At 42.0% G+C, this 288,358-nt stretch overlaps 6 protein-coding genes and 1 non-coding gene across 14 annotated transcripts in view; 5 read left to right on the top strand and 2 right to left on the bottom strand.

Annotated features, from left to right (window-relative positions):
• The window catches only part of myom3 (myomesin 3), a 208,396-nt gene extending 183,601 nt beyond the window's left edge, over positions 1–24,795 (top strand). Inside the window, exons 31-37 of the mRNA XM_060900318.1 lie at positions 550–588; positions 711–816; positions 7,642–7,805; positions 11,021–11,057; positions 11,234–11,256; positions 20,135–20,190; positions 21,536–24,795. Coding sequence (XP_060756301.1) covers positions 550–588; positions 711–816; positions 7,642–7,805; positions 11,021–11,057; positions 11,234–11,256; positions 20,135–20,190; positions 21,536–21,802 — 692 coding nt within the window. The 3' untranslated portion in view covers positions 21,803–24,795. The remainder of the gene's footprint in view (positions 1–549; positions 589–710; positions 817–7,641; positions 7,806–11,020; positions 11,058–11,233; positions 11,257–20,134; positions 20,191–21,535) is intronic.
• A 16,274-nt stretch (positions 24,796–41,069) lies between these two features.
• On the top strand, positions 41,070–41,141 carry trnaa-cgc (transfer RNA alanine (anticodon CGC)). Its single transcript has one exon. It is a non-coding gene; the product is annotated as a tRNA-Ala (tRNA).
• Positions 41,142–59,552: 18,411 nt separating this feature from the next.
• fabp10a (fatty acid binding protein 10a, liver basic) lies at positions 59,553–63,312 on the top strand. Its single transcript, XM_060900948.1, has 4 exons — positions 59,553–60,042; positions 60,216–60,388; positions 62,538–62,627; positions 63,190–63,312. Exons 1-4 carry the CDS (start codon positions 59,976–59,978, stop codon positions 63,238–63,240), a joined length of 381 nt encoding a protein of 126 aa, XP_060756931.1. The 5' UTR covers positions 59,553–59,975; the 3' UTR covers positions 63,241–63,312.
• A 10,884-nt stretch (positions 63,313–74,196) lies between these two features.
• srsf10a (serine and arginine rich splicing factor 10a) lies at positions 74,197–86,481 on the top strand. Of its 4 annotated transcripts, none has more exons than XM_060900315.1 (6): positions 74,197–74,330; positions 77,052–77,156; positions 78,049–78,152; positions 79,923–80,094; positions 80,397–80,432; positions 85,468–86,481. In XM_060900315.1, the coding sequence occupies exons 1-6, from the start codon at positions 74,266–74,268 to the stop codon at positions 85,745–85,747; spliced, it is 762 nt and encodes a 253-aa protein (XP_060756298.1). In that variant the 5' UTR covers positions 74,197–74,265; the 3' UTR covers positions 85,748–86,481. The 4 variants fall into 4 exon arrangements, with proteins under 4 accessions (XP_060756298.1, XP_060756297.1, XP_060756300.1 ...); XM_060900314.1 differs by having other exon boundaries at positions 80,382–80,432; XM_060900317.1 differs by lacking the exon at positions 77,052–77,156 and having other exon boundaries at positions 78,031–78,152; positions 80,382–80,432.
• A 1,623-nt stretch (positions 86,482–88,104) lies between these two features.
• On the bottom strand, positions 88,105–199,169 carry ubr5 (ubiquitin protein ligase E3 component n-recognin 5). Of its 3 annotated transcripts, none has more exons than XM_060900311.1 (58): positions 198,908–199,169; positions 179,881–179,925; positions 179,632–179,713; positions 179,463–179,539; positions 178,242–178,361; positions 177,400–177,676; positions 177,073–177,232; positions 176,292–176,441; positions 170,150–170,361; positions 169,351–169,467; positions 168,501–168,611; positions 168,245–168,399; positions 167,505–167,622; positions 166,049–166,233; positions 165,727–165,836; positions 162,953–163,065; positions 159,944–160,087; positions 159,741–159,852; positions 159,422–159,576; positions 157,461–157,658; positions 156,784–156,994; positions 156,565–156,691; positions 156,034–156,185; positions 155,863–155,958; positions 143,116–143,239; positions 142,745–142,842; positions 142,399–142,553; positions 142,082–142,173; positions 141,444–141,590; positions 138,138–138,256; positions 136,403–136,529; positions 135,989–136,118; positions 135,672–135,832; positions 135,102–135,341; positions 133,329–133,452; positions 133,132–133,243; positions 132,904–133,035; positions 128,441–128,698; positions 125,709–125,977; positions 125,311–125,522; positions 118,267–118,500; positions 118,076–118,149; positions 113,903–114,075; positions 113,657–113,770; positions 113,259–113,476; positions 110,610–110,730; positions 110,155–110,500; positions 107,392–107,479; positions 104,373–104,517; positions 101,552–101,682; positions 101,407–101,467; positions 101,100–101,278; positions 100,920–101,004; positions 100,601–100,756; positions 100,154–100,267; positions 91,696–91,840; positions 91,203–91,288; positions 88,105–88,809 (listed from the first exon to the last, which is right to left on the bottom strand). In XM_060900311.1, the coding sequence occupies exons 1-58, from the start codon at positions 198,967–198,969 to the stop codon at positions 88,597–88,599; spliced, it is 8,472 nt and encodes a 2,823-aa protein (XP_060756294.1). In that variant the 5' UTR covers positions 198,970–199,169; the 3' UTR covers positions 88,105–88,596. The 3 variants fall into 3 exon arrangements, with proteins under 3 accessions (XP_060756294.1, XP_060756295.1, XP_060756296.1); XM_060900312.1 differs by having other exon boundaries at positions 156,565–156,688; XM_060900313.1 differs by having other exon boundaries at positions 170,150–170,343.
• Positions 199,170–221,179: 22,010 nt separating this feature from the next.
• On the top strand, positions 221,180–263,875 carry klf10 (Kruppel like factor 10). Of its 2 annotated transcripts, XM_060900310.1 has the most exons (4): positions 221,180–221,351; positions 226,052–226,634; positions 228,194–228,514; positions 263,528–263,875. In XM_060900310.1, exons 1-3 carry the CDS (start codon positions 221,310–221,312, stop codon positions 228,469–228,471), a joined length of 903 nt encoding a protein of 300 aa, XP_060756293.1. In that variant the 5' UTR covers positions 221,180–221,309; the 3' UTR covers positions 228,472–228,514; positions 263,528–263,875. The 2 variants fall into 2 exon arrangements, with proteins under 2 accessions (XP_060756293.1, XP_060756292.1); XM_060900309.1 differs by lacking the exon at positions 263,528–263,875 and having other exon boundaries at positions 228,194–233,349.
• azin1a (antizyme inhibitor 1a) lies at positions 231,675–264,784 on the bottom strand. 2 transcript variants are annotated; one of them, XM_060900307.1, is made up of 12 exons: positions 264,596–264,784; positions 257,006–257,128; positions 250,669–250,856; positions 250,158–250,331; positions 247,628–247,800; positions 245,977–246,111; positions 243,850–243,931; positions 243,638–243,712; positions 239,833–239,998; positions 239,042–239,157; positions 234,319–234,521; positions 231,675–234,202 (listed from the first exon to the last, which is right to left on the bottom strand). In XM_060900307.1, the coding sequence occupies exons 3-12, from the start codon at positions 250,798–250,800 to the stop codon at positions 234,088–234,090; spliced, it is 1,371 nt and encodes a 456-aa protein (XP_060756290.1). In that variant the 5' UTR covers positions 250,801–250,856; positions 257,006–257,128; positions 264,596–264,784; the 3' UTR covers positions 231,675–234,087. The 2 variants fall into 2 exon arrangements, with proteins under 2 accessions (XP_060756290.1, XP_060756291.1); XM_060900308.1 differs by lacking the exon at positions 264,596–264,784 and adding an exon at positions 264,470–264,574.
• Positions 264,785–288,358: the final 23,574 nt, after the last annotated feature.

Below are 288,358 nucleotides of genomic sequence, written 5' to 3'. Positions count from 1 at the left end.
GAGCATTTTTAAACTTGTTCTTTATCCTTAAAGTGCAACATTATCGGGAAGCCCATCCCAGTTCCTTTAAATAAAAAGTGAAATAAATTGTACCCCTGTATGAGTTGATTCAAGATCTCATCATCTCTAGCCGCTTTATCCTTCTACAGGGTCGCAGGCAAGCTGGAGCCTATCCCAGCTGACTACGGGCGAAAGGCGGGGTACACCCTGGACAAGTCGCCAGGTCATCACAGGGCTGACACATAGACACAGACAATCATTCACACTCACGGTCAATTTAGAGTCACCAATTAACCTAACCTTCATGTCTTTGGACTGTGGGGGAAACCGGAGCACCCAGAGGAAACCCACGCGGACAACATGCAAACTCCGCACAGAAAGGCCCTCGCCGGCCCCGGGGCTCGAACCCAGGACCTTCTTGCTGTGAGGCAACAGCGCTAACCACTACACCACCGTGCCACCCTGATTCAAGATCTAAACTGTTTATACTGTGCATTATATGAAGTGATGATAGTTATTTCAGTCATTACTTTTCTCCCCTGTTTTCAGAGTTCGAGCGATTGATGCAGTGCCTGAGTAGAAATGGTGGTAAGTCCACAGGGATCTCTGCAGAGTCACACACACTGACTGTAACAGAATGTGTGTGTGCACGCACATATAAAGCTCAGCATCACTTGACCCATATCCCTGTTCCTCTGTCTGATCTACAGCTCTCTCTGCTGGTCCCATGAGGATCGAGTCCACAGCGGCTGGTTTTAAGCTCTACTGCTCTCTGAAGTACTATCTGAGCTACATGAAAACCAGCTGGCACTTCAAGTGAGTCTCTGGGTTGTGTGCTTTCATAAAGCTTTTGCTTTGATTTTGAGCCCCAGTACACAAAGCAACTTCTTGTAGACACAAGCTGAGTGTGAAAGCTTGACATACAGTACTGTGCAAAAGGCTTAGGCACCCTTTTTTTCATACAAGTTTTGTTACTGTTAGGTTTTTTTTCACCTCTGGCCCTCACCATCTCGAGATCAGTCCCCTCATGTCACCCAGACGTCTGGGGGTGAGTCGCGAAAGAAAGACAGGAACCCCACAAAGTAGTTCGCAATCTTTATTCACAAGTCCCCCCTGAGACGAGAGTATACAAGGGGTTTTATATGTGTGTGTGTGAGTGAAACCTTGGATCAATCATAAGCAATATATTTCATATCAACGGATGTTTTTTTACAACTCAGCAACTCAGCATTTACGCACGTCAAAGCGCGAGATGTTTTTTACGACAATTTTAAACAAAGATGTTTATGTCTAGTCTAGCAAAGAAGTGTGTGTCTTCTCCACTGGAGGAAGGTCACACAGTAACTTGGTACACAGTTACACAGGAAACAGAAGGTCACAGAAGAATTCAATGCCTTCTAGCTGAAATAGTAAAATAGAACAGAACAATATTAAGAATAAATCCTTACAATTTTGTCACAAAATAAATTACTGCCTTCTTGGTCAAGAATAAATACTTACAATTATTTATCCTTACAAAGGAATAAAACCTTACAGTTACCGATTTCTATTTTATGACGTCTACTTTATCGAGTCAGTACAAAAACATTTCAGAGTTCCAAACGTTCGTTTTCCAGCACAAAATAAAATGTTATCGAGAAAAAAATGATTGTATCCGAGCAGCATATTACATAAGAGAGCACTTATCAGATTAAAAAAGAAAACATAATGAAGGCTGCTGGGTTTTGGTGCAAAATGAAGAAGGAAGTGTGACAGTCAAAGTGTCCAGAAGAACTGTGGCTGGTCCTGTAAGATGCTCAGTAAAACCTACAGCTCATTTCCGCATAAAACTGCACTCATTGTACCTGAGACTACTTTTTTTTTTTTTAAAGCAAAGGGTCGTCTCACACCAAATATTGACTCTGTTTCATTTATTATGGCGTACTGCTTACTGTTTATAGTTTTGTTTTATTGTTGAAACATTTCATTTCATTATTTTTTAAGCCATTTTTTGTCTCCAGTATTTCTTTACATGTGCCGAAGACTTTTACACAGTACTGTAGATCAGCACTGATTTTGCAGAGCAAGAGTTATCTCTGGGTCAATAAGTGTGGAGTTTAAGTTACAATTAATCACCACTAGCTTTTTTTTTTTTTTTTTTACTTTTCTGGTACTGCATTGGAAAAATAGCTGATTTAATACACAATAACATCACTTGATTAATGTTGATTACCTTTTTTTTAACAAATCTGGGTACTTGTATTAATTACACAATATAATAGTTAACGTAATATTAATATAGCGTTAATATAATATTCCTTAACTTTGCCACTGCCAATTTTGCAAATTGGCAAAAAAGCAAATTTGGAATGTAATGGCTAGGAGTATTATAACTAACCTAATATTACACTACATTGCTAGTTAGCTGCAATCTAGTTAAATTACAAAATACAACAGTTAGCTAGCTTGCTAGAAAACACGCTAGCTTAGCTAACTCAATAGTTAACCTAATGCTAGCTCACTTGCTAGGAACCTGCTGGTTGTAATCCTACAAATATCATCATCATTGGTTGAGTGAACTCGGATGAACTTGACCCATCCAACGCCATCCATCACGATCCATCATCATTGCTGGGAGATTGGTTGGTTGGCACCCAGTGTCTGAACAGAGTTGATCAATATATGTTGTTGCAGGACGACCCACATGAAGATGGCCATGTCGAGGGGTCCAAAGAAGCAATTCACTAACAAGTTCTTGTTTAGCTCTGAAGCAATGCCCAGCGAATCGCAATTTGCGCTCTCTGAGTCTCTGATATAGGGGGTGAATCTCCATATAGCTGCACACACAAATATAACAATAGCCTAATGTTCACATGCTTATGATAAAACTAGTTTTAGTAACACAAACTAGCTTGAAAGCAAACTTATCTAGCTAGAATGATGTCAGATTCTGGTAAGACAAGTCATATTAATACAACCCCGATTCCAAAAAAGTTGGGACAAAGTATAAATTGTAAATAAAAACGGAATGCAATGATGTGGAAGTTTCAAAATTCCATATTTTATTCAGAATAGAACATAGATGACATATCAAATGTTTAAACTGAGAAAATATATCATTTAAAGAGAAAAATTGGGTGATTTTAAATTCCATGACAACAACACATCTCAAAAAGTTGGGACAAGGCCATGTTTACCACTGTGAGACATCCCCTTTTCTCTTTACAACAGTCTGTAAACGTCTGGGGACTGAGGAGACAAGTTGCTCAAGTTTAGGGATAGGAATGTTAACCCATTCTTGTCTAATGTAGGATTCTAGTTGCTCAACTGTCTTAGGTCTTTTTTGTCGTATCTTCCGTTTTATTATGCGCCAAATGTTTTCTATGGGTGAAAGATCTGGACTGCAGGCTGGCCAGTTCAGTACCCGGACCCTTCTTCTACGCAGCCATGATGCTGTAATTGATGCAGTATGTGGTTTGGCATTGTCATGTTGGAAAATGCAAGGTCTTCCCTGAAAGAGACGTCGTCTGGATGGGAGCATATGTTGCTCTAGAACCTGGATATACCTTTCAGCATTGATGGTGTCTTTCCAGATGTGTAAGCTGCCCATGCCACACGCACTAATGCAACCCCATACCATCAGAGATGCAGGCTTCTGAACTGAGCGCCGATAACAACTTGGGTCGTCCTTCTCCTCTTTAGTCCGAATGACACGGCGTCCCTGATTTCCATAAAGAACTTCAAATTTTGATTCGTCTGACCACAGAACAGTTTTCCACTTTGCCACAGTCCATTTTAAATGAGCCTTGGCCCAGAGAAGACGTCTGCGCTTCTGGATCATGTTTAGATACGGCTTCTTCTTTGAACTATAGAGTTTTAGCTGGCAACGGCGGATGGCACGGTGAATTGTGTTCACAGATAATGTTCTCTGGAAATATTCCTGAGCCCATTTTGTGATTTCCAATACAGAAGCATGCCTGTATGTGATGCAGTGCCGTCAAAGGGACCGAAGATCACGGGCACCCAGTATGGTTTTCCGGCCTTGACCCTTATGCACAGAGATTCTGCCAGATTCTCTCAATCTTTTGATGATATTATGCACTGTAGATGATGATATGTTCAAACTCTTTGCAATTTTACACTGTCGAACTCCTTTCTGATATTGCTCCACTATTTGTCGGCGCAGAATTAGGGGGATTGGTGATCCTCTTCCCATCTTTACTTCTGAGAGCCGCTGCCACTCCAAGATGCTCTTTTTATACCCAGTCATGTTAATGACCTATTGCCAATTGACCTAATGAGTTGCAATTTGGTCCTCCAGCTGTTCCTTTTTTGTACCTTTAACTTTTCCAGCCTCTTATTGCCCCGTCCCAACTTTTTTGAGATGTGTTGCTGTCATGAAATTTCAAATGAGCCAATATTTGGCATGAAATTTCAAAATGTCTCACTTTCGACATTTGATATGTTATCTATGTTCTATTGTGAATACAATATCAGTTTTTGAGATTTGTAAATTATTGCATTCCATTTTTATTTACAATTTGTACTTTGTCCCAACTTTTTTGGAATCGGGGTTGTATTAGCTCAGTTCAGTGCATTGCTGTCTGAGTGTGCCTAGTCCTGGCTAGTTAAGTAATAGTGTTAATTATCATGTGTTTAAATGGTGGCATGTTGGTGCAGTGATTAGCACTGACAGCAAGAAGGTTCTGGGTTTAAGCCCAGTGGCCGACGGGGGCCTTTCTATGTGGAATTTGCCCATTCTCCTCGTGTCTGTATGGGTTTCCCCCACAGTTCAAAGACATGCAGATTAGGGAAAATACCCAGCCTCTGGGGTTGTACAAGACAGTGCATACTTGGTGCCAGTTCCAAGCCCAGCTAGACTGGGGAGGGTTGTGTCAGGAAGGGTGTCCAGTGTAAAACCCAGGGGCGCCACTAGAAATCTTGGGCCCTATGAAAGATTACAGTTTAGGCCCCCCCGGTAAACTTTTCAAGCTCAAGCAACTGAATTTGAAGTCTGTTTTTGGCTGGCACTTCTACTTTACTATGCATGTGATCAGCTACCTAGCAAGTTTAGGTGATACAATTATTTGGTATATGAACATTTTAAATGCAGAACTGTCAGAATTAGACTGAATAGACTGTTGCCTTAAAATGAAAATTCCATGATATATACAGTATGGAAGATATAGCAACTATTATTAGGCCACTCAGTAACCTATGGAGTTCATTCAATCCAAATGTTTGTGTTGAGAGAAATTACATGCATCACCGTATCAGTATGGATTTATAACATTCTGTATGCACATTATGGATACTCCAGAGCCCTCCAGCAAACATCATCAATAATCAGGATTATAAAATGTATTCGTTTGTTTCCTCCATTTATTGACTTATTGTATGTGATCAAATGTATGCCTTGATGAATAACTACACTAGTTTTTTGATACAGTTACATAGTGCACTGCAAGAAATCCACAAAGTGTTTTTGGTTTCTTTTAGGCATCACACATTTATTAGAAAACACAGCAAATGTTCAAATATTCAAGTTAAATACTTAGCAACAGTATCAATAAATCCACACATGAACAATAGCAATGATATCTATGACCACAGCTAATGTGCAAAATATTAAAGTTAAATACTTAACAATATCAACAAATCCACACATGAACAATGGCAAAACATCTAGACTTAATTATACAATAAAGATACCTATGAAAAAAGGTGATTTTTTTTTTCACACACAGTGTGATATCCGGACTTCATAATTCATCACACCTGCTCCTGCTTAGCAACTTCTAGAATGTACACCTCTGTTGCGCACATAGAAAAACTGACAGCTGATCTACACGGAGCTACACATTTCACGTGTCCCGCTCCCAGAATCAGACTGTACCATTAGTAAAAAGGGTGGAGGGGTGAAATGACAATATCATAAATAATTCAAGGAAAATGTTATAGCAAATCATAACCATGTATAATTTGCATATTTTAACAGATGAAATGAAATATTTTATTTCAAAAACTTACACAAGGCAATACTATTAAAATAATATTAATATCCCTCACAGGCCCCCCTGTCAGTGCCAGGCCCTTAGAATCGTCCTAACTTCCCCCCCAGCGGCGCCCCTGGTAAAACCTATGCCAAATCAAATATGCAGAACAGATCTGCTGTGGTGGTGGCACAGTGGTGTAGTGGTTAGCGCTGTTGCCTCACAGCAAGAAGGTCCAGGTTTGAGCCCTGTGGCTGGTGAGGCCCTTTCTGTGCGGAGTTTGCATGTTGTCCGTGTGGGTTTCCTCCAGGTGTTCTAGTTCCCCCCACAGTCCAAAGACATGTAGGTTAGGTTGACTGGTGACTGACTCTAAATTGACCGTGAATGGTTGTCTATGTGTGAGCCCTGTGATGACCTGGCGACTTGTCCAGGGTGTACCCTGCCTTTCGCCTGTAGTCAGCTGGAATAGGCTCCAGCTTGCCTGCGACCCTGTAGAACAGGATAAAGCGGCTAGAGATAATGAGATGAGATCCACTGTGGCGACCCTGAACATACAGGAGCAGCCAAAAGAAGAAGATTATTGTGTGTTTAAATAATGCTCTAAGCTGAGGCAAAAAAAAAAAAAGATTACTGACTATATCATATTGTCAAACTTTTGAACTTAAGCACCTCCATGTCTGAGCCATGGGTACCTGTTACTTGGCAAGTAGGACACTCAGTTCAAGTCTGAAAAGGACACATTAGGCCCTTTTCCACTACCCTTTTTCAGCTCACTTCAGCTCGCTTCAGCTCACTTCAGCCCGACACGGCTCGCGTTTCGACTATCCAAAAACAGCATGACTCAGCTCACTTCAGCCCTGCTTAGCCCCCAAAACTCGCATGGTTTTGGAGTGGGGCTGAAGCGAGCCAAACCGAGCTGAGTGAGGCTAGGGGCGTGAGCAGACACTCCCCTGCGCGCTGATTGGTGAGGAGGAGTGTCCTCACATGCCCACACACGCCCCGCGAGCACGCTGGGATCTGTAAACACCGTAAACCCAGAAGAAGAAGAATTACGAATTACGAGAATTATGAAGCCTTATGCGCCTCGCCTCATCTATACGCTCTTGCCAGTATCTGTTGGTGTTGTCGGTGACAACAAGCCACAGCACCAAGACCAGCAACACTAACGACTCCATGTCCTCCATGTTTATTGTTTACTCTCCGGGTTGTGAGACTACCGCTTAAAAGCTCACTGATGTCACTGTTTGCGCCGCCAAACGACATCACCTGACGTCCACCCACTTTCGTTAACTCCACCCAATGTGTCCACCCACTTCCAGCCAGCACGGTTCAGCGCGGTTGTAGTCGAAATGCAACTCCAACAGCCCCACTCGGCTCGACTCAGCCCGACTCAGCACGGCACGGCTCAGACGCGTTGGTAGTGGAAAAGCGGCAATAGATGCTAAACACGTACATCTCTACGTCCTGAAGTCTTTTGTGTGGTGGAAAACATAAAGACATAAAACAGGACACACACACATTAATATTAACCTGTGATTTGCCTTGCCAGATATGCTCTTATGGAAAATCCTCATGAATTAGTTTCAAGAATTCAGCTCTGCTGTGATATAACAATGTATACGTAAACACATGAAAATGTAAAGTCTTGTTTTTCTTCGGTGTGTAACAGAGAGAGGAGGATCGATCAAGACGAGAAGACCAAGCCTGGCAGCAGCATGCAGAAGATTTGGATCGAGATCTTAAACCCTACTGAAAACAACAAAGGGAAATACACTCTGGAGATGTTCGATGGGCAGGAAACACACAAACGCTTTTTGGATTTGTCTGGACAAGGTACAGTCGTTTATGCTTATACATCCAATCTGACACAGACGAGTCATCCTGGTGGAGATTATGCTTTTAGAAAAGGAAAAAAGAGTTTTCACTGTCAATACCTTTCAAACATATTAAAATAATTTAAGCATCATAGACTCATTGTGACCAGAGTATACAAGATATACAATATCTAGATTCTGTGTGCCATTTCATCTAAATCTACTGTAGATAGCGCCTTCTAATACATTTTCAAGTGTTTATACAGCGTTATATCACAGCATAGCTAAATTCTTGAAACTGATTGGTCAGAACAACATCTCTGGCAAGGCAAATCACAGGTTTATATTAATGGGCGTGTCCTTTTTTATGTTTTCCACCACAGAAAATTTCATAACATCTCTAGAAAATCCTATATACACCATAGCACACACCGAAATCCCATATTCAGTTTCAATTCGGTTCAGTTTTATTCGTATGATGCTTTTAACCGAAGGACTTTGTCACAAGCAGCTTTATAGAAATATGTAAATTCCAGACATAAAACTTAATTACACAGTACTGTGCAAAAGTCTTAGGCATCATATTTTTTTCATACAAACTTTGTTATAGATTTCTATTTTCTGACTTCTACCTTATCGAGTCAGTACAAAAACATTTTAGAGTTACAAACATTCGTTTTCCAGCACAAAATTAAATCACACACACACACACACATATCACATTATCTCTAGCCGCTTTATCCTTCTACAGGGTCGCAGGCAAGCTGGAGCCTATCCCAGCTGACTACGGGCGAAAGGCGGGGTACACCCTGGACAAGTCGCCAGGTCATCACAGGGCTGACACATAGACACAGACAACCATTCACACTCACATTCACACCTACGGTCAATTTAGAGTCACCAGTTAACCTAACCTGCATGTCTTTGGACTGTGGGGGAAACCGGAGCACCCGGAGGAAACCCACGCGGACACGGGGAGAACATGCAAACTCCGCACAGAAAGGCCCTCGCCGGCCCCGGGGCTCGAACCCAGGACCTTCTTGCTGTGAGGCGACAGCGCTAACCACTACACCACCGTGCCGCCCACAAAATTAAATGTTACTGAAAAAAGTTTGTATCTGAGCAGCATATTACATAAGAGACCATTTTTCAGATGAAAAAAAAAAGAAAACATAATGAAGGCTACTGGTTTTTTGTGCAAAATGAAGAAGCGAGTGTGACAGTCAAAGTGTCCAGAAGAACCGTGGCTGGTTCTGCAAGATGCTCAGTAAAACCTACAGCTCATTTCCACATAAAACTGCACTCACTGTACCCGAGACCATTTTTTTTTAAAGCAAAGTGTCGTCTCACACCAAATATTGACTGTTTCATTTATTATGGCTTACTGCTGTTTATAGTATTTTTTTAATGTTGAAACATTTCATTTCATTATTTTTAAGCCATTTTTGGTCTACAGCATTTCTTTACATGTTCTGAAGACTTTTGCACAGTACTGTATATTTATCCAAATGAGGAAGCCAGAAGTGATGGTAGTGAGGAAAAATCCCCTGAGATGACATGAGGAAGAAACCTTGAGAAGAACCAGACTCAAAAAAGAACCCATCCTCTTCTGGGTGACACCAGATAGTGTAGTTATAAAATTTCTCTTATCGTCATAAAGTTTAAAATGTGTTCATAGGAACTTAGGATCTTATGAGCAACTTATGAAAATGAGCATCGGCGTCATTTCTGAATTGATTATAGTTGAACTTGAAGTCTATTGTATCGAACTGAAGTTAGTAATTGTTCAGTGATGGAGACTACAGTGCAATCTGGTCTTAGCAATTGCAAGTCTTTGGACTCTTAGCAAGTCCAATGAAAAACATCCAAATCCATCCTTATGGTTTCAATGTGGTACCATCTCATGGTGATGTTTAGGCTGTCCATGTGGAGCCATCCTTAACATGTAGATGTCCAATCGTTGCTATGAAACAAAGGTATAGAAATGCTATATTACTAAACTCATCAAATGCATTAAAAAGCAAGAAAAGACAAACGCACAGAATACTATGTGTATATTACGGGTCAGAACTGTAGGTCAGGTGGAAGTTTTCAACCTAGGTTAGAAGAATTTTTAACCCAGTTCATAATTTCCTACTTGTATTAGGGAGACTTATTATTATCTAGGGTTAGGATTTGGGAAGACTTTGTATTTTGAACTGCTTGATGACGTAATAAGACTGGACTCATTAGTAAATTCAAAACATATAGTACTCCTTTTGTTGGTCTTGGGGTTAAGCCTCAGAAGGTTTTGAGTTCAAATCCCAGTTGAGTATGAAAATAGGTGTTTTTTAAAAATGTTAATTAGGTAGATAGGAATAGGTAGACAGACAGACAAGAGAAAATACTAGGTAGGTGTAGACAGAGAGGAAGTGGATGGAAGAAAGAGATAAAAGGAGTGATGGAAATTTCCCTTTTAAGTATCATAGATAATCCAAAAATTTACTTTGGTTGGAAATTATGAAGTAGGTTGAAAATTTTAACCCAGGTTTTTAAAAAAAATCACTTAGGTTTTTTTTTTGTTTGTTTTTTTAACCTTAAAACTGCACACTGAATTTCTAATATACACGATAGGACAAGTGCAGGGCGGCACGGTGGTGTAGTGGTTAACGCTGTCGCCTCACAGCAAGAAGATCCGGGTTCGAGCCCCGTGGCCGGTGAGGGCCTTTCTGTGTGGAGTTTACATGTTCTCCCCGTGTCCACGTGGGTTTCCTCCGGGTGCTCCGGTTTCCCCCACAGTCCAAAGACATGCAGGTTAGGTTAACTGGTGACTCTAAATTGACCGTAGGTGTGAATGTGAGTGTGAATGGTTGTCTGTGTCTATGTGCAGCCCTGTGATGACCTGGCGACTTGTCCAGGGTGTACCCCGCCTTTCACCCGTAGTCAGCTGGGATAGGCTCCAGCTTGCCTGCGACCCTGTAGAACAGGATAAAGTGGCTAGAGATAATGAGATGAGGACAAGTGCATAAAGATGCTAGAAGACAAATCAGTAGAAATCCTTAAGTTATTATTGGACAAATGAATACAAATACCAAAAAAAAAAAAAACACACAATTTGTTCACCAACAGTCAAGTGTGATCACACAGTGGACTATCAGCTTGGATATTTCAATTATGATGTGACATTAGAAAACCAGACTACCTGAACTAAGCTGATCTTTAAAATGTTACCTTTCTGCTTTCTCTACTCTAAAGTTTTTGCAGATGCTCTGCTGGAACATCAGAGGCTGAAGTAAGTGAAATTTTTTGCAATGGTTTTTACACATCTATCATCAATCGTAATACCTTTTCATCCAGCTGTGCTTAGAAAAATTATAATATAATTTGAATGTCTTTGTAGTGAATAATGAAATAATAATAAATAAATAATGGATTTAATACAATATTATTTTGTTCCATTTATAACAGGCAGGTGGAAATTGCTGAGAAAAGTAAGTATGTTGTTAAAGAAGATTAGCATAACATCTTTATAATAAAGTTAAATAATTAGATAATAATTCTTAAGGTGATCATACATGGGGCAACTTTTTGGGCAATGTTCCTGGCAACGGGCAACCAGGTAAGACATAGGGCAACTAATTAAGGCAATTGGCAACAACCAATCAGATAAAAGCAAATCTATTGCCAGGGATTTGATTTATTCGGTAAATAATGAAAAACATATAATAATATGAAAGACATTAAGAACCAGGATAACACATGAAATTGAAAACACTTATTTCTAATGTGGTCCTAGGAATCACATGGACACATTACTACAAAAATAAATAAATAAATAAAAAGAACAAAAACTAAAAATATATAAAAGTGTTCTTTTCCTGGTGTACGAGTTGATTAAAAAGATAAAATTTAACTGCAGACTTAAAATTAACTAAACTATTTATGGTTTTAATATGGCCTAGAAGGCAAGGCAAGGCAAGTTTATTTATATAGCGCATTTCATACACAGTGGCAGTTCAATGTGCTTTACAGAGGTAAAGGCAAAACAGTAAACAATAGAAAATAAAATTACATAAAATAAAGGGGGAAGAAGAGAGAAAAATAAAAAATAATATAAGAATTAAACAATAGTAGAAATAAAGTAATAAAAGGAAGTAAAAGTTCAGTAAAAAACAGCAGAATAAAATAGAATAAAAGTTAAGTAAAGTTTAAAACATGCAGAGACTGTAAAAGTTAAGAAAGTTTAAAACATGTAAAGATGATGATATTTATCAGTTAGCAGAAAGCATCTGAGAACAGCTTGGTCTTTAATCTAGATTTGAAGCTGCCAACAGCAGGAACATTTTTTATGTCCTCTGGCAGTTGGTTCCATAGCTGTACTGCATAGTAGCTAAAAGCTGCTTCACCACACTTTGTTTTAACAACAGGTTTTACCAGTAAATTTTTCTGCTGCGATCTGGTAGATCTGATTGGGTTAGGCCGCTGCAACATATCAGAGAGGTAATTGGGCCCTGTACCATTTAGAGATTTGTACACCAGCAGCAATGCTTTAAAGTCAATTCTGTAGCTTACTGGAAGCCAGTGAAGGGACCTTAGAATTGGAGTAATGTGCTCTGTTCTTTTTGTTCGTGTGAGAACCCTAGCCGCTGCATTTTGAATCAGCTGAAGTCGTTTGATGGTCTTTTTTGGCAGGCCTGTGAAAAGGCTATTGCAGTAATCAACCCTACTAGAGATGAAGGCATGTATAAGTTTTTCCAGATCGTTTTTTGTCATAAGTCCTTTTAGTTTGGAAATGTTTTTTAGGTGATAAAATGCCGATTTAGTGATTGCTTTCATGTGACTGTCAAAGTTTAGCTCGCTGTCAATGAAAACACCAAGATTTTTAACCATATATTTTATATTTTGTTTTAATCCCCTTTGTGTCAAGAATAGTGGTAATCCTGAGTCTTTCATCTTTTTTCCCAAATAGAATTACTTCTGTTTTATCTGTGTTCAGCTGAAGAAAATTTTTTGACATCCAGTTGTTGATTTGGTCGGTACACTGGTAGAGACATTCAAGGGGGGCATAATCATTAGGTGATAGAGCAAAATAAATTTGGGTGTCATCTGCATAGCAGTGATACAAAATTGAGTTGTTCTTGATAATTTGTCCAAGTGGGAGCATATAAAGGTTGAATAGTAATGTTCCAAGGATCGACCCCTGGGGGACACCACAGGTCAAGGACATTGATGTTGAGGTACAATTTCCCATGGTAACAAAGAAGCTTCTATCTTTGAAGTATGATTTTAACCAATTGATAACTTTACCAGTCAACCCAACCCAGTGTTCAAGTCGATATAGCAGTATGTTGTGATCAACAGTATCAAAAGCTGCACTGAGGTCCAGTAACACCAGGACCGATGTTTTGCCTGCATCAGTATTAAGATGTATGTCATTTATAAACTTTAATCAGCGCTGTTTCAGTGCTATGATTGGCACGAAATCCTGACTGAAAGTTATCAAAACAGCTGTTTGATATCAAGAAGGCAGTTAATTGTTTGAAGACAATTTTTTCAAGGATTTTCCCGATGAATGGTAGATTTGATATTGGCCTGTAATTGTTCAATACTGAAGCATCCAGATTATTCTTTTTAAGTAGGGGCTTTACAACGGCTTTTTTCAGGGACACAGGAACAATGCCAGTCTCTAGAGATGTATTTATGATCTGAAGCACATCTGTAATTATGAGGTGAAGAACAGACTTAAAAAAGTTGGTGGGCAGAATGTCCAATTCAGATGTTGAGGAACTGAGATTTTATACAGTTTTTTCAAGAGTCTCGTGATCAATCAAACAAAATTCTAACATTGTGTTGAAATTGTCTGTCTGTGTCACTGGTGATTGCATCTTTTCAGTTATTTGCAACTGAGATATATTATGAGCAATATTCTGCCGTATTTTATCAATTTTACCTTTGAAGAAGGATGCAAACTCATTGCATTTATTAACTGAGAGAAGTTCAGGTGCTAATTGTGGTGGGGGATTAGTTAGCTTCTCTACTGTTGAAAATAGCACATGGGCATTGTTTATATTCCTGTTGATGATGTTGGAGAAGAAAGACTGTCTTGCTTTACCAATTTCATAATTATATTTACAAAGCATCTCTTTATGGATTTGATAATGGATGTGAAGTTTAGATTTGCGCCATTTTCTTTCAGTCTTCCTACATTCTCTCTTTAGCAATTTAACAGCTGGGTATTGCTTCCATGGTGCTTTCTGCTTATCATTTGACTCTTTTGATTTTGAATGGAGCAACATCATCCATAATTTGGGTCATATTTAAATTAAAAATTTCCAGTAAGTCGTCTACATTTTAGTTGAGATCCGTGAGAGAGCTTGCTCAAAGAGAACACGTGTTGTCATTTATGACTCTCCTACCCATAGTCATTGAACTGTTCTGAATGTGAGGGGACATAGAAACATCAGAGAAAACACAGAAATGATCAGATAAGGCCAGGTCAACAACATTAGTAGAAACAGTAAGACCCTTTGCGATAACGAGGTCAAGGGTATGACCACGAGAGTGGGTCGGCCCCTGTACATGTTGTACTAGGTTGAAGTTGTCAATAAGTGCAAGTAGTTCTCTGGCATAAGTGTTTTCAGGCTTATCAACATGCAAGTTAAAATCCCCAGATATAATAAGACAGTCAAACTCTAAGCAAATGACTGGCAACAGTTCACCAAACTCTTCCAGAAAAACTTTGGCTGAATGTCTCGGAGGCCTGTAAATAGTTAATAACAATATGTTAGGAGAGCATGTAACAAGTGCACATAAATGTTCAAAGGATGTAAAATCACCAAGTGAGGACTGTTTACATTGAAAAGAGGCTTTGAATATATTTGCGATCCCTCCACCTTTCCCATGTCGGGTAGCACTCATGAAATTAAAATTTGGGGGAGCTGCTTCAATAAGGGTGGTAGCACTCTTTGCTTGAGCCAGCCATGTTTCAGTTAGAAGCAAAAAATCAAGATTGTGTTTGCAAATAAGATCATTAATTAAAAATGACTTGTTTGAAAGTGATCTAACGTTCAGAAGAGCTAGCTTTACAGAAAGTCTAGAAGTAATATCCACTTGGGCACTCTGATGTTGTTTTGAAACAGGAAGGAGACTAGACTGGTTTACCCTCTGGGTTAAATATGCTCTATGTTTTCTATTTCTTATCAACACAGGAATAGAGAATGGCATAGGCATACTGGGTCCCAGCTTGTTTTCAAAACTACACCCAATGCAGGGACCCACAGCACATCATACAAGACTCTCTGTATATTCCATGAGGTTGGGAGGAGGAAGGATTGGAGATGTCATGTATTTTTTAGATGGTGAAAAAGATTGGTAGCCAGCTGAAAGTCCTGGGCGAACACAGTTCAGTCTGTTGGTTGATTTTCGATGAACTGGGTACATTGCTTGTCGCGAATGATTTGGGCTAGAAAAAGAGAGTGCAGCCATTGGCAGCAATCTCTGCATACTTTTAGGGAAATCCATGCAGGGGGGAGACAGAGATGGTACAACAAAGTCAGAAGAGCGAGACTGAGATTGGGACTTTGGTGAGGTCTTTGTGAGTGTCTCCATGACTGTCTCTGTGGTGACTGTCTCCCTGACAGTCTCTGTGATACTTGCATGGGGTCAAGATGTGGATGATGCAGCCTTGGCATGATTATCTTTGGTCAGGTCCTCAATCTGGATGGGCGATGCAGATATCTGTGGCTGCCCATTGTTAACAACATGCTCACATTCTCCATGTGATTGTTGATGTCCTTGGCAGTCTGCCCCAGACGGTCCTTGGCAGTCTGACCCAGATGGCTGTGTGTCCTTGTTGAAGCATCTCTGCTGTGTTTGCATAGGTAGTTGTTTTGGCTTTGCAGAGGTATTGTTGATATCTGTAACTGGGTCAGTCTGTGAGCACTTATCAGCAGTTCTGCTCAATGTTGGCTGAGAAAAGAATGCATGCTGGAGAGAGAGGCTGTAGTGATCAGCCAAAACTTTGGTCCCAATCCGGCTGAGTTCAGTGCTATTTGGCTTGAAGAATTCTCTGCGATTCCAGAAAAGGTTAAAATTGTCTATGAAGTTCATACCAAATGAAAAACAAGTTTTTCCAAGCCAGGTGTTAAGACTGAAGAGTCTAGTAAATGCAAAACTTCCCCTTGCAGGGAGTGGGCCACTGATAAAAGACACTATTCTCTTCTTATAGAGGTCAGAAAAAAGTTTTCTGAAATCATCTTGGACAAACAGCTGTTCTCTGAAAACATCATTTGCTCCCACATGCACAGCAATACGTTTGATAGTTTTATGCTCGGACATGAGTTTCAAAATGCTGTCTTTGGTGTCAGAGATGGATGCATTTGGAAGGCAGCAAATAATCATCCCATGTCCTTTTAAATGTCTTACAGTGGACTCACCAAGAACAAGGGTTGTGGCTCAGTCAACTAAGGTGCCATACCATAAATCCGGGGACCTGGATTTGATTCCAACCCGCAGGTCATGTCCTGATCCCTCCCCGTCTCTCTCTCCGGCTCATTTCCTGTCTCTACACTGTCCTATCCAATAAAAAGCCCCCCCAAAAAATATTTTTAAAAAAAAAGGACTGTAAATCCTATTGTAGCTTGTAGACCTGGCTCTATTTCTAATAGCATGGCTGTGGAGCATGGGTTGCATAGTATCAGAACGAACTGGTGTTGAGGTAATTACTCTTCTGTTTTTATTTTTGGGCCTGCCACCCATCATGTGCCAGTTTTCTGTTTTCTGTACTCACATTTTGCTCTGTTAGATCAATGTATTCATCCACTCGATCTGCAATGCCATCGGCCTGTCGGGGTGCAATCTCTGCATTCTCAGCCACTGTTTCTGTACTCCTTTCGTGAGATATCTCTCTTAGTTCGTCCGTCTTTGGCAGGGCATCAATCTTTGATTCCAGGATAGAAATCCTCTGTTCTAGTTCTGTGCATTTTCTGCAGGATCTCCTCAATTTTTTGCCCCCTGGCATTTTGTTTTAAAAGCTAACTTATCTTGTAAAGGTGAAAAATAAAATGAAGAAATAGTGGAAATTAAGTGAAAAAATAAAATAAAGATCAAGCAGGAGCAAAGCAAAGAAGCGTCCTACTCGCTTGAGTAGGCGGAGCAAAAAAAAAAAAGAGCATTTCAGGCCTTGATACCTGTGGACATAAAAGTGGAAGCACCATAAGGACCTATGTGAGGTATCTGCAGAGAAGTGCCACTTGACTTTGTGTTAAAAGAATGGGAATTTTGTACAGAGCTGAACTGGCCTGAAAGAAAATTTGGTGCATTACCATGGAGAATTTTGAAGGTTAGGTTCAGCTTCAACTGGATATTTCGCGCTTCGACTGGCAACACTTTTACCTGCTGAAATTCTTCAGCCCCTATATGTGTTCTGGCTGGTGTATTCAAAATGAAACGTACAATCCGATTCTGTGCAACTTGCAATTTTTGCTTGAACTTTTTAGTCAACCTAGAATACCAAACCATGCACACATAGTCATAATGACATTGTATAAGGGCCGATACTAACATTTTCTTTGTTTCTTTGCTAACACTGTTAGCATGCCGATAAAGAAACTTTATTTTAGCATTGGACTTTTTTTACTATCTTGTCCACAATGCTCTCACCATCAAGAGACTGGTCTAAAGTTAGGCCCAAGTACTTGGCCTGTGAACAACAGGCAAGTTCTTTTTCACCACAGCTCACCTGAATGGATTTCGTTTTATTGAGTTTTCTCTTTGAAGCAAAGAGAATGGACTCAGTCTTGCTTAAATGAAGTGATAGCCTATTATCAATCATCCATTCCCTGATTGACTCCAACTCCGTCGAAAGTCTATGTTGAATTACCTCTGGACTCTTATTGGCCACAATCAGGGCAGAGTCATCAGCATAGAGCAGTAATTTACAGCTAACAGAAGAGGTAATAGTGGGTGGCACGGTGGTGTAGTGGTTAGCGCTGTCGCCTCACAGCAAGAAGGTCCGGGTTTGAGCCCCATGGCCGGCGAGGGCCTTTCTGTGGGGAGTTTGCATGTTCTCCCTGTGTCCGCGTGGGTTTCCTCCGGGTGCTCTGGTTTCCCCCACAGTCCAAAGACATGCAGGTTAGGTTAACTGGTGACTCTAAATTGACTGTGAGTGTGAATGGTTGTCTGTGTCTATGTGTCAGCCCTGTGATGACCTGGCGACTTGTCCAGGGTGTACCCCGCCTTTTGCCCGTAGTCAGCTGGGATAGGCTCCAGCTTCCCTGCAACCCTGTAGAACAGGATAAAGCGGCTAGAGATAATGAGATGAATGAATGAGAAGAGGTAATATCATTAACATAGATCAAAAATAACAAAGGGCCCAATATCGACCCTTGAGGTACTCCACAAGAAATGACTGTTGGATCTGAAAGAGTACCCCCAATATCAACCACCTGTTGGCAATTGCTAAGGTAAGCTCTAAACCAATCCACAGCCTATTGATGAAGACCTATTGAGTCCAGCTTCATCAGGAGTATATTGTAGTCCACCATATCAAAGGCTTTCTGGAGGTCTAGCAGCCCTGTCCCTATGTAGTTGCCTTTGTCCTGTTCAAGCTTTATATAATCTAAAAGGTGAACCAAACAGGTCTCGGTCGAGAATGTTGATCGAAAACCTGACTGATACTCATATACTAGTAGGAGAGCACTATCAGAGACAGACACAGCAAAGATGGACACTGAAACATTTGCAGCTGTCACTTTTGTCTCGGCTTCAGCCTTTATTTCGCTCAAGTATCACTTCTGGAACAAAACTGAATAGATACTCTGGTCAAAAGATAATTTGCCATTATTTTAGCATTTATAAGTCAAAATAAGAGGTTAAATTTCACTGTGTGCTTAAGTCTGTACTTGAGTATACGTGTGACAAAGGCTTCTTGACTTTTAATAATCTGATTAAAACCCAGATGCAAAACAATGACTTTAATCTCATATAAAATAAAGTATGCTGTTTACATGAGTACTAAAAGAATCTGGAACCTTATGAAGTTGGCCTCTTAATAATGTGATTTAAATTGAAAACTTATGGCAATATTTCTATTAGGAACATTACTTATAAACAGAGTTTGTTTACTTGGCTGTTTAGCTCAATCTTCTGAGCTTCTTGTACTTCAATGTGTTGTACAAGCTTGTACTTTTAATATGTTGCAAGAATCAAAATAGAAATAAATGTTTCTTTTGAAAAAAAAAATTCATGAGGTCCAGCATCAAATAATGTGCTGTTGTATTGCTTTGAGTGCAATACAGGTCAAAGATTATTTACAAATCATTGTTTTCAGTTTTAATTTCAATTTCAACATACCATCCCAACATTTTCTGATTTGGGGTTGTACTATTCCATAATTTGAGTGAAACTAATTGGAATATGTGTAGCTATGAGAATAAGGAATGTAAGTCTGGATCCATTGATGCATCCTGGGGGCTAAAGGAAAGATTTGAACTCTAAGGCCAAATCCCATTTCACCCCTTGGACCAACCCCTTAGCCCTTCCCCTCCATTTTGCGCGTTCACGTGAAGGGGTAGGGGTATCCCAATCCCAGTTAACGCGGAGGGGTAGGGGAAGGGGTAGGGCTTCTGTACCCCTCCAAACGGAGATTTTCCTGGAGCTGACTCCGAACGAAGGGGTTTGAGTGATTTCCCACAATGCCATGCGGATTTCAGAAAGATGGCGGTTCCCGCGGCGAAAGATTGTCATAAATCTATTTTCTCCATTATTTACGTGTTTTAAGTTGTTATCCAGAGGAAACACGCCGCTTGATTCGCTTTCGAGCTGAGAATGAGCAGCGATTTCTGAAATCCAAGCTGCTGCTAAAAAGCTTTGGGAGTGAGTATTGTTTTCGGTTGCTTGACTGCGTACGTTTTGTTCTGTTATTCTCGCTTTTATTGTTTACATGAGTGTTCTGACACCTCATTCTGTCGGATGTGATGCACGAAGCGCCAAAGATATCCCATTCAGTGGTGTTAGTTAACAAATCACACCCTGCCAGCAGAGATTTCTGTTCTGGCTCTGACTGTAGCGGCTGGTCGCAGCCAATGACGCATTTGGTCGCGTTTTGCTAACGTAAACGCTGACGGAGGTACGCGATGACGTATGCGATCGTTGAAGGGCTATCCCAATACGTAAGGGTTGAATTTCAAGCCCTATCCCTTGTAGCTCAGTTTCAAGGGGAAGGGCCAAGGGGAAGGCGGAGGGGAAGGGGTAGAAATTAGAATTGGGATTGGGCCTAACAAACCACCTTTAGCCACTGTTTATTTGTCTTGCAAGTTCTGTTTCACTTTGGTCGGACTCTTAGAGGCTGAACCCTGTTTCTTTTTCAAGATCGTGCCAGAGTCACAAAGGGATTACCAGATGTGGTGGCCATCATGGAAGACAAGGTATTTCCACCAATAATTCTAAATGATTTAAACAGAGTTGGATAGTAACGAAATACATTTACTTGAGTACTGTACTTAAGTACACTTTTTGAGTATCTGTACTTTACTTGAGTATTTTTTTTGGAAACTTATGACTTTAGCTTCACTACATTTGAAAGGCAAATATCGTACTTTTTACTCCACTACATTTCTGTCAAGGTCTTCGTTACTCGTTACTATGAAGCAGCTTTGAAAGTGGATGTTTTTTCTTTTCTTTTCTAAAACGTGATGGTTTTTTCGCAGGTGACACTGAGACAGCCGATCAGTAATCACTAGGGTCATGTCACGTCCATAGACTGTATAAAATCAAGTTCAGTGATTTCTCCGCAGCATTATTTAACACGATCAGTTGATGGCAGAATGGAAGGATGCGGTTCTTCTGGGGAATGCACGCACCCATAGCTTTACCTAGAACCCATGTTTCAGTTTTCTGAAAGGATTAAAGATTCGTTTCATTTTAAATGTTTGCCGAAAATGAACCACATCACGGCCTACAAAAACTCGCCGTCCAACCTGCGGAAGCATATTGAGATATATAAACATTTTATTCCAAGAGAAAGCTTGCAATGAAGTTGTCTGTGCTTTTAGAGCTAGCGATAACGTTGCAAATGTAGCTATGCAATCTGGTTAGTCAAATGACTTTCTATGGATTTGCCCGCCAAGTTGCCATCGCCTTGTCCACGGCTAACGTTTACACATAGGTAGTTAAATTGGACACTGTTAGTTAGCATGTAAAAACGGAGTTACGCTAACATGAATAATGTTAACTTATCTGAAGTCCTTTCAGAAATATGTTTTAGCATAATCTTGCCAAATAAACAACGTAGAAATATTTCTTTTCTAGTAGCATTAGCTACCCAATATGATTTCGAGTTTGAAAAGAGCTTGCTAGCATGTCAGGTGGAGCTTCACTGACTAGCTAGCTTAACGTTAAATCACCATGACGTCACAGCATGCGTTCATCTTGTGAATTCATGTTTCTGTCTTTGGTAACGGCATTAGGTTTGGTAAGCGTTGTGGCAATAATACAACAATGCGTTGACAGAAAATGTACTTTTAATACTTAAGTATTTTTAAAAGCAAGTACTTAAGTAAAAAATTTGACTGGACAACTTTCACTTGTATCGGAGTGACATTTGACCAGTGGGATCTGTACTTTGACTTAAGTAATGAAGTTGGGTACTTTGTCCACCTCTGGATTTAAGCAATGTTTTTAACAGTGTAAGCCCCTGTCTCGCTCACTTTCTGCTTCTCTCCCTCTCTCTGTCTTACACACACACACACACACACACACACACACACACAGTCTCTGTGTCTGACCTGTTTCGCTGATGGTGACCCCGTGCCGGAGATGTTCTGGCTGAAGAACGACAGGGAGATCGTCCCCGGAGGGCACTTTAGTGTGTCCATTGACAAGAAGTGCACAACTCTCACCATCCACTCAGTCTGTATGGAGGATTCAGGCAACTACAGCATGTTTGTACGCAACAAGTACGGCTCACAGACGGCAAACGTGACCGTGAGTGTGTATAAACATGGTGAGAAGCCACGGGCCGATGCAGTGGAGCTGTAAAGATGAGCAAGACATGAATTAATAAGAGGATGCTGTGCTGGAGAAGTGTTAGCAAATATTTACAGTTCTATTCAGCAATCATTTAAAGTCCAAATTTGGGGTGGAAAGATATGATACACTTACAGTATGATAATAAAATATAACTTTTGGCTTTTGAAAAAGGACAGGATCGAATGCCAGCTCTGGAGTTATTTAGTTCAGGAAACTACCGAGAATAATTTTAAATTGAATTGTTCTGAGGATGACTCTTATATACTCAAATCTGATTAGTGTCAAAAAAGAAGGTGTCAATTAAAAAGAAAAATCTCTCTCACATGAAAACCATGAGGTGTTGGAATAAAAATTAGTCAACACCTGATTTAAGGTGAGAATATCTGCCCTTTTGGGAGAATTTATTCACTAACATTATTTCTGCAAATTGAGCTTCAATTTTTTTTCCAGAACATACATTAATATTCAATATGTGGAACATTTGTTTTGGAACAAGGGCACAAAGCATCATTACGCCAAATTTAAGCCACTGTTGTCAAAAAACATAAAATCCATAATTGAATTCCCTTTGGTGAGAAGGTAAATTGTGCTATAGTTAGAAATGAAATTATGTTAGCCAGAGATACAATTGTGCTAGCTAGAGAAATAATTATGCTAACAGTTAACAGGTAAAGTTATGCTAGTTAGATATATTACAGAGGCATGGAAAAGTCTGGGCACCCTTACTGAAAATGTGTGTTACCGTGAATAGTTAAGTGAGCCGAAGATGAACTGATCACCAAAAGGCATAAAGGTAAAGACGATACATTTCTTTTCAGCGTTTTCTGCAAGATTTGTGTATTACTTTTGTTTTGTACAATTGGAGTGTGAAAAAAGAAAAGGAACACCATGCAAAAGTTTGGGCACCCTAATACATTTGAGTTCTCAGGTAACTTTTACCAAGGTTCCAGACCTTAATTAGCTTATTGAGCTGTGGCTTGTTCAAATTCTTGGTTAGGAAAGGTCAGATGATGCAGATTTCAAAGCTGTATAAATTCTCTGACTACTCAAACTTGTCCCTAAAATCAACAGCCATGGGCTCCTCTAAGCAACTCCCTCGCATTCTGAATAATAAAATAATTGATGCTCACAAAGCAGGAGAAGCTACAAGAATGTAGCAAAGTGTTTTCAGGTAGCTGTTTCTTCAGATCATAATGTTAAGAAATGGCAGTTAACAGAAACAGTGGAGATCAAGGTGAGGTCTGGAAGATGAAGAAAACTTTCTGAAAGAACGGCTCGTTGGATTGCTAGAAAGGCAAATAAAACCCCCTGTTTGACTGCAAAAGACCTTCAGAAAGATTTAGCAGACCCTGGAGTGGTGGTGCACTGTTCTACTATGCAGCGACACCTGAACAAACATGACCTTCATGGGAGAGTCATCAGAAGAAAACCTTTCCTGCGTCCAAGCCACAAAATCCAGCGTCTGAAGTTTGCAAATGAACATCTAAATAAGCCGGATGCATTTTGGAAACAAGTCCTGTGGACTGATGAAATCAAAGTAGAACTTTTTGGCCACAATGTGCAAAGGTATGTTTGGAGAAGAAAGGGGGCCAAATTCCAGGAAAAGAACACCTCTCCAACTCTGAAGCATGGGTGTGGATCGATCATGCTTTGGGGTTGTGTTGCAGCCAGTGGCACAGGGCACATTTCATTGGTCGATGGAACCATGGATTCGAATAAATACCAGCAAATTCTGGAAGCAAACATCACACCATCTGTAAAAAAATTGAAGTTAAAAAGAGGATGGGTCCTACAATAAGATGATGATCCAAAACACCTCAAAATCTACAATGGAATACCTCAAGAGGCCCAAGCTGAAGGTTTTGCCCTGGCCCTCACAGTCCCCTGACCTAAACATCATTGAAAATCTGTGGATAGATCTCAAAAGAGCAGTGCATGCAAGACAGCCCAAGAAACTTGTAGAACTGGAAGCCTTTTGCAAGGACGAATGTGTGAAAATCCCCCAGGTAAGAACTGAAAGATTATTAGCTGGCTACAAAAAGTGTTTACAAACTGTGATACTTGCCAAAGGGGGTGTTACTAGGTACTAACCATGCAGGGTGCCCAAACTTTGTTTTGGGCCCTTTTCCTTTTTTGTAATTTTGAAAATGTAAAAGATGAAAATAAAAAACATTGTTTTTGCTTAAAATATAAAAGGAATGAGTCGTCTTTAACTTTATGCCTTTTGGAGATCATTTCATCTTCAACTTGCTTAACTGTTCACAGTAACAGCGATTTTAACCAGGGGTGCCCAAACTTTTGCATACCACCGTATACTCACATGTGCAGTGCAACATTTTTTTAATGAATTATTGAGATTATTTTAGAGCGGTACACAAGTCAGTTGAAGAAACAGTTATGCTAATTAGTTATATGGTTTTGGTAGTTAGAATACAGTAATGCTAGTCAGACATACAGTGCTAATTAAGAGATACAGTTATGTTAATTTGTTTGAGATACAGTTTTGGGAGTCAAAATACAGTTATACTAGTTAGAGATACAGTGCCTTTGAGAGAGACAGTTAGGATTGTCAAAGAAAGAGTGATACAAGATAAAGTTATGCTAGTGGGACTTTTTTTTCCCACACATGATTAGAAGAGCACAAAGGGAGAGTTTCTCAAGGCTGAGCTCCTACAGCTACTCCACATGATTTTTTTAGAGTTTAAACCTCTCTCAACACAAATACATGTACAATCCCCCAGCAAACCATTAACATCGTCATTATAGTTAATGACTTCTTTCAAGGGTGGTATGGTGGTGTAGTGGTTAGCGCTGTCGCCTCATAGCAAGAAGGTCCGGGTTTGAGGCCGGTGAGGGCCTTTCTGTGTGGAGTTTGCATGTGTTCCGGTTTCCCCCACAGTCCAAAGACGTGCAGGTTAGGTTAACTGGTGACTCTAAATTGACCGTAGGTGTGAATGTGAGTGTGAATGGTTGTCTGTGTCTATGTGTCAGCCCTGTGATGACCTGGCGACTTGTCCAGGGTGTACCCCGCCTTTCGCCCGTAGTCAGCTGGGATAGGCTCCAGCTTGCCTGCGACCCTGTAGAACAGGATAAAGCGGCTAGAGATAATGAGAGATGAGAGACTTCTTTCAAATTCACACAAAGAAAAAGTTGTCCAATATATAGTTATGCTTGTCAGAGATACTTGCTTTGGCTTACAGGCTTGCTCATTGGGGATAAATTAGGGATAAAAATTAGCTCATGTTTAAAGTCTATAATTTTCTGTAAAGCTGCTTTGCTACAATGTCTGTTATTAAAAGTGCTATACAAGTCAAGTTTATTTGTATAGCGCTTTTAACAACAGACATTGTCGCATTGTCGCAAGGCATCAGGATGGATCAGGCAGGTCCGAGGAGCAGAAGAGGTCAGCATCTTACTGGTGTCTCAGGATCGACATGTAACTCAGAGGGAAGAGACAAGGGGGAAAGAGAGAGAGAAAACACAAGTTGTTAGGCATGCCCAGTGTCGCCTAATGAGTAAGAACAGGATACATTTTGCACTGAGTGCAAGCGGGAACTCCGGCAAGACTAACTATGACAGCATAACTAAAAGGGGAGAGCCAGACGATAACACAGACATGACGGCACCCTGGGGCATGAAGCAGCCAGCCACAACACCATCAACAAACCCAAGTAAGCGAGTGAGTGGGGGATGACAGCATCCATACATCCCAGGTTACCAAAACACTCTATGCCTGAGGACCCTCCAGATCGACTCCTTTACCGAATAAAAACTATTAACAAAAGGCTTGACTAAACAGATATGTTTTCAGTCTAGACTTAAACACTGAGACTATACAAATAAATTTGTCTTGACTTGAGATACAGTTATCCTAGTCAGTGATACAGACATCCATCCTCTCCATTTTTTCTTCAACACTGTTCATTGAGTATTAACCCATTATGAAGGTACTTTAATTTACTTATTGAGGTTTTTCACCCACGTGACCAAGTCATGTGATGCATCGTTAGGCTGCCATTTTGGACGGCACGGCTCGAATCAGTTTGAATGCGAGGAAGGCGACAAACGAAAAACATAAAAGAAAAAGGAGCGAGATGCAGAAAACACCTTCACTATCCAGCGACGTAGGGCATTTACAGGGCGAGCAGAGGGAGAGGTATTTGCAAAAATTGAGGTTAGCAGGCTTAGAGAACGACGTTTACCTGCTTCCACCAGGATTGTTCACTGACGTACGGAAGTACACGAAGCCCTCGTCTTTACCTGACTTCGGCCCACATGATCTGTATACCTATGTCGTTAAAAACCCATCGCCATACACAGGTATTGATCTGAAAGCGTATAAGAGTTTGGATACCTACAAATATTTTGTGCCAGGCTGGGTAACATGCCTACATCAGCGGGTCGTCCCTGGAGCCGGTGGTCGCCATCTTATTACAGCTAAGGTTTGTTCACATTTTCATTTACTTTCGGTCCTCAGGATAAACAAAATGTTATTAAATGTCATTGAAATAACTTCTTAGTCTGTTGAGACATGGCCCGTTATAAATTTGCTGTTACCAGACAATGACCAAGAACTGTATTATTAGGGTCGGTGTCTGTGTTGTAGCAGTGTACTAGCAGCTAGCTGTTAGCACTAGCTAATGTCAACAACATAGTAGCTAGTATGTTACTGTAGCAATGTTTATGTTCAGTCATTTGGATGACTGTTAAAACCTTTCAGTCTCAAGTTTTTCCTTTACTGTATTTACTAGTTTACTGTAATTATGATCCGGCAGCTATTTACACCGGATCCAGTGTAAATAGGTGCCGGAGCGCGCTCCGGCTTGCTCCCCCTCAAATTAAGCAGCGCGCTCCGGCTTGCTCCCCCTCAAATTAAGCAGCGCACTCAGGGAGCAAGCCGGAGCGCGCTGCTTAATTTGAGGGGGAGCAAGCCGGAGCGCGCTCCGGAACCTCGGCCGGAGCACTCCGGGAGCAAGCCGGAGTGCTCTGCTTAATTTGAGGAGGAGCAAGCCGGAGCGCGCTCCGGAACCTCGGCCGGAGCACTCCGGGAGCAAGCCGGAGCGCGCTGCTTAATTTGAGGGGGAGAAAGCCAGAGCGCGCTCCGGCAGCTATTTACACTGGATCCGGTGTAAATAGCTGCCGGATCATAATTACAGTAAACTAGTAAATACAGTAAAGGAAAAACTTGAGACTGAAAGGTTTTAACAGTCATCCAAATGACTGAACGTAAACATTGCTACAGTAACATACTAGCTACTATGTTGTTGACATTAGCTAGCTTGACCTTCAAAATGGCGGACACCGGGGCGTCACGTGATCCTGTGACATCAGGTGAAATACCTCAATAATGCAAAGTTTAAAGTTCCCGGCTTTTGAAACTGTTTAAGGAGTGTGTTTTTGTGTTTCTATCAGGTATAAATTAAAATCTGAATTAAATGAGCCTGTCGTATTTTTTGTCTCATCATTTAATTATAAGACTGGCTGTATGAGACCTTGGTATTACACCATTCTGTCTGCCTTTTTTGCACAAAAATATGCTGAATAAACAGTACACTACCATTCAAAAGTTTGGGGTCACTTTGAAATGTCCTTATTTTTGAAAGAAAAGCACTGTTCTTTTCAATGACGATCACTTTAAACTAATCAGAAATCCACTCTATACATTGCTAATGTGGTAAATGACTATTCTAGCTGCAAATGTCTGGTTTTTGGTGCAATATCTCCATAGGTGTATAGAGGCCCATTTCCAGCAACTCTCACTCCAGTGTTCTAATGGTACAATGTGTTTGCTCATTGCCTCAGAAGGCTAATGGATGATTAGAAAACCCTTGTACAATCATGTTAGCACAGCTGAAAACAGTTTCTCTCTTTAGAGAAGCTATAAAACTGACCTTCCTTTGAGCAGATTGAGTTTCTGGAGCATCACATTTGTGGGGTCGATTAAATGCTCAAAATGGCCCGAAAAATGTCTTGACTATATTTTCTATTCGTTTTACAACTTATGGTGGTAAATAAAAGTGTGACTTTTCATGGAAAACACAAAATTGTCTGGGTGACCCCAAACTTTTGAACGGTAGTGTATGTGTAAGGTTTTACAACAAAATATGACTTATGAGTATTAAAAAAGTTGTATCTCCACTGGCCTTATTAATAGAAAGTTTATGGCTCAAGATATCTGTGACAAATCTCAGTCATCCAGGTACATAGTAATCTGTGGTTGGTTGAAGAGAGCAACTGGACTTGCTTGAAGATTCTTGAAAATGTTTCGCCTCTCATCCTAAAGGCTTCCTCAGTTCTGTCTGACTAAGGTGGGGTTTACATTAGACCGTATCAGCGGATCATCAGATTAACGTTTTTAAAACGATTAGTGTGCACACAGCAACACCAATACACGATTCGCGTGCACACAGCAACACCAATACACGGATACGCTCGGCTCCGCAGGCATCCTGCGCTCCAAATCACTCCGCCCTGAACAGCGAGTGCCCTCTGGAGGGTGCGCACTCCGGCCCTGCGCAGCTCACAGAGCGCGCGAGTGAAGCGCACAAGCAGTGATTCGGGACTGAGCCGCTGTGTGTGTGATCCCAGCGCATATCACTTACCACTTGCAAGTGGAAGGATGGCAAGCCTAAAGACAATCATAACTACACAATGGGCAGTATTTGCATCAGTATTTGCAGTATTTTCATACTTTTATAGTCTTTAATGAAAGGTGATACAAGGCGGAAGTCCGCGCCGTTTTTCAGCAGTCGCGTCACATGACCAACGCCAGCGAATCAGGAAGGTGGATGTCACAGTGACGTTGTCCAATGACGACGCCAGCTAGAGCTCAGCACAGCGTATCCGCGTATTCTCAATGTTTACACAGCACTGGACCAGACACGATCTGGATTGAATACGTGGACCCTGGCGGATTCCCGTTTCCCGGCGTTTCCAGGCGTTTTAATGTAAACGGACAGTGCATCCGCGAAGAAAACGAGACAGATACGGTCTAATGTAAACTTGGCCTAAAGGGAGTATCCAGTATTTATCCTCTCATGGATCATCATAGAATCCGAATCAGAATGCTGATGGCTGCATTGTAGGTGGCTGATAAAAGATGTCATAGACACCCACCTCTGTTCAATGATGGTCGTTCCAGGTTGACAAAAATGAACGATCCTCTCTGGCTAAGATGTCTGCCAGTTTTCTGGAAGTCCTCTCATACTCCCGCACCAGTCGAAGGGAACAAAGTGCGTAGAAACATATCTGTGACGAATCTCACAGATTCGTTTATGGGTTTAGGTTTATGGCTCAAGATTTTTTAAATCATTTTAATGAGCTAAAACCTGATTATCCTAAGCACTCAAATGTCTGCGTACTTTCTTTATAATAATGTATAAATAAAGTCCAGCGTAGGGTATTGTGCATGCTTTCACAAAACACAAAGTGCAAAGGCCTACAGGATGATCATGTGTTTAGAATGTGTGAGTATGTGAAAGAGGGAGAATAGCATGGCTCATTGACAGGGACGTATTATTGAAATCTCTTGGAAATGTAGTGACCAAATGGACACACACCATCTGTGTGACTGTTATTGAGTACTAACACTAACTGGGTTTCCAATTACAGGTAGTATTTTAATTTTAAAAACCTCTCATGCTGCTTTCAAACCTATCAAAAGGTCTGTTTTGTGTACAGGCCTTCTGAATTTTGCTTCGATTTGAGATGCAACTCATGACATGGCAGAAAGTTTTAAGAAGAAACAGAGCTGGCCTGATTAACGTTAGTGCGCAAAAATTAAATAAACATTTTACATTTCGACTTGGGAACATGATGGAGGTTTTACCTTTGAAGCTCTAACTATCTTGGATGCAGCTTTTTTCCTCCATATGTAGATAAGATATGCAGGAGAATGGGTGAATTATGGTACTCGCACTGGTGCTGTTTCTACACGTCCACACAGTTGTGCATAAATTATAAACCAGACAACTCTGCTTCACGCGTGTCACACATGGATTATTTTTCTTCATCAAAACACGCATTGTGTTGTATTTTCTTATGTATCATTCAAAGCTGAATAGAAAGAGATGGACAGTTTTATCAAGAATGCAAATTCCCACTAGACTGCTAAGTCACTTTTAAGAATATTTCTTTGGGGCTTTTTTGTTTGTTTGTTTGTTTGTTTGTTTGTTTGTTTGTTTGTTTGTTTTGGTCACTTACAGTGCACATATGTTATTGGTATAAAAAAATGTTCAAATGTTACAGCAGCCCTAATTTATAAATCAGGAATTTAAAAAAAGATAACCTGCAATCATAGCTAAAGATAATATAAGCTTTCATAATGGTGGATTTCTTTAAACAACATTTAAAAATCTCTGCTCCTCATACACTCAGAAAACAAAGTACATTATTGTACCTTTAGGGGTACACTGGCTTGTCAATGGGGCAGTACTCTCTAAGGTACTTAGGCCAAGTTTACATTAGACTGTATCTGTCTCGTTTTCTTCGCGGATGCACTGTCCGTTTACATTAAAACACCTGGAAACGCCGGGAAACGGGAATCCGCCAGGGTCCACGTATTCAATCCAGATCGTGTCTGGTCCGGTGCTGTGTAAACATTGAGAATACGCGGATACGCTGTGCTGAGCTCTAGCTGGCGTCGTCATTGGACAACGTCACTGTGACATCCACCTTCCTGATTCACTGGCGTTGGTCATGTGACGCGACTGCTGAAAAACGGCGCGGACTTCCGCCTTGTATCACCTTTCATTAAAGAGTATAAAAGTATGAAAATACTGCAAATACTGATGCAAATACTGCCCATTGTGTAGTTATGATTGTCTTTAGGCTTGCCATCCTTCCACTTGCAAGTGGTAAGTGACGCGCATGCCCGATATGCACTGGGATCACACACACAGCGGCTCAGTCCCGAATCACTGCTCGTGCGCTTCACTCGCGCGCTCTGTGAGCTGCACAGGGCCGGAGTGCGCACCCTTCAGAGGGCACTCGCTGTTCAGGGTGGTGTGATTTGGAGCGCAGGATGCCTGCGGAGCCGAGCGTATCCGTGTATTGGCGTTGCTGTGTGCACACGAATCGTGTATTGGCGTTGCTGTGTGCATGCTAATCGTTTTAAAAACGTTAATCTGATGATCCGCTGATACGGTCTAATGTAAACCCCACCTTATTTGTACCATTTATATACAGATTGGGAACATCAGGGCCGCGTTAACCCTTGCCGAGGCCCTGGGCAGACACCCCCCCCGGGGCCCCACCCCCGCCTGTTGTCAACTGCACTCAGCAAATTCACCCCCTCAGACGTGCCTGTCTAACTAGACACAGAAACTTAAATAATGACAGTGGCACAATTAGAAATACTATTGAACAATAAAACTTTATATCCATCAACACCTATTTAATCGAGAAAAAGCAATGGTGAAATAGGCAATTGCATGGTGAAAAAATCCATCAGAAATCACGGTTAACAAGTCTGGTTAACTAAAGTTTAGCCTCAAGAAGCCTTTGAATGAGTGAGTCAATGAACAACATGTCAAGAACATAACCTAGGCCTACAACAGTTTCTTTAGTGTTCAGAACAAGAACATTCATTTGGTATATAACCGTTCGATTTCATTTTGGAATCTAGGCGACTTTTAACTTGTGAAAACAAAGAGCGATAACAAAGAAAGAAAAATATCTTGCTTCTCAGAAATAAATCTCAAAATGTTAGGCTATGTGAAACATTTCATCCTTTCACACACGTAATGTCCCAAACAGCAGTGGCACACAGCTTTGTGCATTCAGTTTGACAGCCATGGGTCAACTTACAAGGGCACTTTCCTACTTTTCTGGAAAGCGAAGTCATTAATTAAATCATTGAACTCAAGCTGGCGTAGCGTGTGAAGACATGGTGGACAGTGATCATATTGACAATGACGGGTGATTTATGCAACGGGACAAGGTGGGCTTCCTTACGGGTGGCGAAATGCATCAAAAATGTTATCAATATGATCAAAACTTCTGAAAATATCGTTTCATATTTACCGATCTGGCGGCACGGTGGTGTAGTGGTTAGCGCTGTCGCCTCACAGCAAGAAGGTCCGGGTTCAAGCCCCATGGCTGGCGAGGGCCTTTCTGTGTGGAGTTTGCATGTTCTCCCCGTGTCCGCGTGGGTTTCCTCCGGGTGCTCCGGTTTCCCCCACAGTCCAAAGACATGCAGGTTAGGTTAACTGGTGACTCTAAATTGAGCGTAGGTGTGAATGTGAGTGTGAATGGTTGTCTGTGTCTATGTGTCGGCCCTGTGATGACCTGGCGACTTGTCCAGGGTGTACCCCGCCTTTCACCCGTAGTCAGCTGGGATAGGCTCCAGCTTGCCTGCGACCCTGTAGAACAGGATAAAGCGGCTAGAGATAATGAGATGAGATTTTCCGATCTCGCTACCTCTGAGGCCCCCTAGTGGCCGAGGCCCTGGGCAGCTGCCCATGAAGCCCATTAGGATAACGTGTCCGTGGCAACATATATGTACCTTTTTGACCCTAAAAAGGTACACATAGTTACCTCGAAGTCCAATCATGAGCCCTAGGGAGTACATTAGTGTAGATTGTACTATGGGGTACAGAAATGGACTTCTACTGTATCCCTATTTCTGGCAGTGCATCCCACTTTGAACACGATATATGATATGGTCTGAAGTAAAATACACTTATACATTTTTAAATACAATACTTTTATTCATTTATTTTCAGTAGTCACTTTATCCTGGTCAAGGTCATGCTCATAGTCATCAGAGTCTGAATGGGATATTAGTGCATCACAGGGCACCATGCACACACATTCACACATAGGGGCACTTTAATGTAACCACTCCCCCTACAGGCATGTTTGTTTGTTTTTTTTTTAGGTGGGATGAAAATGGAGAGCCCAGAAGAACCCACACAAGCATTAGGAAGAACATGCACAGAAAGTCAAAGAGTAACTGAGCTCAGGACTCTGTGTGAGTTAAGATACAAGTCAGATGGGAGTCAGTTGATGGAGCACACATGCCTGTTTTAAAATTAAAACTTAAAAAAAATGAGTTATAATTTGTAATGTATCTTATTATGTGGGCAGCACAGTGGTGTAGTGGTTAGCGCTGTCGCCTCACAGCCAGAAGGTCTGGGTTCGAGCCCCGTGGCTGGTGAGGGCTTTTCTGTGTGGAGTTTGCATGTTCTGTCCGTGTGGGTTTCCTCCGGGTGCTCTGGTTTCCCCCACAGTCCAAAGACATGCAGGTTAGGTTAACTAGTGACTCTAAATTGACTGTAGGTGTGAATGGTTGTCTGTGTCTATGTGTCAGCCCTGTGATGACCTGGTGACTTGTCCAGGGTGTACCCCGCCTTTCGCCCGTAGTCAGCTGGGATAGGCTCCAGCTTGCCTGTGACCCTGTAGAAGGATAAAGCGGCTAGAGATAATGAGATGAGATCTTATCATGTACACAAATATGTACAGGTGCATCTGTAAAAATTTGAATATAATCAAAAAGTTCAATATTTTCCATCAGTTATTTAAGAAAGTGAAATATTAATGTATTCTAAACTCATGGCACATGAACTAAAATGTTTCAAGCATTTTTCTCTTTAAATTTTGAAAATGATGACCAACAGCACAAAAAATAAAAAAAAGAGAGAATATTTCGTTTTGAGTTAGAGTAAATTACAATTCAAGCAGTTTGCTCATGTATAAGGGATGTAGCTCATTGGTAGAGTGCATGTTTTGTATGTATGAGGTCCTGGGTTCAATCCCAGCATCTCCAAAGCTTCCTTCTCAGTGTTATGGAATGCTGAAAGCAAGGTCCCAGTAGCCTTCCCTCCTTGAGGTGAAGCAGATATGTCTTCTCCCTTGGGATAGAGATAATCTTTTTTATTTTTTTTGCGGTCCAAATCCTGCGCTCTGATTGGCTGGCGAGCGGGTCCATATCCTACAGTACAGACCCCGGTTATGGACCTCTGGCAACTCGCTCGTTCACAACAACAAACATTTTTTGTCAACAGTTATCTTTTTTAATAAGATTTATTTATAAGATTATCAAAAATCTTATAAAATGTTGCCAGCATTTCTCAGGAGAATAGCATTAATTTTACAGCATGGATAGCGATAACGATAGTCTTCACAGCGAAAGCGAGTTTTACTACCCTGAGGAAGAAGGAATAAAGGAAAACATTTCAGGAGAAAGCTAAAAACCTGTAACTGTTGCTAACACCGAGCAAAAACATGGCTGAATCATGAATGACTCAATTGTGTATAATAGGGGACTACATACTGTAGGTGGCAAAATTTAGTTTTTTTCCTGCCATAGAAGTGCACTTGTATACCGAGGAGGAAGCCATTTGCATTACAGCCGTGAATGAGGATTCAAAATCTCAGCTCGGCTCGGTTTTCCCTTTCGGGCACTCTCGTTTTCTGTTAGAATTTGGTAAAGAAAAAAATTAATGTATTATTTCTCAGGAGAATAGCATTAATTTTACAGCATGGATAGCGATAACGATAGTCTTCACAGCGAAAGCGAGTTTTACTACCCTGAGGAAGAAGGAATAAAGGAAAACATTTCAGGAGAAAGCTAAAAACCTGTAACTGTTGCTAACGCCGAGCAAAAACATGGCTGAATCATGAATGACTCAATTGTGTATAATAGGGGACTACATACTGTAGGTGGCAAAATTTAGTTTTTTTCCTGCCATAGAAGTGTACTTGTATACCGAGGAGGAAGCCATTTGCATTACAGCCGTGAATGAGGATTCAAAATCTCAGCTCGGCTCGGTTTTCCCTTTCGGGCGCTCTCGTTTTCTGTTAGAATTTGGTAAAGAAAAAAATTAATGTATTATTTCTCAGGAGAATAGCATTAATTTTACAGCATGGATAGCGATAACGACAGTGTTCACAGCAAAAGCAAGTTTTACTACCCTGAGGAAGAAGAAATAAAAGAAAACATTTCAGGAGAAAGCTAAAAACCTCTAACTTGCTAACAGTTTGATCTCATTAGTTAATGAGGCCCATTTTGGACCATGTTATCCTAATACATAATATTACGTTAGGTAAAAACTTTAAACCAGTACAATCTCTTCGTCAAAGTTTCACCGAATGGCTTTATTTATGCAATATAAAGGTCATAATACTGTATAACTTTGGTCGAGCAAAAACACTGAGCAAAAGCATGGCTGAATCCTGAATGACTCAATTTTATATAAATAGGGGACTACATAGGCAGCAAAATGTAGTTTTTTTCCTGCCATAGAAGTGCACTTGTATACTGAGGAGGAAGCAATTTGCATTACAGCCGTGAATGAGGATTCAAAATGGCGGCTTGGTTTTTCCTTTCAGGCGCTCTCGTTTTCTGTTAGAATTTGGTAAAGAAAAAAATAGATATATTATTTACCAGCTTAAGGTCGGTCCATATGGTGAAATACCGTGACCTTGGCCCAGAGGGCCTCGATCAGTACTTTCAAGACCTCGGTCACGGTATTTTTTTTTTTTATTATTAGATTTCATCTACTCACTTTACACAATACAATAATAAAGACAAAGACAGAGACATACAATAAATAACTAACAAAACTTAAATATGCGTGTAGATGAGGGGCGAACTAATGGACTCGAGGTCCCATAAGGTAAGCCCCATTTACAAAACACAAAGAGAAAAAAAATAAAAAACCAAAAAAAAATTATATACACTACAAAAAATACAACATGACAGCGCGACTCACGCGCAGCAGTTCATTCTATGTGTTGATCTGCAGCAGTGGCGGCTGCTGGTTTTTAAAACAGGGGAAGCCCATTTTACGTATTCATCGTAAAACCTGTAGGCCGGATATCAAAGCATAGAAAGGTGTGCCCCATTAGCATAGTGAACTAGACCACCCTACCTAGTGGCAGAAAGTATTTTTGCTTGTACATTTCATGTTATAGTCTGGCTTGCCAGGCTAGTGCCTCATATCCTTAATCAAAAATATCAAACATCCAAAAATCACTGGCTATTCAACGAAGAGCCCTGAACATCATACCCTGATATGCAACACAGAGTCTTTAACACAACACCCAGCTGTGCAACACATCCTTGAACATCTTCTGCAACACAGTCTGGAAATTCATAACCAGGTAGGCTATGCAACACACAGAACCTTGAATATTATACCCAGGTATAACCTATAACACAGAGCCCACCATTCTCTTAACATTACTGAACAATATACACACTTCAGATTCATGAACATTATATGATGCACACTATTTATACACAAATTCTGCCCTCCGCTCCTTTTCCAGAAAATGGTCTGTGACCCTGTCATACCAGCTGGTTGTGCTTTCCAGAGACTTCACCAATTTCTGTTAGCAGCTAGCACTGCAGATCCCAATAAGGCTCAAGCTAGCCTACAACCAGATTGAACTACAAATGAAATAAACGAGTGAATTCACGAATGATCAAACTGATAGAATGGATGAAAGTTAACGGAGCACAACGAGTAATATTTACATTTATTTACTGAGTAATGTACAGAGACATCAATGAGAAGAAACGTTTAAAGAAATTTGGACAGCACTTTGGCACACAACTACACTTTCTCAACATCCGCTAGGGACTGACTGATCATACTTCCATGTTCCTCGCCGACGCCGAAGTACAGAGCCCGCCCTCCTCACTACCTCCAATAATCCTTCATCAGCCCGGCTTCTTGTCCCTCCCACTGTCTCGTTTAGTCCCAGAGAAGCCCGGCTACCCTGGAAGTGACGATTTTGTCGATTTTAACCAACAACAACTAGCCAAAATTGGCTGTTCAGAGCCCTCTCATAGACTGCAACGGATACCCGGCTGCCAGCGCATAGAGCCCATTGAAATAAGAAAGGTTACAGCGTGTTGCCAGATTGGGCTATTTTAAGTGCATTTTAGCGGGTTTTGAACATATTTTGGCTGGAAAACGTCAGCAGTATCTGGCAATGCTGGTTACAGCCTGGCAGCAAAGGTGATTCTCGTAGCGAACTGCAAGTTCGTCAGACATCACTCAAATAAGTTACAGGATAGTTATGAATGTAAATACAATCTTGGGCATATGTTATGCAAGTTATTGTTTTAATGAGAATTCAACGTCGTAGACGCCGCAGTTTGGGGAGAGAATTTTAGGGGAAGCTCGGCTTCCCTTGTTGTCTCTGAGAAATCGCCCCTGATCTGCAGTATGGGCATACGGTTTTCCAGGAGCGTACACGCTGGGGGTCAAAAACAGATTTTAATTTTTCAAGATAGTGAATTCTAAAACAGTCTTTAAAATGAAAGTAGCTTCCAGATTGTCTAATTGGGAGAGGGAGATTATTCCAGATTGGTACAATTCTAATCTTTAAACAGTGAGGTGCGAAAACACATAGACTTGAAATTTAAATTTGTAGATGCACTTCTGGTTCGGCTGCTTGATAAGAGAAAATGGTTATTATTGTGAAAGCTCACTAGATTGTTTAGACATTTAAAGAAAAAACAAAGATCTCTGCATTCTAACCAGTAAGAAATTGGCAGCATATTCAGCTTAAGTAAACGCGTTTTATAATCCGGCCTTAATTGATGGTAGGGATGGCACCCCAGGATGAAGCGGGTTGCGCGCCTCTGGACACTCTCCAGTAACTTAAGATCAGTAATAGATGACTGGGGCGCCCAGACTTTGCTAGCATTGCCAAGATTACTACGCACAAAACACAGGTAGAGCAGTTTCTTGCAGTCAGCCCCTATGAAACTATTACAATGACGACGCAAAAAAACAAGCTTGCGATTAGCCTTTGTGACAATGATGGAAATGTGCAAGCTCCAAGTAAGATTGTGACCCCAAGGTCCTTCTGGGAAGGCACAACTGACAAGACGTGACCTCCCAGGGTATAGGGATACGGACCTCCCAGCTGGTAAATAACATATGTGTATGTATGTCACCAACTTCGCACTGGCTTAGGCATGGTGGTCAAGTGGGAAGGCATTGTTCTTGTAAACCGAAGATCATGGGTTCGACCCCCATTCATGCCTTGTAAAAGTCAAGTTCCCCTTCTTGGTGTTCTTGGACAAGTAATGTTTATTAAGCAGGAAATAACTTCTGTCACTCCTGCACTGCATGATGTTGCTCTTGAGCACTGGTTTGCTGTGTTGTACCAGCACGGTGTAACAATGTCTGTTCGTCATGCACCAGAAGAACTGTGGGTATAAAAAGGCCAATAGTATGGCATGGACCAGCAGCAAATACATAATCCTGGTTCATGAGAAATATCTTAGCCTATGTCTTTGACCAATCACATAGTATCAGATGTTTGGGCTGTACTGGTGTCTTCTGGTTCTGAGCATGTCTCAGCAGGGTCAACACTCTTCTGTGCGCACTGTTACTGTCTTGTCTTTTTACTTGCGAAAATCTGAGATTTTTCATGTTGATCTGTCCATTGGTCCATTTATTTGTTGGTGCTCTTGTGTCATCATTTCTTGACCAATCTTCACCAAAATGCACAGGACAGCTCACTAGGGTCACACAAAGAGATCATTAGTTTTTTGTGGGTCAAGGTCAAAGGTTAAGGTCACCAAGGTCAAATCTTGTAAAAACACCTAATCGGCCATAACTTCTGTTTCATTGTGATTTTCGCAAGTATCATGCTCTGCACAACTTTTCATCTGTTTGTTGGTCTGTGGAGAGATGTGCCAGTGCTGATGCCTTTGGATCGGATTGAATCAGGGAAGTCTGTTGTGCCGACCAAAGGTCATAAACAAGATGTATATACTCATACAACATCTATCCCTCATGCAACAGAAGAATTATGTGTGCAAAAGACTCAGTATAGAGATCTTGCAGTCACGTGACTGGAAAGTACACAACCGCCATCATGTCGGTCAAAAACACTGCTGCACTCGTGTGCAGAATGGATCAATTTCAACCGACGGACTACACGGCTCATTTTTCTAATGAACAGATAACTAGATATATGTCTAAAATAAACGATCTACAGATTAGTGACCCTTATCGCTTACCGGACGGAGTTTTCACGACCGGATTTTGAACTGCCAGCGGAATACCCGGACGTGTATAATTACCTCATTAACTTTCCCTCGCTGTTCAGTGGTGAAGCACTGCGTGCTTATAAATCTCTGGACAGTTATCTTTACAGAAATTCAGGATTTGTCAGCGACTCAGATGTGGCATCTTGTAAACAAGAAAATGATCCTCACTGGATGGGTAAGTAAGTATTGAGTATAGCACTGACCAGCCGATTATAGAATAGAATAAGGTAATTCCAGCTGTAATTCCAAATCGTCCGTCTTGTTTACATGGATCTGGCGTTGGAGAGATAGAGGCTTGGCAGTGGAGATTTGAGTAGCTGTTTTCTGAGCTTAGTCAACAGGCCGGCTCTGCAGCCTCGCTTTTGCTTCGGCTCCCAGCGCGCCTCCTTCGCTTTGCTTCCGATAACAATCCACGGAGACCCCGCTGGTCTCGCAATCTCGTCCGGAATTTTTTTTTTTTTTTCTCGTCCGGAATGTTGTGCATGCGATGGAAATCGCTACAAACCGTCATTTTCTGCTGGAAACCAATGTCCAGTAAGTCCGTACGGTTGTAGTGGATATTGAAGTCCGGGACAGACGAACAACACTCAAAAATACACACAAAAAACATAAAAAACGTGCACAGGTAGGGAGAGCTTGTAGCCGCAGCCGTTGTAGTAGAATTGTATATAGTAGGGTTTTCCACAAGAAAAGGTAGAAGTAAAAGCAGAAGTAGAAGGCGGAATATGGCGTTTGACCTACAAGATGGCGTCTGTCACAATCTGGATCGGCTGTGATGTCACATGCAAGATCTCTATTGTAAACCAAAGATGGCGGAGTCACTCCCCATTCCTGCCTTGAAGAAACCAGTTGCTCTGATGTTCTCCCCAGGGGGGAGAAATAATCTTTTTTGCAAACTTCTAACTTGCAAAATTCTAACTTTGTTTACTGCCACTGTCAGTTGGCACACGGGGGATGTAGCTCAGTGGTAGAGCGCATGCTTCGCATGTATGAGGTCCTGGATCCAATCTCCAACACTCTCTTCTTAGTGTTTTGGAACACTAAAAGCAAGGTCCCAGCAGCCTTCCCTGCTTGAGGTGAAGTAGTTGACTTGCAGCTGTTCAATTTGCACCCATGGAGTAAATACAACATTCCAATCTTTGCTTTGCCCAAGCAACAATGCTCTGAAAAGCATGTAAGGAAGGTGCCAGCTCTCTCTGGCTTGGTTCTCATTCTCCCCATGGGATGGAAACAAGCTTTAGGTTGTAGGCTACCTGCTCAGGCATGGTGGCCAAGTAGGAAGGGGTCATTCTCAAAGTTCATGGGTTCAAGCCCCCTTCATGCCTTCTAAAAGTTGAACAACGTCAACCTGTTTTTCTAGCCATCCTGATACGAGTGCTATTTATTCTGCATGAAATAACTTCTTTCACTCCTGCAATGCACCATCTTGAACTATGGTTTTCTAGACTGTGATGTACCGATGTGGTGTAACAATGTCTGTCTGTCATGCACCAGAAGAAGTGTGGGTACAAAAAGCCAATGGTATTGTACCAGTGGCAAATATGTAATCCTGATTCATGAGAATCAAGAAATAGCTTAGCCTATGTCTTTGACCAGTAACATAGCATCAGGTATTTTCACCATTTGCTTTGGGCCATACTGGTGTCTTATGGTTCTGAGCATGTCTCAGCAGGATCAGCACTGTTACTGCCTTGTTACTTGTGAAAATAGATTTTCCCAAGTATGTTGATCTGTCCGTTTGTTTGTTGGTGCTCTAGCGTCGTCATTTCTTGACCAATCTTCACCAAAATGCACAGTACAACTCACGAGGGTCATACAAAGACATCATTAGTTTTTATGGGTCAAAGGTCAAGGTCATCAAGGTCAAATTTAGTAAAAACACCTATTCAGCCATAACTTACATTTCTTTGTGATTTTCGCAAGTATCGTGCTCTGCACAACTTTTCATCTATTTGTTGGTCTGCGGAGGGATGTGCCAGTGCTGATGCCTTTGGATCAGATTGTATCGGGCATGTCTGTTGTGCCAATCAAAGGTCATAACCAAGAAGTATATACTCAGACGACATGTATCCCTCATGCCACAGAAGAATTATGTGTGCAAAAGACTCAATATTGTAAACTAAAGATGGCGGAGTCACTCCCCATTCCTGCCTTGAAGAAACCAGTTGCTCTGATGTTCTCCCCAGGAGGGAGAAATAATCTTTTTTGCAAACAATTATTCTAACTTTGCCTACTGCCACAGTCAATTTGCTCATAGGGGATGTAGCTCAGTGGTAGAGCACATGCTTCGCATGTATGAGGTCCTGGGTTCAATCCCCAGCATCTCCAAAGCTCTCTTCTTAGTGTTTTGGAATACTAAAAGCAAGGTCCCAGCAGCCTTCCCTGCTTGAGGTGAAGTAGTTGTCTTGCAGCTGTTCAATTTGCACCCATGGAGCAAATACAACATTCCAATCTTTGCTTTGCCCAAGCAACATCTCATCTCATTATCTCTAGCCACTTTATCCTGTTCTACAGGGTCGCAGGCAAGCTGGAGCCTATCCCAGCTGACTACGGGCGAAAGGCAGGGTACACCCTGGACAAGTCGCCAGGTCATCACAGGGCCGACACATAGACACAGACAACCATTCACACCTACGGTCAATTTAGAGTCGCCAGTTAACCTAACCTGCATGTCTTTGGACTGTGGGGGAAACCGGAGCACCTGGAGGAAACCCACGTGGGCACGGGGAGAACATGCAAACTCCACACAGAAAGGCCCTCGTCGGCCACGGGGCTCGAACCCGGACCTTCTTGCTGTGAGGCGACAGCGCTAACCACTACACCACCGTGCCGCCTGCCCAAGCAACAATGCTCTGAAAAGCATGTAAGGAAGGTGCCAGCTCTCTCTGGCTTGGTTTTCATTCTCCCCCTGGGGTGAAACTAAGCTTTAGGTTGTCGGCTCCCTGCTCAGGCACGGTGGCCAAGTGGAAAGGGGTCATTCTTGAAGTTCATGGGTTCAAGCCCCCTTCATGCCTTCTAAAAGTTGAACAACATCAACCTACTTTTCTAGCCATCCTGATACGAGTGCTATTTAATCTGCATGAAATAACTTCTTTCACTCCTGCAATGCACCATCTTGAACCATGGTTTTCTAGACTGTGATGTACCGATGTGGTGTAACAATGTCTGTCCGTCATGCACCAGAAGAAGTGTGGGTACGAAAGGCCAATGGTATTGTGCCAGTGGCAAATATGTAATCCTGATTCACGAGAATCAAGAAATATCTTAGCCTATGTCTTTGACCAGTAACATAGCATCAGGTGTTTTCACCATTTGCTTTGGGCCGTACTGGTGTCTTATGGTTCTGAGCATGTCTCAGCAGGATCAACATTCTTCTGTGTGCCTTGTTGCGGTCTTGTCTTTTTGTTTATTGGTCTGTGGAACAATGTGCCAGTGCTGATGCCTTTGTATCAGATTGAATCAGATAAGTCTGTAGTGTTGATCAGACGTTAGAACTCAGAAGTATATTTTCAGACAATGTCTGTCCATCATGTAGCAGAAGAATTCTGTGTGCCTGTTGACAGTGCTGTGACATGTATGAACAGAAATTGCATAAGCCCTCATCATTAGTAATTTCTTAGCCTGGTTCTTTGACCAGTAGCTTCGCACCAGGTGTTTTCATTGTTTGCATTTGGTCATAGTGGTGTCATCATTTTGACCATGGCTTAGCAGGGCCAAAACCCTTTGCCTCACACTGTTCCTGCTTTGGCTTATTTGTTTGCTGATCCTGTTGGATGTATGTCACCTAAAGGACCCTTGCTCAGGTATGGTGGACAAGTAGCATGGCCTTGATCTTGTAAACCACAAATCCTGGGTTCAATCCCCATTCATACCTTGTAAAAGTTGAAGAATATAATATAAAGTTGCCATTCTGTTATTGTGATGCAACACAGTGGTATATATGACCCTCTCCTAACTTTTTTGAAACTTGTTGCTGGCATCAAATTCAAACTGAGCATTTATTTTAAAACATTTTTAAAAAAACATAATTTAAAAAACAATTAAATTTCTCGGTTTCAACATTTGATATGTTGTCTTTTTACTATTTTCAATGAAATATAGGGTTTCCATGATTTGGAATCATTACATTGTGTTTTTATTTATGTTTTATACAGTGTCCCACTTTTTTTGGAATTGGGATTGTATTAGTGTTATTAGTATTTATTATAAAGGAGCTGTAGCTCTGTTTGTGTGTGTGTATGTGTGTGTGTGTGTGAATATACCCGCTTTATTGTGCAAGTCCAAGACCCTTTTCTGAAAAGTAAATGTCCACAGTGTCATTAACCTGTTACAAAGCTGACTGTTTTAGGACAAACCTCACGTCTCAGTCTAAATTCCGTTTCAGAGATATGCACGTTCTTGTGAACAGAATATTCAGAATTTAAACTGGTTTAAACTGCAAAATCCAATCATCTGACAATTTTGGTTCATTTTGCAGATCAGTCCCAGTGTACCATCATGCTTGGTGAACAAGTCTCTAACACAGATTTGGCTTTATGTACCCTGTAGCCTTCATCCTGAAATATGGGAGTGTCAATCTTTTGTTCTGCTTGGACATGAAGCACAAACAGCAACCTATGAATCTAGATTAGATTAGATTAGATTAGATTAGATTAGATTAGATTAGATTAGATTAGATTAGATTAGATTAGATTAGATTAGATTAGATTCACTTTATTCATCCCACATCAGGGAAATTCACGTGTTACAGTAGCAAGAAAATGTCAAACAGATAACAAATAAAACTGAAATAAAAATTAGACAAACGAAGGATTAAATACAAAGGGCTATTTGCATTATCTACCATGAAAAAGTATAGAAAAATTGCCTTATTGAGAGGCTCGGAAAAATTGCACATTACAGGTAGACTCTGTATGTATACACACACATACTGTATATACATAAATAATATTTATATATACTGTATATAAATATAAACATAACTATGCATAAAAATAGTTTAATGCCTATATTATTGCACATAATAATTGCATCGATGAGAGATGGCAGAGGTAGTAATGGTGAAGTAGTGCAAATATAACGACGAACAGGTTATTGGTGCTACGTTACAAGTTGTGGGTGTTATACAGTCTGACAGCAGCAGGTATGAATGACCTGCGGTATCTCTCCTTCTTACACCGTGGGTGTAGCAGTCTACTACTAAAAGAGCTGCTTAAAGCCCCCACAGCCTCATATAGGGGGTGAGAGGGGTTATCCATGATTGAGGTCAGCTTGGCTAACATCCTCCTCTCACCCACCACCTCAATGGAGTCCAGAGGACAGTCCAAGACTGAGCCAGCCCTTCTGACCAGTTTATTAAGTTTCTTCCTGTCCCTCTCTGAACTTCCACAGCCCCAGCAGACCACAGCGTAGAAAATCGCTGATGCTACCACAGAGTCATAAAAAGTCCTAAGCAGTGTCCTGCACACACCAAAAGACCTCAGTCTTCTCAAGAGGTGGAGACGACTTTGGCCCTTCTTGTACAGGACATCTGTGTTGTTAGTCCAGTCCAGTTTGTTGTTAAGGTGAATACCCAGGTATTTGTACTCCTCCACAATCTCAATGTCCAAACCCTGGATGTTCACTGGTGCAATTTGAGGAACCGTCCTTCTGAAATCAATCACCACTTCCTTTGTCTTGCTGGCATTGATGCGCAGGTGGTTCAGTTCGCACCAGGCGACAAAGTTGGTGATGACTTCTCTGCACTCCAGATCGTCCCCCTCTGACACACGTCCAACGATGGCTGTATCATCTGAGAACTTCTGGAGGTGGCAGCTGTCCATGTTGTAGCTGAAGTCAGATGTGTAAAGTGTAAATTGGAAAGGAGAGAGCACTGTACCCTGTGGAGCCCCTGTGCTACAGACTACCACATCAGACACACAGTCGCGGAGCCTCACATACTGCGGTCTGTTAATGAGGTAGTCGATGATTCATGCAGCCAGGTGGCAGTCAACACCAGCTCTTTCCAGCTTCCCCTTAAGCAGTGATGGCTGGATTGTGTTGAAAGCACTGGAGAAGTCAAAGAACATGATTCTCACAGTGCTCCCAGTGCCCTCCAGGTGCAAAAGTGACCGGTGTAGCAGGTAAATGACAGCGTCATCCACACCAATGCCCGGTCGATATGTGAACTGCAGGGGGTCCATCTCGCTGTTCACCAGGTGTCGGAGGTGGGAGAGAACAATCCTCTCCATGATCTTCATTAGGTGAGACGTTAAAGCTACTGGCCGAAAGTGATTGAGCTCCCTGAGGTGCACAGTCTTGGGAACTGGAACCACACATGATGTTTTCCACAGAAGTGGAACTTTCTCCAGACTGAGGCTCAGGTTGAAAATGTACAGAAGAATCCCACAGAGCTGACCTGCACAGTCCTTAAGCAGTCTGGAGTTGATACCATCAGGGCCAGCAGCTTTCCTTGTTTTGATCCTCCTCAGCTCCTTCAACACCTGATCAGCTGTTATGGAGAGGCGAGGGGTGTAGCCGAGGTGTGAGTCCTGTAGAGTGAGGTCGGGGGTGGAGTGTGTGGATTGGTCTGGCAGGGATCGGAGGGGGGTGATGTGGTGTGAGGAGGGAGCTGTTGGTGTCAGAGGTATTATGAGGGGAGAGGGGTGGTGGTGGAGTAATATCACAGACCGGTCAGGACTATGGTGAGTGGGGGAGGGTGGGGTGGCACAGTCAAATCTGTTGAAAAAGAGATTCAACGCATTTGCCCAGTCTTGGACCCCAGATACAGGGCCCCTCCCACTGTCCTTTGTGTGGCCAGAGATGGTTTTCAGGCCTCTCCATACCTCTCCAGTGTTGCTCCCCTTGAGGTGCTCCTCCAGCTTCCTCCTGTACCTGTCCTTGCCTCTCCTTATCCCCCTCTAAGGAGAGGCAAGGACAGCTACAGGAGGAAGCTGGAGGAGCGCCTCAAGGGGAGCAACACCGGAGAGGTATGGAGAGGAATCTAGACAACAAGCTGACCATCTGCTTTTATGCTGAATTTCATTTGTCCAGCTATGAGTTATAGATATTGTTCAATAAGCTGTTGTATTTGGAAGATGTATCTAATTTTATTATGAATATAGCTGACCAAAAATGTCAGCAGTAAGTAAAGAGTGAAGCTCATCCAGGAGAACATCAGTACACCCTCAACTTGCACTCTATTGTGCTCTATTTTGCCTTGCTGTTACCTTTTGAGGTGATCAGTGACCTCTATTTTTAGCAGTTACATACACTGACTAGTTTATCAGATTCACCATTCACATGGTAGCTATAGATAGTTTTCACATGACGTCACAGAGTCGGGGAGTCCCTGGTGGCGGCCATCTTGGAGGGCAAGCTTACCATATGGGTCACTGAGCACACATTGTAGTGCGCGAGTTACATTCATTTATATATTATTTACATTTATTTAAAGCTAGCAATGGTGCAAACTTGTTGTATTCACGGCTGTCATAATAGGTCAGATGATGAAGTCAAGCGGAGCTTTTATGGAATTCCCACTGTACGGGAGCACGAAGGCGAGCAAACAAAGAAACTCAGCATACAAAGGAGAAATCTATGGCTTGCGAGAATCAACCGCAAGGATTATCAGCCTTCCAAACACAGCAAAGTCTGCTCCGATCATTTTATAAGTGGTAAGTTGTTTAAATAAACAATCGAGTTTAAGTTTGTTTTTGGAAACAAAAACATCATGTGAACAATCTCTGGAGAATGCCTAACTGGAACCGCTGAGTGTACGTTTACATTATAATGTAAGGCAAGGCAAGTTTATTTATATAGCACATTTCATACACAGTGGCAGTTCAATGTGCTTTACAGAAGTAAAAGCAAAACAGTAAGCAATAGAAAATAAAATTACATAAAATAAATGGGGAAGAAAAATAATAAGAATTAAACAATAGTAGAAATTAAATTATAAAATGAAATAAAAGTTCAATTTAAAAAAAACCAGCAGAATAAAAGTTAAGTAAAATTTAAAACATGCAGAGACTGTAAAAGTAAAGAGTTTAAAACATGTAGAGATGACAATATTAATAATTTAGCAGAAAGCATCTGAAAACAGCTTGGTCTTTAACCTAGATTTGAAGCTGCCAACAGCAGGAGCATTTTTGATGTCCTCTGGCAGTTGGTTCCATAGCTGTACTGCATAGTAGCTAAAAGCTGCTTCACCACACTTTGTTTTAACAACAGGTTTTACCAGTAAATTTTTCTGTTGCGATCTGGTAGATCTGATTGGGTTAGGCCGCTGCAACATATCAAAGAGGTAATTGGGCCCTGTACCATTTAGAGATTTGTACACCAGCAGCAATAATTTAAAGTCAATTCTGTAGCTTACTGGAAGCCAGTGAAGGGACCTTAGAATTGGAATAATGTGCTCTGTTCTTTTTGTTCGTGTGAGAACCCTAACCGCTGCATTTTGAACCAGCTGAAGTCGTTTGATGGTCTTTTTTGGCAGGCCTGTGAAAAGGCCATTGCGGTAATCAACCCTACTAGAGATGAAGGCATGTATAAGTTTTTCCAGATCATTTTTTGACATAAGTCCTCGTAGTTTGGAAATGTTTTTTAGGTGATAAAATGCTGTTTTAGTGATTGCTTTCATGTGACTGTCAAAGTTTAGCTCGTTGTCAATGAAAACACCAAGATTTTTAACCATTTCTTTTGTTTTAATCCCCTTTGTGTCAAGAATAGTGGTAATCCTGAGTCTTTCATCTTTTTTTCCAAATAGAATTACTTCTGTTTTATCTGTGTTCAGCTGAAGAAAATTTTGTGACATCCAGTTGTTGATTTGGTCGATACACTGGTAGAGACATTCAAGGGGGGCATAATCATTAGGTGATAGAGCAAAATAAATTTGGGTGTCATCTGCATAGCAGTGATACAAAATTGAATTGTTCTTGATAATTTGCCCAAGTGGGAGCATATAAAGGTTGAATAGTAATGGTCCAAGAATTGACCCCTGGGGGACACCACAGGTCAAGGACATTGATGTTGAGGAACAATTTCCCATGGTAACAAAGAAGCTTCTATCTTTTAAGTATGATTTTAACAAATTGATAACTTTACCAGTCAACCCAACCCAGTGTTCAAGTCGATATAGCAAGTCGATATATTTTTGAAAAACATTTTAGGTCTATTCTGTAGTCCTGAGCGGTGTGCAGGACTGCGCAAATGTGCGCAGCTTCCCGATTTAAACTGGTTTTTTGTCATCCTTATACTTCCTGTTTCATGGACTGTAACGGATTTGCTTATTTAGTAATTTTAATACAGAATTTACTTTGAAATTATAATCAGACACTCCAACGCCCCCCCTAAAAAAAAAATCGGATCTGCGCGATTCAGGCGGCATCCGCCAAAAGGTGCGCTGTGAATATATAAAGTTGTATATATCAGACAGCCTTTAAAGTTTGATGAAGTCAGTTTCAGGCTTTGGAGCAGGCTTTGGCAGTTTCAGGCTTTGGCAGCCCTGCATAGTCATAGTGTAGGCTCATTTGTAATTTCGTGTAATTTTTTTGTTAAAGGAAAAACTCATTTGATTTTGAAAGAAGATATCATTGGTGGCACGGTGGTGTAGTGGTTAGTGCTGTTGCCTCATAGCAAGAAGGTCCTGGGTTCAAGCCCCGGGGCCGGCGAGGGCCTTTCTGTGTAGAGTTTGCATGTTCTCCCCGTGTCTGTGTGGGTTTCCTCCGGGTGCTCCGGTTTCCCCCACAGTCCAAAGACATGCAGGTTAGGTTAACTAGATAGCAGAGGGACGTTGAAACGGTGCCGATTCTTGGTCAAAATGGTCGGTTTCCGTCATAAGTCAGAAAATCAACACTGAAACGGCGCCGTGAAACGTCTATTTCTCTGCCGTCGGAGAAGGTCGATTTATCACTGTTGAATCACCGTGGGTAAAGGTTGATCTGTCAACCATCAGAGAAGGTCGAATATACGATGTTGAACCATCGTCACTTTTGCCGGCCAGTTTTCAACATTGGTAGGATGAGCAACTAATTGTTCAGAATATAAATTGCCACTGTTTGTCTTATCCTGCTTACACATAGATACGAGTAAATGATACAAGTATAAGTGATAATGATAAGTAAATGATAAAAAAAAGAACAAAAACCAGTTTACTTTCTTAACTCAGCAATGGATTTGACCTTCTATCTTTGAAAGTTTTTTTGCAAATAACTTAACATTTCCAAGATGATCATAAATTAATTCTAAGAAGATTGAAAGTGTTACAAAACCTGCATCTTATACCTAACTGGTGGGAATGGTGGTGTTACAACTTATCCTGGTGTTACTTTCATACCCGGTGTCTCTCATCTCTGTTGTATTGACTTTCATTTCAAGGCATGATATAAAAAAGGGCCAGTACGTATACGTAGCAATATGTCGTTGGATGTCCCACGCTGTCCCATAATGCAGTGCGATTACCACTGCTGTTTACTAGATGACGTCATTTTCGTTATATACCTGGGTGCACGTGAAACTCCCACACCACTCGGTTGGATCGCGACTCTCTTGTGGATCGGCCTGCTGTTACGCTTGGACCATTGAAACAACATTGAGAAAAACACTGGACCACGCTACATTTTCATTCATCCCTGGACATCTGGTACGTACCATTATTCAGTCACTATTAATAAAGGGAATTTCGAATACAATTTCAAGCAGTTTAAGAAGTTATGATGAACTTCAGTCATATCACGCGTTGGAGAAATTTCCCTCAACTAGTATCCATTTGAAACAACAACAATGCAGATGCATTATTCAATCGAAAAACGAGTCGAAGTACTTGTCTTGTTGGAGTGAAAACTTAGCGTTGGAGTGAAAACTTAGCGTTTAAATCGAGCATGTAGGCCTAGGTCGCATGTCGTTTTGAGCTGACCTGTTCTTTTGTGTAGCCATGGGTTGCGCCTCACGGCCATGAACTTTAAACATTATCCAGGCTACCAACGCTTCTGTAGTGACCACTTTGTTTGAGGTACCACGAACGAAATTGCTTATATTCCCTCAACTAATACAATAAACATGCAGATGCATTGTTTAGTCGAAAACTAGTCAAAGTAGTGGTCTTGATGGAGTGAAAACAAAGCATTTCAATCGAGTATATAGGCCGTGGTTATAACCGGTAGCTCTATACCTGGCTTGAGGGGGTTGGGCTTTGTAACGCTATGGGTCGCAGCCATTAGAACAGGACTCCAGACATTGTTAAAACATTGTTGGTATTAAAACAGAACTTTCTATAAAACAATTGTTTGAACTGTGCGTGCGCGCGTGTGTGTGTGTGTCCATTTGAAACAATAAACATGCAGATGCATTATTCAATCGAAAAACGAGTCGAAGTAGTTGTCTTGTTGGAGTGAAAACTTAGCGTTGGAGTGAAAACTTAGCGTTTAAATCGAGCATGTAGGCCTAGGTCGCATGTCGTTTTGAGCTGACCTGTTCTTTTGTGTAGCCATGGGTCGCGCCTCGCGGCCATGAACTTTAAAGATTATCCAGGCTACCAACGCTTCTGTAGTGACCACTTTGTTTGAGGTACCACGAACGAAATTGCTTATATTCCCTCAACTAATACAATAAATATGCAGATGCATTGTTTAGTCGAAAACTAGTCAAAGTAGTGGTCTTGATGGAGTGAAAACAAAGCATTTCAATCGAGTATGTAGGCCGTGGTTATAACCGGTAGCTCTATACCCGGCTTGAGGGGGCTGGGCTTTGTAACGCTGTAGGCCTATACTGCCCTACAAAGCCAAAAGACCTTAACTCATCAGACTCATTACAGGCTTCTGCCTTGGTTTTCCCTTTGCTTTTGGAAGTTACGGTAAAAATGACTTATTGTTACCAGAAAAAAACAGAAATGACTCGAAATAATTCATCACATGATACAACTGATGTCCTCTGTTCCAAAAATGGCAATAACTCATGTTGACCTTAAGTGATATTAAGGTCTTTTGGCTTTGTAGGGCAGTATGGGTCGCAGCCATTAGAACATGACTCCAGACATTGCTAAAACATTGTTGGTATTAAAACAGAACTTTCTATAAAACAATTGTTTGAACTGTGTGTGTGTGTGTGTGTGTGTGTGTGTGTGTGTAAGGTTATTTCAAATGTAATGACGTAAATGTTGTTGTCTTTGTTCCCCCCATGTTTACCTCAATGGAACCTGAAGACCACTACCCCGTCATTCCCTCACAAGGTACTGCAGACATTTATTTCTTTAGGGGAGAGAACATGGCTTCTTATTGGTCAAAAAGAAGACGTGTTGTGACAGCTACTGAAATGTCAGAAAGGCAGATTCTGTCCGATTTTGAGTCAGCTCTGGGTAATCCTGCTGCTCAAGTCTCTCCTTCAATTGCATCACCCAGGCCTGCATCATCAATGGGTTTAGATGAGGATGGTGGGGATTCTGTTGAGTTGGGAGGGTGCAGTGATGCAGAGTCTGACAGCAGTAGCATGTCTTCAGAGGGTGACAGTGACAGTCATATTGATGGTGACTCTTTTGAAGAGTCAGGGCTTCACCAAAAATTAAAACACTGGGCTGCATCATTCTCTGTGCCTTTGATTGCCATTACTGCTCTGTTGACCATTTTGAGAACAAGCCACCCTGAACTGCCCAAGGATGCTAGGACCTTATTGGGCACTAAGCCTGCAGTACCATTACAGACCGTAGGTAATGGGGAATACTTCCATTTTGGCTTGGCAAAGGGAATTTTGTCCAAATTAAGCACCATCCATTTACCAGATGTTATTCAAACAATAAGAGTTCAATTTAACATCGATGGTCTCCCTATTTTCAAAAGCACCAGGCTTCAGTTTTGGCCTATTTTGGCACTGATTGATTGCGATTACACCAGAACACCGTTTTTAGTTGACATCTTTTGTGGCCCTGGAAAACCCTCCAATGTGTTTGATTATCTGACGCAGTTTGTTAAAGACCTCTCTGATCTGCTTTGCAATGGGGTAACATTTGGAGGTAGAAAGCTGAGGGTGGCCATTTCATCCTTCATTTGTGATGCTCCTGCTCGAGCATTTGTAAAACAAATTAAATGCCATAATGGGTACTCCGGATGCGATAAATGCCATCAGACTGGTATTTGGCAGAAAAAAATGACGTATCCTGAGACTGATGTTAGGCTAAGGTCAGACGAGGAGTTTGAAAATATGGTAGATGAGGACCACCACATCAACAGAAGTCCTCTGACGGGTCTGGTGAAAATGGTGTCTGCCTTCCCAATAGATTATATGCATTTATGTTGCCTTGGCGTTATGAAAAAGTTGATACATTTTTGGATGAGGGGGAAAAACTCTACAAGGCAGCCTACAAGAGCCATTAAAGCCATCTCCGAAAAGTTAATACAGCTTCGTCCCTAACTAACTGTATGTCACTAACTGTAACATTACGATTATAACGACAACGACAAACATATTGTGAAAGATGCAAAGGATTAAAAAGGATTAAGAAACTCACCAGGCGCCTTACTCAGAAAAAGCAGGTGTGCAGGCAAGTCCAGGGAGGTTGACTGAGTGACGAACGGTCCGGTAGTGGCATTTCTATTTCCGCTTTGTGTCAATGGGAAAATTAAAATGTTTTTTTTTAATCCCGTTTAAATTGTCACAAGATTCACATCTATGGTTTCTGATTTTTACATATATTTTCTGTACTAGTACCATTACTGGGCGGCACGGTGGTGTAGTGGTTAGTGCTGTCGCCTCACAGCTAGAAGGTCCTGGGTTCGAGCCCCGGGGCCGGCGCGGGCCTTTCTGTGTGGAGTTTGCATGTTCTCCCCGTGTCCGTGTGGGTTTCCTCCGGGTGCTCCGGTTTCCCCCAAAGACATGCAGGTTAGGTTAACTGGTGACTCTAAATTGACCGTGAGTGTGAATGGTTGTCTGTGTCTATGTGTCAGCCCTGTGATGACCTGGCGACTTGTCCAGGGTGTACCCCACCTTTCGCCTGTAGTCAGCTGGGATAGGCTCCAGCTTGCCTGCGACCCTGTAGAAGGATAAAGCGGCTAGAGATAATGAGATGAGATGAGTACCATTACTTGCCACCTACCACTAGAGTGTGACGTGCATAGTCTTAACAACTCAAACTTTAACAATTATCACCATGCAAAGTCTCAATGTTGTTTTGTTCTTTTTCTTTCAGATGCTCTACAAAAGCAGCTGCCAGGGAGCACACACGCTACTTTTAGTGACGCAATCAAGAAGTGGCTTAAGTATGCGCCAGAGAGAGAGGGAGGGATGAGGAGACGTGAGGTAGGGTGGCATTTAGAAACCCATAGCCTACTGCTGACTTTCTTTATCAATGCTGCATCAAATTAATTTTGGTTATGTTTTTCTGTTTCCATGTACAGGTGTCTGCGCCGCAGGAGGAATAGGCCACAATTATAAATTATAAATAAATCATAAAATGTTTCTAAGAACTTGTTCAAGTGTGTTCTGTTCCTTATAAATGTTAAAAGTTATGCCTCATTAGATAGCTTGACAAACATTAGGAGAGGTGCATTGTTGCATGCATTTTTATATCCTGTTGTACATAAAACAGGACGTAGCCTACGCACATTGATATAAATAAAGTTTCACTTTCATGGTTGAAGTATGCATGTGTGTGTTCATCCTAGGCAAGAGCCCCGATGCTTTATTGTTAGCTAGTTTAATTTAGCCTGTTTTGCTTAATTTGTAGCCTTCCTGTTGTACATAAAACAGGAAGTAAAGTTGGATGAATCATCGCCGAAAATTAAACTATAAATCGACCGAAATCCGTAGTTGAATAAAGGGTGAAAGGGGGTCTATTCTCTGTCGGCCACCATCCACTTTTCAACATCGTTTCAACGCAAACTCGTATGAGCAAAGCGGTGTTGAATCAACGCCGGTGATCCACGATGATTCGACGGCGTATGGTCGAAGAACATGCCGATGATTCCCCGTCGAATCAACGCCCTTTTGCTATCTGAAATTGAGCGTAGGTGTGAATGTGAGTGTGAATGGTTGTCTGTGTCTATGTGTCAGCCCTGTGATGACCTGGCGACTTGTCCAGGGTGTACCCCGCCTTTCGCCCGTAGTCAGCTGGGATAGGCTCCAGCTTGCCTGCGACCCTGTAGAAGGATAAAGTGGCTAGAGATGATGAGATGAGATATCATAAGTTTAAAAAAAAATTAGGGTGCCATTTTTTCTTCACATTCTAAGGGTCCGAAATCCAAGATGGCGGCCAAAATAGCCGCCGTTTAGCAATAATTCAATATCTTCGCTAGTACACATGATATAATTACAAACAAAGTATCTAAACATAGGTTTTCTGACACAAGAAAACCAATGGAATCATCAAATTTAGGCTAAAGTTGTGATTTACATGCCTAATTTCAAGATGGTGTCCAAAATGGCTACCGTTTACACTAAATTCTACTTATTTCGACACCGTGGTCCATACAATGATATTGGAAATAAATGTTCAAAGACCTTATCTGTTTGATTACAGTAATGTATTGGTCACGTGGTACACATTATATGAACAAGTCAATAAACAAATCTATATAACTATAGTGAAACCACGTTAGTTATTGTTCAGTCATTTTATGAATGAAAAAAATGCAAAAAGTCACATGGTATATAGATGTAGTTTTAGCAGTGGACATCAAACGTCTTCACACTCTTCATTTATCCCTGGTTGGCTTGTTAGGGCCCGAGCCCGAATGGGCGAAGGCCCTATTGTTCTTGTAAGAGTTCACTATTATTATTCTTCCGTCTTCTTCTTCTTCTTCTTCTTCTTCCGTCTTCTTCTTCTTCTTCTTCTTTATTTTTCTCCGCTGTTGGGCCATTTTCGGGGCGCTTGCCATGGGCGAAAACGCACGAAATTTGGCACCAGTTCCGAGAATTGCCACCGCTACTCAGAACCAAAAGCCCACACTTGGCCGGGGCTCAGGGCCTCTATAGCGCCCCCTAAGTCGTTGTGATTTTGGCCTCCCGCATTAAGGTGCCTGGCTGCCATATAGTTTGTCGTCGTGGCATGCCATTTGGTACGCATATGTATCTCACTAAGCCGGACAAAAATGTTATGCCAATGCATTAGCCACGCCCAACAGGAAGTGAGGTAATTTCACTTTTGTGCGAAATGCATGGCCACGAAGACGGCGCAACTCCTCCTAGACCGTTCATAGGAATGTCACCAAAAATTGATACACATCATCTACAGACATGGCTGACAAAAGTTACTAAATACGTTTCACGTAGGATCCACCGTTCAGAAGTTATACGTCAATCTATTTTCACTTCAAAATTTTACATGCTTAAAAATTCATAACAAATCTTCTAATTGCTCAAAACTGCTCATACTTCACACGCAAATCACTCATTGGGCTTCTGACATGTTACCCAAATTCTGTGATATTTCGCCACTGGGGGCGCTATTTTTGGGCAGAAAATCCAATCTTTCCTCAAATTTGGTCAAACTTCACGGCCACCCTCTTACTACCTCCCATGTCATGTATACCACATTTTGGGAATTTTCGTCCATGGGGGGCGCTGTTTTTGGCCGACGCAGTTGCTCCAAAACGGGTTTTTGGTTAATAAATCCATAATGCTTTTCCTTCACACCACTACCTTGTGATAGTACGTTGCTGTTGTAGACACTTATTTTTCCAACTCATAATCGCTCATGTACGGCATAGCGCCACCTACTGACATGGGAAAAACCAAAAAATTTATTCTTCAAAAATCTATATCTCATCTTCTACTTCCTCAATTGTCATCAAACTTCATACGCAAACTCTTCATAGCTCACCTGACATATACGCCAAATTTTGTGCGCCACCTACTGACATGGGAAAAACCAAAAAATTTATTCTTCAAAAATCTATATCTCATCTTCTATTTACTCAATTGTCATCTAACTTCATACGCAAACTCTTCATAGCTCACCTGACATATACGCCAAATTTTGTGCACTTTCGCCCCTGGGGGTGCTGGTTATGGCAGACATGATATTGCAGCTTCTGATTTGTCAACCTTGGCAAGCAAACTCTGTACAAGACCCTTATTGGGGCGCTTGCCATGGTCGACAACGCACGAAATTTGGCTCCTTTTTCTTAGACTGCCACCGCTACTGAGAACCAGAAGCCCAGATCCGGGCGGGCCTCAGGGCCTCTATAGCGCCCCCTAACGTGTTGTGATTTTTGCCTCTCGCATTAAGGTGCCTGCTTGGCATATAGTTTCTAGTTATTATTATTATTATTAGGGCCCGAGCACCGTACAGTGCGAGACCCTATTGTTTTTGAAGGATTATTATTATTATTATTATTAGGCCCCGAGCACCGTTCAGTGCGAGACCCTATTGTTGCCATGTGTCCAATTCTGTGCATTGTCGCCATTGTGGGTGTAATGTCTCTTGCCGAAGAAGCTGTGGAAGGTTTTTCGCGGGGACGCATGCCCCCGCCCCCCTTGGCTGCTGGCGCGAGGGCCCGTCGAGGCCGCTTGCGGCTTTAATTTTGTTGTTGCAAGTGAAAACCCAACATCCACAGAATTCTGTACATGGGATATTGTTTTTGCGACAACTGCACCTTCCTTCACATCCACTTTTGCATCCGCACTTTATCAGGTGCAGTACTGCCTCAGGAGCTGGTGGATTCAAACATCGAACAGGAGAGAAGTGACTTGAACCTGCGTCAAATGTCCAACCAAATGCAGCAGGTGCTGGGAGGCGTGGGTGATTTTCATCAGCTTTCCTCCAAATCATGGCTATGTAGTGTGCATGCCGAATATGTAAGTCCAGTGAACCAGAAGTTGGTGGAAGGTTTTCTCCTTCGGCTGCACGATTTGAGTAGAGGAACCAGCGAAGCTCTTTTACTGTTGTGTGGATTTTTGATCGATACAGCACGCAAACAAAACGTTCCAGCTGAGAGCATGCATCAGAGGGCAGATCGTTGTCATTTCCTAGCATTGCTAGTGCATCCAGGATCTCATCGTCACAAGACATGAATGCCTTGAAGCACCAGTCTTTGGTTCTGCCAGCAAATCTACCAGACATGTCGGAGCCTGTCAGAGCATGAAGACCCAACAGTGCAGAAGCGCGCTTTTGTCCTAAGTTGTTGTATATGTTACAGACAGAAATGTTCCTCTTCAGCCTGCCCTTTCCAGTGAGGAAGACTGTAGAAACTGGCAAGTGTGGATACATGTGGACCAGTAGCAACAAGACATCGGTGTCTGGAGAACTGACCACAAGTCCTCCTTTTTGCTCGTTCAACGTGTGTTTTGTTTGTGAGATCCTTGTAACATGTCTTGTGGTAGGAAAAACTTTTCTGTAGCAGTTCATCGGCAGACGAACCACTTATGCGATCCTTTAATGCAGAGAACTCTGTTTCCCCGTATGAACATCGAATATCAGTTGATGCAATTAATTTCTCTACTGAAAGCAAAGAAGGGTGAAGCACATAGTTTGTATAATCTGTTTGTTTGCTCCTCAGCTGACAAATGAAGCAAAGTTCAAAGTCCACAGTTTTTGACTTCTTGTTAGATGAAGACTCTGCCATGTTGGTTAATATATGGACTCTAAGCTACGTTATGGTTGCTGTGGGTAATTGTTTCCTGCAAATACAAAGAAAATGCATCTTTGTATACACATATACACCAAATGTTTAAACCTTAAGCTAATGCGGAAAAACTGCGTCCAGCGACTGCATTCAAACATCAATTATGGGGCCACTGTGTTTAATTCAAGATGGCAGTCTGTCTGAAACACAAAATAAAAAGATTAGTAATCACAGGGAAGTTGTTATCCATGTGGAAATCTCTATTTAAAGTTAGTTTTATAAGTAATAGATGCTGAAAAAAATATTGGAACCAGATTTATATCAATCGTAATGTCTAATTTATGCCGTTTTTGTATCATGGCAGCCATCTTGGATTTCAGGGCATTAGAGCATGAAAAAAAATGGCACCCTATTTTTTTCTTATGTTTATATCATATTCTAACAGAATCAGGCGAGTTTTTGTTTTTACCAAAAAAAAACACGAATTTTTATTTCATGACAAATGAGCCTACACTATCACTTGAAAATGCATCTTTGTCCACTTCGTAGGGGTCAATTCCCCCAATCAAGGCCAGTTTGGCTGCATACCGTGAGATGTGTATCTATATACTTCTGTTTGCTTGATTTTGCCGACATTGATCTTTATTTTAGAAAACTGACTATATAACTTCATAAATTCGTCCGAGATAACGTAGCCGGTAATGGCGATGGTCCGTTTTGTTTGCCCTCCAAGATGGCGGCTGGGGGGCGTTCCCCGGAATGCCGTGACGTCAGTGAAAACTATCTATACAAACAGCAGTGACATTGACATAATAGTGGTAGATGAGTGGTAATTGTACTGCTAAGGCTCTTAACACTCACCCAACTCATATGTGCTCAGTCAGTAGTGATGCCTTTCCACTGAGTGACAAACTGTGCATTGCAGTAGATGGGCTACAGTCTATATCACTGATTTAATAGAGATGAACATCAATTATCTTCATTAACTGCTCTATTCCTAGGAATATTGAGTTCTAATCTCTTAAGGCCTCTGCATGCTCTTGCGACAAGGCTTTCGCAGACAGCTTTTCGCAGACAGTTGTAATTTATCGTTGAGCGGGGAGTAATAGGCGTGCGCGATGTTATTCACCGCCACAACGCAAGGGGGCGCGAAATCGCTAGGAGTAGTTGGTGGGTGTGGTTAGTGGAGTGTTTATCCTCCGGTTACTTATAATGACTAGAACTGGAGTCGTATAGATGTACATACTTCCTCACTTCCTCGATCAACCGCTCTTCGTGCTGCTCCATCTTCGCTCGTGTTTTTAAAAATGGCGGTCGTGAAAACAAAACAAACCGGGAAAGTAGGGAAGCGGAAGTGCGTGTACAGCCGATGTAGAGTGGACCAATCAGAGCCCTCTTGTCTGCGACGCTGTCTGCGAGGCTTCTGCGGTGGTCACAATTTTTGGGAGGTGCGTGCAGAGCATCTGCGAAGGTGGGGGGGCTACGCAGACGCTATCTGCGACGCCATCTGCGAGGACTGGGTTGTCAGCATAAATTGGTATTTAATAATGCTGTGCTGCTTTTCAGTCAACTGATAGAAACCTATTCTGCATCCAAAAAGGTGTCCTTTTCCTTCTTACCTACAAATAGTTAAGGGCATCCATCCATCCATTATCAGATAGTTAAGGGCAGTCAAGACATATTGTACAAGCTAGAGTTCACAGTTTGGACAAAACCCTTTGAAGAACATTTTGTTATTCTACAAGTGCAGTCCTGAACTTGAGTTTCATGTGTTCTCCCTGCGTCAGTTTTCTTCCAGGTTCTCTGGTTTCTTCCTTTCTCCAAAAAAAAACATGCTGGTAGATGGACTGACTATGATAATTTGCCCCTAAGTGTGAACGAATGTGTGTATCCATGCTACCCTGCTATGAACTGTTGCCCCATCCAGGGCGTATTTCTACTACAACCCCAGTCTTCCAGGGATGATGCACTGGACCCAGGACCAGGATAAAGCAGTTAATGAAGATGAATGAATAAGTGCATTGAATATGCCCAGCTATGGTTTCATAAGTGACTACAAAATGAGAAAAATTCCAAAAGTAATGCACCATACTGTATACTATAAAGTGGATACGATGTTTTAGGCTGTTTCACTTCAGGCTCATTTGACAGCTCAGTGTTTGGATTGGACTTGGCTTCACCTTCAAGTTATCTAGGATAATACTGTCTTTCTATCCCTGTATCTTGTTTTAATTAAAATTCTTCTTTTTTCTTCCAGAAATGATTTCCGAGTATTTTCAGCTTGTCTCAAGCTTTCCTAAAAGTTTAATTATTGTTAATTTATTTTAAGAAGGACCCTTCCCTACACAATCTTTAATATTTGATCAGAAATGTATTTATAATATATGGAATTGTAACTAGGCTCTAGATCTGACATTGTATCATGCCAGAATGTCAGTAAGGTTACCAACCTGAAGATGTAACTGAACTCTGGGTTATCCAAATAGAGGACGTTAATGATTAGAAATGCAGGCGTGCCCATTTTCCCCTTATATAAATAGCTGAGGTGGTGTGCAAGCCTCTACACACCGAACGGAGCTTCAGAAATCCATCTTTCTTGTGGTGAAGGTGACACCAGGCAGGATCGGCAGGAATGGCCTTCAGTGGAACGTGGCAGGTCTACTCTCAGGAGAACTACGAGGAGTTCCTCAGGGCCATATGTGAGTATGCCACTTAATAATGTGCACTGGAATATAAAACAAAAGCTAAAGTAAGAATGTGATGTAATTTTAATTCTATATATGTATAGTATTGCTAGACCAAGAGCATTTGTAAATAAATTAACACAACACTGGTAATATAGTGCTGCTCTGAGTGGTATTTTGTCATTCAGTACTACCCGAGGACATCATCAAGTTGGCCAAAGATGTCAAACCTATAACAGAGATCCAACAGACAGGGCATGACTTCGTCGTCACCTCAAAGACCCCTGGAAAAACGGTCACTAATTCCTTTACCATTGGAAAGGAAACTGAAATCACCACCATGGATGGAAAGAAGCTCAAGGTATTTCCAATCACTTGATCAGTTTATCACTGATAGTTTATCCAAATATCATTTGGTGTATGGGTTAGTTGGTTAAGACTACCAATAAAAATAAATTAATTTAAAAAAAAAACTTGATCCAGGGCAGTGGATATAAGTGCTTATGACCAGAAGGTTGTGAGTTCAACTCTCAGGATTGCCACTAAAGAGAACTTTAACACTATTTTCTTGGAAAAAAAGATGCTCGATTTGTGCAGCTATTTGTGCAGCAACAACAACAAAAACCCATATCCTTTTTGTAAAATTCCTGTCCTTTTTCCACTCCCTTTTATACACTACCGTTCAAAAGTTTGGGGTCACCCAGACAATTTTGTGTTTTCCATGAAAAGTCACACTTTTATTTACCACCATAAGTTGTAAAATGAATAGAAAATATAGTCAAGACATTTTTCTGGCCATTTTGAGCATTTAATCGACCCCACAAATGTGATGCTCCAGAAACTCAGCCCATGTTTACATTAGACCGTATCAGCGGATCATCAGATTAACGTTTTTAAAACGATTAGTGTGCACACAGCAACACCAATACACGATTTGCGTGCACACAGCAACGCCAATACACGGATATGCTCGGCTCCGCAGGCATCCTGCGCTCCAAATCACTCCGCCCTGAACAGCGAGTGCCCTCTGGAGGGTGCGCACTCCGGCCTTGCGCAGCTCACAGAGCACGCGAGTGAAGTGAACAAGCTGTGATTCGGGACTGAGCCGCTGTGTGTGTGATCCCAGCGCATATCACTTACCACTTGCAAGTGGAAGGATGGCAAGCCTAAAGACAATCATAACTACACAATGGGCAGTATTTTCATCAGTATTTGCAGTATTTTCATACTTTTATACTCTTTAATGAAAGGTGATACAAGGCGGAAGTCCACGCCGTTTTTCAGCAGTCGCGTCACATGACCAACGCCAGCGAATCAGGAAGGTGGATGTCACAGTGACGTTGTCCAATGAGACGCCAGCTAGAGCTCAGCACAGCGTATCCGCGTATTCTCAATGTTTACACAGCACCGGAGCTGACACGATCTGGATTGAATACGTGGACCCTGGCGGATTCCCGTTTCCCGGCGTTTCCAGGCGGTTTAATATAAACGGACAGTGCATCCGCGAAGAAAACGAGACAGATACGGTCTAATGTAAACGTAGCCTCAATCTGTTCAAAGGAAGGTCAGTTTTATAGCTTCTCTAAAGAGCTAAACTGTTTTCAGCTGTGCTAACATGATTGTACAAGGGTTTTCTAATCATCCATTAGCCTTCTGAGGCAATGAGCAAACACATTGTACCATTAGAACACTGGAGTGATAGTTGCTGGAAATGGGCCTCTATACACCTATGGAGATATTGCACCAAAAACCAGACATTTGCAGCTAGAATAGTCATTTACCACATTAGCAATGTATAGAGTGGATTTCTGATTAGTTTAAAGTGATCTTCATTGAAAAGAACAGTGCTTTTCTTTCAAAAATAAGGAAATTTCAAAGTGACCCCAAACTTTTGAACGGTAGTGTACATTCCTTAAATTGTCTATTAATAATCTTCAAAATGGTAAACATTATAACCTGATCTTCTGTCTTTCCTTGGGCTATTACATGAGGAAGCTGGCTCACTAGCTAACTATTGTAGGCTACCTTTCTAGCTAATTATCTTTAGGCTGGCAGGCTAGCTAGCTAGCTTACAACTTATTTTATAAGGGGGCAATTTTTTTCTCTGTGGAGCAACATTCTAACATAGCCAGGATAAGAAAAATAAATTAGACAATGAGTTTGTTCTGACTGCTAAGTTAGACTTTTTCCTTGAGGTAAAACATGAGGTAAATGTAGCTATGTCCCCAAATCACTTTGTTGTTTGAATCCACTCTCCCCTATTTTATGTACAGTTTGACCACTCAAATGAGTATACGTTGATATCAAATATGAATCCAGTAATTTAGTACAGCTAGTTCATCATCCTCTAGATCACACCTGATTTATCTCTTATAAAGCCTTGCTAATTAGCTGTAAGTGGATTTATGTGTATATGACATAATAAGAGATAAACGTCTGCAGGTCAGTGTGTCCTGATGTTCTAACGTCTCTGTGATATTGAACACATCTCACATCTGCGTTCCTTTAAGTGCATTGTGAGGCTGGAGGGAGGCAAGCTCATCTGTGATTCAGACAAGTTCTCACACAAGCAGGAGATCAAGGATGGAGAGATGATTGAGGTGTGTATCTGGAACAAACACTACAAACACAGATCTGGATGCTTACATATTAAAGGAGCAATGTGTAATTTTTAGAGCTCTTTGCTGCCTGTTAGATTAACTGCAATTGCGATGAAAATACTGACAAGCCTTCCCCTTCGACCTCAGCGATCCTACCCGGTTTGTTCAAACTATGTATACCTCGTAAGATTTCTGTCAAGGAAAAGGTGAAAAGAGATGAGCGGCTTCACTCTGGTTGGGAGCGGAGCTCATTTCTGGGTCAGAAATGATAATAATATAAGTAGAAGCCTAAAGTGAAGATATTAGTCAAACGTATTGCATGGCAAAATTATGAATCACATTTATTCTAAGCTACCATTAAAATGATATTATAGTAGGAACAGAAACACTTTTAACATTACAAACTGTACCTTTTAATATTATTGCATTTTATGCTCCTTACTTACATGGACTGCAGGAGTTTTAGTTATCTTCAAAAGCAGTATTTAAAAGGAAGTGAACTTTCACATGTTAATGTATTCCCACATATCGGGTACTCTCTCTCTCTCTCTCTTCCCCTCAGACTCTGACTGCAGGAGGAACTACCATGGTCAGGAAGAGTAAAAAGCTGTGATGTGACTTGGCCTGCTGAAAATCTCTCCAGTTCACATGCCATCTATTTAAATAAATATGTTATTTGTCAAAATATTGAGTACCAGCATCCTTTTTTCCTCTTTTTGCTCTTGTTACTATATGTGTGGCTATTTAAATGTCGTTGGAAAAAGAAACTACACCGTCCTTTAAGTCTATGTTTTTATTCATCAGCAACTACTGTAAATGACAATTGTATGGTCTTCACCAAATTCTGTCAAGAAACAAATAACCTCAGGTGACCAAAAAAAATTTTCATTTGTTCATTCACATTACTAATGAAATGCACAAGATTAGTTCATCACCAAGAAGCGTGATTACCTAAATAAAAGCAGAGCTTATGACAGTGTAGCATTGGAACACTCAGGTGTGTATCTAAGTCATGCCAAGAACAAAGGACATCAGTCCTGACCTCAGAGAAGCAACTGATGCTGCTCATCAATTTGGGAAGGGTCCAAACAGTTTGAAATTCACCATTCTATAGTAAGAAGGATTGTTTAGGGCAGGGGTGGGCAATTATTTTTTCCATGGGGCCACATGAGAAACAGAAAATTTTGTGGAGGGCCGGACCAAAAGGCTGAACTAAATTCTGCATAATATTAATTGTATTTCTTTATATAAAGCAGTAAATAAAATTGTTTTTACAAGCTGCTAAGACTGGTAAGAGTATGGAAAAAACGAGGTTGCCTTACAAAAAAATTTAATTTATTCAATCAAATTTCCCAAAACAATGGTTAACAAAATGTGAACATTTGTACCTTTTTTTTTCCAGTCACATTCACCCCAAAACACAATAAAGACATCACAATATTGTCTTTCTACTCCAAATATCAAGCAAGATACATCATATTATAATAATGATGCCCACATTTGTAGTCTAATCACCTCATGTGACCTGCTCGCAACAACGTCGATTCGGTGTAGGTATCAGATCTACAGATCGACTCGGGCTCTGGTGCCTGCTGGTGACGTCACACTATGTGATTGGCTGGACCGTTTGAAGGATGACGTACAAGTTTGTGGTTGGTCTGGACAAATTACGGAAGTAGTTATTGCAGGATTAGGTTTCGTGGGATTTCATGTCATGTTCATGTCGCGCACATTGCGTTTTTGTTGAACACAACTTCAAAATAAAAAGCAATGCACATTCAGTCCATGCATGAGGTAAAATTAGAAAATACGTTTATTTTGTAATTTCTAATTAACCTTACGCGGGCCGGTCAGAATGAACCAAAGGGCCGGATGCGGCCCGCGGGCCGTAAAATGCCCAGGTCTGGTTTAGGGAGAGTGGGGCACATTGAGATAGGGGGCACAATGAGACATTGTCTTTTTGGCCAGAATTGCAGGTGCTGTCGTGCTGCCATCTACCTCATAAGATAAGAGTTACTCCTGTCCCTCTCTTTGCCAAACTACAAGGAAGTGGCCGGCATCCAAGGAAGGCGGGTGAAATTTTGCCGATTTTCATGTCCGAAAGTAAAATTTCCAACTTCTGTGTTATGTAGAATATCTACGAAGTAAAAGGGAATTGCCAGAGTTACAGGTGCTGTTGAAGGAACTAAAATATTTGTAACAAAAGCCAAAACAACAGTTTGCCTTGTTGGTGTGACATTTTGTGAAGCAACCATTTTGAAGTTGATCATATGGTGTGGGGCACAGTGAGGCAAAGTTGTCTCATAGTGCCCCAGACCATCTCACTGTACCCCAATCAAATATGAAATAGAGTTTTCTTTTATATAATAGGCAATTATGGAAATGTTCTGGGGCGGCATGGTGGTGTAGTGGTTAGCACTGTCGCCTCATAGCAAGAAGGTCCTGGGTTAGAGCCCAGCGGCCGATGAGAGCCTTTCTGTGTGGAGTTTGCATGTTCTCCCCGTGTCTGCGTGGGTTTCCTTTGGGTGCTCCGGTTTCCTCCACAGTCCAAAGATATGCAGGTTAGGCTAATTGGTGGCTCTAAATTGACTGTAGGTGTGAGTGTGAATGGTTGTTTGTCTCTCTGTCAGCCCTGTGATGACCTGATGACTTGTCCAGTGTGTACCCCGCCTTTCGCCCGTAGTCATGAGGAATTGACAACGAAAAACAACTCGAGGTTTATTTCGTGCAGAAATAATGAAAGAGGCTGTACAGCTTGTTGAAAATGGCATGAGCCTGCAGAAGGCAGCAGAACAAAAAGGTCTCTCATTCCAAACACTGGCCAGGTATGAACAAATATGAACAAATTACTATCATACTCTATAAAATTTCAGCTTATAATTATTGTGATCTTTTTTCAAATTTCACCCATGAAAGTTACAGCCTGAGTTTTTGATTTTAGGATACTTTGTCAATAGAACAATATTTGGAAAGCTTTTGAATCACTTATGCTGATATTCTCAATTCCAGGTATGTAAAAAAAATTAAAAAAGCAGCACCCTGGACAGGTGGTTTGAATGTGCCCTAACTATGCTTGTCGGCAAGTTTTCACAAAAGATCAAGAAGCCTCATTAGCTGAGTATATCGTAACTGCCTCGAAGATGTACTATGGATTGACAAGTCTCGAGTGTCGACGCCTTGCATATGAAATGGCCAAGGTCAATGAAATCAAGTGTCCAGAGAAATGGGCCGATGAAGAAGCTGCTGGTATAGACTGGTACACTGGTTTTATGAAACGACATCCAAGGCTGTCTCTCCGCACACCAGAAGGATGCAGTTTATCTAGGGCAACATCCTTTAATGCTCATAATGAGAAAGAACAGCCAAGCTCCTCTCAAGGTTCTCGTCCATCCTGCTCATTTTCTCCCCTGGAAGTCTTCAAAGGGTTTCCGAAGGCTCCCATGAGAAAGGAGAACACAAAGTCTCGTGCTAAAGGCAAAAGCATGATTGCTACAGACACACCAGAAAAAAGATATTCTTGCTTTGAAGAGGTCCAAATCTATCCCACACACCATGAAGGAGAAAAGAGCCAAAGTGAAGGAATGCCAAGCTAAACGAAAGCTGCTTCCTGAAGACCAGGACGTTATCTCCAGCGCTCCATCTGACTCCGACTCAAACGCCAGTGAAGAGCCAATTCTTGATGATAGCGAGGAATACAGCAAAGAAGCCTTCAGAAAGTTTGATCCAGAAAAAGAGTTTACTGGTGAAGTCCAAGAAGGCGACTATGTGCTGACAGAATTCACAACTGACAAGAAGGAGAGGAAAGTCTATTACATTGGAAAGGTGTTGAAAAACAAGGGTGATGGTCAGGATTATGAGATCAGTTTTCTCAAACCAAGTGAAAAAATGCTTGGAAAATTTGTGCTTCCAAATGTCCCTAAGATAGAGGTTGTTGAGGAAGGGGTAATCAAGATGATATTACCTCAGCCTAAATTCTTTGGCAGCACTAAAAGGCAGCAATCACACTACTCCTTCGAGGTTGAATTTGGCAGTATTGAAATTCGTTAGATTAACAGCATGTCATTTCTACAAAGCTGTGCATTAATATAGAAAGATTGCCAAACTGTTCTATTGTTGGTTATCTTTAATTACTGGTATCAAAAATTAGTGTGCAAGAAACTTTGCAGTATTTTGGACGTTATTTTTCCATGTCAAAAATGACAAAGAGTTTTTGTTAGTTAACCTAATTGCAGGTTTGCTTTGTTTTGAAAGTTTATTTTTTGAATAAATCATTACTTTGAAGTAGGGCGGCACGGTGGTGTAGTGGTTAGCGCTGTCGTCTCACAGCAAGAAGGTCCGGGTTCGAGTCCTGTGGCCGGCGAGGGCCTTTCTGTGTGGAGTTTGCATGTTGTCTGTGTGGGTTTCCCCCACAGTCCAAAGACATGCAGGTTAGGTTAACTGGTGACTCTAAATTGAGCGTGAATGGTTGTCTGTGTCTATGTGTCAGCCCTGTGATGACCTGGTGACTTGTCCAGGGTGTACACTGCCTTTGGCCTGTAGTCAGCTGGGATAGGCTCCAGCTTGCCTGCAACCCTGTAGAACAGGATAAAGTGGCTAGAGATAATGAGATGAGATTACTTCGAAGTAGATAATAGTCTGTTGCATTTGGTTTTTGTCTTTCTGAGAGTTTCCATTAGATTGATTAAGTATTTCTGCATAAAAATGATGGCATACAGTTAGGTCCATATATATTTGGACACTGACACAAATTTTCTTTTTTTACCTGTTTACTGAAACATATTCAAGTTATAGTTATATAATGGACATAAAGTCCAGACTTTCAGCTTTCATTTGAGGGTATCCACATTAAAATTGGATGAAGGGTTTAGGAGTTTCAGCTCCTTAACATGTGCCACCCTGTTTTTAAAGGGACCAAAAGTAATTGGACAATTGACTCAAAGGCTATTTCATGGGCAGGTGTGGGCAATTCCTTCGTTATGTCATTCTCAATTAAGCAGATAAAAGGCCTGGAGTTGATTTGAGGTGTGGTGCTTGCATTTGGAAGATTTTGCTGTGAAAAAAACATGCGGTCAAAGGAGCTTTCCATGCAGGTGAAACAAGCCATCCTTAAGCTGCGAAAACAGAAAAAACCCATCCGAGAAATTGCTACAATATTAGGAGTGGCAAAATCTACAGTTTGGTACATTCTGAGAAAGAAAGAAAGCACTGGTGAACTCATCAATGCAAAAAGACCTGGACGCCCACAGAAGACAACAGTGGTGGATGATCGCAGAATAATTTCCATGGTGAAGAGAAACCCCTTCACAACAGCCAACCAAGTGAACAACACTCTCCAGGAAGTAGGCGTATCAATATCCAAATCTACCATAAAGAGAAGACTGTATGAAAGTAAATACAGAGGGTTCACTGCACGGTGCAAGCCACTCATAAGCCTCAAGAATAAAAAGGCTAGATTGGACTTTGCTAAAAAACATCTAAAAAAGCCAGCACAGTTCTGGAAGAACATTCTTTGGACAGATGAAACCAAGATCAACCTCTACCAGAATGATGGAAAGAAAAAAGTATGGCAAAGGTGTGGTACAGCTCATGATCCAAAGCATACCGCATCATCTGTAAAACACGGCGGAGGCAGTGTGATGGCTTGGGCATGCATGGCTGCCAGTGGCACTGGGTCACTAGTATTTATTGATGATGTGACACAGGACAGAAGCAGCCAGATGAATTCTGAGGTATTCAGAGACATACTGTGTGCTCAAATCCAGCCAAATGCAGCCAAACTGATTGGTCAGCATTTCATAATACAGATGGACAATGACCCAAAACATAAAGCCAAAGCAACCCAGGAGTTTATAAAAGCAAAGAAGTGGAATATTCTTGAATGGCCAAGTCAGTCACCTGATCTCAACCCAATTGAGCATGCATTTCACTTGTTAAAGACTAAACTTCAGACAGAAAGGCCCACAAACAAACAGCAACTGAAAACCGCTGCAGTAAAGGCCTGGCAGAGCATTAAAAAGGAGGAAACACAGTGTCTGGTGATGTCCATGAGTTCAAGACTTCAGGCAGTCATTGCCAACAAAGGGTTTTCGACCAAGTATTAGAAATGAACATTTTATTTACAATTATTTAATTTGTCCAATTACTTTTAAGCCCCTGAAATGAAGGGATTGTGTTTAAAAAATGCTTTAGTTCCTCACATTTTTATGCAATCATTTTGTTCAACCCACTGAATCAAAACTGAAAGTCTGAACTTCAACTGCATCTGAATTGTTTTGTTCAAAATTCATTGTGGTAATGTACAGAACCAAAATTAGAAAAATGTTGCCTCTGTCCAAATATTTATGGACCTAACTTTATATTGGATGTCTCAATGTGCCCCAGTCATGGGGTACAATGAGACAGTTTGCAGGTTTATAAAAAAGTTTTCTTGAATCTAACTGTGCAAGAACAAAGCAAGTAGCATGCCCTATAATGAAGGAGACCACCCATTTATTATGTGGCATAAGTTACAGTGCTTTGCTCTCATAATGTACAAGTATGTGCTGATCTGAAATTTTTTTGTCTCATTGTGCCCCACTCTCCCTACAAAAGAGCCTTCAAGACAGTTGCTAATCTTCCCAGGAGTGGGTGTCCCAGCAAATTCAGTCCAAATTCAGACTGTTTAATGCTCAAAGATATAAAGAAAGCCCCAAGAGCTATCTCATGTGACCTACAGACCTCTGAGAACATGTAAACTCCACACAGAAAGGCCCCTGTCAGCCACTGGGCTCAAACACAGAACCTTCTTGCTGTGAGGTGACAGTGCTAACCACTGTGCCACCCCATTCCAACAACTTAATTTTTTTTATTCTTTAGCCATTCAGATGTTGATTTGCAAGTGTACTGAAATGTAGTGGTTAGCACTGTTGCCTCATAACAAGAAGGTTCTGGGTTTGAGCCATGTCCTCTGTAAGTGTCTCATCTCATCTCATTATCTCTAGCCACTTTATCCTGTTCTACAGGGTCGCAGGCAAGCTGGAGCCTATCCCAGCTGACTACAGGCAAAAGGCAGGGTACACCCTGGACAAGTCGCCAGGTCATCACAGGGCTGACACATAGACACAGACAACCATTCACACTCACATTCACACCTACGGTCAATTTAGAGTCACCAGTTAACCTAACCTGCATGTCTTTGGACTGTGGGGGAAACCGGAGCACCCGGAGGAAACCCACACGGACACGGGGAGAACATGCAAACTCCGCACAGAAAGGCCCTTGCTAACCACGGGGCTCGAACCCAGACCTTCTTGCTGTGAGGCGACAGCGCTAACCACTACACCACCATGCCACCCCTTCTGTAAGCGTATTCAATTTTTATGTTCATGACAGCAGAATCAGAAAAAAGCCAAACAAGTATGACAATGGTAGCTCGGAAAAGGTCCCTTCGCTCCAAAAAGAATATGGAGCAAACCACAAAAGTTCAGGAACATTATCCTTTCCTTACAGAAAAAACACATGAATTTCCCATGTATTTCACATGTTACCACATGTGGTAACATGTGGAATACATGGTATCAGATTTTGTAACATGTGTTACCATGTAGAGCACATGTGGAAAACATGTTACCATATGTGTAAAACATTCCCACATGTGATTCACATAAAATTGGGCCAAAACCACATGTTTCCCATGTGAAAAACACATTTTCCATATATTTTACATGTGAGAAATCACATGTGAAGTTCATGTGGTTTTTCTGTAAGATGTTTGGTCATCATGCACAGTGCCATGTTTGGCAAACACAGACTGTCACTATAAACACTTCATACCAACTGTCAAGCATGGTGGTGGATGGGTGATCATTTAGGCTTGTTTTGAAGCTACTGGGAAAGGTGCAGTCACTGAGACAGTGATGAACTCCCCAATATACCAGAATACTCTTGAGACAAATGTGAGGCCATCTGTCCAGCTACTTAAGCTGTGCTAAAACTGAGGCCAAGTTTACATTAGACCGTATCTGTCTCGTTTTCTTCGCGGATGTACTGTCCGTTCACATTAAAACGCCGGGAAACGGGAATCCGCCAGGGTCCACGTATTCAACCCAGTTCGTGTCTGATCCAGTGCTGTGTAAACATTGAGGATACGCGGATACGCTGTGCTGAGCTCTAGCTGACGTCGTCATTGGACAACGTCACTGTGACATCCACCTTCCTGATTCGCTGGCGTTGGTCGTGTGATGCGACTGCTGAAAAATGGCGCGGACTTCCGCCTTGTATCACCTTTCATTAAAGAGTATAAAAGTATGAAAATACTGCAAATACTGATGCAAATACTGCCCATTGTGTAGTTATGATTGTCTTTAGGCTTGCCATCCTTCCACTTGCAAGTGGTAAGTGACGCGCATGCCCAATATGCACTGGGATCACACACACAGCGGCTCAGTCCCGAATCACTGCTCGTGCGCTTCACTCGCGCGCTCTGTGAGCTGCGCAGGGCCGGAGTGCGCACCCTCCAGAGGGCACTCGCTGTTCTGGGCGGAGTGATTTGGAGCGCAGGATGCCTGCGGAGCCGAGCTGCTGAGGAGAAATTTACACATTACACATTTACACATTTCAACTTACGTGCCGTCTAATTAGTCATGTGATTAGCGTATCCGTGTATTGGCGTTGCTGTGTGCACGCGAATCGTGTATTGGCGTTGCTGTGTGCACGCTAATCGTTTTAAAAACGTTAATCTGATGATCCACTGATACGGTCTAATGTAAACCCCACCTGAGTCATGCAACAAGACATTGATCCCACGTAGAAGAAGAAGACACTTAAGCACAGTGAAATTCCTTTTCTGCATTTAACCATCTGAAGTAGTTCACACATAATGAGCAACAAGCACACACAATGAGCTACACTACAGCATCCAGGGAGCAGTTGGGGGTTAGGTGCTTTGTTCAGGCCATGGCTGCCCTATGTTAACCTAACCACATGTCTTTGGACTGTGGGGAGAAACCGGAGCACCTGGAGAAAACCCACACAAACATGGGGAGAACATGCAAACTCCACACAGAAAGGCCCCCATCGGCCACTGGGCTCAAACCCAGAACCTTCTTGCTATGAGGCAACAGTGCTAACCACTACATTTCGGTACACTTGCAAATCAACATCTGAATGGCTAAAGAATAAAAAAAATTAAGTTGTTGGAATGGAGTGGCACAGTGGTTAGCACTGTCACCTCACAGCAAGAAGGTTCTGTGTTTGAGCCCAGTGGCTGACAGGGGCCTTTCTGTGTGGAGTTTACATGTTCTCCCTGTGTCTGCATGGGTTTCCTCTGGGTACTCTGGTTTCTCCCAAAGATATGCAGGTTAGGCTAATTGGTGGCTCTAAGTTGACTGTAAATGGTTGTTTGTCTCTATGTGTCAGCCCTGCGATGACCTGGTGACTTGTCCAGGGTGTACCCTGCCTCTCACCCATAGTCAGCTGGGATAGGCTCCAGCTTGTCTGCAGAACAGGATAAGTGGCTATGGATGGATGGATGGTCCTCACCAACAAGGAAATAATTTCAGGTGATGACAAAAAACAACAGATTTGAATGTGTAGTCATTTTTATTGACTCCCTGAATATTAAACCAGCATTCAGAAACCAGGACCAGGTGGGAGAAAAAATAAGTACACCCCATCAGTTTCTTACATCATTTTGGAAAATTTTTTTACAACATTGAGAAGAAGTAACCTTTATTTGTCACATGCCCACTTCAAGCACAGTGAAATTCATCCTCTGCATTTAACCCAACACACACCCAGAGCAGTGGGCAGCCACACACAGCACCTGGGGAGCAGTCAGGGGTTAGGCACCTTACTCAAGACTGCCCCACATCAACCTAGCTGCATGTCTTTGGACTGTGGGGGAAACTGGAGCACCCAAAGGAAACCTACACAGACATAGGGAGAACATGCAAACTCCCCTCACCAGCCACTGGGTTTGAACCCACAACCTTCTTGCCGGGAGGCGACCATGCTAACCACTACACCACCATGCTGCCAATGGCTTCAGTTCATTGCTGCCAACATTGCTTCAGTTCATCACATCATTTGTGGTGATTGTTTGTCATACTCACATTCACACCTACAATCAATTCAGAGCCAGTTGGTGAGGACCACACAATTGATAATTAAAGAATTGAAGCACGATGTACTTTCTTTTCACCATGACTGTTAATAGTTTAATTTGGTTCCTCTGCACTATATATTTTACTGTGTTTGAGTACAAGGCATAGTAGTTAGCACTGTAGCCTCACAGCAAGAAGGTCCTGGGTTTGAGCCCAGCTGCCAGTGAGGGCCTTTCTGTGTCTGTTTGCTCTGGTTTCCCCTACAGTCCAAAGACATGCAGGTTAGGTTAATTCTTCTTCTTTTGGCTGCTCCCGATTAGGGGTCGCCACAGCGGATCTTTCATCTCCATTGCTCCATCTTTCGCATCCTTCTCTACCACACCTGCCACTTTCATGTCCTCTCTCACCACATCCATGTATCTCCTCTTTGGCCTTCCTCGTTTTCGTTTGCCTGGCAGCTCCATCCTCAACATTCTCCTTCCCACATGCTCTGCATCTCTTCACAGGATGTGCCCATACCATCTCAGTCTCATCTCTCCTAGCTTCATTCCCAAGCTCTCCACATGCGCTGTCCCTCTGATGTGCTCGCTCCTTATCCTGTCCAACCTCCCATCGCAAACCTTAACACCCTCGACTCCGCCACCTCCTACTTTGCCTCCTGTCTCTTCGTTAAGGGTATTGGTGGCTCTAAATTGACCGTGAGTGTGAATGGTTGGTTGTCTCTATGTGTCAGCCCTGTGATAACCTGGTGACTTGTCCAGGGTGTACCCTGCTTCTTGCTCATAGTCAGCTGGGATAGGCTCCAGCTTGCCTGCAGAACAGGATAAGTGGTTACAGATAATGGATGGGAGCGGCACGGTGGTGTAGTGGTTAGTGCTGCCGCCTCACAGCAAGAAGGTCTGGGTTTGTGGCCAGCGAGGGCCTTTCTGTGCGGAGTTTGCATGTTGTCCGCGTGGGTTTCCTCCGGGTGCTCCGGTTTCCCCCGCAGTCCGAAGACATGCGGGTTAGGTTAACTGGTGACTCTAAATTGACCGTGAATGTGAATGGTTGTCTATGTGTCAGCCCTGTGATGACCTGGCGACTTGTCCAGGGTGTATCCCGCCTTTCGCCTGTAGTCAGCTGGGATAGGCTCCAGCTTGCCTGTGACCCTGTAGAACAGGATAAAGCGGCTAGAGATAATGAATGAAATGAGATAATGGATGGAGCACAAGGCAACCCAGAATCCTCTAGCTATTGATATTTTGTGTTGCAAGAGATTATATATACAGGCTTGCGTTACATTTAGTCTATATTAAATAAACAGGAAGAAAATAATTATGGCAAAGAAAAACGATTTATATGTATTACATGTCATACATAGCTAAACGAATCCATTGACTTGTTCCCTATCTAAGGTTAGCGTGGGTGTTATTTGGCGCATGCGCACTAACACAATAATGACGTCGAATACTACGAACTCCGAACGCACATGCGCAGAATCATATTCCCCGACGTTGGCGGCCTACGGCAAAGGTCTTTCATTGTGCCTCGACAGTTTATAGTTGGTTTAGTGCGACATGGCGCGGTATTTGAGACCACCAAACACTTCTCTTTTCATCAGGAATATTTCTGATGAAAGCAGGTAGGTTTTATTAGAGTTGTGCAAAGCTGGTTTAGTCATAGGAAATGTTATTTAGTTAAAAACAAACCAAAAACGAGGAGCTAAACGTAGCGTTCGCGTTCTGGCTACGTCAGAACTAAAGTACATACTAGCGTGCTAAATAGTATGCACTAATAGTGCGCGAGGCACGTATGTTGGCCTGTGCGGCGTAGTATTTCTGCATACTATTTAGTGTGGTAGTAAGGATGTGGCTGTAAACTATCGGAGCTAATATTTTACTGTTTAGCGTCTCTGCAGCTAGCCCAGCTACATACAGTGCTGTTTGTCTGTGGACAGTTTGCTTTTATTGTGCATTTCTGGGGGGAAAAAAAAGGCTAAAAGTATTCGGTTGTAAAAATAGACAAGCTCAAAACGGCTACCAAAAAAGGTAAAGCACTGAAGGCGGGTCGGCTAGCCATGCTAATTGTGGCTAACTCTGGCTAGCTTATCCTGTGAGCTGAGCTAGGGAGCTAAAAATAGATAACGAAATTTGGGGGCGGGGTAGAATGCTACAGTGATTTTTTTTAAAATAAATAATTGAGAGTTGAGGTATTGGTGAAAGTTAATATTGTATTAAAACAAAGCTGTTAGTTAGTATTAGCTAACTGTAGTTTGAATGAGGGACTCGCTGGCCCTTGACCTGTTTCACCACGTGTTGAATAATTTATATAATTTCAGCCACTCGATCTCACCCGGGTGTTTTGTATTACCAGGTGTGTCTTTAGATCATTTGACTTAATTGCAAAACTCAGCAAGTGAAAACAAAACTTAATTATCCTTTATTTGATTTGTGTGTGTACACTTGTGTGTTGTACATAATAATGCGGTATGTCTGTGTAAACATTTTTTTTCTTTAAATTAAATACTACGGAAAACATTTTAACAGTGGGTTTTGCTACAGAGAGGGAGAGGAAAGAAAGGGACATACAGAGGGTGAGAGAGAGAGGGGAAAAAAAGGGGGGGAAGACACGGAGAAAGAGAAACGGACCGAGAGATGAGGGCACAGGGAGACAGACATGGGGCACATACAGAGAGAGACAGATGGATGGACAGACAGACAGGGATGGGGAGAGAGGGACACAGAGAGAGACAGATGGGGCACATACAGAGACGGACAGGTGGATGGAGACAGGGACAGACAGATGGGGGAGGAGGAGAGACAGAAAGCGGGAGAGACAGACAGATGGGGGCACATACAGAGAGACAGATGGACAGGGAGAGAGAGACATGGGGGACAGGGACAGAGTGAGAGAGGCAGATGGGGAGGAGAGACAGACAGACAGGGGGCACATACAGAGTGAGACATACAGGGATGGGGAGAGAGACAGATGGACAGAGAGAGACAGATAGGGCACATACAGAGACGGACAGGTGGATGGAGACAGGGACAGACAGATGGGGGAGGAGGAGAGACAGAAAGCGGGAGAGACAGACAGATGGGGGCACATACAGAGAGACAGATGGACAGGGAGAGAGAGACATGGGGGACAGGGACAGAGTGAGAGAGGCAGATGGGGAGGAGAGACAGACAGACAGACAGGGGGCACATACAGAGTGAGACATACAGGGATGGGGAGAGAGACAGATGGACAGAGAGAGAGACACAGGGGACATGGACAGACAGGGATGGGGAGAGAGGGACAGACAGGGATGGAGGCACATACAGAGATGGACAGAGAGACACACGGGGGACGGACAGTGGGAGAGAGACACAGAGAGACGGGGCACAGAGAGAGACAGTTGGCTGGATGGGGAGAGGGACAGACAGGGATGGGGGCACATACAGAGATGGACAGAGAGAGACGGGGGGACAGAGTGGGAGAGAGACAGATGGATGGATGGACAGACAGACAGGGATGGGGAGAGAGGGACACAGACAGACAGATGGACAGAGAGAGAGACATGGGAGGACAGGGACAGACAGACAGTGAGGGGGGAGAGACATTGACAGATGGGGGGGCACATACACAGAGAGACACAGACAGCATGAGACAGATAGACAGAAATTACTGAATGGAATTTTGAAGGGGGCACAAATTTTACTGGATACAACTTTTATATATACAAAAAATATATAAATGCAAAAATTGTTTTAATGTAAATTCAAGAAACTAAATTTGGAAATCCTGACCATGATGTTCTGAGTATAAGAATAAAATGTGCTCGCATGGCTAAAAGGAAATGAGAAGCTAATGCAAATAATAATTTGGGGATGCCATGTCCTAATGGTTAGAGAAACCACTTTGGGATCAAAAGGTTGCTGGTTCAATTCCCTGGACCAGGCTGAAGTGCCCTTGAGCAAGGCATCTAACACTCAACTGCTCCCTAGGCATGTGGTACATTGCTCTGGATAAGAGCGTTTGCTGAATGCCATTAATGTAATATAATAATAAACCACACAGAATATTTGATATTGTTTGTGATGTACAGTTTGAGTGTTCCTTTATGCCACAGGTTCCCTGGAGAACCCCCTCCCCTGTCCTGCACATTGTAGGGTTTTCCCTGTTCTAACACTTCCATGTGAACTCAGCTCAGCCTATTAAATAGTTGAATGAGCTGTATTCCAGCAGGGAAAACAGTATAATATGCAGTACGGGTTTTTTGTTTTGTTTTGCTCATTTTTTAACGCTAAACCTTACAGGGAGAGGGCTCGCTCTCTCTCCTTCAGACAAATGAGTGAACTATGATTTCATGATGCTTTAGGCCAGAGGATTTGCGTCGTGAGTTTGGTCGTTACGGCCCTATTGTAGATGTCTACATTCCCGTTGACTTCTATTCCCGTCGGCCAAGAGGATTTGCATACATTCAATATCCTTTGTAAGCAATCAAGTGTTTTGTTTTTTCTTTTTTTTTTGGAGGGGTAAAAAGAAAACCTGTTGTGGTTTTCCGAAAGGAAAATCTGAAAAAGTGAAAACTGTGAGATCTAATTTAATTTGTATTCTGGCCACTGTGTCTCCTAACTGCTATTTCTTCTGTTGTCTCAGAAAATGTAAAGACATACAGTTCTGGAGACCGTCCCTCCAAAGAGTATTTAAGAGTAAAGGCCGAAGTAGAGTAGATTGAAGCCAAAGAGCCCGTAAGGATTCAGGCGCCCAAGCGATAGAGGGGAGAGAAAGAGAAAAGTTAAAGCTCGAAGATTCAAAGAGGAGAAAAAGAGGGCACCTGTTCCGAACAGAGAGAGGAAAAGAGCAAAAGATAATGTGGCAAAGTCAAGCAGGAAACCTCCCAAGGCCTTCTGAGAAGCGCTTAAAGAGAATAAAGGTCAAGCTCAAGGTCAAGCATGTTAAAGGTAACGAGTATTAACTTTTGTATCCTACCTTTGCTGCAGTCTGTGCATTGTCCCTTTTCCCCCCCACAAGTCAGTTTTTCTAATCTTACCTGTGTCATAAGTTCTTCAAAGTTGATCCATGTTAATTTCGTAATTCTGCTTGCCAAACAATTTCATCAATGAAGACGAATTTATGAACGCTTAAAAATTTAAACTGCAGTTTGATCCAGTAATTACCCCTCCCCATGTTCTTTATGATTTCTCCATATTGAGCTCATTTTGCTTTCTCTCTTATGTGAATGATGTTACGTTTTACTGCTAAAATGACCGTGGTGTCCTCTGAGATCCTGTCTGGTGATCTTGAGTGTGTCCATGTGATTAGCCTGTGTGTCGGTGTGTTTTTAAATCGGAAAGCCTTAACAGCATTAGCACGTTTGAGGATGTCCGCGACGCCGAAGACGCTCTTCACAACCTGGATCGGAAATGGGTTTGCGGACGGCAGATTGAGATCCAGTTTGCGCAAGGAGACAGGAAAAGTAGGTGTCTGGTCATTTTACATGTCTTGTATAGCAGTATTTCTGCTCCTGCTTCTTTAAGCAGCACTGAAAATAGTGTTTCCTGCTTTAACACACCTACTGTGATCGCCGAGAGGAAACACCAGGAGGGTGACTTCTTTCCCTGAAGTATGCAGTGGATTTTTGCTTTTCTATAACCGATTGATTTTTTTTTTTTTTTAATCCCGTTCTAACTTTGCATTCTTTTTGTACCATTGAAGCTCCTAGTAATAGGCCATTTGCAGGAATTGATCACATGTCAATTTTCCCCATAGCAACAAGCCCGTGGTGGGCAAGCTAACTTGACATTCCTTGACAACCATAGGAGTTTGACTGGCGATGCAGAGCAGTGCATTTCTATAATAGCTGTTTTTACCTTTTCTGCTGTCTCTTTTTGACCTGAATTTTCGTGTGTACTTGGAAAAAGATTGTGGTTTTAACTTCTGTCATAAGTTAAAACGAATCATTGGCCATAAGAGTTTTTTGGACTCTAGTTGGTCGCTGCCGAAAGAAATTCGCGTGCAGAATTGCAAATATATCTGTATTTACTTATTTTCAAGAATCTTCACACACATTAAAGTGCATATCCTGGACCAATTTCGGGGTTTTTTTTAAATATATGAAAGTATGTTCCTTTACACACTCATCCAGAAGGGTAATTTTGCACAAGGCCATCTGTCTACAGCAGAAAAAAATAAATAACAAAACGTGTCTGGAAAAATCCCAAGGGAGTCTGGAGCCAGATTCGTGACGTCATCTGCGGAAGCGCCAGCAGGCTGCGAGAGCTTTGCGCAGTTTCAGTGCACAGCCTGTGTAGACCAAGCGCTCCCATTTCTCTCTCATTGTCTAGTCTTTTGGAAAACGATGAGTACTAATCCCGTCAAGATTACGATGCATCTACGATACATCTGTTAACCATTTTAATAATTACATGATAACGTTGAAGAAATTTGCAGAAAACCACCAGGTCGTTTTCTCATGAACAAACCAGCGCTGACGTACGATTCAGAGGGAGGCGTCTCACACGCAACGTCACGAAAATCAATGTTTGCCGGGAAGTTCAAATGCCAAATTTTTTTTCAGAGGCGGACCAATTCACCTCAAATGGTTTGATTTCAACTGAATATTTCTGGTATTGCGCAAGGTAAAAAACTTGCACAAAATACAAAATGTTACAGATATTTGACCAAAGTTTAATATAAAATAGGAGAATTACATTGATCTTGCTCCTGAATTTACCCAAGATGTGCCCTTTAAGCGAATGATGAAGGTAGAAAAGGATGTTATAAACATGCCTGAGAAATCCGCCATTTTGCACGAGTTTCTTTCAGAGGTGACCAGCTCGAGTCCAAAAAACTCTCTTTTACGGCCAATGATTCGCTTTAACGTACGACAGAAGTTAAAACCACAAACTTTTTCCAAGTACACATGAAAATTCAGGTTTAAAAAAAACAGTAGAAAAGGTAAAAACGGCTATTATAGAAATGGATTGCTTTGCATCGCCAGTCAAACTCTTATGGTTGTCAAGGAATGTCAAGTTAGCTTGCCCACCACGGGCTTGTTGCTATGGGGAAAATTGACACGTGACCAATTCCTGCAAATGGCCTATTAAATACATGTTTGTTTTTCGTCTTAATTGTCCAGTGCATCTGCACACTGTTAACCCACTAATAGAAATGTTCCTGTTATTGCAGCTGCTGTCTTTGTCGCTCAGAAGGATGTTCGTAATGCGTCTCTGTCTCTCTTTTTTAGCCCCGAGTCAAATGAGGTCCAAAGAAAGGCGTTCTCCTCGCAGCTTTTCCAGATACGACGACTATGAGCGCGATGGCCGTTACCGGCGCTCTCGGAGTCGCAGCTATGACAGGCGGCGCTCTCGGAGTCCATCGTACGAGCGCAGACCTCGCCGTTCTGATAGTCCCAGAGAGTGAGTCATGTCTTTAATGAAGTCTCGGTTTCACAACCTCATGGCTTGTGTGCCCCTGTAGAACCATGTTCCTGCTTTGAATGCTCCGTTTGGTTCATTTATACTCTACTCAATATTCATAATTACTCAGTTAAGTTGTTAGTGTTTGCTGATGTGGGAAATGCCATGTAAACTTTGACTCATTATTCAGGAGAGTTTTTGCTAATCAACGAAATGGAGCTTATAGTTATTCTAAAGGAGATTTTTTTTTTTTTTTTGGACGTTTTTGTCCCCCCCCACTTGAACAGCTCCCGCTCTTACAGCAGGTACAGGCGAAGCAGAAGCCGTGACAATGACAGGTGGGTCATTTTTCTGTATGATGTGGTGTTTTAAAAAAAAACAACAATAAATTTATTGAAATAAAGAAATATAGCCACTGCTTTTACGCTACGTTCACACTGCAAGGCTTAATGCTCAATTCCGATTTTTTTGTGAAATCCGATTTTTTTGTGAGGTCGTTCACATTAACAAATATATGCGACTTGTATGTGATCCTCAGTATGAACGAAAAGCGACCTAAAAGTGTTTCGCATGCACATTGCAGGATACGACGACGTCACACGCAGTGAGCATGGCCAGTGTTTACAGAAGTAAAACCGCCCGGTTGCGGTATGACCCATCCAATCTAGCTTGAATAGCTGCATCCCCCCAAATGGAAATCAGCTCCCTAACCTCTGCGTCCTTCCATTGAGAAGATTCAGAACCTTCACAGCCCGAAGCGTCCCTCGCATTGATGTCATGCGCAGGGGCGCAGATACGTTTTTTGAACTGGGGGGGACAAAAAACTGGGGGGGACAAAGCTGCCTGCAAACCAACCCCAACCCCGATATGTCTGTCAAACTTGTTGTGGGTTACCATAGCAACCAAGCTTGAGCTCGCAACCTGTGCAGTCTGCGCAGCTCAACCAACCGAATATCAGTCTTTGTTTTGTTTTATGTGAATTGTTGCAACTATGTATACACTGCTGTGCACCTCAATAAACCGAATGGTAATTAGTCTTTTGATTTTTCCGTGAGGTTTGCCTTATGCAAAGAGACAGCATAGACGTTTTTTCCTCCCTATAAGTGGGGGGGACCGAGCAAGGTGAATTTAAATCTGGGTGGGACGAGTCCCACCCTCTATCTGCGCCCGTGATTATGCGCCATGTTGTTGTAACTTTTTTTTGAGAGACCCGCCGCCTACTTCAGTGCAGAATAATGACATTTGTGGCTTGTTGATGATGTGCAAGTCGGATGAATGCGACCTGGCGGTTCAGACTGAAGTCGCATATGAAAAGAGCGGATAGGAATCAGAATTAGGACCACATATCCAAACAGCCTGGGTCGGATTTGAAAAAATCGGATCTGTGTCGTTCATATTGTCAATAAAAGATCGGATACAGGTCACATATGGGCGAAAAGATCGGATTTGAGTCACTTCAGCCTGCAGTGTAAACGTAGCCTTAGTCTGAGCAGTGTGTCCATATTGGAATGTGTTTCATTAAGACTTGTGCATGATGATGAGTTGAAAGTGAAGTCTTCGCATTCAGGTGTTTCTACATTGCAGAAGTCTGAGAACTATTAAAGTGCATATCCTGGACCAGTATTTATTTTATATGAAAGTATGTCTCTTTACACACTCATCCAGAAGGGTAATCTTACACAAGGCCATCTGTCTACAGCAGAAAAAAATAAAATAAAACGCGTCTGGAAAAATCCCAAGGGAGTCTGGAGCCAGATTCGTGACGTTACCTGCGGAAGCGCCAGCAGGCTGCGCGAGCTTGCATGGTTTCAGTGCACAGCCTGTGTAGACCAAGTTTAGCAGCGAGCGATTTTGCATTGAAATATGGAATTGTATTTATTTATATATTGCTTCATTTAGAAGAGTACTGGCTACTGTAGGAGAGATTTCATAAGCTACACACATGGAATCGGCTAAGCAGGGTTGTATATACGTTTAATGTGTTTGACAGGTCCCAAGATCTCAAGCCCTGACACGCCCCTTGATACATGTGAAGTGTATTATCACCCAGCACTTTTGTGTTTACTTTTGTGTGTCAATAAATAACATTATCCGCATATAGTCTCTTATTTCTTACTCTGGCAACAGTCAACTTGTGAATCGCCAATTTTCTCGGCTCCGCTTGGTCCTCGGCTTTTTCCGGGTGCCTCGTACGAAGCGCTCCCATTTCTCTCTGGTGCCGCTTTTCCACTACAAACCCGGCCGAGCTGAGTCGAATTGAGTGGGGCTGTTGGAGTTGCATTTCGACTACAACCGCGCTGAACCGTGCTGGCTGGAAGTGGGTGGACACATTGGGTGGAGTTAGCGAAAGTGGGTGGACGTCACGTGATGTCGTTAAGCGGCGCAAACAGTGACATCAGTGAGCTTTTAAGCGGTAGTCTCACAACCCAAATAGTAAACAATAAACATGGAGGACATGGAGTCGTTAGTGTTGCTGGTCTTGGTGCTGTGGCTTGTTGTCACCGACAACGCGGACAGATACTGGCAAGAGCGTATAGATGAGGCGAGGCGCATAAGGCTTCAGAAATTCTCGTAATTCGTAATTATTCTTTTTCCGGGTTTGCGGTGTTTACAGATCCCAGCGCGCTCGCGGGGCGTGTGTGGGCATGTGAGGACACTCCTCCTCACCAATCAGTGCACAGGGGAGTGTCTGCTCACGCCCCCAGCCTCACTCGGCTCGCTTTGGCTTGCTTCAGCCCCACTCCAAAACCGTGCAAGTTTTAGGGGCTAAGCAGGGCTGAAGCGAGCCGAGTCGTGCTGTTTTTTGGTAGTCGAAACGCGAGCCGTGTCGGGCTGAAGCGAGCCGAAAAAGGGTAGTGGAAAAGGGCCATTATTGTCCGGTCTTTTGGAAACGATGAGTACTAATCCCATCAAGATTGGTGTTGCTACACTCTCCTACGATACATCTGTTAACCATTTTAATCATTACGTGATAACGAACAAATTTGCAGAAAACCACCAGGTCGTTTTCTCATAAACCAGCGCTGACATAGGATTCAGAGGGAGGCGTCCCACACGCGACGGCACACAAATCGATGTTTGCCGGGAAATCCAAATGCCAAGTTTTTTCAGAGGCGGACCAATTCACCTCAAATGGCTTGATTTCAACTGATTTTTCTGGTATTGCGTAAGGTAAAAAAAATTGCAGAGAATGCAGAATGTTACAGATATTTGACCAAAGTTTAATATAAAATAGGAGAATTACATTGATCTTGCGCCTGAATTTACCTGTGATATGCACTTTAAAGGTCCCTGACTGTTACAGGTGGCTGATCACAGCCTTTTTTTTTTTATTAAACAGTTGTGTGTGGTTTCAGGGTTAGGACCAATGTGGCATTTCATTTTCGTTCAGTGCAAATCATTAGTGTTTTGACTTGAGACAATCAAACCCAAATACAGAGTACACCGTACAAGTGCTGCCATTTGAGAAGCGCCGTCTGTTAAACTGATCAGTAATGTTTCATCTTGGACATTTCTGCACTGGTAGAGATGTTTTCCTTTTAAAAAAAAAAAAGTATAAATTTTGCAGCCTGTATGGGGAATTCTGCTCGAAATATCATATGACACACATCATGTGACTGGGCAGATACAGATTTTTGAATCCAGTCTGGAAAAAGCCGTATGCAGCCCCGGACCCGTTTCCCTCGCTTCCGCTATTTTCATTTTGCTCTGAGCTGTTACTTTTAGTCGGGCTGTTAAGGTGAGAAATTATCTCCTGCCTCAATGAAGTTTGGCAGGGGATATAGAAATGGGTTCTGTCTGTATGGCCCCACATTTTTGTTTCTGGGCCATATCTCTAAAACTACTGATGATATCTTCATGAAACTTTGTGCCTTTTGCTATTTTGGATTTTTGAAAAAAGTATTTTTCACAAATAGATTTTGACTTGGTTTCTAAGAGCAATGTTCATTTCCGGAGCGAATATCCAAAACTATTCATGATACGGATTTGAAACTTGGTACACATGTTAAGGTGATATAGAGGTGCCTTTATATTGTGTGCGCGCGCGCGCGTGCCTTTTGATAGTAAGAAATTGTAATTTTTACCTCACCTGGACCAAAGGCCTGGTGGGTTTATGCCATTGGCTGCTGAGGTCAGTGTAAAAAGGTAGGGTTGGTTTCCTGCAGCAGAACTTGGAAAAATGTGACACATCTTGAAAGTTGGTTTATAGGGCGGGGCATATAGATGACTCTTTTTGTTCACTTTGTGATGAAGCATAAAATTTGGCACAGTAGTTCAAGTTGATGTGTATATATTCTAGATATGGGGGCATTTCAAATCCGGCTTCTAAACCCTGGAATACGCATGTGCGAAAACGAGGCGAAATGAAATTGTTTTCAAGGTATTTTTATAAGATTGCTTACATAAAATGACACATTGAATGTCTTCCTCACAAATGGAGAATTTCTTGATCAAAGATGTCACATGACATAGGGATACAGTATTAAGTAAATCAAAAGGCTGCCGGAAGAGCATTTTTGCAGTTCAATGTTTTTAGCTGTTAATATGGATTCATATAATAATGTGATATCAAGATACTGAAAAAACACCTTGTCATTACTGATTACAATCCCCACCACAGAAGATTAGCCTTTATATGTTTACATTGACCCGAACACCCTTTCTTGCAGCCACGATGAATCAAATGTCCCATGTCTAAATTATTACAAAAAATCAACTTGAGCTAGTGTGCCAAATTTCATGTTTCTATCACCACACCACCCCCCAACAGCTGGACTGTTTGAAAAATGAGCGACACAACTGCGCACAGCGAAAGTGAATTTTATTATCCAGATTTATCAAACACAGACCTGTTTGAACAAGCTGAAATTGTCGAAGAAAATGGGGGGGTTACTTTCGAGTGAAGAAATTCACTCCTTTTATACAAGGACACCATCCATTATTCTGAAAAAACCCCACAGCATTTTGTTATTGATTGAACTGACTTGACTGCCAACTCGACTTTTTTTCTCAAATCAGTTCTTTTGTGTAGACTTGTACTGATGTCCCGAGTTTGAACTGAGTTTTCATTTCGGGAGAACAGTAAAGCCGGTTGTATTTTATAGATTTCAAACATGTGCAAAGGTGATTCAGCAAAAAATGGTTTCCTATTTTTCACACACCGTTCATTGTTTTCCACTGTGTATGTTAAAGGCCATATGATAAAATGTTTATTGACTGCATTAGGTCAGGAGGGATGGGAAACTATTCGGCTCTTAGTTATTTGTATGGCATGACCTCGAGCCAAATATTTTCTGAGTAGATAAAATCTGTTTCAAAAGAGATTTGAGGACTTTAGAGTTGATGCGGTTTTCTGTATTACCCCCACTCCAGGTCAAGGCATGGCCGAGGACGCCGTGGCGCTCCCTCTCGCAGCCATTCAGGTTCGCGCTCCCCTTCCCCTGATGCCAGGATCAAGACAAAAAGCAGGAAGTCTCGTTCAGGGTCTCGTTCGCCCCGTCAAGCTGCTGGCGAAGACGCACCACAGTCCAGCGGTGCACGCGAGGACGAGGACACCCGTGCCAGATCAGCTTCTCGTTCCTGCTCTCGCTCAGTCTCGCGCTCCCGTTCACGCTCCAGATCCTGGGCCGGACGCAAATCCGGTGGCCATTAGGACTTTTTTTGTGTGTGTGTGTGTGAGAGAGAGAGAGAGATGACCAGAGTTGTTTAATACTGTCACCTGTGCAGCTCTCTGGCAAACTGATCATGTAAAGGCCATTTGTTTCGGTTAGTTTGCAGGTTTGCCTGGAGAAAACGTGATTGTCTCCCTCCCTCCTTTTCTGCAGTATGTTTCAGGATGAGTGGATGTTTGTTAAACACCACACTGCGTTATTACAGATTTAATAATCAAATGTGAGATTCGGTGTTTTTTATAGTTCACGGTTGGTTTTTGTTGTTCAGCTTGAGTCAGTGAAAAGGCTGGGGTTTAACCGGCCACCAAAAAGTGTCTAGTATATGCCTTTGATCAAAAAAGGATGCAGGTTTATACTGAATATATTCTTGTATTTCATTTAGATATAGAGTTAGCAGACTAGACATTGTAGAGAGTGCAGTATTCAGTGTATCAGATATGAATTTTTTTTGCTTTGTACAAATCTTATTTTAATCTAGCATAGCTAACCTGGACATCTAGCCATGACTCCTCTCCAACTATCTTAAACGTCTTGTTGTTCCTCAGTTGTCTTCCAGCAGAATAAACATGTCCTTCCTCCCTCTCTTTTAAAAAAAACTTTTGGTAAATGCTTTGAGTTTATTTGGTTGTTGCTGAACCTACAGCAATCTTACTCTTCATGCTGGAAAGAGAGGGTGCTCCTGTGTGAATAAAAACGTACACTTTGTTTAAAACAAGTTGAGTTTGTGTACTTTCCAGGACTGATCTGAACATTTAAGGTTTATTCCTTGAAAAGCGCTAATGTAAGAACCAGTGAGTTGTGGTATCTGATATGGAGTTAAATGGGAAGAGAACACACATTCAGTAACAGTGATCTGCATAGTGTCTCAGCTGGAGCTAAACTAGCACATTATTGAAGCTGGGTAACAGAAATTGATGAGAAGGTGACAAGGACTGAAGGTTTTTTGGATGAAGTATTGGTCACCAAATAGTTCTCTCAATCCCCAAGGAGAATAACAGCTTCATGCCCTGTTTGCATGTTCCTGATTTTGAAAGTTGTTTTATTTAGCAAGCCTGGATAAATTGTGCAGCAGCATGCAGTTGAAGAATTGACTCATTTGTAGCTATCAGTCATTTGAACATCTGCAAAGTTCATAGCCAGGACATGAAATCCACTTGTTCTATACTAGTGGCCATTATTAGCCAATTATTTGATCTGATCATGATTTAGATTCTACATATGGGCAAGTCTTCAGCAGAGAGGCTAAAATATGGAATCCAAGGCAAAATGTACTAAAAACCATGAACAAGACATGGTCATCTATCTTCTACCACAAGCATTTTATGAAGTAGTTTGGGAAAGCTTGTCCAGACTGAGTCCACTTTTGTAAAAGTCCAATAATCTCAAATCACATCCAGTAATATGAGCATGCAAAGTTTCATTGATGCAATTTGAGAAAACTTGTGCAGGTTGAAATGGACTACCCCAATATCACTTCAGAGAAATCTCATCTCATTATCTCTCACCGCTGGAGCCTATCCCAGCTGACTATGGGTGAAAGGCAGGGTACACCCTGGACAAGTCATCAAAGGGCTGACACAGACAACCATTCACACCTACGGTCAATTTAGAGTCACCAGTTAACCTAACCTGCATGTCTTTGGACTGTGGGGGAAACCGGAGGAAACCCCTCACCGGCCACGGAGCTCAAACCCGGACCTTCTTGCTGTGAGGCGACAGCGCCGTTTCGGAGAAATGTTTTCTTAAAATTCAAAGTTTTTTGTTCCTCTGATGTAATTCCATGACTAAATCTTTTAGGGGGAAGTTAGAGTTAACAAATTTGTCTATGCTTTCTTTTAAGGAGAAAAAAAAGATACCTCATACAATGAAATTTATTTAAAAATACCATTATCTTGAGTACTGCAACTAAAAAAAAAAAGTTACCACATTTTGCTGTGAACGTAATTCCATTACTGAACTACCCATGTATAGAAATCTTCACAATGGTCACAGAGAGAGATGTGATAGGCTGAGCTTATTTAATCTACACAGCGAATCTGATTTTGCATGTTCATTTAAGCAAACGATTTTTTTTCTTGGGTGTTAAATGTTCCAGGCACAAGCTGCTTTTTTTTTATTTATTTAAAGTATGCATTAACCAAATTCTGCTATTAAAGCACATCCATCTGACAGTGAACTGAAGAGTGCGCGAACCCTTATGTACCTCTCGGGAGCATTCAAGATGAAGCTTCCTAGGTAAAGATATCATTAAATGATATTCTGACGTGTGCATGAGCTGTAAATTATAACCTGTTAACGTCCATATTTAAAGTACATCAGTGAATAAAAGATGAATTAATTAATGGTTTGCATCCAAGTTTATTTTGAAATTTCCCTACGCCCCCTATACAAGAAAAACTGACTTTTTTCCACAAAGGCAGCAGTGAACTCTCAGTCCATGTTTAGGGCAATGAAGGGGAAAAACAAATCTATAATCACAGTGAAATCTTTCTTTTTCTTTAAATACATCTGCTGTCATCTTTGGCTGCAGTTTGCTGTCAGGCCGCGTTTTCCTGGGGAGTTACAGTTTGAGCCAATGGAGCCAATGCAGGAATGTATGTTTACGCGGAAAACAGAAATAAAAATGAAATGAGAACTTGTGGTATCCTCGTTCATAACCCAAACTGCAAAAAATCAAGGGGAAGAAAAAAAAAAAACCCTAATACCGCCAAGGATGGGACAGCACTTTGCTTTAAATTTCATAAAACTGTATAGACAAAAAACAAAAAAAAAATCTACAAAAATGGAACTAGTAATATTACACAACATATAAGTAAACACTCGTCACCCTCTACACAAAGCCGAAGTTCTTGGTCTTGATGGCGAGGAGGAGCTTCTGCTTGAGGATCTGTTTGGAGGAGTAAAGCGGCACGTAGAGGCGTGAGATGCACGTATTGGCCGTGGGCAGGTGTTGGTCATCCGGAGGCCTGATGGTGATGGACGGCATCGGCTGAAAACCTTCCTCACTGGCAGGCAGGGACGGGCTGGACGTCCAGAAATACACCTGCAGCACAGAGAGGTGTTACCGTCGTCTCGTCCATTATACATACCGATGTTCCACACAGTAAAGCGCAATGATGCAACAATCTACTTTACAAATGTGGCAGATCACAGAATCCAGGGACACATGTCGGCCCGGGGGCATTTTGAGTTATTGACAGATTCAGAAAGTACAGTTTCTAAGCTTTCCAATGATGCCTTCCATGTGGAGATCTGACAATATTTGAAGAATGTGTGGCCTTTTGAAAGTGTATACTTCTTAAAACAGAAAAGGGAGAAAATCGCCCTCAAAGTTTTCCATCTCAGCTACTCTGAGTGCAGGGCGGGCACATAATGGTGCTCATCTGCATGACATTAAGGAAAGCCCTACCCCCTACGAGCTAGCACGATACTACTTTCATGTAAACAAAGATCACCACGTCAATTTTCCTTCCATGCAAAGTATGCCCAACACAATTATGAAGTACAAAAATAAGTCCTAAAGTATACTTTAACGTTTTGTGGTTGAAAAATTACACCGTAAGAGAGAAAGATACGATGATGACACACGATGATGACACAACTAACACAACACTAGTTTCATGTAAAGCCTCGGTCACAACCGGCCATACGGTACGCGCTCCTACGGCCAGTCTACATGCAAAAAACCGCAAGAAACACACGGAGAGCGCGCGTGTGATGTGCTGATTTTCGAGCCGCAGACCGGCCGCAGAGGTTCTTTGTCATGTCAAACAAACTCTACAGGCGCTTACGTTTTTTTCAGGTTGCAAGACAAACTTACGGCCAATGCGCGTCTTTCTCCGTGGAAAAAAAAAAAAACGCAGTGATTTGGGAAACGCCAAAAATCACACGGCCAAAAAATCGTACGTGCGGTTGTGACCTAGGCTTAACCAAACCACAACACTCTCCATTACATGCAAAAATAACCACACAGCCTTAGATTAATAAACTTACCCCATCAGAAAGAGAAACAGCGCCTTGCACACACCAATGCCTCTGATGGAATGTAATCCTAGAACGGTCCGTGTATAATCCGATCATTCAAGTATTCCATTCAATCCGGAAAACGAGGTTGCGGTTTTTTTTGCTAGAAATGGTGATCGCCGATGTAAATACCATGTCTGTTTGCTTCGCGGTGTTTGCTCCTCTGCGCTCTGTTTAGTAACTCATTCCAGAGTGAAATTACATGCCTGTATGCAGGTTAAGTAGCCATGCGCTCAACTCGGATCATACAGCTGATTCGCGGGAAAAAAAACAAAAAACAAAACACATGACTTAAATCTTCATGTGAATGGCCCATATGGTAATTTACCCACACCCCCCAGCAGGCTATAGTCCTGACAAAAACGAGACAATTTGCAACAAAATATGTATGCTTTTCCAACAAAACAATCTATTATCTGAAATACTGATTGCATTCTTCAAGATCTCAACTTGCACATGATGGAAAAAAACCAAAATCACAAATTTCGAAAAAAAATGCTTCTTTTGCGATTACCTCGGATTCGTTTCGGCCGACATGTGTCCCTGGATTCGGTGAGGGGTCACAAATATTAATGCATGAAAATTGCAATTAAAATCAGACTGAAATTATATGAAAAATGACCATAATAAAAACACAACACTGCTAACAATCTCAATTAAACAAGCTATTAGGCACGATGGACAAAGTCAATTTGAAACAGGCTTGTAGTACTCGAGTCCAGGACTCGAACTTGTGCATTAATTGCATTAGGACTTGTATATTGGAGATAAGGACTGATTTTTTTTTCTTTTTTGTAACACGCCATGATAATTTGGCATAAGATATTTATATCTACATTAATTTTTGCACTAATTTCGTGCAACTGTCTCGCGCCTTGGCACGTGCATCAGATAGACTCTCGGGCGCGCTAGGGCGTGTACTGTAAACGACTCGCACCTGCACAGGGTTAAGGCGCAATTAGCATGCCTGTATAAAAACTGTCACACACTTTGCGAAGTATTGAGTTGCGTTGCTGACACATTACCAAGCTTTATTTGATTTCCTGTTTCTCGTCTTTGATTCTGCCGAGTCTACGATAGCCTGTTTGTGCCTCGCTCGACCTATTGCCCATTTCACCGTTTTACGATTTTGCCTGCCATTTTGGATCGTTTCTGTCTTCGCTTGTATTAATAAACACACCTTCTGCACTTACATCCGTCTCCCAACCATCTCTGACAGAATACTTCACACTCCCTGATAAAGAGAAGCACATTCACCTGTTCAGGAACAAACTAATGTTAACGGCGCTAAAACAGCCACCGTCAAATGGTACGGGTGGAGTCTTATTCTCGGACTCGACTTAAACACTGGGGACTCGAGGTTTTGTGACTCAACTACAACACCGATTTGAAGTGTAAGGAGAAGGGTCTTACCAGATCCTGCCTCTCAGTCATGCTCATCTTCTCCACGATGGACCAAAACCAGCGTTTAAACTGCAACAGCTTCTCTGCGTTCTCACCTTTGGATCAAACCAGGACAATCAGTTACATTTAAAAGGAACAAGTAAGGAGTTAACGTCACCCAAAATTGAATAATAAATTGCTTGATGCGTTTTGGTTCGAAATTGTATTTAAAAACTGGTGCATAGCTTGTATTTGCATAACAGAGCTAATTCATCGTCTTTAACCGTTACATGACAAGAGCAGACCTAATAATCTGTCCCTGTCACCTCTGGCTTGCTCATTAGGGATAAATTTATATACATGTTTCTGTAAAGCTGCATTGTGAATGTCTATTGTTAAAGTGCCATCGAAATAAAACTGAATTGAAACCTGCAGTGGAATCTAAGGAAACGGCTGGGGGTAATGGTGCAGCACACTGCTGAGTAGTAAGCTGAATAATATGGACAGGAATCCGGTTCAGTACCTGATTCATCATTGAAGGAGGTGAAGCTGATGAGCATTTGCACGTTGACCTCGCCGCAGCCGTTGACTAGCAGCCTGAAGTCTTCGGCTGTCAGATCCTCCAAAGCGTTCTTAGGGAGGACGTCCAGGAGGCCCTTTCTCATGGCCTGGGGAGGGAATAGAAATTTTGTTCTGAAATTTGCTCCTCCTAAAGCAATGGATTGTTGACTTATGCATTTGCCTATCTATTTAGTACCTGCGACCTACCGGTACCTACTTGTTTGTTAAATGTCCCTAAACCACATTTTTTCCTTGTACAACGCAACAATCATTATGTTGATTGACCATGTGTTTTCGAACCACAGCTGATCCAAAAGGCCATAAATTGAAGGAAAGTCAATAAGATCAGACAATTTTCACAGAATCTGCCAAGACTGATCCAGAAGATCCCGAAGGGGTGTGTGATATATCACACATGTAACAAAGATCCAGGTTATCAATTTAATTCATGTCCGCAGCAGTGATTAGACCAGTCTCAATATGGAATCACGTTTTGGAGAGAATTCTGATAGTAATTGGGATTCTTATATGCCAGATAAAGGGGCAGATGATTAAATCACGGATATTTCAGAGGAAATGGTTCTCTTTTCAAGCCCCCAAGACGAGAAACTGCCAGTTCACGACAGTCCCACTCACTGCCGATAGTGCACCACCAGCCAGAGAGAATTGGAAAAACAGTTTGTGGATTTTTATTCTAAGCTGGCCACTGCAAAATATAGGGAAAATATTTACATGTACATCAATAAATGCAGAAATATAATCTTTAAAACGTACACTTAGTCAGTATAATTACAGAAAGAAAACATTAAGTAGGCAATAATGGGGGAAATCAACAAACTGTCCAAATGTTAGATCAAACATTTATTAAATAAATGGGTTTCTTTTTTGCTCCAATAATTCCTACGTGGTCGTTCTGGTGGTGAACACTTCTTGAATCAGATTTATTATTAGTAGGCGACATGAAATTGGCCCGCTTCGTTTGCACAAACCTCACCCACTGTCGCTTTAGATTAGTGTCATTTCTCAAAAACTCGTGAACTGGGGGGCACCGTGGCTCAGTTGACTAAGGCGCCATACCATAAATCCGGGGACCCGGCTTCGATTCCGACCCGAGGTCATTTCCCGATCCCTCCCCAGCTCATTTCCTGTCTCTACACTGTCCTATCCAATAAAGGTGAAAAAAGCCCCCCCAACAAAAATCTTTAAAAAATTCGTGAACTGAATGTCCTGTTTGTATATGGATTTGAACATCCAAACACAACACAGTGCTTTCCCATCATTATTTTTGTAAAATTCCAACAATAGCCAATTTCAGTCAGTAAACACGCATGGAGTCAGATGAACAGAAATGACCCAGATAACCAGGGTTCCACGCATAACATCACGTGAGATTAGCCCTGGGGCAAGGCTGCCTTTTTTTCAGGATCCGGATGCTGCAATTTATCAATAGTTTTGGACTTGATAAAATAAATTCATATTTTTCCCCGCTGCTTTATTAATTCATTTTGGTCATTTACTAATAATATATATTCATTTTAAAGCATTACAATAAGGCATGACATTCACTTTAAGTGTAAGGGCTTTGTTGTTGTTTAAAAAAATAAATGAATTAATTTTAAAGAACTTTAATTCTGGTCAACTTTAATAACCAGAGCTCTGTTTTGTCTCTATAGAGAAGAATGCAGGAACATAAACCTAAAGGTTTGAACCACGTTATTGAAAGCGTAATTATGACCAACAATTACAACTTCATATATTTCCACAAACATGTTTACTACAGGAGTTCGTACTTTATTAGAACTGCAGAACTATGGAACTCGTTGCCAACTAGTACTAAAGCAATCACTACATTTAGTTTGTTTAGGACTAGCCTAATTAATATTTATGTATCAAAGCGAGGTACGTACAGCCCTCCAAGCTAGAAATTAATCAGACATTTCGTATATTTAAAAGCATGTACGGAGAACCATAGCCTCACTTTCGTTTATAAATGCCTTGAGACCTCAAGAATGGCACAGGAATAGTTTTAAGCGTTAACAATAAATCTAATATAGTCATTTTTACGATTAAAGTGATTTATATAGGTAGCGGTCCGAGTGAATGGCCTTGATGTCCATAACGTCATAGCAGGAAGTCTATCGGTCTCATCGCCATTTCCGCTATACTGAAACACAGAGCTGACTGCAACTCCGATCCTCCATTTTGAGCTAATTTATCACCATGCCACATAGATGTGCCAGCAACACGACAGAAGATGGATTTACGTTGCATTCATGGCCCAAGCATGTTCAAACTGCAAAGATTTGGATGCGTTTTGCAAGTTGTTCATGGGCACATTGGGCGCCTACGAAGTGGTCTCTCCTCTGCTCTGCACATTTTACTGAGGACTTGTACGAGACCTCTGATCTGTTGAGTGTTGGCTATAAGCCCGTATTGAAAGAGGGTGCAGTATCAACAATTAAAGAAAAAGAAAACTACAAGAAAAGGAAAGCAAGTCCAGTTGGCACCAGTTCTCCTGGAGTGCGAGCCGATGGTTGTTGCCAAAACCCGGGATGGGACGGGACATATCACTCGGGCAGTGACCTCCCCACGGTTGTTGCTAAAACTGGTGACGTTCCGTTCCGCCCCGGGTTTTAGTAATTGCCTGAGCCGAGCAATAATGGCGGAGTACACGGTATGGAGAGAATGAGTGCAGCAGCCGTCTTATGTCTAAACTGGATATTGCTGCCATCTGGCCCTTACGTGGAAGAAGCGAATGAACGGAGAACTGAACGAACAACTGAAAGTCCGATTATTTCAAAAACAATCTGTCATAAGATCAGCCTTCAAGAAGCGAGAACACAGATGGGTAAGCTCATCTCATCTCATTATCTGTAGCCGCTTTATCCTGTTCTACAGGGTCGCAGGCAAGCTGGAACCTCTCATTTGGATATAAAAAACAACAAATTAACATTTACCTGCATTTAGATTTGATTAACTTGTATTGTGTGTTTAAGTTACCAGTATAAGATTATTTAATTTGCTTCAGAATGTGATTATCTCAGTTCATCTGATTATTTAATTAGCCTTTTACATTTTCAGTGAAAATGCATGCATGTTGCATAAGTTATAACACCCATCCTGTTTTAATGAGCGTCACCCACAATCAATGAAGTCAAATCAGTCTTAGTTGAGCAAGTCGGGAACGGGATTTCTTACTTTCAAATTTTTTTTTTATTTATATGACTTTGGTCTATAGCTGTAAAAGGTCTCGGCTTTAAAACCGGTTCCCGCTGTGACGTCACGCACTCAGGGCTGGCTGGCTCAGCGGGGCAGCTCGAACGACAACTTTGCGCTCAATTTTAACTCTCAAAAATATATTTTTTCAATTCCCATTTATACAGCATACAAGAGAGACTGAGACACTATCGACTCAGAAACTTGCTTAAAAATAAAAAGGTTCTGCGTATCTGCTTTAAGTAAATATTGACACGATATAGCTAATTTTTCTAAGTGCAACACTGAGAACGTGTAACCTACTGCATGATGGTACCTCTTACATTTTCTGAGTGTGGTAGCTTACCTTAATTACCTCCACCAAGGAGGTTATGTTTTTGGTAGTGTTGGTTTGTCTGTTAGCAACATTACGGAAAAAGTTATGAACGGATTGCTCTGAAATTTTTTCTAGAGGTGTGACTGGGTACAAGTAACAATCGATTAAATTTTGGCGGTAATCCGGATCACCATCTGGAACCCGGAATTTTTTAAAGGATTCTTGGCGGAGGTCTGCGCTCTCCGAGTGCTTTTCTAGTTAGTTATGAGTCTTTTTGCCTCCATCGTTAATTCCTGCCTTGTTAATGTCTATATTTTCCTACCTCCTAATAGAATTTCTGTAGTTTTTACATAGTATATCTTATCCTTTTAATAAGTAGGGGTTAGGTTGCGGGCGGCACGGTGGTGTAGTGGTTAGCGCTGTCGCCTCACAGCAAGAAGGTCCTGGGTTCGAGCCCCGGGGCCGGCGAGGGCCTTTCTGTGTGGAGTTTGCATGTTCTCCCCGTGTCCGCGTGGGTTTCCTCCGGGTACTCCGGTTTCCCCCACAGTCCAAAGACATGCAGGTTAGGTTAACTGGTGACTCTAAATTGACCGTAGGTGTGAATGTGAGTGTGAATGGTTGTCTGTGTCTATGTGTCAGCCCTGTGATGACCTGGCGACTTGTCCAGGGTGTACCCCGCCTTTCGCCCGTAGTCAGCTGGGATGGGCTCCAGCTTGCCTGCGACCCTGTAGAACAGGATAAAGCGGCTAGAGATAATGAGATGATGAGATGGGTTAGGTTGCAATTGGGACAAAAGTTCTGTTCCCCTGTCACACCTCTCTATTTAGTTTTTCTTTGTTACAGGTCCATGACCATGTCTGATATCTTAGTTTTTCAGTATCTTATTGTAAATTTGTGACAAAGCCACTAAACTAAACAAAGGATGTTCCATTACAAGTCAGAGGTTCCCAAACTTTTCAGGCCATACACCACTATGTACCAAACCAAATTTCCCAAGTGCCACTTCCCACTGCAGACATCAACAATGAAAGTCATCGCGGTTATGCAAGTCTACCCCTGACTACTACTACTACATATACCATTGTAGTGAGACGGAGGAGTTTGTTTGGATTAGCATAGTCAATTAGCTAAAGACTGAGGAGTCCGAATTTGACAGTGTCAAGATGTTTACCATTTAGCTAAAGTTAACATCACGTAGGACACAGCCCCACATCACCTTACATGACTAAGCACAGGAAAATTCTCTCTAAAACATCTATCCATTATCCATAACCGCTTATTCTGTGCAGGGTCGCAGGCAAGCTGGAGCCTATCCCAGCTGACTATGGGCGAGAGGCGGGGTACACCCTGGACAAGTCACCAAATCATCGCAGGGCTGAAACAGAGACAAACAACTATTCACACCGAGGGTCAATTTAGAGCCACCAATTAGCCTAACCTGCACGTCTTTGGACTGTGAGGGAAACCGGAGCACCTGGAGGAAACCCACACAGACATGGCAAGAACATGCAAACTCCACACAGAAAGGCCCCCGCCGGCCACTGGGCTCGAACCCAGAACCTTCTTGCTGTGAGGCGACAGTGCTAACCACTACGCCGCCCTTCTCTAAAATATTTTAACACTCAATTTTTACATCACTGTAACGTGATGTGTATTTGCAATAACTGCTGTCTGTAATAAAATGGAATTAAATTTACAAAATGATTGATTTAAATGAAGATTTGGGCCACTTGGAGTTAGACTTCAGCAAGGCTCTTGTGTACTACCAGAAGGTATGCATACCACAGATTGGGAATCACTGTAATTAGCAATAACTTTGTTTTTTTTATATCTTAACTAGGCCATTTGCAGGAATTGGTCACGTGTCAGTTTTCCCCCGTAACAAGCCCGTGGTGGGCAAGCTAACTTGACATTCCTTGACAACCATGAGTGTCTGACTGGCGATGCGAAGCAATCCATTTCTATAATAGCCGTTTTTACCTTTTCTACTGTCTTTTTTGACCCGAATTTTCGTATGTACACTACCGTTCAAAAGTTTGGGGTCACTTTGAAATGTCCTTATTTTTGAAAGAAAAGCACTGTTCTTTTCAATGAAGATCACTTTAATCAGAAATACACTCTATACATTGCTAATGTGGTAAATGACTATTCTAGCTGCAAATGTCTGGTTTTTGGTGCAATATCTCCATAGGTGTATAGAGGCCCATTTCCAGCAACTAACACTCCAGTGTTCTAATGGTACAACCCCAATTCCAAAAAAGTTGGGACAAAGTACAAATTGTAAATAAAAAAGGAATGCAATGATGTGGAAGTTTCAAAATTCCATATTTTATTCAGAATAGAACATAGATGACATATCAAATGTTTAAACTGAGAAAATGTATCATTTAAAGAGAAAAATTAGGTGATTTTAAATTTCATGACAACAACACATCTCAAAAAAGTTGGGACAAGGCCATGTTTACCACTGTGAGACATCCCCTTTTCTCTTTACAACAGTCTGTAAACGTCTGGGGACTGAGGAGACAAGTTGCTCAAGTTTAGGGATAGGAATGTTAACCCATTCTTGTCTAATGTAGGATTCTAATTGCTCAACTGTCTTAGGTTTTTTTTTGTCGTATCTTCCGTTTCATGATGCGCCAAATGTTTTCTATGGGTGAAAGATCTGGACTGCAGGCTGGCCAGTTCAGTACCCGGACCCTTCTTCTACGCAGCCATGATGCTGTAATTGATGCAGTATGTGGTTTGGCATTGTCATGTTGGAAAATGCGAGGTCTTCCCTGAAAGAGACGTTGTCTGGATGGGAGCATATGTTGCTCTGGAACCTGGATATACCTTTCAGCATTGATGGGGTCTTTCCAGATGTGTAAGCTGCCCATGCCACACGCACTAATGCAACCCCATACCATCAGAGATGCAGGCTTCTGAACTGAACGCCAATAACAACTTGGGTCGTCCTTCTCCTCTTTAGTCCGAATGACACGGCGTCCCTGATTTCCATAAAGAACTTCAAATTTTGATTCGTCTGACCACAGAACAGTTTTCCACTTTGCCACAGTCCATTTTAAATGAGCCTTGGCCCAGAGAAGACGTCTGCGCTTCTGGATCATGTTTAGATACGGCTTCTTCTTTGAACTATAGAGTTTTAGCTGGCAACGGCGGATGGCACGGTGAATTGTGTTCACAGATAATGTTCTCTGGAAATATTCCTGAGCCCATTTTGTGATTTCCAATACAGAAGCATGCCTGTATGTGATGCAGTGCCATCTAAGGGCCCGAAGATCACGGGCACCCAGTATGGTTTTCCGGCCTTGACCCTTACGCACAGAGATTCTTCCAGATTCTCTGAATCTTTTGATGATATTATGCACTGTAGATGATGATATGTTCAAACTCTTTGCAATTTTACACTGTCGAACTCCTTTCTGATATTGCTCCACTATTTGTCGGCGCAGAATTAGGGGGATTGGTGATCCTCTTCCCATCTTTACTTCTGAGAGCTGCTGCCACTCCAAGATGCTCTTTTCATACCCAGTCATGTTAATGACCTATTGCCAATTGACCTAATGAGTTGCAATTTGGTCCTCCAGCTGTTCCTTTTTTGTACCTTTAACTTTTCCAGCCTCTTATTGCCCCTGTCCCAACTTTGAGATGTGTTGCTGTCATGAAATTTCAAATGAGCCAATATTTGGCATGAAATTTCAAAATGTCTCACTTTTGACATATGTTGTCCATGTTCTATTGTGAATACAATATCAGTTTTTGAGATTTGTAAATTATTGCATTCCATTTTTATTTACAATTTGTACTTTGTCCCAACTTTTTTGGAATCGGGGTTGTACAATGTGTTTGCTCATTGCCTCAGAAGGCTAATGGATGATTAGAAAACCCTTGTACAATCATGTTAGCACAGCTGAAAACAGTTTCTCTCTTTAGAGAAGCTATAAAACTGACCTTCCTTTGAGCAGATTGAGTTTCTGGAGCATCACATTTGTGGGGTCGATTAAATGCTCAAAATGGCCAGAAAAATGTCTTGACTATATTTTCTATTCATTTTACAACTTATGGTGGTAAATAAAAGTGTGACTTTTCATGGAAAACACAAAATTGTCTGGGTGACCCCAAACTTTTGAACGGTAGTGTACTTGGAAAAAGTTTGTGGTTTAAACTTCTGTCCTAAGTTAAAGCGAATCGTTCGCTGTAAGAGTTTTTTGGACTCAAGTTGGTTGCCGCCGAAAGAAATTCACGTGCGAAATGGCGGATTTCTCAGGTATGTTTATAACTTGTAATTTCTCCTTTTCTACCTTTATCATTCGCTTAATGTGTGAAGATTCTTGAAAATAAATAGATATATCTGTAGATGTGTTTTTAGCTGATAAGAAGCAGATTTATTCGCATCATGATTCGCTTTAACTTACGACAGAAGTTAAAACCACAAACTTTTTCCAAGTACACACACAAATTCAGGTTAAAAAAAAAAAAAAAAACACAACAGTAGAAAACAGCTATTACAGTAATGGATTGCTTCGCATCGCCAGTCAAACTCTTATGGTAGTCAAGGAATGTCAAGTTAGCTTGCCCACCACTGGCTTGTTGCTATGGGGAAAACTGACACGTTACCAATTCCTGCAAATAGCCTATTTAAGCTAATCTATAACTTGGTTAATTTGTAAATGTGTGTGTGTGTGTGTGTGTGTGGGGGGGGGGGGGGGGTTTCATTACTTACTGAGACAATATTTCTAGTTTACACACACGAGAATATGGAACGAGAACATGAAAACGCAGCTCAAATATTGACCACCACTTGGACTGAGCTTCACTTTGGCTGTGTGTGTATTCGTGCAAATAAAAGCACTAATGTGATGGAATTCTGTAAACCTGTACTCACATGCAGAGGCTGCTCCGCTACCACCAGCATCCTGTGTTCAGCATATTTCCGCACATACTCGTACACGTTCTGAGGGGTGACGGGCATGCTACCGCCGCCTGCCAACAGCTCCACCTGATCAACACACAATCAACATTCAACCGTCGCTGGTTTCCAACGTGAAAGCAAATACAGCGGAACAGCAGCATCGGGTGTGTAATAATGAGCCAATGAAACTGGTCCAAGTATAAAAAAAAAAAAAAGATTGTTTTTCTTGAAACAAACGCAACCTCGTTGGCTCAAGTTAGTCAGTCATGCTAACAACTAGGATTGGCTGCATGTGTTGAGTAACTTCCAAAAGACTAAAGTGCTAGAACAGCGCAATGTACAGCTAATGTTACACTACAGCCTGAACATGGGTGAAGAAAATCATACTCATGGCAGAGCTTCAGAAGAGAACAGGCTTACCTGTCCGGAGCCTTCCTCCTTACAGAGGTCGATGGCAAAGGCGAGGTCCATGGCGGCGAACACCGCCTCGGCCTCACTTGCCTGCGAGTGGCGAATCAGCTGCCGCAAGCTCTCGTACATCACCGGGTCAAAGAACGCAAAGTCGTGCCAGTTCACCTGTATCGCACGTGCACAAATCATTTGCAAAAACTGCCCAATTTAAATCAGTTCCTATTCACTCTGGTGTGTCTAGTTAGAACTACTACATACGCTGGGACTTGCTGTATTTAGCACAGGTTTAAAAAAAAGTGCATACAAGATGGTTTCACACAATACACACCTTTCTACCAAGCAACACTTTGATGACATGTCTATTCAGGGTGATGGGGCAAAGTTCATTCTGCAAGAGACACAGGCCAAGTATTCTGGACAAAAAGAGTAGAAAGACGTGTTTGTGAAATCAACTGCACGTTCATAAAATTTTTTCAACAATATCATCTATATCCAGGTTCCTTCCTACCTGCCGATATTGCGGAAACAATTGAGCCTGGCTTCAGAGTTTTTTCCAGGCCGGGGAGAATAGAAGCCCCTCTTCCCAGGCTGGTAAAACAGAGGAGCGTTATCATCGCCGTCATCCGTATCGTCCAGCTCCATGTCCACCACGCTGCGGGTGGAGGCATGCCTCTTCCGATTCTCCTGCTGCACCAACACACAGCACATGCGGTCAGAATCCCAGAACTACAGTCTGAGCCTTGCTTTTAAAGAAAACGACTTCTGATCAACCAGCGCTAGAACCAGAAGCGAATAATGTATGGTAAAAGTTGTACCTGTGTTTTCTCTGGAGTGTCGAGCAGACCAAGATCCAGTATGCTGTCGGCACCATTTTCCCTTCAAACAAAAAGAGGATGAGGGACAGTCAGAGGTACCACAGGACGAAACAAGAAAACAAGACACGAGAAGAAAAATCAGTACCTTCCGTGTGTGATGAGGAGCTCCATGGCCTCCTCGACACGGGCTCGGAGAGAGTCCTCACTGGCCAACAGCAGTAGCAGCTGAGCAGGTGAGAGTTCTAGCAACATGCCTGTGATTTTACTGGCAAACGCCTGTCAAGGGAGAACGTGTGTTAACATGACGATAGCCAACAAGCAAAATTGTGAAAGTTTTACATCATCTAAAATCTTCTGACACACTTCTCTGTTCTCACTGAGCTGCATTTAACCGAAATGTAATCCTTGCTCTACCTCATACGGGTCAGATATAGGCTTTGTCCCGCTCTGGAGTCATAAGGACCCTTAAAGGGGTACCAAATATAATATATACAGTTGCTGATGTGACAAAATAATGTATTCTTAAGTATTCTATCAAATTTATATACTAGAAAACAACGAAATATCTTGGTAATTGTAAATATAATACCGTGTTTTCTGGACTATAAGCCGCTACTTTTTTCCTAGGTTTTGAACCATGCGGCTTATACAAAGGTGCGGCTATTCTGTGGATTTTTCTTCCACTGCTAGGGGCGCTCTAACCGGAAGTAGAATCAAAAATAAGATAGACGGAAAATCAATGCAAAGAAGAATTAGCAGATCTTTAGCAGATAGAACACGCACGACAAATTACTAACTGGTAATTATTTTCAAATCCAGCGAAGATGATTAAAGTGACTTGTGGTTTCAAACACAGGAGAAATGAAGGTAAATAAATACCGGTTATTTTCTCTTGGTTCTGTTCCGTTTTAATCAGCAAAGTTGCTGCCGTGTTAAAAGGCACTGTTCGGAAAGAATCTGTTCAGGTACATACATGTACATTTACAGTACAAAATCGTTCTGTACATGCAGTAAATATCTAATTTTTCAACATAGATATCTGCGGCTTATAGCCCGGTGCGGCTTGTATATCTTTTTTTTTATTTTTAAAATAGAGCGGATGCGGCTTATATACAGGTGCGCTCTATAGTCCAGAAAATACGGTACTTTATACGCTAAACCGCACAAGAGTCGCCATTTTTAAAAGACCGTGACGTCAGCGCTACCCACTGCACTAGCGGAACTCTCCGAAATAGAGGAGATAAGCGTGTAATCATGGCGTCGGGTGCATCAAGTGAAAGCGACAGCTCTGTCGAATCATACGAAGAGATCCCGCAAGACACACTGCAAGCAGGCTATGGCTTAGAAGGGTACCAGTTTGAACCTAGGAGAGGTACTCTCGACTCCGGTGATGAAATAAGAGAAGAAAGCTCGGATGACGGCGAGGATGAGACCAGGCCCGGCGCCAGGAACAGTTTACTAAGGGGGCAATTAGAAATCGCAAGGAGGCAAATATTTTTCATATAGTGTGTAGTAGTGATGGCAGTCTGACAACGTGTTTCAAACAATTAACTGCGACAACCACAAAACCACGGCCCCGAAGGTTGCTTTAGTACAGGAAAATCATGTGACATTACCAGGGCAGTTGCGCTTTATCAACACCCGTGCCCACCTGTTAACCCTCCCCTCCAATTTTCTCACAGACACTCGTTACAACCGGAAAGATGCCAAACATAAAACAACACACACAAACCTACAGGCAAGTCCTTTACGTTTAAAATACATACAAATAGCTCCGCGGCATGAAAACAAAATGTCAATGCAAGTCTAAGGTACTTGGCTCGGCGGCCAAAATCATAATTTAAAAAAAATCAACAGACCCCGCAGTTGCACCAGTAATAGCCTTCCTGACTCGCACCGAGTCAATGCTAACCACTTAATCCGCGATCCCAGTTTAGGCATGTAGGGGACTAAACACTCTGAAGTGATGAATTTTCACCCCCGCTGCATGGGGGGGGTGACGTCAACAACACATATTCTTACGCTATTTGCGCACAAAGCGGACCATATGTGAACACATACACCAACATGAACGGAGATAAACTTAGCCTACAAAGAAAGAAAATGGATTCACAATATTGTGATTGAATTCGTTTAATTCGGTGGGGGAAAGACTACTCCCGTAAACTGACTGCATATTGCTGAGACAGTGCACTTGTAAGTGTAGACTACATGTAAAACCCCCACCCGCACGACCCCTCCCCTTGTCCTTATCGCAGGTCTGTGTGTGCGCGGCTGTGTCAGCATTTCACACACACCCACAATAACAATTAAGAAAACAATTAAGTGATCTGAGTCTCCGTTGAGGGGGCGGGGCTGTAGCCACGAGGGGGCGACGCCCCCTTTCGCCCCCCCCCCCGGCGCCGGGCCTGGATGAGACTGATGCTGACCATGGGCATGGCGAGCATGGGGCAGAGCGTCTGCGTGCAGGTGACACGGCGTGGTGCTCGTGCGGAAAATGTAACGTGGAGTTGCTCACGAGTCCAGCAGAATTTATTTGCTGCAATGAGATAGGCGCCACCCGTGGACTTGCGAAATCGTCGCAAGAGGCAGAAACAGGTATTTCACACGTGCTATTCCCAACCTCAATGAGCCAACACAACTGGGCACATACATATGTCATGAGTGTTACGCAGAGAAAATGAACGTGCATTCTGATTGGATAAAATTAATATCATGGCGGGCTGTTCAAACTGCGGAAATAGTTTGCTCAAGCTACTTTCAAAACACTATAACTTTCCAACCTTAGAACAAAAAAAGTCTTGAATAAGGTTCGTTAATGTGTTTTATTGTTATATTTACTCTATATATTGCCCTCTGTTCCCCTTTAACTGTCAGCTGCCATCCCAATGGGATGGACTATTATAGTCATGTCACTGTTCACCATTTTGCAAGAACGTTCATGACTTTGCTGAGTGAATACATACCGGCTGCATGGCATGGACACGGGGGTACAGACGCTCCCCTAAAGCCTGTCTGTGAGCAGGTAGCGGGTCCGGCTCGTCACTGGGGTTCCCCTCTGATGCAGGACGGAACGGCCTGGTGTCAATGGACAGCTGCCTCCGAGAGTCCCTGGAGTGCACAGACACAATTAGCAAGCTGTAGCGTTTGAAAAATAAATAACCAGCATACTCCATGACTTCAAGAAGCAGAATGTCAGGCAAGTATTACTTTATGCGATATTTTATATTATTACACATACAGGACCCTTTTCCATGGAATAAAAAATTTTTTTCGCGGTCCGGTTTCCATCAAATCCTGCGCTCTGATTGGCTGGCGAGCGGGTCCGTATCCTACGATACGGACCCCAGTTATGGACCTCTGGCGACTTGCTCATTCACAACAACAAACAGTAGCAGTTTTTGTCAACATTTATTTTCGCATTTCTCAGGAGAATAGCATTAATTTTACAACATGGATAGACAGTGTTCACAGCGAAAGCGAGGTTTACTACCCTGAGGAAGAAGAAATAAAATAAAATATTTCAGGAGAAAGCTAAAAACCTCTAACTGTTGCTAACGCCGAGCAAAAACGTGGCTGAATCCTGAATGACTCAATTTTGTATAAATAGGGGACTACACAGGTGGCACAATGTAGTTTTTTTTCCTGCCATGGAAGTGCACTTGTATACTGAGGAGGAAGCAATTTGCATTACAGCCGTGAATGAGGATTCAAAACAGCATTAATTTTACAGCATGGATAGCGATAACGACAGTCTTCACAGCGAAAGCGAGTTTTACTACCCTGAGGAAGAATAAAAGAAAACATTTCAGGAGAAAGCTAAAAACCTGTAACTTGCTAATGCTGAGCAAAAATATGGCTAAATCCTCAATGACTCAATTTTGTATAAATAGGGGACTACATAGGCGGCAAAATGTAGTTTTTTTTTCCTGCCATGGAAGTGCACTTGTATACCGAAGAGGAAGCAATTTGCATTACAGCCATGAATAAGGATTCAAAATGGTGGCTCGGCTCGGTTTTCCCTTTCAGGCGCTCTTGTTTTCTGTTAGAATTTGGGAAAGAAAAAAATAAAATATTATTTACCAGCTTAAGGTCGGTCAGTATGGTGAAATACCGTGACCGAGGTCTTGAATGAGGGCCTTGGTCAGTACTTTCAAGACCTCGGTCACAGTATTTCACGATACGGACCTCCCAGCTGGTAAATAACATTTATGTATTCTATTCCCTTCTAGTGGGTTTTACTGATGGCATGCAATATCATATCGCTTCTCCTCCATGAATTATGCCGCTCTCCTCAACAGAGAATGAGCATGCGATATTGTTACAATATTGCACACTGTCAAGACAACGCGACACCACACATAGCAGCTGATGCAAAGATCCAATGACAGAACTTTTCTGCCACACATGCGCACAATCATTTCTTTGTCAGCCAGGAGAGAGAGAAGACAAGGCTTATCCAGTGCTCAGATTAAGCACTAAATAAATAAACTGAAAACAAAGATGCCCTGAACATCTGAAAGGCTACTAAAACCTCATTATACATTCTTCACGCATATTTACAAGAGAAAAACATACCAACGGACATCAAAAAACTGGAAGAGAGACCTGGAGATGTAAAACTTCCACGCTAGCGAGTGACAGTCTGTACACAAACATGGCCACGAGGTTTGCTTCATTAAAAGCAGAAGATTTAGAGAGAATTTTGAAAGATGCGCTGAACACCCGAAAGGTTACCAAACCTTCACTGGATATTCTTCATGCATATTTGCAAAGAGAAAAACATACCATCGGACATTGAAAAACTGGAAGAGCACACAATAGCAGAAATATTGTCAAGTTCTACTTGGAGGTGAGGAAAAGTGATGGAGACTTTTACAAGAGGACTTCACTTATTCAATATTGGTAAGTTACCCCCCCCCATCCCGTTCTTAACTTTTTGTAAAATCGAGTGTATGAATAATAATAATAATAATAATAATAATAGCTGGCTTTTTTCATGGTATCTCAGATATATTCCATTCAGCTACTCCTCTTCGACTCGTTCAAGATCATGCTAGTTGAATGGAATATATCTGATAAACCACTCAAACCCAGCCAACATTATTTAATTATTATACATACAGGAAACTTTTTTGATGGAATAAAAAATGTGTTCTATTCTCTTCTTCCAGGGTTCATTCATTTGGTTTGATAGCATGCAATATTGTTAGCATATTGCTTATCCTACGTGTATTACGTCACTCTACCCAATGGAGAATGGAGCATTGAACATGGTTTACGATATTGCATGGTTGTCAAGACAACGACGTCACACAGAGACGTAAAACTTCTGCGCTAGCGAGTGACAATTTGTAAACAAACATGTCCGCCAGGTTTGCTTTGTTAAACATAGAAGGTTTTGAGAGAATTTTGAAAGAAAAAGATGCGTTGAACACCCGAAAGGAATATGTATGTAAGTAAATAAATAAAAACTGGCTTTTTTTTTTGGTGGTATATCAGATAGATACATTCCATTCAGCTAGCATGATCTTGAACTTGTCTTCGACTCATTCAACATCATGCTAGCTGAATGGAATATATCTGATATACCACTCAACACCAGCCAATATTGTGTAAATATAAACATCTTTTGCAAAGTCAATTCAAACATGACACATTCAAAAAGCATCTGTAATAATTCCAGTCTCCAGTCTGAATAGGGCTTTAGATGATGATGCAAACACCTACTCTTAAACGTAAAGCCCTCATTCAGCTCATCTGCTGCTTGTTATTCGGTTTCATGACTGAAAACTGTAAAATTGCCCAAGTTCTGCCGAGATACTTTTGATGAATCCCAATTTTATTGTGCAGAGAAATTTTAAACATTAGAATAAAGCTTTTTTCCCCCCCCTGTGTAATTTTAACGAGTACTCTGGACCTTATGGGACAATTTGATAATTAGTAATATTCCATCAGGCCGTACCACATGCAGCCCAGTCTCACCTGTCGCGGTCTCTTCGGGATCCTGCCCTCAGGCCACCACTCCTCCTCTCCCTCTCCCGGTCTCGGTTTCTCAAGCGCTGCATCAAATCTGCACACAGACATGCACTGAAAATCAGTCATATCTATTTACCCGACTCCAGAGCTCAGGAAACTTTTCAGCCGTGTGTGATTAAAGATACGGGATGTTTCACGATCATGGTCATCTTTTTGAATAACACCAACTAACTCCTGTAACTAGGCCCAATGTATATGTAAATATGCTGGAGTTTCTTGTACCTTATTTTACTGGGACACACCTACAGCAGTAATACAAGTTCTTATAAATAAGCAGCTAAGCCAACAAGCCTTTACAGGCTTTCGTCTAAACCGGGGAACAGGGGCGCTGCGCCCTCTTACTCTGAGTGCGCCCCCTTACTGAAATGCCGATTGAACCCCAAGTCACACTTAGGCCATGCACTTATATGCTACTGTACAACATGCAATCTTTCTCAAAACGATCTTTTCTCCGTGAAAACATCCCAGCAACACCACGTGACAATGTGTCTGATCATCAAATACGTTATAATTACTCCAAAAATATTCCAATCATAGTAGATACACCGCCAGACGGTGCAAAAACAATCCGAATTGGCGTTTTCCAGACTGAGGCGCCATGTTGTTTAGTTGTCTCGGCTGCTCTCGCGAGATTTGACATGGGTTACATACAAGGTCAGCTGACTTGTAGAGCAAGATTTCTCGAGACTGAATGACCTTTCACCCATTGGTGTGGGAGTTTTTGACAGAAGTAGTTCGCAAGTTGTTTTTGTTGACACTTGGGCATTTAAAGGATGTCATCCCGCGGCACGAAACAGAAGAAAGCCAAAGATTGTCCGGGGCAGATGATGATTACTTTTCTTTCAACCGGCACCATCCCCCCCGCTCCCTCGCCATGGTGAGCGCCCTCATACTAAATTTTTCTAGAAAAACCCCTGCTTTGTGTCACACGTACACTCAAGCACACAGTGAAATTTAACCCATCTGAAGCAGTGAACATACATGCACAAACAAGTATGCAATGAACGCGCACACGCACCCAGGGAGCAGTTGTGGGTTAGGTGCCCTTGCTCAAGGGCACTTCAGCCCAACCTCAGGCCAGGGCTGCCCCATGTTAACCTAACCTGTATGTCTTTGAACTGTGGGAGGAAACCCACACAGACACGGGGCGAACATGCAAACTCCACACAGAAAGGCCCCCGTCGGCCACTGGGCTCAAACCCAGAACCTTCTTGCTGTGAGGTGAAAGTGCTAACCACTACACCACCGTGCTGCCAAAATGTATTTGTAAGAGTCAAATGCAGGTTCAGTTTTGACCTTGTGGTCATTTCACTGAATTCTACTTTAATTATTACACTTAGATTTTACGGGTTAAATTCAGAATTGCATTCGTTAAGCACTAGGTTTTACTTTGGGACGTATACTGTACTTTCATTCATAATAGAAAGATATTTAAGTGGAAGTTACATTTTTTGTAAACCAAGTGCGTCTGACCGGATACTTTGTCCATCAAAAATGTCCTCCAAGGAAAACAAACACACTCACCATATGATGAGGTTGGAAATTTGTAATATGATTAAGAAAAATATTTGTCTCTTTTTTGAAGCAGAATACTCAGTTGTTGCACAGTAAAAAAACAGGACTTGAAACAGAAGCGAGACACATTTGCAGCAGAGCTTCACATGTGGTTGAAATGCAAGTCTGTCAAATGCCCCTTTTCCACCAAAGCAGTTCCAGGGCTGGTTCGGGGCCAGTGCTTAGTTTGGAACCGGGTTTTCTGTTTCCACTGACAAAAAACTGGCTCTGGGGCCAGAAAAACCGGTTCCAGGCTAGCACCAACTCTCTGCTGGGCCAGAGGAAAGAACCGCTTACATCAGCAGGGGGGCGGAGTTGTTAAGACCAACAACAACAAGACCACGAAAGATCGCCATTTTTAAGCGACGAGAAGCAGCAGCTGTACAAACGCGAAGTCATCCATTATTATTATTGCTGCTGCTTCTTCAGTGTTGTTTTTGCTTCGATATTCGCACCAAGGTTTATGCAAACGTAGTGACGTAACTGACGTATACAACGACGTAACACGTATACAGCGACGTAATGACGTGGCTTCCCTTAGCACCACGAGCTATGGAAAAGCAAACTGGTTCTCAGCTGGCTCGCAAGTTGAACGAGTTGTGAACCAGCACCAGCCCCGAACCAGCCCTGGAACTGATTTGGTGGAAAAGGGGTAAAAGTGTCCTCTCCAGAAAACCACAAGGATCGTCACCACTTCAGTTGTTTTTACAGTTACCACCGTGTACAAACATACATCGCTGCACAGTAGTTAAAAACTTGCGATTAAAATCACACTGATTGACAGTTTTTCCACTTTGTATACCTTACTCTTGGGGTCTATAAGAAAGTGGGTCAATTTTAGAAATAGCCTCTTCTCACAAGTAACATGGTCAGTATATGATCTGTCGCTCTGAAGCTCTGTGCAGTTAATTTCCATCTCAAAAGGTCATTTTTGGCAGCAGAAAAACGCAAAAACTTCAAACTAACTGACATCTAGACAACTTTCTAACACCACTATCCTGTGCAAAGTATTTCAACATCTGAAAAAGTCTTGTGAACTAGGAAAGGTGATGTAATGTAAACAACATGAAACTTCTGAGGAGAAAAACAAACAAAAAACCCTATATTGAAATCACTATTACTACTATGATGTTATTGTTAAGAGGTGTGGCTTACTGCTGGCCTGCATGCCCTTGCTGACACTCTGTACACAGTCCAGGTTGGGCAGTTTGTCATTCGACAGAAAGGCCTGAGCGATGGCTGTGTAGAAGCTGCGTGCCACGCCGCTGCCCTCGCCAGGCTCGTCCTTGAACGTGACCTTGACGCGGTGCACAGCCATGGGTGTGCTAGTGCAGCGGCGGCCAAAGTGCGTGTTGAGCTGACGCATAGTCTGCTGGATGAGCTGGTCACGGTCACGGTCCACCTCCAAGGCCAAATCACGAGACTGCAGGTTCCGCAACTTCTCCATCTCCCGCCGAAACTTGGACTCCTTCACCTCGAAACCACCCAGCTCGGTCAGGATCTGCAAAATGGATCGCGTGGGGTGAGCGTGAGTAAACATAAGACAGCAACAGCTCATAGGGTGTTGTGTTAGCGACCAGAGTTTTGTGGCTTCGCACCACAGGACTTACAGATCCAGGTTCTGCCCCTACATCCTCCATAAAGACGCGGCCGAAGAGCTCGAGGGAGAGCCGCCATCTTCCCAGCAGCATGTCGTGAGAGATGACCATGCCCATGAAGCTACAATGGGGACTGGCAAAATCCAAAATACAATCAATCAAGACACAAATTAAAAGGTTCTAAACCAGACAGTATGGTGCAGCATTTTGTTTCTGACCGAATCTTATTTACAGTGCCTTGAAAAAGTATTCATACCCCTTGAACTTTTTCACATTTTTCCACCTTACAACCACGAACTTAAAAGTTTTTTATTGAGATTTTATGTGATAGACCAACGCAGAGTAGCACATAATTGTGAAGTGAAACGAAAATGATAAATGGTCTTCAAAATTTTAAACAAATAAAAATCTGAAAAATGTGGTGTGCATTAGTATTCAGCCCCCTGTCCTCTGATACCTCTAAATACAATCCAGTGCAATCAATTGCCTTCAGAAGTCATCTAATTAGTTAATAGAGTCCTACTGTGTGTAATTTACTCTCAGCATAAATACACTTGTTCTGTGAAGGCCTCAGTGGTTTGTTAGAGAACACTGAAGAACAAACAGCGTCATAAAGACCAAAGAACTCTCCAGACAGGTCAGGGATAAAGTTCTGGAGAAGTTTAAAGCAGGGTTAGGTTATAAAAAAAATCTCAAGCTCTGAACATCTCAAGAAGCACTGTTTCAAAAATGGAAAAAGTATGGCACAACTGCAAACCTACCAAGACATGGCCATCCACCTAAACTGACAGAGCGAGCAAGGAGAGCACTGGTCAGAGAAGCAGCCAAGAGGCCCATGATCACTCTGGAGGAGCTGCAGAAATCCACAGCTCAGGTGGGAGAATCTGTGCACAGGACAACTATAAGTCATGCATATCTGTGATGAATCTCAGTCATCCAGGTACATAGTAATCTGTGGTTGGTTGAAGAGAGCAACTGGACTTGCTTGAAGATTCTTGAAAACGTTTCGCCTCTCATCCTAAAGGCTTCCTCAGTTCTGTCTGACTAAAGAGAGTATCCAGTATTTATCCTCTCATGGATCATCATAGAATCCGAATCAGAATGCTGATGGCTGCATTGTAGGTGGCTGATAAAAGATATCATAGACACCCACCTCTGTTCAATGATGGTCGTTACATCATGCACTCCACAAATCTGGCCTTTTTGGAAGAGTGGCAAGAAGAAAGCCACTGCTGAAAGACAGGCATAAGAAGTCCCGTTTGCAGTTTGCCAGAAGCCATGTAGGGGACACAGCAAACATGTGGAAGAAGGTGCTTTGGTCAGATGAGACCAAAGTTGAACTTTTTGGCCTTAAATGCAAAGCGCTATGTGTGGCGGAAAACTAACACTGCTCATCACCCTGCACACACCATCCCCACTGTGAAACATGGTGGTGGCAGCATCATGCTATGGGGATGCTTTTCTTCAGCAGGGACAGGGAAGCTGGTCAGAGTTGATGGGAAGATGGATGGAGCTAAATACAGGGCAATCCTGGAAGAAAACCTGTTGGAGGCTGCAAAAGACTTGAGACTGGGAAGGAGATTCACCTTCCAGCAAGACAATGACACTAAACATACAGCCAGAGCTACAATGGAATGGTTTAGATCAAAGAATATTCATGTGTTAGAATGGCCCAGTCAAAGTCCAGGCCTAAATCCCACTGAGCATCTGTGGCAAGACTTGAAAATTGCTGTTCACAGACGCTCTCCATCCAATCTGGCTGAGCTTGAGCTATTTTGCAAAGAAGAATGGGCAAAAATTTCACTGTCTAGATGTGCAAAGCTGGTAGAGACATACCGCAAAAGGTGGCTCTACAAAGTATTGACGCAGGGAGGCTGAATACTAATGCACACCACATTTTTCAGATTTTTATTTGTTTAAAATTTTGAAGACCATTTATCATTTTCGTTTCACTTCACAATTATGTGCTACTCTGTGTTGGTCTGTCACATAAAATCTCAATAAAAAAAAAAACAAAACTTAAGCTCGTGGTTGTAAGGTGGAAAAATATGGAAAAGTTCAAAGGGAATGAATACTTTTTCAAGGCACTGTAACTCTTTAAAAAGTCTGATGAAGTAAATTTTAAGGGCACTAAAATGAAGACCAGAAGACAAAATGTGGATAACAAAGCAACCAGTTAGCATGAGATGATGATTGCTGCTCATGTTAGATCTCATCTCATTATCTCTAGCTGCTTTATCCTGTTCTACAGGGTCACAGGCAAGTTGGAGCCTATCCCAGCTGACTACGGGCAAAAGGTGGGGTACACCCTGGACAAGTCACCAGATCATCACAGGGCTGACACATAGACACAGACAACCATTCACACTCACATTCACACCTACGGTCAATTTAGAGTCACCAGTTAACCTAACCTGCATGTCTTTGGACTGTGGGGGAAACCGGAGCACCCGGAGGAAACCCACGCGGACACGGGGAGAACATGCAAACTCCGCACAGAAAGGCCCTCGCCGGCCACGGGGCTCGAACCCGGACCTTCTTGCTGTGAGGCGACAGCGCTAACCACTACACCACTGTGCCGCCCGCTCGTGTTAGATTTTGGTCATTATTTCACTTATGAGAAACCACTTCTCTCACACACACAACAAAACTAATTCTTACATGAAAGTGGGAAGGGGTGGGCCTTCACTCTCAGTCAGTCCAATCTCTGCAAGGAGGCTGCTCTTTAACTGGGCAGCGAGGTCATGGGGGGACGGGCCAGGCTTCGACACATCTATGTCCTGTGCTACGGTCTGCTGCTCTTCTCCACCCCTCTGCCGAGACTCCATACTCATAACGTTTTTCATATTGGCTGAATAGGACATCTTTGTGGGCAGAATCTGGGGAGGAAGATTATAAATCAAGTCAGAGGATCTGAAAACTCTCAAGCACTAAAACTAGTGAAGAATTATGAAAGGGTGATAGAATAAATCTGCATAGTTAGGAATGCTATATTGCTTTTTTTTTTAAACCAAAAAAAAAAAAACCAAAACAGTATTATCAGGGCAATGTGTGTTTACCTGTAAACAGTTCATGTCCACAGTGAGCTCTGAGAGACCTTTGCTTGCCATGTAGGAGGACGAGTAAAGGCCTTGACTCGGCCGCCCGAACAGGTCCTCCTTCCTTGCATTCGGCTATAATATAAAAGCATTTTTTTTTAAATTATAAAAAAACATTATCTGAAGACATCATTAAAAAAACAGCACTATTTAAGCCTGTATGTGAATGATAGATGGACACACTTGGCTCGGAAAGAGAAATCTGACCTGCAGCAAGTGAGGCTGGTCAGCCAGAGGGATGGCCTCGGCCACGGGGACTTCGAAAGGATTTGGCGGAATGCAGCCGAGAAAGGTCATGGAGTCAGAGCGACGGAAGAATGGGTGGTGCTGACCTGTTTCTGCAGGAACAGGCTCTTCCTCCTTATCCTGAAGGGTGGAGCCTAGAAAAGATACACACACACTTCATTTCAGTTACTACGCTGGAGCCATCAAAATAAACTATCGCTCCTGTAAGGAACACAGTCTTGCTAACTGTAACCTGTTCTATAAATATCTGGGTCTGTCTCAGACACTGGGTACTGCGGGGGTACCCCACTAAATATACTCTGTCAATAAACTATACGGTTTTGAATGGTGATGTTGGTTTTAATTTGAAATAAAATGAAAGAAATAATACAGATAAAACTAAATCTTTGATGTGAATACTCTATTCAGAATTTGGCAAAAATTCTGCAAATTTGTGGAAAAATGGCGGCTTGATCTGGGACATGATAAATGGTTGACTACATCGCATTCCCTGAAAAAGGTTGTAGTCCACTGAAAAGTCTACAGTTATCACTAATTGCATTTTAAGTTGTAACTTTATATACCTAAGGATTGGTGCGCTCAGAATAATCATAACTGTAATTAAAGCCGCTAGCAGCCTTGACGGGCCCTCGCACGTGTGGTTCTACAACCCAGGACATTCCGCCACCCAACAAAACAGTCACGTCATATATTCATCAAATGTTCAAAGGTGATGTGCGTCTCCTCCTGATCTCTATCTCACGCTGTAATCTTAAGTCATCTTAGCTTTCCTGTGTCTGCAGTGTGTGTGTGTGTGTGTGTGTGTGTGTGTGTGTGCGCGCGCGCGAGAGAGAGAACTCTGCATGTACACACACAAAATAGTGACCTGCCATCATTGTGCATTTTGCTACAGACATGAAAACTCTGCATGTACATTCATATATGTCTGTAGCAAAATGCACAATGATGGCAGGTCACTATTATTGTGTGTGTGTCAGAGGGAGAGTGTGAGAAAGAGAGAGTGTGTGCTCATAGATGTTGCGTGTGCATGTGAGTGCATACTTGAGTGTGTACATGCATAAATATGCATATGACTGAGTGTGTATGAGTGTGCACAGAATTGTATACGTCACCCATTCTCGTGAGTATTCGTGTGTGTGTATATGATTGCAACTGTGTGTGTATAAAAATATTATGAGTGTGTATGTGTGTGTGTGTGTGTGTGTGCTACATGTATATGAGTGAGTGTGTTGGTGGCGCTATGTCAGGCATGTCATAGATCAATCCGTCAAAGCATTGAAAATTTTTGGCACATTTCCTGCTTGGCTAGATGGTGATACTGTGCTCGGCGTGTGATTTAGATGTGTCAATATCATCAGAATCACGATATCCAATATTTTGTAAACTTTCAGATCAATTCATCAATGAATTGAACATTTTTTCCCCCATTTCCTGCTTGGCCAGATGGTGGTGCTGTGCTAGGCATCTGAATTACACATGTGAATATCACAATCATCTCATTATCTCTAGCCGCTTTATCCTGTTCTACAGGGTCAAAGCCTATCCCAGCTGACTACGGGCGAAAGGTGGGGTACACCCTGGACAAGTCACCAGGTCATCACAGGGCTGACAGACAACCATTCACACTCACATTCACACCTACGGTCAATTTAGAGTCACCAGTTAACCTAACCTGCATGTCTTTGGACTGTGGGGGAAACCGGAGCACCCGGAGGAAACCCACGCGGACACGGGGAGAACATGCAAACTCTACACAGAAAGGCCCTCGTCGGCCACGGGGCTCGAACCCGGACCTTCTTGCTGTGAGGCGACAGCGCTAACCACTACACCACCGTGCCGCCTCATCACAATCATAATACACAATATTTTGTAAAGTGTCAGATCAATCAGTTAAGGCATTGGCAATTTCTGGCACATTTCCTGCTTGGCCAGGTGGTGGCGCTATAACAGGCAGGCCCATTGGGCGTCAGGTTATCATAATATCTATTGAAGTAAGAAGTGTCTGACCATACAGTCAATGCACTGTGGCTTTCTGACATGTTTCCTGTTTATGTGGCAAGATATTAAAATCATAAGGCCATTTCAACATATTACAAGATATAAAAAATCCCTTCGCAATTTAATATCAGCGACATCTTGGCATCACGTATAACAAATTTCACATGAATCTCATGAACCGTCTAGGAGGAGCATGTTAAAATTCATCACGTGTCAAAACACACGTATTCAAAACCTTATTCTTTCCTTGGCCAGTTGGTGGCGCTATACCAGACAGGCATATTGGGTGTCTATATGTCATAATAATCACATTCTCTAATAACCTGAAAGGTTTCAGCCAAATCATTAAATGTATTATGACTTCATGACACATTTCCTGTTTATGTGGCGAGTATTAAAATTCATAATATTGCCATTTCAACATATTACAACATATCAAAAATCCCTTCGCAATTCAACATCGGCAATATCTTGGCATCATTTGCCAAGTTTCACATGAATCTGATGAACCGTCTTGGAGGAGTACGTTAAAAACGACCATGTGTCCAAACGCATATAAGCCCAATTACCTCACTTCCTGTTGGGCGTGGCTAATGCAATGTATTTACAAAAGTCGTTCGTCTTGGGACGAACTACATACGTACCGAATTTGGTATGCGTAGCTGAAACTATATGCCAATCCAAGGACTCCATGACATTAGGGGGCACTATAAAGTCCCTGGGCCATGCCGGGGGCCAAACATCTGTGGCTGAGAAGCGGTTACAATGACTGATGTGTGTATCAAATTTCATGAGTTTTCGTGCATGGGAAATACCTCAAAAAAAGCCAAGCGCGACAGAAAAAATAAATAAATAAATAAATAATAATAATCATCCTTCGAAAAACAACAGGGTCTTCGCACCGAACGGGGCTCGGGCCGTAATAAAACATCACGCAAAATATCTGATCACCGTTGTAACTCCATTTTCCGCAGACCCAAAACCAATACGATCATGTGTTTTGATCTAAACGGAAAGCCTCAGGGTCAAGGTCACGACCTCACCAAAAGTAGTAACTTAAAATCACTACGCCATATAAAATTTTAGTTATAAATCTGCGATTTTGTTTTTTTAAATCGAAAGCTGAAAGTCAGGTATAGAATATGTTTCTTACAGAATATGTTACAATGGTAGCTGGTCTTGTATGAATTTCTGAGCTATAAAATGAGTTATAGTCTATTTTTTACCGTAGCGTGTTATTTGTGTGCGGGGAAGGACACGCATTAACAATCTGCATGTGTAGAATGGAATTTTCCACTCCAGCAGTTAGAAGTCGATCGTGCTTCCGTTCGTGGTCTTTCTGTTACGCGAGTGATCTGTTCAGATGTTATCACTGAAAAGCTGAGTTTTGACAGTTTTATTTTTAGTCTTGCAGTACAAGGCAATAGAATGTTTCTTTTTCATCTTACTTTCATATTTCGTAGTGTTTGCGTATTTTTGGCCAATATTTTGCAACCATGGTCAATTTAGATTGAACTTTTGGATAGAATCTACAGCCAGTCATTTTGCCCCACCCCCGCCTCGCGCGGTAGTGATGTCCCGTTGCTCGCACGCTGCAGCAGAGACCCACGCGACCTTCAGCCAGCACAGTCGCTGTTCTTTTACCAGCGCCGTTATTCTCATCTTTCCGGTGTGTTCTTGATTTTTCCATTGTGTCCTATTTCGCCATATCAAGACCCAAAATATATCATATTATTCATATTTAAGTGAATAATCAATTCAGTCATCCTAATTTGGCATTTTTAACCCAAGCAATCAAAAAGAGGAAATTTATTCAATATTTTCACTCAGCTGTGAAGGAGGGGCTTTAATTCTTCATGATGGAGTTATTTTATATCAATTTTACAAAAGCATTTGAATCGTAATGAAAAAAATTTTCCACAGCGGAGGCCAGATAAAGCAAGAAACTATATTCTTATTAAACATGACAAAAGAAACATTGAGTGTTACGTAAATGCAAAAAAAAAAAAAAAATTAGAAAAATTTATTTTTTGGCCATAATGTCCCAAATGAGAGACCGGTTTCTGAGACGGACCCATCTATCTACATGCTGAGCATTGCGCATGGAGTAAATAGACTCCTGTGTGTTGAACTCACTCTGATTGGTGTCCTCATCATTCTCATGCTCCGAGTCCTCGTTGTCCAAAGCAAGTTCCAGTGGGTCACGATTCCTAAAGGGTTTTTTTTTTTAAAAAAGTCAAAAATACAAGAACTACAAGAGAACAGCAAATATGTGCAACTTGTACAATGTATGAAGGCTGTAGTTCAACCCATTCAGAACATCTGACCTCTTCCTGTCCATCTGTGAGGTGTCCAGCGTGGTCTGTAGGTTCATGGCTTTTATCCAGTAAATGAGAGCCTGGAAGACGTAGGCCACGTGTTTCAGTGAGCACACATCCAGCACGGGCAGCACATCAGAGTGCTCGTCATTATGGGAGCGCATCAGAGAGAGTGCATAGTTCAGGAAGTCTCCACGCGCAGACATCATGCCCTGCCGAGCAGTCAACAAGGTAGCCGTACGCCTACAAGGTAAAAACCCAAAATCATTTACCCGTATTCTAATATTAAAAAAAAAAAACCCTGTAGACAATAGACTACAGTGCCATGAGAAAGTTTGGGCACCCCGTCTGAGGTTGTACAATAATTGACTCTGTCTCCACAGAAAAACACCCTAGTGGCATGTCCTTCCTTTGCCCATCAGAGCCAAGTGCTGGGTTGTTTTGCAGACACTGATTTTAATTATTGGTGTATTCCTTTGTATGAAATTAAATCAAATGTGAAAAATAGGCTGTGCAAAAGTATGGGAACCCTTGACATTTTGTTGCTTTGAAAACCTGTAACTAATCATCACAGAGTAATTGAAAACATCAAGTTGGTTAAGTGAGCTCATTAAGCCTTGAACTTAATAGGCAGGTGCATCCAATCATGACAAAGGCTATTTAAGGTGGCCAAATGCCAGTTCTCTTTCTCTTTGACTGTCCTCTGAAGAGCTGCAAGATGGGGGCCTCAAAACAACTTTCTCATGACCTCAAAATGAAGATTATAGAGCAGTATGGACTAGGGGAAGGCTACAAAAAACTTTCCAAAAGATTTCAGCTGTCAGTGTCTACCGTGAGGAACATTGTAAGAAAATGGAAAGCCACAGGCACAGTCCTTGTCAAGGCCAGAAGTGGTAGGCCAAGAAAAATTTCAGGGAGGCAAAGACGAAGGATGCTGAGAATTGTTAAAAACAACCCACAGACCACCACCAGAGACTTGCAAAGGGATCTAGCTGCAGATGGGGTCACTGTGCATAGGGCAACAATACAGCGCAATTTGCATGAGGAAAGACTGTACGGGAGAGTGATGAGGAAGAAGCCCTTTCTTCGCAGTCGCCACAAATTGAGTCGCTTGAACTATGCAAAAGCACATTTGGACAAGCCAGTATCCTTTTGGAATAAGATCTTGTGGACTGACGAAACAAAAATCGAGTTATTTGGTCACAACAAGAGGCAATACACATGGCGTAAAAAGAACACAGAATTCCAAGAGAAACATCTGCTACCCACAGTGAAATTTGGTGGAGGTTCCATCATGCTGTGGGGCTGTGTGGCGAGTACTGGTACTGGGAACCTTGTTAAAGTTGACGGTCGCATGGATTCCACTCAATACCAGCAGATTCTTGAGGATAATGTGCTAGAGTCTGTAACAAAGTTGAAGTTGCGCCGGGGATGGATGTTTCAACAAGACAATGACCCGAAACATTGCTCAAAATCCACTCGGGCATACATGCAGAGGAACAAGTACAATGTCTTGGAATGGCCATCCCAGTCCCCAGATTTGAATATCATTGAAAATCTGTGGGATGAATTGAAGCAAGCTGTCCATGCTCGTAGACCTTCAAACCTCAAGGAATTAGAGATGTTTTGCAAGGAGGAGTGGGCCAAGATGCCTTTGTCCAAGATCCATACACTCATTGGTGCCTATAGAAAGCGTCTAGAGGCTGTAATTTTTGCAAAAGGAGGCTCCACTAAATATTGATGGAATGTTTCTGTTAGGGTGCCCAAATTTATGCACGGGCCTATTTTTGTTTTGCTGCATATTGCACTTTTTCTGTTAGCCCAATAAACTTCTCTTCAATGCTGAAATATGTCTGTGTCTTTTATTTATTTCATATGTCAAGACTAAGTTGTAGAATCAAACACCCAATTATATATGAATGAAAAATACTGGGATTTGTCAAGGGTGCCCAAACTTTCTCATGGCACTGTATAAAACATTAGCTCTTATTATTTATCCTCAACACAAATGTGTCCGAGTAGGTATGAAAATAGGACCATCCTAAAGCATGCACATGAGAGTCATCGACAACTTTGTCAAGGTGTTTATCATCAACACCCTTTGTTCCCTTTGAGGAAATTGTTCCATTTACACACTGACAAAACCATGATGACCTTATTCTACAGGGCTTTTATTGAATTGATTTTATCCTTCTTTAATATCATGCTTTGGAAACTAGTCTCCAATAGCCTGGGAAATCCCATGCTGCTTTGCACAATCGTTCCGATCTGAAAAGACAGCATGGAAACTATGGTCTAAATGCTCGCCTGAGTTAGGGAGCCAATCAGAGAGTGGGGAGGGGTGGAAAGACGGTGACGCGTACTACTCGACAAACGGAAGCTTGTAGTTTATTTGGGACTGTTTACGGATCACATTTAACATGGCGGCGAGCGATACGAACCAAACTTTCGATCAAGCTTTAGACACTGTTCTGAATAGTTTAGAGCGAAAGTTTGTTTTAAAAAAAAAGAACAGCATTTGGCGTTACAGTCTTTCTTCGCCTCTTCGTCGCTCTAACTACGTCACCGGGTACAACTGCCATGATTGGCCATGGGCTACGTATACGCCAAATGATAGACATTCGCAACGTCCAATAAACGGCCGTTGACAATCGTAAACCACACCTCCCCTACAAGAAATTCAATAGGTGGATTCCAGACCATATTTCACTTGTGATATGGTCTGGTGTTAACCAGACTAAGTCTCCAAAGCAGAGACACTTTGAATAAAATTGTTAAATGGCGTAGTAGGCCGATTCAACAACCAGAACTTAACTTACAACCCTAAATCAGTGTTGTTGTTTTTTTAATTCTATTTATTTATCCATCCATGGGGGGTGGGGGGGTGTTTAAAAAAAAAAAAAGTCATTTCTAAATTTACTTTGGCTTGGATTTCATTTCATACAGTATGAAACGAAGATATTTCATGTTTTGTCCAGTCTACTGTATTTCATTTTCGGCTTCATACATCCACATTCCTGCATTTCAGGCCTGCAACACATTCCCAAAAAAAAAAAAAGTTGGGATGGGGCAATAACTGTGTGACTTGAAACCGGTGATGTCAACAGGCTATTGTAATCAGGATTTGGTACAAAAGCAGCATCCAGGAAAGGCCTAGTCTTTGAGGAGCAAAGATGGGCCAAGGCTCCCCAGTTTGTTAACAAATACATGAGAAAATTATTGAAATGTATAAAAACAATGTTCCTCAAAGAATGATATGAAGGGATTTGGATACATTTCACCCTCCATGGTGCATAAGATCATGAAACAATTCAAGGAATACAGAGGAATTTTGGTGCGTAAAGGGCTCAAGCCTAAGCTGAACACCTGTGATCTCCGATCCCTTGAATGGCACAGCATCAAGAACCGTCATTCATCTACAGCTGATACAACATGAGCTCGGGATTACTTTCGCAAACCTTTAAATCAGGCACTACAATACAGAATGACATCCACAAATGCCAGTTAAAACTTTACTGTGCAAAAAGGAAGCCTTATATTAACTGTGTACAGAAGCACTGTCAACTTCTCAGGGCTTGAAGGCATCTGGGATGGACCATTATCCAGTGGAAGCATGTACTGTCAGATGACTCTGTATTCCAGGTGTTTTTTTTTTTTTTTTTTTAAGAAATGGACACAGTGTGCTCCAGACCTAAGATGAAAACAACCATCCAGGCATTTACCAGCAACAAGTCCAAAAGCCAGGGTGTGTCATGGTATGGGGTTGTGTCAGTGCCCTTGCCCAAGGCAAAAAACACTGTGATGGCAGCATTAAAGCTCATAGACAACGTTTTTCAATTTAAGCACATTTGAAACTTTATATGCTAAAAAACCCTCTGTAATTTACTTCTGGTCCCAAGAAGTATTGTTAATAAGTAATAATTAAAACTGGTTAGTGCGGATCACGGCGAATTTCTGTTCGGCAGATTTTCCTGACCACTTGGCACATGACGTCATTCAAGACAAACAAACCGCTCGAGTTGAGTCCACTTCAGTTTACCTGCATTGCCGTTTGGGAATTTCCAAAGAAAAACCATGCCTTATTGTTGTGCAGTGAACTGTAACAACGGGACCGGCTCAGGAAGAAGTTTTTACCTTTTTCCGAGAGAGAAGACAGAGTGCATTGGCTTTTTCTGGAAGGAGGAGAAGAGGCAGAGCGAGTTGGTTTGCTTTTTCCAAAAGAGAAGAGGCGGAGCGAGAGGGTTGGCTTTTTCCGGAAAAGGAGAAGAGGCGGAGCGAGAGGGTTAGCTTTTTCCGAAAAAGAAGAGGCGGAGCGAGTGGGTTGGCTTTTTCCGAAAGAGGAGACGAGGCGGAGAGAGTGGATTGTGCGCGTGAAGCCAGAGGGTTGGGGGTTTTTTTCCGAAAGAGGAGGAGAGGCGGAGAGAGTGGATTGTGCGCATGAAGCCAGAGGGTTGGGGGTTTTTTTCCGAAAGAGGAGGAGAGGCGGAGAGAGTGGATTGTGCACATGAAGCCAGAGGGTTGTTTTTTTCCGGAAGAGGAGACGAGACAGAGAGAGTGGATTGTGCATGTGAAGCCAGAGGGTTGTTTTTTTCTGGAAGAGGAGACGAGGCAGAGAGAGTGGATTGTGCGCGTGAAACAAAATCAGTCAAAGAAGAAACGGAGCAGCAACGCTCAAGCAAAAAGGAGATGATTAGAGGTAAACATTTTTACTTTTGCTTGCAACTGACAAGTCAAGAATCCTGAGGGATCCTGTACAATCATTGTGGAAATGAGACAAAGGGATATTTCCTCGCTTAGAGTCGGCCATAAGTAGTATAATGCCGCTGACGGCAGGCTAATGTGGCCTACCGGCGCACTGTCAAGTAATCGTTACCCATATCCACTAGGGAGGGCGGTTTAATTATTCTTCAAAAGGGCTCTTATTTAGTATTACGAAGAAAGTAAGAATTTATCATAACTACCAGGATAAATCTTTTGGGCGCGAGTCTTTTTGAGGTCCGGGGTCACCGCGATCAGAGTCGGCCGAGTCGCTGTCCGATTCCTAGGCTGCACGGTCAAACCAGTGAGCCACATTCACTGACTGCTTCGCAACGGCCATAGGTTCAGACATGTATGGTTTCACCTCTCGATATTCAATTTGGAGAGTTCTGACTTCAAAATCGCCATCAGACGTTTTACACAACCTCTCACGACCAAAGTCCGTACACATGTGCTCGGTTCGCAGGTAAACACAGAGCTGCTCCCAGTCTGTTTGGCTTAAATGACGTCACGACGATGGTCGCCTGGCGGTGAAAGTGCGCATAAGTGAGCTGTAAACAAACCTTTGGAAATTGGGCAAAACAGTATATTTTAACCGTTTTATTCAATTTTAGGGTGCAAATTAGACACCAAAAGATTGAATTCACTTTTTGGGTCATTCTTCGAGACAAAGTTGATATTCCACGTTTCACCTCCGACCACTGCCTATGACCTTTAATGCAGAAAAGTACACTGAAATTTTGGAGCGATGTATGCTGCCTTCAAGACAGCACCTTTTCCAGGGATATTTCAACACCACAATGCAAAACCACATTCTGCACACATTACAAAAGACATGGCTGAGGAAGAAGGGGGTGCCTGTCCGCAATGCAGAATGTGTGGAGAATTTTGAAACTAAGAATGAGAGAAAATAATCCCTGAAATGCTTCCTTGCTTGACGTCTTCAGTCTTATGAGACGGAACGGCAATATGATGTGATAAACGCTCGACCGTCCCAACTTTGAAACGTGTTGAGAAGCAAAACTGAAGTGTGCTTATTAAAAAATAATTATGAGACATCAAATGTGCTGTTGTACTGCTTTGAATGTAATACAGGTCAAAGACTTACACTACCGTTCAAAAGTTTGGGGTCACCCAGACAATTTTGTGTTTTCCATGAAAAGTCACACTTTTATTTACCACCATAAGTTGTAAAATGAATAGAAAATAGAGTCAAGACATTTTTCTGGCCATTTTGAGCATTTAATCGACCCCACAAATGTGATGCTCCAGAAACTCAATCTGCTCAAAGGAAGGTCAGTTTTATAGCTTCTCTAAAGAGCTAAACTGTTTTCAGCTGTGCTAACATGATTGTACAAGGGTTTTCTAATCATCCATTAGCCTTCTGAGGCAATGAGCAAACACATTGTACCATTAGAACACTGGAGTGATAGTTGCTGGAAATGGGCCTCTATACACCTATGGAGATATTGCACCAAAAACCAGACATTTGCAGCTAGAATAGTCATTTAGCACATTAGCAATGTATAGAGTGGATTTCTGATTAGTTTAAAGTGATCTTCATTGAAAAGAACAGTGCTTTTCTTTCAAAAATGAGGACATTTCAAAGTGACCCCAAACTTTTGAACGGTAGTGTATAAATAATTTTTTTCGGTTTTCAATTTCAATACTTCGCACACTGAGTTTCAGCTTCTTCCCTCTGGACGAAGGTATATTATATTATTAGTTCCAACGTGCAAAGCAAAGCCGTATAAAAATAGCTTTGCTCCAGCAGCCAGCCATTACTCAAATGAACAAGTTACTGCAATATTGCACAGATATAGATGCAACATTTATGTTTTGCCCCCCCCCCCATTCTGGGTGTTGTCTTGTTTGTAAAATCCGCGTCAAGATGGATAATGACTCGCCTATAGCAAACCAAATCAACCTACCGACACAAAGTAACCTGAAAAATGATAATGCTAACCATAGTCAAATAACTCCTTCACGTTATATCATAGTGTACAGGAAAAAAAAAATCTGTAGTTTTGCTGAAAGCGCAAAGAATACCTCGGTCACCCCAGATGTTATTAGGACAGAATAAGGCTACATAAAGTTACCCTTCCAAAGGATTCAAGTACTCCAAATTACATTAGCTTGCACTTTGATCCAACTGCACAACAGAACGTTCACTTGCCTGGTGAGCTAGATAATTAATTTACGAACTGTCCACTCCTGTAAGGTTATAAATCTAATAGATGAAAACATTTATTTGCGAAACAACACCACGAGCAGCAGTAATGTTCACTGATTGACCTGCGTCCGTCCATTGCTCGCAGGCTGGCCTCCTCACGCGCAGTCATACGCTCCCTGCGGCCGGAGTGCTGCGAGGCATGCAGCGGGTGGCTTGGGTGCCCAGGATCTCCCGCAGAGGACAGAGCCGAGCCGTAGCGTAACTGAGCCTCTGTTGAGTCCATGATGGACACCATCCAGTTCCACGTTGGGACCAGCTTCTCCTCCACATAGTTCTGGAAGACCAAATATAAAAGATCATCAACTGTCAGGACAAAGTGCTTTGAAATTTGAACCTTTTGTTGAATGAAGAACACCGATCTAAAATGGACAGCGTTGATTTGTTTGCAATTTCCCCCTTTTCTTGTTCTGATATTTATTCGTTTTTTTGTGGCTCTAATATACTTTACCAATGCTCTTACCTGTAGGTTGACTGCATCCTGATAGGTGAGTTTCACTGCAGCGGGGTACTGTGAGTAAACCAGGTGGTTGTATTTGGGGATAAGGCTCATGAGGTCAGAAATCTGCCGGATGACAATGCTGTAGGCTCTTGCCAGGCTGCTGGCAGATGTCAGGTAGCTGCTGGAGTTGCTGGCCTCCAGGGCCGCAGCTGCCGCTGCTGCACTGGTGCTGATGGCGCTGCTGCGGCGCAAATTGGATGGGTCGATGTAGATGAGGCCTGCAGAGCTCGCTATAGACAGTCAGGAACATTTAGATATGTGAATCCATATAGTTCCAGTGAAACACATTCAACAGGTGAAACAGGTTTCATTTATAATGCATATTAAAAACCTCCTGTTGGTTCTTAAAGCTTTTAGGAATGTAATGTCTGAAAGCTGAATAGAAGTTTCAAGACCAAACACTGCTTTACTCAAATCACGCAAAAAATAAGCAGTGAAAATTGAAATGGCTCAACACTTAAGCTTTAACAAGCTTGAACCAGTTTAAAAAAAAAAAAAAAAAAGACAGAGAGAGAGCGCAAGCAAAGCCCTGCATTACACTTGAAGTATATTTTACACTACAAAAATAAATCAATTTATTATTTTTTTTTTCACGGTGCGGTTTCCATCAAATCCTGCGCTCTGATTGGCTGGCGAGCGGGTCCGTATCCTACGGTACGGACCCCAGTTACAGACCTCTGGCGACTCACTCGTTCACAACAATAAACATAGTAGAATTGTGTCGACATTTATAAGATTTATTTATAAGATTATCAAAAATCTTGTAAATTTTTGCCAGCATTTCTCAGGAGAATAGCATTAATTTTACAGCATGGATAGTGATAACGACAGTCTTCACAGCGAAAGCGAGTTTTACTACCCTGAGGAAGAAGAAATAAAAGAAAACATTTCAGGAGAAAGCTAAAAACCTCTAACTGTTGCTAACGCCGAGCAAAAACATGGCTGAATCCTGAATGGCTAAATTTTGTATAAATAGGGGACTACATACAGTAGGCGGCAAAATGTACTTTTTTCCTGCCATGGAAGTGCACTTGTATACCGAGGAGGAATCAATTTGCATTACAGCCATGAATGAGGATTCAAAATGGCGGCTCGGTTTTTCCTTTCGGGCGTTCTCGTTTTCTGTTAGAATTTGGTAAAGAAAAAAATAAATATATTATTTACCAGCTTAAGGTCTGTCCGTATGGTGAAATACCGTGACCTCGGCCCAGAGGGCCTCGATCAGTACTTTCAAGACCTCGGTCATGGTATTTCACGATACAGACCTCCCAGCTGGTAAATAACACATCAGAATGGCCAAAAGAAGTCAATGTTTTCAATAACTTAAAGGCGGAGAAGTAGAAACGTGTTTTTTTTTTTGCACTAAAACAGAACAGCAGTTAAATACGGCGAGGTTTATTGAGTCCTTGGACAGAGGCAACGATTCTCTAAAACCGCACGGTAGTGGATATATTCACAGACAAAAGCTGAGTAAATTTAGCCCTTTTAGAACTGCCGCCAAGCAACCGGAAGTAGCGGACGGGAGTCGTATGACGTCACAGGTATGTGTCAGCCACGAACAATACGAGCGACCAAAGCGAGCAGGAAATTAGTGAGGGACGAACTTCAAGTCTTAGTAGTTTTTCGTCAGTTCAAGTTGATGACATACTGCCAGAAGTAGTAGTGGCCCGCGATAGGGAAGAAGTGAGCGGTATCGAACCATACCGATTCGAGCCAGAATTGTCCGATAAGAGCGGGGTCAGTGACTGTGACAATGATGAACCCGAGGACGATCATGATGACTGACTTGCAAATATGGAATGCTAAACTTTCCAAAACATTCTTAGAATTGGAATAGACTTTAAAAAAAAAAAACCCTAAGATGATATGCTAGCCGAGTACAGCTACAGCTGACAGTCTTCAGTTCAACTTTTTCGTGGCTGTGCATAGTTTATCACCAGCAGTAGATCGCCCAGTCAGTAAATGCGCCTTTGGATGACTGGAAGTTGAAGATGAATTCCTTAAGTTAGGAGTAATGTAGCATGTTGGAAACAAAATGCTTTGCAGTTCATTGTAGCAAAGTCTTAACTAATTACTTATTACCTTGATCTTTCGGGAAAAGGAACAGGGCCACTCCCTCCCAGCTGGTGCAGCATTTGCTGCACCCAGCAGTGATACATCGCTTTCTGGGCGCTTTCCCTTTTTTCTTCTCCATAAACAGTCGTAGACAGCAGTTTAACGATTTGCTTCTCTTTCTATGTCGTGTTCGGTCGCAAGTCTCCATCAAAATGAATGTGATCTAGCAGAGAGTCGGACGGAAGCTACACCATGTGGACGCAAGTGGAAAAACCGCAGGTAAAACCACTCACACTCCTGATGTCACACGAAAGCCAGCTAAATAATGGCGACGTTGGTATTGGGACTCCCTTGGCGGGAAATTTAAACTCGACAAATTCCGAATGTTCCTGACGTGGGTTTCAATGATAAGTTTTCATTGTCAGGACTTGTACTATCATCATCCAAGGGGGAAAGGGTGCAGTGACCATTGTGAAAGCACTTAGGGGGTTAAAGTCGTCTTGATGATGCGGTCCAGTCTAAATTAACCATTATCCACTCTGAAACCTTCACCCTCCAGACTGAATGCTCCGTGGGTTCATTATACATCTCTTTGTAATGTGAATGCTGAAAACAGAACGAGAGTAAATGCCACCTACCTGCAGGAGTGGAGGAGCTAGTGGGGGCACCACCAGCTGCACGCTGGCTGGGAGTGGTGCGCACTGCCCACTGCATGGAGCGTGGGGCCTGAGCAGCGCTGTTGGCATGAGCAGAGCCTGTAGTTCTCTCGAGCGGTTCATCCAGCAGGTACGTCTCTTGATCGGCGTCATCACTCTGACTGCTGCTGCTGTCCGAGTCACTTGAGTCGTTTGACTGGGAGTCGTCCTCGGAGAAGAAGGCAGGCACACTGCTGGCACCTTCAGGACATGAAGCAGAAGCAAAATCAGTCTCAAACATCACGATATTCATTAATTTGAGTTTGTGTTATACAGGTCTAGTACTGAATATCCAAGGCACTAATAAAAAGCCAACATTGCACAGCAATACATGGGGTGATTTCAGACAAGTGTGTGTCCCATGTTAGCACTACTACCACCAAAACGACACACAATGCATCAAAAATGCCAAAAAAGAACTGGTGACCAATGTCTTGTTAAGGTCCCATTCTTCAAATCAGCAAATTGGCTCCCGAGTGGTGGCTACCCATAGCCAGGAGCTCATGAGAGCTAAAGTGGTCTGTGCTCTCAGGGAGGAGTGGCGTGACAGCATACTCACTCTCCTCTGTCAATTACAGCAATGCTAACCAATCACTGGTGTCTGTCTGTGAGCTCATGCATATGGAAGTGGTGGATCACACTTTCCTCAGAGGGTGTTTCACCCTCCCTAGTTCGTAGCTGTCTTGCGATCAGAGAGACCTCTCCGATGGCCACATCTAAATTACGCAGAAAATTGGAGGAAGACGGGGAAAGGAAAGGAAATTAAATAAAATAAAAGTCAGCAAAGTAGGCAGTTAATTCGTTAAAATTAAAACACTCTTTTCTGATTAGTAACAACACAAACAATAGCTTTAAAATTTAAGATACTGCTTTAAAAGTCCCATACAGAAATTTTCTGTAATTTGGATTGAAATCACAGCAAAACATGCAGCATTCAAAATATCAGAAAGAAGAGTTAGTTACTGTATTTTCCAGACTATAAGAGAAACTTTATTCACATTACTACTTGTATTCAGAAAAATACTCCAATTACCAAACACCGACTTCATAAATTCAGGTCAAACTAACACTCCGAGCTTTCGGATTCTCTAGAAATGCCTGTCCACCAAATTACAGCACTGTGTGTCCAGTGATTTCTAAGTCATCTAAAAATCAGCGTACATCATGCACTTTATCCGTTTACACAAGGCGTTTGAAGGCAAATCAAATAACTAGGTGCTTGGAAGGACAGGGGTCATTACTAGCAGATCACATCCTGTACTTGGGTAAATCAAACTTCAGCTCTGCTTTGGTACAAAGTTCAATTCTCTCATCAGACTGGCCAGGAGTGGATAAATTTTCAGGGTTTTTTCTAGAAAAATTTAGTATGAGGGCGCTCACCATGGCGAGGGAGCGAAGCGGATGGTGCCGGTTGTCCCCCCCCGCCGTGCAAAGCCTTTGAAAAATGCTCCAATGGGACATTCTGAGGCTATCGGAGAGAGAAATTGTAACAAATTGTCTGTCAACATTGCAAAAGAAAGAAGTAATCTTCTTCTGCCCCGGACAGTCTTTGGCTTTCTTCCGCTTCGTGCCGCGGGATGACATCTTTAAATGCCCAAGTGTCAACAAAAACAACTCGCGAACTACTTCTGTCAAAAGCTCCCGCGCCGGTGGGTGAAAGGTCATTCAGTCTCGAGAAATCTCGCTCTACAAGTCAGCTGACCTTGTATGTAACCCATGTCAAATCTCATGAGAGCAGCCGCGACAAGTAAACAACTAAACAACATGGCGCCTCAGTCTGGAAAACGCCAATTCAGATTGTTTTAGCACCGTCTGGCGGTGTATCTACTATGATTGGAATATTTCTGGAGTAATTATAACATATTTGATGATCAGACACATTGTCACGTGGTGTTGCTGGGATGTTTTCACGGAGTCGGTAAGGGGGCGCACGCCGAGAGTAAGAGGGCGCAGCGCCCCTGTTCCCCCGTTTAGACGAAAGCCTGAATTTTGTATGAACTGCAGCCTACAGTAGTTTCAGCTGCCAAGGGTGATATTAACGTATGTGTTGTAATACGCCATCATTTTTATAGTAATATTTTAAACAGTGACTTGTACGGTAGATGCAAAACAAACGATTTAAAATGCACATGATGGTCTCCAGTGTCCTCTCTGGGACGGCACCATTAACTCCACACCAAACCTGGCTGTATCACACCATCCTCTGCTTGAACATAATTTTTTGAAAAAAACAGTTTAGTAAAAAGAACTTAAAAACTACCTAGCCTTTGTTAAAGCATATACGCAGAGCCATGGCCTCACTTTCGTTTATAAATGCCTTGAGACCTCAAGAATGGCACAGGAATAGTTTTAAGCGTTAACAATAAATCTAATATAGTCATTTTCACAATTAAAGTGATTTATATAGGTAGCGGTCTGAGTGAATGACTTTAATGTCCGTAACGTCACAGCAGGAAGTCTATCGGTCTCATCGCCATTTCCGCTATACTAAAACACAGAGCTGACTGCAACTCCGATCCTCCAGTTTGAGCTAATTTATCACCATGCCACGTAGATGTGTTGCTGGCCGGTGCAGCAACACGACAGAAGGTGGATTTACGTTGCATTCATGGCCCAAGAATGTTCAAACTGCAAAGATTTGGATGCATTTTGCGAGAAGTTCACGGGCACACTGGGTGCCTACGAAGTGGTCTCTCCTCTGCTCTGCACATTTTACTGAAGACTCGTACGAGACCTCTGATCTGTTGAGGAGCGTTGGCTATAAGCCCATATTGGAAGAGGGTGCAGTATCAACAATTAAAGTAAAAAGTATTTATTTATTTATTTTAAAGTGAGTTCAGTTGCACCAGTCCTCCTGGACTGTGAGCCGAGGGTTGTTGCTAAAACCCAGGATGGAACGGGACATATCGCTCGGGCAATAACCTCCCCGCAGTTGTTGCTAAAACCAGTGACCTCCCGTTCCGTCCCAGGTTTTAGTAATTGCCTGAGCCGAGCAGTAATGGCAGAGTACACAGTATGGAGAGAATGAGTGGAGCAGCCGTCTTATTTCTAAACTGCATATTGCTGCCATCTCGCCCTTACATGGAAGAAGCGAATGAACAGAGAACTGAACGAACAACTGAAAGTCAGATGGTTTCAAAACAATCAGCCACAAGATCGGCCTTCAAGAAGTGAGAACACAGATGGGTAAGCTCCGACTCTCATTTGGATATAAAACAACAAAAACACGTTGTTTACCTGCATTTAGATGAATACATGTAACTTGTATTGTGTGCAAGTTAGCGGTGTAAGATTATTTAATTTGCTTCAGAATGTGATTGTCTCAGTTCATCTGAGTATTTAATTAGCCTTTTACGTTTTATCAGTGAAAATGCATGCATGTACAAGTTATAACACCTATCCTGTTTTAATGAGAGTCAACCCACAATCAATGAAGTCAAATCAGTCTTAGTTGAGCAAGTCGGTAATGGTATTTCTTACTTTCAACAATTTTTTTTTTTTTTAATTTATATGACTTTGGTCTATAGCTGTCAAAGGCCTCGGCCTTAAAACCGGTTACCGCTGTGATGTCACACACTCAGGGCTGGCTGGCTCAGCGGGGCAGCTCGAATGCCAACTTTGCGCTCGATTTTAACTCTCAAAAATATATTTAAATTCCCATTTATGCAGCATACAAGAGTCAAGGATGGCCATACTATCCACTCAGAAATGTATTTAAAAATAAAAGGTTCTGCGTATCTGCTTTAAGCATTGCGTGAAATATAAAAGCCTGGTAGATTAATGAAACAACAAAGCAACACGTATTCTGCCTTATACTGTACAACTTATAGACTGGAAATTACAGCAAATTAAGGTTAATAGGGTTTGTTGTTAGGAACATCCGAATGGTTCTGTTTCAGCACTTCCTGACTGGATTGTTAAGCATGTAAACTCCAATCAGGTGGTGCGGAAATGAGGTTCCTGCAAAGTCGTCAGATAAAACGGTGTGCACACTTCATACTGGACCCGACAAAAAAACGCAACAAAGGAAAGAGGAGCTCATACCAAACAAAGGAAATGCCAGGGACACCCTACTTCCTGTAAATGAGAAAGTGTCCATTGAACTAAACACTAAAGAAAACTAGTGGTTCATACAAGGGGAACAAGTATGTAAAAGCAGGTGGGAAAACACATCTGATTTATTTTTAAAACATCAAAATACTATTTATAAATAAGTATGAACACAAAGTCATTACACAGGCTTCACCCCACTTTCTCAAGATGTGCGTTCAAGGTCAAAGGTTATTTAAATTAAAGCATCTAATATTTCATCCAAAAATACAGGCGGCAGTTAGCATTATGAAATTCACATCATGCTAACCTGTTATTTGGTTTCATTCACTTTTAAGCAATTTTGCATTTGGTACCTGCTTCAGAACCTGCTGTCGCTGCAGTGACGACACTGCGGCGCCCGCTCGCATTGTCCTGGTTGCTATGGTTACTTTCGCTGTCGCTCTCCGTCTCAGCAGCAGCTAACAGATCGAGCTCCATGTCACTTCCTGAAAAAAAACGTACGAAAAAAAAGCAAGGGACGAAATCTAAATGTGCAGCTCTGTGTTTTTTACGGATCCAAAATTAAAATATCAGATCTTTACCGTCCTCATCGTGTTCATCATGCTGTCCCTCAGCTTCTGCAGGCTCTTCCCCCTGCTCCTCCTGGTCGTCGTGGTGATCTTCCTCCCCAGCGACCCCCTCCACCACCTCCACCTGAACACACCCAGGATCAGTTATTAGCACAAAGCATCAAGTTTAAAAAAAAAAATACGCATGTTTGTGTGGATGGGTTCCTGACCTCCTCGACATCAGCAGACACAATGTCGTCCTGTTCCTCGTCTCGTCCACGTGCGGTCTGGGATTGGCTGCTGCGTCGTGGTTGAGGGTTCCTGATGATGTAAGAGGAAGCTGATTGGCTGGAACTGGACAAGAAAGAAATAAACACAGTTATAGTCAAATACTAAATGGAGACAATAGGTGAAATAGCTTTACATTTTAAGATTTTAAAGCAGATACGCAGAACCATGGCCTCACTTTCGTTTATAAATGCCTTGAGACCTCAAGAATGGCACAGGAATCGTTTTAAGCGTTAACAATAAATCTAATATATTAATTTTTACGATTAAGTGATTTATATAAGTAGCGGTCTGAGTGAATGACCTTGACGTCCGTAACGTCACAGCAGGAAGTCTATCGGCCTCATCGCCATTTCCGCTATACTAAAACACAGAGCTGACTGCAACTCCGATCCTCCATTTTGAGCTAATTTATCACCATGCCACATAGATGTGTTGCTGGCCAGTGCAGCAACACGACAGAAGGTGGATTTACGTTGCATTCATGGCCCAAGAATGTTCAAACTGCAAAGATTTGGACGCGTTTTGCAAGTTGTTCACGGGCACATTGGGCGCCTACGAAGTGGTCTCTCCTCTGCTCTGCACATTTTACTGAAGACTCGTACGAGACCTCTGATCTGTTGAGAAGCGTTGGCTCTAAGCCAGTATCGAAAGAGGGTGCAGTACCAACAATTAAAGTAAAATAAAACAAAGAAAAGGAAAGCATTTATTTTAAAGCGAGTTCAGTTGCACCAGTCCTCCTGGAGTGTGAGCCGAGCGTTGTTGGTAAAACCCAGGATGGAACGGGACATATTGCTCGGACAGTGACCTCCCCGCGGTTGTTGCCAAAACTGGTGACATCCTGTTCCGCCCCGGGTTTTAGTAATTGCCTGAGCCGAGCAGTAACGGCAGAGTACACAGTATGGAGAGCATGACTGGAGCAGCCGTCTTATTTCTAAACTGCATATTGCTGCCATCTCGTCCTTACGTGGAAGAAGCGAATGAACGGAGAACTGAACGAACAACTGAAAGTCAGATTGTTTCAAAACAATCAGCCACAAGATCGGCCTTCAAGAAGCAAGAACACAGACGGGTAAGCTCCGACTCTCATTTGGATATAAAACAACAAAAACACGTTGTTTACCTGCATTTAGATTAATACATGTAACTTGTATTGTGTGTAAGTTAGCGGTGTAAGATTATTTAATTTGCTTCAGAATGTGATTGTCTCAGTTCATCTGATTATTTAATTAGCCTTTTACGTTTTATCAGTGAAAATGCGTGCATGTACATGCATGTTGCATAAGTTATAACACCCATCCTGTTTTAATGAGAGTCAACCCACAATCAATGAAGTCAAATCAGTCTTAGTTGAGCAAGTCGGTAACGGGATTTCTTACTTTCACCAGAAATTATTTATTGATATGACTTTGGTCTATAGCTGTCAAAGGCCTCGGCCTTAAAACCGGTTACCGCTGTGATGTCACGCACTCAGGGCTGGCTGGCTCAGCGGGGCAGCTCGAATGCCAACTTTGCGCTCGATTTTAACTCTCAGAAATATATATGTTTTTATTCCCATTTATGCAGCATACAAGAGTCAAGGATGGAGATACTATCCACTCAAATTTATTTAAAAATAAAGGGTCTGCGTATCTGCTTTAACATTTCCATAACAGCTCGAATTAAAGAGTTATTTCTGTAATCCTCTGTGTGTGAGAGCGCGCATATGCACTCACTTGTTGGATTGATCAGGTGAGGGGCGTGGGGGCAGCGGTTCTACGGAAAAAAGCTCCTCGCTGCCCTGCACAGCATCGATACTGGTGCTGGCGAGTGTGAATGGTGCTGTTGGCCTGGCGATGCCCATGCGCACTGGCACAATCAGAGACTCTGCTACGTTACACAGCTCCTCGACGGCATAAGGCAGCAGCGCCTGGAACACACGCCTGCACTTCCCAATGGGCTGCGGGACAAAGTTACTGCAGAACAAAGAGGAGCAGAGGAAACGTAAACACGTTAAAGAAAATCAGTGTGATTCGGAAATATAGTATTGTCGCACAAGTCTAGTGTACAAAATTTTAGCATTTAGGACAGCCAAAAAAAAAAAAAGCCTGCCATCACCAAATAGTAAGAAATTCACCAATAGTGTTATTGTGATGCACATTGTGTGTGATCAAAGTGTGCAGGACGTTCATCTGGGGGACAAAAATTCTTCTGGGTTGCTTCACCAAGATTGGACACTGAAACTGTTCATATCGACTACTACACACACACACACAGAGAACAGATCATCAATTTGATCCACATACTTTTTCTTCTTGGACGATGCCATCTCTACACTAAGGATGACAAATACTCTGGCAACAGAGCGCAGGAAGCGACGTGTGACGCAGATGGCCTCCTCTCTGCGACCTGGGGTGTATTTGTTCTGCAGTTCCTTCACTAGTGTGCCCAACAGTGTGTCGATAAACTACACAACATAATGAAAACCACAAGATCATTAAGAAATCCAGTCCTGCAGCATGTTTACTGTACATGCACTTCATTAGCCCAGGAAATGTGGCACTACAAAACAGGGTGGGCCATGTGTTTGCGTTTATTTCCATGTAATTTTTCTGTGACTCACAGTGAGGTCTGGAGCACACTTGACGATGAGGCAGTGAGTAAAGCAGTCCAGCCTGATTGTACCACTCTGCTGGTTCAGGTACATCTGCTCCTCCGGCAAGAGATGAGCAATCCGGCTGCTCGCACTCAGCCTTCAAAATAAACACAGAAAAACGAGCACACTATGGAAGGTGTTTGAATGTAAGGAAGTAAGTTTAATATAAAATCAGTACTGAATTGGCTAAACAAATTCGACAGACATCAGAACAAATTAAACCGTTCAAATACTATTCCATTTTATATAAATACTGAGAACAAATGTGTTAAGATTTCATTTTCTACTTTAGGGAGCACGTTTCTACAGTCAAGCTAAATTATAAAATTTAATTAAACGTCTCATTTGTATTTGAGAAAAGGGTCGAGAAAAGCCACTTACGGATCTTTGTTTTCCTGTGAGCCAAACATAATCATGCACTTAAGAGCATTCCAGTCCTGCAGCACGCGCTCCAGAGCCAGCTGGGCAAAGCGTGGAGGCTCTAGGTCATGGTCCGGCATGTCAGAGTCTATTGGGGGGGGGCACAGAGATGAGAGAGAGAGAGAGAGAGAGAGAGAGAGAGAGAGAGAGAGAGAGAGAGAGAGAGAGAGAGAGACACCAAGACAGAGAGAGACACCGAGAGAGAGAGAGACACACACACACACACCGAGACAGAGACACACACACACCGAGACAGACACACACCGAGACAGACACACACCGAGACAGAGAGAGAGACAGACACACACCGAGACAGAGAGAGAGACACACACACACACACACCGAGACAGACACAGAGAGAGAGAGAGACACACACACCCCGAGACAGACGCATGCACACAGTGAGACAGAGAGAGAGACAGACACACACACACACCGAGACAGACACACACAGAGACCATGAAACATTAAGACTAGATTAAATCAAAATTGAGCTCACAATCCAGCTGTTGCAATGCTTTTAATCTCATCACTAAATCTTGGTTTGTAGTGGGGCAGCATAGCTAACCTATTGTGCATTTTGTGATACAAGCACCAAATTTGGCACAAATGTACATTGACATATGGCGAACATTTTCAGATATTGAGCCACTCGGAATTCTCTCTTCATGTCCGCCATATTGGAATTCAAAATGGCCGCCATTTGAAATCTACATTTGCGCTTATCTGACCTAAACTTCACTTCCCTGTTGTTTCCATTCTGTGGACTGTTACATGAAGAATAGATATATTTATATTCCAATTAAATTTAAGGTAATACTAGCACTGTGTTTGCCATCCAGACTGGTCCTATTGCAAGAGGATAGTGATGACCACATCAGTGGATTTTATACTTTTCCTCATTAAATAATATTTGGTGCAGGTGATGACCTAATCAATACCTCATTAAGTAAAATGAGATGTGTTGGAATCCCAGCACAGACACTGGAATGAAATGGCTGCCGTACACAGAGATGCTGATTTAAGAAAAGATTTAAGTGGTCTCTTATTTCTTTCCTCCCAAAACATACATTTGGACACCAGAATCGAGTCAATAGCAGCATTAGACCCAAAGATAATCGAAAATGTAGATTTCAAACAACGGCCATTTTGAAATCCAATATGGCGGCTCATTGGTACAAAATATGCGATGCAGATTGTTACCATTGGATTCCTTGCCCCCCAAAACATACATTTAGACACCAGAATCGAGTCAATAGCAGCATTAGACCCAAAGATAATCGAAAATGTAGATTTCAAATGGCGGCCATTTTGAATTCCAATATGGCGGACATGAAGGGAGAATTCCGAGTGGCTCAATATCTGAAAAATGTTCGCCATATATCAATGTACATTTGTGCCAAATTTGATGCTTGTATCACAAAATGTACAATCCTTTTGAATATTCGAGCTAAACCGCCCCACTATTGAGGTTTACAGTAATATTAGAAAACTTTAATCCTGCTACTTGGAACTCAAATTTAAATTTCAGTCAGAAAGATAAGGGAAAGCAAAAGAAGCACTCGAAAGTAAACCTTGTTGACTCAACCTCGCAGCACATTAAGAATACCTGTGAACCTGGTGCGTTAAAGAAACAGGATTTACACTGCTGTAGGGAACCGGAGTGCTGGTTTAAGGAGTGCGACTTTTTACATACCTTCTGCATTAACAGCTTTGCGGTTCCTGTCCTCTCGGATACGGGGCGGCCGGTACTGACAGTGCTCCACACTCTGCCGTGCAACTGTCTGCACCAGGAATAGCAAGATGTGCTCACCCCTGCAGGGATGAAGACAGCAGAAGGAAAGGGAAAGAAAAGGACAGAGACGGAGGAGAAGAACGACAAATACCACTTGTCAAATCAGCAGCAGAAGAAAACTGCTGTTCAACAGTCAAGTAACACTATTATTAAAGTCTGTGGCATGAGGACTACACTCTCCTGAAATAGAAGTTATTACTACTATATACATACAGGAAACTTTTCGATGGAATAAAAACGTGTTCTATTCCCTTCAAGTGGGTTTCATTCATTCGGTTTGATAGCATGCAATATTGTCAGCATATCGCTTATTCTGTGTGTATTACATCACTCTACCCAATGGAGAGTGTTGAATATGGTTTATGATACTGCATGGCTGTCAAGACATGACGTCACACGGCGCTGATGCAAATATCCAATGAGAAAGTTTTCTGCTGTGCATGCGCAGAAGCATTTCTTTGTTCGCCAGGAAAGACACATTGAACACCCGAAAGGCCACGAAAACTTCATTAGATATTCTTCACACATGTTTACAAGAGAAAAACATACCAACGGATGACAAAAAACTGGAAGAGTGTATGTAGTATTATAATATATAATGGCTTTTTTCATGGTATATCAGGTATATTCCATTCAGCTAGCATGATACAAAAGTCATGTTTGACTTGTTCAATATCATGCTAGCTGAATGGAATATACCTGATATAACAGTCAATATTATTTAAACATTTCATTGATCTAGAATCCTAATCAATTGTACTTTTTCTTTTTTCAACAGGGTCATGTAATGCATCTCCTGAAACAATGGAGTAATGTGCAACAGGGTAAAGCAATACAACCCTCCAAATTAATTATTTCACGATTCAATTCACAATAGTGGGTTCAAGATTAAATTTTATTTTTGGGAAAAAAAAAAAAAAAGTGTTTTATTACCAAATAAATAAATAAAACAAATAAACCACTTCCTATTCTTTATCAACTTAAATATTCCTTTTGTTACATTAAAACAAGAGTGCTCTGAGAGCACAATATCCCCCGCTGGCAACTCGGCCATAACTCTGGTAAAATGCGACTGAATTGAACGAAATTGCAATATGCGTATTACCAACATAAAATCCTGTCAAGTTTCGTGAAATTCCTCCAAAAATTGAGAGGAGTTGATTTCAGAAGGCGAGTACCCTTCCCGGGATGGACGGACATCGCCACGACATAATCCCCCTTTGGGCCTTTCGGCCAGCGGGGGATAAAAATTGTGAGGGAAGTTGATTTCAGAAAGCAAGCACACCTTGATGAAATTGCCAAAGTACAAGTTTGTTCATAAATCAAGGGCATAACTGGTAAAATCTGCCCAAATTAAACAAAATTTCAATATGCAGATAACTGTCATATAACAAAGCCTTTTGCCAAGTTTGGTGAAATTCCTCCACAAATTGTGAGAGGAGTTGATTTCAGAAGAACGTACACCCTCATGAAATTGTCAAAGTTATTTGATCAAGGGTCAAAACTCTGGTCAAATTTTCACAAACGAAATTAAATCGCAATCTGCGTATTACCGTCATATAACAAGGCCTTTTACCAAGCTTCGAGAAATTCGTCCAAAATTTGAGAGAGAAGTTAACGTCAGAAGGCGAGCGCACCTTCATGAAAAGTACAAGGTTGTTAATCAAGGGCTGTAACTCTGGTAAAATGCGACTGAATTGAACAACATAATATACGTACCGTATTTTCCGGACTATACGTCGCTCCGGAGTTTAAGTCACATCAGCCAAAAAAATCCTCTCCCGGCAGCGCGTTGTTCGAGGACCCATTTGTATACCTCCTCTTCTAAATGTGGCCATCTAGCCTTTAGCCCTCGGTTAGCTTTTTTTGTTTTCTTCATTCCCTTCAAATTATCCTCTGCTTTTCTCCAGTCCCTAACAAGTTTTTCACTGCATCCAAACTTTCGTTCAGCTGCCCTATTACCATTTTCGGCTGCATATTTAATTACTTGCAGCTTGAATTCAGCAGTATATGATTTTCTTTTTGGCGGCATATTTCTGTTCAGTCGTCGTTGTTGTAATGCTAATTTGTTTTGTTGTTGTCAGTTGTAACGGTATTTTTTTTCTTTCAGTGGTATTAATAGAGTACACAGCACATACTTGCACGCAAAGCTACATAGCGCCCTCTCGTGGTGAAAAAAAACCCATACGTCGCGCCGGAGTATAAGGGCCTCTGCATGCTCTTGCGACAAGGCTTTCGCAGATAGCTTTTCGCAGACAGTTGTAATTTATCGTTGAGCGGGGAGTAATAGACGTGCGCGATGTTATTCACCGCCACAACGCAAGGGGGCGCGAAGTCGCGAAATCGCTAGGAGTAGTTGGTGGGTGTGGTTAGTGGAGTGTTTATCCTCCGGTTACTGATAATGACTAGAACTGGAGTCGTATAGATGTACGTACTTCCTCACTTCCTCGATCAACCGCTCTTCGTGCTGCTCCATCTTCGCTCGTGTTTTTAAAAATGGCGGTAGTGAAAACAAACCAAACCGGGAAAGTAGGGAAGCGGAAGTGCGTGTACAGCGGATGTAGAGTGGACCAATCAGAGCCCTCTTGTCTGCGAGGCTTCTGCGGTGGTCACAATTTTTGGGAGGTGCGCGCAGAGTGTCTGCGAAGGAGAGGGGGCTACGCAGACGCCATCTGCGAGGACTGCGTTGTCAGCATAAATTGGCCTCAAGTCGCATGGCCAGCCGAACCATGAAAAAAAAGTGCGACTTATAGTCCGAAAAATACGGTACTACTGACATATAACAATGCCTTTTGCCAAGTTTTGTGAAATTCCTCCAAAAATTGAGAGAGAGGAGTTGATTTCAGAATGAAAACACACTCATGAAATTGTCAAAAGTATCACTTTGTTAAATCATGGGCTGTAACTCTGGTAAAATGTGACCGAATTGAATGAAATTACAATCTGTTTAGTACCGACACAAAACAAAGAATCCTGCAAAGTTTCGTGAAATCCCTCCTTTTGCCCAGCGGGGGATTTATTAAAAAATATAAAATAAAATAACCCCACCCCACACCACCTCATCTGCAGCTAAAGCAAGTTAATACTGAATAAGTGACGAGGTGTAATAAGGATTCTCTCATTGTTGCATGATAAAACATGAACTATTCATTTATCACACAATGTTCGTTCACATTTTTGCATGTCGCTGTGGGAACGTGAACACACCTGCTGTTGGGACTCGTCACTAGGTTGGTGGTTGTCAGCAGCCTATAGAGCAGGTCCAGACGTGCCGCTTTCTGTCCAGCAATCAGGGTTTTGCACTTGCACTTCTCCCAGCAGTCACAGTATGCAGTGGGAGATGTTCTCTTTAGCCTGAACACACATTAAATACAGAATACATATATATACAGACAAGGATACAATCTTTTCAAGGCTAATATCAGTCTGATTGAATAATATCCAGTGTTTTATGGAATCGATAGTTCATTACCTTATTACACTTTGCCATTTTTCACTTGCACACAAGAGTTTTCACTTCGAAAAAGAACAGCTACACTGTCAGGATTAAACTTGTAGCCATCTTGTAAACTTTAAGCGGGTGATAAATGCGAGAACTAAAGCCAATGAAAGCATAATCTACCATTCAGCTCCGTATCGCACCAAAAATAGAAATCTGCACTAAACACTGCTTCTCAGATCCAAAAGTCATTTTTCATGTATACAAGAAAATCCAAAAAAGGACTAATTATAATCCAGTAATGTGAAACCCAGATCTTCAGGAAGTGATTAAACAGCTCCATGTTTGAGGACTGGACAAAAGCTAAACCAGCTTTGTCTCGAGATGAATAAGAGCATCTACTCACTTGCAGTCGTGTCCTTTGTGGCAAACTCTGGCACACTCGGTGCAGCAACACAGAGACTCCAGCAAACCACATGTCCTGCACTCAAAGATGTCCTACACACACACACACACACCTGAGGTCCTGAACATGGCTGGCATGGTAATGTGAACATATTCAAATAATTTCTGCATATTCGTGTGGACAAGTTTATTGTCAAAACCTGGATACTGATGTGAATTTTTGGAAAATAGAAACTGTCAATAAATTAAATACCAGTATGCCTGTGAATGTTTCACTTCATTCCTTATTTGCATAAACACCATCAAGGTTATGTTCACCTGGTTGATGTGCTCAGCTCCTGTCCAGGTGAAGCTGCAGGTGTCGTTACAGCAGAGCACGTAGAGCGGCGAGTCATCAGGGTTTGTCCCCGCAGGACAGATCATTTCCATAAACACAGAGTTCACGTCGTCCTTGTCCCCGATATTGGACTCTCCTGCAGGCCATAAAACAAGAGCCGTGAACTAATAACTATGCATTGAAATTAAAAAATAAATAAATAAAATAGATCGAGGTCAAGAGCCAAATTCAATTTTATTCCACTGTAATAACACACTCAAATTACTGCATTAAGCCTGAAGGTGCACAGTTGAAAAACAAGGACATTTTATACTCAAGCAAACTCACCCTTGGCTATTTTTTGGGCTGCCTCCAGGACAGTGATGGCTGCTGGGTATGCCCTCCCGCTGACGGCTAGCATAAACGGAGTCATGCCTCGTGCATCCCTGCATAACAACACACGCCTCAGTCAGCCTCACACTCATAAGTATGCAAACATGCAGACAAAGGTGAACAGGTGCACGGCCACTTATGCTTTTTTCTAGACTATTCTGAATCTATTAATCAACGGACATGCATTTTAAAAACTGTTGTGAAGCACACAGGTTTATCTACTTTTGGCCCATTGTGGTATTTAGCTTGATTTAACAGAACACGGATGGTTAAAATGTGCTGAAAAATCCTTTGCAACTGTTTGGCTGAAAAAAAAAAATGCATACTTTGCAGAGAGCAGTTCTCGTAAATGAGGTCTCAGGACGACGCTGTCGCACATCAGCTTGAGGATCAGGTGAGCGTTGGCCTTACGGTCTTTGCTTTCCACCACGGATGCTTCAGATGACGGGCCTACGAAGAGCAGATAAATAAGTAAGGGGGCAGAGTGGGGAATAAACGCTCGGGTATGCCATTATAGGAATATTATCAATTTATGATTATAGAACAGGACATCCTTAAAGTGCCATTCCACCATTGGATGTATTTTTTTGGCATAAAATACAATACATTTTATAACAACATGACTAGACAGAGAAATCTTTTAGCTTCAAAATGATATATCAAACATAATTTTTTTGACAACGACAAGTATATTAATTTTGCGACCAAAGTCACCTACCCTTTTAATTTCCGCGCGGTAGTGAAACGTGATGTCATCGGCAGGTTCCCCTTCTTGTGTACCACGTCACGTGTGACGGGGCACAGATTTATCAGCAATGGCGGATAGAACGCGATTGTCAGCTTCGGAAAAGAAGCGAAGGAAAATAGCAAGTGATGCCCAAAGGAGACGGTCGATGGTGAATATCGGCACAGCAATCGACAAGTGGAAATCGCGTTCTATCTGCCATTGCTGATAATCTGTGCCACGTCACACGTGACTTGGTACACAAGAAGGGGAACCTGCCGATGACATCACGTTTCACTACCGCGTGGAAATTAAAAGGGTAGGTGACTTTGGTCGCAAAATTAATATACTTGTCGTTGTCAAAAAATTATGTTTGATACATCATTTTGAAGCTAAAAGATTTCTCTGTCTAGTCATGTTGTCATAAAATATATTGTATTTTATGCCAAAGAATACATCCAATGGTGGAATGGCACTTTAAGGGTTTTATTCATTCATTCATCGCACACCAAGGCCATTTGCCAACACCAACAATTCATTAAAGAAAGACACATTGTACATCTTATCCATTTAGAATTATATTTAAAATGTTGAACAGCTGCAACACCAGCTCATTCCTATTCTCACTGGGATAGAGAATTTGACAGTGCTGCTTATCTACCAGGGTTTCCCACTAAAGCATCGTCGTAGCAGCCCTGCTAGGCCTACAGTATAAAGCTAGAATGCATGCTTTTGTAGCCTTTGAGCAGGTAATCTATACAGTCCAGCCAAGCCCATGGCCCTGACCCAAGTTCAAGGCTGATGTCAGAGAAGGGCAGGCCTTTCAGTTACATGAAACCTGCGACGGATAACGTCAAAGGCACCCAAATTAAGGTCAAGCGCCCAAAATATGCTACCAAAAGTTTTTTTTTTAAAAGTTGATTAAATGTACTTGGCTGCATAAAACCCAATGTCTTGACTTTATTCTTTAAAAAACACTGAAATTAGCAAGAATTAGCATGCATTTCTCATAATTGATGCAAAACCTGCACCATTCCCATGTTGTTCCGGGTTTATCGAACTAGCCGTAAGCCTCACGCAGAGCACGAATTCTCCAGACGGCGATTGGCACGTCATGATTTCGTGGAGGAGCGAGACTCGCGTACCAAATGACCAGAGCAGGATTTCCACATTAGGTAAATCTTTCTTCTTCTTTTATATTGTTTTCTGTCAGTTGGCAAACAGCTTTTAGGTGCATTACCACCACCTTCTGGACTGGAGTGTCAACCAGAACGTTTCACACCCCATTGTGCTAAATTCCCCTAATAATTCCTGCATCATTTAAAACCCTAAAAACAGCCCTAGATCCTACATTATCTGACCTCAACTGCAATATCTCTCTGATATCTAGTGTTGTGATTTAAATCAGGTAAAAGACCGAATAAAAGAGCTATTCAGGACATAACTGTGTGTATTTAAGATACAGCTTGCATCTTAAATCCACACAGTTGTGTAAGTGCGGGTGGAATCAGTGACTTGGAGCTTGGTCCTCTTGTTGATGACAGTCTCAGACACTGGCCTTTCATTTAAACCAAGATCTTTTACCCGACGACATGCTGTGGATTGCGCTGCCGATTCTTATGACGTGACTGAAAAACCTTTTGTGTCGCAGGTCTGCTACAGGTTTGTCTCTTTGATGGCAACAGTGCAGAACTTGCTTTTTCATTCACGGGTTCCTTTCCTCCAGGCTCTCCTCGGGCCCCAACGCATCTTTTAAATACTAACTGTATTCTAATCATTTTTGTCAAGTACATGTACATCAAAACAGATTAATGCTGTTGACATTTTGCAACAAAAGGTAAAAATAACATTCATAGATTTCTTTATTTATTCATAACTTTGTAGCTAAAAAAACAGCAGCAGGTTTAAACACGGAGCGCTGGGAAAAACAGCACTCTGCGCACGCAGAAAAGCCCAAATTACCCTGCATCACGACGGAAAAAGCCCAAATTCAGAAATACAGGGTGTAGCCCAAATTATGTAATTAAAAGGCCTGAAGGGTATTCTGCACCAATTGACTGTGTACGATATCCCATATTGATTAGATAAGCGATGAGCAATTAATATTCATAGGTAACTTGTGCAAAAATTGCAGAGCCTTCAAGCCAGGTACAAGCGAACAAAACACAGATGGTCTGCAGCTTAATTACGGAGTTTTTCCACAAAGAAAACTATGGAAAACATCACAGCAACAGTGGCAGACCATAGCTGGGAGACCACGACGGCCAGGTCGCTGCATGTTGCTAACCAGCTCAAGTATTTGGTTATCCGCACTATTGCCAAAATTTAAAATCATCAGTACTTTGAGCAACTCATGCCATGTTGCGTCACCATTTACTTTGTTTGACGTGAAATAAACTGCAGTCTCCTGTGGAACAGTACACCGCTTGTGAGATACAAGTGGGGATTGTATTGACTTTTTTCTTTAGGATGGGAATTCAGTAAAATAAGTTTATAAAAAAAAAAAAAAAATGTTGAACTGGTAAGTCAGCTCGAGATGTCACCAGAAGCCACGATATGAACCTTTATATTTCAAAATTTTCCGGGGTAGCATATCCCCAGACCCCCAACCTTACATGCTGTCTATGGTAGTGTGCTCTTTGCACCTCGCTGCACTCAGAGAGACACTACTCTTCCCAGTTTCTCTAGGGGAAATCCTGTCTACTATGTATAGATGAAAGTCTTCCGGATTTACCCAGAAATCCGGATATTTGACAAAACTCTTGAAAATCTCTGGTTTTCCGAATGGAGAAATTTTTCGCGTTCCTGGACGCGGCGTAATACTTCGCATGGGCATGGGCACAGTCCTTAAATAGCCAAAACATAGCTCATAGCTATAGCTCAGCAACACATCTCAAAAAAGTTGGGACAGGGGCAATAAGAGGCTGGAAAAGTTAAAGGTACAAAAAAGGAACAGCTGGAAGACCAAATTGCAACTCATTAGGTCAATTGGCAATAGGTCATTAACATGACTGGGTATAAAAAGAGCATCTTGGAATGGCAGCGGCTCTCAGAAGTAAAGATGGGAAGAGGATCACCAATCCCCCTAATTCTGCGCCGACAAATAGTGGAACAATATCAGAAAGGAGTTCGACAGTGTAAAATTGCAAAGAGTTTGAACATATCATCATCTACAGTGCATATTATCAAAAGATTCAGAGAATCTGGAAGAATCTCTGTGCGTAAGGGTCAAGGCCGGAAAACCATACTGGGTGCCCGTGATCTTCGGGCCCTTAGACGACAATGCATCACATACAGGCATGCTTCTGTATTGGAAATCACAAAATGGGCTCAGGAATATTTCCAGAGAACATTATCTGTGAACACAATTCACCGTGCCATCCGCCGTCGCCAGCTAAAACTCTATAGTTCAAAGAAGAAGCCGTATCTAAACGTGATCCAGAAGCGCAGACGTCTTCTCTGGGCCAAGGCTCATTTAAAATGGACTGTGGCAAAGTGGAAAACTGTTCTGTGGTCAGACGAATCAAAATTTGAAGTTCTTTATGGAAATCAGGGACGCCGTGTCATTCGGACTAAAGAGGAGAAGGACGACCCAAGTTGTTATCGGTGCTCAGTTCAGAAGCCTGCATCTCTGATGGTATGGGGTTGCATTAGTGCGTGTGGCATGGGCAGCTTACACATCTGGAAAGACACCATCAATGCTGAAAGGTACATCCAGGTTCTAGAGCAACATATGCTCCCATCCAGACGACATCTCTTTCAGGGAAGACCTTGCATTTTCCAACATGACAATGCCAAACCACATACTGCATCTATAGATAGTTTTCACATGACGTCACAGAGTCGGGGATTCCCTAGTGGCGGCCATCTTGGGGGTCCAGCTTACCGTACGGGTGACTGAGCACACATTGTAACGTGCGAGTACAAAGTCTTCAAAAGAACCCAAGCAGGCTATTTAAAGCTAGCAATGGTGCACACCTGTTGTATTCACGGCTGTCGTAATAGGTCAGATGAAGTCAAGCGGAGCTTTTATGGAATTCCCACTGTACGGGAGCACGAAGGCGAGCAAACAAACTCAGCATACAAAGGAGAAATCTATGGCTTGCGAGAATCAACCGCAAGGATCATCAGCCTTCCAAACACAGCAAAGTCTGCTCCGATCATTTTATAAGTGGTAAGTTGTTTAAATAAACAATCAATTGTTTAAATCGGGAAGCTGCGCACATTTGCGCAGTCCTGCACACCGCTCAGGCTGCGCAAAATGTGCGCAGCTTCCCGATTTAAACTGTTTTTTTCTCATCCTTATACTTCCTGTTTCATGGACTGTAATGGATTTGCTTATTTAGTAATTTTAATACAGAATTTACTTTGAAATTATAATCAGACACTCCAACGCCCCCCCTAAATAAATAAATAAATAAATAAATAAATCGGATCTGCGCGATTCAGGAGGCATCCGCCAAAAGGCGCGCTGTGAATATATAAATTTGTATATATCAGACAGCCTTTAAAGTTTGATGAAGTCAGTTTCAGGCTTTGGAGCAGGCTTTGGCAGTTTCAGGCTTTGGCAGCCCTGCATAGTCACTTAAAAATGCATCTTTGTCCACTTCGTAGGGGTCAATTCCCCCAATCAAGGCCAGTCTGGCTGCATACCGTTGTCGTGAAATGTCTAATGTATCTATATACTTCTGTTTGCTTGATTTTGCCGACATTGATCTTTATTTTAGAAAACTGACTATATAACTTCATAAACTCATCCGAGATAACGTAGCCGGTAGTGGCAATGGTCTGTTTTGTTTGCCCCCCAAGATGGCGGCTGGGGGGGCTTTCCCCGGAATGCCATGACGTCAGTGAAAACTATTACAGCATCATGGCTGCGAAGAAGAAGGGTCCAGGTACTGAACTGGCCAGCCTGCAGTCCAGATCTTTCACCCATAGAAAACATTTGGCGCATCATAAAACGGAAGATACGACAAAAAAGACCTAAGACAGTTGAGCAACTAGAATCCTACATTAGACAAGAATGGGTTAACATTCCTATCCCTAAACTTGAGCAACTTGTCTCCTCAGTCCCCAGACGTTTACAGACTGTTGTAAAGAGAAAAGGGGATGTCTCACAGTGGTAAACATGGCCTTGTCCCAACTTTTTTGAGATGTGGTGTTGTCACGAAATTTAAAATCACCTAATTTTTCTCTTTAAATGATACATTTTCTCAGTTTAAACATTTGATGTGTCATCTATGTTCTATTCTGAATAAAATATGGATTTTTGAAACTTCCACATCATTGCATTCCATTTATATTTACAAGTTGTACTGTCCCAACTTTTTTGGAATCGGGGTTGTAGAACACATCATCAAGAAAACGTGGAAGAAAGAGCAATAATGGAAGAGCCGGTTCTATTTCCTTCACTCCAGACCGCCAGGGCGGTGCTGAAAGCACTAGTGGAAGCATTTTTGCATCCGCGCGTTTCGGGAACCGCATACAAAAGTTGTCATCTCAGGACGTATGACGTGCCTGCCTACATATGGCAACAGCCCACATCATTTGGCCTCTTCTTTTTTTTCTCGCGTTGGAATCGCATCTCTTCTATTGGAATTCTGTGCGCGTTATCAGTTAACTGTGGGAATACCTGCGACAATCTACAGTGCAGCTCATGACTGAAGAGGACTTCAGTGGGACTCGATTCCACGCGAGCTGTTTGGTCGCCAAGGTAACTTGGTTAACATTATTTTGAGATTGTTTTATGTATCGATAGTTACTGAATCATGGCTGCCAAGTTTTCAGGGACGGCTATTATATCGGTCTTGTCACAAACTGTTCGGTTGCTGGCAGGTTTGTCAGTGTTCAGTGAGTTAGCGAATTGGTTGCCAATAACGTTAACGTGTATTTACAACTTTACGTGAGCATCGGTTTTCTGGTTGCTAGTAAATCGTTGTATGTAGCAGTAAAGTTGCGCTTGCGAACTCACTAGCCTTGGTTGCCAGGCTAGCAAGGAGCGCTACACCTTGCTTCTTTTCTAAAATAAATAAATAAATAAATAAAGTGGGTGAGTAGACACTGAGATGGATTCAGTGAGGTGTTCCACTTGTCCCAACCTAATGGAGGTGCTGGATGCACATCACTGCGTGGAGTGCCTTGGCATGCAACATCTAAGGGAGGCAATGTCTGATCCATGCCCTTCCTGTGCGTTAATGCTGCTTACTGTTAGACAGGCGCGGTTGGCTGGTATGGACCGTGCGTCTAGCAGTTTTCTGCTCTCGGATTCTCAGACACAGCGTAAGCGTAGGCTTTCACCACCGGTGTATGCAAAACAGCGCAAAAAATCTAAGTCTTCTGAGTTAGAGCGTAAAGTGGAACTGCTCTCATCTACAGTGGAGCGTCTGCTGCCTCTCCTTGCAAGGCCCCTCCCCCACACAGCAGGGGCACAGGTAGGTACTGTAGAGAAACAGCCTGCACCGCCTGCCTCCTTGTCACCCGTTGGTTCATGTTCTCAGCCACCTGACCAAGAGGAAGTGATGTCTGTGGCTGCCTCAGACCTTGTTCAATCAGTCTTCTTCCTCGGCGCAGCCACCAAGCCAAGTCCTGCCAGGTGTTGAGCCCTGTGATTCGGGCAGTGATGTTACCTCTGGGCGATCTGGGGAGTCTGCCTCAGTGGGGGGTTCGGTGGAGGCCACACTGAAGGCTTCGCTTGCACGTTTGCAGTTGGACACCTCGGCGCCTTCTACTGGATCTGAGAACATGTTTCTGCGCCGTGTCCAGCACGCCTCTCTGGTAATTCCACAGTGTCGTGACTTTACTTCTGTGGTGGCCTCTGCCATGGAGGCTGCTACGAAATCAGCCTGTCCAGACGAGATGTCTCGCATGCTTGCGGCGATGCAGGACCCCGGTGCTGTTGGCTTGGGTAGCATGCCAGTAGTCGAATCAAGCGTTGCTTTGCTCATTGTGTCTCCCGATGAAGCACTTCGGGAGCAGGTGCGTTGCCCTAACGCTGAGTGCCGCTGCACAGACAAGCTACTTTCTCGTGCTTACAACTCTACTGCCTTTCTTAGCAGGGTGTCTAACTCACTGGCACACATGCTTGTTATGCTGCACTCGACACTCAACACATCATCGGCAGACCCACTGGTGGCTGAGGTACTGGAACTTGCATTGCAGGCTATGGATGTCCTTGCCAACCAGTGTGGCACTACCTTGGGCACCTTGCTGCAAGCCCGTCGACAAGTGTGGCTGGCTCAATCGCCTCTGCCAGAAGTATGCAGGAACAACCTGAAGCACCTCCCACTGGCACCTGGACAGGTCTTTGGGCCAGCAGCACAAGAGGCCCTTGACAGACGTGTGTCTGTTACAGAGTCTCGCTCCCATCATGTGGGCGTAGCACCCACCTTCAGAGCTCCGCCAAACCCTTCTGCCTCACGCTTTAGGCATGTGGCCCCTAGAGCTGCACAAAAGGTCTCCCCATCGACCCCAGCAGTGGGCCCCCAATCCCTCACCTCCCTCGGCCAGGCAGGGTGGCGCTCAGCCACACATGAGTTTTCACCCTTTTCAACAGACAGGTCCTCCCTGCCTTCATCGCCGCCCCCCCATCCCTTCCGAAAAACGTAGACAGGACCACTGACAGGTCAGGGCCAGTGGCAGGAGTTTTTACAGGCAGCCAGCTAGCGCGTTGGCGCGAAATAACAACCAATGGCTACTCACAACCCTCTCAGAAGGGTACCGCCTGCAATTCTGCCACCAGCCACCAATGCATTCGGGTGTGAGGCAGACAGTTATAACCAATCCAAGACAGGCAGAAGCCTTGTCGAGAGAAGTTCAGTTGTTACTACAAAAAGGAGCCACAGAGATTGTCGACCCCATTGTTCACCCAGGGGGTTTCTTTTCAGTTTATTTTCTCGTTCCAAAGAAAGACGGCGGGTTCAGGCCGATTTTAGATTTAAGAAGGTTAAACCGTTTCTTGAAGGTGCTTCCTTTTCGAATGCTGCGAACAACAGATGTACTGCAAGCGGTCACAAACCAGGACTGGTTTGTGACCGTAGATCTCGAGGACGCCTATTTTCACATACCCATTGCCGCGGACCACAGGCGCTTCCTTCATTTTTCGTTCATGGGAAAGATTTTTCAGTTCAGAGTTCTCCCCTTTGAACTTTCTCTGGCACAAAGGGCGTTCTCGAAATGCGTCCAAGTAGCACTAGAACCCCTTCAGAAGGAGGGCATAAGAGTGCTCCCTTACTTGGACGACTGGCTTCTTTGTGCGGCATCGCCCGAACAGGCCAGGGAACATGCTCACCGGTTGCTACTACACATTACGGCTCTGGGGTTCAGGGTGAACCAGAAGAAGTGCAAACTGGTCCCAGTCCAGGCAACACATTTCATCAGCCTTGCCCTGGATTCAAACACTATGCTGGCCAGTCCCACGCTAGCCTGGGCCCGCCCATCCTAAGCGTGACGCAACACGAGGGCCTATTGCGAGCTTAGTCTGGCCAGGCAAGCTATCTACAGCTCTTCCAAGCTCCCGAAAAATCGGGAGCCAATCAACTTTGAGCATCTCCAACGGCCCTGGGTAGAGGCGTGTTCAAGGCAGTGACGTAGTAGAACTGCGACCGGAAGCCATAGATTGTTTACAGAATCTATGCCGGAAGCGCTTCATTCACTAGAAATATTACGAACATGGAGCGAGTTCTCATTGAAAACGGAACAAAGAGCAGCCCTGGAGGTATTTATTGAAAGGAAGGACGTTTTCGCCTCGCTCCCGACCGGCTTCGGTAAGAGTTTAATCTACCAGTTAGCCCCGTCGCGTCACATACGTCAGAGGAAAGAGTGATGTGATTGGTTTAAGCTTCGTCACAGCCTTTTCTGGCTTCGACCAGTAGCAAACTGAGGCATTTCAGGGAGGCGGGTCAACCACGCACTTTGGGAAACGGTTGGGGCTGAATATCTTTGCCAGACCAAATGCTCACAGAGCTTTGAAGTCGCGTTAGCCAGACTAGTCCCACGCCAGACAGAAGTTCAATTCTCACTGGAGTGAACCACCTTCATGTCGGGGGAACTCTGCGTTATGTTTCTCTCCTTCAGCTGCTGGGGAAACTCACAGCGGCCTCAGTAGTCATTCCTCTGGGTCTTCTGTGGCTAAGGGCTTTTCAGAGATGGCTTCTTCAATTGCATCTGTGTTCAGTGCGAGACAGACACATGAGGGTGAGAATAACATGCCGTTGCATGCTCACGCTAAGACCTTGGTCCCAGGCACACTTCCTCACTCGTGGAGTTCCACTTGGTCCCCCACCGGGACGGTGGGAGATTATCCAGACAGATACTTCCCTCATGGGTTGGGGTGGAGTCTGGCATCGGCAAGGTGTGAACGGCACCTGGCCTGCTCCGTGGCGCACGTCCCACATCAACACACTGGAGTTGATGGTGTTTCTGTTGTTGCACCACTTTCAGGAAGTGCTACAGGGCAAACATGTATTGGTACGTACAGACAATGTGGCAACTATTTTCTATAAAATCAATCATCAGGGGGGCACAAGGTCTGTAGCTGCGCTTCAGGTGGCTCACAGTCTACTAGTATGGGCTCAGGACAACCTCCTTTCCATAAGAGCATCTTATCTACCTGGACGCCTAAACAGTGTGGCAGATGCTCTGTTACGCGGCAAGGTGTCTCAAGGGGATTGGAAACTGCATCCAGACACAGTGGAATAGATCTTGAAAACCTATGGGAGAGCGACTGTGGACCTGTTTGCGAGCAGTCAGACAACTCATTGTCCGACATGGTTTTCCCTGGGGAAAGAAACGGAAACGTTGGGCCAGGATGCTCTGGCCCACGACTGGCCGAGGGCCATCCTTTATGCCTTTCCCCCTCTACCACTGTTGTGGAGGACTCTCTGCCGTGTGCGTGATCAGTCACCATGTGCTATTGATAGCTCCTCATTGGCCATCCAGGCTCCTGCTGTCACTACTAGTGGGACCCCCTTGTCAGCTGCCCAACAGGCCCGACTTGCTGACGCAGATGGAGGGCAGGATTCAACACCCATGTTCCGAGCGCCTGAAGCTCTGGGTGTGGCCCTTGGGGCCCCGGGGCTACTACTGGAGTGTTCAGAAGGGACCAGGAACACTGTGGTGAACGCACGTGCAGAATCTACCAGACACTTGTATGCAGGCAAGTGGAAGGTGTTCTGTGATTGGTGTGCGGAACGCAACATCGACCCCCTAAGCTGCTCTGTTCCACAGACTTTAGATTTCCTGCAGCACCTTTTCGAGCTTGGCAGGGCTGCATCTACACTTAAGGTGTAAGTTGCAGCACTAACAGCCCACCGTTCAGAGGTTGGAGGTGTTTCACTTGGGTCCCACCGGCTGGTGGTAGCCTTTTTGAGAGGGGCATTTCGTCTTAATCCTCCTCATTTTGTACGGAGTCCGTCATGGGATCTGAACACTGTGCTCGAATCCCTTTGCTTGCCTCCTTATGAGCCCGTCAGCAGCTGACATTAAGTGGCTCTGTTAAAACGGCTTTTCTTCTTGCCATCACAACAGCCCGGCGCGTGAGTGAGCTACATGCCCTCTCAGTGAGTACTGTTTGTCTTCGTTGGGGCCCTATGTTTGACAGTGTTTCATTGTGGCCTAATCCAGCTTTCCTCCCGAAAGTCTTATCTCCCCAGTTTAGCAACCAGCCAATTTTGCTGACTGCAACACCGGCGGACAGGACAGACTTGCGTGCAGAGTTGTGCCCTGTCAGGGCTCAGAGGTTTTATTTTGATAGGACGGCAGCCTTTCATACGACAGACCAATTGTTTGTTTTGGTGGTGCTCTGAGAGGAAGGCCTCTGTCCAAGCAGCGGCTCTCCTGTTGGGTTGTGGAGGCAATCACCTATGCCTATGAATCTATGGGACGTACTGTGCACTCTCCTATCCGCTGCCATTCGACGCGTGCTCAGGCAACATCATGGGCAGCTCTCCGGAAGCGTACCACACTGACATTTGTGCTGCTGCAACTTGGTCCAATACATGTACATTTGCCCGGTACTACAGGCTAAATGTTGCATCCATGCCATTGCTGTGTGCAGCTGTTCTTCCAGAAGGTGGCGATGCTCTTCTGAATTCCTCGTGACTGAGTTGGTTTTCGTCTTCCACTAGTGCTTTCAGCACCGCCCTGGCGGTCTGGAGTGAAGGAAACAGAACGCTGGTTACGAATGTAACCGTGGTTCTATGACTAAGTGGAAGACCGCCAGGGTCTTTGGTCACTCGGATTGCGCGAAAATGATCTTGAGGCCAAATGACGTGGGATGTTGCCTTATGTAGGCAGGCACGTCATACGTCATGAGATGACAATTTTTGTATGCGGTTCTCGAAATGCGCAGATGCAAAGATGCTTCCACTAGTGCTTTCAGCACCACCCTGGCAGTCTTCCACTTAGTCATAGAACCACGGTTACATTCGTAACCAGCGTTTCTAAGCTTCCTAAAACTAGCAATGGTAATTTATTTTTTGTTACATAATGTACTCAGGCTGCCAGTCAGTGTGTGTGAGAGAGAGACACACACACACACACGAAAAATCCTAGCTACACCCGATTTACATGAGAAATTTGGTATTCATTGGGGTGTTTAAATTTACAGACAATATGAACTAATGTAAACAATTGGCTTCAACTCGCATAAATATGAATTGGAAATTTTTAGTTCACTTTAGCTTATGCAAACGCAAAACTCTACTAAAAGATTGATAAACGAGGCTCAATGTCCCCAACATTGAAACCTGAAAGCTTTAGAAACTCTAACGGACCTTTACTTTTTAACAGTACTGTTTCGGGATTTTGCTGAGTTTACCTTCAACTGTCTGATTTTTTTTTCCAAAGTAATGAACTGTGTAGCCAGGAAAATCACCGCGTTTTCTAAATGCACTCCTGAAAATTATTCATTAACTAGAGGAATTAAATTTGATATTTTTGACATGTTAATCATTAATGTACATGAAAGAAAAAGGCTTAAAAAGTTATAACTTGTTTTAGTGAAAATAAGTACTAAAATGCACTAGAACGCAGGGTTTTGCATGTTATGTTAAACATTTTTCGGTTGACGTTGCTCCCCCCATCTTAGTTTGGCTTTCAAAAGTTCAGGATTTTTTTTCTTTGCTCCACTTTCATCTCTAACTATGTACAAGTGACTTCAATAGTTCATCTTGGACAAGTTCACAAGTATTATCTAGCCACTAAAAGAACCCACAGTAGCATGGAATAAACTCATGACACTAGAAACCAACATTTACCAACTTGGGTCATGAGAATGAAGAGTTACACAGGAAAAACATTTTACTTGATTAAAAGAAAAACCTAAAAGTAATCGATGGACAACCTGTCTCACCTGGAATGGTGGATGTACTCGGACCTTGAGTGGGGCCAGAGGACGCCGTAGTGAGCGAACCGACTGCAGGGGCCAAGATGAAATCAATGTCACCATCTAGCAGAGGAGACTGATTAGTAGGAGGTTAGGGACAAAACAGAGAGATGGTGTGAACACACAGACACCACCTACCAGGATCCATAGGTGGAGGGTCTGGCACCCAGCTAGGAGGTGCAATGGGTGGCGACACAGGATCCTGGTGCTCACCGGAGGAGGGACCAGACTCGTGGCGGCTCATCGAGGCAGCTCGGAGTGAGCGCCTCATCATCTCTCGGAGGCGAAGCCTGCAATAAAAGTAAAAAATAAATAAATAAGACCAAGCAAATCTGAGCGCACTATTTAAAAAAAGAGAAAAACAAGTCCATGTTACGCATAGATCGACAGCTGAATGCATCAAAACTAAAAATAGTACAAACTTATCTAAAACTACGCCTGGTGAAAACACCCAAGGCTGTCTGGAAGAATAATTAAGACTATTGTAACTTCATGAGATGATCTACAATCCTACAGAAAATCTGTATCTTTAGGTAGCTGCTAAACCCTTAATACAAACCTGTCATTTCAGCTTTTGAAAGAATAACGAGAGTAAGCATTCCTGACTGGTTAAAATCATAAAACCAGATCCTTAAACGAAGCGCCATCTCTATTCCCGCCCCCCCTTACCCACGACTGCTAGACGATCCGGTCCTGTTTCCCGAGCTGTTGCTGGACACCACTGAAATGGCATTAGCGATGGCTTCAACTGCAGACAGCCTCTCAGCGAACGTGTTTCGCTCTGAGCGTTCAGCTTCTGAAACACAGCACAAAGCTTCAAAAATAAAATCAACCATTCGTGCATTCCTTTGTATTATCCCGCCCTCCATGGTAATTCCTTAATCTGACCTTCCTCCTCCTTGGTCTCCTTGTTGCTGACAGGGAAGCAGACAGAGACGCAGGCATGCAGAAGGTTCCTGTTTCCATCACATCGATGGCCGAGCAGAGCGCCGAGCGCGTGAGGGTTTTGTTCCAGGAGCACGGCCTGCTCCAAACCCATCAGGTACTGGCGACACGCTTCGTAATCGCAGCGCAACACGTGCTGCATCAACGTCTGTTTCTGAAACACAAACATTCGAGTGTACGTTTTATTAAAGTACTACTGATGAGGTTTTCATGTGGACCTATGGATTACTTCAATATGCCCGTTTACTAGGGGTTTTATGGTAGGCATATTAGTGAAACTGCTGTAAATGCTGGACATTTGGTAGCTCATTACCAAGCTCAAGATTTAAATCCAGATTTCTCCATTTTAAGGGTAACCAGATTTCAAAATATGAAAACTCGACTTTTGTTTGAGAAATGTACTTCAATTTGGTACTTTATATAACAGTAAAGTGCTTCCTCAAACCATCACTCAAAAATGTGCCCGACAGTGGAATTAGCAAAGGCTTCAGCTCAGGAAACAAGACAATACTAAGAGGAATGTTGAATGCAAAGCCTGAGAATAAACTCTGGCTCCTAATTACACTAAATCTTGCAACAGTACTCAAATAAACAATTGTGAGCAGAAAATCAGCATGTACCTCGACCGCCATAATGATGACCGCAGCTTTCTTTTTGATTGTGGAGTTATTGGGCAGGTTGGCAAGTGAGTGAACGCCGATTCCCAAACTAGAGATAGGCGGCAGATCCAGCCAATCAGGGTCACGGATGCCACCCATACAGTCTTTGGCCATTGGGTAAATGGTGCCGTTGCCATCCCGCAGGATGATAGGGCTCTCCTGAAAACACCACCGGTTAAAAGTCAGAAATAAAGCAAAATTTAAACAAGTGTGCTCCGAGAGCACAATATCCCCTGCTGGCAACTATAACTATGCTGTAAGTGTTTAATACACCCTCATGAAATTATCGAACTACAAGTTTGGTAATCAAGGGCCATAACTCTGGTGAAATGTGACCGAATTGAACAAAACTGTAATGTGTGCGCGCGCAATACCAGCATATAGCAAAGCCCAGGAAAATTCCTGCAAAAATTGTGAGAGGAGTTGATTTCAGAAGATGAGCACGCCCTTATGAAATTGTCAAAGTACAAGTTTGGTAATCAAGCGCCAACTTTGAAAAAATTCAACCGAATTGAACGAAATTGCAATATGCCTATCACCAACACATTTTTATAAATAAAATAAAAGCCTTTTGCTAAGTTTTGTGAAATTCCTCCAAGAATTGTGAGGAGTTCATTTTAGAAGACAAGCACACCCTTATGAAATTGTCAAAGTACAAGTTTAGTAATCAAGGGCTATATACATTGAGGGATTTTTTTTTTTCCGTTTCCGGTTGAGAGTACGTCGTGCGCGTTCTGGCTGCCGCTTCTCACCAGAGCTTTTTTGTTTTATTTTATTTCTTTTTTTTTTCCTGTGTGTTTGTGTAGTTTGATGTTTGAGTGTTTTCTCCACCGGTTGTGGTGTAGCTCCGGACCTAGTTTTGGGCGTCGGTTCTCTCCAGGCCTTGGTTCGCTGTGGGTGATGCCTGTGCTCCCAGCTATGGACTGCAGTGAGCTCGTTGCTCATTTTACATCGTGGTTGTCCAGCGCTCTGTGCTTTAACACTTGGCGTGATGTTCCGAGCGATGTTGCTCGGTGGTGTCGCGGCGGCTGTGCAGGCGGTTTGGGACACACCAGCGCTCTGCGTGGCGGAGCTTCTCTGCTCGCTTTGTGGGTCCACGGCGTGGTGTTCGAGCGATGTTGCTGACGGCGTCGCGGCAGCGGTGCTGGAGATGTGGGACTTGTTTTCGTGCGCCTTTTGGTGGGACTGTGGCTGCTACACCACGTGGAATTACATCCTGACCCCTACTTGGTGGACTTTTTACTTATTTATTTTTTTTATTTATTTTTTTTATTATTTTATTTTTGTGTCTACTATTGTAAAGCGTCCTTAGGTTTCTTGAAAGGCGCTATATAAATTTAACTTATTATTATTATAACTTTGGTAAAATGCGACTGAATTGCATATTAGCGACATGTAAAAAAAAAAAAAAAAAAAGAACCCTGTCAAGTTTCGGAAAATTCCTTCAAAAATTGAGAGAGGAGTTGATTTCAGAAGGTGAGCATCCTTCCCAGGACTGACATCACCATGACATTATCCCCCTTCGGGCCTTGAGGAGGAGGGGGGGGGGGAAGGGAGTAGGTAGATATACAAATAAGCAGACCGAGATACAGATATACAGATATACAGATACCTCCCCCAAACACCACCACAGTTGAATCAGATGGAAATAAACCATACATGGGCTTGAATAAGCCAGCTAAGAAGAAACCAATGAAAATGAGAGACTTAAGTGCTACATGTGTAGTTCACAGCCACAAGAGTTTGTCTCTGACTTCACAGATTCACGACCATATCAATGCCAAAGTTATGCGCTATGACATTAAATAGTGAAAAGGTAAAAAAAAAATTAAAAAAAAATTGGTTGACCTGCACAATTTGTTGATCATATCCAATACTGTGGCATAAGATTTTTAATAAAAGCATTAATAAAAGCTCTTCACCTGGCCAGCAGTGAAGATGGCCACATTACGCTCGCTCTGGCCCAGAAAGGCCAGGTTACTTGTAGGGAAATGGTTCTCTTGCTCGGCTTTGCCAGTGGCCAAGTCAAATATACAGTACCGAACCCAACTTCCTGTTTTAAGAACAGCATGGACTCCTGTGTTGGCGAGAAAAACACACAGATCAGCAGCTGCTTCTCAGAACAAAAATAGGAGCAAAAGCATGCACAATAAATATTTAATTCATAAATATAAATTATATTTATTAAAAAAAAAATTTAAATTAAATTAATTAATTAATTTAAAAAAAAAGGTTACTTGCCTTTGGAGTCAACATTCACAGCTAAAATTTCAGCCTTTTCTGGAATACAAAGTTTTTTAGGTGTGCGCTGAAAACAGTCCGGAACTTTAGGAGTTCCACCAGTTTTAACAACCTGTTGAATAAAAAGATGACTCAGTTTGTACACACTCATTACAAACAAGCACACATTTCCTGTGTACACGCATGCATACACACGCACGTACTTGTAGCTCATCGATTCGGAGCAGCCTGCAGTCCTGCAGGAGTGAGGACGGGTCCGAGTCAGTGGGAGCTGCACTCTGGCTGCTCACGCTGCTCGACGTCCCTGGAAATTTCACAGCAACATATGCACCATCGACTTTTAGCACCTTGAGTTCAAAAGAGAGATTCGTTGCAAACGTGGCGTCGACATGAGAGAAAACACAAGAAAAACAGCAAAACATTTCAAGGAGCAAAGGATGATGATTTACATGTACAATATGAAAGTATTACTAAACTGAAAAGTGTCTGCAAATTTAAAACCGCATCAGTCACATCGACACTGCATTTTTGGTTACTTTTGGGCTCGTCCATTAAGGGCTGTCTCACAATCAGGGTAAACTTTTCAGGGCCACAGTAGTCAAAAACTTGAGATATTTGAGTTTCTCTGCTCCCAAAAAAATTACCTTTTGAGTTGGAAATTAACTGCGCAGAAATTCAGAGCAACAGTTCATACATATACTGGGCATGTAAACAAACTTGACTTGACGTTACTTGTGGTGAGAAGACGGCATATAGGGCATTTCTAAAATTGCCCACTTTTTTTTTTTTATAGCCCACAAGAGTCAAGTATACAAAGTGAAAACTGCTGAAATGGATTTAATTTTAAGCACAAAGCTTTAAAGTGCATATCACGGGTAAATTCAGGAGCAAGATCAATGTAGTTCTCCTATTTTATATTAAACTTTGGTCAAATATCTAACATTCTGCATTCTCTGCAATTTTTTTTTACCTTGCACAATACCAGAAAAATTCAGTTGAAATCAAGCCATTTGAGGCGAATTGGTCCGCCTCTGAAAAAACTTGGCTTTTGGATTTCCCGGCAAACGTTGATTTTCATGACGTCACGTATGGGACGCCTCCTTCTGAATCCTACGTCAGCGCTGGTTTGTTTATGAGAAAACGACCTGCAAATTTCTTCAACGTTATCACGTAATTATTAAAATGGTTAACAGATGTATCGTACGAGGGTGTAGCAACACCAATCTTGATGAGATTAGTACTCATCGTTTTCCAAAAGACCGGACAAAGAAAGAAATGGGAGCGCTTGGTTTACACAGGCTGTGCACTGAAACTCACGCGGCCTGCTGGCATTTCCGCAGATAACGTCACGAATCTGGCTCCAGACTCACTTGGGATTTTTCCAGACGCGTTTTGTTTTTCTGCTGTAGACAGATGGCCTTGTGCAAAATTACCCTTCTGGATGAGTGTGTAAAGGGACATACTTTCATATAATAAAAAAAAAAAAAAAACATGAAACTGGTCCAGGATATGCACTTTAAGTGCTGTGCAGTGATGTTTGTACATGGTGGTGACGATCCATGTGGTTTTCTTGAGAGGACAGTTAACAGAATCACATTTCAACCACATGTGAAGTTCTGCTGCAAATGTGTTTCACATCTGTTTCAAGTCCTGTTTTTTTTTGCTTGTTTTTTGTTTTATAAAGTGAGCAACAGAGTGTTCTGCTTCAAAAGAGACAAATATTTTCTTTATAAAAAATAAATAAATTTACAACCTCATCATACACTGAGCATTTTCCAGAGAGGACATTTTTGATAAAGGATCCTGTCAGGGGCACTTAGTTTAGGGAAAAAAAAAAAAAAAAGTAACTTCCACTTAAATCTTTTTCTATTGTGAAAAAGTACACAAAGTAAAACCTCACTGCTTTATCTCATCATCTCTAGCCGCTTTATCCTGTTCTACAGGGTCGCAGGCAAGCTGGAGCCTATCCCAGCTGACTACGGGCGAAAGGCAGGGTACACCCTGGACAAGTCGCCAGGTCATCACAGGGCTGACACAGACAACCATTCACACTCACATTCACACCTACGGTCAATTTAGAGTCACCAGTTAACCTAACCTGCATGTCTTTGGACTGTGGGGGAAACACACGCGGACATGGGGAGAACATGCAAACTCCGCACAGAAAGGCCCTCGCCAGCCACGGGGCTCAAACCCAGACCTTCTTGCTGTGAGGCGACAGCGCTAACCACTACACCACCGTGCCGCCCCTCACTGCTTTATATTTAAAAAAATTAAATAAAAATATTCTGAATTTACCCAGTAAAATCTAAGTGTAATAATTCAAGTAGAATTAAATGAAATGACCACAAGGTCAAAACTGAGCTTGTATTTGACTCTTACAAACATAACATACGAGACATAAGCGCTGTAGGTCGGGCTGGTGTGGCCCTATAAAATAAGGTACAAGAAACTCCAGCGTATGTACACACTGAGCCGAGTTGAGGAGTTAGTTGGGGTTATTCAACAAGACAGCCATGATTGTGAAACAGTCCTTAGAGCACAACACTTGTCTTTTCTTTTAATTAAATAAAAACACATACACTACAATTATATTATAGTTACACGGTCAGCCATGCTGACAATGCAGATCAGAATTTGTTCACACGCCATTCTTAAGCAAGCATAACAAAATTAACTCTTATTAATTAAAAAAAAAAAAAGTTTGATTACAGTCAAGCTAATTGAATACATCTTCAGAAAAATTTAGCTCACTGCATTATAGTGCAGCAATAAATGTAAAAGGTAGTAAAACCTACTACTAGACAGAAATGCGATGTTCCAAATAAAAGTCCATATTTAAAAAAAAAAAAAAGTCATTTTATATAGATTGTTTTTCTCTGTAGGAAAAAAAAAAACAATCATCTGTGTAGGAAATACAATGTGCAAATTGGTGATTTCATCTCGGACTAACACTAAATCATAATCTCCCATTTTGTATACAGTGCATCGGGTCGCATCCGGTGGCTGCATCGTTATTTTACAGAAACCCACACACCACAATGCACCTTGTTTTCTGAATATTTAAAATAAGAGGAAGTTCTGAGAAAAAAAAAAAAAAAAAATCACTGCACTTTATACAAAATAATTCACAAATTGTGTCTGATCCAAGTCCTGGATTTGCTTATTCATATACTTAGGCCCCACATCCTCGATCCTGCGGGATCACCTACCTTCCCAACTGGGACATTTTTAACATCCTCCACAAACACGACCTCGCGTAGAGGCCACTGCTCTTCATTGACCTTCTCCTCCTCTTTAGGCGCCGGTGTGGAGCGTCTCCGCTCTGCAGCACAGCGAGGGACATGTGAGAAATCACAAACCTCCAGGAGCTTAATAACAGTCTACGGCAAAACAAGCTAAACTCCACTGTCTTCTTTTACAAGGTTTCTCGATTAGCCTTCGTCAATTTGAGTATTTGGGGGGGGGGGGGGGGGGGGGGGGTATTCGGGTCTGGGAAGAGCTGGGTAGTTAAGTGAATAATTTACAACCCTGATTCCAAAAAAGTTGGGACAAAGTACAAATTGTAAATAAAAACAGAATGCAATGATGTGGAAGTTTCAAAATTCCATATTTTATTCAGAATAGAACATAGATGACATATCAAATGTTTAAACTGAGAAAATGTATCATTTAAAGAGAAAAATTAGGTGGTTTTAAATTTCATAACAATACATCTTAAAAAAGTTGGGACAAGGCCATGCTTACCACTGTGAGACATCCCCTTTTCTCTTTACAACAGTCTGTAAACGTCTGGGGACTGAGGAGACAAGTTGCTCAAGTTTAGGGATAGGAATGTTAACCCATTCTTGTCTAATGTAGGATTCTAGTTGCTCAACTGTCTCAGGTCTTTGTCGTATCTTCCGTTTTATGATGCGCCAAATGTTTTCTATGGGTGAAAGATCTGGACTGCAGGCTGGCCAGTTCAGTACCCGGACCCTTCTTCTACGCAGCCATGATGCTGTAATTGATGCAGTATGTGGTTTGGCATTGTCATGTTGGAAAATGCAAGGTCTTCCCTGAAAGAGACGTCGTCTGGATGGGAGCATATGTTGCTCTAGAACCTGGATATACCTTTCAGCATTGATGGTGTCTTTCCAGATGTGTAAGCTGCCCATGCCACACGCACTAATGCAACCCCATACCATCAGAGATGCAGGCTTCTGAACTGAGCGCTGATAACAACTTGGGTCGTCCTTCTCCTCTTTAGTCCGAATGACACAGCGTCCCTGATTTCCATAAAGAACTTCAAATTTTGATTTGTCTGACCACAGAACAGTTTTCCACTTTGCCACAGTCCATTTTAAATGAGCCTTGGCCCAGAGAAGACATCTGCGCTTCTGGATCATGTTTAGATACGGCTTCTTCTTTGAACTATAGAGTTTTAGCTGGCAACGGCAGATGGCACGGTGAATTGTGTTCACAGATAATGTTCTCTGGAAATATTCCTGAGCCCATTTTGTGATTTCAATACAGAAGCATGCCTGTATGTGATGCAGTGCCATCTAAGGGCCCGAAGATCACGGGCACCCAGTATGGTTTTCCGGCCTTGACACTTACGCACAGAGATTCTTCCAGATTCTCTGAATCTTTTGATATTATGCACTGTAGATGATGATATGTTCAAACTCTTTGCAATTTTACACTGTCGAACTCCTTTTTGATATTGCTCCACTATTTGTCGGCGCAGAATTAGGGGGATTGGTGATCCTCTTCCCATCTTTACTTCTGAGAGCCGCTGCCACTCCAAGATGCTCTTTTTATACCCAGTCATGTTAATGACCTATTGCCAATTGACCTAATGAGTTGCAATTTGGTCCTCCAGCTGTTCCTTTTTTATACCTTTAACTTTTCTAGCCTCTTATTGCCCCTGTCCCAACTTTTTTGAGATGTGTTGCTGTCATGAAATTTCAAATGAGCCAATATTTGGCATGAAATTTCAAAATGTCTCACTTTCGACATTTGATATGTTGTCTATGTTCTACTGTGAATACAATATCAGTCTTTGAGATTTGTAAATTATTGCATTCCGTTTTTATTTACAATTTGTACTTTGTCCCAACTTTTTTGGAATCGGGGTTGTACATGATAATTGCCTAATGGGGGAAGCCATGGCCTTATGGTCAGAGAAGCAGCTTTGGGACCAAAAGGTCACTGGTTTGAGTCCATGGACCAGCAGGACTGGCTGAAGTGCCCTTGAGCAAGACACCCAATCCCCAACTGCTCTGGCAAGAACGGTGACGTACCGTGTGTCTGATTAGCCAAAGACAGACTGATGGTGTGATCATCAGGTCGGGCAGTGCCCAGCCATAACTAACAAACTTGCATCCTAATAGCTATGACTTCTCTAACACTAAAATGTCTCAGTACTGCTTTGCACCTCATCATAACTCTACAAATACATAATGTATATCAATTTGCTTCAAAGTATTGTGATGTCATTTGCACAAGGTCACTCCTTAGTCCCTATGCTTTTCAAATGCTGGCCAAAGACTAGATTTGCCTTCACTTAACCTTCCTTTAACACGCACAAAAAAAAAAAAAAGCTACAATATTCTGATTGACTGATTCATGAATAAAACACGGATTTAAACAAAAGCTCTTTGTACTTACCTTGAAAATACACCGAATAACCTAAATCAGTATCTGAGCGCTATTCTCAGCCTAGCCATTAAGTGCTTTATAAGAAACATGACATAGAAGCAAATACAGAAAGGGCACAGATATAATTGGGGAGAAATTAATGGCAACTGGTTGAATGTCACGGTACACATTAGTAGGCCAGGACACACAAGAATCCGCCAAACCCAAAAAGTACTAAATGATAGATGATAAATATCTGTATTCCTGTACTATGCCTCATTAAATGTGTATTGTTGGTTTGTGTTGACAGCATGCATGTATCGATAAAAAGCGATCTGATACTCAGAGTTGTCAACACACGTACTATAAGGCAGAGAGGCACTGCTGGCAATGGAGGAGGTATCACTGCATGTAGAGGCCGGAGACGGTGGAGGACCCATTTCTGTTTTGACCATTTCGGGTTTGAGCTCCGCCCTGTCGAATAAGCAGAATTGTCAGTACCCCAAACAGAAATGAAGCATCACTGCATGATTAATATCAGTTCAACTGACCTCTGCAACACAGGCATTTCAGAAACCTTGTATTTTTCATCATGTTAATACATTAATTTAAAAAAAAAAAAAGAGCCATATGGAGCTATAGCATGGCGGTGTGATTCTCATCACGTTTAGTAGTAAGGGTCGTACTTGGTCTCCTGGGACTTGGCGCTCTTCTCCATGCTCTTCAGGCTTTCAGGAGAGCGGAGCTGGAAGCGGCAGCTGTCGTTCATGTTCCACACGGACTCGAGCAGGACCCCCACCTTGGGAATGCCGGCGTTCACTGAGAAGGCCACAGCACCCGCGTGATACAGGGGATTGTTCCTCAAACACACCTATTTCACACCAGTGAAAAACATGACTAATTAATATGCAGACACACAATTATAGACCTCTTGCAGTCACGTGACTGAATCCCGGCTGGAATGTAAACAGCCGCCATCTTGTCGGTCAACAACACAGCTGAATATTGTTGCACTCGTGTACAAAATGGATCAATTTCAACCGACGGACTACACGGCTCATTTTTCTAATGAACAGATAACTAGATATATGTCTAAAATAAACGACCTACAGATTAGTGACCCTTATCGATTACCGGACGTAGTTTTCACGACTGTGTCCGTGGATATTGAACTGCCAGGAGGTGGAATACCCAGATGTGTATAATTACCTCATTAACTTTCCCTCGCTGTTCAGTGGTGAAGCACTGTGTGCTTATAAATCTCTGGATAGTTATCTTTACAGAAATTCAGGATTTGTCAGCCCCCCTCAGATGTGGCATCTTCCAAACAAGAAAATAACAATCCTCATTGGACGGGTAAGTCACTTAAGTATTGAGTACTAGTACTGATACCACATGGATATACTGGAATAAATACATGGCGAGCCTGAGATGAAATGGTCACTGCACAGGCGCCAGTGATCGTTCTTTCCAGTCGGTACCCATGCCTTGTTGTTGTTGTTTGGATCGGCCCGGCTGATAGCAGCAATCCATTTTGCACGCCTGTCAGGGTCCCGTGGCAGCCTATGAAACTTTCTTCCCGATTTGTGGCCTCTCCTGTTGTGGCATTTATATGCCATACAACTCTCCGGCATTGTGGCACGGTAATATTTGCAGATTTGGGCGAAAAACAACGAAAGTCAGTGTCGGTAAATTGCGATGGCGGAAATATGCCGTTTGACCGACAAGATGGCGTCTGTTTACAATCTGGATCGGCTGTGACATCACATGCAAGTGGACTATAGATATATTTATTTATTTTCAAACAACAAACAAACAAAACCAACCCATTTCCAGGTGTCAACATCTATTGTTTCACAATTCTGTTTTCAAAGTTTGTAAAACCAAATCACTGGTCAAATATAAAGCGAATGTCATTTACTATGAAACATGAGCTGAGTGGAGAGTCTAACACTACTGGTGAGACACACACACACGTGTATATTATTTATATAAAGAAAGAAACAGCTGGTTATTGCTCTAAAAACACAGACATTACTCATGAAAGGAACTCCTCTCAGCCCAAGGTACAAACAAAAGTCCAAATCACTGAAGAATACTCCAGGGAGAATCAGTATGCGGTGACCAGTTCATCTCCCATACCTGAGTGCCCACTGTAATGTTGGGAATGGAGGCGATTCCGGCACTGGATTTGGGCTTCTTGTTCTTAGCCCTGGCTTTTTCAAGCATTTTTTTGCGCTGACTGAAAGGCACGACACCCCTGCAGAAAAGAGAGAGCAGTTACACATAGCTGCAGTTCAAATCCCTGAGTGTCCACACTGCCCTGTGGCACAAAGACAAAACAGACTGGAGGAGGAGGAGGCGGCGGCAGCGGCACCAGACAGAGCAAGGACTATTAAATGTGCCATTATTAAATTGTATCCACTGCAGGAGCATGATCTGCAGTGTGCAGGTCTTCCCTTTTTCCTCTGCCATGTCATATAGGATTGGATTAAGCGCGCGCGTGTGTGTGTGTGTGTGTGTGTGTGTGTGTGTGTATATAAATAATGGCATACAATTCAAGAGACAGTGAGAAAACCGATAAAGGAAGGAATGGAAAAAAAGAAAGCAGCAAACAAAGAGTAAATCAAAACGAGAAGGAAGGATGGACGGAAAAGGGAAAAGTCAACAAAAAAAAAGAAAAAAAACGAACAACAAAGAAAATCATGGAGGCTAGAAAGAAAATTAAAAAAAAAAAAAAAAAGATATAAATGACAAAAACAGAAAATGAAAAGGAGTATAGGAAGAGTTGAAAGAATTAATTTCATGACCAGCAGGATGAAAAATGAAAACGAAAGAGAAAAACAGTTTCGGCATGAGGGCGAGTGGAGTGAGTGACATACCACCAGTAGAGGCTGGTCTCGAGCTGAGCACAGGTGTACAGAGAGCAGCAGTGCAGAGACACGATGCGTTCACCCTGCAGCTCCGGGAACGTCTGAGCCCCGTGTTCCAGCTTACACGCTACAGAACTCAGAGTGTCATCCACCCACGTTGCCACCTACACACACGAAAACGAAGTACATGCATTTTCTTACTTAAAAGAGAACCGCCTCATTATGCTTTATTCCACTGCACAACACTTCATGAAAAATCTTTGACCTTGTTGGACTCGGTAGCCACCGTGGCCCGAATACTGTTAGCAGACAAGAGCGTGATCTTTTCACTGTTCAGTCCGAGGAAGGACACGCGAGGGTGATGGATGGAAGGGTTCTGGGAAAAAAAAAAAAAAAAGAAGTGCTGAAGAAACAAAAGATCTCATTGGCTGCAACACTTAACATGATCTTGATAGCAAACTTCATAACTATAATGGAAATTTAATACTATAAAACCCGAGCATAAAAAGGGACAAGACTATAAAACGTGTCCAAGTCTCTGCATGTTGCGTTTGTTCAACTTTCATTCCATAAGAGCAAAATGAAAATGGAGAAACGGTTAGTTTGGCATGCATTATCCAATTTCAGTTCTTGAAATGATTTGTTAGCTTCCTTAAAAAAAAAAAAACGACTTGGTAGATACTTGTGCACTTTTTTTTTTTTAGAATAAATGTGTCACTGGAGAAAATACATTAAACATATCAGATGCACTCAGCTTCAAATTTTAACTCCATGTTGTAATTCAGTGCCTTCGTCATAGATTTGGTGAGCCAGATGGCCTTGTGCATTTGTTTTTTTTAAACACCACATCAATTGTTTCGCTCGCCATCAACCTTCAGAGCTTACCAGGTAGCATGGAGTAAAATTCCACTATTTTGTTTAACATTTTTCTTTGCGTTACAAATCAAAATGGCTAATGCATCCATGGATAACCATTTCTCCATCTTAATACACAACAGGCTTCCTTACTGTTCACTACTTAGGAATAATTTATGAAACCTCGTGTCGTCTGTGGTTATAGAGGTCCTAACCTAAACAGACTTTCACACAGCTTAGATCTGCTATGTAGCTCTTACTTGTGAGTTTCTATAAGGTTCTGGTTCGTTCCACTTCCACTGGTAAAGTTCGCCTTTGGAGCTGACAGCCACGAGCTCGGAGAACATCGCCCCGATGCTTACAAACCTGACACCATCCTGTATGTTGGGGGGACAATTCTAACATTAGAGGAGAATTCTCTCACCAAGGATCTCTGCATAATTCAGATTTCATGCAATACATCAAATAAAATGCTTTCATAAACATGTATATCATTATTTCTTAATACCCTGAGGAAGGTGTGTTTAATAAGACCCTTCGAGGGACACCTTACACAAAACGCATGGCAAAACTAATGCACATACACGCAAATACAAAAGGGAGAAGAGGGAGAAAAAAATAAAAATTATCATCATGCTATCTGTTTACAGCTTCACATCTGCAAGAAGGATGACCTTAAACGTTATATAATGCTGCAGCAAGAGGTAGGAGTGAGCGAGAAAACAAAGGAGGCATCATGATACACAACATGCACCATAATACGTAGCTGGTGTGAAGCCATTTTAGGGGGGAAAAAAAAAAACGTACTCATATTCAAATTTATTCATCAGTTAACTCAAAATTACATAAAAATGGAACTAAAAATAGATTTTATTGTTGCATCTTGTTCTAAAAGCACTGGCATCTGATGATACACTTTTCGTGAAGTTAATATCCAGCAATATCCATGGCACATCATCCAGCCAACAAACCTGCTAGACCCTAATTAACACATCTGAAATGGTGTAATGCGATCTATTTCAGGTTCTCATCATGCTAGTCGTGTCGCTCATGTCCCACCTTATCAGGCCACCACTGCAGCTCCTCTCCCAGAGAGACAGGGCTCTGCAGAGGGACACTCTTCTTGTCCAGGCTCGGTTCTCCGTCCCGGCTGGTGGAGCCGCGCTCTGCGTCAAAGGACGCGCCGTCCAGCCACCGTCTCTCGCGGAGCCTCAGCACGGACTCGCGCTCGCGCAGCAGCTCGGAGTCGCGCTCTAAGGGAAGAAGGAGAACTGGTATGCAATAGGGTCACACCAGTGGGATACACATAAGCCACTCTCTGGGAAAGACCCTTGTAATGAAACAGTAATAAACTTAACACTAATTTACTACACAAGACATGATATTAAAAATATAATAAATGATAATAACACCAGGACCATATTTTCCGGACAATAAATCGTGAAAATTTTTTGCTCCCGTTTCGACATCTAGACATTTTGCACTGTCCAAGGGTCCATTTCATATGAACAACTTTATATGAAGCTATGATTAATGCTTAAAAACTGGTAGTACATTTTAGAATCAGATTTTATTTACTAGCATGGAACAGTCAGTGTTGACACTGAACAAGCAGTAATGAAAATTTACAACTGTCAGTGCTGGAACAGCATGTCGACTGTAAAAACTCCAACAATTCATTGCATTGCATTTAGGCTTAATGCAAAAACTCAGCGTGTCATGACTTTGCTGTACAAGTCGCAGCACGTACTAAAAGTTTAAACGCGTATCTAATAATCCGGAAAATGCAATTTAAAAAAAAAAAAAAAAAACTTGGGATTTCTTTTTCATTCTTTGCCAAATCTTCACTTGACACCCAACAGTAAAATCTGTACGTGTTTTACTGCCTCACTCCAGCCAAAACCACTTGCATGTTTAAGGCCTTTTGTTTAACGGTCAATTACCACAATGGCTGTCAAAAAACCGAGGCCAGACTCGTATCCAGCTGTCTTTTTATTTATACTATGGGAACTCTGGGTCTCAGCTGGGTGTTGGAGGTGCCGGTGAAGACTGACTGAAGAACGTTTCTCGAGATTTCAGGCTGCAGGATCTCCCACAGCAGGGCCTTTCTCAGAGGGCTCATTAAGGGAAATGTCTGGGACCATGCAGTGGGATGGATGACAAAAAACACATACAGTCAAGTAGGCATGTGCTGAACAAGAAAATGAAAAATCAAAAAGCTTCTAAATCACGTCACGTCATCTGATTTTATACCACAGCACCGTTGAATTCCGATTTGTCAGGTGTTGATTCGTTTTCGAGAACAGCATCTCTGATGGCAGTCCTGGCTGTAATTCAGTTCACAGGTCTATATTAATGGGCTTGTTGTAAGATTTATAGGAGTTGTCTGATGTTAACCATTTTTCTAAGCCTTCAGGTAACATGACAAGCTGCGTTTCCCCCCGTCTAAACATCAAAAAGGAAAGGGGCAAGAGGCCATTGAGACAACGACTGCTTTAATTCAAGGAAAACACTTGGGTTTTTTTCGTGGTCCGGTTTCCATCAAATCCTGTGCTCTGATTGGCTGGCGAGCAGGTCCGTATCCTACGATACGGACCCCGGTTATGGACCTCTGGCGACTCACTCGTTCACAAACATAATAGCATTTTTTGTCAACATTTATCTTTTTTTTTTAATAAGATTTATTTATAATATCAATCTTGTAAATTCTTGCCAGCATTTCTCAAGAGAATAGCATTAATTTTACATCATGGATAGTGATAACGACAGTCTTCACAGCGAAAGCGAGTTTTACTACCCTGAGGAAGAAGAATTAAAAAAAATATATATATATATATATATATATATATATATATATATATATATATATATATATTTTTTTTTTTTTTTTTTTTTTTTTTCAGGAGAAAGCTAAAAACCTGTAACTGTTGCTAACACCGAGCAAAAACATGGCTGAATCCTGAATGACTCAATTTTGTATAAATAGGGGACTACATAGGCGGCAAAATGTAGTTTTTTTTCCCCTGCCATGGAAGTGCACTTGTATACCGAGGAGGAAGCCATTTGTATTACAGCCGTGAATGAGGATTCAAAAATGGCAGCTTGGCTCGGTTTTCCCTTTCAGGCGCTCTCGTTTTCTGTTAGAATTTGGTAAAGAAAAAAATTTAAAATATATTATTTACCAGCTTAAGGTCGGTCCGTATGGTGAAATACCGTGACCTCGGCCTCGGTCAGTACTTTCAAGACCTCGGTCACGATATTTCACAATACGGACCTCCCAGCTGCTAAATAACATTTACGGACATTCCACAACATTAAATCTAACTACAAATGTAGTTTGTTTCAGTACAGTCTGCTTTTCTTCAGGAAACTAAGAATTCTAAAATCGCTGAGAAACTACTGTGGTATAAGAGAAATAAAACAACTCACAATAAAACAAATTCCGCAACTAGATACTAACGCAGCTTTTGCACAGATTAAACCCAGATCCACACACGATGAATTTCAGATGGAGTCGTCATGTGACTGCACCGTGTGTAGTACGCATCAGGGTTTTATTCATGTTTAATAAATTACCATCTAATTTTACACACTCCACCTCCCCTCCCCATACAAAAAAAAAAAAAAAAAAAGTATGATAATTAGTTCACAAAATCAAAGCGTACACGAGCTGATATAAGCCAAGTACAACGAGATTTAGCGGAATAACTTTTATTGTATCCACATTCACGGGATTTTGAGAAAGCATTTTTATTTTTTGCAAGTTCAATAAACAAAAACTTGACAAAATGTCTGACAATAATTTCCACTTAGGCAGACCTCTTCAAAGCCTAATCGAAGCCTGCATGAATTGACTTCAGCTTTTATTTTTTTTGTAGAAAGTGCCATCTTGCTGAGATAGAGAATAGCGTTATACATTTATTGAATTCTTCCTTGGACATTTCAGCTATGTAATTTTCAAACAACTTTGAGCTTTTGAACCAGTCTTAAAAATAAATAAATAAATTTTAATGCTTAAAAGAAGAAGAATGTAAAACCAGTGAAATGACAGTAGCAACTTGTGGAACGTGCTATAAATGCCCTTTTTTGCTGCTACGTCCGATCATTGCCTTATACTGTCTATTTTGCACTACATTTACCCTTATTTGTACTATACTGGGGTTTTTTTTTTTGCTTTTATTTTGCCTTTGCTTTGTATTATTTCTTCCACCTATTTATTTATTTGTAATTGGCATTCATGGTGGACAGCAAACTAAGAATTTCATTGGCAAGAGGACATGTCCTTACTGTGCATATGACAAAACACTTTGAACTTGATAATTCTTGGAAAAAAAAAAACCAATTCTTACCATCAAATACTTTTATTCCATATTTTACTGCTTTTTGTATTTATGGGGGGTTTTCGAGTAGTTTTAATTTCATCCTCGGTTGGTTCAGCAAAGCACGCCGCCATTTTGTTTTTTCTAAAATATATGATATACGAGCTGATAGCCTAGCAGTAGAGTAGCCAATCAGAGCGCACGATTGCACGTATCTAGTGAATGTGGATATAATAATGATGTGTGTTGATCATCATGATATACTGAATAACTTCTTATAAGCACATACCTACAGCCAGATGTCCAGACACACACACACACACACACACACAAATCCAGTCTGCAGATTGTGTTTGCCTTTTCATTTCAGGTTTTCAAAAAGACATCCCAATTTCTATCCATAGATCCGTTCACAGCCGACGTCATCAAAAATTGCACACGCATCTTGGCAACAGAAGTGGTGGTGTTCCCTAGCCGTTCTGACCGACACAGACGAGGTAGCATGCGCTTAAAATTGAATAAAAACTGTTTCCAGCACCAAAATGTCTTATTGTTGCGTATACAGTCGTCAGAATCGATATTCCACCGGCGGACTCAGGATTCCGACCATTTCAGAGCAACCGGCAGTGTCTGTGGCTGTAAGTGATTAAATGTGTTGACAAGAACGAGGACAGTCAAAAATGCTCGTGTCTGCAGCGCCCACTTTATATCAGGTAAGGCAGATCAGTTTTGATATTGTAAGAAAAGTTAAATTTGAAAAGGACAGTAACAGACGCAGAATTCAAGTTTGCATAACAACTATATACAGTGGCATGCAAAAGTGTGGGCACCCTTGCTGAAAAATGTCTGTTACTGTGAATAGTTAAGTGAGCAGAAGATGAACTGATCACCAAAAGGCATAAAGGTAAAGACGAGACATTTCTTTAATATTTTCCGCAACATTACATTTTTATTTCCATCATTTACAGGCGTAAAATACCAAAAAATGAAAAGGACTTGAAGCAAAAGTTTGGGCACCCTGCATGCTTAGTACCTAGTAACACCCCCTTTGGCAAGTATCACAGCTTGTAAACACTTTTTGTAGCCAGATAATAATCTTTCAGTTCTTACCTGGGGGATTTTCACACATTCGTCCTTGCAAAAGGCTTCCAGTTTGACAAGTTTCTTGGGCTGTCTTGCATGCACTGCTCTTTTGAGATCTATCCACAGATTTTCAATGATGTTTAGGTCAGGGGACTGTGAGGGCCAGGGCAAAACCTTCAGCTTGGGCCTCTTGAGGTATTCCATTGTAGATTTTGTGGTGTGGTGTGTTTTGGATCATCGTCTTATTGTAGGACCCATCCTCTTTTTAATTTCAACTTTTTTACAGATGGTGTGATGTTTGCTTCCAGAATTTGCTGGTATTTATTCGAATCCATGCTTCCCTCGACCAATGAAATGTGCCCTGTGCCACTGGCTGCAACACAACCCCAAAGCATGATCGATCCACACCCATGCTTCAGAGTTGGAGAGGTGTTCTTTTCCTGGAATTTGGCACCCTTTTTTCTCCAAACATACCTTTGCACATTGTAGCTAAAAAGTTCTATTTTGATTTCATCAGTCCACAGGACTTGTTCCCAAAATGCATCAGGCTTATTTAGATGTTCATTTGCAAACTTCAGACGCTGGATTTTGTAGCTAGGATGCAGGAAAGGTTTTCTTCTGATGACTCTCTCATGAACGTCGTATTTGTTCAGGTGTCGCTGCATAGTAGAACAGTGCACCACCACTCCAGGGTCTGCTAAATCTTTCTGAAGGTCTTTTGCAGTCAAACGGGTTTTTATTTGCCTTTCTAGCAATCCAACGAGCAGTTCTTTCAGAAAGTTTTCTTCATCTTCCAGACCTCACCTTGATCTCCACTGTTTCTGTTAACTGCCATTTCTTAATAACATTACGATCTGAGGAAACGGCTACCTGAAAACACTTTGCTACGTTCTTGTAGCCTTCTCCTGCTTTGTGAGCATCAACAATTTTATTATTCAGAATGCGAGGGAGTTGCTTAGAGGAGCCCATGGCTGTTGATTTTAGGGACAAGTTTGAGGAGTCAGAGAATTTATACAGCTTTGAAATCTGCATCATCTGACCTTTCCTAACCAAGAATTTGAACAAGCCACAGCTCAATAAGCTAATTAAGGTCTGGAACCTTGGTAAAAGTTACCCGAGAACTCAAATGTATTGGGGTGCCCAAACTTTCACATGGTGTTCCTTTTCTTTTTTCACTCTTCAATTGTACAAAACAAAAATAAAATACACACATCCTGCATAAAACGCTGAAAAGAAATGTCTTGTCTTTACCTTTATGCCTTTTGGTGATCAGTTCATCTTCTGCTCACTTAACTATTCACAGTAACACACATTTTCAGCAAACTTTTGCATGCCACTGCAATAGAGCTCTGAACTATGTTAGCTAGAATCCCACAACACCAAATAATAGGTGACTTTCCCTGCCATACAGGTGCAAATCACTCTGAGGACGTAGTTTCCTTGTTTGTTGATTATAACCCAAGCCTCATGTGTGTATATATTCGGCCACTTGCTCACGTCTTCAACCCATTTATTAAATCACACACGGATCTGAAAGTCGGTCACCGTTTGTCAAAGTCAACTTGTTGAGGTAACATTCGCCATCTTTTGTTGTTAATCCCCTTGCATCGCTTGACAAGCTGATGATCTCCGCCATACTTCCATTGCCAAAATGCGTGCGCATACGTACTACGTCATCGTTGTGTACAAACTGTGAACGGGTCTATTAACATTGACGTGAAGACTTGTATACATTCATGGCACTGAAATCCCTGAGCTTATCTTAAACACCTTGACTGCATTTATATTTCGCCCATTACCTCGTGAGGAGCCGAGGCGTGACAGCGACGAGCGTCGGAAGGATGGGTAGCCGAAGTAGCTGATGTCCTCTGAGAACATGGCGTCAGCGTCGATGATGACGCTGGGGTGTGCAGAGTGGATATCGGCGTCCAGCAGCGACATCAGGTCTTCTGCAGAAGAGTGCACTGATTACAGTTTGATTCCAACACACTTCAGCCATATAATTACGAGTTACAATCGAATCCTCCATTCAGACAAATTTGCACTTTATCCATCTATTCATTGTGTATTGCATACATTTAAACCACAGTGGTGCTGAATCCTCTATTCTGATTGGTCAGTACGTGTTGATTAATTCTCTCAAACAGCAGCTATTACGGTAGTTCGGCTGCAAGCCAAATCCAGGGGTGATAGCGTTCCGGCGCCGCGCCGGATTTCCGGCGTACCGTGGCTGGGGGAAAAAAAAAAATCTAGTTCGCCCATTGTCCTGTGTCATTCTGGGAGGGTCTAATTCGTGCCGTGACGGCACTTTTTTCCCACTAGTTCCATATCATGCGAATTCCCTTTACTGTCTATCTGCGCATCTCAGAATGACACAGGACAATGGGCGAACTAGATTTTTTTTTCCCCAGCCACGGTACGCCGGAAATCCGGCGCGGCACCGGAACACTATCACCCCTGCAAATCGCATCGGATCATATTAACGGACTTGTTCTCTGCTGCATCGCACCCTTTCACTGTTCGTTACTTTTCCGATAATAGCAAGTCATTTTATTCATTATGGATATTGAGATGCTTCACCTCCAGGTAGGTAGGACTCGCTGGCTGTGTCATCGCCATCATCCCCGTCCTCGTCATCTCGGCTCAGCAGGTTGTTCACGGCCAGGTTTACATCCAGGTTGGTGCGCTGCAGCTCACGGATGATGACGCTCCTCGATTTGCCTTGCAGGACCACCTGGGCCTAAAGTGATACAAAACACATCAGACCAGATCATCTTCATTTTCAAGTTTCAAGAAGGCTTTCGAGTGCGACAATCATCGAAAAGACGTCGTTTTCTAATTCCAGTTATTAATCCCAGGCGATTGTGTACATTTTCCATCTCCCATTTGAGTAATGCTGTGCGTTACCTGAGAGATGAGCTCTTCAGGAATGACGGATGCTGGTATGACCGGTTGCGGCTGGCTCCCCAGCAGACCTGACCCTCGGTCTCTGCCCGTACGGATGACGCGTGTCTGTCTCCGCGAATCACGTGCTGCGGCGCTTGAGCGACCAGAGGATGCTCCTCCCCCTCCGCTAGCCCCTCCGCCGCCTCCTCCACCACTGCCCCCACCTCCTCCTGTTCCTCCGCCACCACTGCCCCCGCTGCCCCCACCTCCTCCGCCAACTCCTGAACTCCAGCGGCTCCTGTACAGAGGTGTATATACACATGGTATTACAGGCCTGCTACCACCTACGACTGTCCATCTTAATGCTCCCCCCCGATCTTACAAATCCGTCAAAGGGCTGTGCCAATTGCAGGTTTAGGACCTACTGAGCTATATGTATGGCACTAGCTACAGTACATCTTTTAGTTACACCCATGTTTTAAACATTTTAAACAGCAGTTTAAAATTAGGTCGGTGATTCACAAACCCTGGGAGCTTAAATATCCCAATCTCTAAATGAACTTCAAGAAGGAAGGGGAAGCTTGAGACCTATTTTCAGAACATAAAAGTTCAAATCTGTTATTTTGAAAGCATTTTTGTTTTCCCTCCCAGTTTATGTTTGGTCTTTACACATGATTTATTTCTAATTCTCCACCCCTAAGAGACAAAATCTCTTTCCAAATTGTGTGTCGGAATTGATCAGTATTTGATGTAATAGCCTGAAATGACTAAAGGAAAGAAAGAAAGGAGGAAAAAAAAAAAACAGGATTTTTCTGCCAGGCTTTTTTTTTATTATTTATTTAATACCCCCATCAGCCACTTACCCAAGGGTGTTGCCTGCCAGTCGGCCCAAAGTGTCAGAACCAGACAGGAACCAGGGCGGATCACTAGTCCTACCTGGCCTGGAGGTCCTTCCTGCCCCTGAGCCACTGCTCAACTTTGAACTGGAAACAAAAGACCGGAGATTACAGTTACAAGAATTGCAGCCCCAACTTTTGGGACTATTGCGTACAGCCTGGTCATGCCAGGCATTGATGTATTAATTTCTCAATCTGAAATAGCGATGGGAGGAAGCGCTCGAGGGCTAACTAGCATGGCAACACCCTTGGATGTGTCAGAACTGGCTACAAATAATTAATTAAAAGTAGAAAGTGGGGGGGAAAAAACAAACAAAAAACCCAAAAAGGCTGCTGAGTGCTGGGAGACCCATCTGTACTTTATAGGGATTAGTAAAATTGTGGTTATTTTAGGTGTAGAAAATATGGTGCAATAGCCTGGACTTCTTACTGGAAAACATTGGCTAAAAATGCACTAGAGTATAAAAGAAAAGACCGCAGCATTCTGCAACCCAAAGCAAAGCAATTTCATTCCAGATCAGCAAAGCAACAACACCATGCACTAAAAAGAAAATGTTTCAAAAGGTATTTTCCTTCTCCCTCATGTGGCCTCCCTAAATCCATTGGCTTTAAAGCAGAGTTATTTAACTTCCCTGTTCATAAACCCTTTATTACCACTACTCTGTAGAAAAACTGCATATTTCCCCTGGGATATAAAGAATAAAGAATTTTAGCAGCGAGTTCATTCTGTCACAAATTGGCTTAAAAAGTCGTCAGTCATCACACTTACAACATAAGCCTGACAGTCTGTTCAGTCATTTCAACAACAGTCTTAAAATCACCTGCTTCAGTAAAACAAATCAAGAAAAACAGTACATGTGTTGGTGGGAAAAACGTGGAGAGTATTTTTGTCAAGCATTAAAAATACATCACCCTTTGGTAGCTGAAATGTACAGCTTTTAAATAAAAACAAAACCACATAGAGGCAAGCGCATGCTCTGCATTTAAAAATAAAAGTTTAAAAAAAAAAAAAGGAGCCCTCCTCGAAAAGCTGACTCCAAAAGCAACAAACTAAAAAACACTGACGATGCCTTAACCCCACCAAAAAGCCACGAACGCAGCCGAAACAAGCAGCTCATTTAAAAGAAAAAAAAAAAAAGCGCGTCTGCTCCCTCTACGACTATTTAGAAAACACGATAAGAGTCTCACCCATCGTTTCCGTCTGGCTTGCCCAGCTCCAGTCGATCTGGCTGTACAGCAAAGCTTATCCTGCAGATCCGTCCATCCTGAAACAGAGCGCCGCATCATTTCCTGCAACTTCTAAAGCGATTAGTAGATAAAAATCAGAGTCTGTGCAAAACAAACCCCAAAAAGTTACCTCAAGCAGGAAGCCAGCATGGTTTGGTCCGACTACACACTGCTTCAGCATGGCCTGCTCCAGCAAGTTAAGCTGTGGATGACTGCAAAAGAAACAGACATTAGATCATTCTTTATTAAAAAAAAAAAAAAAAAAGTGGCTCAGCATTTGTTTTTCAACAGCAATTTGATAAACGATGTAGCGTTTCCTGTTGAGGGGAGTGCAAATTGCCAGATCATGTGTAGTGGGTACTGTAATGTAACTTCTTACCTGTTACAGTTGTACTTGTTGAGCTTTTCAGATACTTCACGAAGTCTGTAGGGAGAATTAACGATAAAGGATTAGAACATCTCAACCAAAATAATGCCTTTTGGGGGGGGGTTGGGGGCACAGAAGCACACATTTACTCAACAAAAATTTTAATAAAAATGAATATTCAAACACCCCCAACCATACAGGAACAGTATTTTCCCTGGTATTGCATGTCCGTCATTTGCATAGTGGAAGATCATTGGCTCTTATTACACCATGTTTGCCTCGGTCCCATTCCCTAATGAGCGCATCAGCTTCCTGTTACTGGGAAAACTGCAGCAAAACCAGTCTGCCAACAAAAAAAAAAATATATATATCACTCTGGTGGGGTTTACATTAGACCGTATCAGCGGATCATCAGATTAACGTTTTTAAAAACGATTAGCGTGCACACAGCAACGCCAATACACAATTCGCGCACACACAGCAACGCCAATACACGGATACGCTAATCACATGACTAATTCGGCACGCAAGTTGAAATGTGTCAGTGCGGCTCATCGCTTCCTCCTCAGCGGCTGCGCTCCAAATCACTCCGCCCTGAACAGCGAGTGCCCTCTGGAGGGTGCGCACTCCGGCCCTGCGCAGCTCACAGAGCGCGCGAGTGTAGTGCACGAGCAGTGATTCGGGACTGAGCCGCTGTGCGCAAGTCACTTACCACTTGCAAGTGGAAGGATGGCAAGCCTAAAGACCATCATAACTACACAATGGGCAGTATTTGCATCAGTATTTGCAGTATTTTCCTACTTTTATACTCTTTAATGAAAGGTGACACAAGGCGGAAGTCCGCGCCGTTTTTCAGCAGTCGCGTCACATGACCAACGCCAGCGAATCAGGAAGGTGGATGTCACAGTGACGTTGTCCAGTGACGACACCAGCTAGAGCTCAGCACAGCGTATCCGCGTATTCTCAATGTTTACACAGCACCGGATCAGACACGATCTGGATTGAATACGTGGACCCTGGCGGATTCCCGTTTCCCGGCGTTTCCAGGCGTTTTAATGTAAACGGACAGTGCATCCGCGAAGAAAACGAGACAGATACGGTCTAATGTAAACTTGGCCTCAGACACCCGACTTTGAGGAGTCGTTATTTAAAGAAGCATAATTTCTCCATTACTCCGAGAGAAGGTAACCTCATAAATCCTATTTGTCGTCTTAATAATACAAGAACATACTCAGCTTGTTATATCTTTAATATATTCATATTAAGAAGGAACCTTTGTCACATGCACACTTCAAGCACAGTGAAATTTGTCCTCTGCATTTAACCTATCTGACGCAGTGAACACACGTGTGCACACACACACACCCAGAGCAGTGGGCAACCGCACCAGAGCGCCCGGAGAGCAGCCAGGGGTTCGGTACCTTGCTCAAGGCTGCCCCACATTAACCTAACTGCATGTCTTTGGACTGTGGGGGAAACCGGAGCACCCGGAGGAAACCCACGCAGACACAGGGAGAACATGCAAACTCCACACAGAAAGGCCCTCGCTGGCCGCTGGGTTCGAACCTGGAACCTTCTTGCTGTGAGGCGACCGTGCTAACCACTACACCACTGTGCTGCCCAGGCCTTTACATTACTGTAAAGGCCCAACACTGTGTCGTGTAACATGGAAAAGTAAAATCCTTTGCAGGTTCATTTGAATTATATTCTAAATGTCAACCTCTCTTTCAACCAAGTTTACACAGAGTTCCCGCTGACACTTGTCACGCTAGTCAATGACGAACATAATCCATCAGTCACGAAGACAATTACTCCCAGTTGTCACAGTGACAAATGTATTTATCATAATCATAGGTCACCTTTGATAGAAATCCCTCCACTTGCCAAAATCCAACTCCGGTGAAGAGATGGCGGGAAGCCAGAGTGTAAACTATGAGCACGTGCTTGTGACCAATAAAAACTGACTACACATAATGACCAAATGAGCACCAAGCTTTTGGCCAATCGCAGTGAGAACTCATCGGCCTGGTGTGGTGGTGTAATCATCTCTGCGTGAATCAAACAATGATGCAGTCTAACTGGCGAAGTTTTATTGGACGGGCTTCTTCAAGCACTGAAGATGATTTAAGGGTTGAAACAGGCACAGGGAAGGCACACTCGGAGCCCCAACTGTCCCCGAGCACGTCGGACATTGTCAGTAATACAGGGTTGGTTTAAAAAAGAGCCAGCAACTGAAGGGAGCCATGTTTGGGGCGGTGTGGCACATCGAGATCCCGTGGCAAACACATGATGTAAAACGCATTGTCATTGTGTTCGGTTTGTAAATCGACAGGAAATTTGAATTCCTTCACTGTTGGTGGTTCCAAGATTCTTCTCGACTCTGTTCAATTGTAAATCAAGTTTTCTGTTGAAGTGAAGGCGAAAAGGAGTCCTAATACCGCTTTTGAATAATCGCACGCTAAAAATAACCTTAAGCAAGCTCAAACGAAAAAGGTTTATTTTAGCTTGATGGTGCAGAGGGCACCCAAAATCAAAGCTCTCTTATTAGAGGCTGAAGTGGAGCCCAAATTTTATATGTAATGGAGAAGCCTGTACAGATATTTGAATTGTACCAGTTTGGTTGGTATAAACCTGTATTAATTCCACTTTGATATGTCGGTAACTAAGAAAACAAGAGTGCTCTGAGAGCACAACATCCCCCGCTGGCAACTCTGCCATAACTGGTAAAATGCAACTGAATTGAACGAAATTGCAATATGCTTATTACCAATATATAACAAAGAATCCTGTCAAGTTTCGTGAAATTCCTCCAAAAAATTGAGAGGAGTTGATTTCAGAAGGCGAGTACCCTTCCCGGGATGGACGGACGGACATCGCCACGACATAATCCCCCTTCGGGCCTTTTGGCCAGCAGGGGATAAAAACTGTAAGGGAAGTTGATTTCAGAAAGCAAGCACACCTTGATGAACTTGCCAAAGTACAAGTTTGTTCATAATCAAGGACATAACTGGTAAAATCTGCTCAAATTAAACAAAATTTCAATCTGCGTATAACTGTCATATAACAAAGCCTTTTGCCAAGTTTGGTGAAACTCCTCCACAAATTGTGAGAGGAGTTGATTTCAGAAGAACGTACACCCTCATAAAATTGTCAAAGAACAAGTTATTTAAATCAAGGGTCAAAACTCTGGGAAATTTTTCACAAACGAAATTAAAATCGCAATATGCGTATTACCGTCATATAACAAGGCCTTTTACCAAGCTTTGAGAAACTCGTCCAAAAATTGTGAGAGGGGTTGATGTCAGAAGGCAAGCACACATTCATGAAATTGTCAAAGTACAAAGGTTGTTAATGAAGGGCTGTAACTCTGGTAAAAATGTAACCGAATTGAACAAAACATGTACTACCGACATAGAACAATGCCTTTTGCCAAATTTGGTGAAATTCCTCCACAAATTGTGAGGAGTTGATTTCAGAAGGAAAAAAAACACTCATGAAATTGTCAAAGTATAATTTTGTTAATCAAGGGCTGTAACGCTGGTAAAATGTGACCCAATTTAATAAAGTTACAATCTGTGTAATATTGACATATAACACAGAATCATGCCAAGTTTTGTGAAATTCCTCCAAAAATTGGTTGGTGGTTGTCAGCAGCCTATAGACCCCTTTCACTGACATCACCCGAAACCAAACAAACCCTGCGCCATATTGGAAGACCAACAAACTCGTGATTAGGGGGAAATAACGGCAGCGCGCGGTATGTGAACCCACGAGGCACTTGGTTCATCAAAAACCTACAATGGTAAACTTTTGTGCTGTGTTAGGGTGTTCTAACAAAGCTGATGGGAAAGGTGAAAAGAAGTCTGTCTACAGAATACCAGCTGTGATTGAGACACAAGGGGAGCAAACCAAAGAGCTTTCTGCCAGGAGACAGAGTGAGTATTTAGCTGCTTTATGCAGAGCAGATCTGAATACTTCAAGTCTACAACAGTACAGAATATGTTCAGACCATTTTGTTACTGGTAAGTCACTAGGCTAGAGTGTTGTAGAACATTTTTTTAAATGTTTACTGAATAAAAACATCCTTAATTTTATCACATTTGTTATATTTCATTTATTTCTTTTGTTTTAATTTTCCTCCCTCCATCCCTCTTTGGATTTTAAATATAGTTTTTCCCCATGTCCAAATAATTCAAATATATATAAATAAAAACAGATAAGTAGTAAATTAAAAATAAATTATGAAATAAAAAAAATCCATTCTCCCTTGCCCCGAGTCTTATCATATGGGTCAAACCCATCAATCACAGCCAGTTTCTCCACATACCGTGCCCTTTCTGCAGCTGGTAATGTACTCACATAACCAGAATTATCAGCCATCGTGTCACTTTACTCTCGCTCGTACTTTGTTTTATATTGCATGTATGCATGCATGCACTTGGTCTTCCAATATGGCGCCCTAACACAATCTCGCGGTACGGTGACGTCACGCGGTAGCCCTCTATAAGAGCAGGTCCAGACATGCCGCTTTCTGTCCAGCAAATCAGGGTTTTGCACTTCTCCCAGACCCAATTTAACAAAATTACAAGATGCGTATTACAGACATATAACAAAGAATCCTGTCAAGTTTCGTGAAATTCCTCCAAAAACTGAGAGAGGAGTTGATTTCAGAAGGCGAGTACCCTTCCCAGGATGGAAATTGCCACGACAATCTCTCTCCCCCGCCCCCCAGGGGATTTAAAAAACAAGTGAAGAGAAAAATAAAAAGTGAAGAATACTTCTTTGGCTTGGTTTTTCAAGGGAAAAAGTAGAAAGTATTTTTCAGAACCCAGGGGGAACCCTGATTACATCGTTAATTGTACTGATAACAGAACCTACGAAAAACAGCCTAGAGTCATCGTGATTCCAAATATATTCTATACAAAACTTCTGTTTTAGACTCAACGTGATCCATATTGAGAGTCGTTCCTGATGTATTTGATTAACAGCATGTGATTGGAGTCACATGATTTTTCCTACAGCTCTGGCTGAATCCCAAACGGCACAGTATTTTATAGGGTGGAGTAATAAGGAAGCTTATACCTGCAGCATAGTACATGTTCTTCTCATTACTCTTTCCTGATCTCCTCCACCTGATAAATAAACTTGGATACACTCATTGCTAAACACACTCCCACTTTACGTTGCCCCCATTTCAAATTAGTTTTACAAAGCCTCAGAAGTAATTTTTTTCCGCAAGATGTTAATAACTTAACATTTAATTGAAAAGCGTCTTTTTTTTTTTAAATAGTCTAGCGATTGTGTTTGACACTGGAGACATTAAATCTGTTTATAATCATCAACGCTTCACGTTTAGAGTTACTACAGAGAACTCATCCATCACGCAGAGTCGAGGGTGAAATTTCAAGAGATTTTTCTCCCTGATAGTCTGATCGACCATTTGGCAGAAACTCGAGCCGGTATTCCCTCGTGAGCCTTCCTTAACCCGAGAGTGAAATTCCCAGCGTTCGGTATCGTCTTTTTTGAGCCACATGGGAGGATTAACCTCCCCCAGTCCTCCTTAACACACACAGTGCAACGAGTCTCCTTGGAAACAGGTCAAACTGGAGCAGTAACACCTCTGATTAAGCCTCTGAGGACCTGAACGAGCTCCAGTAACAATGCAGCTCTAAACCGCCCCACACACACACACACAAACACACCCTGGAGGAGAGGAAAGATCAGTCACTAACAAAGCTCCAGATGATGAAAGTACCAACAAGCGGTTGTGTGTACGCTCCAAAAGAATGGTGTGTGCATTTCTGGGAAAGTCTGCACTGCTCAGGGATAAGGAACGCTTCTGGGAGGTTATGAGCGAAGCACACTTTATAAGGCCAAAGTACTGGTTTGGTGTAGGTTACGTTTAAACTGGTGCCAAGGAAAAGTTTAACGTTATAAGGAATTTCACAATAGTCACCATGCTGTTAAATGTTGAAAAAAAAAATTAATTTCCCTGAAAGTTTTGGAGCACAAACTGAGACCACTGTGCGTTTTGACTCAAAATAGGTCGCCAACCAAAACTGAGACAACATCAGACTGTGTGTGAGAGCTGTGGCACAATGTTGGCTAAAGCACCGACATTTATGACACTATACACCTGCCAAGACGACCAGACACACACCACACACACCGAGATGTTCAACACACATTTGGTCCTAAGCACTGCCATCTCCTCTACACTGAACACACACCTTCTGAACTTATTTATTCTGGACCAGTCTGAAAGCACCAAAGATAATAAACTATGTCTGACTGAACTGTTACCAATAAAGACAAGGCACACACACACACACACACACACACACACACACACACAGAGAGAGAGAGAGAGAGAGAGAGAGAGAACACCACACATGGTGAGTGTGTGGTGGCAGAAAAACAGACGATCAAAAAGAGACCGACAGGCAGACAAACAGCAAACAAAAGGAAAGACCATCCTGTCATCCCAGGGAAGGTAAAAACAGGAAGTACGACAACATAATATCTGTTTTGGGATGCTAATGTTGCATGTGTTTAGACTTTATGCCTGCAAAGCATATAAAGTAACAGGGAATAAATAATGAAGCTGAACAGGAAAACTGTACCACTCATTTACCGTCAACGCTTTTTTTTTTAAAAATATATAAAACACTAAGACACAATGGAAACGTCAATGTCCCGGGAGTCAACAAGAAAAATGATGGAGATGCAAGAAATGCATGCAAAATAATTAACATTAAGGCATGTCAATCTTTAAAGGAGAACTGAAGTCATTTTTAGACTTGCTTTATTTCTTAATTAACGTGTTATTCAATTACGTTATCGGTTTTAGTAACCTTATATCGTGACTCATATTGGCAACTAATTGCAATTAAATATTATACTTATCGGCCTATTCGGTTTTTAGCCATGTTGAATTTAGTTCATTTGGTCCACAGCAGGCGTCACTTATCCGCACGATCTTCAAGACTTGTGTGAGACTTCGAAACGTGAAGTGTCAGTGCCGCCATTTTGAAAACTGTTTTCCCAAACGAAATATTGCACAAAAACAAGTTTAAATGATGATTACTGCCTACTTTTATAATAAAAATAAATAAATAAATAAAAACCCTTTCCTGATTGCTGTCAAAACAAACAAAACTTCCGGCTTGATTACATCAGCATTCGAAAGAGTGCACGCGCGTCTTTTGACAACGTTGGCAGATGTTGGTCACTTTGATTTCCGCTGTACGTTTTACTTCCGTCCTACGATGTCTTGCACAGGTCTCAACGAATCTCGTTTGCGGCCATCGCTTTGACATATGGACTGATGTATTACATAGCACATTTCAAACACTCAGAACTTGCTATAGCAGTAACAAAATAGCAATCAAAAATGCATTCCGATATTAAATAAAATGAGAAATAGAATTCTGATTAAAAAAATTTGCCTTCAGTTCTCCTTGAAAGTAAACAACTCGCGTCAGTATGGGATCAGTGACGTGGCGGCTAGATTCGAGAGCCATGTTTGCTAACCAGCTGTGATTCAAAGTGGTCTTTCAGCTCATGTCTATTCTGTTTTCCAGGAGTAGGCTAGTTAACAGTTATTCCACAAAATCGAGTCAAACATAAGCCGACAGCTGATGAGGTGCGTAGCGCTGAGTCGGCTATAAACCATGTACAACGTGATTGAGTGGAATAACTTTTATTCTATCCACATTCACTGGATTCTGAGAAACAGAGCATTTTTATTTTCTGCAAATTCGATAAATAAAAACTTCATACAAAACGTCTGAAAAAATTTCTGCTTAGAACGTAAACAAACCGGCGAAATAACAGGAGCAATTTGTGAAAAATGCTATAATAATTCTTTTTTTTTTTTTTGGGGGGGGGGGGGGGGGGGGTGATATGCTCTTACCATCAAATACTTTTATTCCATTTTTTTTTTATTTGGTTCAGCAACACGCTCCACCATTTTGTTTTTCTCTACTCACGGTATATGAGCTGATAACCTTGTAGTAGAGTAGCCAATCAGAGCACACGATTGCTCATATCCAGTGAATGTGGATAGAATAATACTTATATCAGCTGCATATTACTCTCTATAACCGTCGTTAAAGGAATAACTAATGTCAATTGGTACCATCCATTTCACCCTCATGTCATTTTAATCTCTCTTCATAGATATATTTACAAGTCATAAATGCAAGCAGCTGCGTCCTTCGTGACGATTCAACTCCCATGACTGCTGCTTTTTGTTTGCATTCTTGATAGAAACTATAATACTCTGTAAACACAAGGTTTAGTTTGTGGTGCCATAACCAAAGATAACTTCTTCCAATCAGAAAAAAATATTTAAGAAATAATATTTTCTATTGTGATAAAACTCTTAATTTATTGGATTACATCCCAAGTGAAAAATCTTCCTTCATGTTCCCTAATTTGATCTTGAAATGATCATGAAATAATTGGTCGTGTCTACGAATACTATCTGAATACACAGTAAGTGCATCAGGTGTTTGGAAAATAAATTTACAGTAGAGGTGTGACGATTAATAGAGGCCCGATCCATCCTGATTAAAGTTTAATGAATCACGATTCACTAACAAGACCTAATTTCATCCCGATAACCCTAGGTGCATAACAAATTTCGGCAAATGGCATAATTTAGATGTTAAAAATTCGATTTGGAAGGGGGCATCGTGGCTCAGGTGGCTAAGGCGCCATACCATAAATCCGGGGACCCGGGTTCGATTCCGACCCGAGGTCATTTCCCGATCCCTCCCCGTCTCTCTCTCCCACTCATTTCCTGTCCTGTCTCTACACTGTCCTATCCAATAAAGGTGAAAAAAAAAGCCCAAAAAATATCTTAAAAATTCGATTTGGTATCCAGAGCTATATGTGGGCGCAACCATGTTTGTGGCTGCTATAGCAATCTCGCGAGATCACGCGTTGCTTTTTGAACAACATGACGGACGACTCGGAATTCCGGAAGCCACCGACTTTTAAAGGCCCAGTTTGGCAGCATTTCTTACAATCTCAGTCCCTTCTGTACTCTCTGGAAAATGAATGATGTGTCTCAAGAGGTGGGATTCACTTTAACACAAGTGAGTATATTTTTGTTTTAAAAAATTGAGACAAAAGTCATGAAGTTTCCATTGCTTTTTTGTTTCTTAGTTTTTCATGGGTTGAAAATTAAAAAATGTGCCAAAAATGACTGAACTGCAATTACATTCAAAGTCAATGGAGTGACTGGAGTCTGAATAAAAAGACTACAAAGGCAACGACTTTTTTTTTTTAAATTGCTCTACATTTCTAGGCTGACAGTTAACAGAATATCAACAATGATTTGCATCAATTATAAAACAGAGGACAAAAAAAAAAAGGTGAACTGAGATTCAAATCGAATCGAAATGTCAAACTCATGATTTGAATTGTGGAAAAAAATTATATTTATATATCATGGTTTTCCCCAAAGCGTTTTAGCGTGTCGGGCCCGATACGCTTGCTCTGCCTGCCGATACGCTTAGTCGCTTGAGTTAAAATCCGATACGCTTAGATTTATACAGATATGTTAAATTTCCTACCCACAAGTAACTAGATACATAGGAGAACAAATAACAGATCCATTTACATATTGATTGTGTTAAACAAACACTCTTTTTTTCCAATGTTTGTGTTGATTCTGTCAAAGTAACATGTCCGCGTGGTATGATGTAAACAAACTAATCTGTTGGCTAAGTCAAGATCACGTGTTCAAACGGTCCAATAAAAATATCGAAAGAAAACGTCAGACATCCCGGAAGTTTCCGATTCATTATAAGCGGTCTCACTGGCTGCCGATGTTGTCCTCCACCAGACGGACAAAGCCGACTGATTTTAATAAGCTAGGAGAAGGCTCGCTGGACAATTTGATCCACATCAGCATGGATGACAGTGAGATGGACTATGAGAGGGTTGGCCAACATTGGGCCAAGCAAAAGCCAAGGAGAATTAATCTGCTTTAAAGGAGTAGAAAACTTAATTCATTAGTTTGGGTTTGCAGAAAGATTATGTACTTATAAAAACTCTCACGAAGTGAAGTTGTCCAAATGTGTCAAATATAGCATCATTTCAAATAATAATCGTAAGCATTTTTGGCAGTGTGATGTCACTGGGATCCATTTAACAAAAGGCGGCTCCAGATTATTCTTTTGTGAAAGGCTCACAGTGACATCACACTGCCAAATATGCTTATCATTATTATTCGAAATTATGCTACATTTGACACTTAAATTCTCTTCATTAATGTGTTTATAAATACATAATCTTTCTGCAAACTTAAATGTATGAATTAAGTTTTCTTTTCCTTTAAATATATGTTTTAATCTTAATCTAGTCCATTTAATAAAGTGCCAAAATTTAAACTTTATAATATGCAGTTGCCTTACTTTTCTTTTCAGTGCATCTTAGTTACACATATATTATGGTAACTGCATCAGAAACATTCTAAATCATTACAGTTATAGTAATACAGCAACTTATTTTAAGGTGGCAGTTCTTAGGTTCAGATCCCTTTGTGATCAACAGGAGGTCATGATGATCGATTCTCTTCACTGGATTGCACAAAATGGAGCAAACCACTGTTCATATTTTCATGCACATTTTTGTTACAACACTACTTGATCATAGATAAGGCCAAAAAAAAAAAAAAAAAAAGTGTGTTTCAGGTAACATGAAATACTAAAATAAGGTCGGTAGGTAGGAAAAAGTTTTTTTTTTTCTTAATTTTTTTTATTTTGTTCGAAAAAATTAACACAAGTAAACATCTTACAAAATAGTGTTTTGGCACAGAATCCTTTATACCACACATCATAATAAAATAAAAAAGTGTTTTAAATCTTTAAACGAATAATAAAAAAAATAATAATAATCGCAAGAGTTCGATTTATGATCTACGGAAGCGTATTGCTGCCACACTCAAAAAAAAATTGGCTTAGAATCAAGTAATTACGTGAAAAGATATTGTTAAAGTTATCACGTTTTTACAATGTATTTATCATGTAATAACATCTCGTAATTTCATGATATGAAATTATCACGTTATTTCATGATATTTTCATGTAATAACATGAAAACACCTTATCAAGAAATAACGTGAAAATAACGTCCTAGGGTAGGCTACTTCCATTAAAAGCAGCCGGCCTAGCCTAGCCTACTGTAGAACTTGGGTCGAGCAAAAACATGGCTGAATCCTGAATGACTCCTATTTGTATAAATAGGGGACTACATAGGCGGCAAAATGTAGTGTTTTTCCCTGCCATGGAAGTGCACTTGTATACTGAAGAGGAAGCAATTTGCATTACAGCCTTGAATGAGGATTCAAAATGGCGCCTCGGCTCAGTTTTCCCTTCCTCCTTCAGTATACAAGTGCGCTCCCATGTTTATGCAGGAGGGCTGATAGAAGTGGCGAAACATTTTACTTTTTATCGTTTCTTTCACAACTTGAATGCGTTGAAACAAAAAATGACAAACTAACGCCGCTTACACTAAAATATAGAGGGAAATTTGTAATAAAAACTTTACGGTCGGCAATTTCGCCGCCGAAATTCTCGGACGGTCGGGTTACCGGAAACACACTATTTTTTTTTAATTTGGCCTAATATTAAGGGATCCCTGTAGATTTTCAAATCTATCGTATATCTAAGTAATCTATAACAAAACAGTTTAGCTTGCATGTTGAACTTTAAGGTGAAATTTCAAATGTATATACATAAATACTACTTAGGTCAGAAATCACTGAAACACTGGTAAAATCTACCCTTCAATCACGTATCTAAAACCTCTCAGAGACCCTGAAAATGCACCTGAGAGCATCTATTTTCAAAAAATTTTCCAGGGGGAGCATGACCCCGGACCCCCCTAGTTTCGCTTCGCGCCGTTGTCTGTGTTTTATCATGCCAGAATTTAGGGCTTTAATTTTTTTCTGGGGAAAACACTGTGTATATAAAATTTACAGACAACACAATATACTTTTTTTTTTAAACAGACAATGCTGTCTGTGTAATGGCATTCTTACCCATGCTTGAGCTGGTCATAATAGGCCATTTGCAAGAACTGGTCACGTGTCAATCTTCCCCATAGCAACAAGCCTGTGATGGGCAAGCTAACTTGACAACAATAAGAGTTTGACTGGCGATACGAAGCAATGCATTCTATAATTTTTACCTTTTCTACTGTCTTTTTTGACCCGAATTTTCGTGCATACTTGGAAAAAGTTTGTGGTTTTAACGTCTGTCATAAGTTAAAGCGAATCATTGGCTGTAAAAGGGAGTTTTTTGGACTCAAGTTGGTCGCCGCCAAAAGTGCAGGATCTCATGGTCAAAAAACCTAGACAGGGTGCAAACTACAGTAAGCGAATGATAAAGGTAGAAAAGGCAAAGTTATAAACATACCTGAGAAATCCACTATTTCGCATATGAATTTCTTTCGCCAGCAACCAACTTGAGACCAAAAAAAAAAAAACTATTTTACGGCCAATGATTCGCTTTAACTTACGACAGAAGTTAAAACCACAAACTTTTTCCAAGTACACATGAAAATTCGAGTCAAAAAAAAGACAGTAGAAAAGGTAAAAACAGCTATTATAGAAATGGACTGCTTCGCATCACCAGTCAAACCCTTACGGTTGTCAAGGAATGTCAAGTTAGCTTGCCCACCACGGGCTTGTTGCTATGGGGAAAATTGACACATGACCAATTCCTGCAAATAGCCTATTATATGAACTATACATTAATGACAATCCAAATGCAATACATCTAAAACTATCGTAACCAAAATAAATTGAATACTTGGGTCAACCAATTTCCAGCTTAGGATGGCTGAGAAAGTTCCTTGGGGTTTTTTAAGAAGCCTTTGTCACATGCACACTCAAGCACAATGAAATTCGTCCTCTGCATTTAACCCATCTGAAGCAGTGAAAACACACAAGTGAGCAATGAGCGCGCACACATACCCAGAGCAGTGGGCAGCTATGCTACAGCGTCCAGAGAGCAGCTGGGGATTGGATGCCTTGCTCAAGGGCACTTCAACCCAAGGCCGCCCCATGTTAACCTAACCGCGTGTCTTTGAACTGCAAGGAACACAGGCGCAAACCCACGCAGACACAGACAGAACATGCAAACTCCACAGAGAAAGGCTCGAACCCAGAACCTTCTTGGTGTGAGGCGACAGTGCTAACCACTACACCAAGTTTCAGATTGATTTTTAAAAAAGCTTGTTTGGAGCCATCATATAATTTTTATCCTGTTTTGGCTACTTTAATAAGAATAAGTGAGTTTCCACAAACATGACTTCACCTGGTAGAAAAGCTAACTATACATATCCTACTAATATTAAAAATACTATATGAGAGAGAGATTTTTTTTTAAATCCTATCCTGAGATACAAAAAAAAAAAAAAATTTACGTATCATACTAAATATTGAAGACATATGAGAAATAAGTCAAATTTGAAACTTAAGCAATACTATGATACTAAAAATTCAAATGACTTCATGCTTTGTCGACTACAAATCATTCTAAGCATAAATCCAAGCCGATCAGTTTCCGGTTTCCATTAACCAGCACAATAGCACGGATTTGCTCGTCATATCAACTCCTCTAGAACCTTAGGAAATCATTCAACACTTGGAAACATGACACTGCGAGAACCATAACCAAGCGTTCGTACATAGGCAGCTGAGGTGTGCTTTGTGAGACCTGAAGAGTACTTTGTTTAAAAGGACCAATTTATCGGCTACAGTGACTGGAAATGTTTTAATGAAAGCGACGTGAAAAGAAGGAGATGCAGCAACAACAATCAAAGAACACCAGCATGCTGATACGAATCAGGAATCAATGCAGATTTGCTGCCATCTTGTCCAGTTTAAGCACCAAGCGCTTTGTAAGGTTATACTGTATATCGGCTAAAACTCGACGAGCAGTTCTGTGAACACTATGTAGTGCAAGAAGAGCGGCTCACTTTGCAAACCTGCTTCAGTGCCAAGCCATCTGAGAGTTTTCCGCTCCATCAGCTCTGAATCAGTAGCTGGCATCGAACCCGAACTCGGACTGAACAGCTGTCCTGTCCTGTGCAGTGAAACGACTCACGGCAGTTCATGTCTAAGTTTAACATACGGATGTCACGCTGAACCTCACAGCTGCGCATGAATGCTGGAAGGCACCTCGTTTCCTGCAACATCAGGGCAAGAAAATCTCGCTGGCCCCACCTCGCTCTCATCGAGAAGCTCAGATGGCTTGCCAAACACAATTACACACTGACAGAACAATTATTCCCAACCCATTCGCATCTGAGGAACATTTATCCTTACAAGGTCCTCCAATGACTGAAAGGTGGTGTCCAAGGACAGCTCTGGCATGATAATCATATCTGAGCCTTATTCTCGAAGTTCTATAAACCACTGTAGTCCATCCAAACCAAACATCTCACACACACAGAGACCACAATCATCTTGAAAGGTCACATGACTTGATACTGCAGAGTGCCCTATTAGAGACCACGCCATCATGAAGCGGAGTTTTTTTAGCTAGCTTTTTATACCATGAACATTTCAATCCCTACTAATTGTTCAGATGGTTAAATTTAGATTTGTAATGCAACCTACATCTGACACCACACTCCTGAGCTGACCTACATACTCAAAACACGATTAAATCAACACAATATGCTGGAGGAAGTGCACTTGAAATGAAAATATGCTAAAGGTATGAAGCAAGAAAGAAAAAAAAAACCCTCTTATTCAGCATGACAAAATCCAATGCCCTAATAATTGTTCTTTAAGCAGCTCTATTTGGATTGGATTTGTTTACCAGTGGGATAAGTTATTTGACACGTCTCATGTCCAGAGAGTTGGGAAAGTCGCAGCCAAATGGAAGAGATGAGAATTCGAATGGGGAGGTGGTAATGTCTAATAATAATAATAAATACGTGTCAGATTAAACACCATGACAACTCTAGTCCTAACTGTTCAAATGTCACATCCAGGTGTTTTGTTTGCATTCATGAAACAGTAAACACACGTTTAAGAGAAATCTTTGGTGAATACATTAACACGATACCCAAAATCTCTTCTTGCTATATATGCGCTTCTTTTCACCGATGCAACTGTTTGTGTTATTTTCTCTTGGATTAACAAGGTACCAAATACACACAGTTTTCAAGGCTAATATTGCAAACCATTTTGTAATACTTGACACTAATTCCACCCAGTACTTTTTTCACATCAACCCTAAACAGGTTTTTCTCCAGGGTCCTAAAGTGTTTTTTTTCCCCCTTCACAAATAGTCATAAATAATGAACAAACCAAGTCACTGAAGCAAAACATAAAACATTCATACAATAAATGTACAGAGCTGAGGTCGGGAACAGGAATGAGATCCAGTGCATCACATGCTCTCAACCTGCAGGCAAAAATGTTTAACACATGGCAAAACAGTCTGGGAGTGTCCTTGAGACACGATGTTATTTTTGAATTTAATGATCAAGCGTTGAGCTGGAGTTATTTCTCCACTTAGAGGTTTTCTCGCCAGCTATATAATGACCACAGCGCTGTGGTATAGCATGGCTGAATTCTGATTGGTCAGGTGGTGGTGTTGATTAATTCTCCACAACAGCCACCCTGACAATCGTTCTGACTGCAACAAGTGGCACGTTATTCACTTTGAAAGAGACGAGTGAGAGAATGAAGTTCAGCGCTGACCAGAAATATAACAAATGGATTTAATAAAAAGTATGACGCATCATCAACATTAGATTAAAAAAAACCTACCGTTTATCATGATCGACATGGTGATTTATTTGTCAGAGATTTGTTTAACATTTTATGGAACAATTCTCGGTTGTAAGCGCTTTCTAAAGGCCAATTTATGCTGACAACGCAGTCCTCGCAGATGGCGTCGCAGATGGCGTCTGCGTAGCCCCCCCCACCTTCGCAGACGCTCTGCGCGCACCTCCCAAAAATTGTGACCACCGCAGAAGCCTCGCAGACAGCGTCGCAGACAAGAGGACTCTGATTGGTCCACTCTACACGCACTTCCGCTTCCCTACTTTCCCGGTTTGGTTTGTTTTCACGAACGCCATTTTTAAAAACACGAGCGAAGATGGAGCAGCACGAAGAGCGGTTGATCGAGGAAGTACATACATCTATACGACTCCAGTTCTAGTCATTATAGGTAACCGGAGGATAAACACTCCACTAACCACACCCACCAACTACTCCTAGCGATTTCGCGACTTCGCGCCCCCTTGCGTTGTGGCGGTGAATAACATCGCGCACGCCTATTACTCCCCACTCAACGATAAATTACAACTGTCTGCGAAAAGCTATCTGCGAAAGCCTTGTCGCAAGAGCATGCAGAGGCCCTAACAGTCGTCATGGTGCTTTGCAAAGTATATGAGCACAGGACAGTATTCAGGTCAGTGGAGTTTGCTCTCTTTCTGATTTCTTGGTAAAATGACAAGCTGACTTTTTAGAAAAAGTGACTGTTTATCCTAAGTGACATGTACAAACTGATCTATAAGCAGTTAAAAATGCACAACATATTCATTAATACATTCGTTATAATTGTTGTCAAATCGCTGTGTTATAACAGCATGACACTTCAGACTGGACAGTTATGCCAAACAACACACCTCGGGGTGGTAAAAGGAAAGCAGGGTCGCAGTGTCAGATTCGGTGATCATAGTACGATAAATTCTTGCCATAGGTGAGAGACTGGCCATCACTACAAGCTCGACACCGAATCATTGTACGTCATGCCATTAAGGAAGAGGGTTAAGAAATTGACAATTATGGCTAGAGAAGGAATGTGAATTTATACTTTGGAGGAGCTGTCAAACTCGGCAAGAAAATTCCGACATCCATGCATCCAAGATGCCACATGGTTGCTCTGTGAGCATGTCACACTTACAAGACCAGTTCAAGAAGAAGAACTTTGTTCATCACACGCTTGTAAAATTCCTCTCTGCATTTAACCCATCTGAAGCAGTGAACATACACATGTGAGCAATGAGTGCGTGCGCACACACACCCAGAGCAGGGAGCAGTTGGGAGTTAGGTCCCATATTAAAGTGCACATCACGGGTAAATTCAGGAGCAAGATCAACGTAATTCTCCTATTTTATATTAAACTTTGGTCAAATATCTGTCACATTTTGCGCAATTTTTTTTACCTTACGTAATACCAAATGAAATCAAGCCACTTAAGGCGAATTGGTCCGCCTCTGAAAAAACTTGGCATTCGAATTTCCCGGCAAACGTTGATTTTCGTGACGTCACGTGCGGGACGCCTCCTTCTGAATCCTACATCAGTGCTGGTTTGTTTATGAGAAAACGACCTGGTGGTTTTCTGCAAATTTCTTCAACGCTATCACATAATGATTAAAATGGTTAACAGATGTATCGTCGGAGGGTGTAGCAACACCAATCTTGATTGGATTAGCACTCATCGTTTTCCAAAAGACCGGACAATGAGAGAGAAATGGGAGCGCTTGGTCTACACAGGCTGTGCACTGAAACCGTGCAAAGCTCACGCAGCCTGCTGGTGCTTCCGCAGGTGACGTCACGAATCTGGCTCCAGACTCCCTTGGGATTTTTCCAGACACGTTGTGTTATTTATTTTTTTCTTCTGTAGACAGATGGCCTTGTGCAAAATTACCCTTCTGGATGAGTGTGTAAAGGGACATACTTTCATAAAAAAAAAAAATATACGAAATCGGTCCAGGATATGCACTTTAACCTAACCGCATGTCTTCGACATGCGGAGAACATGCAAACTCCACACAAAGGCCTCCGCCAGCCACTGGCCTCGAACCCAGAACCTTCTTGCTGTGAGACGACCGTGCTAACCACCAACATTTCAGATTCGACGCTGCAACAAAGTGTGACCAAAAAACGGTGTTAAAATTAAACTGAATTCACGCATCAGGCTATTCGATCATTGATTATTTTCCTATAACCGCACAACCCCAGGTGGGTGGTTTAGTCTGTACACATTTTCTATTCTGATCAAACCATATTGCACCCTATAGCTAGTTCTGATATGCAAAAATATGCACTGTGCATCCTATTAATATGCAAATTTATTCATCACGTCATACACAGCTCGCTTCTTGTGACTTTTCCCAACTCCTTTCTGTTGTTGGCGTCTGTCAGACGCACAAAACAACAAAAAAAAATACACAAACAGCAAACAATTAAAAAAAAAAGCTTCTTAATAGCGCTTAGAGCAAAAAGCGACACGAAAATAACCTGGTGGAGGAGGAGTGAGAACCAAATATAAACTCCTCAGCCTCAGGGCCATTGGCATTACATTAACATGTCTGTGGTTTGCGCCTATGCTAAGCTAACTAGTTACCGAACCGGCCCCGGTTCAATTCAAACTAGCCACGTCAAAACTAGCAACGCAAACTTAACGTGTTGTCTGTATATTATATTTATAAACTTTGTGAAAAATTAACACGACAATTTTAGTAAAAATTATTGCTATCTTGAGGTGTTTTTTTTTTTTTTCCTGGCGACTGACTGACTGACAGAACTAGCCGCTGAGCATGCATGGCGACCGCCGAGCGATTTTCTTATTCTCTTATCAAGCTACATTTTTCACGTCAACACCCAGACAGAGTCTTAAATCATGAGATGAAACCGTATATCACGATTCGTTAACATTTCTTTAGGTGTATAAACTCGTTTTATCCGTGTCCACATCTATTTTTCCCCTCCCCATCCCCCAACCCGCATTGTCCAATCATTCCAGTTAGCTTAGCTTAGTAAGATGCGCGTTTTGCTAGCCGTGTTTAGCATCAGACACGATAACCATTTAGTCCCAACTGCGCCTCTTTTACTAAATAAATATCAAATCATAAACTCATACATATACACACACACACACATAAATGTATTAATAAACAACATAACGTCCAGACAAGTGTGTTTCTGCTGCTTGAAATTATATTAAAACCACCACACCCTGGACGCAAATATTGATTTGTTTGCCCAAATTACCTGTCATTGAGCTGGTCCTCAGTCCCGGGTAACGGGTGCACAACGAAGTGAATAGAGGTCATGATTTAAATCCGAAATAACCCAAAAATATGTAGAACTATCTCTCCGAAAAGGTCTTGTAACACTTGGCTAAGTCTGGTTGCGTTACTTCATTACAAATTCTCTCCAAACGTAAGAAAAATCCAAAGCCGAACCATCCAAACCCCTACAACAATCCACATGCCGCCATCTTAACTCTACCGACTCGAGCTGCTTCGTTATTTTGTTCCCCCAACATCGCTCTTCCGGCTCGAAATAGACACGCCTTCATTTCAACTCTTCTGCCTTGTGATTGGTCAACTTTCATTCGTCCCGCCCAAACCAGGATGCATTTCTGATGCTGATTGGACGAAACCGCAAAAAACGTTATAAGGAACCGGATTGGATTTAGCAGGATAATAAAGAAGGGATGAAAAGAAAAACTTGTAAACCATGTGCTTGGATTTTTGTATGTGTATACAAAATTATAACTTTATAATAAACAGTTTTCTTTCTAAGCCTTGAATTATGCATGATTTTAAAAAAAACATTATGATTTGATGCATTATGGGTCAGATGATTTGATTTTTGTGTTGTTCAAACATTTTCCCCCTAATATTTTCTCTTGTATATGTGTACAAAACAAAATTATAATAGTCTCACTCTTATGGCTTTATGTACATACTGTCTGTATATACAGAAGCGTAACTGTAGCTAGGAACCCCTAACAGTGTTTTTAAAAACAAAAAAAAACCCACTGGATTTCTGTATGATCAGAACATATTTTATGATCATATTCATAAATTAATCATGATAACAAAAAGCATTCTAGTAAGAATTTCTTGTTTAGTAATAATAATAGGGGCGGCACGGTGGTGTAGTGGTTAGCGCTGTCGCCTCACAGCAAGAAGGTCCTGGGTTCGAGCCCCGGGGCCGGCGAGGGCCTTTCTGTGTGGAGTTTGCATGTTCTCCCCGTGTCCGCGTGGGTTTCCTCCGGGTGCTCCGGTTTCCCCCACAGTCCAAAGACATGCAGGTTAGGTTAACTGGTGACTCTAAATTGACCGTAGGTGTGAATGTGAGTGTGAATGGTTGTCTGTGTCTATGTGTCAGCCCTGTGATGACCTGGCGACTTGTCCAGGGTGTACCACGCCTTTCGCCCATAGTCAGCTGGGATAGGCTCCAGCTTGCCTGCGACCCTGTAGAAGGATAAAGCGGCTAGAGATAATGAGATGAGAATGAGATAATAATAATAGTATGTTCTATAAAATAATGCATGCTATCGCAACATTAAATGTAACTACAAACAGATATTAAAAAGTATGGTGTACTGTTCATTAACAAATCTATTAATGTAGTAGCTTGCATAAGACTTTGGTGTGTGTGGTTATGAGAAAATAAATCAACTTCAGGGCTTGTTTCACCTGTTTTCGGGCTACGTAACACCACCTCTTCGTTGAACATTTTCCTAGAATAAGAATACGGAAAACGTTACACAGTCTCAGAAAATAAAGTACATTATTGCACCTTTAGGGGTACAATGACTTGTCGCTGGGGCAGTGCCATCTGAGGCAGGGCTTCTTGACCTTTTCTACTTTCAGGCCCACCTGAAAATACTTGTAATAAGTTGGGGCCCATTAAAAAAAAGAGCCCCAATTATTTTGGCTCATCTATTCTATTAGAATCTAATAATCTATTGTAAAGTGTATTAATGGGATGCAACATCATTCCTGGTTACAGATGGGAGCTCAGGAATTAAATAAATGCAATAAAAACAAACTGTTTTTAATTGTAGGTATTGTATCTAAAACTGTATGGATGTGCCAGAAGCCAACATAAAACCATGCATGCAGGGCATTCTCAGTCAAAAGGGATTAATGATCCAAAAGTGGAGTCTGGTCCATTAACACAAGTAAGAAGAAGAAACCTTTATTTGTCACATGTACACTTCAAGCACAGTGAAATTCATCCTCTGCATTTAACCCATCCAAAGCAGTGAACACACACACACACACACAGAGCAGTGGGCAGCCACACACAGCGCCCGGGGAGCAGTCAGGGGTTCGGTACCTTGCTCAAGGACACCTCAGCCCAAAGCCACCCCACATCAACCTAACCGAAGTACTTATTGGCATGTTTGTGTTCAGAAAGCAAACAAGTTATTAAAACCAAGAAGTACACTCAAAAGAAGTGGATATATGTAGAAACCACTCAATGGGATAGATCTGTACATGCTAGTAAAGAAGGATTTTTCCTATGAAAGAAAAATTTACTTGCTAAATCTGACATTAGTAAAATATATTTTGATCCTATTAGAGCCGTAACTAAATACAAAGACAATAGTTATGCATACTATTCATTAACTTAATATGAAGATAATTAACAGATAATAAACAGATTTTAAGTTTTTTTTAAAAGACTGTGTATATTTTTAGTCTTTTGTAGTTGTAATTATTTGCATCTGTAAATACACGACCCCACCAGCTCTGCTGATCAACTTATCGTGTTTAAATAAAAAGTTATTCATTCGTTTACTAGGAGTTGGAAAATTATCCATCTGTTGAGTTCCCTGACATCTCAAATTCCCTGGTGCTGCAGACATCATTCTACACAGAAAAAAGATGAAAACCTGGAAAAGCATTGAGCCATACAACTTTAGATCTAGGGATCAGGACACTACAAGATGAATCCTGTATCTTTTTTGCCCGGGAGAAGGAAGAATTTCTGGGCCTTTTGTCCGTGACTTTGCAGTGGTTGCTAGGACGCTACAAGTTTTAGTATCAGGTGTAAACACACCACAGCCACTTGCTTCTCAATCCTCCCTGCTCTTCTCTTCCAGCAGGCATCACAGATCCACGTAATTTACACACAAACATGTTTATTTATTCTGCGCATGCTCTTTTTCTCTTTGTGTGCGCGCACTCTCTGTGCACGAGCACACACGGGTTAAATGCAGAGGAGGAATGTGACAAAAATAAAGGATTGTTCTTCTTAATTTACCCACAAATGTATTTATTCCACTTGAAAAACGTACAGCAAACCAGTTACCGGATTTGGGACACTACAACATCCTGAACTATTTAGTATTTAGCTTCAAACTTGAAAAAAAATTGCAGCTCACTAGATGGCGCTTCTTGGCCCACGAATGGGCTGTGGCCCAGTGGTTGAGAAACACTGCTCTAAAAAGGTACTTATTTCTACTCTTTATATACTGCTTGGAAACATATATGTATCTTTTTATCAATAAAAAGGTACACATAGTTATCTTGAGGTCCAATAATGAGCCCTAGGGGGTACATTAATGTAGATTGTAACTTGGGGGACAGAAACTGACTCCTACTGAAAGAAAGTGGCGCAACAATGCCCGTGTGCTATTTTCAACAGTAGAGAAGCTAACTAATCCCCCACCACAATTAGCACCTGAACTTTTCTCAGTTAATAAATGCAATGAGTTTGCGTCCTTCTTCAAAGGTAAAACTGATAAATACAGCAGAATATTGCTCATAATATATCTCAGTTGCAAATAGCTGAAAAGATGCAATCACCAGTGACACAGACAGACAATTTCAACACAATGTCAGAATTTTGTTTGATTGATAATGAGACAGGGTGGCACGGTCGTGTAGTGGTTAGCGCTGTCGCCTCACAGCAAGAAGGTCCGGGTTCGAGCCCCGTGGCCGGTGAGGGCCTTTCTGTGTGGAGTTTGCATGTTCTCCCCGTGTCCGCGTGGGTTTCCTCCGGGTGCTCCGGTTTCCCCCACAGTCCAAAGACATGCAGGTTAGGTTAACTGGTGACTCTAAATTGACCGTAGGTGTGAGTGTGAATGGTTGTCTGTGTCTATGTGTCAGCCCTGTGATGACCTGGTGACTTGTCCAGGGTATACCCCGCCTTTCGCCCGTAGTCAGCTGGGATAGGCTCCAGCTTGCCTGCGACCCTGTAGAAGGATAAAGCGGATAGAGATAATGAGATGAGATAATTATGAGACTCTTGAAAAAACTGTACAAAATCTCAGTTCCTCAGCATCTGAACTGGACATTCTGCCCACCAACTTTTTTAAGTCTGTTCTTCACCTCATAATTACAGATGTGCATCAGATCATAAATACATCTCTAGAGACTGGCATTTTTCCTGTGTCCCTGAAAAAAGCCATTGTAAAGCCCCTACTTAAAAAGAATAATCTGGATGCTTCAGTATTGAACAACTACAGGCCAATATCAAATCTACCATTCATTGGGAAAATCCTTGAAAAAATTGTCTTCAATCAATTAACTGCCTTCTTGATATCAAACAGCTGTTTTGATAACTTTCAGTCAGGATTTCGTGCCAATCACAGCACTGAAACAGTGCTGATTAAAGTTATAAATGACATACGTCTTAATACTGATGCAGGCAAAACATCGGTCCTGGTGTTACTGGACCTCAGTGCAGCTTTTGTTACTGTTGATCACAACATACTGCTATATCGACTTGAACACTGGGTTGGGTTGACTGGTAAAATTATCAATTGGGTAAAATCATACTTAAAAGATAGAAGCTTCTTTGTTACCATGGGAAATTGTACCTCAACATCAATGTCCTTGACCTGTGGTGTCCTCCAGGAGTCGATCCTTAGACCATTACTACTCAACCTTTATATGCTCCCACTTGGACAAATTATCAAGAACAACTCAATTTTGTATCACTGCTATGCAGATGACACCCAAATTTATTTTGCTCTATCACCTAATGATTATGCCCCCTTTGAATGTCTCTACCAGTGTATCGACCAAATCAACAACTGGATTTCACAAAATTTTCTTCAGCTGAACACAGATAAAACAGAAGTAATTCTATTTGGGAAAAAAGATGAAAGACTCAGGATTACCACTATTCTTGACACAAAGGGGATTAAAACAAAAGATATGATTAAAAATCTTGGTGTTTTCATTGACAGCGAGCTAAACTTTGACAGTCACATGAAAGCAATCACTAAATCGGCATTTTATCACCTAAAAAACATTTCCAAACTAAGAGGACTTATGTCAAAAAACGATCTGGAAAAACTTATACATGCCTTCATCTCTAGTAGGGTTGATTACTGCAATAGCCTTTTCACAGGCCTGCCAAAAAAGACCATCAAACGACTTCAGCTGATTCAAAATGCAGCGGCTAGGGTTCTCACACGAACAAAAAGAACAGAGCACATTACTCCAATTCTAAGGTCCCTTCACTGGCTTCCAGTAAGCTACAGAATTGACTTTAAAGCATTGCTGCTGGTGTACAAATCTCTAAATGGTACAGGGCCCAATTACCTCTCTGATATGTTGCAGCGGCCTAACCCAATCAGATCTACCAGATCGCAGCAGCAAAATTTACTGGTAAAACCTGTTGTTAAAACAAAGTGTGGTGAAGCAGCTTTTAGCTACTATGCAGTACAGCTATGGAACCAACTGCCAGAGGACATCAGAAATGCTCCTGCTGTTGGCAGCTTCAAATCTAGACTAAAGACCAAGCTGTTCTCAGATACTTTCTGCTAACTGATAAATATCATCATCTTTACATGTTTTAAACTTTACTTAACTTTTACAGTCTAAACTTTACTTAACTTTTATTCTATTTTATTCTGCTGTTTTTTACTGAACTTTTACTTCATTTTATTATTGTATTTCTACTATTGTTTAATTCTTATTATTTTTTTCTCTCTTCTTCCCACTTTATTTTATGTAATTTTATTTTTTATTGTTTACTGTTTTGCTTTTACCTCTGTAAAGCACTGTGTATGAAATGCACTGCCACTGTGTATGAAATGCACTATATAAATAAACTTGCCTTGCCTACTGTACCCCACGGGCGATTGCTCTAAGACAGCGAGGGAGGCTCAGCCTCCTCTAAAAGTGACGAACATCATGTAGGATGAATTGCGCTAGGCTTATGTTATAGCCGACCTTATAACATTGCTATTTCAGATCCATAATCATAGAAATATATGTGCTCAACCCAACTAAGTGCGAAATCATTCCGTTATAACTTTCCCCAGTTCGCCTAATGTGCGCGTGAGTTTTTCCCCCTCGTGACAGCGCGATGCAGCCCAGCCTCAGTGGACTTCAATGGCATTTGGGAGCTATGCGCTTTTCAATCTCAAAATGCAAGACGATTATTGGACAAATACTGTGAAAACGCCCGCCCACGGACTCCCAGCCTCACAGTGTGAGGGACATGGCAAAGCTTTCCGCGAGGAGACTGGTGATTGGTGAAAGCGGCCGGATATTTTCTTTGATTGACAGCTCGTTTCAAATATAGACAGGCAGCGGTGAATTTCAGTTCAGTCCCATGCGGATTCGCAAGTGCTGTGGTGTATTGTAAGAGATCAGCTTACATTTCGATTTCATTCATTACATACGGTTTCTACCAGCTTCTTTAGTTTGTATATATTTTCATTGTAAATAAAGTGTAAATATAGTGTTGTCAAGTTTGCTATCTTAGTTCCAGAAATTTCGTTTATTTGAGTGACTGAACTTGAGGAGGCTAGTCAGCTAGCAAGAAAGCTGCGCACGGATGCCAAGCATTGTTGATTTAATTTTGGCGAAGCCATTTGCCAGTCTTCCTTTCGAGGAAAATATTAAAATTAAAGAGCAGGGTAGACCAACGCCTCAAATTGACTTTGTGAAAAAGGTAGGGAATAATACTCGTTCCTTTCAGCTCTCCTGGTACGAGAAAGTGAATTGGCTAACAGCTAGTTCAGTGACGAGGAAAATGTATTGTTGGCCATGCCTCTTGATTAAACCCGGATCCGTGATTTGGTCAAACATGGGCTTTGATGACCTGCACAATTTCACAAGGGCATATAAAAGACACGAGATCAGCAATGAGCATGTACTCAAAGTCAACTCAGCAACCTTGCTCTACTTGCAATTGAGAGGAAGTTAGTGAAGTCTCTAGAGAAGACTCCCACCTGGTATGACAGGGTAACTGAACATCACATCACATCACATTATCTCTAGCCGCTTTATCCTTCTACAGGGTCGCAGGCAAGCTGGAGCCTATCCCAGCTGACTACGGGCGAAAGGCGGGGTACACCCTGGACAAGTCGCCAGGTCATCACAGGGCTGACACATAGACACAGACAACCATTCACATTCACACCTACGGTCAATTTAGAGTCACCAGTTAACCTAACCTGCATGTCTTTGGACTGTGGGGGAAACCGGAGCACCCGGAGGAAACCCACGCGGACACGGGGAGAACATGCAAACTCCACACAGAAAGGCCCTCGCCGGCCCCGGGGCTCGAACCCAGGACCTTCTTGCTGTGAGGCGACAGCGCTAACCACTACACCACCGTGCCGCCGTAACTGAACATTTTCTAGAAAAAGAAAGGAGGGCAGAATTTTCTTTTACAACCCCGATTCCAAAAAGTTGGGACAAAGTACAAATTGTAAATAAAAACGGAATGCAATAATTTACAAATCTCAAAAACTGATATTGTATTCACAATAGAACATAGACAACATATCAAATGTCGAAAGTGAGACATTTTGAAATTTCATCCCAAATATTGGCTCATTTGAAATTTCATGACAGCAACACATCTCAAAAAAGTTGGGACAGGGGCAATAAGAGGCTGGAAAAGTTAAAGGTACAAAAAAGGAACAGCTGGAGGACCAAACTGCAACTCATTAGGTCAATTGGCAATAGGTCATTAACATGACTGGGTATAAAAAGAGCATCTTGGAGTGGCAGCGGCTCTCAGAAGTAAAGATGGGAAGAGGATCACCAATCCCCCTAATTCTGCGCTGACAAATAGTGGAGCAATATCAGAAAGGAGTTTGACAGTGTAAAATTGCAAAGAGTTTGAACATATCATCATCTACAGTGCATAATATCATCAAAAGATTCAGAGAATCTGGAAGACTCTCTGTGCGTAAGGGTCAAGGCCAGAAAACCATACTTGGGTGCCCGTGATCTTCGGGCCCTTAGACGGCACTGCATCACATACAGGCATGCTTCTGTATTGGAAATCACAAAATGGGCTCAGGAATATTTCCAGAGAACATTATCTGTGAACACAATTCACCGTGCCATCCACCGTTGCCAGCTAAAACTCTATAGTTCAAAGAAGAAGCCGTATCTAAACATGATCCAGAAGTGCAGACGTCTTCTCTGGGCCAAGGCTCATTTAAAATGGACTGTGGCAAAGTGGAAAACTGTTCTGTGGTCAGACAAATCAAAATTTGAAGTTCTTTATGGAAATCAGGGACACCGTGTCATTCGGACTAAAGAGGAGAAGGACGACCCAAGTTGTCATCAGCTCTCAGTTTAGAAGCCTGCATCTCTGATGGTATGGGGTTGCATTAGTGCGTGTGGCATGGGCAGCTTACACATCTGGAAAGACACCATCAATGCTGAACGGTATATCCAGGTTCTAGAGCAACATATGCTCCCGTCCAGACGACGTCTCTTTCAGGGAAGACCTTGCATTTTCCAACATGATAATGCCAAACCACATACTGCATCAATTACAGCATCATGGCTGCATAGAAGAAGGGTCCGGGTACTGAACTGGCCAGCCTGCAGTCCAGATCTTTCACCCATAGAAAACATTTGGAGCGTCATAAAACGGAAGATACGACAAAAAAGACCTAAGACAGTTGAGCAACTAGAATCCTACATTAGACAAGAATGGGTTAACATTCCTATCCCTAAACTTGAGCAACTTGTCTCCTCAGTCCCCAGACGTTTACAGACTGTTGTAAAGAGAAAAGGGGATGTCTCACAGTGGTAAACATGGCCTTGTCCCAACTTTTTTGAGATGTGTTGTTGTCATGAAATTTAAAATCACCTAATTTTTCTCTTTAAATGATACATTTTCTCAGTTTAAACATTTGATATGTCATCTATGTTCTATTCTGAATAAAATATGGAATTTTGAAACTTCCACATCATTGCATTCCATTTTTATTTACAATTTGTACTTTGTCCCAACTTTTTTGAAATCAGGGTTGTACACAAAGTATACAAAGCAGATCTAGACTATGGTGTTCACATGGAAAAGATGCAAATTAGATATCACAAGTAGAAACATATCAAAATGTTCAACAATGAGTTTTTAGTTACAGAAACTTTTTTTTTGCTTCAAGTATGTGTGCATGCATTAAAAAAAAACATCTGTGGCAGGTGTGCGATTGAGGATGTTAATGCAAAATGTAGTTAAATAATCTACTCTGAAAAAGCCACTCTGAAGGCAAGTAATTACTCAAACCTGTTAGTCTATTCAAAGAACCTTCTTGAAAAGGTTATACAATCCATGGAACCATCTCTGGTTCCATCAACATAAAGAAACATGATGGATGAACGATATGAATAACAAAGACACACTGGCATGAATGGTAGCACTTGCATGGAGCCTTAAAAATGGGTGCTTAGGTTCGTCTTCACTCTCCAGCTAAGCTAATTAGGTCTGAGCTAAACAATTCAGTTTTATTTGTATAGCACTTTTAAACAGCACACATTGTCACAAATAGTTTTACAGAAATCCAGATGTAGATTTCAATGCATAATGAGCATACCAGAGGCAACCGTGATGAGGAAAATCTCTGAAATAATATGAAGAATCCTTGAGACGAACTAGACACAAAATGGAACCTATTGACTACTGGGTGGCACCAGATATTGGAATTTTGATCATTATGATAAACTAGAGCTCATTGATTAGATTTGATATGGGACCATTCTTGCAGAGCAAATATTATGCCAAAAAGCATCCCAATTAAAAAAAGAAAGAAAGAAACATGGGCGATTCAGTCATCTTTAGTAATGCCTTTATCCTGGTCAGGGTTGCAGTGGAACCTGGGGGAAGATAAGAAGCCATGCCCACACACATTTACACATACATTCATACCTAGTGGCAATTTAGAGTAGCTTATCCACCTGTTTTTAGCTGATGGAAGGAAACCAGAGAACCAGGAGGAAGCCCATATGGACATGAGTAGTCTCCATAGTGGGCATGCTCTCCCCGTGTCCCCGTGGGTTTCCTCCGGGTGCTCCGGTTTCCCCCACAGTCCAAAGACATGCAGGTTAGGTTAACTGGTGACTCTAAATTGACCGTAGGTGTGAATGTGAGTGTGAATGGATGTCTGTGTCTATGTGTCAGCCCTGTGATGACCTGGCGACTTGTCCAGGGTGTACCCTGCCTTTCGCCCATAGTCAGCTGGGATAGGCTCCAGCTTGCCTGCGACCCTGTAGAACAGGATAAGCGGCTACAGATAATGGGTGGATGGATGGATAGTCTCCATAGCAATTGATATTCAGCCATGGGACTACATGGAAAAATACAGCACCTACTAGTCTATACTATACTAAAGCTATTTCCATGGCCTGATGGTTAGAGAAGCAGCCTTAAGCCCAAAGGATTGCTGGTTTGATTCATGGGAGCAGCAAGAAAAATCAGAAGTGGACAGTAATGAAGTACTGTACTCAAGTACGCTGAGTATTTTTTAAAAAATTTTTGGAAAGTTATGACTTTAACTTCACTCCATTTGAAAGGCAAATCTCATACTTTTTACTCCACTACATTTCTATCAAGGTCCTCGTTACTTGTTACTATGAAGCAGCTTCAAAAGTGGATGTTTTTTCTTTTCTTTTCTAAAACGTGATGGTTTTTTCGCAGGTGACACTGAGACAGCCGATCAGTAATCACTAGGGTCACGTCACGTCCATAGACTGTATAAAATCAAGTTCAGTGATTTCTCCGCAGCATTATTTAACACGATCAGTTGATGGCAGAATAGAAGGAGGCGGTTCTTCTGGAGAATGCACGCACCCATAGCTTTACCTAGAACCCATGTTTCAGTTTTCTGAAAGGATTAAAGATTCGTTTTGTGTTTGCTTTGTTTACCTAAAACGAACCACATCACGGCCTACAAAAACTCGCCATCCAACCTGTGGAAGCATATTGAGGTATATAAACGTTTTATTCCAAGAGAAAGCTTGCAACGAAGTTGTCTGTGCTTTTAGAGCTAGCGATAACGTTGCAATAGCTATGCAGTCTGGTTAGTCAAATGACTTTCTCTGGATTTTCCTGCCAAGTTGCCGTCGCCTTGTCCACGGCGAATGTTAACACATAGCTAGTTAACTTGGACACTGTTAGGTAGCATGTAAAAATGGGAGTTACACTAACATGAATAATGTTAACTTATCTGAAGTCTGGGTGGCACTGTGGTGTAGCGGTTAGCACTGTCGCCTCACAGCAAGAAGGTTCTGGGTTCAAGCCCAGTGGCTGATGAGGGCCTTTCTGTGTGGAGTTTGCATGCTGTGTCCGTGTGGGTTTCCTCCGGGTGCTCCGGTTTCCCCCACAGTCTAAAGACATGCAGGTTAGGCTAACTGGTGGATCTAAATTGACCATAGGTGTGAATGGTTGTTTGTGTCTCTGTGTCAGCCCTGCGATGACCTGGTGACTTGTCCAGGGTGTACCCCGCCTCTCGCCCATAGTCAGCTGGGATAGGCTTCAGCTTGCCTGCGACCCTGTAGGACAGGATAAGTGGCTACAGACAATGGATGGATGGAAATCTTTCTTGTCTCGTAGCGTTAGCTACCCAATATGATTTTGAGCTTGAAAAGGGTTTGCTAGCATATCAGGTGGAGTTTCACTGACTAGCTAGCTTAACGTTAAATCACCATGATGGCACAGCATGCGTTCATTTTGTGATTTCACATTAATGTCTTTGGTAACAACATGAGGTTTTGTAATCGTTGTGGCAATAATACAATAATCCGTTGACAGAAAATGCACTTTTAATACTTAAGTATTTTTAAAAGCAAGTACTTCAGTACTTTAGCTTAAGTAAAAATTTGACTGGACAACTTTCACTTGTGTTGGAGTAACATTTGACCGGTGGGATCTGTACTTTGACTTAAGTAGTGAAGTTGGGTACTTTGTCCACCCCTGGGAGAAATGTGAGGGGAGTTGAGTGAATGAACAGCACTTTCCCCTCCCTCTGTATCATGGCTGAAGTGCCCTTGAGCAAGACCCCTAACTGCTCCCTGGGTAGCATAGCTGCCCACTACTCTAGGTGTGTGTGTGTGTGTGTGTGTGTTCACTGCTTCACATAGGTTAAATGCAGAGGAGGAATTTCACTGTGGTTGAGTGCACATGATAAATAAAGGCTTCTTATTCACTCAAGTAAGATTAAAACATATCCTTTAAAATCACTATTACAAGAATTATTTTTTATTACCAAAAAAAATGCAGCTTGTCTGACTTCTATTTGACATCAGACTTGAGCTTGACCAACACTACATGTCGCTCCACCATGGCTTCCGAGCCGAGTTTCCCAAAAGCATCGTAGCACAAAGATCATTGCTTAAATGGTAGAGCGAGCAGTACAATGAACACTGTCTCTCCTAGTTAAGCTGCTCTGACCATTAAGAGGCTTTTGGGAAACCCACCACACATTAGTCAGTGCGTTTACATGCACATCCAAATCGAGCTGCTGTCGGTAATTGAGCTAAGGGTCCCAGCAGGGGTGCCAGAGAAATCCAATCCTACATGCACACAAGGAAATCGAGCGATTGTGCGAGGTACATTGTGCACCCGAGCCACAGGTGGCGCTACACGCCCCATCGTGTTGGTACACTTCCGGTTGTCATCATGAAGAAGAGCTATTCAAGAGTATAAACAAAGTTATCAGTTCCGTGTTCACAAGAAGAACGACGACGAGGACAGCAACCAGGGCTTAATTTGAGCCGGAACATGACGGCACAAGATCCGTAACCTCCGTTGTCGGATCCAGCAGCTATTTTCATTTCATTCGGTGTTCCGGCAACTATTTAAATGGATCAGATCACCTTCGTGACTATCACAAAGGGAAAAAAATCAAACAATAAATTAAATAAGTAAATAAAAATTTGTTTAGTGTTCGGTTTTGATTTTGATATCTGTTATTGATTTCTCTCCTATGACATCCACAAAATCTATGCGAAAGGGGAAGAGGGAGGGACATGGGGTGTATACTTCCGCTCAGTAGAACACCAGGTTTTTTGTAGCCGTTAGCTTACGCTGTGGAAAAAATGGCAAAAAAACAAGAAAGCTTACTAAAATTTTTAAAATGAATTCTCCAACTTGTTTTGTAAACCCTTTATTTCTTAACTATTACTTGAATTGATTGCACTTATGTTTGCTGGCACTGTTTTAAAATAATTCTCAGGGGCGGCACGGTGGTGTAGTGTTCTTCTTAAAATAATTTTAAATTATTCTCTTTTTTGGGCTTTTTCCACCTTTATTGGATAGGACAGTGTAGAGACAGGAAATGAGCAGGAGAAAAACAGGGAGGGCTCGGAAAAAGACCGCAGGTCGGAATCGAACCCGGGTCCCCGGATTTATGGTATGGCGCCTTATCCACCTGTGTGATCTGATCTCCAATGGTGAAATAAACCGGTTGTGATATGAGTACAGTCTGTTATTTTAGAAGATAAATTTAATATATAATTTAATATATAGCCTAATAAAAAATAATATTTTATAACATAATATCACGACATATTACTGTCTGTAACTGTTCGTCACTAAAGCGTTTTCTAAGATCATAATGTCTGATATTATTATTATTTTTTTTTTACACACACAATAGGTGTGTGTGCGTAAAGTTATAGTAAACCACCCCCCGCTTTTTTTTTTTTGAGTCGCCGGACCCACCCACCTCCTGCGTTCCGGGACCTCCCGCTTCACAAATTAAGCACTGACAGCAACATAACTCCTTAAGCTGAATGAGCATGAACTCTATCTCCTCATTGCTCCAGAAGTGCACGTTTCTACTACTGTTGTCATGCCGACCGAGGCTGTTGTGTTTCCCGCTTGTGGTCTCGTCACTCGTCACTTCCGGAAGGGGCAGCGCTGAAGTAAGTAGCTCGACTACGTAGCTCGATAGGGTTTACATGCACTAAGTAGCTCAGCTACAATCGCATAATCTAGGTCGCGTTGCTCGATTACGAGAAATCCAGTTCGGTTTGATTTCAGCCGAGCTAAGGTGTTTCCATGGCATTTAGAACTTCGATTTCAGTCGAGCTACGGCAGAAATTCGATTTTCTCTATGTGCATGTAAACGCACTGAGCGTCCTCTCTTTCAGTGACAAACACACAAAAGCTACTTGAGTAAATACACCCTGTGGTAGAACATTATATTCCTGATAAGTGTAAGCATGAGGTCTACAGTGTATGTGTGTGTGTGCCCTACTTCCAGCATCTTATAAATTTCAAGAGTGTGAGAGAAAAACGGAGGCTGGTGAGGATTAAAAAAAAAGGATAAAAAGTAGGACCTGTCATTCATGAATAAATCAAAGTAATGACAGTTGTTGACAGATTGCTGTAGTAGAAGAGGAATAAAACGTATCGGGATGTGCCATTATTGGAAAATAACCAACATCTGAGTGGTAACAGTAACTACGCAACGTATTGAGCTGCTTTATACCGCACACGCATTGATTATTTTTCATAACAGCACATCCTATAGTGTTTTATTCCTTATTTACTGGTTAACTATCCAATCCAAGTCTTATTTTTCCTATTTAGAACAACAACAACAATGGAAAGCATTGTGTGTGTGAAGGTTCACACCTTACGTTCCTTAAAAAGTGCATATCACGGGTAAATTCAGGAGCAAGATCAATGTAATTCTCCTATATTATATTAAACTTTGGTCAAATATCTGTCACATTTTGCGCAATTTTTTTTACCTTGCGCAATACCAGAAAAATTCAGTTGAAATCAAGCCATTTGAGGCGAATTGGTCCGCCTCTGAAAAAACTTGGCATTTGGATTTCCCGGCAAACATTGATTTTCGTGACGTCGCGTGTGGGACGCCTCCTTCTGAATCCTACGCCAGTGCTGGTTTGTTTATGAGAAAACGACCTGGTGGTTTTCTGCAAATTTCTTCAATGTTATTGCATAATTATTAAAATGGTTAACAGATGTATCGTAGGAGGGTGTAGCAACACCAATCTTGATGGGATTAGTACTCATCGTTTTCCAAAAGACTGGACAATGAGAGAGAAACGGGAGCGCTTTGTGCAAGGCGCCCGCAAGCTGAGGACCAAGCAGAGCCAAGAAAAAGTCCAAGAAAATTGGCAATTCACAAGTTGACTGTTGCCAGGGTAAGAAATAATTCTGACATCTCATTATATTCTTCATCCAAAGGTGAAGTAACATTGCGCTCAGGTGACAATTCCATATTTCAATGCAAAATCACTAGCTGCTAAACTTGGTCTACACAGGCTGTGCACTGAAACCGTGCAAGCTTTCACAGCCTGCTGGCGCTTCCGCAGGTAACGTCACGAATCTGGCTCCAGACTCCCTCGAGATTTTTCCAGACGCATTTTGTTATTTTATTTTTTTCTGCTGTAGACAGATGGCCTTGTGCAAAATTACCCTTCTGGATGAGTGTGTAAAGGGACGTACTTTCATATAAAAAAAACAAAAAATTGGTCCAGGATATGCACTTTAAAACACTACAGTAGTGAAAGGTTTGTCAAAATCCTTGAGTTGTAATCTCATCTCATCTTATTATCTCTAGCCGCTTTATCCTGTTCTACAGGGTCGCAGGCAAGCTGGAGCCTATCCCAGATGACTACGGGCGAAAGGCGGGGTACACCCTGGACAAGTCGCCAGGTCATCACAGGGCTGACACATAGACACAGACAACCATTCACACTCACACCTACAGTCAATTTAGAGTCACCAGTTAACCTAACCTGCATGTCTTTGGACTGTGGGGGAAACCGGAGCACCCGGAGGAAACCCACGCGGACACGGGGAGAACATGCAAACTCCACACAGAAAGGCCCTCGCCGGCCACGGGGCTCGAACCCAGACCTTCTTGCTGTGAGGCGACAGCGCTAACCACTACACCACCGTGCCGCCCCTGAGTTGTAATCATGTGTTTAAATGGATGTCTAAAATGCAGCCCAGTCACAAGATTACAAGGAACAGAACATGCACCCGAGTGGCCTCCAAATAAAGCAAACTTGCATCGTGAACACTTCATGCTGTGATGGTTAAGTATGATCTTATGTGGTCGTATTATTATTATTAATAATAATAATAAAAAAAAATTAACAGTCCAGAACAACTGTTGTAGGGTCAGCCATGGCCAAAAGGTTAGAGAAGCAGATTTGGGCCCAAAGGGTTGCTGGTTCGAATCCCTAGAGTACACTTTTCCCTCCCTCTGTATCCATATCTGAAGTGCCCTTGAGCAAGGCACCTAAACCTCAATTGCTCCCTGCTTCAGATGGGTTAAATGCAGAGGAGGAATTTCACTGTGCTCTAGTATACATGTGACAAATAAAAGCTACTTCTTCTTTCTTCTAAAATATTCAAATGTCAGATCAGTTAGCATTTCTTGACAGAATATTACAAAATGATACAGTATGTTATGATGGCAAGCAGAATACCTCACAGCTAGCCAAATGGGTACAAGGGTACAGCTCTGGGTTGCCAGATTGATTAACACAGTTCAAAATCCCATACAAATTCCTGACAGATTAAGTTGATTGTGATCATCTCATCTCATCTCATCATCTCTAGCCGCTTTATCCTGTTCTACAGGGTCGCAGGCAAGCTGGACCCTATCCCAGCTGACTACGGGCGAAAGGCGGGGTACACCCTGGACAAGTCGCCAGGTCATCACAGGGCTGACACATAGACACAGACAACCATTCACACTCACATTCACACCTACGGTCAATTTAGAGTCACCAGTTAACCTAACCTGCATGTCTTTGGACTGTGGGGGAAACCGGAGCACCCGGAGGAAACCCACGCGGACACGGGGAGAACATGCAAACTCCACACAGAAAGGCCCTCGCCGGCCACGGGGCTCGAACCCGGACCTTCTTGCTGTGAGGCAACAGCGCTAACCACTACACCACTGTGCCGCCTGATTGTGATCATACAGATTGAATATAGACGTTTGGGACAGATTTGTAAACACAGTGCTTATTATACTTTATTATTATTATTATTATTAATGAGTTTTTAAAAACTGAATGATGCTTTTGTATGCACTGGACCTGCCATGTCCATGTCAAGCTAAATCATTTAACTTTGCATATTAGTGATAAACAAATTAGTCTTGATTGTTAGTGTATTTCGACATTCAGGGCCACGTCAAACGTTCTCCATGTCAGATTAGATGATAAAAATGAAGATCCTCTGATGACCTGTGATTAACAAATGTCACATTCTTTCTTACATCAATTAGCACTATCTGGGCTCATGCAGAAAATGGGGTCAAATAAATCGACACTGTTTTCAGTGAGCTTGAGGTAATAAGGAGATCTTTCTGTCCGTTTGTATGTTTTTATTTTGTCATCATTTCTGTATTTGTAGGAGTTCTATGAGTTTTGTATCCTCCTAATGGTGGCTTTTATGGCAGGTATATTACTGTATGATGTCGGACTGTCCCAGGTGAAAGATGACCAACGTAAAAGAAACATGGATATATCTTTGGTTATGGCTCGAACCCCTTCGGGTGTACAACTGTACAAATGAAGTTCCATAGCATTTTTCCTTGTGTCCAAAAAGGGGTTAAAATGGTTGTCCTACGTCACACTAACCCCTTTTCCACAAATAGAGAATGGGTTCAGGTCTGGTTCGTGCAGCACATTTTGAAACATTCAGAGCATTTTGACCAAAAATAAATCGGTTCAGATCCTGAAAAGTTGCTTCCCATGTAGAACCAAAATGTAGTTTTGTAGCTGGGTTTCATGTGACGTCACATCCGCCTCATTAGTTATTCAGAACTTTAGCTGGTGGTCTACCAAAGCTCAGTTGACAAAGCGTTTGTATGGAAAAGGTGCATTACTCGCATGAAAAATGCCTTATGCTTGCATTGTTTTAGGTTGTTTGAATTGATCAAACCTTGAAACTGATAATCTTCTTCAGGGTTCCATGTAAACCAATAAAAAAAGGATGAACGAACACAGGATTTCACAAAAAGAGGTAGAGAAAGGTGGCTTTTGAACCTCTCACTGAAATCGAAGGGAGCCGAGTCGAAGCATGCTCAAGTTTGCAGTGATCACTTCACGAAAGGTTTGTATCTCCCTCTCAGCTCTGTCCTTAGTGCTTTCCAAGTACTTTTCTTGCGATGTGTCATTATTTTAGGGTACTTTAAGTCCCCAGCTGTTTCTTTGTTTCCTCCTCACAAAGTCCATATGCGTGAAGGTTGCGACAAAATTCTTACCCAGCCGTACAGTTACAATGCGCCGTGATCACTTCTCCGTCTTGTTTAACTAAGATCCAGGTCTTTAAAGGGGTTTCTGATGATCTTTGTGAATGATTTACCTGAGAGATAAGAGCCAACACAAGTGAGAATCAAGCCAACTGTTGCTTGTTTGCACTTCAACTTACAGCGCGTTGTAAAGATGCGAACGAAAAGCTTAAAAAAAAATACTTGCACAGGCAAAAACAATACAGTATTCATTCAGCAGCGACTTGATCCCGAGGTCCTTTACCCAGCCACATACAAAAAAAAGTTGTAAGCCTCTGTACTCTTTCACACTTTGTGTTTTGCGGTGTAGAAGGATGTCTGCAACACCAGATAGTTCGAGATGTTGGGGAACTCAAGTGAAGGGTAGTTTTCGAGATCGTATGACAAATCCTTCTTTCCCAGACTGTAGGGGTCGATTCCATTGCACATAGCAATCTTCTGAATATATCTAAAGCGAACTGTGGCTTCTAGATTACGAGCGGACTCTGATAACTTATCGCTAGTTGTTTGCACTACAGCAGCCATTTTGGTTTGCTAGACCACCAGCTGTTTTACCGGAAGTGAAATCGCTAAGAAAAGTCATGTGACTGAAACCCAATAGCAGCTGGTTTTTCCAGCATGAACCATGAGCACATCAGTGGGCACATCATTAGTTTGGAGAGAAAGCAGAGCACAGCAATAGAAAATGCAACAGAATGGGCTGCATCTTCCAAAAAAAAAAAAAAATATATATATATATATATATATATATGCAATAACAGAACAAAAGCTTTCAGATAATCAATACGCTCTCACATCTTCCTTCAACTCCTGGCAAAAAAAAAAAAGGAATCACTACTCTTGGAGGATGTTCATTCAGCTTTATTTTGTAGCAAAAAAAAAAAAGAAAAAAAAAATCACCAATACGACACAAAACTATTTTTATTTAACAGCTTAACATTCCGGCCGGGCGGCACGGTGGTGTAGTGGTTAGCGCTGTCGCCTCACAGCAAGAAGGTCCGGGTTCGAGCCCCGTGGCCGGCGAAGGCCTTTCTGTGTGGAGTTTGCATGTTCTCCCCATGTCCGCGTGGGTTTCCTCCGGGTGCTCCGGTTTCCCCCACAGTCCAAAGACATGCAGGTTAGGTTAACTGGTGACTCTAAATTGACCGTAGGTGTGAATGGTTGTCTGTGTCTATGTGTCAGCCCTGTGATGACCTGGCGACTTGTCCAGGGTGTACCCCGCCTTTCGCCCGTAGTCAGCTGGGATAGGATCCAGCTTGCCTGCGACCCTGTAGAACAGGATAAAGCGGCTAGAGATAATGAGATGAGAACATTCTGGCCTTGGAAAACGTACCTCAAACAAATTAAAATTGTTGGAATTAATGGCATATTTTTCCTAATCAAGTAGAGGAAAAAAAATGGAATCACCTTGTAATTTGTCTTTCTAAAACAATTACCTGGACAAGTCTAAATATGCATATTAGCCTGCAGGTAAAAGTGTGTTTGCAGAGCTTAACAAGCTGTTATACCTGGCTGATTTAAAGGAAGCATGGCCCCAAATAAAAAAGAGCTGTCAGTTGAAGCAATGGAAAGGATTATAATAAAACTCCTTCAAGAAGTCATTGTTTACTATTATAGCAGCACAGATTCATGGTCGCTGATGTTTTATTCTTGTACACTGACGTATCGTAGCCTATGATTAAATAGGTGTCATCATCGTACAGCACATACATCAAACCTGATGTCATAGCCAAGTTTATTAGATCCACGTCTCACAGTGCGGCTTGGAATAAACTTAAATGATTGCTAAAATCTTACAGTAGGTAACTGTCATTAAGAGTCCTGGCAGTGGTCACGCTCAGATTTTAATAGAATTTTACGATTAAAATCTCCCGCCTAAGACGGTTTTTAAAATTCCTGATGAGAAATCTCGTGACTCGGACTCAAAGAAAGAATCATCACCCATGTCAATGTGTCATTAAGTATTCATTTTATTTAAGTGTAATTGCTTAATTGTATTTTCTATTCCACCAGGCCTGGACAATAATGTTTGGCAAAATAAATCAAACAATTTATCGACAGAGATGGACAAAGTACTCAACTTCACTACTTAAGTCAAAGTACAGATACTTTGACTTGGTCAAATGTTACTCCGATACAAGTGAAAGTTGTCCAGTCAATTTTTTACTTAAGTTAAGGTACTGAAGTACTTGCTTTTAAAAATAAAGTATTAAAAGTACATTTTCTGTCAACGCCTCATTGTATTATTGCCACAACGCTTACAAAACCTAACGCCGTTACCAAAGACAGAAATGTGAAATCACAAAATGAACGCATGCTGTGCCGTCATGGTGGTTTAACATTAAGCTAGCTAGTCAGTGAAACTCCACCTGACATGCTAGCAAACTCTTTTCAAACTCGAAATCATATTGGGTGGCTAACGTTACTAGAAAAGAAACATTTCTACATTGTTTATTTGGCAAGATTATGCTAAAACATATTTCTGAAAGGGGCGGCACGGTGGTGTAGTGGTTAGCGCTGTCGCCTCACAGCAAGAAGGTCCTGGGTTCGAGCCCCGTGGCCGGCGAGGGCCTTTCTGTGTGGAGTTTGCATGTTCTCCCCGTGTCCGCGTGGGTTTCCTCCGGGTGCTCCGGTTTCCCCCACAGTCCAAAGACATGCAGGTTAGGTTAACTGGTGACTCTAAATTGACCGTAGGTGTGAATGTGAGTGTGAATAGTTGTCTGTGTCTATGTGTCAGCCCTGTGATGACCTGGCGACTTGTCCAGGGTGTACCCCGCCTTTTGCCCGTAGTCAGCTGGGATAGGCTCCAGCTTGCCTGCGACCCTGTAGAAGGATAAAGCGGCTAGAGATAATGAGATGAATCTTTAATCCTTTCAGAAAACTGAAACATGGGTTCTAGGTAAAGCCATGGGTGCATGCATTCTCCAGAAGAACCGATTAGATTAATGTTAGATTAACACATGTAACTTGTATTGTGTGTTTAAGTTAGTGGTATGAGATTATTTAATTTGCTTCAGAATGTGATTGTCTCAGTTCATCTGATTATTTAATTAGCCTTTTACGTTTTATCAGTGAAAATGCATGCATGCACATGTTGCATAAGTTATAACACCTATCCTGTTTTAATGAGAGTCAACCCACAATCAATGAAGTCAAATCAGTCTTAGTTGAGCAAGTCGGTAACAGTATTTCTTACTTTCAACAGAAATTTTTATTTATATATGACTTTCGTCGGGTAGCACGGTGGTGGAGTGGTTAGCGCTGTCGCCTCACAGCAAGAAGGTCCGGGTTCGAGCCCCGTGGCCGGCGAGGGCCTTTCTGTGTGGAGTTTGCATGTTCTCCCCGTGTCCGCGTGGGTTTCCTCCGGGTGCTCTGGTTTCCCCCACAGTCCAAAGACATGCAGGTTAGGTTAACTGGTGACTCTAAATTGACCGTAGGTGTGAATGTGAGCGTGAATGGTTGTCTGTGTCTATGTGTCAGCCCTGTGATGACCTGGCGACTTGTCCAGGGTGTACCCTGCCTTTCGCCCGTAGTCATCTGGGATAGGCTCCAGCTCGTCTGCGACTCTGTAGAACTTGATAAAGCGGCTAGAGATGATGAGACTTGGGTCTATAGCTGTCAAAGGCCTCGGCTTTAAAACCGGTTACCGCTGTGACATCACGCCACGCACTCATGGCTGGGTGGTTCAGCGGGGCAGCTCGAATGCCAACTTTGCAGTCAATTTTAACTCTCAAAAATATATACTGCATAAATGGGAATAAAAGAGTCAAGGATGGAGATAAGTTCTCCTTTAAATGTAATGCTTAGGCTACAAAATTGTTCAAAAATAAGTTTAAAAATCCCAATCTGGCAACACTGCTCAGTCTTGGCGGTCCTCGCGCGCCTTCACGTTCTTGGAATGCCGTGCGTCATGCTGGGTTCACGCCTCTAATCACGTGCTGAATCTCTTCTGATTGGCTAATGCTCTAAATTCCTTTGCCGTGATTGGCTAAAACAGGACCAGTCTCCATGTATTTGAAGTGACTAAATGAGTCTGATTTAACAGACCAGCTACATAAATCAGTATTTATTTAACATGTAAAATATCAGATATATATTTGGACTCCTATCTGAAAGCTCTATAAATAAATTAGAGCTTCAGAGTTTACCGTTATGGCGACACTGAGGGAACTTCGTGTCTCATCTCTGTTAAATGTAAGTAGCCTGTTAGCATGTTTACACCACTGGCTATAAATAACGCTTTCGTGCTAATATTGCTTTTATTTCTAACTCTCAACTCAAAATATATCTCCATTGCGACAAAATCTCGCATATTGTTGCTGAATAATAGGTCAGAATAATACTCACTACTGTTTTAATGCGAGTTGTCAGAGTTCGGGTTGCCAGATTGAATTAAACCACTCCCTCAAATGACCATTTTAAAGGGATAGTTCGGGATTTTTGACATGAATCTGTATGGCATCCCCATCAATAGTGTCGTGCAAACACACTGACTACGTTTACATGCACATCCAAATCGAGCTGCTGTCGGTAATCGAGCTGAAGGTCCTAGCAGGGTGCCAGAGAAATCCAATCCTACATGCACACAATGAAATCGGGCTATTGTGTGAGGTGCATTGTGCACCCGAGCCACAGGTGGCGCTACACGCCCCATCGTGTTGGTACACTTCCGGTTGTCGTCATTTAGAAGAGCTATTCAAGAGTATAAACAAAGTTATCCGTTCCGTGTTCTCCATTGCGCGTTTTTCTCCCGTCCATGAATTTTAATATATTCAACTCCTTAAGCTGAATGAGCATGAACTCTCTCTCCTCATTGCTCCAGAAGTGCACGTTTCTCCTTGCCTGTGGCAGTGGGGGCGTGGTCAAGCGCCGGTCTGTGACAGGAGGGCGGAGCCAGGGAAGGTGAGGGGCAGAATCACTTCACCTGACGGTAATTAACCTGTGTTTGTGTGTCTTCCCAGTAACCGCGCCCTATTTAAGGAGGCAGAGGGGAGAGCTAATCCCGGGACTAGAACACAGCGCGCGCGCTTCTCTCAAGAATAAAAGTAGGCTGTTAAACTGAAAAGTCTGACAATAAAAAGCCTATTAGTACCAGAAGCTTTGTCCTGCCGTCCTCTGTGCTCCACCCACATTTTCTCTTCTTCGTTTGTTCCTCCTGACCTCTTCTGCTGTTCGCTACTACTGTTGTCATGCCGACCGAGGCTGTTGTGTTTCCCGCTTGTGGTCTCGTCACTCGTCACTTCCGGAAGTAGCTCGACAACTAGCTCGATAGGGTATACATGCACAAAGTAACTCGGCAGAAATCGCATAAACTAGGTCGTGTAGCTCGATTCCGAGAAATCAAGTTCGGTTCAATTTCAGCCGAATTAAGGTGTATACATGGCATTTTGAACTTCGATTTCAGTCGAGCAACGGCAGAAATTCGATTCTCTCTATGTGCATGTAAACGTAGTGACTGACTTACCCCTGACAGCATCCTGTGAGTCCAGTTCATGTCCAGTTTTGGTCCAGACGAAAGTAGTCCAGCAAGTTTGTTGGGGTCACGAAAGTAAAACGTTTTTCGTCTCAAAACAGTACGTGTTCAAAAGAGTGATATATTTGCATCACAAAACCATTGTCAAATAAAAAGTCAGACCTCGAAATCGCTTGGCACTATTTTCTCTCCCTCGGTATCACTGCGCGCTGTCATGTTGACATCTGCGCAGGAATCAGCACCTTTCCCTTTGTTTGGCAGTGATTAGGAGTTCAGATCAGCGGTGCTAACAAGCTAATTTGAGAGCAAGAACAGCGACAAATTTATCACCTTCTATAACCTATACAATAATATATTTGTGAAAATGGTGCGCACTTGCGACTATCCAGGCTGTAGCAACAAAAACGTGGCTGAATCTCCGCACACATTTCACCATCGTAGTCAGACATGATGTCGCTAACTTTGCTAGCAGTAAACAATGTAGTGATGTGTCGGTCGCGAACGATCCGGTCCAAACAGCCGGCTCTTTGAAGTGAATGACGGGAGCCGGCTCTTCGGTGGGAGCCGAGTTGGGGAGCCGAATTAGTTTTTTGTCCTTAGGTGCCTCAGAGAGAGAGAGACACACAGAGTTCAGCTCAGCTGAAGGATGATTGTCTATTTGACAACCATGATCATTGTTTTGTTGCCGTGAATTCCTAAAGCTCATGATATAAATTGTCGCTCATAAATTGACAGGTTCGGTCGGCAACCGCCTTGGCATGGCCAGATTAATCTGCGGTATACAACGAGACAGCAGTCATTATAACAGGAGCATATTTGCTGTTCCAGCAGCTTCTCATTACTGGTGGAGCAGAGTGCGGCACTTTTTTCTCTTTTTACATGCGCTCAAGGTCCCACATATTTTGTTGCACATTGTTGTGTTTGTTAAAATAATTTCCAACTTTGCTTCATAGTTTCTTAGGCCTGATTTATACTTCATAATTTATTTTGTGGCATTTTGTTCAAGGTCGAGTGTGAAATAAAGCCATAAAGGATAAACAGTTGATGTCTTCTGTCTATTTTATATTGGTAATATAACACAGTTTTGCATTGTTTGTGAGAAAATAATTTATTAATTGGCAAGTAAGTTTCATTTCTATAGCTAGAACATTGTTACACTGCTATACTTTACAAAGCTTTACAATGGCTACAAAAACTAAAAAATAAAATGGAAAACATCCTATTGATAAAATATAAATAATAATGTAATTAATTAGCTAGTTAATTGCAGCAATTAAATCAAAAATAAAATCTCAGGAGCCGTTTGGGAGCCGAAAGAGCCGGCTCCCGAAAAAGAGCCGAAATTCCCATCACTGAAACAATGAATGAAACAGCCGTGGCTGTCACCTGGCGGCAGCGCGCAGTGATAAGAAGGGAGAGAAAATAGTGCCAAGCGATTTCGAGGTCTGACTTTTTATTTGGCAACGGTTTTGTGATGCAAATATATCACTCTTTTGAACACATACTGTTTTGAGACGAAAAACGTTTTACTTTCGTGACCCCAACAAACTTGCCGGACTACTTTCGTCTGGACCAAAACTGGACAAGAACTGGACTCACAGGATGCTGTCAGGGGTAAGTCAGTGTGTTTGCACGACACTATTGATGGGGATGCCATACAGATTCATGTCAAAAATCCCAAACTATCCTTTTAAATCAAAACTACACCAAATTGTCATGGTGCATTTTTTAAAAAAAAACTTAAAATATTGTCAATGAAACTTAAATTTCATATAAAATATACTGAGGGGGTGTGTCAATTTTAATTTAGAAAAAAAACAAAAAACAAAAACAGGACTTAAATGACGTCACACATCCCATGATCCTCTCGGATTGAGCAGTCTCCACCATCTTTGTGAAACAGCACACATAATATGAAATGCAAATTTGCGCAGTGATCAACTACTCAAACAATTCTGTTAAAGGGCATATTCTGGACCAATTTTTTTTTTTTAAAAAAGCATGTCCCTTTACACACTCATCCAGAAGGGTAATTTTGCACAAGGCCATCTGTCTACAGCAGAAAAAAAAAATAAAACGCGTCTGGAAAAATCCCAAGTGAGTCTGGAGCCAGATTCGTGATATCTGCGGAAGCGCCAGCAGGCCGCGTGAGTTTCAGTGCACAGCCTGTGTAGACCAAGCGCTCCCGTTTCTCTCTCATTGTCCGGTCTTTTGGGAAACGATGAGTACTAATCCCATCAAGATTGGTGTTGCGACACCCTCCTACGATACATCTGTTAACCATTTTAATAATTACACGATAACGTTGAAGAAATTTGCAGAAAACCACCAGGTCGTTTTCTCATAAACAAACCAGCGCTGACGTAGGATTCAGAAGGAGGCGTCCCGCACGTGACGTCACGAAAATCAATGTTTGCCGGGAAATCCAAATGGCAAGTTTTTTTCAGAGGTGGATGAATTCGCCTCAAATGGCTTGATTTCAACTGAATTTCTGGTATTGTGCAAGGTAAAAAAAAAAAAATTTGCACAAAATGTGACACATATTTGACCAAAGTTTAATATAAAATAGGAGAACTACATTGATCTTGCTCCTGAATTTACCCGTGATATGCACTTTAAGGCTGGAGTCAGATTGTTTAGTTTCCCCACTGTTAAAATGCGAGAAAGACCCCAAATGGAAGATCTACCCCATAGATGACAGACAGTGGCTTGCAAATCTGAACAGATTAGATATATTTAAAAAACAACCCCCCCCCCCAACCAAGCTACAAATACATAAGAGTCTGTGCAGATAATTTTGTTTAAAAAAAAAAAAAAGCCACGTAGCGCATAGGGCGGCGCCGATCCACGTAGCCTTCGGCCTCTCACCTATTACATAGCTCGGGTTACAGTGGGGGGGCTAGTCCTCTGGTAACCGCGAGAGAGTTTAACTCCCCACTCACATTTGTATTGGCAGTAGGTACCATTTTTACGATGGTCTTTTGGTATGACCCAACCACGAATAGAACTTGTGATCTCCCAATCGAGAGGCGGACATGCTAACCATTAGGCCAACTCATGGTAGCACAAAGGCCCAGGCAAATGCAAGTAGCTGGGCTCGGTAAAATGTTGCATTAGAAGACATCAATAATTAGGTTTTTGTGTAACATTTACCCACATCAGGAACCTACTAGATCTTTACAGTAAACTTGCGCTAAACTTTGGTATGTTTTTATCTGCTTCCCCGTGACAAAGTTAGTAGTTAACACCAGGTAATTCATGATGTACAGTTCACCAATATAGTCTCCTCAGTTGCCATGGATGCTATACCACAAAGATGGCAGACAAAATCAGAGAGCATCATGGGAGATTCGTGACACAAGGGCTAATTAAAAGGAACAGAGTGAACGCTCATTTTGGATAAACTATTTTTACTCTTCAGCAGCCCCTTCAGTGCCTGACGCCGCCACACAGCCCTCTATCTGCAGAACCGATTCAGACTGAAGCGGCTCGGTTCCAGGCTATCAGTGTAATTCGTCACACATCTGATCCGCTACCTCATCCTTCTTCAGAGACGTTCAGCCCCAAACCCTACCCCACGAGCACTGTCTGGAACTCCTGTAGTGGCGCAAACGACAGGGATTCTGACACAAAACAACAACTGAACTCCAGTTGCTTCAGTGCAGCCTCCAAAATCCCTCCTGGCTTTGTCAGGATGCTCCCGGCTTGTCCCACCACTGGAACATCTGTAACCATGCTCCAGATGCTTCCATGTATAGTGATCAGCATGTCCACCGTTAACTCCCCAATTTTCATGGCCTCTCATGTTCCCACCATGGTATTGGTGCTTCCAAAGTCACATACACAGCCTCTGGTGGTCACGACTGCAGGTTCAAAAGTCACAGCCATCAACCCCGTAGTGACAAACCCACCACGACTACGTTGCCACATCTGCACCCATGCAGACTGCGGCAAAACGTACCTGAAAAGCTCCCACCTGAAAGCACACCTGCGCACGCACACAGGTGAGGGAAGACATTTCCTCAGAATAATTTTTTTTTTAAAAACCACAGCACTATTGAAGTCTCAAATCCAACTAATCCGAAGGTGCTGATTAAATTTTCAATAGCAGCAGCTGTATTTCAAAGTATATAGGTCTAATAATTCACTCCACCACAGCACTGATTATTTTCCTTTAACAGTACATGCTGAAGGATTTTATTCCACAAACTAGAGGTTGCAAAGGGGGGGGAACAAAACCCCACACACGCCTCTTGTACTCCCAACTAAATGGCTTGATCAAGATTTAATTTTGTATGCTGATATTTCCCTTAGGCCAAAAAAAAAAAAAAAAAAGTGCATTTCCGGTAACGACCGATCGAGAATTTCCGCGTCGAAATTGCCAACCGTAAAGTTTTTATTACAAATTTCCCTCGATCTTTTAGTGTAAGCGGCGTTAGTTTGTCATAATTTTTTGTTTCAACGCATTCAAGTTGTGAAAGAAACTATAAAAAGGAAAATGTTTCGCCACTTCTATCCGCCCTCCTGCATAAACATGGAAGCGCACTTGTATACTGAAGGAGGAAGGGAAAACTGAGCCGAGCCGCCATTTTGAATCCTCATTCAAGGCTGTAATGCAAATTGCTTCCTGTTCAGTATACAAGTGCACTTCCATGGCAGGGAAAAACACTACATTTTGCCACCTATGTAGTCCCCTATTTATACAAATAGGAGTCATTCAGGATTCAGCCATGTTTTTGCTCGACCCTAGTTCTACAGTAGGCTAGGCTAGGCCGTCTGCTTTTAATGGAAGTAGCCTAGGACGTTATTTTCACGTTATTTCTTGATAAGGTGTTTTCACGTTATTACATGAAAATATCATGAAATATCGCTTCTGTAGATCATAACTCAAACTCTTGCGATATTTTTTTTATTCGTTTAAAGATTTAAAACACTTATTTTATTATGTGTGGTATAAAGGATTCTGTGCCAAAATACCATTTTGTAAGATGTTTGTGTTAATTTTTTCGAACAAAATAAAAAAAAATTAAGAAAAAAAACCCCTTTCTTACCTACCGACCTTATTTTAGTATTTCATGTTACCAGAAACACACTTTTTTTTTTTTGGCCTTATGTTTTGCCCATCTTAAAATTAGTTGAATTTAAGCCATTAAATAAATTGTTAGAACGGGCTGGCTAGCTAGCATTCTAGTGTGGGCACTGTGTAAAATTAATTTTCCACCAGACTATTACTTTAATGACCTCAGGAATTTACAGGGGTGATAGCGTTCCAGCGCCGCGCCAGATTTCTGGCGTACCGCGGCGCCGGAAAAAAAAAAAAAATCTAGTTCGCCCATTATCCTGTGTCATTCTGAGATGCGCAGATAGACAGTAAAGGGAATTCGTTCCCTTTACTGTCTATCTGCGCATCTCAGAATGACACAGGATAATGGGCGAACTAGATTTTTTTTTTTCCAGCGCCGCGGTACGCTGGAAATCCGGCGCGGCGCCGGAACGCTATCACCCCTGAATTTAGTTTATTCCATGCACCACTGCTCAACGTCTCTCGGCCTTCTTCCTACAGGTGAGAAGCCATTTAGATGTCAGTGGGAGGGCTGCGAATGGCGATTCTCCCGCTCAGATGAACTCTCCCGCCACCGACGCATTCACACAGGGGAGAAACGCTTCACCTGTCCCATATGCCACCTTCGTTTTACTCGCAGTGACCACCTGGCCAAACACAAGCGGCGCCATTATATAGCCAAGAGAGCTCCAGGCTGGCAGGCACAACTGAGACGGATTGGTGGCTTGACCGCAGGAGCTCGAGCTCTCCTGCCCATCACAATCAAGCCACGGGTCTGAAGGAATGAGTCGAAGAAAGAGCGAGCACTGGTTGTCGCAAAAGGTTCTTCTCTTGGTGTTCAATAATTCATTTTATGTCCCTCATCAAAAAAAAAAAAGTTCCTATGCAGGGATTGGCCAAGGATGGCTCATGTGACAAAATGGTTCCACCATTGATTAAAGGTAGACCGCCTTTCAGATTTTTCAAGTGTAGGTCATAAATTTTCCCCGACACCAAATTATTTTTGTTTGGTGGACCGAAAGCTACTGAATTCGAATCACAGACTTGCAATTTTATTAGTTTTTCCTTTTTCAAAATAGAACAATTAATGAATTTAAAGCCACGTGTCCCTAAATTCTCCGCTATTTTTTCCTGCTTCACCATGATCCAATACAAGATACTAACTATGTCACGAATCACGTGGTGGGCTTTCCCTGTTTGCGCAAGGCATTGTGGGATACAAATTTGAAACAGGAGAGAAAAACGGAGGATGTGAGCGTGTGAATGAAATGTGAAAGCCCGACTACAGTAACGGAAAACAAGACGTTATGCTACATGTGAAGGAAAGGAACCACAGGACCAAACTAAAATATCGGCGCTCAGCGAGCACCTCGGTGTGATCAGCTGTTCGTTTAGCAACAGAATGATGGAACTGTCAGTCCACCGTCAAAGGTAAACCTGTAGATGGTAGTAATGCAACACTGTGGATGCCAGCTGCCATAAAACCCCAAAGAAGAAAAAGGTGGTAAACCTGCGCATGCGCAGACAGACTTCCTCTGTCTGCTCGACTGCGCAAAGCGAGCGATTTCATGCACATTTGCAAGGAACCCCCTCAAATTATTTAATTTCCCAGCCACAGAATGTTTTTTGAGATATTACAGAATTAAAACAATCACATTGACCATTTCAGAGGGAACTAAATTTCACAGATTTTATGAAAAATCAAAAGGCCATATAGCTTTAAGCAATGTATCTCATGATACCAAAAATAATAAAATAAAAGGATATGGTACGAGTCAGTCAGTCATGACGTATTGTGGATACATCATGAACTGATGTCACAATTTTGAACTACAGTGGTATGCAATAAAGTTTGGGCACCCCTGGTCAAAATTGCTGTTACTGTGAACAGTTGAGCAAGTTGAAGATGAAATGATCTCCAAAAAGCATAAAGTTAAAGACGACTCATTCCCTTTATATTTTAAGCAAAAACAATTTATTTTCATCTTTTACATTTCCAAAATGACAAAAGGAAAAGGGCCCGAAGCAAAAGTTTGGGCACCCTGCATGGTTAGTACCCAGTAACACCCCCTTTGGCAAGTATCACAGTTTGTAAACACTTTTTGTAGCCAGATAATAATCTTTCAGTTCTTATCTGGGGGATTTTCACACATTCGTCCTTGCAAAAGGCTTCCAGTTCTACAAGTTTCTTGGGCTGTCTTGCATGCACTGCTCTTTTGAGATCTATCCACAGATTTTCAATGATGTTTAGGTCAGGGGACTGTGAGGGCCAGGGCAAAACCTTCAGCTTGGGCCTCTTGAGGTATTCCATTGTAGATTTTGAGGTGTGTTTTGGATCATCATCTTATTGTAGGACCCATCCTCTTTTTAACTTCAACTTTTTTACAGATAGTGTGATGTTTGCTTCCAGAATTTGCTGGTATTTATTCGAATCCATGCTTCCCTCGACCAGTGAAATGTGCCCTGCGCCACTGGCTGCAACACAACCCCAAAGCATGATCGATCCACACCCATGCTTCAGAGTTGGGCAGGTGTTCTTTTCCTGGAATTTGGCACCCTTTTTTCTCCAAACATACCTTTGCACATTGTGGCCAAAAAGTTCTATTTTGATTTCATCAGTCCACAGGACTTGTTTCCAAAATGCATCAGGCTTATTTAGATGTTAATTTGCAAACTTCAGACGCTGAATTTTGTGGCTCGGACGCAGGAAAGGTTTTCTTCTGATGACTCTCTCATGAAGGTCATATTTGTTCAGGTGTCGCTGCATAGTAGAACAGTGCACCACCACTCCAGGGTCTGCTAAATCTTTCTGAAGGTCTTTTGCAGTCAAACAGGGGTTTTTATTTGCCTTTCTAGCAATCCAACGCACGGTTCTTTCAGAAAGTTTTCATCTTCCAGACCTCACCTTGATCTCCACCGTTTCTGTTAACTGCCATTTCTTAATAACATTATGATCTGAGGAAACAGCTACCTGAAAACACTTTGCTACGTTCTTGTAGCTTCTCCTGCTTTGTGAGCATCAATTATTTTATTATTCAGAATGCGAGAGAGTTGCTTAGAGGAGCCCATGGCTGTTGATTTTAGGGACAAGTTTGAGGAGTCAGAAATTATACAGCTTTGAAATCTGCATCATCTGACCTTTCCTAACCAAGAATTTGAACAAGCCACAGCTCAATAAGCTAAATAAGGTCTGGAACCTTGGTAAAAGTTACCTGAGAACTCAAATGTATTAGGGTGCCCAAACTTTCACATGGTGTTCCTTTTCTTTTTTCACTCTTCAATTGTACAAAAAAAAACAAAAAACATCTTGCATAAAAACGCTGAAAAGAAATGACTCGTCTTTACCTTTATGCCTTTTGGTGATCAGTTCATCTTCTGTTCACTTAACTATTCACAGTAACATATTTTCAGTAAGGGTGCCCAAACTTTTGCATGCCACTGTATACAGTTGACTCGAGTGTGTGTGTGGATCTATGGATCATGGTCAGGTGTGGCGAGGCAGGCGGTAGCATGGTATATTGCACACGTGCAGGTCAAAGGCCGCTCCAACAAACATACGTGGCTGCCGCCAGATTTATTTCCAATTCTTTGTAGTAAAACACTGTTTGAAATTTTTTTTAATGAGAGATACAAGTGTAATATACCATGCACGGAGATGCACCGGTAATTATAGATTCTCTGCAGTGACTGGCATAGTGCTATAATGGTGTTCTGCCAGTCACCTCAAAGAATCCATCATTTCAACCGAAGCCTCTGTGCATGGTATATTAGATTATCATATAGTATATTACTCAGAATCAGTCGTGTGCTGATAATCTTCCGAGCTCTACATGCAAGGAAGGTGAATTTTTGCTCAGCGTTTATCAGCCCGTAACCAGATTCTCTCTCACTCACGTGTCTTAGACTGTTCGAATTTTTGAACCGCATTCCTAGCTGTAATTAGACTTTTAGTGTAAGGAAATGAAACATACACGCAAGCACGCTCATTTACTGACAGTGTATTGCCAAACAGACCAACATGTTACATCTTCCCGCTGAGGAATCAAATACATCTTTCATTCAGAATGACATTTTGTTGAAGTAAACTGGGAAGCTTGTCCATCTGCATGTGTCCCGACGTTACCAAGCAAACCAAACAGCACTTACAGAAACCATACAGCACTTTCTTTAACACACCAAACAGCACATATATAGTCATCTACATCCAATCCAGAGCTTCCAGGCACGTGTCGATGATAAAAATAGGAAAAGGTCTCGACATGTAACACGCATAAACTCGTCATCTTGGACAAAGCAATTCTCCTTAGCATAGGACCCGTTCGACGTCGGTTCTTTTTGGACAAACGCTGAAGCCATATTACACGTCCGGCACAGTGTGAAGTTGTGTTTGAAATGCTGTACAATGAGAACATGTTAATTAGCACAAGATCATGAAAATACTGTAAACTGCAAGAAGGGCCTGAAGTGAAAAGATGACAACTTTCTCTAGGTCCAAGCAACACTTACCGGATAGCTTGAACATAAAAAAAAAGTGAACACTGGAGATGGTGTACATATCGCACAAGTAATAAATAAACAAAAAACACTGATTCTGTCCAGCAGAAACAGCAACAGTGAATTATCTCTCCTCGGAAAACCATTTCCATTCCTCTTGGTTCAATGACCCCGTTGTAGGCTACAGAAGGGCATTACAGTTCTCAAAGCTAGCTGTAAATCGGTTCACTTAAAACACACACAACTGGACAGTGAATAAAGCTACAAATTTAATTTATTCCAGTTCCCCAGAATAAAACGGTGTCAATTTTGCAGTTTAAAGCAGCCAAAACAGACACCAAGCCCGTTTCCATTTTTTTTTTCGCTCATTACATCGGAGATCTAACCTTTACACGAAAATAGCTGACTGATTTTAATTAATTCAATTTAAAAATCGGCACATGCCTGGAAGCTTCACAGAGAAAAACAGGACGATAACGGGGAATTCATCAGCTTCGCCACTCTGCTAAAATGAAGCCATGCAAATTTTATTCAATATTGCAGTTCGATTACGATGAAAACTTTGCAGCGAGTCATTTTCACAGTTTCATAGCTCTCCTAACACTTCATGGATAGGAAGTGAGAAAATTTCCGTTAGCCATCGGTGTTCCGATACTGCTTTTGATGCACGCTTCTCCGACAACTGCAGCATGAAGAGAGTGTAGAGCGATGATCTTGTCAAAGTCCATGCGAATTTGCAATTCCTCCAAGATGTTGGCTGAGCAATCAGGAAACGAACGTGGCGGTATTTATCATATAGACACGAGTGTTTCACTGGGAAATACGCCACTCGTGTTTTTCATATGAACCAACACCCCAGACACCGAGCAACATTTTCCAATATTTTCACTAGTGAGGATACTGATGAATTGTTTTGATAAATTTGGGTACTTTGTTCGTCAGCGTGTCTATATAATAAAAATTAAAATCACACGTTGGCTTGAAGACATGAAATTTATCTTCGTGTTGAAAAACTTTTTTTTTTGGCTCCAAGTGACATATTTTCCAACATCGTCACTCAGGATATCGATGACATCACTTGCAACGTTTTCCTGCTGACTTAAAGTGGCAAACTGGTTCAAAAATTTATTCTTGATCAACTTTTTGTGGATGCGTCCATAATATAAAAAGAACGTTACACGGTGATGAAGATATGAAGTTTATCTTCTCACGTCTGAAAAATATCCATTTACCACTTGAAGAAACTTCATATCTTCATCCCACCCTTGTAATATCCTCTAAAGGATTTCTTCAGCTCTTATGCCTTCTAGAAACTTTACATAAATAGATTAATATTTTATTTTTAAGATGGCGGCTAGAAAATCTAAAAAAGGGGGGGGGGGCGCTCACCACATGTGCATTAAGAACAGTATCGGAATGGAGAGTTGGACTCCATTCTAAAATCAGACTCCACAGCTGCACCACCACCTGCTGGCTTCTCAAACACCAGCATCATAAACGCATGGCTCTTAAAGCATGAGGCTCCGTATTCAATAAATAACACCCAACTTTGTCTTGCAGGAAATATTACTACATATATGTCGTTTATATATATATTTATGAAACTGAATTAAATACTCTAGCAGGTTTGTAAACAGCACTAACCATCAATTTTTTTTAATTTCCCTGAGGGAACCCTCCCAAAGGGATCAATAAAGTTCTATCTATCTATCTCTATCAATCCCGCAAATGACTAAACCCTATCATGACAATATACATGACCGTAAATGCATTTCTTCTTGATCCGATGACCTCCCTGTAACCTTGTTCATTGTGTTCTGGTCCCGAAAGAGTCCAGAAGATTCTTTGTTAATTAAAATTAGCCAGCGAGGCTGCTGTAGCCCCAGAGCAGCTTTGCTTCACTAAGCCGGAGTAGAGATGGCACTCTCGCTTAGACTGGGTTTCTGAAAACATGGGACCAGAGAGAAGTTCTTCAGGGCTGTGTCCAGTGTGATGCCATAGTTTTGAATCTCGTACCTGCATAAACAGAGGTATTTACCTCAGAGTCCATACAAAATTAGCTGTTTAACAAAACATGCTCACTTAATATGGTGCTGCACAATGATGAGTTAACTAATATTGAAAGTCCTTACCAGTCTTGTGCAGAGATGATGTAGTGTATGGGTGGCATGGGCTCTCCCATCACTCTGAGACTGTTGGCGCCAGTGTGGTTAAACACCAGCCAGTCTCCAACACTGAGCTCTGGGAGAAGACAGGACTCCAGCACCTGATCGAGACCATCATCCGAGCTCCCCCACAGACTGCTGGAGTACAGCGGCTCCTCAGCAGAGACGTTCTACAGCAAGACAGCCAACAACACCCCACCATTCAGTCTCCTTGTGCAGAAAGGATGGGTTAAACAAGAACCAAGATGGAGATGGTTTGGGTTGGTCCAGTTCTCCACTGAACATTTCAGGCACGTTATCAAATATGGGTGTTCCCCAACATGCGATCGAACCATAAAGTATGGAAATCCAGGGAATGATTATTGGGACGGCTTGGGAATTGTATACAAGTGGGTTATTCTTAAATGGAAAGATCAGAGGTTGCCAAGAAAAGGTAGTAATGCCACACCATCCAAAATTGATTGTGGTCTGAGGGACAGGAAAAGGCATACCCTCTCCACTGTGAAATCACAGCACACTAGACAGACAATGATCCAACAACCTGCAGTATACAGAAGAGGGCAGATAGCGCTTTAATTTCCTCCAAGTGTGTTACACTGCCCTGTGATGCAGTATAAGCTGCAGTTTGAAAATATGAGGTTGGCTGATTAGTCTTCAGAATGGTTGGTAGCTGCTGTATGACAGGGAAGAGCTGGCTTGTGGTGGTGGGGGGAGAGAAATAGGCACGTGACCAAATTGGGTAGAAAAGGATTGAAAAGTGGGGACGGTAACGTGCAAGACGTTAAAGGGATAGTTCGGGATTTTTGACATGAATCTGTATGGCATCCCCATCAATAGTGTCATGCAAACACACTGACTTACCCCTGACAGCATCCTGCGAGTCCAGTTCTTGTCCAGTTTTGGTCCAGACGAAAGTAGTCCGGCAAGTTTGTTGGGGTCACGAAAGTAAAACATTTTTCGTCTCAAAACAGTATGTGTTCAAAAGAGTGATATATTTGCATCACAAAACCGTTGTCAAATAAAAAGTCAGACCTCGAAATCGCTTGGCACTATTTTCTCTCCCTTCTTATCACTGCGCGCTGCCGGCTTCATCCAGCTGCGGCTCCAGCTTCAAGGATAAGCTGGAGCCGCATAAGTAGGAGTCCCGGCGGGTGGTTTGTATTCGATTATATCCCGACCTTGTTAGCTGTCAGATTTATGTTCATGGACCCGGTAAGCTGGTAAATAATTTATTTATTTATTTTTTCCCCCTTTACCAAATTCTAACAGAAAACGAGCGCGCCCGAAAGGGAAAGCTGAGCCAAGCCGCCTCACGGCTGTAATGCAAATTGCTTTCCTCCTCAGTATACAAGTGCGCTTCCATGTCAGGGAAAAAGAAACTACCACTGCTGCCTATGTAGTGCCCTATTTATACAAATAGGAGTCATTCAGGATTCAGCCATGTTTTTGCTCCGTGTCATGGCTGAATCTGAATGACTCTTATTTGTATAAATAGGGCACTACATAGGCAGCAGTGGTAGTTTCTTTTTCCCTGACATGGAAGCGCACTTGTATACTGAGGAGGAAAGCAATTTGCATTACAGCCGTGAGGCGGCTCGGCTCAGCTTTCCCTTTCGGGCGCTCTCGTTTTCTGTTAGAATTTGGTAAAGAAAAAAATAAATATTATTTACCAGCTTACCGGGTCCATGAACATAAATCTGACAGCTAACACGGTCGGGATATAAACGAATCGAATACAAACCACCCGCCGGGACTCCTCCTTATGCGGCTCCAGCTTATCCTTGAAGCTGGAGCCGCAGCTGGATGAAGCCGGCAGCGCGCAGTGATAAGAAGGGAGAGAAAATAGTGCCAAGCGATTTCAAGGTCTGACTTTTTATTTGACAACGGTTTTGTGATGCAAATATATCACTCTTTTGAACACGTACTGTTTTGAAACGAAAAATGTTTTACTTTCGTGACCCCAACAAACTTGCCGGACTACTTTCGTCTGGACCAAAACTGGACAAGAACTGGACTCTCAGGATGCTGTCAGGGGTAAGTCAGTGTGTTTGCACAACACTATCGATGGGGATGCCATACAGATTCATGTCAAAAATCCCGAACTATCCCTTTAATAGATTATTATTTCATCCATTTTTATTAATTTAACCAGGAAAAGTCCCATTGAGTTACAATAACTCTTCTCCCAGGGAGTCCTGGCCAAGACTGGCGGCAAAAAGTTTCAAAATACATAAAAACAAGACAGTTACATACTACACCACAAATCCCATACTATACATACTAAAAACACAAACGACAAACAAGCTAATACAGACACACAAAAAGGCACCTACTTAAAAAACAATTAATTGCACTGTTCAGTCAGAGTTGACATTAAGAGGTTTTTAAAAAGTATTGAAAGACGGACGTGATTCTAGATTTTGGAGTTCATTCCAGACATTTGGTGCATATGATGAGAAAGCTGTTTGACCAAGTTCTGTTCTTGCTGATGGAATAATTAGTCGTATTTTTTTTTCTGATGACCTTGTCCTATAAACACTATTATGGTAAGTAAGCAAGTTTGAAATATAGAAGGGTAATTTACCCATTAATGCTTTAACAACGAAAATCAATAAATGGAATTTCGTTCTGAGAGCGTGTGAGGACCATTGTACAGTTTCATACAGAGTGCAGTGGGGAGTCCTAGCTACTGCACCTGTAATGAAACGCAAGGCTGAATGGTATAGTACATCTAGTTTCTCTCATAACAGATGAAGTAGAGTGCATATAAATTAGGTCACCGTAATCCACTGATAATGTGCTGTGCACCAGCCTTTTCCTTGCTGAAAAAGGAAAAGCACTTCTTTAATCTAACTTTAAAGATCTAACTTGGGTCTGAGTTTTTTTTTTTAAAAAGGAGTACGCCACCCCCAGGTGAAATTGAGTCAGTCCCTGCAGTTGGATGAGTTAGCCAAAGCGTTCTGTAGCCGACCCAGCCATTGCCCTGATCTAGAAACGCCCCGGTTAGCTTTAGCTTAGCGTAGTCGCTGTAATCCGGCGTGTCCAGCTAGCATTGTCGTTGCAAAAGTGAATCAAATAACTCAAGATTTTTTATAATTATTTCTCATGACCTGTACATTCACGTCGAGTACACACATCAATGCAAATTAACACGAAGGGATTTACTAGACCAATTTATATCTGGAACTATTTTCGGCCACAGCACAGGCAAAGCACCGCTGCAGGCGCAAAGACACCACGCAGCACCACAACTTAGTAGTCACGCTGGTGTATTGATGGAAGTCGGGGGTTTTCAGGTGCTGCGTGGGGTCTTTGCGCCTGCAGCGGTGCTTTGCCTGTGCTGTGGCCGAAAATAGTTCCAGATATAAATTGGTCTAGTAAATCCCTTCGTGTTAATTTGCATTGATGTGTACTCGACGTGAATGTACAGGTCCTGAGAAATCATGATAAAAATCTTGAGTTATTTGATTCACTTTTGCAACGACAATGCTAGCTGGACACACCGGATTACACCGACTACGCTAAGCTAAAGCTAACCGGGGCGTTTCTAGATCAGGGCAATGGCTGGGTCGGCTACAAAACGCTTTGGCTCACTCATCCAACTCTAGGGACTGCAGGGACTGACTCAATTTCACCTGGGGGTGGCGTACTCCTTTAAAAGACACTCAATATGGACCCCAAAAGACAATTTATCATCCAACCAAATACATACTAAGTATTTGTAGGAAGTTAATCTCTCTATTGGAGTACCACCTTGTATTAAAAATCCTACCAAAGATTTTTGTACCTGACTAAAAGCAGACTGTAGATAATGAATTGCTTCCTTCAATGATGTAGCAGAGGTGTACAAAATAGTATCATCTGCATAAAGATGAGCCTTTGTTTGTTTCAGATCCATACCTAAATTATTTATATAAATAGAAAATAAAATAGGACCCAAAACTGATACTTGGGGGACACCCATTTTTACTCCTAGCAAGGATGAGGTACAGTTATCTAATACCACACACAGGTCTACTACTCAGGTAATATTAAATTTAAGCATCCAATACAATATGATTGGTACAGGATTTAAATTTTGAGCAACGTGTACACATCATGCACAGTGAAACCTACAATAGCTAAATTTAAAGTTCTATGGTAGCAATTATGGTGAAATTATAGACCTTCGATTCATAACCGTCATACACCCTATCCAGATGGGATGAAATTTGCATGGGCCTCTGGGGTAATTTCATATTTTAGAGGCACTCCTCTAACTATTTCCATCTGGGTTGGCTTTTTTTTTTTTTTAAGGCTTCCTATGATAAAACTACAGGACGAATTTTCGACTGTTTTCACCAAACAGTCCTATCTGGTTGCACATGTCCGTGACTGTCACGATTCATCAAAATGAAAAACGGATGTCTCTCTACCACTTGGACACCATGTTTTGTTTTTTTGTTTAACTGGAGTGTGATCACATGATGCAAACATACCAGTTCATAGAAAACAACCTGCTCCCATGGTCATTTCATTGCTGTCCAGATACCAGATTTAAAAATTTTTCCATTCTTTTTTTTTTTTTGGGGGGGGGGGGTGTGTTAAACACAACCCCACATTCCCAGCATCTCCCTGACAAACAAAAACCCAATCCATATAGGGCTGAAGGTTAAGCACTGGCAGTGTCTCAGAGCTGAAAATGCTTCACCTTGAGTAGAGATGGAACAGGAACAGATTCCTCCAACAATTTATAGGCAAAGGAGCCAAACACACCATCGTTCAGACAATACACAAACTCTAGTTCGTCATCTCCAGACAGCACATCTGAAAGGGGGAGAGAGAAAGAAATAGACACCCATCCGCAGATTAATTATCCCGTTTGAGTAAAGGATTCAATTTCTCTCATTTGTTCTTTCAACCTGAAACTAAGACTGAAATTCAGTTAAAAATCAGTTAATTCTGTGCCCGTTTTCCAATTTTTAAATATGAACGGCTAGAAATTTTGCCACATACTTTCCCCAAAATACAGCTGGGAGCGTCTAGTTGCAAAGCTTTATAGCAAGCCGACACAAATGACCGCTTTAAATACATGTTAGTGACCTAAATAATTGAAATGGTGTTTTACAAGGCCGCAGCATTTCTCGATTTCCTCTAGAAAGTTCACAGGTGACATCACTCGACATAGGATGGGTGTGTCAAAGGGAAAAACGTCGGGGCACGTCATCTTTCCACGTAAAATGTAGAAAACACCACCACATAAAACGTGGAAAGATAAGTTCTACTCAATTGATGCAATTAACAGTTAAAGAGGAGCTTCAAAATTAAATATCCCAAAGATATCACTGCATCAAACTGCGTACACATTCATGTACTTGCTACATTATCAGAAATTTTATTTTGGGTTATAGAAAAATCATCCACCTCCAATTTTGTGCACAAAACATGCTGTACAAATAATAATAAAAAGACTATTATAATAAAACTTTGCACAGCACTGACCATGTACATGATGCTTGGCATCCTGAGCTGCCATTTTCTTTGAGATGACGCTCACAGCCAGTGAGAAAGCAGCATACACATAGTAGGCTCCAGGTTCAGCGATAACCGACACGCCCGTTGACTGAGGGAAGTACGCATCCAGCATGGGTTTCAACGCTCTGTTCACCTGCATCACAGAACAATTCATACCAAATAAAAAAAAACAACAAAAAAAAAACCTGTAAGTGGGGAGGGGAAGAGAACCCACAAAACAATACCAGTATTCACCTGCGTTAGAAATAACAAATGGAACAAAAAAATAAATAAATAAATTAAGCCAAGACAACCTGAGGCAGTATAGCATAATCTTACACCACAGTAATGTTGTATTCTCGAATCTGATTGGTCAGATTTTGATTAATACAAGCCTGAGAGTTGAATTATCTCCAGCGCTACTGTTATTTGCTTTAGGCCCGAGCAGACCAGTAATCATCAGTAAGGACAATGGAGCCCAGAAAGACATCAAGGCAAGACTTGGTAAAGCTCATAGTTCATTTGCTAGACTTGGTCCCATCTGGAAATCCAAACAGTATTCCCTCAAAACCAAGATCCGTCTGTACAATAGCAATGTTAAATCTGTTCTGCTATATGGACCAGAATACTGGAGAGTTGTGAAAACAGGCATGAACAAGATCCAAGCCTTCCATAATGGATGCCTCCGTAAAATCTGCCACATATTCTGGCCCAACAAAATCAAGAATGAAGAGCTGTCCAGAAAGACTGGCTGTCATAGCATCATCACAGAAATCAGAAAGAGAAGGCTGACCTGGCTTGGGCACACACTGAGGATGGACAGTCAATGCATCCCAAAGATCGCCCCAAGATGGGCACCACCGGGGGGGGGGGGGGACCCAGGACACCCAAAAGCCACCTGCCGCAGGACAGTTTTGGCAGAGCTGGATGAGATGGGGTGAGGCACACAAGGTCACACAAGACAGGGCAAGGTGGAGAGAGCTAGTGGAAGCCTTATGTCCCATCCGGGACGAAGAGGAATAAGGATACTCATTCTACAGGGTCGCAGGCAAGCTGGAGCCTATCCCAGCTGACTACGGGCGAAAGGCGGGGTACACCCTGGACAAGTCGCCAGGTCATCACAGGGCTGACACAGACAACCATTCACACTCACGGTCAATTTAGAGTCACCAGTTAACCTAACCTGCATGTCTTTGGACTGTGGGGGAAACCGGAGCACCCGGAGGAAACCCACGCAGACACGGGGAGAACATGCAAACTCCGCACAGAAAGACCCTCGCCCGCCACGGGGCTCGAACCCGGACCTTCTTACTGTGAGGCGACAGCGCTAACCACTACACCACCGTGCCGCCGGAAGGAGGATACGGTTATAGAAAATGAATGCGCTCAATCTCTTTTTGTCTTGTTTACACGGAGAATAAAAGAAAGGCTGGTGAAGGAACAATCGCTTATAGTGCTTCAGATAAGTGAAGCAGGAACCAACTTGCTTCATGATGTTCCACGACATTAAAGGCACTATAAAAGGATAAAAAGCACACGTTTTATGAGGGAAAGCACAGCGTTTTATGAGGGAAAAGAACCTAAAAAACACTAACATGATGTGGTGTGATAAGAAAAGCAGCAGCTTCAGGGTGGTAACACTGACTGGCTGTATCACTGCTCCCCAGCATCGATTTTCCTCCAACATGCCCCTTTTTGTCCAGCAGATGGTGGTGCAGCTCTGCACTAATGAGCTGAGAATTTTTTTTTTTTTATTTTTTAAAATCTACAACAGCATATTAGAGCCATTGTAGGTTAAAAAAAAAGTTGCACAGTTGAGGGAGGGGTAATTCATCGGAAACCCCCCCCAATATTTCCAAGATTAAAGTCAAATTTATGAGATGTAAAAACTCATTCCGAGACTATCATGGATTAAAGCAAAAAAAAAATTATTTGACTGAAAATTTACAGGGGGTTATGGGTGGATTTCGATGAAATTCTGAGAATGGTTAACTTAGAACTGATAACTTTATCATCAATTAATTAATGGATTAATATATTCAATTTATTGCACTTTCTTTCCATTGCTCCCGTATATTATTTTTTGTGGCAAACCACACAAATGCAAGCGCCTGGAATGTTTAGTTTTTTGCACCATGAACTAAATGGCTTTCCGTTTTCACCTATTTCGTACAGCCAAGCCCACCTCCACTTGTTTTACACCTTTATCAATGGCAGACACATCAGTGCCTTCTTTCATGTAAAGCGCATCCATGCTGCCGAAACCGAAAGCAGAATGACATGCTCCTCTGTGCCGAACGTCAATATAGAAAAAAGTTTGGATCTTCGCTTAAATTAAAATTGGGGTTTGACCTTACTTTGTGTTGAATACGACTTCAAAAACAATTCAAGATTTTATTAAGAGAAATATTGTGGCCAACATGAGTGTTAAATTACCTAAAAGATCGTGTGAAGTTGGCTGCTATCTACTTTGCGTTCGTTCTCATTTTCCTCCATCATTTCATAGGCCAGAAACAGATGTTTTGACGTAATTTAACTTAGTAGGCTATGATGATTATTTAACCGTAGTCTTCTAGACATTTTGACTGTTTGGGGCATTGAACGCTGGTGTATGATTTTCAGGGAATAAAGTTTAGCGCATGTCGGAACATCATTGCGCTCGCAGCCTCCAACTCCTCAAACGTCCTTTAAATTGTGATATAACGTAGGCTATAAGGCACGGTTCTAACATACCTTACACACTGGCCTAACGAAAATAACTGTTGGGGCGTCTGCTGATTTGTTAGCTATAAATTTAGGTCTAATTACTTCTGACAGTCTGCAAGCATTGCACTGTCGGGTCTTCAAGTCTGGCTGAAGCAGAGGAGCGGGCTTTCCGGGGTTTATTTTTTCGTGTTTTTTTTTTTTTTTAACATGCTCTATTTCTATATGCCCAAGTTTGAACCAAGTCATTTTGGCAAGATTTAATTTAATACAAAACAGAAATGGTCAGGCACAAGCACGCCAAGCACATGGGAATGTATTTTGCCAATTTTGACAGCGCATGTTTTTTTAATGCCGCACTGTAGACAGCGAACGTTTAAACATGATCAAACATAGGAAATGAACGACACAAAGCATGGCTCAAAAACAAAAACGTTAAATAAACCCTGCTGATAGTTGATGGTGTTGCAACACATCAGTGTTATAACCCAATCTCTACCCAACCACCCGTCATTTTAATTCTCCTCGGATCAGCACCGACCTCACATTTGGCCTTGGGAGAGTTCAGTTGACAGAAAACTTTAATCCATGGACTATAGAGTCAAATTTGTGACAAAAAGGTCAGAAATTCCAAGTGCCGCAAATTTACGGGACCCTCATTCTGAGACAGTCATATTTCCTGGTTGCAATGCATTCTGGGAAATGTACTTGAAAATCTCTTTGCACTTTATTCTTTTATATTACGTGATCAAGGAGGAAAGACTGCATTTCCTAGAACTCTCAGATCAGCCATGGAGTCTGTAGTGTGATGACACTGATCCCACATTTCAAAGTGAAGCAATGTGTCTCCTTGACAAACAAAAAACACTACAAATTTTCTTCTCAAAAAAAAAAAAAAATGTGACTTTTTAAATCAGAGTTCTCCTTCTCGGAAAATTACCCCTTCTCCCAGTTCCATATTTCTTCTTCCTTTAAAAAAAAAAAAAAAAGTACAATAGCCCTAATATGCCATTGTACATATCAAACCTCTCCGCTTTCTAACCGGAGGAGCTACCTAATGAGTAAAACATGACTTTAAAATATACATTACCTTTTCTAATTGAGCCTCGACGCCATCAAAGCCTCCACCAATGTCTAGAATACTCATGGCAAACCCAAGTTCAGCCTAAACCAAACACACCACAATTTTACATGAGGCAGGCTATTAAAGCAGGGCATACGTACACTTGCACCCTTTCAGAACGCAAGTACACAGAGTAACATAAAATGGCTGGCGGTACTGTAAAGGTGCAGCTGACTTACCCCCATGTCGAACACACAGCGCGCATCTGACACAGCATGAGTGAAGGCCTCGGGCTCAGCGCAGCAGCTGGGGACATGGAACCTGGAACAGAAAAACAAACAAATCTGTCACTTGCTACGCACAGACAATTAATTGGTTATACAATGCTTCATGACTCGGCATGCACACAATCATATCAAGTCACTTTATTAGTTTGTTTAATTTTGGAGAAAGGGAAAACGAGGCCACCTAGGTAGACCGCATGTTCCGCCTGTGCGCAAGTCTTCAAAACCAGCCTTATTTTTGGCAAATCTCAAACCTGCTCAACTCTTCAAAAGGTCATTAAAAAGTTCAACAGTTATGATAGGAGTCTTGTGTATCAGCACAATCTTTTTAGCTGGACATGATTAATGGCTACATACAGCCCCAACGCCAAAGATGATGGAACGCTGTGTAAACTGTAACTAAAACCAGAGTGCAATAATTTGCAAAATCAAGGAAACTCTATATTTCATTGAAAATGGTACAAAGACAACATAGCAAACTGTTGAAACTGAATTTTTTTGAAAAATATATGCTTATTTTTAATTTGATAGCAGCAACACATTTCAAAGAGTTGGGATGGGGCAACAAAAGACTCAAAGAGGAGAAGGACCATCCAGCTCATCAGTGTACAGTTCAAAAGATGATGGTATGAGGGTGCAGTAGCGCACGTGACATGGGTAGCTTGTACAACTGGGAAGGCGTCATTAATGCTGAAGGATACACACACACACACACACACACACACACACACACACACCCCCACCCCTTTCAGAGCAATATGCTGCCATCCAGACAAAATCTCTCTCAGGGAAGGCCTTGCTTCTTTCAGCAAGACAATGCCAAACTGCTTTCGGCACATTAAAGTGCATATTCTGGACCAAATTTTTTTTTTTATATGAAAGTATGTCCCTTTACACACTCATCCAGAAGGGTAATTTTGCACAAGGCCATCTGTCTACAGCAGAAAAAAAAATAAATAATAATAATAATAAAACGCATCTGGAAAAATCCCAAGGGAGTCTGGAGCCAGATTTGTGACGTTATCTGCGGAAGCGCCAGCAGGCTGCGAGAGCTTTGTACGGTTTCAGTGCACAGCCTGTGTAGACCAAGTGCTCCCGTTTCTCTCTCATTGTCCGGTCTTTTGGGAAACGATGAGTACTAATCCCATCAAGATTGGTGTTGATACACCCTCCTACAATACATCTGTTAACCATTTTAATAATTACGCGATAACGATGAAATTTGCAGAAAACCACCAGGTCGTTTTCTCATAAACAAACCAGCGCTGACATAGGATTCATAGGGAGGCGTCCCGCACGCAATGTCATGAAAATCAATGTTTGCCGGGAAATCCAAATGGCAAGTTTTTTTCAGAGGCGGACCAATTCGCCTCAAATGGCTTGATTTCAAATGAATATTTCTGGTATTGCGCAAGGCAAAAAAAAAATTGCACAAAATGCAGAAATGCAGAATGTGACAGATATTTGACCAAAGTTTAATATAAAATGGGAGAATTACATTGATCTTGCTCCTGAATTTACCTGTGATGTGCACTTTAAAACTATATGGCTCCGTAGTTAAAAATAAATAAAATTAGAAAAAAAAACCCAAAGAGAGTCCAGGTGCTAAACTGGCCTGCCTGCAGTCCAGACTTCTCAAATTTAAAACATTTGGCGCATTATGAAGTGCAAAATATGACAAAAGACCACCCTGAACTGCTGGGCAACTGAAATTGTATATCAGGCAAGAATGGGACATTTCTTTTTCAAAACTACAGCAATTAGTCTCCTCAGTTCCCAAACATTTAAAGAGAGTGTTTAAAAGTAGTAGTGATGCAACACAGTGGTAAACATGCCCGTCCCTTTTTTTTTTGGAAATGTGTTGCCAAATTCAAAACGAGCATGTATTGAGAAATCAATTTGAACATCTGATATGTTGCCTTTGTACCATTTTCAATGAAATGTAGGGTTTCCATGATTCGCAAATCACCACATTCTGTTTTGATTTACAGGTTTACACATCGTCCCAACTTTTTTTTTGGAATTGAGGTTGTGCACTAAATACACTTGAACTTTTTTTTAACAAATGTGTGAGGGACTCACTTGACACCGGTTATGTTCAGTCCGAGCTCCTTCGCGCACTCCAGCAGGTGCCTACAGTCCTTCAGTGTGCAGCCGAATGGCATGGCTGTCTCCTCGTGCTCACAGCAGCCTGCTGTGTACACCTGCAGCAGCAGCCTAAAGCCAACACACAGTATTCAGAGCTAAACATGCTGGGAGTATTGAGGTATTTCACCTGACGTCACAGGGTCACGTGACGCCCCGGTGTCCGCCATTTTGAACGTCAAGCTAGCTAATGTCAACAACAGTAGCCGGTATGTTACTGTAGCAATGTTTACGTTCAGTCATTTGGATGACTGTTAAAACCTTTCAGTCTCAAGTTTTTCCTTTACTGGATTTACTAGTTTACTGAGCTAGCGCGCTCGGGCCAAGCCAGGAGCTAGCGCGCTCGGGCCAAGCCGGGAGCTTGCCCGAGCCGGCGCGCTAGCTCCCAGCTTGCCCGAGCCGGCGCGCTAGCTCAGTAAACTAGTAAATCCAGTAAAGGAAAAACTTGAGACTGAAAGGTTTTAACAGTCATCCAAATGACTGAACGTAAACATTGCTACAGTAACATACTAGCTACTGTTGTTGACATTAGCTAGTGCTAACAGCTAGCTGCTAGTGCACTGCTACAACTACACCGACCCTAATAATACAGTTCTTAGTCATTGCCTGGTAACAGCAAATTTATAACGGGCCATGTCTCAGACTAAGAAGTTATTTCAATGACATTTAATAACATTTTGTTTATCCTGAGGACCGAAAGTAAATGAAAATGTGAACAAACCTTAGCTGTAATAAGATGGCGACCACTGGCTCCAGGGACGACCCACTGATGTAGGCATGTTACCCAGCCTGACACAAATAGGCATCCAAACTCTTATACGCTTTCAGATCAATACCTGTGTATGGCGATGGGTTTTTAACGACATGGGTATACAGATCATGTGGGCCAAAGTCAGGTAAAGACGAGGGCTTCGTGTACTTCCGTACGTCAGTGAACAATCCTGGTGGAAGCAGGTAAACGTCGTTCTCCAAGCCTGCTAACCTCAATTTTTGCAAATACCTCTCCCTCTGCTCGCCCTGTAAATGCCCTACGTCGCTGGATAGTGAAGGTGTTTTCTGCATCTCGCTCTTTTTCTTTTATGTTTTTCGTTTGTCGCCTTCCTCGCATTCAAACTGATTCGAGCCGTGCCGTCCAAAATGGCAGCATCACATGACTTGGTCACGTGGGTGAAATACCTCAATAGCTGCCCAGAACAAAAGCTCAGGCAAATCACAAGTCTCAGAACAGTAATGTATATGCACGACACTCACTGTCCACAGAAAGCCCTCATGTAAAATCACCACTAGTAGCTCCAAATTCTCCAAAACCGCATTATATAAGGAATAAAAACATTTAGAGGAATGCAGATCTAGGAAAATAATCAACCGATGACTGGTTGGCGTGAGGCAACCCGCAGTGAAGCAAAGTTACTGTTACCGTTATAATGCTGATTATTTTTCCATAACCTCATGATGCATTACTTCACTGTATAATGCAAAGAAATTACTCGAGGGCAAAATGATGATTCATGTAGTGTTATAGCTGCTAACTACATAAACGCCGCCACTGAGGAACATTTACATGACAAAGGTGCATCTGGATTCTTACTTTGCATTTGGGTGGCAGCGAGCGATCTTCCTCATCTCAGCCTCGCTGTCACACACTAGCAGCCGGACACCAAGTTTAGCAGCATATTTAATGAGCGAGAGTTGCTTGCAGGCTCCACCCAGGATGACATCTTGAGCTGGGACACCAAAGCTCTTCACCAACTCCAACTCGTGCTGTGAAAAACAAATCAGGCCACATCCACCTAAAGATTTCTCAGACCTTTTTACCTGTGCTTTACCATACTGTACTTCCTTTCTACTTCCTGTTCGTTAAAACTTTTCTAGATGTCATACAAAACATTTAAAAACATCTTACACCATTTGACCAGGACCTTGATGTGGAAGAAGAGAGGCAAATTTTATTTTAATTTGGGGGGGGGGGGGGGGGGGGGGGGGGACACAGACCGACCGACCAACCCACCTCAGTGACCGTTTTAGGTTAGTGATCCAAATTTATATTTTATTGAATAACAGGAAGAACATCCAAGACAAGGAATATTCTTACGAGTGAATTCTTGAAGCCTTCGTTTCACTACACGACATACTGCGGGACTAGGTTCATCTCAACTAACCCGAGACTCAAGGAGCACACCGCACAGGAAGTGTTTTGCAGAAATGTGGAAACGAGCAACTGTTTAAGGTCAATGAAATTTGGTGACGGGCAAAATAACCGCTGACGACACAAAGCAAGTGCGCACAGAGTTAAAAAAGTGCATATTCTGGACCAATTTTGTTTTATTTTATTTTTTTTATATGAAATGTCCCTTTACACGCTCATCCAGAAGGGAAATTTTGCACAAGGCCATCTGTCTACAGCAGAAAAAAATAAAATAAAACGTGTCTGGAGCCAGATTCGTGACGTTATCTGCAGAAGCACCAGCAGGCTGCGCGAGCTTTGTACGGTTTCAGTGCACAGCCTGTGTAGACCAAGCGCTCCCATTTCTCCCTCATTGTCCAGCCTTTTGGAAAACAACGAGTACTAATCCCATCAAGATTGGTGTTGCTACACCCTCCTACGATACATCTGTTAACCATTTTAATAATTACGCGATAACGTTGAAGAAATTTGCAGAAAACCACCAGGTCGTTTTCTCATAAACAAACCAGCGCTGACGTAGGACTCAGAAGGAGGCGTCCTGCACGCGACGTCATGAAAATCAATGTTTCCCGGGAAATCCAAATGCCAAGTTTTTCAGAGGCGGACCAATTCGCCTCAAATGGCTTGACTTCAACTGAATTTTTCTGGTATTGCGCAAGGTAAAAAAAACTGCAGAGAATGCACAATGTTAGATATTTGACCAAAGTTTAATATAAAATAGGAGAACTACATTGATCTGGCTCCTGAATTTACCCGTGATATGCACTTTAAACTGCTCTCGACTTCAACGCGACTACTTGGGAGCGAAAGGATACCAATGGCTGACAGCCAACACCAACACAGTTCCCCAAAACATTTACTGAAATGAGACCACGCCCACAATTTTGATTCCTACATCAAAATGGAAGAACAGCTCATTATTGCCGTCTCCAACAATCCTGAAGTATACAACTGCACCCACTAGTCATATAAAAAGACAATAATTAAAACTTTTGATTATTTATAGCACCAAACTTGATTTGTTATTTCGGTAAAACATTTAGCTAGTCATTTTTCTTTAAGAGATTTCTAGGAAGAACGTTGCTGCAAGGCAAGTGATCTAGCCAGACATTATGCTCACTAGATCTCAACAGTTAACACAGCCAAAGTCCTTCCCGCACCATACAGGGCGCATTTGGCGGCGCCGATCTCCATTTCGTAGCCCTCGGCCTCTCGCCTATATTACATATCTAAGATTACAGTGAGGGGCTCGTCCTCTGGTAACCACGAGAGTTTGACTTCCCACTCGCATCTGTATTGCAGCATGGCCTTGCCAGACGGCAGTAGGTACCAGTTTTATGATGATCTTTGGTATGACCCAACCGTGAGTAGAACTCACGATCAAGAGGTGGACATGCTAACCACCAGGCAGCAAGTTAACACAGCAGACAGCCTAAAATGAGCATTAACAAAGCTTTACAGAAACAAAACATGACCGCTTTGATCTATAAACTGTACCATCTGTGAAATAAAATAAATAAAATGTAGATGAATTGTCACTACTGAAGCATAGCTCTGTCTATATGCATACACTAGTCAAGGTTCCCCAGAAAATCTGAAGCAGCCAGCTTTTAAAAAAAAAAAAGGACGTGGCTAATGCTAGGGGGTGTCTGGGGGCTTCCCTTCCAAAATTTTCAAGTTTACATGCCTTCTGGTGCATTCTCAGCTAATAAAATTACCAAACATTTCCCTGTAAAATACTTGCAAAACATGTACGGAATTCCCCTCCTGATGTACGTGCGCCCGGCTTCCTCAGTTACCCTCTGTAGTACGCTGCCCGGCTCTCTAACATAACTACACCCTTGTTTTCAAGGTTTGAACAGTTACCTCTAACAGAGCTAAAAAGGTCATTAAATTGTCACAAAATAAACGTCAACTTTGCTGTGTCTTTTACCTTGTTGGAGCAAACGAAGCCAGTTCCCAGTGCAGCCAGGATCTCAACTACCACAGCACTGTTGTTACACTTGACTTCATAGAAAGGTCGAACCTGGTCCATGTGAGTTTTCCATCGGATCTGCTGCCAAACGACGGCACCCAGATCCGCCACATAGAACGCACTCTTCTGTGCCTAAAGGAGAAACGAACACGCTGTGGATCATTTGCTTTAAAAGCCCTTGTTAAACCCAAATTTGTTGATTTTTAAAAACGGAGTGCGCAGGCGGCGTATGGAGCCGATTGTGCTGATCAGAATTAGGCCACACCCGCCTCGAGAGCTATCAGTTTAGTTTGACTTGCATGTCCAGGTTTTATTTTCACGTGTAATAAAACAATTAGGTAAACACAAATTAGTTCAAATAGGAGTTTTGAGTGACCCAAATTTTACTTCTTATTCTTTACTGAAACAACACCATTTGTACAGCAAAAAACAGCCAACCCGTTCCTTCAGTCTGTCCCACAGGACTCACTTGAGTTTGTTCAGAGATGTGTTTGTTGATCACGTCACGGACAGTAGAGTCTCCTTCAAGTAGCTCGACAGAGCACAGCAATTCATCCAGCGTCGCCTTCATCCTCATCCACAAGCCTGAGACAACGGTCATAAAGCAGGTCACGTATTTAGCAAAGCCCTCGCAGCTCCTGGGCCTAGTGATATCCACTGGGAGAAAAATTAAAAAGGTGGAAAAAACATTAGCCTTTCTAGGGTAGGCATGAAACTTGAGCATTTTTATTAAGAGACTTTGAGAGGGCACAAAATTACATACAAAAGACAATAAAGTAAAGCGACACTGATGGAACGTGCTGTCAGGAATATAATCAGTGCAGTGTGACGCTCCTGGACACAAAGCAGAGTTAGTTTTAGTACCCTGAAGTAGGGCTGCTCGATTATGGAAAAAATAATCATCACGATTAGGGCTGTACGATATCAGAAAAATATGCGATATTCGATAACACGACTGAATATCTCGATATCGATATGTATCACGATAATTAAATATATAATGTTTTTCTTACCTCTACTCGCCGTTCTGCCCTGTATCTAGCATTTTAAAAAAAACACCCAATGCATCGCTTTCATTCCAACATTTTTTATTGGAAAAACATGGCTACACCTGCAATGGTGTCCATCAATCATCTTTAAATCTCTTAATTTTTGTGAGCGCAGCAGAAAATGTCTTAAGTTGAAGTAAACAAAAAACTGAAAACTACATTACATTTACATAAAGCATTCAAAATGGCAATTTCAGCGGCTCCTGGGAGATGAAGGTGAGCGACACAGATTCACTATAAACTCAAACACAATCTGTTAATAACAACACATGCGGGTGAGAGAGCAGTGGTGTGTGTGTGAGAGAGAGAGAGAGAGAGAGAGAGAGAGAGAGAGAGAGAGAGAGAGAGAGAGAGAGAGGGGTAGCGTGTGTGAGTGAGCGAGCGGTAGTGTGTGTGTGTGTGTGTGTGTGTGTGTGTGAGAGAGAGAGAGTGCGGTTTTATGTTTTTATGCTTCTGTACAGCAGTGTTTGTCCCAGTGAGCCGCCCCACCACTGTTTTACAGGTACATGTCTTGCAAAGTACCTGAGTTTGCAGTACGTCATCCCTCCTGAATCCAAAGGACTTCCAAATAGCAGACGTGCATTTTTGTTTTTTGGAAACCAGTTCCTCCTCACACAAGTTTGTCTCACCACACTTGCTCCCGCCTTCCGCCATCACCACGAGGCTTTTACTTGTTTTGCAATAGGGGGCGGAGTTATCCCGCGGCGCTTGTTGACATTCTAATGTGATTGGACGGCACAGAAAAATGTGCCTTTTATCGAAATTTAAGTAATTTTTGCGGTGTGTGTATCGCAAACTATGATATCACGATATCGATACTTTTTCGATACATTGTGCAGCCCTAATCACGATTATTTCAGTCAATATTGAAATCACGATTATTCAAACCAATGCATTTATTCAGCATTTCTCTTTAAAACAAAAAAACCCCTCTGTTATTGATCATTTACGTTCACCTTTCTTTCAAACTGAAAATATAGTCTAGAAAAACTTAAGTTTGCGATGTATAAAACAAAAAAATATTCTTTTGACATAAGACAGAGAAAAACAAATGTACATGGCTGCATGTCTTTGGCTAAATAATATCTGATGGATGCTGCGAGTGCGTTGTGCCTCTCCAAACTTGTGGCATACGGAGTGGCATTGTAGAGAGTGGCTGAAATGGTTGCTGGTTGTGGCGGCATCGGCTTTATCTTTTTGTTTTTTATTGTTTCGTCATGAATAACTTTATGGCTCAGTTTCAGGTGGTTGAAGAGGTTTGTAGTGTTGCCAAGAGGCGCAGATACTACCTTATTGCAAATCTTACACACGATGCGCTTCTGTTCCACGTCGGATTCTTCGAATCCAAAGTGATCCCATATTACAGACGTTTTTCGTCCCTTTTTGTCGACCAACCGATTCTGCCCTCCTTCTGTCATCTTGCGAGCCTACCTCGCGCCAAACAATTCACAATCTCTCCTCCTTTCAGCTGCGTGAATGGAAAGCCATAGATGCCCCTTTTCCACCAAAGCAGTTCCAGGGCTGGTTCGGGGCCAGTGCTTAGTTTGGAACCGGGTTTTCTGTTTCCACTGACAAAGAACTGGCTCTGGGGCCAGAAAAACCGGTTCCAGGCTAGCACCAACTCCCTGCTGGGCCAGAGGAAAGAACCGCTTACGTCAGCGGGGGGGGGCGGAGTTGTTAAGACCAACAACAAGACCGCGAAAGATCGCCATTTTTAAGCGACGAGAAGCGGCAGCTGTACAAACGCCAAGTCATCCATTATTATTATTGTCGTTGTTGCTGCCGCTGCTGCTTCCGTGTTGTTTTTGCTTCGATATTCGCGCCAAGGTTTATGCAAACGTAGCGACGTAACTGACGTGTCTCCTCTTAGCACCGCGAGCGATGGAAAAGCAAACTGGTTCTCAGCTGGCTCGCGAGTTGAACGAGTTGTGAACCAGCACCGGCCCCGAACCAGCCCTGGAACTGATTTGGTGGAAAAGGGGTAAGTGACACACACACTGCTTCCGCCGCGTGAGTGTTGTCGGCAAGTCTGGGCATGGGCCCACGGGAAGGCAATGTATTGAGTGTGCGCGTCCCCGACAAATGGCAAAATAATCGTTTCAACTCGATTATATGAATTTTGAGATCGTTTGACACAAAAATCGAAATCGTGATTAAGATTCGATTAATTGCACAGCCCTACCCTGTAGTTCGTTATTTGTCTAACATTTTGCACAGAATTATAATTTAACTAATGAAAATCAACACTTAAATTAAAAAAAAAAATCCATTTATAGTTACACTCAATGTTGTGGACTGTCCACAAAACGAGCCATAAATTGTCTTTCCCTCACTCATTTCCGTATCTTCTCTTGTATTTAATAAGACGATGGCATCTTCATATAAAGCGCAAATTTTCCTGTCGCAGGAAACCTACTGTGACCGTTCTTACGCTGCCATAAACGTTAAACATCACCAGATTACAGCTGCATTAGTGCGTTTGTCCCGCCAGATCTCTTCATAATTCAGTGCCCAGAAAATGACCTCTTGTAAACCGATGTGCACTGATCTGTGACTTGTGGTTTGTTTTGTGCTTTTGTTTTCACAGGCAGCTGGAATCCCAGCATGCTTAGCTCAGAGTACTGTGCGTTTTCGCACGTGTTGGCTTTCGACTGCTCTTGCAGGTGTACAGAGCAGGCTGTCGTTAGCATGAGGACAACTGCTGTAACCAAAATCAGTGATGTGGGTGACCGTGCGTGGCTCAAGCAGCTGATGTGTATAAAAAGAGCACATTTTAGCATCAATAAATATGCATCTCGGCCAGTTTAACTGTCTGGTATGAGGCTGTATATCTCAGTGTGACCAATAAAGCAGTGGTAGAAAGTATTGCCTGCATTACAAGCACTAACTTGGTCAATCAGTACTGTGCAAACATTTTAAGCACAGTATTTTTTTTTTCATACAAACCGAGATAGATTTCTATTTTATGACTTCTACATTGAGTCAGAACAAAAACATTTGAGTCCAAACGTTCATTTTTCAGCACAAAATTAAAATGCTAGAGGAGGGGGAAAAAAAAAAGTTTGTATCTGAGCAGCATATTACATAAGAGAGCACTATTCAGATGAAAAAATAAAACATAATGAAGGCTTTTGGTGCAAAATGAAGTGAGTGTGACAGTCAAAGTGTCCAGAAGAACTGTGGCTGGTTCTGTAAGATGCTCAGTAAAACCTACAGCTCATTTCCGCATAAAACTGCACTCGTTGTACCCGAGACTGCTTTTTTTTTTTTTTTTAAAGCAAAAGGGTCGCCTCACACCAAATATTGACCATTATATTCATTATAGCTTACTGCTGTTTATAGCGTGTACATTTAAAAAAAAAAAGGGGAAAAAACGTTTTCATTTCAATATTTAAGCCATTTTTGTTCTACAACATTTCTTTACATGTACCCAAGACTTTTGGACAGTACTGTATAATAAAGGAAACATACGCTCACTATCTCACTAACCAAAACACTCTGATGTTGAATTAAAATGAACTTCAGTTTGCATGAGGCAAATCATTTACCAACTTCGTCATTAGGTGTCGACTCAGGTGGGGTTTACATTAGACCGTATCAGCGGATCAGATTAACGTTTTTAAAACGATTCGCGTGCACACAGCAACGCCAATACACGGATACGCTCGGCTCCGCAGGCATCCTGCGCTCCAAATCACTCCGCCCTGAACAGCGAGTGCCCTCTGGAGGGTGCGCACTCCGGCCCTGCGCAGCTCACAGAGCGCGCGAGTGAAGCGCACGAGCAGTGATTCTGGACAAATAGCAGGAAGTGAAAGTCCGCGCCGTTTTTCAGCAGTCGCGTCACATGACCAACGTGGCATGACCAACGCCAGCGAATCAGGGAGGTGGATGTCACAGTGACGTTGTCCAATGACGATGTCAGCTAGAGCTCAGCACAGCGTATCCTCGTTCCTCAATGTTTACACAGCACCGGATCAGATACGTAATGGATTGAATACGTGGGCCCTGGCGGATTCAAGTTGTTCCGCCTGTGGAGTCGTTTCCCGGCGTTTTAATGTGAACGGACAGTGCATCCGCGATGAAAACGAGACGGATACGGTCTAATGTAAACACCACCTCAGTTTTCAGTGCCTGGAATCAGGGAGTCGACTCCGTTCAGGATCGACTTCCAGCACCTTTGACAAAAAGTAACAGTATGATGTGATGACTTCACACACACAATATATTTAAAACACGGTACTGTTCAAAAATCTTAGGCACTTTTTTTTTTTTTTAAGTACAAGCTTTATCAGATTTATAATTTATGACTTGTACAATATCAAGTCACTACAAAAAACAAACATTCAAACAATCTAGGCTCCCAAACATTAATTTTCTAGCACAAAAGTAAGTGAGAAAATTTGTACAGTCAGTAAAGAAAGCAACTTATGACATAATAGACCACTTTTCGGAGGAAAAGGGGAGGATTTGGGGGGGGGGGGGGGGGACGACACCATAATGACGGCTACTAGGTTTTGGTGCAAAATTAAGCACCAAGTGAGACAGTTAAAGTGCATATCACGGGTAAATTCAGGAGCAAGATCAATGCAATTCTCCTATTTTATATTAAACTTTGGTCAAATATCTGTCACATTCTGCATTCTCTGCGAATTTTTTTTTACCTTACACAAGACCAGAAAAATTCAGTTGAAATAGAGCCATTTGAGGCGAACTGGTCCGCCTCTGAAAAAACTTGGCATTTGGATTTCCTGGCAAATGTTGATTTTCGTGATGTCGCGTGCGGGATGCCTTCTTCTGAATCCTACGTCAGCGCTGGTTTGTTTATGAGAAAACGACCTGGTGGTTTTCTGCAAATTTCTTCAACGTTATCGCGTAATTATTAAAATGGTTAACAGATGTATCGTAGGAGGGTGTAGCAACACCAATCTTGATGGGATTAGTACTCATCGTTTCCCAAAAGACCGGACAATGAGAGAGAAATGGGAGCGCTTGGTCTACACAGGCTGTGCACTGAAACCGTGCAAAGCTCTCGCAGCCTGCTGGCGCTTCCGCAGGTGATGTCACGAATCTGGCTCCAGACTCCCATGGGATTTTTCCAGACGCGTTTTGTTATTTTATTTGTTCTGCCGTAGACAGATGGCCTTGTGCAAAATTACCCTTCTGGATGACTGTGTAAAGGGACATACTTTTATATATTTAAAAAAATACAAACGCACACGAAATTGGTCCAGAATATGCACTTTAAAGTGTCCAGTAGAACTGTGGCTGGTTCTGCAAGATGCACACTAAAACCTACAGCTCATTTCCTTATAAAACTGCACTCGCTGTATCTGAGACTACTTTATGTAATAAAGTAAAGTCAATATTTGGTGCAACAACCCTTCCACCCTTTAAAAAAAAATAAAATCTCAAGCACAATAAGCATTTTGTGCTGGAAAACTTGCAGGTTTAATACTTCGAAGATTCAAAAATCTTTGCTACTTGTGGCATGTAGTGACCTCGTGTATGCTTCACAACATCCATTAATTTTATGAATTAGGTTTTGCAGCTCAAGACATGAACCATATTTTATGTCATCCTTCTGCTTACTCAAAAGTAAAACATGTCTATATTACAGGTGGTCTGAAAAAAATAAAAATAAAGGAGGAAAAGCCACTCTAAACCAACAACCTCGTTAAATGAATCCCTGGACTTGTCAGCGTGACCCCAAACAGCACTGTCACTCAGGTTTTTCCTGCTTCAACCTACTAGACTTACAGAGTGAGGTCAAAAGCCAGACCCCTCCTGTTATCAGCTAGGATCCCAAGGGGGCTCAGCGTTGAAGTCCAACTGCTCACGGCACACAACCGCTCCTATGCAGGTCTGACGAGTCACAAGCAGCTGCAAGAAACACAAAGAATCACACAAGGACATTGTCATATCCTTAGGACAAAATGAATGCGAAGAAGCAAGTTTGGTACAGTGAGTTGCAAAAGTATTCACCCCCTCAAACTTTTCCACACTGTAGTGAAACCAATTTCATTGGAATTACATGGCATAAATCTGAAAATTAAAAAGCTCATACTAATGAAGTCAAGAACCCTTAGTTTCTTAGCAACAGGGTTAAGAAGAAGTGGCCTTTGTCACATGCTTAAAGTGCATATCACTGGTAAATTCTGGAGCAAGATCAATGCAATTCTCTTATTTTATATTAAACTTTGGTCAAATATCTGTAACATTTTGCGTTTTGTGCAATACCAGAGAAATTCAGTTGAAATCAAGCCATTTGAGGAGAATTGGTCCGCCTCTGAAAAAACTTGGCATTTGGATTTCACGGCAAACGTTGATTTTCGTGACGTCACGTGCGGGACGCCTCCCTCTGAATCCTACGTCAGCGCTGGTTTGTTTATGAGAAAACGACCTGGTGGTTTTCTGCAAATTTCTTCAACGTTATCGCGTAATTATTAAAATGGTTAACAAAATGTATCGTAGGAGGGTGTAGCAACACCAATCTTGATGGGATTAGTACTCATCGTTTCCCAAAAGACCGGACAATGAGAGAGAAATGGGAGCGCTTGGTCTACACAGGCTGTGCACTGAAACTGTGCAAAGCTCTCGCAGCCTGCTGGCGCTTCCGCAAGTAACGTCACAAATCTGGCTCCAGACTCCCTTGGGATTTTTCCAGACGCGTTTTGTTATTTTATTTTTTTCTGCTGTAGACAGATGCCCTTGTGCAAAATTACCTTTCTGGATGAGTGTGTAAAGGGACATACTTTCATACTAAAAAAAAAAGGAAATTGGTCCAAAATATGCACTTTAAGCACACAGTGAAATTCCTCCTCTGCATTTAACCCATCTGAAGCAGTAGGCAGCTATGCTACACCACCCAGGGAGCAGCTGGGGTGCTTCAGCGCAGTCAAGGGCACTTCAGCCCAAGGGTGCTCCATGCTAACCTAACCTGCATGCCTGGACTATGGGGGAAACTGGAGGAAACCCACACAGACACGAGGAGAACATGCAAACTCCACACAGAAAGGCCCCTGTCGGCTGCTGGGCTTGAACCCAGAACCTTCTTGCTGTGAGGTGATAGTGCTAACCACTATACCAGGTTCAGACTTGTGCAATCACATGATTTTTTTTTTTTTAAATAATTTGGACACATTCACAAACCATAAGCTACCGATTACATTGGTATCTAATCCCAATTATGTCCATTTCAGTTCAACAGTATAAAATGTTAAGTTGGAGGTGAATACTTGTCCAAAACACTGAAGATTTCAAAGAACTTCATAGTTCCTTTGTTTGCACAAGTACAAATTAGTGTGTGTACCATCTATCTGCAAAAGTCGAACAAGAGAACAAAATAGGATTAGTTCAAAGGTTTAGCAGTATTCGCTGATAAACTGCCTCCAAACTTTTGTTAATTATGCCACATCACATAATTGTGGTCATTTTAGGACCACAATGAAAATAAGCGTTTTACATTTCGTTGTGCCATCCTTGGTTTTAGTTTCATGTATTTAGTTCAATTGTACATTAGTATAATTGTCCTACTTGCATGTAATTTTTACCTTATCTATCTATCCATCCATCCATCCGCCCTTCTTCAAACAAGATTTGGAGAACAAGAACACAGGGAAAACATTTTATGAGAACAACAAATCCATTCTGTGTGATGGACCATCAGCTGATATCTGAGACTAATCCAATATGAACATCCTCTTGCGCAAGCTATGCAATCTCCTGTTGTTGCCTCCATTGGGTGGAATAAAAATCAGTTGAATGGATAGGAAAACACAAAAAACGATTTTAGGCCAGAAACAACCCTGATACCTGCTCAAAATACGTCTTGAGCTGTTGATTTTGCGTTGCGTTTTCAATTGCTGTAGCAGAACACCCAGATCTCACCTTCCTTCAAGAAAAAGGAGTTTAAAAAAAAAAGTGGATACAAACTTTTGCACTCAACAGCAATTTGTGATTAACATGGGAAGCGCTCCAAATATTAAATACACGACATTCAAGCTACTCCAGCAAATATAAACACCTTGATGGATAAAAGTTTAATATGGCCACTTTAATATGAACACCAGTGGCTTCCCCTGACTGTTTTGGGCATTTTATCACAGGTGAGTGCTGGTCTTGTTCCCGTTGACATACTCCACTCTTGTTGAAGGGTCTAACATTACCTGCCTGCTCCGATCGCCATTGGTTCAAAGGCCCAATTCCCCGTTCACTATTGATTACTATTTGAAAAAACAGCAAAGTGACTAAAAAACAACGCAACTCCGTGTAGAAATGTAGTGGAGTAGAAAGCATAGACATTTGCTATAAGCTGTAGTAGAATATTGGGAAGCCATGGCCTAATGGTTAAAGCAGCAGCTTTGGGACCAAAACGTCACAGGTTCATCTCCCAGCAAAACTGCCCTTGAGTAAAGGCCTCTGCATGCTCTTGCAACAAGGCTTTCGCAGATAGCTTTTCGCAGACAGTTGTATCGTTGAGCGGGGAGTAACAGGCGTGCGCGATGTTATTCACCGCCACAACGCAAGGGGGCACGAAGTCGCGAAATCGCTAGGAGTAGTTGGTGGGTGTGGTTAGTGGAGTGTTTATCCTCCGGTTACTTATAATGACTAGAACCGGAGTCGTATAGATGTACATACTTCCTCACTTCCTCAATCAACCGCTCTTCGTGCTGCTCCATCTTCACTCGTGTTTTTAGAAATGGCGGTCGTGAAAACAAACCAAACCGGGAAAGTAGGGAAGCGGAATTGCGTGTACAGCGGATATAGAGTGGACCAATCAGAGCCCTCTTGTCTGCGAGGCTGTCTGCAGTGGTCACAATTTTGGGAGGTGCGCGCAGAGCGTCTGCTAAGGGGGGGCTTCGCAGACGCCATCTGCGAGGACTGGGTTGTCAGCATAAATTGGCCTTAAGGCACCTAACCCCCAACTGCTCCAGGTACATTGTATGTTGCGCTGCATAAGACTGTCTATTAAATACCATTAATGTAATGAGTAAACGTCAAATGTACCCACAACTAAATCAAAGTATGGTAGATACTTGAAAAATGTAGTTAAGTACAGCAACGAGTTACTTGTCTTTTGTTACATTCCACCACTGAACTAAACTATGGTGAGCTGAAAAGTATCTCGCAATTGCACAACACACTGAACCGTCACTCCTGTCAGCCAAGAACAGGACTGTGAAGCCACAGCATGCATAAACTTGATGAAAACTGGATAGTTAAAGATTGGAAAAAGACCAGGAAAGGTTTCAGTGTTTGATATATGAATTAGGGCTGGGATGATTATCCGACATAACCGACATTGTCGATTATAAAAATTATTCGACGAGGAATTTTAGTGTTGAAACACTGTGTAAAACCACACAGGGTAAATGTTCCGGAACTTTCAAATGGGACCATTTATATCAATCGTCTTTGGTTTAACCGGATACAAACGCAGAGTAAGGGCTGAGACAATGCGTTGACAATTGATTACGTGAATAATTTGCGTCCGTGTACTCTACTTGAGCAACATGGCTGTGTCTACCAGCAGTACAACAGAGCGTGTGGAGCAACACGTGGCAAAAAAGGCTCGCACACGGTCCTCCAAAGTTTGGGAATACTTTAATCTTGACACCAACAGTGGGGTAGTCTGCAGACTCTGCAAAGTGCATCTGGCATATCACTCTAGCACGACAGTCATGCACGAACACATGGAGAGGACACACCCTGGCTGGTGCAGTGAGTCAAGATGGCAGCAAAACTCCATAAATTCTGTTTACTTTCTTTGCCTCTTCTCAACCCAAGCCTGGAAACGTTACCATAGTCAATCCATTGATTTGTGTAATTTTTTATATCATACTAAATTCTGCACTGTTACTGTAGCAGACACTAATAACGCTGTTTTATGTTTTCTGTTTACTTATTCCATGAGTGAGTGAAATCATCATTTACAACTATTTTCACAGAATGTAGCTTCCTTGCTCACTGAGGTAAGCCTAACTATGAGCTCCCTTTGCCAGTGATGATAAAAATATATGTTTCTCTAGTTTTGAAATCATTCCATCTTTTAGCAGCTATGGAGCACTTGCATGTGACGTCACAGCCGATCCAGATTGTGACAGACGCCATCTTGTCGGTCAAACGCCATATTTCCGCCTTCTACTTCTACTTTTTCTTCTGGAAAAACCTACTATATACAATTCTACTACAACGGCTGCGGCTACAAGCTCTCCCTACCTGTGCACGTTTATGTTTTTTGTGTGTATTTTTGCGTGTTGTTCGTCTGTACCGGACTTCAATATCCACTACAACCGTATGGACTTACTGGACATTGGCTTCCAGCAGAAAATGACGGTTTGTAGCGATTTCCATCGCATGCACAACATTCCGGACGAGATAGCGAGACCAGCGGGGTCTCCGTGGATTGTTATTGGAAGCAAAGCGAAGGAGGCGGCACCGGGAGAGGAAGCAAAAGCGAGGCTGCAGGCAGACCCGGCCTGTTGACTAAGCTCAGAAAACAGCCACTCAAATCTCCACTGCTAAGCCTCTACCTCTACAACGCCAGGTAAACAAGACGGACGATTTGGAATTACAGCTGGAATTACCTTATTCTATAATCGGCTGGTCAGTGCTATACTCAATACTTAAGTGACTTACCCATCCAGTGAGGATCATTTTCTTGTTTACAAGATGCCACATCTAAGTCGCTGACAAATCCTGAATTTCTGTAAAGATAACTGTCCAGAGATTTATAAGCACGCAGTGCTTCACCACTGAACAGCGAGGGAAAGTTGATGAGGTATTTATACACGTCCGGGTATTCCACCTCTGGCAGTTCCATACCCACTGACACGGTCATGAAAACTCCGTCCGGAAAGCCATAAGGGTCACTAATCTGTTGATCGTTTATTTTAGACATATATATAGTTATCTGTTCATTAGAAAAATGAGCCGTGTAGTCCATCGGTTGAAATTGATCCATTCTGTACACGAGTGCAGCAATATTCAGCTGTGCTGTTGACTGACAAGATGGCGGCTGTGTACTTTCTGGTCACGTGACTGCAAGATCTCTATAGAGGGATTTCACTGACGTCACCCGAAACCAGAAGTAAACAGACCCTGCGGCATATTGGAAGACCAACAAACTCGTGATTAGGGGGAAATAACGGCAGCGGTATGTGAACCCACGAGAATAAAGTGGAGTGGCAAACGACTTAAACAAATCTGAGCTGTTTTATTTATGATTTATTGGCCCAACAGTAGACTTGAAAGAAACATGTGTGAGACTTGGCAAAAAACTGTGGATATAATGGATAAGTCTGTGCATGATCTGTGGACAGTGAGGTAAGCAAACGCAAGAAATTCAGATTTAAAACATGCTAAATTGGCCCCAAGTTGATAACTGTATGAGGAGCAAGCCTCCCAGACTTCTACAATTTAATAATAATAATAATAATAATAAAGGATGGTTTGGGGCTTGCTCTCCCTCCTATTATATAAATAAAAGCATAGTTGTTGTGTAGGCATATATCATAAATACATATGTATAATTTGGATAAATTAACCTAAATTATGGATACCTTAATAGTAACAAAAAGTATTAATTTTTCAACTGAAAAGATATATTATTAAAAGATATCAACAAGATTACCTTGGCCATAACTATGTGTAGGTTATTCTTAATAACAGCTGTAATATCACGAACCAAGCCACTAACAACATAATTGTAAGCCTGTAGCCCTTTGTAGGCTTTCAAGTCATCAGTAGTGTAGGCACTGGGTGTAAACAACAAATAGTTTACAAGGTCTGGGTAGCAAACAGATGGCAGAATTGGTGTCAGGTCCTCCTTATGTTTCCATTCTCCCTTGCCGTGAGTCTTATCATATGGGTCAAACCCATCAATCACAGCCAGTTTCTCCACATACCGTGCCCTTTCTGCAGCTGGTAATGTACTCACACATAACCAGAATTATCAGCCATCGTGTCACTTCACTCTCGCTCGTAGTTTGTTTTATATTGTGAGTATGTATGTACTTGAGGTCTTCCAATATGGCGCCCTAACAAAATCTCGCGGTACGGTGACGTCACGCGGTAGCCCTCTATAGGCCTACTGAAGCAATTCAAGTAAAAAATATTGCAGTGATTAAGTTAATCCTAGAGATAGAAATCCTACTGAATTTGAGGACCAATATCTCTGAATAGGTGCATGACATAACAGCAATAGTTTAGAAATTATAATATCAGGTTTCAAATTTGTTATTGTCATTATTCATGTGCATCATGTTCATCTTTTTTCAGAGCAGACAAAGCAGTGTGGGGGATTTTTTTTTTTCATAAAAGGACCTTAAATCCCTGCGATCCCCAGATGGCTGCAGACCTTACTGACAGCATTTTACAGATGATTGTAAAGGACATGAGACCCGTCTCCATTGTGGAAGGAGAAGGCTTCTGTGACATGATAAAAACATTTCACCCAGGGTATGCACTTCCCTCCAGGCATCACTTCATGGATTTAATAGAGAAGTAGTATTTGGCCATCACAGAGAAAGGTGAAAGCTGCCCTCAAAAATGTGACATCCAGAATCTCACCAAAAAGGTCTTGCTTTTTGAGTTTGGAAAGTGTTTTGTTAAAGAATAGTGCTCAGTGTGGTGTTTAAGAAATGTTTTAATAAATATTGAAATGTTAATTTCAGAGTTTGTGTGTGTGTTGGACAGGGCAAATTGTTATATTAAATAACTGGAAAATAATTGCAATAAAATTATTAGGTTAATCAAAATTAGTCGTTAGATGAATCGAATAATCGAAAAAAATAATCGCTAGATTAATCGTTTGACTTGTATTTACATCATTTACTACACTTCTGAATGAAGGAGTGGCTGTACGTGTTCCTATTAAAGTAGCAGCGCCTGAATAATAATAATAATAATAATAATAATAATAATAAAGAGACATACGTCACTTACAATAAGAGACTAATGCAATTTGTACTTTTTTGCACAAGGGCACGCGCGGCTGTGCTTACCGGATATCCGCCAAATCTATGAGTGTGACTGACAGGAAGGGCAATGTTTGAATTTAACCAGCTTGTTAAACATAACTTTACATTCAAATCCTAAATAAGGTCAACTAGCCATATAACTAACCAACTAGTTATCGTTAAGTGTTAACGCTACTCATAGATACACCTTAAATAATACATTAAACTGTAATTAATACCTTTACCATTTACACATACTGACCTTTTACATTTTAAACTTTTCTTTTTTTAATTCTCCGGCAGCTCGTGCGACAAACACATGAAGCCATATGATACGGCTTACCTCACGCCCACGAGCGCTGGCTAGCTGCTAGCTTAGCTTACTTACCGGAGAGAAATTCCCAGTAAAAGGGCTCAACCGTCTTCTCTTTTTCGGCGGAATGTTTACAAAATAGAGGGAACAATAAAGATAGAATGATGACTTTTGCCGGCCATACACGTATATAAGCACCGAACCGCGGATATCAGCGTTCAGGGTGGAGGAGTTGAAAGCCGCCTAGCATACTCGTTAGCTACTTCCTCTAAACGGAGAAGGCGGGGCCACTTTTTTTTACGTGTGTTTAAGCCAATCAGATCAAAGGACACTCATGACAAATACAGTCCCATCGACCAATCCAAGATCATGTATAATATCAAAACTACTGTAGGCGAGAGGGGAAAGGGGCGGGGCTTATAAAGGCAATGAAGTACGTTATTATCTGAATCCTACAGCACTGTAATGTACAGTTTATCTACCCGAAGCATCGACTGGGGGGAAACAGATAGATAGATAGATAGATAGATAGATAGATAGATAGATAGATAGATAGATAGAAATACAGACAGACAGCTAGATAGATAGAGCAGTAGAAATATAGATAGATAGATAGATAGATAGATAGATAGATAGATAGATAGATAGATAGATAACAACAGACAGACAGATAGAAAGATAGAAATACAGACAGACAGACAGACAGATAGATAGATAGATAGAAATACAGACAGACAGACAGATAGATAGATAGATAGATAGATAGATAGATAGATAGATAGATAGATAGATAGAAATACAGACAGACAACAACAGACAGACAGATAGAAAGATAGAAATACAGATAGATAGATAGATAGATAGATAGATAGATAGAAATACAGACAGACAGACAGACAGACAGATAGATAGATAGATAGATAGATAGATAGAAATACAGACAGACAGATAGATAGATAGATAGATAGATAGATAGAAATACAGACAGACAGACAGACAGACAGATAGATAGATAGATAGATAGATAGAAATACAGACAGACAACAACAGACAGACAGATAGAAAGATAGAAATACAGACAGACAGATAGATAGATAGATAGATAGATAGATAGATAGATAGATAGATAGATAGATAGAAATACAGACAGACAGACAGATAGATAGATAGATAGATAGATAGATAGATAGAAATACAGACAGACAGACAGATAGATAGATAGATAGATAGATAGATAGATAGATAGATAGATAGATAGATAGATAGATAGATAGAAATACAGACAGACAGACAGACAGACAGATAGATAGATAGATAGATAGATAGATAGATAGATAGATAGATAGAAATACAGACAGACAGACAGACAGATAGATAGATAGATAGATAGATAGATAGATAGATAGATAGATAGAAATACAGACAGACAGATAGATAGATAGATAGATAGATAGATAGATAGATAGATAGATAGATCAGTAGAAATACAGATAGATAGATAGATAGATAGATAGATAGATAGATAGATAGATAGATAGATAGATCAGTAGAAATACAGATAGATAGATAGATAGATAGATAGATAGATAGATAGATAGATAGATAGATAGAAATACAGACAGACAGATAGATAGATAGATAGATAGATAGATAGATAGATCAGTAGAAATACAGATAGATAGATAGATAGATAGATAGATAGATAGATAGATAGATAGATAGATAGATAGATAGATAGATAGACCTACCTGAAGCATAACATTTTTCACACATGCCTGTTTTCTAAGCTCTTTATATGATTTCTTGCACCACACTGCTAGCTCTAGGATTTTAGTTCGGATGTGAAAATATTGTTGAATCCAGTCTGCAAGTTCTTCAGCACATCTCTCAAGTTGAGGCTCTGTGTCCAACATATGAGCAAAACAGATGCTGCTCCTTTATTTGAGAGCTGCTCTGAGGGAGGAGTAATGACCACTCACACCAAGGGTCTCATAAAAAGAAAACAACAACAACAACAACCAAACAGAGGAAATGAACGTGAGGCTTCTATGGTCTTGTGATTTTATGTGATACATCTAATTGTGGTGAATTTTACATTCTCTGTAGGAAGTTCTCCAAAGTTTCTCTTAATGAAAGTCACTCTTATTCTTGCTATTCATTTATGCTTTTTTGTTCAGGCATTGTTATAGTTATGCAGATATATGATTTAGAAAAGAAAATGCCCATGTGTTTTTTTTGTCACCATATGTTTGCTTTGGTGTTAATTATAATTTACAGGACATGAAAATAGCCCTGCGATGATTTGGCGACTTATCCAGGGTGTACCCTGCCTCTTGCCCATAGTCAGCTGGGATAGGCTTCAGCTTGCCCGCAACCCTGCACAGGATAAGCGCTTACAGATAATGGATGGATGGATGGAGTACATGAAAATGCAAACCGTTTAATATAGCTATAATTGCTAGTATAGATGGTTAGTATAGTAGAGTTGTAAAAATTCTCATATATACAGTGGCATGTGACAAATGAAATTATTATTATTATTATTATACCAGAAAACCCTTATAGTTGCATGGTCTGGTTTATTTCTGATATGTGCAGATGCACACACAGTAGTCATTTTATAAAGACATATCCATCTACTGGAATTCAGTGATGATCTTATACAGTACTATCCAACGTGTACTTACCCCAAGTATAGGCATGACATGTGGGGTCCAACATTTGCTTGTTCAGTTTTGCAGTGTTATGAATGTCTATTTCATCCAAAACCTTTTTCCAAAAAACAGGCTCATTTTGAAAAAAAACAAACAAAAAACTATACAATTGCATGGATAATCTTTAAAAAGTACAAATATTATAATGTTGTATTTAATCATCTGCACTTGTCTGCCTCCAATTTCTGACTAAAATTCCGCCTTTAACTACTAGGAGGCGGGGCTTCTGTGGCAGAAAGGTAATGCGATGTAGGGAAAATTAATTCTGGGTCTCCTAAATATCTGCCATTCCCAGCTATTTACCATATTCCGAGTTACCATCTATATCTACACAGAAAATTTTATTTATTGTTACAGATTCCATCCTACTTTGTATTAAATGTCAGGAGAGATTCTGTCAGATATTACTGAAGTACTGGATAAAGTTGTCTTCCGTTACTAGCTAGATTAGCTGCATAGATCCAGTGCAAGACTTAAAATGACGTCTGACAGCGAAAATGTCTTGGCTGACACTTGGCTGATTCTGTGGTAAAGGGAAAATTATAGAAAGTTGCTCTGTACCATTCTATTCCTTTAGGCCTGTGGTGTCACATAATATCATATAATCAGATACCCTTCTATGCTGCATCTCCATTGGAGAAAAGGGCCATTAGTCTTTTGATGTTTTCCATCCACCCATCCCTGTTGCATACTTGACTGGCTACTTCATTTCATGAATTCCAACCAAGATGTTTTTGTTCCTTCTCGATGGTACGTCTCCATGTCTCATTCACCCTTCGTCCCATCTTAGGAAGTTGTCATCAGGAACTAGAGAAGGCAAGTTGCTTTTTCCGGAGAGAGGAGGGATACTCAAAATACCATTGGGTTCAGTAATCATATGCATTTTTATGGAAGTAGATGATTGGCCTATTGTCCAACCCCTAACCAGGAGGACCAAGGATGCAGTTTAATGTCATACCCAGGACAAATAATCATATACACCATCACTAAAAAACTTGATAATGGGAAGTAACTTATCTCACACACATTTTATTCATTACATATCCACTACTGCCAAATAAATAAGGAAAAGAAGAAGAAGAAGCCTTTGTCACATGCACACTCAAATACAGTGAAATTCATCTTCTGCATTTAACCCATCTGAAGCAGTGAACACACACATGCACACACACGTGAGCGATGAGCGCACACACACATACCCAGAGCAATGGGTAGATACATTACAGTGCCCAGGGAGCAGTTGGGGCTTAGGTGCCTTGCTCAAGGGCACACCTAACCACGTGTCTTTGGACTGTGGAGGAAACAGGAGCACCCGGAGGAAACCCACACAGACATGAGGAGAACATGCAAACTCCACACTGAAAGGTCCCTGTCAGCCCCTGGGCTTGAACCCAGAACCTTCTTGCTGTGAGGCAACAGTGCTAATCACTGCACCACCGTGAACTTTAATTAAGAGAAACAAATGTTACTGTACGACAAATATATGATGTGTTCTACATATACTGAATTAGAGTGAACCAGATCAGACTTTTCTAATTGTATCCATTATCCAATTATTTCTACATTTCTCACTTTGCTTATGCCTAACAATATACAGTATACGCACAACCCGTTGAAGCATGAGATGGATGGGCTGCAACAGCAAAACACTACATTGGATTCTGTTCCTGTCAGCCAAAACTGGGTTACAGTGGATACAGGCTCATCAAAACTGTACAGTTGAAAATTGGAAAAAGATTAGGTGATACTGTTCCAATCTTCAGTGGTCCAATTTTGGTAACCAGATGTTCTCGTACCACCGAACATGGCACAGTCAATGCTACTGAGATCACAGTTTTTCTCCATTCCACTGTTTGACGGTAACTCTCTTGACCTGTATCTGTATGATTTTATATACTAAGCTGCTGTTACAAAATTGAGTGATTGGATAATTACATGAATATCTAAGCGTACAGATGTTCCAATTTTGGTGAATATAGTATCTGTAGGTGCAGTGGTTGGCACTGTCGACTCAAAGCAAGAAGGTTCTGGGTTTGAACCTGTTGGCCAACTGGGGCCTTTTCTGTGTGGAGTTTGGATGATCTCTCTCATGCCTGTGTGGGTTTCTTCTGGGTGCTCCAGTTTCCTTCCACAGTCCAAAGACATGCAGATTAGGTCAACTGGCTACTCCATAGATGTGAATGTGAATGGTTATTCATCTCAGCTGGGACTGGCTCCTGATTCTCCCACGGCTCTGATGAATTAGCAGTATAGATAATGGATGGATGGATGGATAATATTTGCAGATCTGCACATAGGCAATGTCTATAGAGATGTCATTAATCTACGTCCACTGGAAAGGAAAAAGACTTCATTCTGAAACTCCAAAAATGCTCATCAAAATATGGTACCAGTCAAAAGTTTGGACACACCTACTCATTTACAGGTTTTTCTGTATTTTGACTGTATTGTAGAATAATAATAATGAAGACATCAAAATTATGAAATAACATATGAAACCTCCATCCATCCATTATCCGTAACCACTTATCCTGTGCAGGGTCACAGGCAAGCTGGAGCCTATCCCAGCTGACTACGGGTGAGAGGTGGGGTACACCCTGAACAATTTGCCAGGTCATCGCAGGGCTGACACATATGGCCCTTTTCCACTACCCTTTTTCAGCTCACTTCAGCTCACTTCAGCCCGACACGGCTTGCGTTTCGACTACCTCAGTGCAGCACAACTCAGCTTGCTTCAGCCCTGCTCAGCACCCAAAACTCGCACGGTTTTGGAGTGGGGCTGAAGCGAGCCAAACCGAGCCAAGTGGGGCTAGGGGCGTGAGGAGACACTCCCCTGTGCACTGATTGGTGAGGAGGAGTGTCCTCACATGCCCACACATGCCCCGCGAGCACGCTGGGATCTGTAAACACCGTAAACCCGGAAGAAGAATAATTATGAATTACGAGAATTTCTGAAGCCTTATGCGCCTCGCCTCATCTATACGCTCTTGCCAGTATCTGTTGGCGTTGTCGGTGACAACAAGCCACAGCACCAAGACCAGCAACACTAACGACTCCATGTCCTCCATGTTTATTGTTTACTATCCGGGTCGTAAGACTACCGCTTAAAAGGTCACTGATGTCATTGTTTGCGCCGCCTAACGACATCACGTGACGTCCACCCACTTTCGCTAACTCCACCCAATGTGTCCACCCACTTCCAGCCAGCACGGTTCAGCGCAGTTGTAGTCGAAATGCAACCCCAACAGCTCCACTCAGCTCGACTCAGCCCAACTCAGCACCGCACGGCTCAGCCCAACTCAGCCGCGTTGGTAGTGGAAAAGCGGCAATAGAGACAACCAACTACGGTCAATTTAGAGCCACCAATTAACCTAACTTGCATGTCTTTGAACTGCAGGGGAAACTGGAGCACGTGGAAGAAACCCAGGCAGACATGGGGAGAACATGCAAACTTCACACATAAAGGCCCCCATCGGCCATTGGGCTCGAACCCAGAACCTTCTTGCTCTGAGGCGACAGTGCTAACCACTACACCACCGTGCCAACCACTACACCACCGTGCCACCCGTATGGAACATATAAGGAATTATGTTGTAAAAAAAAAAGTTTTAAAAACCCCCCAAAAGTTTCATATTTTAGATTCTTCAAAATAGCCAGCATTTACCTTGACGCTTTACACACTAGTGGCATTATCTTAACCAGCTTCATGAGGTAGTCACCTGTAATGCTTTTCAATTAACAGCTGTGCCTCATCAAAAGCTAATTAGCGCATTAATATCTTAATGCATTTGAGATCAAACAGTAAATAATAAAAATGCAGTAAATAGCCCTATTACAACTAACAACTGTAGTAATCCATATTATGTCAAGAACCGCTCAACTAAGTAAAGAAAAACAACATCCATCATTATTGTAGGACATGAAGTGTCTGTTAATTAATAAAAATAAAGAAAAACCTTGTGTACAGGATGATATATACGTGCTTCTGCCCAGTTGCATGTTTGTCATGTAGAATAAACACTCCAATTCGATTGAAAATGTAAAATGACCCAGTACAGCTGGAATGGGGAAGTGACACAATGCCTCTGTTTGTTCGACCAGCGTCAGCACAACATCGCAGATGAAAATTTGTCCCTCTGGACCACACAACAAGCGTTCCACGCTTTGTGCTGGCTCCCACAGGATTATAAATGACTGCATGGTTCCTAATCTTGCATTGCATCTAAAGTGGCTCCCAGTACAGTGAGATGTTTGATTACCATTGTTCTGGTTAGAATAGTATGTGAGTCTGAGGCGCCTGTCATTGGCAAGACGTGTTTTGCCCGCTGCAGGCTGTAACACCCCATGGCTTTGCATTGTGCAACAGGAATTTGCATCTTGCACAGCACTGTTATTGCTATTTAAAAGCAGCGTAACTAAAGAACTGTGTTAAATTCTTTGGTAAATTGTTTTAGTTTACGAAAAGTTTGCATACCATTAGGACAAAATAAAGAAAAGAGTGCAACGTAACTTGTGTTGAGATTTATTCAATCATTCGTTTTCAGTAACTGATTTGATTGCAGTGGATTTGGAGCCTATCTTGGGAATACTAGGAAAATATGTATATGCGCTCGGTGCCCTGCAATGGATGTGTATTCCCTCCTGGTGTCCAGCTTTCCCAAGATCAAGGATGAAACCACCATGTCCCTGACCATGATTAAACAGTTACTGAAGATGGATGAATGAATGAATGTCACAGTATATTAAACTACGTAAAGGATTTGGCCTAGACCAAAGACTGACCATAAGTTTACGTAGGTTGCTTGATATTAAGGCCCTGATCTCATGACTAGATAAGTTTAAATCCCAAGACTTTGTTGGGTCCTTGAACAAAATTCTGAATTGCTCATTTAGGCCTGGATTGGATTCTAGATAATTTGTAAATTGCTTTGCCAATGTCTAAAAGTGCCTGCCAATTGAATAAATTAAAATGGAAGCAGTACCATTGGCAAATGGTAAAAAGATCTTTGTATACTTTTTCATGCTGCAGAAAAGAAAACACACATTACTCTGGTCAACATTTCCATATCCTTGGATTCTTGACAACATATTTTTTTAATATGCCTATGACTCTATGATAAGATAATCTTTATTATTATTACTGCCATTATTTAAGAATGTTCACCATTAGTGCATTCCAAAGTACCTCAAGGACACTGATATCAGTTAGACCTAAAAACAGACTTTATCCATAACAATGGTGCATATCTTGGGTGTTCTCCTTCATTATCTTTAACCCTTTACCCTTCAAAGCCTGAACTCACCACACCTACTGCCCACTGAGCTAAAGCATTAAAATGCTGCATATCTCACTTTGTATTCCTAAATGGTAGGGACCATTAAACATGCAATGGTATTGAATAGGTAAATGGATGTTAGTCTATCTTGCAGCATGTGCTACAATCTATTTAGATGGAAATTGAAAAAAATGGTCATGGGCACAGCTGAGATAAAAACAACAGAAGCACTAAAAACAGAAACAAAACAGCAAAAGGTTGTGCTACAAATGGGGTTGCAAATATATATACTAGTGCATCTCAAAAAATTAGAATACCATGAAAAAGTTTCTTTTTTTCATAATTTAATTCAAAAAGGTAAACTTTCATATATTCTATATTCATTACATGTAAAGTGAGATATTTAAAGCCTTTTTTGTTTTAATTTTGATGATTAAGGCTTATAGCAGGCGGCACGGTGGTGTAGTGGTTAGCGCTGTCGCCTCACAGCAAGAAGGTCCTGGGTTCGAGCCCCGGGGCCGGCGAGGGCCTTTCTGTGTGGAGTTTGCATGTTCTCCCCGTGTCCGTGTGGGTTTCCTCCGGGTGCTCCGGTTTCCCCCACAGTCCAAAGACATGCAGGTTAGGTTAACTGGTGACTCTAAATTGACCGCAGGTGTGAATGTGAGTGTGAATGGTTGTCTGTGTCTATGTGTCAGCCCTGTGATGACCTGGCGACTTGTCCAGGGTGTACCCCGCCTTTCGCCCGTAGTCAGCTGGGATAGGCTCCGGCTTGCCTGCGACCCTGTAGAAGGATAAAGCGGCTAGAGATAATGAGATGAGATGAGATGAGTATCTCAAATTATTAGAATATTCCCTAAGATCAATCAAAAAAAGGATTTACAATGCAGAAATGTCCAACTTCTGAAAAGTATATTCATTTATACACTCAATACTTGGTTGGGGCTCCTTTACCATGAATTACTGTATCAATGCGGTGTGGCATGGAGGTGATCAGTCTGTGGCACTGCTGAGGTGTTACTGAAGCCCAGGTTGCTTTGATACTGAAGCCCAGGTTGCTTCAGCATATCTGTATTTTTGGGTCGGGTGTTTCTCATCTTCCTCTTGACAATACCCCATAGATTCTCTTTGGCTGGCCAATCAAACACAGTAATATCATGGTCAGCAAACCATTTGGTAGTAGTTTTGGCACTGTGGGTAGGTGCTAAGTCCTACTGGAAAAGGAAATCAGCATCTCCAAAAAGCTCGTCAGCAGATGGAAGCATGAAGTGCTCTAAAATCTCCTGGTAGATGGCTGTGTTGACTTTGAACTTGATAAAATACAGTGGACCTACACCAGCAGATGACATGGCACCCTGAATCATCACAGACTGTGGAAACTTCACACTGGGCTTCAAACACCTTGGATTCTGTGCCTCTCCACTCTTCCTCCAGACTCTAGAACTGTGATTTCCAAATTAAATGCAAAATGTACTTTCATCTGAAAAGAGGACTTTGGACCACTGAGCAACAGTCCATTTCTTTCTCTCCTTAGCCCAGATAAGACACTTCTGACATTGTCTCTGGCTCAGGAGTAGCTTGATATTAGGAATGCAAAAGTTGTATCCCCTTTCTTGAAGATGTCTGTTCATGATGGGTCTTGATACACTGACACCAGCCTCAGTCCACTCCTTGTGAAGCTCTCCCAAGTTCTTGAATCAACTTTTCTTGACAATCCTCTCAAGACTGCAGCCATCCCTGTTGCTTGTGTACCTTTTCCAGCCACCCTTTTCAGCAATGAGCTTTTGTGGCTTACCCTCCTTGTGGAGGGTATCAGTGATCATCTTCTGGACAACAGTCAAGTCAGCAGTCTTCCCCATGATTGTGGTTGTGTGTACTGAACTAGACCGAGAGATAAACTGTGTTCATACTGTTTTACTCAAACTCAAAATGAAATATTCTAATATTTTGAGATGGGTTTTTTTATGTTTTTGTACTGTATGCCATACTGATTACAATTAAAATAGAAAAATGCTTGAAACATTTGTTTATGTGTAATGAGTCTATAATATATAACATTTTCACTTTCTTAAATAACTGATGGAAAATATTGAACTTTTTCACAATATTCTAATTTTTTAAGATGCACTAGTATATACAGTGGGGAAAAAAAGTATTTAGTCAGTCACCAATTGTGCAAGTTCTCCCACTTAAAAAGATGAGAGAGGCCTGTAATTTTCATCATAGGTATACTTCAACTATGAGAGACAAAATGAGAAAAAAAAATCCAGAAAATCACATTGTCTGATTTTTAAAGAATTTATTTGCAAATTATGGTGGAAAATAAGTATTTGGTCAATAACAAAAGTTCATCTCAATACTTTATTATAGACCCTTTGTTGGCAATGACAGAGGTCAAATGTTTTCTGTAAGTCTTCACAAGGTTTTCACACACTGTTGCTGGTATTTTGGCCCATTCCTCCATGCAGATCTCCTCTAGAGCAGTGATGTTTTGGGGCTGTCGCTGGGCAACACGGACTTTCAACTCCCTCCAAAGATTTTCTATGGGGTTGAGATCTGGAGACTGGGTAGGCCACTCCAGGACCTTGAAATCCTTCTTACGAAGCCACTCCTTCGTTGCCCGGGCGGTGTGTTTGGGATCATTGTCATGCTGAAAGACCCAGCCACGTTTCATCTTCAATGCCCTTGCTGATGGAAGGAGGTTTTCACTCAAAATCTCACGATACATGGGCCCATTCATTCTTTCCTTTACACGGATCAGTCGTCCTGGTCCCTTTGCAGAAAAACAGCCCCAAAGCATGATGTTTCCACCCCCATGCTTCACAGTAGGTATGGTGTTCTTTGGATGCAACTCGGCATTCTTTCTCCTCCAAACACGACAAGTTGAGTTTTTACCAAAAAGTTCTATTTTGGTTTCATCTGACCATATGACATTCTCCCAATCCTCTTCTGGATCATCTAAATGCTCTCTAGCAAACTTCAGACGGGCCTGGACATGTACTGGCTTAAGCAGGGGGACACGTCTGACACTGCAGGATTTGAGTACCTGGCGGCGTAGTGTATTACTGATGGTAGCCTTTGCTACTTTGGTCCCAGCTCTCTGCAGGTCATTCACTAGGTCCCCCTGTGTGGTTCTGGGATTTTTGCTCACTGTTCTTGTGATCATTTTGACCCCACGGGGTGAGATCTTGCGTGGAGCCCCAGCTCGAGGGAGATTATCAGTGGTTTTGTATGTCTTCCATTTTCTAATAATTGCTCCCACAGTTGATTTCTTCACACCAAGCTGCTTACCTATTGCAGATTCAATCTTCCCAGCCTGGTGCAGGTCTACAATTTTGTTTCTGGTGTCCTTTGACAGCTCTTTGGTCATGGCCTTTGTGGAGTTTGGAGTGTGACTGTTTGAGGTTGTGGACAGGTGTCTTTTATACTGATAACGAGTTCAAACAGGTGCCATTAATACAGGTAACGAGTGGAGGACAGAGGAGCCTCTTAAAGAAGTTACAGGTCTGTGAGAGCCAGAAATCTTGCTTGTTTGTAGGTGACCAAATACTTATTTTACCGAGGAATTTACCAATTAATTCATTAAAAATCCTACAATGAGATTTCCTGGATTCTTTCCCCCCATTCTGTCTCTCATAGTTGAGGTCTACCTATGATGAAAATTACAGGCCTTTCTCATCTTTTTAAGTGGGAGAACTTGCACAATTGGTGGCTGACTAAATACTTTTTTGCCCCACTGTGTATATTTCACTTAGCAGATGATTTTATCCAGGTGGCATGGTGGCACAGTGATTAGCACTGTGGCCTCAGAGCAAGAAGGTTCCACGTTTGAGCCTCATGGCTGATGGGGGCCTTTCTGTGTGGAGTTTGCATGTTCTCCCCATGTCACGTGGGTTTCCTCCTATAGTTCAAAGACTTCCAGATTATGTAATAAAAAAAACAAAAAACAAAACCCAGTCACTGGGGTTGCACAAGCCAGTGCATACTTAGTGCTGGTAGATTGGGGAAGGTTGCAGGAAAGGCCAAGTCAAATATGTGAATCATAAACTGGAAAGGATTTGTGGTGACCCCTAATGGAAACAGCTGGAAGAAGAAGCAGGTGATTTTATCCAATATGACTTACAATTGAGGCAAGATACAAACAGCAGTTTGTTTCATTTCCCACTTTCTTGGATGGTTGGATGTAGGTGTGAATGCAAAACACAAAGGACCCAAACTGTTGATAATCTCACACTGGTAAAAATAGACCTGCTTTTTCTCCTTATATACTAACAACCAGAAGTTTGAGAGTTCACATCCCATGACTGCCACTGTTGGACCCTTTATCGAGGCCCTTAACTTTCAGTTTTTTCAGCTCTACATTGATCAACCATAACATTAAAACCATCTACAAGACCTCTGAAGGTGTGTTGTGGTATCTGGTACCAAGACATTTGCAGCAGATCCTTTAAATCCTGTACGGTACGAGGTAATGCTTCCTTGGATCGGACCATAACATTAAAACAAGACTTGGTTGTTCAGCACATCTCACAGGTGGTTGATTGGATTGAGATCTGGGGAATTTGGAGGCCAAGTCAACACCTTGAAACCTTTGTTATGTTCCTCAAACCATGACTGAACAATTTTTGCAGTGTGGAAGGATGCATTATCCTCCTGAAAGAGGCCACTGCCATTAGAGAATACAATTGCCATGAAGGGGTGTACTAGGTCTGCAACAATGTTTAGGTAGGTGCTACATGTCAAAGTAACATCCACATGAATGCCAGGACCCAAGGTTTCCCAGCAGGATATTGCCCAGAGCATCACACTGCATCTGCTGACTTGCCTTCCCCAGGTAAGTGATGCACACACACCCAGACATCAAAATGATATAAAAGAAAATGTGATTCATCAGACAAGGCTACCTTCTTCCATTTCTCTATGATCTAATTCTAATGCTCACATGCCCATTGTAAGTTCTTTTGGTGGTGGACAGGGGTCAGCATGGGCACTCTGCCTGGTTTGCAGCTACACAGCCCCATATGCAGTAAGCTGTGATGTACTGTGTGTTCTGATGACATTTTATCATAGCCAGCATTAACTTTTTCACCTCTTCTGTGGGATTGGACCAAACTGGCTAGCCTTCACTCCCCATACGAGTCACTGAACCTTGTACACCCATGACCATGTTGCCGGTTCACCAGTTGTCCTTCCTTGGACCACTTTTGGTAGGTACTAACCACTGCATACTGGGAACACCCTACAAGACCTGCCGTTTTGGAGATGCTCTGGCCCAGTCATTTAACCATCACAATTTGGCCCTTGTTAAAGTCGTTCAGATCCTAACACTTGCCCATTTTTCCTGCCTCGAACACTCATTCTGAGAACTGATTATTCACTTGCTGCATAATATATCCTATTCCTTAACAAGTGCCATTGTTACAAGATAATCAATGTTATTCACTTCATGTCAGGTAAAGCAGTGTAAAGATGGACACAAGTGCTGGAAGGATGTTTATTTTCCAGGTGTGCACTATATACAAATGTGAAGCAAGGTCAGAGAAACAAAAACTTAAATAAATGAAACAGAACAAACAGAAAGCAGAGTCATAAATCCAGAACATAAACCAGAGCCATAAACATGGCAAGGAACTAACATGGCAGAGACACAAAACAGAGTTAATACTTAGCACTGTGCAAGCATTCAGTGTCCTTTTAAGCATGCTGATTGAGCTCCAAATCCACAACAGATGCGTGTAATTAGTCTTTGAGGCACATCCAACATATTCCATGCATAAGCTCGAGCACATGAAGGCGTGATAGAACCCCCCCTGCAAAGAGCTCCCTCTGGGAGCTAAAATCCTCCTTGGACAGCCCCGGGGATGAGGACCTGGTGTTGGACATTGTACCACTGGCACTCCGCTCTGGGTGGACATGGCACCGGATCCTGGGCTTAGGTAGGGGCTTGGGCTTGAACATGGACAAGAACACAGATGGAGGCTTGGATTCTGGTCGAGACTTGGGCTCAGGCTCTGGACAGGACTTGGGCTCCGGACAGGGCATGGACTCCGGACAGGGCATGGACATGGGCTCGGGCTCTGAACAGGACTTGGGCTCCAGACAGGGCATGAGCAAGGGCTCAGGTTCTGGACAGGATCTGGGCTTGGGCTCCAGACTAGGCATAAACATGGACTAGGACTCAGGCTCCAGACTAGCCGTGGACATGGACTCAGGCCCTGGACTGGATTTCGACATGGGCTCCGGACAGGACATGGCTTCAGGCATAAACATGGTTTCAGGCCTGGACAAGATCAGAGAAACAAACAAAACTGAAACAGAAAGCAGAGTCATAAATCCAGAATGTAAACTAGAGTCATAAAGAGTACTAAACATGGCAAGGCACTAACGTGGCAGAGACACAAAACAGGGTTAATACTTAGCATTGTGCATAAGTTCTCAGTGTCCTTTTAAGTGCGCCCTGATTGCACTCCAAATCCTCAACAGGTGCATATAATTAGTCTCTGAGGCGCGCCCAGTGTGCTCCCTGTGCAAGCTGAAGCACGCGAAGGTGCGACACTTCAACTGTCAGTGGTTTTAATATTATGGCTGATTGGTGTATGTTTGCGCTGTGAGAACAAATATAAAATGTCAGTAATTGGTTCTTTGTAAACACCTGACACGACTGTCACTGATTGTCTGCATGAAGCTACAGTCTGGGACAAAGAAATAAGCCCTAGCTTCACTTTTTCATATCATTTGATGTATTTTTCTTACAGCAGTCGGTGGTGCATAGTTCCACAAAAATTGAAAAGACATTTGTTAACATTAAATGATCTGATGTGGATGCTAAAAATAAAATCTTATATTGTGTTGTTTATATCTTTGAAAGCCCATTATATCACCCACCCCTGCAGCTGGGACCTCTTTACTGGAAATGCTGGTTTTTCAGTCTATATTTAGAAAGCAATGACCCTCATGTGCTGATGACATTTGGGCAACTAAGGAGTCGCTGTAACGACACACTAGCGACACGGATGTCGCTGCAGACTAAACAGCCATCGATATTCTCCTCCTGCCACCCTGATATGCAGGCGGGTGACTGATTAGGCGACGCGTGCCTAGATATTGTCCTTGTTGCCTGGATAGACGCCAGCCTCTGGGCAGTGAAGCATGCCTTTTGATCTGAGCGTTCGGCTCCAGTCAGTCCCGGCATTGTGTCCCAACACAATGCAACCCAGACCTGCTGAACTCCACAAACAGATCCCTTTGTGGGGTTTTCCTCAAACTCAGGGTGGGGGCCACCCATGGACAGGAAGTGGGACTTCAGTCCAAACACAGAAGGCCATGCCTCCATCAGGCAGGGCGGCTGACTGGGCATTCCTGAATCTAACCACCAGGGAAAAGCCAGCAATTAAAGCTCAGCTTGTTTAAAACAGATCCCTGCATGTCCCTATTTTATGTATTTAATGCACTATTTAAAGAATCAATTTCTGGCATTTACTGATGCAAGCAACCATGGCCTAAAGGGTCATTGATTTGATTCCCAGGACCACCAGGAAAATCCATGGCTGAATTGCTCTTGAGCAAGGCACCTAACCCCCCAACTGCTCCCCAGACACTGGGTATGTGTGCGCGCTCATTGTATGTCACTCTGGACAAGAGCGTCTGCTAAATGCCTGTAATGTATGAATAGCAGTGAATTTGGTTTTGCATAAGTATTCACCCCTTTTGCACTTGTCCATATTTTGTAATGTGACAACCTGGACGTAATTAAAATTTTTACCGTTTGATTTATACTATGTCTGACAATTAATGGTGAAAAAGTATTTTTTTGTGGCACAAAAGTTAATTGGAAAAAAACAACAACAGAGACATTTGTTGGTTGCATAAGTATTCACCCCTCAGAGTCAATGCTTGGTAGAACCACCTTTGCAATTCCAATTACAGCTGCAGGCCTTTTATCTCTACTAGCTTTGCAATTTGCAAGTTTTTTTTTCTTTCTATTTTTATTAGCAAAGTTGCCTTAACACTGTCATACTGTATAGAGAACACTGGTGATGAAAAGGAATTTTCAACTCTTGCCAGAGATCATATATGTGTTAAAGTTATGCTTGATGAATAAATACGTTTAATTTCAGCTATTTTGCATTTTAAGCTTTGTCACTAATAGCTTTGCTCAAATGATTGTACAATTCTGTCTGTTGCTGTCCTCACAGTTGAGGGTCAGTGATCCAGGAAGCTATCAACTAGCTTCCCTGAATTCTCTTGGGTGATTATAGCACACCAGAGGGACCCAAACTCTAACCCTGACTTAGGCTACGTTTACACTAGACCGTATCTATCTCGTTTTCTTCGTGGATGCACTGTCCGTTTACATTAAACCACCTGGCAACGCCTGGAAACGGGAATCCGCCAGCGTCCACGTATTCAATCCAGATCGTGTCAGCTCCGGTGCTGTGTAAACATTCAAAATACGCGGATACGCTGTGCTGAGCTCTAGCTGGCGTCTCATTGGACAACGTCACTGTGACATCCACCTTCCTGATTCGCTGGCGTTGGTCATGTGACGCGACTGCTGAAAAACGGCGCAGACTTCCGCCTTGTATCACCTTTCATTAAAGAGTATAAAAGTATGAAAATACTGCAAATACTGATGCAAATACTGCCCATTGTGTAGTTATGATTGTCTTTAGGCTTGCCATCCTTCCACCTGCAAGTAGTGAGTGATCTGCGCTGGGATCACACACACAGCGGCTCAGTCCCGAATCGTGGCTTGTGCACTTCACTTGCGCGCTGTGTGAGCTGCGCAGGGCCGGAGTGCGCACCCTCCAGAGGGCACTCGCTGTTCAGGGCGGAGTGATTTGGAGCGCAGGATGCCTGCGGAGCCGAGCGTATCCGCGTATTGGCGTTGCTGTGTGCACGGCTAACGGTTTTAGTGTAAACGCGAATCGTTTTAAGAACGTTAATCTGATGATCCGCTGATTCGACGTAATGTAAACGTAGCCTTACTCTTCCCTTTTTCTGCTTGGTGTCCCTTCATATTAACTTATTCATATCCATCATATCTAAACAAATCTGACAAAAAAAATCCTGACAATGTCCATAATTGACTGAAATACCTTACCTTAACCCGGCTGATCTTGACACCACCCATACTCCCACTGCGGTCAATAAGGAAGATAAACTCCCCCTGCGCAGGTCAGAGGTCATGGACTGCAGGTCGGGGCAGAAGTTCAGCATAACCACAGGGTTGTGAAGAATGTCTTTATGAATCCTTTTATGGATGATATCCACCAATTCAGAACATGAGATAAGTACGAATCAGGAGAAACAATACAGCATATATCTAGAAAGGCTTTTTTCATTTAAAACATTTTTGTTTTTGTTGCTTGAGCATGAAGACATGGTTCTAATACAGTATTTAGAAATGTGTATGCAACAGATCGCAGAAAGATTCTCATAAAAAAAAAAAGGACGGGACCATTTAATAATTCAGACTCATCTCATCTCATTATCTCTAGCCGCTTTATCCTTCTACAGGGTCGCAGGCAAGCTGGAGCCTATCCCAGCTGACTACGGGCGAAAGGCGGGGTACACCCTGGACAAGTCGCCAGGTCATCACAGGGCTGACACATAGACACAGACAACCATTCACACTCACATTCACACCTACGGTCAATTTAGAGTCACCAGTTAACCTAACCTGCATGCCTTTGGACTGTGGGGGAAACCGGAGCACCCGGAGGAAACCCACGCGGACACGGGGAGAACATGCAAACTCCACACAGAAAGGCCCTCGCCGGCCCCGGGGCTCGAACCCAGGACCTTCTTGCTGTGAGGCGACAGCGCTAACCACTACACCACCGTGCCGCCCCTTAATTCAGACTCTTCTGAGAAAACAAGTTGCAATTACCCGTTCAGCAGCCTACATTCTTTGTGACCATATAACTTTTTTTGTTTGCATATGCTAATTTGGCTGGAGCTTGCTTTGCTAATGCAGCAATGAAATTCAGTTAAATCAGTGTGTGCAGAGTTCAACGCACTCTGTCCTTTAATGGATTTCAAAATGCAGCAAATTAGCACACGCTCTTACACTCGAGCTCTGAAATGAATATCTTTTGTCATGATTAATTTGATTAATAGCCGTTCCTTATTCACTGGCAGTTATAAAGCTTTTTATTATTAGTGTAAGCATAATGGGAGAAGAGGGCACATAGTACATTTGTTCTGCTGCCTTGTAGGTAGAAACATCACATTCACTCCATCCTCTGATAGTTTCCATAGAAACCCCTTTTTATTGCCGATCATATTTACAGCTGAATATTTTCAGCCTCCTGTTGAGGAACAGCAGTCACTTAAGGATGTAATTGGACCTGACTTCATGCAGGTCTTTCACAAGGATACATCTGTCGTTGCTGCATTTTGCAAGAAGTACAGGAAGTGGGTACTACATGGCTAACAGGAACTCTTCCTTGTTCATTTGTTTGTCCTCATAAAAAATGATTTGTGGTTATCAGCTTTGCTCTCTTTTTTCATGTGTCTTTCTCACTTTTTCATTGCTAGAGTCCTTTTTGATGGCCTTGATGTAGTCACTCCTCCCCTTCAGATGTTCATCATACTCTTCCAGCATCATGTCTCAGTCCTCGATATGCACGTGAGGCAGGTGTGGCTCTGGAGACAGCAAAGGAAAGATAAGTGGACTTCAGCGCTGCACTAATCAATCTCCTTAAACCTCTTAGTTAAAAATAATCAGCTGAATAGATGCCAAAATACAGTAAGTGAGCAGTTCTCAGGGGCCTCTCCATTATACAGCTCACCACTGTTTATTCAGGGTTCCTCCATTCTAAACAGAGGGTTAAATTCAAGGAAAGTTGGGTGACATCCCGACTCGGAGACACCTGATTTCCTTTGCAAGATAATTACAGCTTGAATAGTAGTGTTAGATCAGAGTAATCAACAAACTGTAGCCCTGGAGGACTGGATTTCTGGAAGCGTGGTCTATCTGATACCTGACTGTAAGATATGAAAGAACTGAGAATCATTATTATTCACACATATTCCTTTTGCATATTCGACTACATACACTCACCAGCCACTTTAATAAGAAATTGTTGTTGATTCTAAGATTCCTGTTCTTGGCTGCAGGAATGGAACCCAATGTGGTCTTCTGCTGTTGTATGCTGAGATGCTTTTCTGCTCACCACAGTTGTAAAGATTTGCTATGAGTTGCTATATCCTCATGTTGTAGTCGAGTCACTAAACCTCGAGTCCGAGTCCAGTCTCGAGTCCCCAGTGTTCAAGTCCGAGTCATTAAAGAAAATTTCAAGTCGAGTCCGAGTCGAGTCCACTATTGATCCAGGTCGAGTCTGAGAACAAGACTCCAACGGTACCATTTGACAGTGGCCGTTGCTGCCTTTATGTGAGACCATCTCTGCTACTGTGTTGGACTAATGTTACTGCTCGACTGCCCTATTTTACTTAATAGGCTACAGATAAAAAGCTTGTTCATCGCTCAGCAAGCCCCGCCCACTATCAACAGGGCAAATAACATGAGAGAGGGTTAACACTAGCTAGTTCATCAGTCAGCAAGCAAGTTCCGCTATCAACAGAGCAATGAGCACAGCGTGTCACTTCTCTGGGTGGAGTTTTGCCAAATGACGATTGAAGTTCGAGGTTGTCAAGTCAAGTTAAGTTTATTTGTATAGCGCTTTTAACAACAAACACTGTCACAAAGCAGCTTTACAGAATTTGAACGACTTAAAACATGAGCTAATTTTATCCCTAATCTATCCCCAATGAGCAAGCCTGTGGCGACGGTGGCAAGGAAAAACTCCCTCAGACGACATGAGGAAGAAACCTCGAGAGGAACCAGACTCAAAAGGGAACCCATCCTCATTTGAGCAACAATAGACAACATGACTATAACATTAACAGTTTTAACATGAAGTCAGTTTCGTTAATGTTATATTTCTTCATTGATGGAAACTTGAGTGCAAAACTGTTCATGACAACTGCAGTCCTAAAGTTAGCAAGTCAACTGTAGTCCTCAGTCATAAAAGCATTACTGTAAGTGTCCAGAGCGTCTTCCAGGTGTGACTTTCAACTGTTCATGTGGGGCCGTCCTCCACAGGAGCGATGCGATGAGACTCCAACCAGACACAGGACATCAGGATGGATCAGGCAGGTTCGAGGAGCAGAAGAGGTCAGCATCTCAATCTCAGGATTGACATGTAACTTGGAGGGACAGATTTTTTTGGGGCGGAGAGAGAGAGAGAGAGAGAGAGAGAGAGAAAGCACAGGTTGTTAGGTATGCCCAGTGTCACCTGAATAAGTAGGAACAGTATACATATTGCACTGAGTACAATCAGGGACTCTGGCAACTAACCATGACAGCATAACTAAAAGGGGAGAGCCAGAAGGTAACACAGGCATGAGGGAGCCCCGGGACATAAAGCAGCAGCCACTACACCGTCAACAAACTCGAGTGAGCAAGCGAGTGGGGAACTGACAGCATCCATACATCCCAGTTTACCAAAACACTCCATGTCTGAGGACCCTCCAGATCTACACCTTTACCTCATAAACACCATTAACAAAAAGCGTGACTAAACAGATATGTTTTCAGCCTTGACTTAAACACTGAGACTGTGTCTGATTCCCGAACATTACTTGGAAGACTGTTCCATAACTGTGGGGCTTTGTAAGAAAAGGCTCTGCCCCCTGATGTAGCCTTCAATATACGAGGTACCAGCAGATAGCCTGCACCTTTTGATCTAAGTAGGCGTGGTGGGTCATAGAGGACCAGAAGTTCACTCAAGTACTGTGGTGCAAGACCATTCAGGGCTTTAAAGGTCAATAGTAGTATTTTATAATCAATACGAAATTTGATTGGGAGCCAGTGCAGTGTGGATAAGACAGGGGTGATGTGGTCATATTTTCTAGGTTGTCCCCATCATCTCCTTGATAGTTCTTCTAGTGTACATATGGAACACATAGCAGTGCATTTTTTCTCATTGCACGAGAAGTCTGTATAAGCAAAGCGGACAATCCTAGGGGCTTCTCTCTCCAGGCATTTTAGCACCATTAACATTAGTTTGTTCCTGAACATGACATATGAACAGGTGAATGTGCATTCTCTTGTATGAAATTAGTATAAAAATTAATGTTGCTATAAATATCTTATGCCAAATTATTACAGCATGTTACAAAAATTAAAGAAAAAAAATCAGAGTCCTTGTCTCCAATTTATGAGTCCGAACGCAGTTAATGCAGGAGTCCGAGTCCAAGTCTGAGTCATCAGTGTTCAAGTCCAAGTCAAGTCACGAGTACTTAAAATTAGGGCACGATTCGGACTCGAGTATTACAAGCCTGCTATATCTTTCCTGGCAGTTCACAGATCACAATTTTCCCCATTTTGATGTTTGAAGTGAACATTAACTGAAGCTCTTTATTTGTATCTGCATGATTTAATGCATTGTGCTGCTGTCAAGGGATCGGCTGATTAGATATCTGCATGAAACAGCAGATGGATGGGTGTACCTATTAAAGTGGCCGGTGAGTGTATTACTACAGTATTGTATTCAGTATGTATTGTATATTACTAATTTGACACAAGCCATATTGATAACCTCAGCTTTTCTCAGCGTAACAACAGTATTAAACATTGCTGTTCACTTGGCCTGAAAAATTCCCCTTAAAACCGTTCAAGAATTCCTCTATTCTGTCCTTTTATATCTATGAAAAAATGGCAATGCATTTCTACAGTTAAGGTAAAACTTCATATCAAGTGCCAATAGAATACTCTCTCTGACAATACACATAATGTCAAGGCTTGCTTGATCTCACCACTGAATAACCTTTCGGCTCAGTGGTGTAATGCATTTTGTGACACTGATAGTATTTCCCAAACACCTACAGTGTGTGAATCAGCATATCATGTTATATTAGTGTCGTTATTAGTGCTGCTAACACATATTGAGGTGGGATTGGGATCAGTGAGCAGATTGCTTTGTGGTTGTCCATCTGTAGCCCATAGGCAAATAAGATTTGCAACAACAAAGGATAGAAAAATCTTGTTTGCTTCAAGTTTTTCTAGGATAGGATTGTTTACCTGTGAAACCATAATAGCCATAACTGCTTACCTGAGAAGCCATAATGATGGGTTAAAAACATCACAATGCGATTGACTTGACCAGCTCATTGATCTAAAATGGCCCTTGACATGGGTATCTGTTTGCCTGCAGCACATCTCCTCAGCATAAGTCTTGAAGAAGCCACTGGACAAAAGCTGGCCATCAAATTCAGTTGTTCCTTGGCTAACTCGATGCAGGACCATCATATATTTCCTGAGAAAGAGAGAGAGAGAGGTCAGGAAGAGCAAGAGTCAAGGGAAGAAAATGCAACTAGACTGCATTTCTGCAGAGAAAATGCAGAGTGTGCTTGCTGAGCTGTAGCAGAACAGCTATCATGCTAGCATACCAACATGCTAATGCCAACATGCTAACAACTAGCATGCTAACAGTTAGCATACTAACATGCTAACAGTTAGCATACTAATGTTAAAAGCTAGCATGTTAACATGTTAATGCTAACATGCTAATAGGTAACATGCTAATAGATAACATGCTAACAGCTAGCATTCTAACATGCTAATGATTAACATGCTATTTGTTAAAATTCTAACACTAAGGCTAATATGCTGACAGCTATCATGCTAACAGCTAACATGCTAATGGCTAGTATGTTAACTTTTAGCATGATAACACGCTGAGGGTGACATGCTAACAGCTAACATGCTAACAGTTAGCATGCTAACATGCTCAGGTGAACTCGCTAACAGCAAACATGCGAACTCTGCATGCTACCATGCTAATCCTAACATGTTAACAGCTCTCATGATAACATGCTAATGGTGAACATGCTAACAACTCGCGAGCTAACAGCAGGCATGATATCGTAATGGGTAACATGCTAACAGCTAGCATGGTAACACGTGAATGCTTATATGCTAATTGCTATCGTGTGTGCGTGTAAGTATTCCTAATAAAGTGGCCATTGAGTTGAAGTTGATTTGCTGTCAAAGTCTCAAATGAGCAGATCCTTGCCAAATGCATCATCACCTATGGGGGAAGGGAGGAATGACTCAGTCAAGCTTCCACTGATTAGCGGCAAAATGGAGAAAAATGGACGGATGAAAGGCAAGACAAAGACGAGTGCGGGTCAGAACCGATATCTTGTGTGTGATGGTGATTTGGCCTGAGGTGCCGTATGAAGTTTGGTGGATGTGTGGTGAAGTGTTACTGAGCAAAACTCCATTCATTTGAATGGGGCCAAAAATCAATGGAAGCCTATGGAGGAGGTAAAAAGAGATGCGTGAAAACCAAGGAAAAGACAAGTGCAAGTCTCAGATGAGGGGATGGATCTGTGCGAGGACTTGGCCTGAGGCATCAAGTGAAGTTTCTTGAAGTTTGGTCACTTGGTTAAAAAAAATTGATGGAGAGTGAAAGTTTTTCTCCTGAAACACCATTCATTTTCAATGGGGCCAAAAATCAATGCAAGCCTATGGAGGAAAAAGGGATGAGCAAAAAGAAAGGAAAAATATGAGTGCAGGTCAGAACGGATTGCATGTATGTGTCGGGGGAGTTGGCCTGAAGTATCACATGAGGTTTGGTGCATCTGCGATGGAGCGTGTCTGAGTAGGACGATTCGATTCATGAGCCCTATTCATTCTCTATGGGAAAAAAACAAAAGAAAAACGACAAGAACAAGAGAACGGGTGCGTTGATCCAAAATCTGTATACAAGCACACTACACCACTTCGGGCCAGACATCTCAGAGTTGGAACGGTGTCTCTATCTCGAACGCCCTAGGAG

Source organism: Neoarius graeffei, chromosome 19 (assembly GCF_027579695.1).
Source record: "Neoarius graeffei isolate fNeoGra1 chromosome 19, fNeoGra1.pri, whole genome shotgun sequence".
Classification (NCBI taxonomy): domain Eukaryota; kingdom Metazoa; phylum Chordata; class Actinopteri; order Siluriformes; family Ariidae; genus Neoarius; species Neoarius graeffei.
This window is presented reverse-complemented; position numbering and strand designations above follow the sequence as displayed.

Coding starts and splice junctions, on each gene's coding strand:
- fabp10a (XM_060900948.1), top strand. CDS start 59,976: ATGGCCTTCAGTGGAACGTGGCAGGTCTACTCTCAGGAGAACTACGAG. Junction 60,043..60,215: donor GGAGTTCCTCAGGGCCATAT/GTGAGTATGCCA, acceptor TTTGTCATTCAG/TACTACCCGAGGACATCATC. Junction 60,389..62,537: donor TGGATGGAAAGAAGCTCAAG/GTATTTCCAATC, acceptor CGTTCCTTTAAG/TGCATTGTGAGGCTGGAGGG.
- srsf10a (XM_060900314.1), top strand. CDS start 74,266: ATGGCGCGGTATTTGAGACCACCAAACACTTCTCTTTTCATCAGGAAT. Junction 74,331..77,051: donor AATATTTCTGATGAAAGCAG/GTAGGTTTTATT, acceptor ATGATGCTTTAG/GCCAGAGGATTTGCGTCGTG. Junction 80,095..80,381: donor CGTTCTGATAGTCCCAGAGA/GTGAGTCATGTC, acceptor CCACTTGAACAG/CTCCCGCTCTTACAGCAGGT.
- ubr5 (XM_060900311.1), bottom strand. CDS start 198,969: ATGACCTCTATTCACTTCGTTGTGCACCCGTTACCCGGGACTGAGGAC. Junction 165,837..166,048: donor GCCAAGTCCCAGGAGACCAA/GTACGACCCTTA, acceptor CTTATTCGACAG/GGCGGAGCTCAAACCCGAAA. Junction 101,468..101,551: donor CTCCTCATCACACACGGAAG/GTACTGATTTTT, acceptor TTTTGTTTGAAG/GGAAAATGGTGCCGACAGCA.
- klf10 (XM_060900310.1), top strand. CDS start 221,310: ATGGCGACACTGAGGGAACTTCGTGTCTCATCTCTGTTAAAT. Junction 221,352..226,051: donor GTGTCTCATCTCTGTTAAAT/GTAAGTAGCCTG, acceptor TTTACTCTTCAG/CAGCCCCTTCAGTGCCTGAC. Junction 226,635..228,193: donor ACACCTGCGCACGCACACAG/GTGAGGGAAGAC, acceptor TTCTTCCTACAG/GTGAGAAGCCATTTAGATGT.
- azin1a (XM_060900307.1), bottom strand. CDS start 250,800: ATGACCGTTGTCTCAGGCTTGTGGATGAGGATGAAGGCGACGCTGGAT. Junction 250,332..250,668: donor ACATCTCTGAACAAACTCAA/GTGAGTCCTGTG, acceptor TTTCTCCTTTAG/GCACAGAAGAGTGCGTTCTA. Junction 239,158..239,832: donor TGCCAAGCATCATGTACATG/GTCAGTGCTGTG, acceptor TCCCCCTTTCAG/ATGTGCTGTCTGGAGATGAC.